This window comes from Anser anser (genome assembly GCF_964211835.1).
Source record: "Anser anser genome assembly, chromosome: 6".
Taxonomy (NCBI): domain Eukaryota; kingdom Metazoa; phylum Chordata; class Aves; order Anseriformes; family Anatidae; genus Anser; species Anser anser.
In genome coordinates this window covers 29,020,247-29,258,221 of record NC_139726.1, presented here as the reverse complement: position 1 = coordinate 29,258,221, position 237,975 = coordinate 29,020,247, and the positions used below count along the sequence as shown (strand labels likewise).

The window sequence follows — 237,975 nt, the reverse complement described above, 5'->3', positions numbered from 1 at the left end:
CTGGCCTGACAGCGGGCTTGGGGTTCCCTTTCCAAGGTACCCTTCTTTGGAGAGCAATATCTGTCATAGCTGTCATCAGCATCTTTGTGTGTCAGGACAGACTGCAACAAAACCCAAGTTTGTAATTGCCTCTGGAAAGCTGTTTGCTTAGGGTTTAGTTTAGATAGAAGGGACTTGTCCATGTCATAATTAATTAAGTGCTGTGTCTCATTAAGTGATAGCAACTCTACGTACACAGCAAAAAGGCTGTGGCTCAAGCTGCTGTGCTGTTTATATTTTGGGACTGAGCTGAAGTCTGTAGATTGTTGCTTTTAACCACACATAACAAGACAGGCTTAATTGGAGAAATGCTTTGGATATCACACTGCTAAGCAGACACGGGGGTGCTCTGAGTTCTCTCTGAATGGGAAAATCTTCTACCTTTTAAAAACCCTGTTTCTGTCTCCCACCTCCATCAAGGCAAAGATGAGGGCTACTTCCTCTTCTTCTACTACTTCTTCTTCTTTTTTTTTTTTTTTAAATCCAGTTTTAAAGTGTCATCACAGAGAAACGGCAATTTGTGGAGAAGGCAGCTGTATGAAGAGTTTTCCTGTATGGCAAACACATCTCCTTTTCCAAGCCTCCTGGCCAGCTGACAGCAATGTACCATGCATAACACTGCTCCCTGCTGCACACGCTGACACTGGTTTCAGTAAGTTTCTCTCTCCTGAAGTTTTTTTTTGGCTCACTTAGCAGAGGTGTTTTGAGGGTACATATTATGGTTGAAAGATGGTTGAAAAACTTGAAATTGCTGACCACAACAATCTTGGTACAGATAGCAGACCAAGGGTCAAAACACTTCCAGCTTCCTGCTCCTGGGTGCTAAGCAGCAGAATGGCTGTGCTAACACAGAGACTGCACTGAATGAAACAGATGCCGATATGCTGCATTTGTACAGCTCTTAGATAATCAGGAGGATGATCTTGCATCAGTGCAGGAAACAAAAAGGTGACAACACATCAGCTAGTATTAGGAACTGATTCTAGCATCTACACAAGGTGCTCTGCAATCAACAGCTCCAGGCCTCACAACATACCAGACAGCAGAAAGCCTCTGCTGTAATCTCGGAGTACTGGAGAAGATACCTTCATCAGTCTATTCCATTCATATTGCTCTGGGTCTGATTAAAAGAGCCCTTTGCACCCAGGTTAGTCCTCCCTTGAGAAGGAGGACTAACACCTGGATAAAATCAAGAACAAATCCTGTGTTGCCCACACACCCCTTGTAGGCTGGGCCTCTTCAGGCAGATTGCCAACTTGAATCCCAGGAACTGAATCCTTTGAGTAGTTCATAAAAGCTAAAGCAGCACCTCTGGCTCTCAGACTCAGTGACACAGAGTGTTAGAAAGCCCTTTTATTTCCTGGTTTACACTGGTAATGCTGTGGTCATTAGCAAGATGAGTTACTCAGTGCACACAGTGCATCTCTCAAACTCATGGATTTCACTCCTGTGTAACAAACGGGCTTAGCAGCAGATATGCCATTTCTAGGGAGAATAACACGTTTCCTCCTTGGAAGACAGGGAAGCTCCACTAAACCAAGTGGAGAACATGAGTGTGGTGGGTTGACCCTAGCCAGCAGTCGAACACCCACACAGCTTCTCTCGTTCACTCCCCTCTGTTGTGGGATAAGGAAGGTTGGAAGACTCATGAATCAAGATAACAGTTTAACAGGGAAAACAAAAGCTGCGTAAGGTGCACACAGCCCTTCTCACTTCTGTTTAGGGTGACTTTAAAGAGTAGGTGGCCTTTCTCCAGTTCCAGTACCCTTCTTACAGACATGGCTGAGGAGCACTTCAAGAAGTGAACATGAGAGAAGACAGCATGTAGCCCTCTTGGAAACAAGAGAATTTACATGAGAAGTTCATGACATCTTCCTCTGATTTGATGTGACAGCAGAGAGCTCTAAACACTGTCTCAGGAACCAAGTATTGGCAAAATGTTTGCTTCCATCTGCCCCAGCCCATCCCCTCCAGCTACAGTTGAGACACAGCTGCAATTCACTGGCTGCTTTGTGTCTGGCAGAAGGATCTCCTCTCAAAACTGTCTGAGGCAGATGGAAACGATCCCCAGTAACAACTTGAAAAATAAGTAAACACTGATTTCACTTAGGGGCTTCTCTTCCACTTGCTTGATTCAGCAGGAGGAACCCCCATGGCTGCCTGAGCAGCCCCAGTGCTGAGGGCATGGGACCTTCCACAGAAGCTGGCACGGTCTTCCTAAGGAAGATGTGGCTTGGTAATCTTAAATGCATCATTTGCAATGCAGATAAGGAATGGAATGGACAAGCAACCAACTAGTCACCTGGTATCTTTTCCCCCAGGTGTACTGAAATCACTAGGTATAGAATCATAGAATCATGAAGGCTGGAAAAGACAGAATCACAGAATCACAGAATCGTCTAGGTTGGAAGAGACCTCCAAGATCACCCAGTCCAACCTCTGACCTAACACTAACAAGTCCTCCACTAAACCATATCACTAAGCTCAACATCCAAACGTCTCTTAAAGACCTCCAGGGACGGTGACTCAACCACTTCCCTGGGCAGCCCATTCCAATGCCTAACAACCCTTTCAGTAAAGAAGTTCCTCCTAATATCCAACCTAAACCTCCCCTGGCACAACTTTAGCCCATTCCCCCTCGTCCTGTCACCAGGCACGTAGGAGAACAGACCAACCCCCACCTCTCTACAGCCTCCTTTAAGGTAACTGTAGAGAGCGATGAGGTCTCCCCTGAGCCTCCTCTTCTCCAGGCTGAACAGCCCCAGCTCCCTCAGCCGCTCCTCGTAAGACTTGTTCTCCAGACACCTCACCAGCTTTGTCGCCCTTCTCTGGACTCTCTTGAGCACCTCAACATCCTTCCTGTAGCAAGGGGCCCAAAACTGAACACAGTACTCGAGGTGCGGCCTCTCCAGAGCCGAGTACAGGGGGACAATCACTTCCCTAGACCTGCTGGCCACACTGCTTCTTATACAGGCCAGGATGCTGTTGGCCTTCTTGGCCACCTGAGCACACTGCTGGCTCATATTCAGCCGACTATCAATCAATACTCCCAGGTCCTTCTCGGCCAGGCAGGGTTCCAACCACTCATCTCCCAGCCTGTAGCTCTGCTTGGGGTTGTTGCGCCCCAGGTGCAGGACCCGGCACTTGGCCTTGTTGAACTTCATGCAGTTGACCTCAGCCCATCGGTCCAGCCTATCCAGATCCTCCTGCAGAGCCTTCCTGCCCTCGAGCAGATCGACACACACACTTAGCTTGGTATCATCTGCAAACTTACTGAGGGTGCACTGGACGCCCTCATCCAGATCATCGATAAAGATATTAAAGAGGACCGGCCCCAGTACCGAGCCCTGGGGGACACCACTAGTGACCAGCCTCCAACCAGATTTGACTCCATTCACCACAACTCTTTGGGCCCGCCTACCCAGCCAGTTTTTAACCCAACAAAGCGTACGCCAGTCCAAGCCACGAGCAGCCAGTTTCTTGAGGAGAATGTTGTGGGAAACGGTGTCAAAAGCCTTACTGAAGTCAAGGTAGACCACATCCACAGCCTTTCCGACATCCACCAAGCGTGTCACTTTGTCACAGAAGGAGATCAGGTTCGTCAAGCAGGACCTGCCCTTCATAAACCCATGCTGACTGGGCCTGAACGCCTGGTTGCCCTACAAGTGCCGTGTGATGACACTCAAGATAATCTGCTCCATGAGCTTCCGTGGCACTGAGGTCAAACTGACAGGCCTATAGTTCCCTGGGTCTACCCTCCTACCCTTCTTGTAGATGGGCATCACATTTGCTAGCCGCCAGTCGACTGGGACCTCCCCTGATAGCCAGGACTGCCGATAAATGATGGAAAGTGGCTTGGCCAGCTCCTCCGCCAGTTCTCTCAGTACCCTCGGGTGGATCCCATCCGGCCCCATCGACTTGAGTACATCCAAGTGCTGTAGCAGGTCGCCAACCATTTCCTCATGGATAGTGAGGGCCACATCCTTCTCCCCATCCCCTTCCACCAGCTCAGGGTACTGGGTATCCAGAGAACAACCGGTTTTGCCACTAAAGACTGAGGCAAAGAAGGCATTAAGCACCTCAGCTTTTTCCTCATCCCTTGTAACTAAGTTTCCCCCCGCATCCAGTAAAGGATGGAGATTCTCCTTAGTCCTCCTTTTGGTGTTGATGTATTTGTAAAAACATTTCTTGTTATCTTTAACAGCAGTAGCCAGATTTAGCTCCAGATGAGCTTTGGCCCTTCTAATTTTGTCCCTGCACAGCCTCACAACAGCCTTATAGTCCTCGTGAATGGCCCGCCCTCTTTTCCAAAGATTATAAACCCTCTTTTTTCTCCTAAGCTCGAACCACAACTCTCTGTTCAGCCAGGCCAGTCTTTTTCCGCGCTGGCTTGTCTTTGGGCATGTGGGAACAGACCGCTCCTGAGCCATTAAGATTTCCTTCCTGAAGAGTGCTCAGCCTTCCTGGACTCCTCTGCCCTTCAGAACCACCTCCCAAGGGACTCTGCCAACCAGTGTCCTGAACAGCTCAAAGTCAGCCCTCCAGAAGTCCAAGACAGCGGTTTTACTGGTCCCCTTACTGGCTTTGCCAAGAATAGAGAATTCTACCATTTTGTGGTCACTCTGCCCAAGACAGCTCCCGACCACCACATCTTCCACCAGTCCGTCACTGTTTGTGAACAGAAGGTCTAGCGGGGCACCTCCCCTGGTAGGCTCTCTAACCAGCTGCATCAGGAAGCTATCTTCCAGGCTCTCCAGAAACCTCCTAGACTGCTTTCTCTGGGCTGCGTTGTGCTTCCAAGGATATGTGTGGGAGGTTGAAGTCCCCCACGAGAACAAGCGCTGACGATTTCACAACTTCTGCCAGCTGCCTGTAGAACTCCTCATCCGTCTCCTCATCCTGGTTCGGTGGTCTATAACAGACCCCCACCAGGATGCTTGCCTTGTTGGCCTTCCCACTGATCCTAACCCACAGAGACTCAACCTTATCAGTCCCAGCCTCAAGTTCCACAACATCAAAACACTCTCTAATATAGAGAGCCACACCACCACCCCTTCTGTGCTGCCTGTCCCTTCTGAAGAGCCTATAGCCAGACATTGCAGCACTCCAGTCATGAGAGTGGTCCCACCACGTTTCCGTGATGGCAACCAAGTCATAGCCTTCCCGCTGCACAATGGCTTCCGGCTCCTCTTGTTTGTTACCCATGCTGTGTGCATTAGTGTAGATGCACTTCAGTCGAGCCGTTGCCTTCTCCCCCAGCCTTGCCATTATTCCCCCGGCACAGCTCCAACAAGCTTTCTTTCAGCCCCATCCCCCTTCTTACCTAGTTTAAAGCCCTCTCAACGAGCCCTGCCAGCTCCTGGGCTAGGATCCGTTTTCCCCTTAGAGATAGGGACCCGTCTGCGGCCATCAGGCCGGGTGCCAAGTAAAGTGCCCCATGGTCAAAAAAAACAAAATTTCTGTGTTGGCACCAGCCTCTGAGCCACGTGTTAATCAGGTGGGCTTTCCGTGTCCACTCTGTACCCCTCCCTGCTACTGTAGGGATGGACGAAAACACCACCTGTACTCCCGCTCCATCCACTAACTGTCCCAGTCCCCTAAAGTCCCTTTTGATAGCCTTCAGGCTTCTCTCTTCAATATTATCACTGCCAGCCTGGACTATCAAAAGCGGATAGTAGTCAGAGGGGCGAACCAGGTTGGGGAGCTTTCTGGCAACATCCCTGATCCTGGCCCCAGGGAGGCAGCGGACTTCCCTATGGGTAGGGTCAGGCCAACAAATAGGGCCCTCTGTTCCCCTGAGAAGGGAGTCGCCTACTACTATCACCCTTCTTTCTTTCTTGTGGAGGCAGTCTTGAGGCGTGGAGTCGACCTCCTCGCCCTAGGTATCCTCCTGGGTAGACTTTCTACCTCATCTTCACCCACCGGTCTCTCAAGCTCTAGGGCCTCAAACCTGTTGTGCACGCGCACCTGGGAAGGTGGGGGCAGTAGGGGGGGGGCGTCACCTGCGAGGTTGAGCAGGGACCTATCTCCATCCCTCCTCAACTCCTAGATCCCCTCCCTCTGTCCGACAGGGCAGGGTGTCCACCCCCATTTGGGGTGTCTCACCCTGGTACCTCTCCTTCAGGCCCTGCAGGGAGTTGCTCCACCAGTCTATCTCCCGCTCACACTCCCTGATAGCCCTCAACCTCTCCACCTCCTCCCTGAGCTCTGACACCAGGCAGACCAGGTTGTCCACCTGCTCGCACCTCACACACACAGTCCCTCTGCCTCCCTCAGATGGCAGCAACAGGCTCTGATCGCCTTGGCAAGATCATCTGGTCCTCCAAGATCTGGACCTCCAAGATCATTTGGTCCAATCATCCCTCTACCAGCAATGTAGGCCCCAGTATTAGTAGTAGTGTAGGCCCCAGTACAGACCCCTAGGGGACACCACTCGTAACGGGACACCAGCCGGCCTTACCTCCGTTAACCACTACCCGCTGGGAACAGCCCTCCAGCCAGTTCTTTACCCAGAGAAGAGTATACCTGTCCAGGCCACGGGCAGCCAGTTTCCCCAGGAGAATACTGTGGGAGACCATGTCAAAGGCTTTGCTGAAGTCTAAGTAGACTACATCAACAGCTCTTCCCTCATCTACCAGTCTGGTCACACAGTCACAGAAAGAGATGAGGTTAGACAAGCACGACCTGCCTTTTGTGAACCCGTGCTGGCTGGGCCTGATCCCCTGGATGCCACACAAGAGCTGGGTGATCTCACCCAGGATGATCTGCTCCATAACTTTCCCTGGAACCGAGGTCAGGCTGACAAGCCTGTAGTTCTGCGGGTCCTCCTTACGGCCCTTCTTGTAGATGGGAGTCACATCGGCAAAGACTCCAGTCCTCTGGGACCTCTCCAGATAACCAGGAACACTGATAGACAGTGGAAAGTGGCTTGGCAATCACCTGCGCCAGCTCCCGCAGCACCCTAGGGTGGAGCTCGTCTGATCCCATGGACTTGTGGGCAGGGGGTCCACCACCGGTTGTGGGGTATCCCCCTGGCACCATTCCCTCTGACACACCAGGGAGCTACTCCACCAGCCGATCTCCCACTCACACTGCCTTACAGCCCTCAGTCCCTCAACCTCCTCTTCCAGCTCTGCCACCATGCTGACCAGATCTTCTACCCGCTTGCCCCTCACACAGGGGCAATACCTGCCTCCCTCCCCCGGCAGCAGCAGGCACCGGCACTCCCTGCACCCAGAGACCTGTACGGCCACGGCTCTGGACAGGCCCTCCCTTTGGGTCGCCACAGCCTCTTTGGGGCAAGCTCTCTGCCTGGCGGAGACCATGGTAAAAACTGCGGTCACAGAGACTGCCAGCAGAGAGGATGGACTCGAAGGGGAGGAGGGGCAGAAGCCCTGTGTGCCACCACACGATCTCCCACACCCAGCACTGACGCACGCTGCGGGTGCTGCTCACACACTGGCGCCACCCTCCCGGGGGCTGTTCCTAGGCAGAGGGCCTGGGCCCTGGCAGCACCTGCTCCCGTCAGCAGCTCTGGGTGGCCACGCAGCCCAACGCTCTGCAAGTCCCACAGGCTTCCCAGCTATGCCCGCAGGAACCTGAGCTGTGCGCAGAGACGGAGGGGAAGGAGGGCGGGTGACGGAGGAAAGGTTCTCCAGTGGAGGGAGTCCCTGTCCTGAAGGTCCCATCCCCTCTGGAGATGCAAGAGGCTCTTTCTGTACATGGCCTGTGTCTCAGTGCTGCAGAGGAGAATCTGGCAACAGACTTTGGCAGAATGGCCTTATCCCCTAAGGGGCAGAGGGATCAGCGTGCTGGGCTAGGGGCGGGAAGTGCTGGACTTCTCTTCCTGCTCTTTCTCTCTAAAACCACTCATTTCCTAGGTGCTCATTGCTGAGAACAGCTGCTTTATCACTCCCAAAGTTGAGTGTCCCTCTGAGTATGCTCAGGTCAGCTCCATTGCCATCCTTGCAGCCACAGAGCAGACCTGCTCTTGTACACGCACTCACACCAGCCCCGTGCCCCCACAAGCACCCTCAACTTAGCCCCGCTCCCCTCTGAGCAAGCTTGGTGCAGCTCTGTGCCCACCGCGCAGGAGGGGAGCAGCTCTGGTCCCTGCCACAGGAGCACTTCCCTCCCTGGGTGCTGTCACTGTCCTGGCCGTCCCTGGCTGACGCACTTCCCGCAGGACTGCTCTCCCCAGACAAGGGCCAGTGCGTGCCTCTACCACACGATGGCAAGCAGAGACAGTGAAACGTCCCCAGCAGCAGGGCTGGAGCGGGCGGCGCTGGAAGGGGAAGGCGATTCTTGGCAGAGGAGCAGGGCTCCCCATCTGTCCTGCCTGGCCCCCCCTGTGCTGGGGAAGACGGAGGAGCTGAGCCTTGCCACGCAGGTGATGTGCCGGACATGTTGTGCGCAGCCTCATGAGCTCCCATCCATGTGGCACAGTGGGTGCACGTCCCTGTGTCAGGATGGTTGTTCTCAGGCTGTAAAAATTCAACCAGTACGAATGCTAGCAACTGCAGCTGGGACAGAGCAATGCTGGACGCATGTGCACAGAGGGAGACGAGCGGCTGGAGAACAGCTCTGCAGAAAGGGACCTGGGGGAACTGGTCACCAGCGGGTGCAACATGAGCCGGCAGTTTGCCCTGGCAGCTGGGGCATTTCAAAACTGCCTTTTGGGGCATTCGACATAAAATAGCCAGCTGGTAAAATACGTGATTCTCCTGTTCTGCTTAGTGTTGGTGTGGCCCCACCTTGAATATGGTGTGCAGTTCTGAGCTCCACAATATAAAAAGGAAAATAAAACATCTGAATGCGTCCAGAAGAGGGCAACAAAGCTGGTAAAAAAGGACTGGGAGGCATGTCCTGTGAGGAGAGGCTGAGGACATTTGGGTTGTTGTCTAGTTCAGAGAAAAGAAGGCTAAGAGGCAAGCTCGTTGCTCTCCACAGCCTCCTGAGGAGTGGAAATAGAGAGGGAAGTTTTTCAGCTCCACCATCTCACAGTCACTGCAGACAAGGCCGCCTAAAGCCTTGGCTTCCCTATTGCGTGGAGAAGGAAGATATCATCAACGCAGGCCAGGAGCCTCCTGGATTGCATATGCCCTGCTGTGTTGTCCCCCCAGCAGACAATCAGGATGGTCGAAGGCCCCGGTGAGGACCAGTGCCTGCAAACAGGCTCCTATCTGTCTGTAGAAGGCCTCATTTACTTGTTCTCCCTGGTCAAGTGGCCTGCACCCACTCTAATGTCACCTTTCCCTGTCCTCCCTTTCATCCTAAGCCATAAACTCTCAGCCAGCTCCTCAGCCATTCCAGACAGAGCTCCACACACTCCATCTGCTTGCTCCCATGAAGGGCAACACCCCCTCCTCATCTTGCCAGCGTGTCCTTCCTAAAGAGCCGCTATGCCTCCAGTGCAATACTAATGCGCTGGAATAACAATTTCTTTGAGTGACAGCAAAAAGGGGGGTTGCACCCCTCACAAATCATAGAATCATAGAATCATGAAGGCTGGAAAAGACCTCCAAGATCATCTGGTCCAACCATCACTCAGCTTGGTGTTGTCTGCCCTCTTGCAGAGGGCGCACTCAATCCCACTGCTCATGTCACCGACAGAGATGTTAAATAATAGCGGTCCCAGTACAGACCCCTCGAGGACACCACTCGTCACTGGTCTCCACCTGGGCATCACAGTTGCTGTTGACCATCCATCCAGTTCCTTATGCCCTGGAAATCCAGACACAGAGGTGTACGGGTCTGGGCACTCAGACGTTGTCACCACCAGTTTGGTGACCCAGCCCCGCAGGCCCCTTCCCACCCACCGCTTGGTGGGCCTGTGACAAGGGGCTGCTGATGGGCAGTTCAGAGAGCTGGGGCACTGGGAAGCCGTGCGGGGTGGGTGGTGGGAGGACTGGAGGGGCTGCGGAGGCTGGAGGCTACGAGGGGCCAGGCTGGCAGGAAGGCCCTCAGAGCCAGGCTGGTGGGAAGCCCTGAGGGGATGGGGTGGCAGGAGGGGTCTGAGGGGCGAGGCAGGTGGCAGCGTGTCACGGGGCCCTTTGTGACCTGCCGTGATGCGGGCTCTGTCCAGACAATGGGCGTGCAGCAACGGGTCACGGGGCCCTTTGTGACCTCTGTGATATAAGTGCTGCTGGCAGCGTGGTTTCCCCACATTGCCTGGAGGACGAGACGGGACAGGACGGGAAGGAGTGGAGCTGCAGGGAGTCCCTGCAGAGCCACCCCATTCCTACTGCCCGTGTCTTTGGTGCTTCCTGGAAGCGTTTCCCATCCCTGTGGTGGGAGCCCTTGAGGCCAGACCTCAGCAGCATGGCGGGGCGACACCCCAGCATGCCCAAGAAGGCCTGGATGGAGGAGGAGGACAAGGTTAATGCCAGCCCAGCGCAGCAGCCTGATGAGCTGACCGAGGTGCAGGTGCTGCAGGCAGGTGAGTGGCCAAGCTGGGCTGAAGGGCTGGCAGCTGCAAGCTGCCTCTGCCCCTTCCCGTCCTCACAGGAGCTGCTGTCCCATGTGGCATCCCCAGGGGCAAGGGGCGAGGGGAACCGTCCGACTCCATGGGATGAGCAGGGAGAGGCAGGACGAAGCAGGGCATGGGCAGCCATCCTGTGGGTACAGACCTCTCCTGCCCAATGGCAGCAAGCACCTTGTGGGGCGCAGGGCTCTCCCCCCTTAACATGCCCCATCTGCTGGGGAACACCTGGCTCCGACGCATGCACAAGAGAGATTGGGCTCAGTGCCCCCGCTAGTTCCTGGCTCGGGGATCACCCTGCCCGGGCAGTGTGGTCTTGGCTGTGTCCTCCAGCCTCTCCCACAGACCCTCAGCTCTGTCTGTGCTTGGTCTTCACCAAATCCAGGCTGGGACCAGACAGAACAGGAGCAGCAGCAGCAGCAGGACAGGGACCAGAAGCAGGAGCAGGAGGCCATTGCAGTCAAGCTGGATGAGCGTGTAGTAGGCAGGGTCGTCCTTTCAAAACATGTAAGTATCCGGCTGGTGGGACTCAAGCCCTTGGGGGATCGTGTGCCCCGCTTGAAGCTCTGTCGTTGGGCATGTGACACCCTTTTTGGCCAGCACTGAGTGGTGGGAAGAGAAGCACTTGTCAGTGGACCCCGGGAAAGGGACTGCTCTGGCAGCAGCCCCACTCTCAGACATTTCTCCTCCAGGCACCGAACATCTTGAAGAGCATCTACCAGTGGCTCGTGTCCAACACAGAAGAGTCTGCCCAGCACCGTCTGGACAAGAGCCTTCTGGAGCTGGCCGAGGAGCACCCTCACGACGTGGTGGTGACCCTGCTGCGCTGCTCCCCATCGTGTGACAGGTATGGGGCCCGCCTGCCCTGATGGCTTGGGGCCCGCCAGCCTTTCGAGCCCATCCAGCGCCAGCTGCCAGCTGGCGATTTTCAGGATGCCCTGCAGGGGCCGAGCCCTCCATCGCCCCATTTCCCAGCCCTGCCACATCAGCCCCAGAGCCTGCCACCACAATCCCTCCCCGCCCCACAGCGGACCGCACCTCGGCTGCCTGCAGCCTGCAGGGCCGGGCCTGCCGGGTGCTGCCTGTGAGGGGCAGGGGGCAGAGGCAGGACTGGTGGCCAGCCCGGGCCCCTCCACGGTTGCCCAGGCCTTGGTGCTGTGGCCGAGGCCCCCCCTGACTGAGCTCTCTGGACCTCCAGAGCTGCCGCGACCATGTGGAGGCTGATGACCTCCTCAGCCCGGACTGCAAGGAAGGTGATGGCAGAGCTGTGCTGCGTGCTGAAGGACTGGCCCCTTCACAGGACGTCCACCTCTGACGGGGACAACACGGATGTCTTCGTCCTGGCCGTGAGTTTCTGAACAAGGCCTCTCTTCCCCCAGGGGCTGCATCTCGGGGCAGCTATCCATCCTCCCCTGTCACTACATCTCCCTGCCTCAGGCGGTGGGCTGCAAACCTGGCTTAGGGGCAGGTTTAGGGGACAGGGCAGGGCCACGGCACAGCCCAGCAGGCTGCAGGGGCTGGGACAGAGAACCCAGGCTGGCTGCAGGACACAGGAGACTCAGCCAGGGCACATTCCCACCGCCCCAGGGAGGCTGCTTGTGGCACAAAGAAGAGCTGAGCCCAAAGAGCTTTGGTGGCTGAGCTCTGGCTGGGAGCCAGGCCGGGTGCTCTGCCTGCATCTCCCGTGGCCCACGTCTGCACCCGAGCCTCAGCCTCCCACGCTGGGGCCATGCCACAGGGATGTCTCAGCAGTGAGTGCCATCTCTGGGTCTTTTTTGCAGGCAACCAAGGTGCTGCGGGAGATCCTCCAGCCAACCATTTACCCAGTGAAGGTGGAGGCGCATTTCTCCCTACTCCTGCTGGTGTTGCTCTTCCAAATCTCCGCAAGCGCACAGCAGACACCAGAAGAGGTGGAGACGCTCTACAGGGAATGGCAGCAGGAGGAGAGCATTCCCACCAGCCCCAGCAGGTGCTCTGTCCCACTCCTCCCACCCTTCCCGTGGTCCTGGAGCCTGGGCCAGGGATCCCAGTGTGACCTGGGCTTTGCTCTGCCTGCAGGTTTGCGGTGCTGACTCTGAAAGCACTGCTATGCCGTCTTGGGTATGACATGCTGGTGCTTGAATTAGAAAAGAAGAATGCCTGGGAGACACTAGTCAACGCTGAGAGCCACCACTGGGCAGTGGGTCAGCTGGCCAGGTGAGGGCACCCTGCTCCCTTCTCCCCCCGGCATTTCTCCCTTGCAGACGGGGAGCCCCATCCGATCCCCTTGGTGGCGGCTGGCAGGGGCCCCATTTCTCAAAGAAAGGGGCTGCAGCCTTGGCTCTTGCGAGCAGAAGGGCAAAGCCTGAGAGAGGGTGGCTGCACGAGAGCAGTCCCCTGCCACAGTGCCGGCCTCCCCTCCCAAGGGCAGCCCCCCGGGGCAGGGCAGGAAGCACTGAGCGACACCGGCAGAGCCCGGGGCACATGAATCGCCCGTGGGCAAGAATGAGGTCTCCTCAGAAGGGGCAGGAAGCCTGCAGGGCAGGAAGCCCATTGTGCACCCAAGGTGCCCGCTGCTCTGGGGCGCTGGCTTTCTCCCTGCAAGGAGAGGTGGCGGAAGACCACGTCTCTGTGAGCATTAAATGCTGGTGGCTGCTGGAGCAGAGCCGAGGGGGCCCTGGCCTGGCCTGTGGTGTAACGGCTGGATGAGGGGGGCAGTCAGACCCAGGAGCATTTCACTCATCCTGCTCAGGACTTACCCTGTCTTCTTCCCTCTGCCAGGATGTTGAGAAGCATCACAATAAAAGAGCATCAACAGATTGTGCTGCATCTGGAAAAGTGGCTCAGCAGGAACGAGCCATGCTGGGAGGTCCCCGCCATGGCCTTCCTGGTCGAGGTGAGCCTGATGGCAAGCGGTGCCTGTCTGAGCTGCCTCTCGCCACGCCACCCTCTTGTGGCCACAGCTGTGGGGAGAGGCCAGCCGGTGGAGCTGGGGCGGGGGTGGGCCCCAGTTCATCCCCTTGGCACATGCTGCCAGAGTGACACTTGGCTACAGTTTTTCGTGCCTCCCTTGGGCAAGGTCTCTCTGTGCAATTGTTCCTCAGAGGCTGGGGTATCCCCGGCTGCTGGGGGCCGGGAGGAGCGGTCGAACACTGCCACACACGGGGCAAGGAGCCCAGGGGCTCTGCACATCCGCTGCTGCCTTTGGGCTCAGCTGCCTGCGCTGGTGCCTGATCCCTGCACTGGTGGATGTATCCAGCCCTCCATGGTGCGGTGTGTCCTGCTGGCCATTTCCACCTTTCACTGATGCGTATTTTTCAGATGCTGGCCTTTGATGACCTCAGAGTAGTGTCTGTCCGAGTCCTGAAGCTCTTCGCAAGATACCTGAGGAGTCAGTGCACGGTGATGCGTCAGCTGGTGCTCAGGGGCCTCACAACGCTCAGTAGAAGACCTCGTACAGTAAGCAGGGTTCAGCTGGCTGAAGCCATATTGGTGATGTGGCTCCGGGCCAGGGACGCTGGCTAACACCATTGCTTGGACTTTGCTGGGCATTAGGCACTGTGGGAGCTGCTCCCACCTGTCGTGCCTCCACGTGCATCTGTCCAAGTTCCTTGGGGCAGGACTTTGACTTCTAGGCCCCAGAGCAGCGGTGTGGGTTCTAACAGCCTGAGCATGTTTGCCTGTGCAGCCTTCTGTGGTTTCCTAACATGGTGTTGTTACTCCACACAGGCAAGAAAAATGGCGTTCCTGCTGCCAGAGATCATGAAGCTACTGCCAGAAGTGGAAGGAGATATGGTTGGAAACACCCTGATTGTGCTCATCAGAGTGTTCAAGGAGCTGGACGTCCGCAAGGCCAGCCGCATCGCTCTGCAGCTGGCAGAGAGGCTCCCAACGTTCTTTGACAACGTAAGGCTGAGGGCACAGGGCCCAGCTGGGGTCTCCAAGGGACGGTGCCTTTCTTGATGGATGTTGGGTGCTGTCCGGAAGCATTGTGCCCTGTGAATTTTCGGACCCTTGCCCAGGTGGGCCTGGAGCAGCTGGTGCTGAGGTCTTTTCTTCTTCCTTCCCACCAGGAATCCAGCTACACGCAGCTGCTCTCCATCCACTTCTTCAGATATGTGATGAACTTAGTAGCAGGAAGTGGAAAAGAGCAGCTGAAGAGACACGTGCGCCAGAGCGTGATCCCACTGTTCTTCCACTTGCACGATGAGAACCAGCAAGTGGCCAAGGTTGGCTTCTCTAACCAGCGTGGTCATTTGGGGAGGGCAATGTTGACACCCCGGGGTGGGACTGAGCACCCACAGCAAGGGGCGCTGGAGGGACGGAGCCGTGGGGTCTGCTGCCATCCCTGCTCCCTGCATCCAGCCCTCTGCAGGGCGGCTGCCTGCAGCCCCACAGCTGGCGATGGCTGAAAAGGTGGGCACGGCCATTTCCCAGAGCTGCTCTGCCTGCTCGGCAGTGCTCGGCAGCGGTGCGCGGCCACGCAGGCCAACGCTCTGCAAGTCCCACAGGCTTCCCAGCTATGCCCGCAGGAACCTGAAGCTCTGGGCTTGGACCGCCGGTCCCCTCCGCCCCTGTGCTATGCCCAGGTGCCCCGCAGATGTCCGGGCTTGGGCCTGCCCCAGCTCCCTCGGGCACCACACCGCGGAGCAGACGCCTGCTCCCTGTGGTCACCCTGCCCCACACAGCGCCCTGGGCCATGCAGAGGCGTGCAGCCCCTGCAGCCTTGCCAAGGTGCTGGGGACACAGGTCCCTTGAGAGTTGGTGGTGGCATTTCAAATTCTCTCCTGCTCTTCAGGCCGCTGAGGAAGCCCTTCTCAATGCTGCCAATTTCCTGAAGAGGAAGCAGCTCGCGAACCTGCTGGAGACACAGCAAAAATGGAGACTCAGCGAGTGCCTGGTAAGGACAGCTCTGAAGCCCCACACCGGGACTGGACAAGCCCACAGCGCCCCAGTGCATGGGGCAGGCAGCTGTCCGAGGAGGACGGTCTGCACCAGCCCCATGCCCTAGTGCTCTCCCTTGTGCAGCTGGAGGACGACAGCTGGCGAACGGATGGGTACCTGCGCCAGAGCCTGCCTTACCTGCAGAGCCCGCAGCAGCCCTTGCGACTGGAGGCGGTCAGGTTCATAGGTGAGCCAGAGCCCCGGGGTCCCTCTGCGCCCGAGGGGAGGAGGGCAGGTGGCCCGGCCGGCAGGGCCACTGGGGGGGGGTTGTGCTGCTGGGAAGGGCTGGCGGGCAGGGTTTGTGACAGACTGTGTGTGCCTAGGGCTCATTGCGAGGCAAGTGGAGGATTGGCACGAGGAGGAGCTCCCCATCATCTACGAAGGTGAGTGAGGGCAGTGGGGTATCGGCGGAGGCTGGTGGGGAGGGGGAAAGATCCTGGGCTGGGAGCTCCAGCCCCTGCCCTGGCGCGGAGGGCTCTGCTGCTTGTGCGGGAGAGGGGCGGTGTGGGCAGAGGGGAGAGAGATTTCAGGGGCTTGTTTGGGGCCAGCCCCCTCCTGCTGGTCTCATTGCCCCCTGCTCCTGCCTGACCACAGGAAGAGCTGGGTGGCGCTGGCCCCAGCAGGAGCTGTTAGAATCATAAAATCAGAGAGTCGTAGAATGGTTTGGGTTGGAAGGGAGCTATAACGTCATCGAATTCCAACCTGTCTGCCATGGTCAGGGATGCGTCCCACTAGACCAGGTTGCTGAAAGCCCCGTCCAACCTTGCTTGAATACTTCCAGGGATGGGGCCCTTCCTGGGGTCCCCGCAGACAGAGGCTCTGACCTTGCCTTCGTTCCTCTCTCTCACAGCCATTCAAGGCATGACAGACGACGTCAGTTCCTCTGTCTCTTCGCTGGCAACTCAGACTCTCTTCATTATACAAGCTGCAGTGAGCTTGTCATGCACTGTACCTGGAGTACGACGGCTGAGCTACCGGCTCCGGAAGGCGTGGAAGACGAAGTGCTCTGCACTGTCCTTCCTGTGCTCCTGTTGCCGTGCGTAGAAATGACGGCAGGCATCCTGCGTGCTGGGGCCACCTGACAGTGTGTGGAAGGCTGGGTGGCCCCTGGATTCTCCCAGCACGTGGCACATCTCCAGCCTTCAGGACCTTCCTGTCCCCTTCGCTTGCTCCCAGATCACCCTTCTGCTTGGCCCTCCCCAAATAAGCAGTCCTGCTTCTTCACCTTGTCTGCGTGTCTTTCCTTTGCGGCAATGAAATCGTGGAAGACTTGGGCCCTGAAGTGACTGGGAACCTCCAGAGAATGGCTGCCTGTGGAACTTACTGAGACTAAACACCTTGCCCCAGTTACGCCTGGGGAAGGAGTTCAAGCATATTGGTGTATCAGTGATGTGCTAATTGGTGGCCCCAGCGTCTAGTGTCTCTGTGGTGGGGCAGACTCAAAAGGATATAGTTGCCCGTCTTGATTGCCCGTTGATTGCCCAACTTAGTTGCCCGTTGCCCTAAGTTTAGGGCTCCAAACTCCAGCAGAAAAGATAAAACTCCCAGGCCACCATGCCACCCACGGGCTCTCAACTCACATGTGGCAGCACGGACCCAAAGGTCCCACTCGCCCCAAGCAATTTTATTCCCAAAGTTTCAAGGATGCCGAGAAGCCCTACTCTACCTGGGAAAAGGGCCTTTTTATAATCCATCCAGCTTTACAGGAGGGTGGCAGAATTATAAACCAACAGTCAATCATGCTGCGAGGGCCTTCCAAAGTGCTAAAGTAACCGGTAACTGCCGGAACCCCACCCCCTGCCGCAGGGGCACAAAGGGAAACCCTTAGAAAACGGTATGCGCAAAGAGCTCACTATGGGCATACCCATAAAATAGAGGAGGGCACACCTAACGTTCTTCCCATACACTAACCAGTAGACGTTAAACCAGATGAGAAGCCCCCTTCCTCCCCCAGTAAACACGCTCCTCCCCGGTTTGAGCCCGATTTAAGGAGCGTGTGGTTCACTGAGGGATCCACTAGAAGGAAAAGCGTGGAAGTATCAAGCTGTAGCATTACACATCAATTCGGGTGACCAAGTTGCAAGAGAGGGGGAGGGAACCTCACAGGTAGGAGAGCTGGTAGCAGAACGGAGTGCGGTAGAAAAGAACGAGGGAAACATTTATCCGTTACACACCCAAACAGATTCCCAAGCCGTGTTTAACGGCTGTATGGAATGGCTGCCCTTTGGGGAGCAGAATCAGTGGGAAGTTAACCAGGGGCCAGTATGGCCAACGGATAAGTGGGAGGAGATTCTGGACAATGCTAAACATAAGCCTGTCTCGGTGAGATGGGTTGCAGCACCCATCTGTTGCACCATCTGCACAAGAGTCTCCTGGTGTGGTGGTGACCCTGCTGCGCTGCTCCCCATCGTGTGACAGGTATGGGGCCCGCCTGCCCTGATGGCTTGGGGCCCGCCAGCCTTTCGAGCCCATCCAGCGCCAGCTGCCAGCTGGCGATTTTCAGGATGCCCTGCAGGGGCCGAGCCCTCCATCGCCCCATTTCCCAGCCCTGCCACATCAGCCCCAGAGCCTGCCACCACAATCCCTCCCCGCCCCACAGCGGACCGCACCTCGGCTGCCTGCAGCCTGCAGGGCCGGGCCTGCCGGGTGCTGCCTGTGAGGGGCAGGGGGCAGAGGCAGGACTGGTGGCCAGCCCGGGCCCCTCCACGGTTGCCCAGGCCTTGGTGCTGTGGCCAAGGCCTCCTGACCAAGCTCTCTGGACCTCCAGAGTGGATAAGTACCTGCGCCAGAGCCTGCCTTACCTGCAGAGCCCGCAGCAGCCCTTGCGACTGGAGGCGGTCAGGTTCATAGGTGAGCCAGAGCCCCGGGGTCCCTCTGCGCCTGATTTCTGTGCTTGTGCGGGAGAGGGGAGGTGTGGGCAAAGGGGAGAGAGATTTCAGGGGCTTGTGGTTGTTTCCCAGTGTTGATCTGCATGTTCAGGGAATGAGGAAAGAACAGGTACCATGTTTCCAGAGCTACTCCATTAGAACCCTGAGAAGGTGCCAACACTTGGTACCTCGGCTTCAGTAAAATCCTAGGTGCATTTGAATTGCCAAGCCTTTAGAGGCCAAAGCTGACCTGCTCACCTGGGAGGCCAAGGCTGACCTGATCACTTCTCATAGGCATTTGGCTTTCAAGGGCCCTTGCAATGAATGTGCAGGTGGGCCACATCCCCATGGGATGCTCTTTTGCCTTCACAGCAGATGGGCAGAAGAGAAAAGCCAACTTTCCTACCCATGAATCATCACCAGAGAAATGAAGCAGATGAGCGTCCAGCTGTGCTGCCATGGTGATGTGCCAAAAAGCCAGCTGCGGGGCTCAGGGCCCGGGCAGGGGTAGCTGTGAGTCAGTGGGACAGGGAAGTCATGAACCCGCATCACATTGCAGATAAGCAGCCTTCCTCCTGCAGCCAGCAGCAATGCTCCTACATGGGAGCAAGTTTCAGGTACTGGAAAAAGCAGCTTCAGCTCCAGCTGGTTTTGCCATGCAGGGGGTGGTTTGGTATCCATGCCTGGAGGACAGGCCCCAGTACAGACCCCTAGGGGACACCACTCGTAACGGGACGCCAGCCGGCCTTACCTCCGTTAACCACTACCCGCTGGGAACAGCCCTCCAGCCAGTTCTTTACCCAGAGAAGAGTATACCTGTCCAGGCCACGGGCAGCCAGTTTCCCCAGGAGAATACTGTGGGAGACCATGTCAAAGGCTTTGCTGAAGTCTAAGTAGACTACATCAACAGCTCTTCCCTCATCTACCAGTCTGGTCACACAGTCACAGAAAGAGATGAGGTTAGACAAGCACGACCTGCCTTTTGTGAACCCGTGCTGGCTGGGCCTGATCCCCTGGATGCCACACAAGAGCTGGGTGATCTCACCCAGGATGATCTGCTCCATAACTTTCCCTGGAACCGAGGTCAGGCTGACAAGCCTGTAGTTCTGCGGGTCCTCCTTACGGCCCTTCTTGTAGATGGGAGTCACATCGGCAAAGACTCCAGTCCTCTGGGACCTCTCCAGATAACCAGGAACACTGATAGACAGTGGAAAGTGGCTTGGCAATCACCTGCGCCAGCTCCCGCAGCACCCTAGGGTGGAGCTCGTCTGATCCCATGGACTTGTGGGCAGGGGGTCCACCACCGGTTGTGGGGTATCCCCCTGGCACCATTCCCTCTGACACACCAGGGAGCTACTCCACCAGCCGATCTCCCACTCACACTGCCTTACAGCCCTCAGTCCCTCAACCTCCTCTTCCAGCTCTGCCACCATGCTGACCAGATCTTCTACCCGCTTGCCCCTCACACAGGGGCAATACCTGCCTCCCTCCCCCGGCAGCAGCAGGCACCGGCACTCCCTGCACCCAGAGACCTGTACGGCCACGGCTCTGGACAGGCCCTCCCTTTGGGTCGCCACAGCCTCTTTGGGGCAAGCTCTCTGCCTGGCGGAGACCATGGTAAAAACTGCGGTCACAGAGACTGCCAGCAGAGAGGATGGACTCGAAGGGGAGGAGGGGCAGAAGCCCTGTGTGCCACCACACGATCTCCCACACCCAGCACTGACGCACGCTGCGGGTGCTGCTCACACACTGGCGCCGCCCTCCCGGGGGCTGTTCCTAGGCAGAGGGCCTGGGCCCTGGCAGCACCTGCTCCCGTCAGCAGCTCTGGGTGGCCACGCAGGCCAACGCTCTGCAAGTCCCACAGGCTTCCCAGCTATGCCCGCAGGAACCTGAGCTGTGCGCAGAGACGGAGGGGAAGGAGGGCGGGTGACGGAGGAAAGGTTCTCCAGTGGAGGGAGTCCCTGTCCTGAAGGTCCCATCCCCTCTGGAGATGCAAGAGGCTCTTTCTGTACATGGCCTGCGTCTCAGTGCTGCAGAGGAGAATCTGGCAACAGACTTTGGCAGAATGGCCTTATCCCCTAAGGGGCAGAGGGATCAGCGTGCTGGGCTAGGGGCGGGAAGTGCTGGACGTCTCTTCCTGCTCTTTCTCTCTAAAACCACTCATTTCCTAGGTGCTCATTGCTGAGAACAGCTGCTTTAATCACTCCCAAAGTTGAGTGTCCCTCTGAGTATGCTCAGGTCAGCTCCATTGCCATCCTTGCAGCCACAGAGCAGACCTGCTCTTGTACACGCACTCACACCAGCCCCGTGCCCCCACAAGCACCCTCAACTTAGCCCCGCTCCCCTCTGAGCAAGCTTGCTGCAGCTCTGTGCCCACCGCGCAGGAGGGGAGCAGCTCTGGTCCCTGCCACAGGAGCACTTCCCTCCCTGGGTGCTGTCACTGTCCTGGCCGTCCCTGGCTGACGCACTTCCCGCAGGACTGCTCTCCCCAGACAAGGGCCAGTGCGTGCCTCTACCACACGATGGCAAGCAGAGACAGTGAAACGTCCCCAGCAGCAGGGCTGGAGCGGGCGGCGCTGGAAGGGGAAGGCGATTCTTGGCAGAGGAGCAGGGCTCCCCATCTGTCCTGCCTGGCCCCCCCTGTGCTGGGGAAGACGGAGGAGCTGAGCCTTGCCACGCAGGTGATGTGCCGGACATGTTGTGCGCAGCCTCATGAGCTCCCATCCATGTGGCACAGTGGGTGCACGTCCCTGTGTCAGGATGGTTGTTCTCAGGCTGTAAAAATTCAACCAGTACGAATGCTAGCAACTGCAGCTGGGACAGAGCAATGCTGGACGCATGTGCACAGAGGGAGACGAGCGGCTGGAGAACAGCTCTGCAGAAAGGGACCTGGGGGAACTGGTCACCAGCGGGTGCAACATGAGCCAGCAGTTTGCCCTGGCAGCTGGGGCATTTCAAAACTGCCTTTTGGGGCATTCGACATAAAATAGCCAGCTGGTAAAATACGTGATTCTCCTGTTCTGCTTAGTGGTGGTGTGGCCCCACCTTGAATATGGTGTGCAGTTCTGAGCTCCACAATATAAAAAGGAAAATAAAACATCTGAATGCGTCCAGAAGAGGGCAACAAAGCTGGTAAAAAAGGACTGGGAGGCATGTGCTGTGAGGAGAGGCTGAGGACATTTGGGTTGTTGTCTAGTTCAGAGAAAAGAAGGCTAAGAGGCAAGCTCGTTGCTCTCCACAGCCTCCTGAGGAGTGGAAATAGAGAGGGAAGTTTTTCAGCTCCACCATCTCACAGTCACTGCAGACAAGGCCGCCTAAAGCCTTGGCTTCCCTATTGCGTGGAGAAGGAAGATATCATCAACGCAGGCCAGGAGCCTCCTGGATTGCATATGCCCTGCTGTGTTGTCCCCCCAGCAGACAATCAGGATGGTCGAAGGCCCCGGTGAGGACCAGTGCCTGCAAACAGGCTCCTATCTGTCTGTAGAAGGCCTCATTTACTTGTTCTCCCTGGTCAAGTGGCCTGCACCCACTGTAATGTCACCTTTCCCTGTCCTCCCTTTCATCCTAAGCCATAAACTCTCAGCCAGCTCCTCAGCCATTCCAGACAGAGCTCCACACACTCCATCTGCTTGCTCCCATGAAGGGCAACACCCCCTCCTCATCTTGCCAGCGTGTCCTTCCTAAAGAGCCGCTATGCCTCCAGTGCAATGCTAACGCACTGGAATAACAATTTCTTTGAGTGACAGCAAAAAGGGGGGTTGCACCCCTCACAAATCGTAGAATCATAGAATCATGAAGGCTGGAAAAGACCTCCAAGATCATCTGGTCCAACCATCACTCAGCTTGGTGTTGTCTGCCCTCTTGCAGAGGGCGCGCTCAATCCCACTGCTCATGTCACCGACAGAGATGTTAAATAATAGCGGTCCCAGTACAGACCCCTCGAGGACACCACTCGTCACTGGTCTCCACCTGGGCATCACAGTTGCTGTTGACCATCCATCCAGTTCCTTATGCCCTGGAAATCCAGACACAGAGGTGTACGGGTCTGGGCACTCAGACGTTGTCACCACCAGTTTGGTGACCCAGCCCCGCAGGCCCCTTCCCACCCACCGCTTGGTGGGCCTGTGACAAGGGGCTGCTGATGGGCAGTTCAGAGAGCTGGGGCACTGGGAAGCCGTGCGGGGTGGGTGGTGGGAGGACTGGAGGGGCTGCGGAGGCTGGAGGCTACGAGGGGCCAGGCTGGCAGGAAGGCCCTCAGAGCCAGGCTGGTGGGAAGCCCTGAGGGGATGGGGTGGCAGGAGGGGTCTGAGGGGCGAGGCAGGTGGCAGCGTGTCACGGGGCCCTTTGTGACCTGCCGTGATGCGGGCTCTGTCCAGACAATGGGCGTGCAGCAACGGGTCACGGGGCCCTTTGTGACCTCTGTGATATAAGTGCTGCTGGCAGCGTGGTTTCCCCACATTGCCTGGAGGACGAGACGGGACAGGACGGGAAGGAGTGGAGCTGCAGGGAGTCCCTGCAGAGCCACCCCATTCCTACTGCCCGTGTCTTTGGTGCTTCCTGGAAGCGTTTCCCATCCCTGTGGTGGGAGCCCTTGAGGCCAGACCTCAGCAGCATGGCGGGGCGACACCCCAGCATGCCCAAGAAGGCCTGGATGGAGGAGGAGGACAAGGTTAATGCCAGCCCAGCGCAGCAGCCTGATGAGCTGACCGAGGTGCAGGTGCTGCAGGCAGGTGAGTGGCCAAGCTGGGCTGAAGGGCTGGCAGCTGCAAGCTGCCTCTGCCCCTTCCCGTCCTCACAGGAGCTGCTGTCCCATGTGGCATCCCCAGGGGCAAGGGGCGAGGGGAACCGTCCGACTCCATGGGATGAGCAGGGAGAGGCAGGACGAAGCAGGGCATGGGCAGCCATCCTGTGGGTACAGACCTCTCCTGCCCAATGGCAGCAAGCACCTTGTGGGGCGCAGGGCTCTCCCCCCTTAACATGCCCCATCTGCTGGGGAACACCTGGCTCCGACGCATGCACAAGAGAGATTGGGCTCAGTGCCCCCGCTAGTTCCTGGCTCGGGGATCACCCTGCCCGGGCAGTGTGGTCTTGGCTGTGTCCTCCAGCCTCTCCCACAGACCCTCAGCTCTGTCTGTGCTTGGTCTTCACCAAATCCAGGCTGGGACCAGACAGAACAGGAGCAGCAGCAGCAGCAGGACAGGGACCAGAAGCAGGAGCAGGAGGCCTTTGCAGTCAAGCTGGATGAGCGTGTAGTAGGCAGGGTCGTCCTTTCAAAACATGTAAGTATCCGGCTGGTGGGACTCAAGCCCTTGGGGGATCGTGTGCCCCGCTTGAAGCTCTGTCGTTGGGCATGTGACACCCTTTTTGGCCAGCACTGAGTGGTGGGAAGAGAAGCACTTGTCAGTGGACCCCGGGAAAGGGATTGCTCTGGCAGCAGCCCCACTCTCAGACATTTCTCCTCCAGGCACCGAACATCTTGAAGAGCATCTACCAGTGGCTCGTGTCCAACACAGAAGAGTCTGCCCAGCACCGTCTGGACAAGAGCCTTCTGGAGCTGGCCGAGGAGCACCCTCATGACGTGGTGGTGACCCTGCTGCGCTGCTCCCCATCGTGTGACAGGTATGGGGCCCGCCTGCCCTGATGGCTTGGGGCCCGCCAGCCTTTCGAGCCCATCCAGCGCCAGCTGCCAGCTGGCGATTTTCAGGATGCCCTGCAGGGGCCGAGCCCTCCATCGCCCCATTTCCCAGCCCTGCCACACCAGCCCCAGAGCCTGCCACCACAATCCCTCCCCGCCCCACAGCGGACCGCACCTCGGCTGCCTGCAGCCTGCAGGGCCGGGCCTGCCGGGTGCTGCCTGTGAGGGGCAGGGGGCAGAGGCAGGACTGGTGGCCAGCCCGGGCCCCTCCACGGTTGCCCAGGCCTTGGTGCTGTGGCCGAGGCCCCCCCTGACTGAGCTCTCTGGACCTCCAGAGCTGCCGCGACCATGTGGAGGCTGATGACCTCCTCAGCCCGGACTGCAAGGAAGGTGATGGCAGAGCTGTGCTGCGTGCTGAAGGACTGGCCCCTTCACAGGACGTCCACCTCTGACGGGGACAACACGGATGTCTTCGTCCTGGCCGTGAGTTTCTGAACAAGGCCTCTCTTCCCCCAGGGGCTGCATCTCGGGGCAGCTATCCATCCTCCCCTGTCACTACATCTCCCTGCCTCAGGCGGTGGGCTGCAAATCTGGCTTAGGGGCAGGTTTAGGGGACAGGGCAGGGCCAAGGCACAGCCCAGCAGGCTGCAGGGGCTGGGACAGAGAACCCAGGCTGGCTGCAGGACACAGGAGACTCAGCCAGGGCACACTCCCACCGCCCCAGGGAGGCTGCTTGTGGCACAAAGAAGAGCTGAGCCCAAAGAGCTTTGGTGGCTCAGCTCTGGCTGGGAGCCAGGCCGGGTGCTCTGCCTGCATCCCCCGTGGCCCACGTCTGCACCCGAGCCTCAGCCTCCCACGCTGGGGCCATGCCACAGGGATGTCTCAGCAGTGAGTGCCATCTCTGGGTCTTTTTTGCAGGCAACCAAGGTGCTGCGGGAGATCCTCCAGCCAACCATTTACTCAGTGAAGGTGGAGGCGCATTTCTCCCTACTCCTGCTGGTGTTGCTCTTCCAAATCTCCGCAAGCGCACAGCAGACACCAGAAGAGGTGGAGACGCTCTACAGGGAATGGCAGCAGGAGGGGAGCATTCCCACCAGCCCCAGCAGGTGCTCTGTCCCACTCCTCCCACCCTTCCCGTGGTCCTGGAGCCTGGGCCAGGGATCCCAGTGTGACCTGGGCTTTGCTCTGCCTGCAGGTTTGCGGTGCTGACTCTGAAAGCACTGCTATGCCGTCTTGGGTATGACATGCTGGTGCTTGAATTAGAAAAGAAGAATGCCTGGGAGACACTAGTCAACGCTGAGAGCCACCACTGGGCAGTGGGTCAGCTGGCCAGGTGAGGGCACCCTGCTCCCTTCTCCCCCCGGCATTTCTCCCTTGCAGACGGGGAGCCCCATCCGATCCCCTTGGTGGCGGCTGGCAGGGGCCCCATTTCTCAAAGAAAGGGGCTGCAGCCTTGGCTCTTGCGAGCAGAAGGGCAAAGCCTGAGAGAGGGTGGCTGCACGAGAGCAGTCCCCTGCCACAGTGCCGGCCTCCCCTCCCAAGGGCAGCCCCCCGGGGCAGGGCAGGAAGCACTGAGCGACACCGGCAGAGCCCGGGGCACATGAATCGCCCGTGGGCAAGAATGAGGTCTCCTCAGAAGGGGCAGGAAGCCTGCAGGGCAGGAAGCCCATTGTGCACCCAAGGTGCCCGCTGCTCTGGGGCGCTGGCTTTCTCCCTGCAAGGAGAGGTGGCGGAAGACCACGTCTCTGTGAGCATTAAATGCTGGTGGCTGCTGGAGCAGAGCTGAGGGGGCCCTGGCCTGGCCTGTGGTGTAACGGCTGGATGAGGGGGGCAGTCAGACCCAGGAGCATTTCACTCATTCTGCTCAGGACTTACCCTGTCTTCTTCCCTCTGCCAGGATGTTGAGAAGCATCATAATAAAAGAGCATCAACAGATTGTGCTGCATCTGGAAAAGTGGCTCAGCAGGAACGAGCCATGCTGGGAGGTCCCCGCCATGGCCTTCCTGGTCGAGGTGAGCCTGATGGCAAGCGGTGCCTGTCTGAGCTGCCTCTCGCCACGCCACCCTCTTGTGGCCACAGCTGTGGGGAGAGGCCAGCCGGTGGAGCTGGGGCGGGGGTGGGCCCCAGTTCATCCCCTTGGCACATGCTGCCAGAGTGACACTTGGCTACAGTTTTTCGTGCCTCCCTTGAGCAAGGTCTCTCTGTGCAATTGTTCCTCAGAGGCTGGGGTATCCCCGGCTGCTGGGGGCCGGGAGGAGCGGTCGAACACTGCCACACACGGGGCAAGGAGCCCAGGGGCTCTGCACATCCGCTGCTGCCTTTGGGCTCAGCTGCCTGCGCTGGTGCCTGATCCCTGCACTGGTGGATGTATCCAGCCCTCCATGGTGCGGTGTGTCCTGCTGGCCATTTCCACCTTTCACTGATGCGTATTTTTCAGATGCTGGCCTTTGATGACCTCAGAGTAGTGTCTGTCCGAGTCCTGAAGCTCTTCGCAAGATACCTGAGGAGTCAGTGCACGGTGATGCGTCAGCTGGTGCTCAGGGGCCTCACAACGCTCAGCAAAAGACCCTATACGGTGAGCAGGGTTCAGCTGGCTGAACACACCACGTTGGTGGTGTGGCTCTGGGCCAGGGACGCTGGCTAACACCATTGCTTGGACTTTGCTGGGCATTAGGCACTGTGGGAGCTGCTCCCACCTGTCGTGCCTCCACGTGCATCTGTCCAAGTTCCTTGGGGCAGGACTTTGACTTCTAGGCCCCAGAGCAGCGGTGTGGGTTCTAACAGCCTGAGCATGTTTGCCTGTGCAGCCTTCTGTGGTTTCCTAACATGGTGTTGTTACTCCACACAGGCAAGAAAAATGGCGTTCCTGCTGCCAGAGATCATGAAGCTACTGCCAGAAGTGGAAGGAGATATGGTTGGAAACACCCTGATTGTGCTCATCAGAGTGTTCAAGGAGCTGGACGTCCGCAAGGCCAGCCGCATCGCTCTGCAGCTGGCAGAGAGGCTCCCAACGTTCTTTGACAACGTAAGGCTGAGGGCACAGGGCCCAGCTGGGGTCTCCAAGGGACGGTGCCTTTCTTGATGGATGTTGGGTGCTGTCCGGAAGCATTGTGCCCTGTGAATTTTCGGACCCTTGCCCAGGTGGGCCTGGAGCAGCTGGTGCTGAGGTCTTTTCTTCTTCCTTCCCACCAGGAATCCAGCTACACGCAGCTGCTCTCCATCCACTTCTTCAGATATGTGATGAACTTAGTAGCAGGAAGTGGAAAAGAGCAGCTGAAGAGACACGTGCGCCAGAGCGTGATCCCACTGTTCTTCCACTTGCACGATGAGAACCAGCAAGTGGCCAAGGTTGGCTTCTCTAACCAGCGTGGTCATTTGGGGAGGGCAATGTTGACACCCCGGGGTGGGACTGAGCACCCACAGCAAGGGGCGCTGGAGGGACGGAGCCATGGGGTCTGCTGCCATCCCTGCTCCCTGCATCCAGCCCTCTGCAGGGCGGCTGCCTGCAGCCCCACAGCTGGCGATGGCTGAAAAGGTGGGCACGGCCATTTCCCAGAGCTGCTCTGCCTGCTCGGCAGTGCTCGGCAGCGGTGCGCGGCCACGCAGGCCAACGCTCTGCAAGTCCCACAGGCTTCCCAGCTATGCCCGCAGGAACCTGAAGCTCTGGGCTTGGACCGCCGGTCCCCTCCGCCCCTGTGCTATGCCCAGGTGCCCCGCAGATGTCCGGGCTTGGGCCTGCCCCAGCTCCCTCGGGCACTACACCGCGGAGCAGACGCCTGCTCCCTGTGGTCACCCTGCCCCACACAGCGCCCTGGGCCATGCAGAGGCGTGCAGCCCCTGCAGCCTTGCCAAGGTGCTGGGGACACAGGTCCCTTGAGAGTTGGTGGTGGCATTTCAAATTCTCTCCTGCTCTTCAGGCCGCTGAGGAAGCCCTTCTCAATGCTGCCAATTTCCTGAAGAGGAAGCAGCTCGCGAACCTGCTGGAGACACAGCAAAAATGGAGACTCAGCGAGTGCCTGGTAAGGACAGCTCTGAAGCCCCACACCGGGACTGGACAAGCCCACAGCGCCCCAGTGCATGGGGCAGGCAGCTGTCCGAGGGGGACGGTCTGCACCAGCCCCATGCCCTTGTGCTCTCCCTTGTGCAGCTGGAGGACGACAGCTGGCGAACGGATGGGTACCTGCGCCAGAGCCTGCCTTACCTGCAGAGCCCGCAGCAGCCCTTGCGACTGGAGGCGGTCAGGTTCATAGGTGAGCCAGAGCCCCGGGGTCCCTCTGTGCCCGAGGGGAGGAGGGCAGGTGGCCCGGCCGGCAGGGCCACTGGGGGGGGAGCCGTGCTGCTGGGAAGGGCTGGCGGGCAGGGTTTGTGACAGACTGTGTGTGCCTAGGGCTCATTGCGAGGCAAGTGGAGGATTGGCACGAGGAGGAGCTCCCCATCATCTACGAAGGTGAGTGAGGGCAGTGGGGTATCGGCGGAGGCTGGTGGGGAGGGGGAAAGACCCTGGGCTGGGAGCTCCAGCCCCTGCCCTGGCGCGGAGGGCTCTGCTGCTTGTGCGGGAGAGGGGCGGTGTGGGCAGAGGGGAGAGAGATTTCAGGGGCTTGTTTGGGGCCAGCCCCCTCCTGCTGGTCTCATTGCCCCCTGCTCCTGCCTGACCACAGGAAGAGCTGGGTGGCGCTGGCCCCAGCAGGAGCTGTTAGAATCATAAAATCAGAGAGTCGTAGAATGGTTTGGGTTGGAAGGGAGCTATAACGTCATCGAATTCCAACCTGTCTGCCATGGTCAGGGATGCGTCCCACTAGACCAGGTTGCTGAAAGCCCCGTCCAACCTTGCTTGAATACTTCCAGGGATGGGGCCCTTCCTGGGGTCCCCGCAGACAGAGGCTCTGACCTTGCCTCCGTTCCTCTCTCTCACAGCCATTCAAGGCATGACGGACGACGTCAGCTCCTCTGTCTCTTCGCTGGCAACTCAGACTCTCTTCATTATACAAGCTGCAGTGAGCTTGTCATGCACTGTACCTGGAGTACGACGGCTGAGCTACCGGCTCCGGAAGGCGTGGAAGACGAAGTGCTCTGCACTGTCCTTCCTGTGCTGCTGTTGCCGTGCGTAGAAATGACGGCAGGCATCCTGCGTGCTGGGGCCACCTGAAAGTGTGTGGAAGGCTGGGTGGCCCCTGGATTCTCCCAGCACGTGGCACATCTCCAGCCTTCAGGACCTTCCTGTCCCCTTCGCTTGCTCCCAGATCACCCTTCTGCTTGGCCCTCCCCAAATAAGCAGTCCTGCTTCTTCACCTTGTCTGCGTGTCTTTCCTTTGCGGCAATGAAATCGTGGAAGACTTGGGCCCTGAAGTGACTGGGAACCTCCAGAGAATGGCTGCCTGTGGAACTTACTGAGACTAAACACCTTGCCCCAGTTACGCCTGGGGAAGGAGTTCAAGCATATTGGTGTATCAATGATGTGCTAATTGGTGGCCTCAGCGTCTAGTGTCTCTGTGGTGGGGCAGACTCAAAAGGATATAGTTGCCCGTCTTGATTGCCCGTTGATTGCCCAACTTAGTTGCCTGTTGCCCTAAGTTTAGGGCTCCAAACTCCAGCAGAAAAGATAAAACTCCCAGGCCACCATGCCACCCACGGGCTCTCAACTCACATGTGGCAGCACGGACCCAAAGGTCCCACTCGCCCCAAGCAATTTTATTCCCAAAGTTTCAAGGATGCCGAGAAGCCCTACTCTACCTGGGAAAAGGGCCTTTTTATAATCCATCCAGCTTTACAGGAGGGTGGCAGAATTATAAACCAACAGTCAATCATGCTGCGAGGGCCTTCCAAAGTGCTAAAGTAACCGGTAACTGCCGGAACCCCACCCCCTGCCGCAGGGGCACAAAGGGAAACCCTTAGAAAACGGTATGCGCAAAGAGCTCACTATGGGCATACCCATAAAATAGAGGAGGGCACACCTAACGTTCTTCCCATACACTAACCAGTAGACCTTAAACCAGATGAGAAGCCCCCTTCCTCCCCCAGTAAACACGCTCCTCCCCGGTTTGAGCCCGATTTAAGGAGCGTGTGGTTCACTGAGGGATCCACTAGAAGGAAAAGCGTGGAAGTATCAAGCTGTAGCATTACACATCAATTCGGGTGACCAGGTTGCAAGAGAGGGGGAGGGAACCTCACAGGTAGGAGAGCTGGTAGCAGAACGGAGTGCGGTAGAAAAGAACGAGGGAAACATTTATCCGTTACACACCCAAACAGATTCCCAAGCCGTGTTTAACGGCTGTATGGAATGGCTGCCCTTTGGGGAGCAGAATCAGTGGGAAGTTAACCAGGGGCCAGTATGGCCAACGGATAAGTGGGAGGAGATTCTGGACAATGCTAAACATAAGCCTGTCTCGGTGAGATGGGTTGCAGCACCCATCTGTTGCACCATCTGCACAAGAGTCTCCTGGTGTGGTGGTGACCCTGCTGCGCTGCTCCCCATCGTGTGACAGGTATGGGGCCCGCCTGCCCTGATGGCTTGGGGCCCGCCAGCCTTTCGAGCCCATCCAGCGCCAGCTGCCAGCTGGCGATTTTCAGGATGCCCTGCAGGGGCCGAGCCCTCCATCACCCCATTTCCCAGCCCTGCCACACCAGCCCCAGAGCCTGCCACCACAATCCCTCCCCGCCCCACAGCGGACCGCACCTCGGCTGCCTGCAGCCTGCAGGGCCGGGCCTGCCGGGTGCTGCCTGTGAGGGGCAGGGGGCAGAGGCAGGACTGGTGGCCAGCCCGGGCCCCTCCACGGTTGCCCAGGCCTTGGTGCTGTGGCCAAGGCCTCCTGACCAAGCTCTCTGGACCTCCAGAGTGGATAAGTACCTGCGCCAGAGCCTGCCTTACCTGCAGAGCCCGCAGCAGCCCTTGCGACTGGAGGCGGTCAGGTTCATAGGTGAGCCAGAGCCCCGGGGTCCCTCTGCGCCTGATTTCTGTGCTTGTGCGGGAGAGGGGAGGTGTGGGCAAAGGGGAGAGAGATTTCAGGGGCTTGTGGTTGTTTCCCAGTGTTGATCTGCATGTTCAGGGAATGAGGAAAGAACAGGTACCATGTTTCCAGAGCTACTCCATTAGAACCCTGAGAAGGTGCCAACACTTGGTACCTCGGCTTCAGTAAAATCCTAGGTGCATTTGAATTGCCAAGCCTTTAGAGGCCAAAGCTGACCTGCTCACCTGGGAGGCCAAGGCTGACCTGATCACTTCTCATAGGCATTTGGCTTTCAAGGGCCCTTGCAATGAATGTGCAGGTGGGCCACATCCCCATGGGATGCTCTTTTGCCTTCACAGCAGATGGGCAGAAGAGAAAAGCCAACTTTCCTACCCATGAATCATCACCAGAGAAATGAAGCAGATGAGCGTCCAGCTGTGCTGCCATGGTGATGTGCCAAAAAGCCAGCTGCGGGGCTCAGGGCCCGGGCAGGGGTGGCTGTGAGTCAGTGGGACAGGGAAGTCATGAACCCGCATCACATTGCAGATAAGCAGCCTTCCTCCTGCAGCCAGCAGCAATGCTCCTACATGGGAGCAAGTTTCAGGTACTGGAAAAAGCAGCTTCAGCTCCAGCTGGTTTTGCCATGCAGGGGGTGGTTTGGTATCCATGCCTGGAGGACATGCTCCTCCTCCAGCTTGCCAAACTTGTCTGTTCGGCACAGGTCCAGGGTGGATGGCTCACAGCAGGCGGAGGGTGGTACCCTGCAGAGCATGGCCATGGTTTGGTGCTCACCATACTTTGAAGGGCTCCATGCCCTACATCCTAAAGCTCTGGAGAACCCATCACAGAGAAGTGTGCCTGTGAGTACACATGTGCAAGTGCCTCTCCATGCTGGGAGTGCTAGGGATGGGCTTTTATTGCAAAGCTTAATGTCTTGCCTGATCATGTGAGCCTAGGAGCCGGAGCTTTGAGAAGCCTCCCCCAAATCCAGCAACTCAAGATAAAAGCAATGATGAGGCAGCAATACGCGCGAGTTCCCAGGGCTCCCCAGCCCCAATCAGCCTGCACATCAGGGAGACTCCCCTTGCCCACCACCCACCAGTGCTGAGCACTGCTTGAGAAAGGATGGGAGCACAGGGAGCTTCAAACCTAAGTTTGTGTCTGCCAGCTGCATTTGGGGAATACTGTGATAGCTAAGGGGATGAGACCAGCCCTTTCCCTTGGTCAGTCAATCCAGGCAAGGGAGGGAAGGAGATGAGCACTTCTCTCCCCAGTGGACACAAGGGCAGAAGTGGAACTGCACAGCAAGCCTTTAGGGGCCAAGTTTGCACCTTGTTTCTCTGCTGAGGAGCTGAGGGGTTGCAGGGGGTGGGGGGAAGCAGGATTTGGCAGCTCACCCTCTTTGGAAAGGGTCCAGCTGCCTCAGGAGAAATTCCTTACATAGCTTTGCTGTGAAGAAAGTGCTGACCTGTTCAGGGGTGTTTGCTGAGCAAGTGAAGACGAGCCAAAGGCAGCTCACAAGTGCTGGGAGAAAATGGCCTGTCTCCTCATCACTGGGGTTAGGGAGCGGGTCAGGCTCTTTGGGGAAGGTGGTGCCTGGTGGCAGTTGTTTCGCATGCCATCAGCAACTCCACCAGGGTGCCCTGATGCTCGTTGCCTTTGCCTGCCAAAAGGAAGATGCTCAGATCGTGGCACAGAAGCCAATGGTACCATATCAGGCTGTAGGTGAGCATCTGAGGGTGACTTGCAGGCTATGTCCTGCTGCTTGGCCAGATGCCAGTGCCCAGGACCTGCCTGTGGTAGGGCTGAAACCCTGCCAGTCCCACAGGTGAGACCCAGGACACATACAGAGATCTGGACCCTCAGGGTGGGGATGAGAAGATGGTTCAAAGAGGGAGCACTGAGCTGCGGTAGGGCATGAGGCACATTTTGGGATGCAAGGGACACGCACAGGACAGAGAAGTGGTTCCTTCATCACAGAAGCAGGCTGCTAGCACTCCTAGCTGTGCCAAAGAGGAGCATTTAAACCAGAAGTGGGCAGCTGGGGGAGACCACCTGGTTCAGCCTGCTGAGTCTGACATGAGGAATGCAGATAATATTTGATGCACCTCCGAAAATGCCAGGAGGAAAATAGAGTGTAACTGCAATAATGGAGGAGGGGAAATCAGATGACCTTCGGTGCCAGGAGAGCAGCCAGTGCAGGTCTGGGCAGCTGTGCAAGGACAAACCTACAAGTGCTCCTGCATCAATGCTGGATACCTAAAAGCCAAGAACGGACTTTAGGACAGGCAGTAGTAAGAGGACACTTCAACTAACTTCACTTATGGCTTGGGTCAAAGCACTAGGGGACAAAATGTAAGGATAAAATCTTTGAATCCTTTACTGGATGCGAGAGGAAACCTAGTTACTAAGGATGAGGAAAAGGCTGAGGTGCTTAATGCCGCCTTTGCCTCAGTCTTTAGCGGTAATACCAGTTGTTCTCTGGATACCCAGTGCCCTGAGCTGGTGGAAGGGGATGGGAAGCAGGATATGGCCCTCGCTATCCATGAGGAAATGGTTGGCGACCTGCTACGGAGCTTGGATGTGCGCAAGTCGATGGGGCCGGATGGGATGCACCCGAGGGTACTGAAAGAACTGGCGGAGGAGCTGGCCAAGCCGCTTTCCATCATTTATCGGCAGTCCTGGCTGTCAGGGGAGGTCCCAGTTGACTGGCGGCTAGCAAATGTGACGCCCATCTATAAGAAGGGCCGCAGGGCAGACCCGGGGAACTATAGGCCTGTCAGTTTGACCTCAGTGCCAGGGAAGCTCATGGAGCAGATTATCTTGAGGGTCATCACGCGGCACTTGCAGGGCGAGCAGGCGATCAGGCCCAGTCAGCATGGGTTTATGAAGGGCAGGTCCTGCTTGACGAACCTGATCTCCTTCTATGACCAAGTGACGCACTTGGTGGATGAGGGAAAGGCTGTGGATGTGGTTTACCTTGACCTCAGTAAGGCTTTTGACACCGTTTCCCACAACATTCTCCTCAAGAAACTGGCTGCTCGGGGCTTGGACTGGCGTACGCTTCGCTGGGTTAAAAACTGCCTGGGTAGCCGGGCCCAGAGAGTTGTGGTGAATGGAGTCAAATCTGGTTGGAGGCTGGTCACTAGTGGTGTCCCCCAGGGCTCCGTACTGGGGCCGGTCCTCTTTAATATCTTTATCGATGATCTGGATGAGGGCGTCCAGTGCACCCTCAGTAAGTTTGCAGATGACACCAAGCTAAGTGCGTGTGTCGATCTGCTCGAGGGCAGGAAGGCTCTGCAGGAGGATCTGGATAGGCTGGAGCGATGGGCTGAGGTCAACTGCATGAAGTTCAACAAGGCCAAGTGCCGGGTCCTGCACCTGGGGCGCAACAACCCCAAGCAGAGCTACAGGCTGGGAGATGAGTGGCTGGAAAGCTGCCTGGCCGAGAGGGACCTGGGAGTATTGGTTGATAGTCGGCTGAATATGAGCCAGCAGTGTGCTCAGGTGGCCAAGAAGGCCAACAGCATCCTGGCCTGTATAAGAAGCAGTGTGGCCAGCAGGACTAGGGAAGTGATTGTGCCCCTGTACTCGGCTCTGGTGAGGCCGCACCTCGAGTACTGTGTTCAGTTTTGGGCCCCTCGCTACAGGAAGGACATGGACGTGCTCGAGCGAGTCCAGAGAAGGGCGACCAAGCTGGTGAGGGGTCTGGAGAACAAGTCTTACGAGGAGCGGCTGAGGGAGCTGGGCTTGTTCAGCCTGGAGAAGAGGAGGCTCAGGGGAGACCTCATCGCTCTCTACAGGTACCTTAAAGGAGGCTGTAGAGAGGTGGGGGTTGGTCTTTACTTCCACGTGCCTGGTGACAGGACGAGGGGGAATGGGCTAAAGTTGTGCCAGGGGAGGTTTAGGTTGGATATTAGGAGGAACTTCTTTACCGAAAGGGTTATTAAGCATTGGAACGGGCTGCCCAGGGAGGTGGTGGAGTCACCATCCCTGGAGGTCTTTAAAAGACGTTTAGATGTAGAGCTTAGCGATATGGTTTAGTGGAGTACTTAGTGTTAGGTCGGAGGTTGGACTCGATGATCTTGAGGTCTCTTCCAACCTAGAAATCTGTGATACTGTGATACTGTGAATGCAATAAGTGGTGCCATCCCCCAAGAAGTAGTCTGAGAATTGTCAGGAGAGGATGCTCTTCCAGATCTGCTCTTGTGCAGCATGTGGGGATTAGCTCAGGAGGGTTTAGGACAGCTGTGATGCTACTTGGTTTTAATTTGGGCATAAAGCAGAAGATATCCAGCATGTGGCTATTCAATTTCAAGGTGAGGGACTGTGTAAGAATGAAGAAACACAGCAAAACAGAAAAAAAAAAAAAAGTCCAATCCCAAATTTCTCAACAGTGTGATCCAGAAAGCCAGAGGCCTCCAAGCTGCCTGAGAGCTGAAGAAAAATGCCATATTCAGAGCCACAGTGAAACACATACCAAAGAACAAAGAGCAGATAGGACAGTCCCGTACAGACCCCACACGGCAGATGGGAAAGAACGGGGAGCACCGGGTAAAGGCTGACACTGGAGAGCAGAAAGTTTGCCAGAAGGAAAGCAGGACAGCTGAAAAAACGCAGCGGGGAAAGCAAGAGGGCTAGGAGCAGGCTTGAGGTGTGTCTCGCCAGATGTGCTCAAGCCAGCAGTTAAGCAGCTTGGCACATCTACGCTGCACAGGAAGCTGGCTGGAGCTGGGTGTCTGGGAGATGAGCAGAGTGTGCAGGGACAGGATGGCCACAGTGGACAGGCTCGATAGCGCCGGCCTTTTGCCTGGGGGCATTCCCCCCCCCACCTCCCCCCCACGTGTTCTGTCCCAGGCAGGTGGGAAGGGCTCATAAATCAGAAGAGAAATTTATGGCAGGGTTATCCAGAAGGGACAAGCTAAATGTTGCTCAGTCCCAGAGGAGCTCAGAGGTGGCCAGCACCAGAAAGGGATGGGACAAACTGATGGACAGCAGGCGTGTGGCCAGGGCGGCGTGGTCCCGCAGCGCCAGCCATCACGAGCTCCTCCGTGGGGAGCTAGGAATTTCCTCTTCCCAGGGAGGAAACGGCTCCTATTTTGAGTCTTGCCGGAGCAAAGGACTTCAAATCCTTTTTTTTTTTTTTTCTTTTTCTTTTCAGCTGAGCCTGAGTCAAAGGCGACCATTCCCTTCCAGGGGAGATGCCGAGCGTATTCTGGGAGAGGGGAGATGGCAGCCTCAGGGCTGCTGGAAGACTCTCCAAGAAAGCAGCACTGCCACGTGCCAGGCCCTTGGGTTCTGGCGCTGTTCGCTCTTGGTGTCACCTGCACACAGCTGCGGGTGTGCCCCCAGCAGAGGGGCTGTGCGAGCCCTGTGGCATGCCACACACCCCAGCCAGTCCCTCCACCGCCGCGCTCCCCGTGCCTAAGCCGGAGACAGGCACTGTGCTAATACCAGCCCGTTAGCACCGTGCCCAGCAAGCCGATGGCGTTGGTCATGGGACTCTCCCCCGAACTGTAGCCTGTGCTCAGCCTGTTACCTTGCCAGACCCGGCTCTCTCCTGCAGACCTGGTCTTGCCTGGCCCAAGCTTAGGACTGCCCCTGCTCGAGCAAGCACCTCTCTGTCACCACCACTCAGCAGGACGGGAAGCAAGTGCCATTTCCCACACCCAGCTGAGAGGCAGAGACCTAAGGGCGAGCCGCGTGGATGAGGCATGCAAGAAGCATCCGCCTCGGCCCCATTCCCATGAAAAGCTTTTCTCCGTGCTTCGTCTGACATGTGCAGAAGTATTGATTTCCCCCTGGAGTGGATGAGTCACGGAGGAGCAGAGAGGGAGGGGGACGCCAGGACGCGCCGGGTGCCCGTGCCTGGCAGAGGCCAAGTGGGAGGGAGCGGGCATTGCCCCAGGGAGCAGGCAGGGAGCTGGGCGACACACATGGCCCCAGCCTTTGAGGCCATCTCTCTCCCTGCTGATGCTGCACGGGGATCCCCAGCCCTGCGATAGGAAGCGGGGTCGCTCCCCTCCTCCTTCCCCGGGGAGGAGGTTGCTGTGCACGCTGCGGTGAGCTCTCAGCTGTGCCTCTGCCGAATGAGTGGCTGGTATCTGCTGCTCGGGAGCAAGTGCTCTTGCTTGCCCTTCTCTCTCATGCGTTGCTTGGCTCTCATGCTGCCGATATCCAGCTTGGGAACGGGCCGGATCTCCACCATGCTGTGACTCAGCCAGACGAAAGCTTGCCACAGCACGTGGCCGGGCAGGAGGGCAAGAGGAGCCGCCCTGAGAGGTGGCCAGGGCTGGGGACCTCTGCCTGGCCCGCTCCGCTCGGGGGGCTCCAGGTGTTGCAAAGCAGCACAGGGGAGCTCACGATGTGAGGAACTATGCAGTGCATTCGCTGGCTGGCTGCTCACATGCTTTCCTACTGACACCGTGCTGCTGCCTCGGGCTCTGTGCTAGCACCACGGGGACCTTCCCCATGCGGGGGACCCGTGCTCTGTGGTGCAGCAGGTGGGAGTACGGCACGCTGGTCCCCTGGCCCTGGCTCACCTCCCCGCCGAGCTGCAGCAGCAGGCACCATCCTGTCCTCTCTGCATCGATGGGAAGGGTGCGGGTGGGCTCCAGCTCCTGAAGTGCTTCTTCTGTGCTCCCCCAGCCAGGGGCAGCTCACCCCCGCACACATGGGTGGGTAATGTGCTCCCCACTCAGCCAAGCGCTCATGCTTGCCAGGTTTCCTCTTCAGGAAAATCTGGATTTCCAATTATTCCCACTCCCTGTCTGAGCAACTTGGGTCCTTCCCAAACGCCCACCTTCGTGGCTCTGCGTGCTTCCCCTCTGGAAGGGGGGATGCCTTTTGCAGACAGTGGTAAAATGCTGTTACATTGTCCGTTGCAGGATGCTAGCTGCAGAAGGCTCCCATGGGATGGTTCCCATTGCTCACACTGCCCATTTGCCCCATGGAGAACAGCCCAGAAATCCATCTGGCATCCCCTGTGGGCATGGCGAGGGCCCCAGTTTGCCCCAGTGAGGAGGTTGGGGCCCTGGCTGCTTCGTGTGAGGGCTTTGCAGTCCCTCAGAAAAGGGTGTGAAGCCACCAGCAGGGTTTGCCGTGGTGGGTGGTGGTCAAACAGGGCTGTGAGGCTGCCCTGAGCCACTTGACCCTCAGGCTGCAGCCCCAGGAAGGTGGCTTTAACCCCAACAAACGGCACATCAAGGCAGCCCCAGCACAAAGGGAAAGGCTCGGGGATACTACAGGCAGGACGATCCTGCCAGTCGGTGGCTTTCTGCTCCCTGCGCTTGCTGCAGCCTCTGTTTTTCTGCACGGCCTCTTGCCAAACACTGCCCTTCGCCTTCTCGCCCCTCACCACCCCCCGGCCCCAAATCCTACAGCTCCCGCTGCCTCCCCAGCCCCGCACAAGCCACCGCTTCCAGGCGGTGCCGATGGCCACGCTTCTTGGGGTGACCGCCGGTGCTGGCAGCAGCGGGTGATGGCTGCTGGGGACACTGGGCAGCCGGGGGACACGCTGCGAATGGCCGGGGGACACGCTGTGAATGGCCGGGGGACACGCTGTGAATGGCAGCTGCTGCGTGGGGCTGGCGGAGCAGAAGGAGGGGGAGGCGGAGGCAGGCCCTGCGTGTCGGGCGCAGAGAGGCTGCCGGAGACGCCGGCATTTCCAAACCCCCCTTTCTCCACCAAAAGGAGGGGAAAACAGCCCAGTCATCCTGCAGGGTTGCCACGGTGACAATTTTTGGCCGCCGTGCTGTCCCAGACACGGAGCTGGCGAGGGCTGCGTGCTGGGAGCCGGGGCAGCTCCTCCAGCCCCGCGCTGGACGGCAGCACCGGGGTGCCCCAGGACAGGGCCACCCAGCGGCACGGGGCCACCGGCTGTGGGATGCGGCCGTGAGGGAGGCACAGTGGGACAGAGAGAAAAAATAAAATAAAATAAAAAAGTGCCGAAGCATTGCTAGAGCTCGAAGCCTGCAGGGCAGGAGGGCCTTGCAGCTGTGGCTTGGGAAGCCGCGGCTGCAAGCAGCCACAGCACCGTGGGAGCACTGCTGGTTTCCATTTGGTCGCCTTTCGAAAGAGCTGCCTCCCTGGCAGCAGCCCCCCCTCGGCAGGCAGTGTTTGTTTGCCTGGGAAAAGATGAGCCTCATTAGCTGTCCTTCGTGGCTTTCAAACTTTAAAGCACAGCAGGAGGACATTTTATGATGGGAAACTGCTTGGGTGTCAGGCCGGCTGGAGCGGGGCGTGTTGCATGGAGGTCTGCCCGGGGGAGATGTCCCCGTGGTGGTGGAGAGCGGGGACTTGGGGACCTGCCGTCAGGCGCAGCAAAGAGAGGAGGACAGGTGAAAGGTGGTGTGCTTACACCCATCCTGTGTCCCGCCCCAGAGAACGAGCACAGCGGGTGCACAGGCACCGCGGCACTGCTGGCACAACCCTGCTGATGTGGCAGGAGGCGCACGCCCAGGTGAAGGAGCCAGGCGGGCATTGCCGTCCCTGCCAGACGGTGGTGAGCTGCTTTATGGGCGCTGCTGCCACCGCAGGAGGCAGGACCGTGTTCAGCCAGAGCCCCGGGGTTCAGCAAGGAGGAGCTCAGGGCTGCAAACCGCCAGCATCCAGGCACTGGCAGCGCGGGGCGATAACATCTCTGCTCGGGCTGCGTTAGCGCGTGGGGTGGGACCGGCGCAGGTCAGGGCAGCCGTGCCAAGGCTCACTCCTGGCCCTCTCTGTGCTGATAAGGACAGCAGGGCCAGCGCTGCCTCTCCCCATGGAGCCACAGCAGCACCCGGAGCAGCAGCCCCCGAGCTGCCCGCGGCCTCTCCCCCTCTGCAGCAAGCCTGTGAAAATCCGTCTTGCTTTGAAGGTGCCGCTGCTATCAGGAGGATCGTTTTCTGCTTTCAACGAGATTCTCCAAGCACCTTGCCCCTAGGACTCTCCTCCCACTTGCTGCATGTCCTCCGGGCCCAGCAGCATGGCGACTCCTCCTGCAGTCCATCCGCCCCTCCGAGCGCCCTGCACGAAATGGCAGCCCCGCGGCTCAGGGCTGCCACGTGTTGCCTTTTGTGCGGCTCAGGTGCTCAGGCAACGCGTTGCAGCGTCTACCTGGAAGAAAGGCATCCAGCTGCAGGAGGAGAAAGGAGCAGTAAATCACTCAGCATCCGAGCGGGAAAGTGTAAATGTAACAGCCCCGGCCGCGTGAAATCATTCTGCACCAAAACAAAAGGCAGCTTCGGTGTCTGCTCATCGCCCCCAGACTGGGGTCATGCTGGCTGTGTGAAAAGGCACGGCGACAGCGTGCACCTCTGGGCGCAAAGAGCTGAGCAGCTGGATGCTGTGGTTTATCCTGCGAGATCCAAACCGTAGTTTAGACTAAACACGGCCTCTGCCATCGGTGAATCACTTCTAGATCCCCTGGAAGTTTCCAGGGCTTGGATTTCAGAAGCTTGCAGCCGCGGGGCACCAAAATGCCGTGGAAGACAAAGCAAGGTGTGGCGGGCTTTTTTTTTCTTTTTCTTTTTTTTTTTTTAATTTTCGTGGGGATTACCCTGCTCTCCACCAGGCTGCGGCTGGAGGGAGAAGAAAGCTGGGACGAGGGCAGGAGGCGAAGCGGGAGGCAGCGGCAGCCCCGCAGGGCGAGGCGAGGTGCGAGGCGGCGGGCAGCGGGGTGCCCTGGCGCGGGGCTGCTGCTGCCGACAACCAGGCGAAGGCAGGGCGCCAGGGGAGGCCGGTGGGGACCCCCGAGCCCCCCACGCCCCAGTGCAGCCGAGGGGCCGCTGGGGCAGGGCAGGGGGGCGCCAGGAGGGGGATGGATGCGCGGGGTCGGGCTGCGGGGACCCTTCCCTGCCCTGCCCGATGCGCCCCCCCGGGGATGCTCCGTTGCCGTGCCCCCTCGCACCACGAGCGGCCACCGGGGCTCGGTACCGGGGGCTGGGGGCGGGCTGAGCCCTCGGCGGCCCCAGCCCCGCCCCGCTCCGCCCACCGGGCCGAGCCGAGCCGCGCCGAGCCGCGCCGAGCCGCGCACAGGCGGCGGGCAGCCGGCACCATGCGCCCACGGTGAGCGCCGGGGGCCGGGAGGGGGCCGCGGGGGGGGGGGGGGGTCCTGCGGAGGGTCCGTGGGTAACGGCTGGGTCTCTGCTTCCCCCGCAGGTGTCCCCCGCGGCGGCTGCCGCTGCTCGGGCTCTTTGTCCTGCTGCTCCCCGCCGCTTCCCAGGAGCCCGGTAACGTGCGGGGGGCGCGCCGGCGGGGGGAGCTGGGGAGGGACCCGGAGCCCTCCCCGTGGGGCGCGCTCCGCGATCGCAGCCGCGCTCCCCGCGCCGAAACGCTCGCCCGTGCCCAGCGGCGCCCGGAGGGATGGGGAAAGGGGGAGCAGCCCCCCCACGGCCCCCTCACCCGGGGGGAGCCCGGGGGGGCCACGCGGGGCCGCGCATCCCGCGGGGCTGCGCGCCCGGAGCGCGGCGGGCCGGGGACGTGGGAAAGTCGGGACGGTGCCGGCCGTGGTCCCTGCCCCTTCCACGGGCGTCCTCCGCCGTGGCTGCGCGTCCTTGGAAGTGTTGCGAGCCGGAGGAAGCCGCCGAGATGCCGCACCTTCTCCCCGGGCACTGCGGGCTTTCCCCTGCCTGCGGGGCTCGGGGGCTCTCGGGCAGCTCACGCCGTCGGAGATGGAGAAGGGAATTCGGCGCTGAGTCAGCTCTCCAGCCCCGCTTTCCCCACGGGGCACCAGCCGGTTCCGGGCTGCCCCGAACAGCCCGTGGCCACGGTGAACTTTCCCTCCCCAGCGGGGAAGCTTCCCTCCTGGCTGCCCCCTCCTCCCGTTGCAGCCGGTCTCTGGACGCATGCCGAGTGTGCGGCGGGTGGAGAGAGCCACGGCTGACAAAGGGAGCCCCTGACCCTGCTTGTGGCCCGGGGACCTCCCCGATGCGGTGCAGGTGGCCTGGGTGGCCCCCCAGAACTCCCTGCTGCTGGGGACATGCGAGCATCCCGACCCAGGGCTGCTGCGCAGTTTTGCCTCCCCGCAGGGCTTTGTCCTGGGGGCAAAGCTGGCTCATCCAGGTGAAGGTAGAGAGCTGGGGTGTTTCCTGGTTTGTTGGTGCTCAGCTGGGCTCCTGGAGCTGGTAAAATGCACCTGGGGGCGCTGGGCTTGCCTGCACGCTGTTTGCAGAAGCAGCTGAACGGCTGTGAGCAGTGATCCAAAACTGGGCAAAGGTGGCTCTTTGGGAAGGTTTGTGCCCCCTGTTGAGCGTTACCACCCCTCCAGCAGGCTAAGAAGCATTGCTGATGCCCCTCTCTTTCATCTCCCCGCCGGGCTGGGCAAGGCGCTTTGGTAAGAAGCTGCCCAGGTACAAGCGAGCTGGAAGTCAGACAGGCGCTGGGCTGTGAAATCGGTGGATTATTTGCTGGAGCACGGCCGTATGCCATCCAGGAACGGCCGCCTCTGCTTTCAGCTGCGGCGTGCTCTGCCCTGCTCAGGTCGTGCTGCAGGAGCGCCGAGAGAGCCGGGGAGCCTGGCCAGGGCAGTGGGGATGCCCGGCGCTCCCAGAGCCCGTCTGGGAGCACTCGGAGAAGTTCTCAAAGTGCCCTGGGCTGGATTTCTGGTGTCGCTTTCTGGGGCGTGGCGCCTGCCGTAGGCTCACTGGGGACCACGGGAACAAAAAGCTCCTCTTGGAGGTCTCCAGAGAGGCAAAATTATTCCGACGTGAAATCAACTATTTTAAGTCCCTGGAGAATGTCCAAGTGCGGCCGAGCTGAGCCGGAGGGCTGAGGACTGTTTTAACAGTGGTTATTCAGAGCAGAAATGGCTATTTGTGCCCTGCCCACCCCTCGCCGGCGCCCCGGCTCCTGGCGCGGGGCTGGCCGGGGCCGCGAGCGATCCAAGGCCACGTCCCCCTCCCCGGGTCCCCCCCGCTGCTGCTGCGGCTCGGCGGGTGCACGGTGGGGTTGGGCGCTCCCAGGCCTGGGTCATGGCGCTGGCCGGGAAGTGCCCGTTTCACCCAGCTGACTTGGCCACCTCCCAAAGAGGCTGTGGATTGGGTTTTAAAGAATTTGAAAGCAGCTTGGTGGTTGTTTTTTTTAACTTTTTTTGTTCCCTTTGGTTCAATGTCCAAGGACTGCAGGGCCTGTTCTGCCAGCCCTCCTTTGTGATGGGCTCCTCGGGAATGTTTGCTCCGAAGGCCGTCCTGGCACGGAGATAACCTTTCTGTTTATCTGCCTTCCTTGCAAATTTCGGGGCTTAGCTGCCTGGAGCTTGTCTTGGCTTTATCACCGGATCTACGGCATCCCCCAGCACGGCACGTAGCCGTGCAGGGGGCTGGGGTGGGGATGCCGTCGGGATGCCACCACGGGTCCAGTCGTGAGAACGTGGCGGGGTCGGGGCAGCTGCAGGGGGCTGCACGTGGCGAGAGCTGGCACTGGGTCAGACGCTGGGACAGGTCACCAGGGATTCACTCGCGTTGGGTTTCTCTGCCTCAGTTTCACAGCTGGGATGAGCCAGGACATCCAGGTCTCGGGGCCGGTGGCAGTGAGAAGCCCTCGCTGCGACAGGCGACCGCAGACAGCACCTGGGAGGCTGAGCTGCCTCCTCCGCTGTCAACGCAGCAGGTGTCGGAGCTGCGCTGCCAGCGCGGGGGCTCGGTCTTGGTTTTATTTCCATTCTTCAGTGCCTTGTTGGTCTCCACGGCTCGGATGCCTTGCAAGCACGAGCCTTCAAAGATAAAGCAGGTGCTGCGCAAAGAGATTTATGGCCTGTGACATAACTGCTTTGGCATCAGCTCGTGGGGATTTTTGACAGGTGGATCTGAGCTTTCGCAAACATTATTTTAAGAATTCCTTCCCCTCGGGGAACGTGCCACGGGCAGCGCCCGCAGGCGCTGGTTTACCTTGGGGAGAACTTTTCTCCTTGAGCACCTGAGGCGAGGTGCTGCAGGAAGCGGGGCTGCCTCCCTTTTTGGAGCTGACGGGGAGGGCCGGGAGTCTTGGACCTGCCGGTGCCGCGTGTGTGCAGCACCTCTCAGCTTCGGCAGCACCAAGGCCACCGGGATGGGGTTGATCAGCGGGGGAGGATGCTGCTGTGCTCGGGGGATGCTGTGGGCTCTTCTCTCTGTATCAGCTGGCAGGGTTTTTGTTTGCGAAACCTTATCTCTCCGCCGTGGGAGCCGGCGGGGAGGGAGAGAGAGCCTCCGTGCTGCGGGCCCCGGGCAGCAGCCGAGCCTGGGGACGTCTCTCCTGCGGGCTGTGTGTCTGTCCGGCCGGTGGACAGAGCCTCCTGCCCGTCCAGAGAGAGGGAGCGGCGTGACGCCGAGGCTAAGAATAGCTGCCTCCTGCCTCCGTCTGGAGGTCAGGCGGAGTGGCGAGTTCCCGGCGGCAGGGTGGGGTGGCCGTGGGCACTGCCAGGAGCTGGGGACGAGGGACGGTGCCGGCGTCCTGCACGAGGTGATGGGACCACCATCGCGCCCGCTCGCTGCCTCTTTTGGGGTGATGTGAGCAAGCAGATGGGCGCTCGCGGTCAGTGATGCCTCGGTGTCCTGCTCGCCCAGCTGAGGGGTGGCTCCTGGTTAGCCCAAGGACAGCGACCTGGTGTCCCCGTGCTGTCACCACCCAATTTCTCGCCCCTCTCTGCCCAGGCTGCTGGCAGGGTTGCAGAGAGCGGCTGCCAGACTGGATGGCCCCAGTGTCGTGGTTCATTTTTTTGGGGGTGGAAACTCAGTTTAAAAAGAGATGAGCATTTCCAAAGAGTGGCTGCACTCCCAGGCAGTTTTCTTTGCTTCCGTTGATGCAAATGACCTTTTCAAGCCCTGATCCTAACTTTCTCTGTGGTTTTGCAGCTCCGTGTCTGGACTTGGTCCACCCGCAGCATCCTTTGCACAGTGCTCCAGCTGGGTTTCAGGTTTCTGCGGGGGGGGGGGAAAGGAGCTGAGCCCTCGTGGCCCCGTCGGGCCATGGGTGCACATCCCTGGTGTGACGGAGAGCTGGGCTGACGTGCCCCACGGCTCCTGGAAGGCTCTGGAGAAGTGGTGTTTGTGCCCTGAATAGCAGCCTCTTTGGCATCGCTTATTATTTATTTTGGTCTCGGCTGCAATAACCTCTTCTTGCGCTGTTTATTTCGATACAATTTGGGCGTTGTTTAAACAGTGAGTCCGAGCACTTAGAGAAGACAGGCGTGGAGGAGGAGTGACCCAAAGCTGCGTGATCCGTGAGCGCAGAGCCCTGGGAGGATGCTGAGGACTGCGAAGACGTCTGCCAACCAGCCTGATTCGGGACAGCCAGGGAGGCAAGGAGCCGTGCAGGGCTCTTCCTTGCTTGCACAGCATGGGGCTGGTGGCAAAGGCTCCCGTGGTGCAAGCTCCTCTCCTGCACTGGTCTGCGCTGCCGCGACTGTTCGGGAGGACGGTCTGAGCCCTGACATAGCAATCCTAGCGAGTGTGCTGCATCTCGTCCAAAAGCTCCATAGTTTACCAAGAAAAGAATTAATTCTGGCATTTCAGTGCAGAGTTCAAAGCGCTGAAGGAGACATCTGGGATTAAGTATCGGATGTGTATCAGCAGCCCAGAGGTATGGGATTAATAAAGCATTTTAATGATCTTCTACCGTATCTGATGACATTTGAGGAAGCACTGGGAACGAACCGCTTCCAAGAGCATCCCGTGCATCTCTTGGCTGCGCGCACAGCCTGGGGTCTGCCTGGAGGCAGCACCTTCTGCAGCGGGTGCCAGGCTGGGTTTCAGCCCAGTTTCACCCTGCAGATCTGTTCGGCCCGTGGGGTGCTCTCCCCACATTTCCTCGGGCACCCCCGTGCACAGCGTGCCGGGAAGATGCACATGGTCTTGCCAAGAGCTGGTGCTCCAGGGAGGCGCTGCAGGCTGGAAGGTGGCGCAGAGAAAACCTGGCACAGTCCCTGGATGTCGGGGCACAGGAGAAAATCCCAGCTCCTGGCGTTGTGGATGGAGGAAGGTGTGTGGTAGCAGCGCGCGTGTGTTTTTGGCTTTCAATGTAGGGCTTGATTGACCCAGAGAGTCCGTTGCCAAAGATGTAATTGAAGCAAGGAGCTGAGTGGGATTAGAAACTGGTTTGGACGTCTGTGCAGTTACTGTGGGCTTCCAGAGCTTCCAGGGACGGGGGGCAGCAGGGACACGGGGGCCGTCCCCAGGGACTCGCGGTGCTCCCGGCCCTGAGCAGCGCGGCCGCTTGGCAGCAGCATCCCCAGCGCCGGGGCTGCCTCAGCGAGCAACATCTGGTCCGCAACATCCCGTGTCTGCCGGTCTTCAGCTAAAAAGGTTGCTCTTGTGGAATTTTTATTGCTTTTTTTGGCATTGCATCCCGGCCCTTTTTAGGCGGAAATTTGTCATTAGCGAGTTTTATTGTATTTCTGTTTTATTCCCAAGCTCGGCCGGCTGGTTTCTTCCTCCCAGGCCCAGGGGACTGAAGGATGTGGCTGTTCCCCTGACCCCGTCCCCAGGCTGTGGGAGGCTGCTCACACGCAGGAGCAGGCTGGAGTGGGAACAGCAGCCAGGGCACCTGGAAGCGCAGTCTTTGCACCATTGCTGCTGGCATAAATCCCCAATTATTGCTTGCTCTGTGAGCCCAAACGCCCTTGAAGCCATCTCCGATTTTATAATTCACAAGTAAGCCACATGCCTCCCCTCCGGTAAACACCGTAGTTAAACAGATTTTATTCCCACCTTCCTCGCGTTAGGCTGCAAGTTAATTGAGTCGGGGCTTGTTGACTTTGGGATAAACGGCACCTTTTTGATAACCCCAGATAAGCAGGCGAGGTACGGCTGACGGTGCCGTGTTCGGGGCTCTGTACCTGCTCTGCTTGGTGAGAGGCCGTAGCTGTTAAGCCGGGAGCCCTGGGAGCTCGGTGGCAAGGGAGGAAAGTCCTCAGCATCGCCAGCTGCTTCCAAGCTCGCTCCAGCCAAGTTGGCAGTGTCGTAGGTGTCCTTCCCACGGGGGGGGCGTGCCAGCCGAAGTGCTCCCAGTCTCTTGGAATAAGCACCGAGTGCCACGTTTCTGCCGTGCCTGGCACCACTAGCTGTGGGGCAGCCCCGTGGCCCTCAGTCAGCGAGCCGAGAAGCTGCCCCAAAGCTCTCTGGTTTCCCTCTCTGATGCCCAGCTGGTCTCACAGGAGGGTGGTGGTCCCAGTTCCTGCCGGCTTGCTATTGCTCGCTGGGTCTGGGCCAGCGCTGGGGCTTGGGGATAGTGTCACCGCTCGCTGCTCAAATGACCCAGCGGTGCCCAAGGGGACGGGTCTGTTGGTGGCATCCTCCGAGACGGTGATGCCACCTGGGGTCTGGCGCTGGATCTTCAGGCTTTGGTGGGGACTTCTTTTGGCATGGGCACACGGCTGATGTTCACAGCTCTGTCCCCTCTGAGGGCGCGGCCGAAAGAGTTAATGCAAACGTTTGAAGAGGGGCCCCCAAAGGCAGCGCTGGAGGTAATAATCTTCTTTCAGCTCTTTTTCCCTCTTCCCCTGCTAATTGTGGCGCGGACATGTCCCCTCTCATGAAAGGCTCTTTTGTCGGCGCGTTGCTGGGCAAACCCCGGGCTTGGCAGCAGCCTGCGGGGCTGCGTCCGACCCTGCCGCAGGTAGCTCCCGGCGCGCTGGGCACAGCACCATCCGTCCTGCCCTGCCCGTCCGACCTGCCTCCAGAAGCACCGACCACAAGCCTCCTTTCCCAGGGCAGCTCCGGGGCCCCAGTCCTTGCCCCGGTGCTGCCTAGGGAGCGGAGGGGAAGGTCAGCCGCCGGTCTAGACGCTAATCCCTTCGGTGCGGTATTTCGCCGCCCGCGGGTGTCCTGGCAACAGGATTAGTGCAGCCGTGGAGGAAGGATGCCGGCTGGGTCCTGCTCCATCGCAGGGCGGTGGACGGGCTCTGGATGTGTCTCAGTGGCGTTGTCGTGCCGATGAGCCTCTGGCCGTGCCCTGCAGACCCCCACACACCCCGCGCCGTGCCCGGGGTTCAGCCCCTGCTGCTTGTCGGGGGGCACCGGGGACCGCAGGGCCCCTCGGCTGTCCCCTGCGGGGGGGCTCTGACATTGTCCCCTCGTAATCTGCTACGCCCTCCCTTTCCTTTCCTGTGGCCCCTTCCGGGCTTTCTCCTGCCGTCCCTCCCTTTTTATTTTTTTTTTCCTCCTTATTTTTCCCCCTGCTTTTCCTTTCCAGCTCTGGCAGCATCGTGCTCCCGCCGGGGGATGCTGATTCACCCGGCCCTGCCGTGCAAACCTTGGTGCCCATCATCTGCCATCCGACAGCAGCCCAGAGGGGAGGTTTGGGCTGTGCTCGCTCCGTGCAGGGCATGGCCCCAAGCCACCCCGAGCTGCAGCGCCAGGGTCTCACCCTGCCCACCGGCAGCAGCCACATGGCTATGGCTATAAGGGATGCTGCCGTGCATGCCTGCTGGGGTTTCAGAGTGTTTTATCTATTCGCTCTGGCCATGGACACCTGTTTGTGTTTTTTTTTTTAAGGCAAAAAGCAATAGAAAAAAACGTTGAAATGAGGAAAAAACAGTGAAATATCATGGTGACGCTGCAAGGGGGGAAAAAATGTCGCTGTGCTGATTTATGGCTTTTTTTTTTCACAGGTCACTGCTAGCATTTGTGGAATTGGCCTTGCTGCAGGAAAAACTGGTTTTCAGCATTCCCGTTAGGAAGAAACTTGAGTGGTTGTATAATTAAAATGCAGGAGAAAAATCCCACAGCAGCTGCTCGTGGTGCTCAGGGCTTGTAGCCGCCTCTCGTGTTTGTCCTCTGCTTGCTCCGTCCTTGGCTGTAGTGCCCGGAGTTCAGGGTAGGGAAAAGCGCCATGATCCCTCCTTTTGCCCTTTTTCTGCACTCTCTGGCTCGCGCCACTCCCTCCAAAACCAACCGAACCAAAAAAAAATCCATTTTTCAACCGGGGCAATGTTAATGCCGGTTCCGAGGCATTTTCCAGTGGTTTTTATCACCTTACCCAAGCTGGGTGGGAAGGGGCAGGTCCCATCCCAAGGGCTGGCCCCGTTGTGGCATGAGGCGCAAGGGGACAGCTCCCCTAGACCCTAATCGGGGAGCGTGGTGCGGAGCAGGACCACGCTGCTCCCCGCGGCCACCACGGCACCTCCGGCCCTCCTGGGGCACCCCTGGCCCAAAACGGGGGGTTTTGGGGGGCTGAGCAGGAGGCGGACCCCGAGAACCCGCGGTATGCAGAGCCCGCAGGGGGATAATTGCCAGTTGTCAGCCGGACAATGGTGGCATTGTGGGGCAGGAGCGGGGCGAAAGGGCCCCGTCTCCAGCGTAATGTTACTTTTCTATTTACGTTGCCATAGTCTGCGCTGAGAAATGGCCCTATTCTCTCTAATCCTCCTCTTCAGGCATGCCTGCTGGTTTGTGCTGTGGGGTTTTTTTTTTGTTTTTGTTTTAACCCTTGCTGTCCTGGGAAGGCTCGCCGTGACCGCCGGTAGGCTGCAGGAAGGCTCTGCCTCTGCCCCAGTCCCTCCTCCAAGGCCAAGCCAGAACAGCGAAGCAGCCACCAGCAAAACCAAGCTGCCTGGAGACCCCTTCTGTCCCTGTTCGGGGGTTCGGCTTTGGCTGGCATCAATTTGTCATTGGACAAATTAATTCCAAGGCGTCCAGCCCTGAGATGCACGTAGGCAGCAGGGTAGGTTCAAGGGCTGGGTGATGCTTTCCCCGTCCCCCTCACAGGGGCTGCTGCGAAGGCTGCTCCCAGCACCTGACCCCTTGTAGCCACCCGAATCCTGGCTCGCCAGCGGGGCCGGTGCCGAGGCCGTGCCAAGGTCCGGCGTGAAGCGCGGTGACCTTGCTCGGCAGGCAGCCCTGGACGGGACGGGGACACGCCGCCAAGGCGGGACGTCAGAGCTCGGCCGGCTCACGCAGCGGAAACTTTTGAAAGATCAGGAGAAAGATGCCAAAGTCAGCAGCACAGACTGGGTATTGTCTGAGGAGCGCAGAGAGGTGGAAAGACCGCAGAGCAGACAGGGAGCCTTGTTCTTGTCCTGGGCTTCGTGAGGCTCCAAGACAAACAAAGCCCCGGCGCTGCAGGGGGTCAGCGCAGATACAAGAGGGCAGCCGGGCGATTGGAAGATGGTTGCTGAGGTGCAGAAAAGCCCTCCCCACTCCTTCTTTTTCCTCCCATTGCTTAGCAAAGCAGTGCTTCTCACCACCTGGCCCGTCAGCGGAAAGGGGAGGCTTGCCGGCTGCCTGATGGGCTGGCCAGCTTGGGTTTCCTTCCTGCGGGACGAGCGGGGAAGCGAGCCCTGGGAAGTGTGGTTAGTTAGCTCTCGGGCAGGTTTTCCTCTCCGTGCGGCTGCATCTTCCCCTGGCTGCAGCAGTTATTTCTTGCAGCAGCGTGGTCCAGCTGGCACCCGGCATCCCGGCTTGTGTCGGAGGCAGGAGGATGCTGGCGTGGCCCCGTGCCGTACCGCTCGGTCGTAGCTCTGGGCACGGCGTCGTTTGGCAGCACTCCTGGTTTTTGCGTGTCAAACCTGCTTGTGTGCAAAGCGGAGGGGTCTTGGCTGTGCCGCTATGCTCCTCTGCACCGAAGTCCTGAAAGCAGCTGGGGACGGGGAGCGTGCGGCTTTCATCGGGCACCCTTCGGCACTGCTCCTGCTGCTGCTCTGCGTCATCGGAGACGGCATCCCGGCACGGTGCCCGGGGCGCTCTTGTGGGCGCACGGGAGGTGCGCTCCCGGGAGCCGCGTCCTAACATCTCAGGCTTCGTTTCCTTCACGTCTGTGCAATGCTGGAAGGCTTTGAGCTCTGCGCACACACGGGCGTGCAGCTCCCACCTGCGTGGCTCTTCCTCGGCATCTCAGCTTTGCTTTCTGCAAATGAGCACGCTGCAGCGGCATCGAGTCAGCTTGCAAGCCCCTGCCCTCCTCTCCCCTCTGCAGAGGTCTCCCTGCTCTGTATTTCCAGGTAAACAGGTGCCTGGGAGCAGTGCTGGGTGGGAAATGATACCCCCATCACCGAGACGCTTTCCTTGGGGGGATCATGAGTGCTGCCGACCAGTGGAGCCCCCCAGCTGCTGGTGGTGGGGCAGGAATGCCAGGAACGCGATCATGATTTGAGGCTTCCCGGGAGGTCGGGCGGAGGAGCTGTGACCTCCTGGCCGTGCCGTGGGGAGGGGGATGCTGCGTGCCCCCAGCTGGGGCACGGCGGAGTTGATGCCGGCCGCTGGTGGTAAAGTGGGTGAAGGCAGTGCCGGGTTCGGGGCGGTTTGGGGCCCGGGTGGCTCTGCAGCTCCCCTCCTCCAGGGAGCAATTTGTCTGCAAGGTGATGTATTGCCACGGGGGAGCGGGGCACATTCCTTCCCTCGCCTCCCCTGCCTTATCTCCCGGCTGTCGGGCAGCCCGGAGTGATGGGAAGCAGAGCTGGTGCCCCTCCGTCCTGCGCCCCGCTGGCTGTCGGATAAACCGAGATGGGGGGGGGGGGGGGAAGGGAGCTGCCCTCGCATCGCTGCCCTCCCCTCGGACTGGGGCTCCTGGTCTTTGCTGGAGGGTAACGAGTTACGAGGCAAATGCGCGGTGGCTTTGGTGAGACCTGACCCGTCCCGTGCTCTCCCCGGGGGCTCGGGCCCGCTGGTATTTTATTTTTAGCCTCGCCGGGAGGACGGCGGATGGATTGTTTGCTTTGCGGCGGCTCCGCCGTCGGAGCTCGCAGTGCCCGCTGCCACAGCCCGCATATTTCCCACGAGGGCCGACAAATTAAAAATACTCCTTTGATGAGTGTCCCCGGTGCCCCCATGAACTGGCTGGGGTCACAGCAGGAGGCGCAGGACGCCAGGGCCAGGCTCAGGGCACTTCGGGTCCGCCGCGCGTTGGAGGTGTGCGGGTGCCGTGCTCGGGGTGAGTCCCCGTGCCGCAGCGTGCCTGGGCTGCCGGCCTGCTGACACCGAGGAGTTTGTTATCCCCTGGATGATTTGATTGCTCCCTCAGGCAGTTGTGACATTTTAATGGTTTATCTTATCGAGGAATTCGCTGGGAGGAAGTTTCTGTCTGTCCATGAGTAAATGTTTAGGAACGCTGCGGTCCCGGGGGCTCGACGGTGCGGCGTGGCTGGGGGAGGCCGGTCCCAGCAGAAATGTCCTCCTGAAGCCACCACCTGCGTCACCGCCGCGGTGGCCTGGTGGCTGCTGTCACGCACGCTGGCTTGGGGGCTGCACTTGCAACCATGCAGCACCCCCTTCCGCCACAAAAATCACTGCTGCACCGAGTTTGTCAGGACTGGGGGGGGGGGGAGGATTCTGCCTGTGCACATCTCGGGAGGACTTGGGCATCACGGGGAGCCGCGCGCTGATTTTGTGGGTTGCGGTTGGTCATTGAGTCGCTTTGTGCTTGGTTTCGTCCCAAAGTCAGCCTCAGGTCCCCGGTGAGGGGCAGCGTGCTGCGCTGGGGGTGTGTGCGTCCCGGCCCCTGGCACAGCTGTGTCCTGCCGTCCGTCCGTCCGTCCCTCCGCATGGGAGGTCAGCGGGATGTGGCAATATCCTCGGGCCTCTTGCGCGTGTGTGCCGATGAGTGCCTTTTAACTGCTGTTTGTGTTTTCGGATGAGGAAGAGATTAAAATCCCAAACATCGATAGGTTTTAAAGATACCATCTGCCTCTGACAGTTGCCGAATTTTTTCTGCTTGGTGCGTAAGTGCTCCCGCCTCCAGCGTTCCTGCTGGGCCGGCGCTGAGGTTTCGTCCCTTCCCCAGCAGCCCTCACGTGGAGGAGGTGAGCGGATGGGGCAGCACCGCCGTGTGCCCTTATTTCCACGCCGGGGTGCCGGGTATCCAGGCCGGCAGCGCCGTGCGTGGCGCTTTGTCAGAGGTTAGCTGGCCAAACTGTTTGGCAGCTGCGGTTTTCCCAGCCAACTCCCCCGGCTCACGGCTCACTCCGCCGCGTTTTGTGCCCTTTGGAGCTGGGTGCTTTCTCATGCCTTGCGTTAGGAGCACGCAACGGTGCTGCTGTCGCCTCCCCGTGTTAACTGGGTGAGCTTTCTGCAGGCTAACAAAGGAGCCTGCTGTGAAGTGAGGGCAGGCTTTGGAAAGGTTGCAGGGCTGCGGCGTGCCGGCGTGAGACAGCTTTGGCATCCCGGGTCTGAGCTGTGCATGGGGTTGGTGGAGGAGACGGGGCAGCCTCACGGCCCCATGGGTGCCGCAGCAGCAGGGTGCGCACCCTGAAACTGTCAAAACATTTTGTCACTGCAGAAAGGGGGCTGGCGGGGGCTGTTACCCTAAGCCCCTCCACTTATGCATCCCTAGCGCAAGCTTGGTGCGTGTGGCAGTGAGGAAGGTAATTCCTCATTCTCCACGAGAAGCAACCCCAGGTGTCCTCCCTGCTGGTCCTGGTGGGGCACGGAGCCGTGCTGCTGCGGGGACAGCTGCCAGAGCATCCCACAGCACTTCTCTGAGGGGGCTGGGGGCATTTTTAGCAGGAGTCAAAAGCAAGAGAAAGGCCCGGGGAGGGGAGGAAGGAAGCTGCGGGTGAGGGGGGATCAGATTGCCCCACCAGCTCTGCCCGGGCTTGCTCTGCTAAAAATGCCGATGGCCTTCTGTCCTGGTGGGCGAGGTGCTCGCTGGGGCAGTGGCACCTGGAGGGGGCTCGTCCTGCCCCAGCTGCGGGGTCGGGTCTGCAGCTGGAGGGCTGGGGGGAGCCGGGGCAGGCGCACCCCTCGGGGTCCCTCTCTGCGGTGTCGCCTCCGCGCTCTGCTCGGACCTGGGGCTCCCTCTGCTGTCTGTCCGTCCGCCGGCCTGTCCGTCCGCCGGCCTGTCCGTCCGCCCGCCTGTCCGTCTGCCCGTCTGTCCGTCTGTCCGTCTGTCCGTCCGTCCGTCTGCACCGCTCGCTGCGCTCAGCTTGTGGTGGGGAGCCCCCGGGGAGGAGCAGCCGGTGCGACACGACGGGGACCTGCTGGGTGTCCTCGTGTCCCCAGCAGCCACCCGGACCCGCAGGATGGGGGCTGCTGAGCTCCCAGTCCCATCCCATCCCGAAACCCTCCAGGGCGAGAGCTGGAAGCGCGGTGGCAGGAGGCACCAACAAGCCCCACGCGCTGCAGCACTAGCGCAGCAAAAGCAAATATTTTCCTGGCTGGGTCCCCTGCCACAGCCCCGGGCTCTCCCGGTGCCCCGGGGTTGCTGGAAACCCGCTGGCTCAGCCCCGTGCCCCAGCGCCCCGCTCCAAACGCGGTTATTGGTTAACCACGGGTGGGGAGCTGCAGGTTGGAAACCAGGGGGACGTGCTCTCCGGCTTTTCTTCCCCTGACGCCCTGTGCGCGCTGCCTCCCTGCTCCCAGCCCGAGGATCCGCGCTGCGGCTGCGCGCTTGGTGCGCCTCGGCACGGTGCCGCCCCCCGCCAGCCCCGAAATGCCCCCCGGCGGAGGCGAGGCAGCTTGCCGGGGCTTGTGGTGCTCCTGCCCGGCGTTCTGCCTGCTGCGCATCTCCAGAGCGTTGCTCCTGCCCTCCGCTCCTGCCCCCTGCTTTGGGGGAGAGGCCGTGGGAAATGGAGCCCGCATCCCCCCTGCGCGGGGCGGCGTGCGCGGTGCATTCCTCGGCTGCGCCCGCGGCCCGTCAACAACCCCTTTGTGGCAAAACTGAATCCCTCCATTGTCGAGGAGCCTAAAAGGGCTGTTTCTCTGCATAGCCCAGCACGGATTCCGGGGCTTTTCCTCGCCGACCGCCTCTGCGTTGGGCCCCTGCGAGGCCGGGGCAGAAAGGCTGCTGAGCCTGGCATTTCCACACGTCCTTCCCGCAGGGGTGGGAGGAGGGCGGCAGCACCCGGCATCCCCCGGCCCTGACTCACCAGCGTGAGAAAGGGATTTGGGCTCCGTCCAGGGAACAGCTTTGCTGTCCGTCTGTCCATCTGGGCGGCCAGGAATGAGCCCGTCACGGCTGTCCCCCACCGCAGTGCCCTCTCCTCCTGGATCCCCGGGTATGTTGGGCAACGCTGGAAAGGAAAAGGCTTTGTGTCCAGGACCTGGACCCAGGTCTGGCCTTCCCTGACCTGGACCGGCCTGGCTTGGCTGCGGTGCAAAGCCCTGTTTGCTGCGGTACTTTTGCACAGGTTTCGTCCGAGTGCTTGTCATCGCTGGGCGGAGGGGGACCCCCTGGCCTAGCAGCACGCCTGCAAAATCCCCTCCACGCCGCTCCCGAAGCGATGCACTTGCTGCAGGGAGGCAGCGCCTGGGATTTGTCCCCCTGCAAAGCGTCCCCAGCAGACGGGCAAACGTGCTGCTCCCGCGGGAGGGCATGGGCGCACGGGTTCGTCCCGGGGTGGAGCGGCCTCGGGAGGCGCAGTGGGGCCCTGTCCTGTTGGGACACGACGAGGCAGGCGGTGCTGGCGGGAGCTGCAGGGAGCTCCCCCCTCGCGGGGGGGGCACGCGGAAACCTGGGCGTAAAGGCAAAAAATGCAGGCAAAAAATGCGTGACATTGGTTGCAGGCTGCTCCGCGGCGGGGGAGAGCTGTTCCACAAAGCGCTCGTGTAACAACATCAGTTTTGGGGCAAGCGTCTTAGCGCGGCATGGTTCCCGTGCCAGCTAACACTTTAATGGGAAAACTCGCCCATATCGCCGCAAAACGTAGCGTGGGAAGCGTTGCGTGAAGCTAACAGACATCTGAGCCATAGTCTGCATGCTTTTCCAGCACCTCCTGGTTGTGGAGGGCTTGGGGACGCGCGGAGCGGCCGTGTCCCCAGCTGGCTCCGAGGCCGAGCTGCTCAGCAGATGCTTTCGCAACTGGCTTCGGCAAAACCCCAGCACTGGAGGCTACGATTGCTCACATGTCCTGGCTTCGAGACGGGGCTGGCGCATGATGCTTGGGGGGGGCCCGGCTGCTCTCCCCCAGAGCCCTGCTCGCTCGCTGTCCCGCCATAGCACCTGGGGGGTCCTGGCAGCGAAACTGATCGGGAAAAGCGTCTCGAAAGCACTTGCTGCTCCGGGGACTTGTTGCATTTCCATCCAGGGGAAATCTGGATTTTTTCCTCCTCCTCCTTTTGGGTGGGAAGGAGTTAACGGCGGGGAGCAGCAGCAGCTGGCTGATGCGGGGCAGGGAGCGCAAGGAGCTCGCATCCACCACTGGCTCGGCTCCCAGACGTGTCTGGGGGCTCAGGTGGGTCCCCGGCCCGGCCTCGTGCCCCCAGGGGGACGTGCCCACTGCGAGGGAGGCTGGCGCTCGGCAGAGGAGGGCTTGGCGTGGCCAGCAGCACGGCCACTCCTCCTTCTGCTCCGGTTTGAAGGCTCGGCGCTGGGGAGGAGAGACCGATGTGAGCACTGCGGGCGCCTCACCGGGGCTGAACTCCTGCCTCTGCCCTCCTCTCCTTCCCCCAGCCCCTCTGTTTCTCTTCGCGAAGCAACTGGGCTCGATTTCCCTTCCCCATGGCTCCGCACCGCCTGGGGCTTTTGCTGCTGCTGGCTTCCTGCTGCTTCTCCTCCTCTGAGGCACAGCTCCTGGACTGGATTTGGGGCAGCTCGAAAACCACAGGAACCCCTGTGGCACCCAGCACTGGGGCCACCGCGTCCCAGCTGGCAGAGGCATCACCCACCCCGAGCACGCCCCCAGGGACGGCAGCACAGCAGCGTGACCCTGCGGCGGGGGACCCGGCCACCACGCAGCAGCACCAGGAGCAGGACCCCAGCACGGCAGTGCCCACGGGCCAGGAGAGAGCGGACGGCACCGAGCAGTGGGACAGGAGCTCTGCAGGCATCACGGCGCCGACGAGCGTGGCGTGGACGGCCGCTCCCCCCAGCAGCACGCCATCCGCCCACGTCCCCGCTGAGGCCCCGCGTCCCGCAGGGACGGGGCACCCCGATGCGACGGAGCCGCCCCGGCGGCCGGAGGGGACACGGGTGTCCCTGCAGAAGCCGGCGGCTGCCCGCCCAGGTAGTGCTCCTTTCCCTTTCTCACCAGGTGACGGTGCCCGCGAGCAGGCGGCGCCAGCCCCGGACCCCACGAGAGACGGAGCATCGCCCACGCCACGTGCTGCAGACCGCGCCGGCACGCGGGGCGGGGGACCCTCGGTGGCCCCTGGGCCGTCCCCTGCCGCTCCAAGCGCCGCCCCGCTGGGTGGCAGGGACCCAGAGCACGGCAGCAGCCAAGGCACCGGTGGCGGGGGGCTGGCGCTGGCCGGTGCAGACGGGAGCCGGAGCCCTTCTGCGCCCCAACAGAGGGCAGCTGGCGGTGTGGATTCTCGTCCTGCTGACACCGCCGGTGCTCCCCACTTTGATTTACTAACCTCCACCCTGCGGCTCGCTGGCGGTGGCGGCGAGGGTCTCGCTTCCTCCTTTCCCGGACTGATGCCAGCGGCCGGGCGCTGCCTGCCCCTCCCGGCCAACCTGCCCTTCTGCACCGTGCTGGGCACCGACCATGTCAGATTGCCGAATTATCTCAGCCACGGCAGCGAGGCGGAAATTCGGGCTGCTTTGCATGAGTGGGAGGGGCTGCTTGAGTCTCGGTGCCACCGCTACTTGGAGTGGTTCCTCTGCTTGCTCCTGGTCCCTGGGTGTAGCGCCTCTGTCCCCGTAACCCCCCCGCCGTGCCAGGGCTTCTGCGAGGCCGTCAGAGACCTGTGCTGGATGCACTCTGCCGGCGGGCGCCTGCCTCTGCCTTGTGACTCTCTCCCCGAGGAGGACGGAGGGTATTCTTGTGTCTTTATTAATGTGTCTGCAGGTAATGTGGCTGGGCGGTCTCTGTCTGTGTGTCTGTCCTCCCCACGCCCCACTGGGCCAGCCACGCCTGGCTTTCCTGTGCACCAAGGGTTGCAACTGCCTCGTCTCTGCGGGAGGCTGCGGAGACCCCTGGCCAAAGCCTCCTTCCACCCAGCCTCGGCTTTTCCAGCTCTTGGGTGTTGGCTTCTCTTGCAAAGCTGAGCATCCCTGCCCTGTCCTCGGGCTGGTCCTCCATGCAGGGTGGCTGCGGAGCTCACCACGGGGGCTTCAAGGTGACCTGGGGAAGGGAACGCCAGGGCATCGCTCCCGGCGGGGGCTGGGGCTGTGACCCCGCGTACACACCTTGGCATGCTTGCCCCGCTCTCCTGCAGCTGCCCCAGCACCTTCGCTTTGGGGTTAATGATTTACCCACGGCTAATGTTTGATCCCCCCTGCTCAGAAGGCACGAGAGGTGCTTTGTGTCCTATTTTCACTACAAAGTGGTTTCGAGCTGTGTGTAACTTGGCCAGAAGCTCAGGCCTCCTTCTGCGGGGGGAGAAGCCAAGGGTGGCAGCTTGGGGCTGCTCACGGGGGGAGGTCAGAAGCACCCCTCGGAGCAGGGAGCGGTCGGAGATGAAAGCCCCCCTACCACCCCTCACAGCTCTGCTGAATGGGGCTGTGTTCCCAGCCAGACCCCTGTGCCCCCGGGTGCCGTCCAGGGGCGGCCAAGGCAGAGGGGTCTGAGCACAAGGGATGCACACATGGCCTTGGTGGCTCCCCAGGCTGTCAAAGCGGCTCTGTCTGTGGGATGCCGCACGATGGGGGAGCGGGGATGGAGGCGGCGCAGGCGAAGAGCGGCTTGGAGCATCCCTGGGGCCCTTCCAAGGGCAACGGGAGCCAAAGCTCGGTCACTGTAGCCCGACGCATCCCTGTATGATCCCGTGCCAGCGCCACCAGCAACTGCAGTGGCGTCCGGCAGCCTTTGGCACCCAGCCGGGCCATGGGAGAGATGTGTGGCCAGCTCTGCAGCCCGCCGCGGGTGCTGGCAGTCCTCCACAGGACGGAGGGTGCAGTGTTTGGGCTCTCCAGGAATCGCTTTGGAAAAGGCACGCAGGTTTGGGGTTGATAAGGAGCTGCGTCTGGGGGATTTCCCTGCCTCCCCGCTGTTGGGAATTTGGGGCAACCAGCGGGCACCCGACGGCACCAGCCCGCAGGCAGGGTCACGGTGCCGTGTCTGGCTTCTGGCTGCAGCGCTTCCCGTGGCCGGGGCGAGCACAATGTCTCATTGTAGGCGGTGGTGCTGGGGAGCCCCACGCTCAGGCTGGGGGGTGAGCGCTGTCCTGCTGGCCGAGGGACTGTCCCCGTGCCACGCGCGCAGTGGGACGGGACCTGGGCGCGTGCTCCCTGGCCGTGGGCTTGCTCGCTTGTTGCACGTGGGCAAGGCGCGATCCTGTTTTCTTTGGGAAGCTTCCTCGTGTCGTCTCCCAGCCAGGGCACAAGTGGCACCTTTAGAGAGGAGGGGGGATCCCAGAGATGGCTGAAATACCAAGGGAAACATGCTTGAAAGTTGCCTTGCTAACAAAAGCCTCTTTCAGCCTTTCCCCCCCCACACCCCTCGAGCCCCAAGGCAGAGGATGGGCTGTCTGCATGGGGAAATTGCAGCAACGGCTCCTACACCCCTGCGAGCCCATGCGGACCCCCGGGAGGAAGCTCTGATTTCCTCTTAGCTTAAAGCTCTTCCGAATTTGGCTTCCTCCAACCCAAGATAAGCGCAGTCCCTGCATCCTGGCGGCGTCTCTCGGCGCCGGGGCTGCTCCGTGCGCACGCAGGAGTGGCCAGCGCCACGGGAGCGGCTTTCCTCGTGCCTGCGTGGAGCAACTCGAGGGTGGCTGCCATCCACAGGACTCATGTTTTTTGGGGTTGGCAGAGAGAAAACATCCCCCTGCCTCGAAAACAGGGCGTTTCTAATCTCCCTCCAGCAGGGCCAGTCAGCCCTGGCGTCCTGGCTTGGCAGCCACGGGAGGCTGGGGATGCTCCGCTTGCACAGGTGCCCGCAGGCTTTGGAAGAGAAACCCAGGTATTCATCTCCTCCCACCATCCCAAAGGACATGTTTCCCTTCCAGGCTGGGCAGGGCTGGGCTGATTTCTTTCCTTTTTTTTTTTTTTTTTTTAAATATCTTTTTATTTTTCAAAGAGCTCTGGAGGAAAATACTTGGCTCCAGAGCAGGGTGGAGGTTCCCGGCCTCCTGTGCACACCTCTGCCCCGATATCCCCTGCCTGTGCTCAACACGGGGAAGTAGGAACACTGATTTGCCTCAGCTTCTTGCAGAGGCCCCTTGTGTCCCTGGCTCGAGAAGGGGACAAAATCCCCGTCCTGGCTGGCAGTTTGGAGCAGGTCCCATGCCGCAGCCCTCGGCCATTTTGGAGTGCGGGTGGCCGCCGTGGTAGTGGCAAGCCTGAAATGGGGACGTGCACCTGGGAGCAGCTGTCAGATTTTTCTCACTCCTGGGAAATCTGGAGTTAAACATCACCGGCGTGCAGCATGCTTGCTCGCATCAAGTTGGCACCGGCCCGAGAGGTTGACATAGGAAGGGAGGAATCCAGCGCCCGTTGTGTGGGCGATGAGGATGTGCGTGCTGCCAAAACAACAGGAGTTTGCATCCAGAGGGCTGGCTCGCGCAGCCAGATGTTCAGCTGCGCCTGGTAGGAGAGACCGTCCTGACCAGAACTCCCCAAAGTGCCTTGAGAAAACGAGCTGGGGCAGGAGGCGAGCTGGAAATTGAGATCAGCTGGGAAGCCGGCGGGGTGCACGTCGGCCCGGCCGCTTTCCCAGGCGGTGCAAGGGGAGGGCTGGGATTGTTCCCAGCCGCGGTGACCCTGCAGGGACAGGGCCATGTGGGGGTGGCCGTGACCCTGGAGCAGGCACGGGCATGCGTGGGCACGGGCGTGTGGCCGCACGTGCACGAACGCTTTGATTTTATCAGACCTGAGGGATACTCTGCAGCCGGAGAGCCAGCAGCAGGGACTGGGACACGTTTTGGGAGCTGCACCCTGATGGTGCTGGGGGAGCAGCTTGAGGAGCACTGCTGCTGCGTCCAGTTTGCAGCTCCGGGGTGCACGGGAAGATGCCGGCTCCCTCCCTGCTCCCCAGAACCCCCCCCTGCTCCGTTACGATGCACGTCCCGGTCCGTGGGTTGGTCCGTACGGATGTGCTGCCCATGCCCTGGCACCACCCCATCCAGGGACAAGGTTGTCCATCTGGACAGCAATTCCTCTCCCTCCCTCGGGAAGATCCCCGCTTGCTTTGGGAAGCTGAATCCGTCCAGGGAATGGGGCCAGCAGCAGGGTTAGCTGCTGGGGAAAGCATCAAAATGTTCCTCTGGAGACAATGAGTGTTGGGGTCATCTCTGCAAGACAAGAAAAGTGAAGTAGCCATTAATTGGAAAGGGCACGAAATATCCCGAAAGTTCACCAGCGAGTTTTCTTCTGGCTGGATGGGACTTTTAGGCTCAGCAGCTGGGATGCAAAGCAGAGCCTGCGTGTCCCTTTCCTCCCTCATTTCCAGCAGGCTGTGGAGCAGCAGCCCCGTGAGAGCGTGCTGCCTTCCCAAGGAGGAGAGGGTGGCCCCGTGCGGTGTCCCCAAAGGCGCTGGGGAGGGGGGGGGACCTGCCAAGGGTGCGTGTCCTTGCTGTGCTGGTTGTCACCGTCCCCTCTCCCTCCTCTTGCAGAGAACCTGAGCACCGAGGTCAGCCTCCTGGAGCTGATCGGAGACCCCCCGCCAGAGGAGATCCTCAAAATCTACGGCCCCGACAACAACCCCGGCTATGTCTTTGGACCCAATGCCAACACGGGCCAGGTGGCTCGGTACCACCTGCCCAGCCCCTTCTACCGGGACTTCTCTCTCCTCTTCCACATCCAGCCCACCACCCCCCGGGCCGGCGTGCTCTTTGCCATCACGGACTCCTTGCAGAGCATCATCTACGTGGGCGTCAAGCTCTCGGACCTGCACGCAGGCAAGCAGCAGATCATCTTCTACTACACGGAGCCGGGCTCGCAGAGCTCCTACGTGGCGGCCACCTTCACCGTGCCCACGCTGCTCAACCAGTGGACGCGCTTCGCCATCAGCGTGGAGGAGGACGAAGTTGTCCTCTACCTGGACTGCGAGGAGTACGAGCGGGTCCGCTTCGAGCGCTCCCCGGATGAGATGGAGCTGGAAGAAGGCTCCGGGCTCTTCGTTGCTCAGGCCGGGGGGGCCGACCCAGATAAATACCAGGTAAGGCCTTGGGTCACCCCAACCTGCAGCTCCCAAGGAGAAGGGCAGCTGGACGTGACACCAGCCTCTTTGCCCACACCGTGAACCAGTCGACGTGTGTCGTGAGGAAGCCTGGCAAGAAGTGCTGGCTTAAGAAGCCACCAGCTTTATGTCCCTGGGCCTCCCCAGGGCAAAGCTCCCAAGGCAGAAGGCGATGGGGCTGCACCGTGGCATCCACCATGGCCCATGGCTTTTCCAGCAGCGCGCAGAGTCTCTCTGAGCCTCCACTTTGCTAAAAATACCCATCTGCTTCGGTGCCTGCTAGCTGGGCTGGTGAAATGGTCTCTCTTAGCTGGAAAAAATGTCTGGGCTGGAGCATATCTTTGCTGGCCGGCTTTGGGCGGTATCTGCAGGAAGAGGTTTAAGAGCCGGGAGGGAAGGTGATAGCTCGGACTGCGATTTGAGCACAGCTTGCGTGCTAGATAAGATTTACGGAAAGTGTGGGGAAAATGCATCTGACATGGAAATCCCCCACAGCTCTTGGGGGGAGGAAAGCTGAGGACTGCACTCCTGAGCTTAACCATTGCCTTGGCTCACGACTGGCACCGCCGGGGCCTCGGAGCCATTAAACCGTGTCGGGCAGGAAGGCTGTGGAAAGGTCCCCGAGCAGGGGTTAATAATTGATGGGCTGGGGACCAGTGGCTCGAATCGGCCCCCGAGGGGTCTCTAGAGCAACCTCCTGCTCTTGAACCTGCTGGGAGGGCCAAGCTGTGGCCGTGGAGGAAATCACCTCCAAGCCGGAGGAGGTTTGGAGGATCTGGGAGGCGGGTGTGGAAGAAAAATCCAGAACAGAGCGCACTCGTGCCTTCCTAGCAGGTGATGTTTCTGCCTCGGGGAGGAGGCAGCCTGCAGAGCGGCCCCCCTGCCAGCCACAAGGAAGGGGAGGCTGAGGCTGAGGTCTCGCCGGCCCCCGGGGTGTCTGCGGGGCATCTGACTGCCTCATGACGCCCAGCCCGCGCTCCTGCCACCGACAGGGCCGAATAAATCCTGCAGATGGAGGGCTTGGCCACAGCGGGATGCCAGAGAAGAGGCCAGCGCCTGGAAGGGCCAGCCTGGAGCGGTGCATTTAGCGTAGTGCAGGCTTGGCGCTGGTGCTTGGTGGGGAGGAAACTTGGGACAGAGCCGGGCAGCCCCAGGAGGAGCTCAGAGCCCAAACGGGGGCTGTTTGCTTGGGGGCTGGTTATAGTTCTCTGTATTTTTATTTATAGATGGATAGCAGGCAGCCTGGCTGCACCGTGACTGCCTACGGTTCTTGTTTTCTTAAACACCTCGTGCTTCCTGAGCGTGTCTCTTTCCCGGACACGGCACGCTGTGCTTGCCAGCAAGCCCCGGTGTTATTTTAGGTGTCTCGCCCAGAGACGAGGCACCGCTCCTCTCCGACCTCTCCTCCCAGCACGGCCCCTGGCGGGGTGGTTTTCTCCCTGCTGCCCTGCTGGGCTCAGAGCATCCCCACATCCCATCCCAGCAGCGAGGACCTGGGCTTTGCCTCGTGACCCTGCAGAGCTGCAGGGTCCGGCCAGTGCCCACGCGCCCTCCTGGGTCAGAGTGGGGATGGTGCCCCCCTGGCGGCACGGGTAGCTCAGCTCTGGGGGCTTTTCTGGAGGTGACGTCCTTAGGGAGGAGTTTGTGGAGGTTTGTTTTATAAATAAGGGGTCTGAATGCTCACGACAATTCCAAAACCCAAATAAATGGTAAGGAAGTGGGGATTAGCCTAAGAAATACAAAATCAGACGGCGGCGGCCCGGGGCTGGCTGTCATCCCTGGCTGGGGAGAGGCAAGGCAGCAAGGCCGGCTGGGGTGGGGAGTGCTCCGGCGATGTGGAAGCGAGGAGCACATCCAAAAAGCTCCCCGTAAAAGCCTTGCTGTCCAGCTGCCCGGGGCCCGGCTGTGACCTCCCGGTGCTGGAGGGCTTTTTCCCATGGATCGGAGTCCGCAGCGGGGAGCTGAGCCCTGCCGGCAGCACGGGGCTGGGGTGCGAGGGGCTGGGGGCGAGGTTGTGCGCAGAGGTGCTGGATCCCGCGGCATGGGGGGATGGCCAGCCGCAGCCGGCATGTCCCACCTCTGCTTTGGGGACATGATGGCTCAGTAGGGTGGTGGCAGGGCAGCAGGACCCCATGTTGGTCCACGACGGTGTCTTGCAGGGTGTGATTGCTGACCTGAAGCTCCGAGGGGACCCGCGGGCGGCTGAGCACCAGTGCGAGGAGGAGGAGGACGATGCCGAGGTGAGCGTTGGGTGGCCGCAGCCTCGGGGGATCCTACCCCGTCCGGCAGGCTGACCCGCTCTGTCTCTCCCCGGGCAAACGCAGGCATCTGGAGATTTTGGCAGCGGGGCAGAGGACAGGCGCCAGCTCTCGGGGAAGGACGGGGTGAGTTGGCATTGCACTCGGCGGCGACGTGCTGGTTGGCAAGGCTCAAAGCTGGTGTCCCCTTGTCGCCGGCACAGGGTGTCCCGGGGCTGGTGGATGCTGTCCCCGTCACCTCCCCGCCCGTGGCAGCGGACAGCGGGTCGAGGAGTGGCGCAGGCTCCCCACAGCAGGCGGAGAGGACCAGAGCGGAGGAGAGGCTGCGGGTCCCTGCGGGAGGTAACACTGGGGCACCGCAGCGGCAGTGGGGACACAGGAGGGTGGCCGCCCCCAGTGGTGTCAGCACCCAGAGCATCCAGGTCCCTCTCCTGTGTCCACAGGCGCTGGCCCCAAAGGAGAAAAAGGGGAGAAAGGCGAACGTGGCCTGAAAGGGGACTCGGGGACCGGTGGCGTCTTGGGGATGGGCAGCACCAAGGGCGAGAAGGTGGGTGACAGAGGTGCTGCCGGGGGCTGCCTCTCCCGCTGGTTTGCAGCCACATGTCAACATTTGACACCCGTCCGTCTCTGTTTCTGTCCCGCAGGGGCAAAAAGGTGAACTGGGCATCAAGGTGAGCATCGCTGGGGGAGCCGGGCAGTGCTGCAGGGTGAAGCTATGCCCGTGCCAGCTGTGAGCCCCAGGGGGCAGAGGGGCCGTGCTGCTGGGCACGGGCGGACGCCTTTCCCTCTGCTCCCCAGGGCAGCGCTGGCTTTGGCTATCCCGGCTCCAAGGGTCAGAAAGGCGAGCCCGGTGAGCCCGGCCCCCCCTCGCGGCACACTGACGGTGCAGTGCTGGAGCCAGTCACCGGCCCCCCTGGCCCCACCGGCCCCCCGGGGCTGCCGGGGAAGGAAGGGGCCCCCGGCAGGGACGGCGAGCCTGTGAGTTGAGCCCCTAGCTCAGGCAGCCCCTCTCCTGGGCGCAGGGATGGGGCTGCTCCCCCTTTTCCCCGGCGCACCCCACTGATCTCTCCTCTTTGCCATCCCTAGGGCGATCCCGGCGAGGACGGCAAACCCGTAAGTAGGGGGGCAGAGGTGTGCTGCACGGGATGGCCGCCCCTGCACCTCGCCACCTGCTGACGCCCAACCTCTGCCCCCCTTTGCAGGGTGTGATGGGGCCCCAGGGGTTCCCCGGGACACCAGGAGAGCCCGGGCTGAAGGGGGAGAAGGTGAGTGACCGTGCGGGTGCTGTGACTGTGCCCATGCTGTAGCGGGTGGCCAGGCTGTGCCTGCAAACCACGCTCTCTCCTCCATCCCAGGGTGACCCCGGTGTGGGGCCAAGGGGCCCCCCAGGACTGCCAGGTCCCCCCGGACCACCGGGACCCTCCTCCAAGCAGGACAGGCTGGTAGGTGCCCCCGGGACATGCGGCGGCTGTGGGGCATGGCGTGGGGGTGCCTTGGGGCAGCACCCCTGCTCCGCTGGGCACCCTGGTCCCAGTGTTTCCCTTGCACTTCTCCCCCAGACGTTCATCGACATGGAGGGCTCCGGGTTTGGCGGTGACCTGGAGACCGTGCGGGTGAGTGTGGGACCCCTCCTCCGGGCAGGGAGCAAGGGACGCCTCTGGCCATCATCCCCTTCTTCTCTTACAGGGCCCGCGAGGGCCACCCGGTCCTCCGGGGCCCCCTGGCGTGCCCGGCTTGCCAGGGGAGCCGGGACGGTTTGGGATGAACAGCACAGACCTGCCAGGACCACCGGGGCTGCCCAGCAGAGATGGGGTCCCCGGGTCCCCGGGGCCGGAGGTAGGAGTGGGGTGGCCAAGGGGGAGCCATCCCAGGGCCACCCTGCGGTGGCAATAGCTCCGTGCCTGCCAGCACCACAGCGTTCCCCCGTGCTGAAGCCATCTCCTGGGCATCTTGCAGGGTCCTCAAGGTCCTCCTGGAAAAGACGGGATGCCTGGGCCACCAGGGCCCAAAGGAGAGCGGGTGAGTGTCCCCCATCCTGTGCACCCAGGATGTCTCTGCTCCCTCCTGGGGCAGCCAGCACCCTGGGGACCTGTAGCAGCTGCTGCTCCGTCCCCTGGTGCATCTCCGGAGGCCCCGGCTCCCTCCAGACCCAGCAAGCCCCAGGCTGGGGATCACCAACTTGCTCCCCTTCACACCCTCTCCTCCTCCCCAGGGTGACGTGGGTGACCTCGGCCTCCCCGGAGCACCAGGACCCAAGGTACCATGCCCAGGGCTGGCTCCTCTCGGGGGGGGGGGGTCCCTTTGCAGGGATGCTGTGCTGGGGGCAGCCCTTGCACAGACGTGGGGGCCACGGGCACGTGTGCTCTTCTCAGAGCAGAACAGTGCCGGGGCTTGGGGGCGCAGGGTGCTGCTGCCCACGTGGTGCCGTGGGCCAGGGGGATGCCTGCGAGCCTGGCACACGGGGACAGGCAGAGTGCCCACACGGGCAGTATGCAACAGGGATGTTTTTCTGCCTTCAAACACGAGGGTGGCCCTGAAAGGAGCCAGTGGGTGCCTGCACCCTGTTCGGAAACACCCCGACTTCTGCACATCTCTCTTCTCTCTGTACCCACTCCTCTTCTCACCTCTAACCAGAGCAAACCACCTCCTCTCCCCTCCTGCCTGCTCCAGCTTCTTGCTTTCCACTCCACATCCCCACCTCTGGGAGAGGCGAGGGTCGAGGTAGCAGCAGGCAGGTGGCACAGCGGGGACACACACGCTTGCCATCCCCTCCCTGCAGGGCCAGGCTGCCCCTTATCCACCACAGCCCTGCAGCCAAACTGTTAATTACACGTGCTGTTAATTACACACGGATTAACGTGCCTCAGTGCTGCGAGCTCACTGGCGTTGAGAGCGTAGACGGGGTGGGAGATAGGGGCGAGGGCTGACCAGACTGCTTAGAGACCCGTAACACAATGCAGGGGTGCGTGCGAGTGTCCTAGCTCGGTGCTGAGCTCACCCTGCTGTTGGGGCAGCGTGGAGGGAAAAAAAAAAAAAAAGAGTAAAAAAGCATTTATGAATTTAGACGAGCCTCTGGTGGCCACCGTGCACATTGCACAGGGACCTGGGGTGTTGGCTGGGCTGCCAGGCTGAGGGATGGCTGCGTGGGGATGGCTCTGCGGGCTCCCATCCACACCCTCCTCTTCTTTCCCCTTTGCAGGGCAGCAAGGGAGACACGGGGCCAGCAGGCGCCCCAGGAGAGATGGGGTTAGCTGGCCTTCCTGGGCCCATCGGACCCCGAGGGCAGCCGGGCCCCCCTGGCCCACCGGGGCCACCGGGGCCGGCCTACGAGGCTGGATTTGTAAGTGCCAGGAGCGTTCAGGGGAAAGGCGCAGGGTGGGAGGAGGGGGACAGGCACGGCTCAGCCCCTTCTCCTGCCCCAGGCCGACATGGAGGGCTCGGGGCTGCCGCTCGCCGCCGGCTCCCCTGGACCGCGCGGGCCCGAAGGACCTCAGGTAACTTGGGGCCGTCGCGCCCCTTCCCTCCCCTCCGACCCCGCTGGGCGCTGCGCGCTCACGTCCCCTTGTCCGTGTGTCCTGCAGGGCGTGCCAGGACTGCCGGGGATCAAGGGGGAGGTCGGCAGCCCCGGGCAGCCTGGTTTGCCGGGACCGAAGGTAGGAGCGGGATGCTGGGGGGGACGTTTGGGGATGCCATGGGGGTGCTGTGCCTGCATCTCGCCCTGTCCCGATGCTTGTTCCAGGGGGACGCTGGCATGCCCGGCGTGGATGGCCGCCCTGGCCTGGAGGGCTTCCCCGGACCGCAGGTAGGAGCATGCCCCCGGCCCCATCTCCGTGTAGATCTCCGCTCCCAGCAGCCAAAACCCCCCCGTGCCTTCAGCTGCTGCTCTGCTCGGTGCCCACCACACGCGGGGGATGCTCGTGCTGCTCCCAGCCCCGTCCCCATCAGCTGGCGGGCATTGCCCCAGCGCACCCCGTCCCCCGAAGGCGCCGCCTCTCGGGAAGCTCACCCACGCTCCCTTCTCCTTGCAGGGACCCAAAGGCGACAGAGGCAGCCCCGGTGAGAAGGTAGGTGCGGGCTTGGTGCCGCGCTGCCGATGGGGCCGGTCGGTGGCAGCCGGCGCGCTGACCCTTGCATCTTCCAGGGCGAGCGAGGCCAAGATGGAGTGGGGCTGCCTGGCCCCCCCGGCCTGCCTGGCCCCCCCGGACAGGTCGTCTACGTCTCGGGTGAAGACGTAAGTCATTCCCACGCCTGGGGGGAGCTAACGCTGGGGAGAAGGGGCTTACCCAGCACCCGCTGTGCAGAAATAAAACTAGGGGGACCTGTCCTGCAGCTCTGCCCGTGCTGCAGGCTGGGCTCCAGAGCAAAGGTCTCATTAAAAAAACATTTTGACTGTTTTTCCAGAGGTCTTTGGCGGCTCAGCCGGGCCCAGAGGTAGGTACCTCACCTCCCTGCTGCCCGCGGTGCTGGGAGGGCTCCGCGGCTGGAAAGCTGCTGCCTGTTCTCACCTGTGTCTGTTCCCCCCGCAGGGCAGACCGGGCCATGCCGGCTTCCCGGTGAGTTGGGGGGACACCACAGCCAGCAGTGGGGCAGCCCCCGGGGGCCAGCTGGGGCTGGGGGCAAGCGTCCAGAGGAGCGGTCGGGAAAGCATCCACCCAACTCGCCCCTCGGGGAATAGGGCAGATAAATGAAAACAGGCCATGCCAAAGGGAAACTGTCAGCGAGCAGAGAAGCTGAGAGCCAAAATTCTTGCGAGCTTGAGGGCACTGTGGGGGACTGATGGCTGGCAGCCTGCTGGCACGAGCCTGGCCAGCCCTCCTTGCCAGGGAGAGACGCTCCAGGCGTTTGTTCCAAACCTCTGGTTACCAATCCTGTCACGCTTTTTGGTGTGGCGGTCCCAGAGCAAAGCCGAGCCCCACCGTGCGCCCCGGGCTGAGCTCCAGCGTTAGGGGGGAGGCAGGCGTGGAGGTGGCGGGGCAGAAACAGCCATTGCTGGGTCAGGTCTGCTTCTGGTGGCTGATGCCCCGTGCTTCTCCGTGCAGGGCCCAGTGGGACCAAAAGGGGACCAGGGCTCGCCTGGCTTGCAGGGCTCCCCAGGGCTGAAGGTAATGGTTTGCATTCCCCCATCCCTCTTGAGCCCTGGCATTGGTGCCGGTCCACCCGTCTCCCCGTGTGCCTCCTGCTTTCTTGCAGGGAGAGAAGGGAGAGCCCGGCGTCATCATTAGCCCAGACGGGACCGTCGTTGCCGCTAATGTGAAAGGAGAGAAGGTGGGTGTGCTGCTGAGGGGCCAGGCGCATCCCTGTGCCGCAGCGCGGTGCCGGGTGCTCCTGGTGCAATAATTCCCCGTCTGCTGTCCACAGGGGGAGCCAGGGCTGCGGGGACCGATGGGCCCGTCTGTAAGTCAGCGCCACCATCCTCCTCGTGTCCCGTGGGGGGGAAGGGGCTCCTCCCGCAGCTCTGAATGCTCCTGTCCTCTCTCCTCTCTCTCCAGGGCCCCCACGGACGAGCAGGGCTGAAGGGAGAAATTGGCTTTCCGGGCAGACCTGTAAGACCCCCTCCTGGTTTGTTTGTCCCTGCCTCTGGGCCACCATCTCCTCTACCTCAGTCACCCCCAAAACACCTCCAGCCCGCTCCCCGGCATGTCTGCAGGGGGTGGTGGGCTCGGAAGGAAGCACCTCGAGGGCAGGGGCACCAGTGACCCCAGGACAGGGACAAGGCTGATGTTTCGCTGCTCGTCCGCAGGGGCGTCCCGGCATGAACGGGCTGAAGGGCGAGAAGGGCGACCCGGCGGACATCGGCGGCATGCTGGGCCTGCGGGTGAGCGCGGCTGGCCTGGCACAGGGCGGTGTGGTGGGGGGAGAGGGGACCGAGAGGCTGGCTGGGGGCCTGTGTCCCTCCAGCAATGGGCGCACGCATGCCTGAGCCGCTGTCCCTGCCCCTGCTGGGCTGCTGGGTGCCCCAGGGCACAGCCGCAGCCCTGTGCGGGGACCTGTCGCACTGCCTGCTTTGCAGGACCCTGATGTGTCTTCTTTCCCCCCCCCAGGGTCCCCCTGGTCCCCCAGGTCCCCCCGGCCCTCCTGGGCCTCCTGGCAGCATAGTCTATGACAGCAACAATGTGAGTAGTGCCACCGTAACCTCACGGCGGGGACCGGCTCACCGTGCCGTGGGCTCGGTGCTCGCCACCTCCATCCCGTTGTCACACGGAGGGGACACGCTGGCAGGGAGGTGGCTGTCCCCGCAGCTGCTTTCTCTGCATCCCCGCAGGCTTTCAGCGATGCCAGCCGTCCTGCACTGCCGGCCTTCCCAGGTAAGGGGGTGTCTGCGCCCCAGCACCTCCCAGCGGCCCGGGGACCCCAGCAAAGGGTCCCTCTGTCAGGGCAGTGGCCTTGACGGTGCGCCTCTGAGACGGCATCGCCCTTGTGCTCTTGGCAGGTTTCCACCAGTTTCCAGGGCAAAAGGGAGAGAAAGGAGACGTGGGTGCCCCAGGGCCCCCAGGTGAGTGACACATCTCCCCGGGCAGAGGCGGGCGGCAGGCGGCTCGTGCCCACACCGCCGCTGCTCTCTGTCTCCCCAGGCCAGTTCCCCTACGACCTGAGCCGCTTCGGCGCCAGCCTGCGGGTAAGGCCTTCTCCCCGTGCCTGCTGCTGGGGTCCCCAGCCATTTGGGGCTCCCTGGCCACTCGCCCTAAGGACACTCTGTCCCACAGGGTGACAAGGGGGAGGCAGGTCCCAAGGGCGAGAAGGGCGAGCCGGGCAGCACCGCACTGTATGGCCCCAGTGCCATGGGGCCACCAGGGCCCCAGGGCTACCCGGGCCTGCCGGTGAGTACCCCACATCCTGCCGGTGAGTGCCCCATGGCACAGGGAGCAGCGAGGCTCTGGGTACTGCGCTGCGGGGGCGGCACCCCCGGCTGCTTTGCTTCAGGGATGCTCTCTCGCACCACCTAGGGTCCCAAGGGGGACAGCATCGTTGGGCCACCGGGGCCTCCCGGACCGCAGGGACCCCCCGGCATCGGATACGAGGGGCGGCAGGGCCCTCCTGGCCCTCCCGGCCCCCCCGGGCCACCCTCCTTCCCAGGCCCCCACAGACCAGGTGAGTGCCTTCCCCGCGCCCCTGCCCACGGCCCAGGCTGGGGCCCATCCCCATCTCACCTCTCTTCCCCCCAGCTATCAGCATCCCTGGCCCCCCCGGACCGCCGGGGCCCCCCGGACCCCCGGGCACCAGCGGGACGTCCCTGGGGGTGAGTGGGGGCTCTGGTTGGGGCGGGTGGCACCACGCAGGGGCTGGCCATCCAAGCCATCTGAGCGCCCGGCGCGCTGTGCCCGCAGCTGCGCGCCCTGCCCACGTACCAGGCCATGCTGAGCGCCGCGCACGAGCTGCCCGAGGGGGGGCTCGTCTTCCTGGCCGACCGGCAGGAGCTCTACGTCCGCCTGCGCGGGGGCTTCCGCAGGGTCCTGGTGAGTCGGGGGACGGGTGGCACCGTGCTCGGGGGGATGCTTGGGCGCTTGCGTGGCGGCTGTGCGCTCATGTGCCGTGTCCTTGCAGCTGGAGGAGCACACCCTGGTCCCCAGCTCGGCACTGGTGAGTCCCCCATCCCTGTCCCCACCACATCCCCCGTGCTGGGGTCTGGGGGCAGCACAGCCCCTGAATGCTCCCTCCCTCCCTCCCTCCCTCCCTCCTTCCATCCCACCCCAGGACAATGAGGTGTACGACAAGCTGCCCAGCGTCCACTACGGGGGGTCCCAACACCCCCTCCAGCCCCGCGGGCCCCTGCACCCGCTGCGCAACCACAGCCCCCCGCCCACCGCCCGGTCGTGGCGCGGGGACGAAGTGTTGGCCAACCAGCACCGCCTGCCCCAGCCACCCCTGCTGCAGCAGCACGAGCTCCTCAACAGCTACTACGTCCAGCGCCGGCCGGATCCGGCCCCCGTGGCCGCCCACGTGCACCAGGATTTCCAGCCTGCTGTGAGTGCTGCCGGTCCCACGCCCCGGGCTGGGAGGTGATGGGACTGGACGTGGTGTCCCTCATGCCTGCTTGTCCCCTTTGCAGCTGCACCTGGTGGCCCTGAACGCGCCGCTGAGCGGCGGCATGCGCGGCATCCGGGGCGCCGACTTCCAGTGCTTCCAGCAAGCCCGGCAGGTCGGGCTGGCCGGCACCTTCCGCGCCTTCCTCTCCTCCCGCCTGCAGGACCTGTACAGCATCGTGCGGAGGGCCGACCGTGCCACCGTGCCCATCGTTAACCTCCGGGTACAGCCCCGACCCCTTCCCGAAGCCCCTCGCCACATCCCCTGTGGAGGGGCTTTGGAGGTCCCGGGATGGGCTGACCCCCATTTCTGCCCCCCAGGACGAGGTGCTCTTCAGTAACTGGGAGGCTCTCTTCACCGGCAGCGAGGCCCCGCTGCGGGCTGATGCCCGCATCCTCTCCTTCGATGGCCGGGACGTCCTGCGGGATTCGGCGTGGTGAGTGCAGGGATGGGGCTCCTGACAGGGCGCGGGATGTGGCCATGACCTGCTGCAGGCAGGCAGGCAGGGAGGCAGAGGGGACGGGTTCGGAGCAGGCACCGGGTACCGCATGCTGCATCCCACTGCGGCCATCCCTGGGCACCGGGCACCCCGTGCCACATCCCACTGCGTCCATCTCCACGGGGACCGGCTGGGGTCCCGGCTCTGAGGCTCGGGACCAGCTCCTGCTGCGGCAGCCTCACCCCCCTCTGCCTTCCAGGCCGCAGAAGAGCGTCTGGCATGGCTCGGACGCCAAGGGCCGGCGCCTGCCCGAGAGCTACTGCGAGGCGTGGCGGACGGAGGAGCGCAGCACCAGCGGGCAGGCCTCCTCGCTGAGCTCGGGCAAGCTCCTGGAGCAGGCGGCCAGCAGCTGCCAGCACGCCTTCATCGTCCTCTGCATCGAGAACAGCTTCATGACCGCTGCCAAAAAATGACCCCGCTCGCCGAGCGCTGCACGCCTCCCCGGGGAGGGTCTGCTCCCCGCCACGCTCCTGCCTTCGCCCCACTGGGTTTCTTCTCCCCCCAGACCTAAAGCCAAAGAGTATCGCCATCGCCGCTGCCCCGGCCCGGCAGGCGCTCGCCTCCACCCCTGCTGATCAGGGCAGCCGTGGGCTGGCTGCCTTCCTCCTCTTCCTCCTCTCGTACACCACTTCTCTTCTAACCCCTTGTGTTTAACCACTGCAGCTGTATCCTTGTGTCAACCGCCCGCTGCTCCTCCCTGCTCAGATGCTCTTTTCGGGGAGGCTGGGCGGGGAGGATACGCTGCAGGGAGGTTTCGGAGATGCCATGCTGTGTGCCTTGCTGGGAAGCCTGGGGCGGGGGGGCTGAGCCCCCCAGCCCCACACCGTCCTCACCAGGAGCTGCATTGCCGGAGCTGTGGCATCTCCTGCCAGCCCAAGGAGGACCCCAGACGTCCCCTCCCCAGGTGAGGGGCTGTCCCCTGGCAGCGGTGCGGCTCCCCAGTGGCTCTTCTTCTGCAGTCTCCGTCCTCCCCTGGTAAGGTCCTTCCCAGGCAGCCCTGCACCTCATCATCCTCACCTCTATCGCCCATTCCTCACCGGGCACGAGGTGAACCCTGGGGGTCTGGTCCCCAGTATCTATCCCAAAGCTCCCCTCCGGGCCCCTTCCCTTACTGCCACCCCTGCACAGGGCCAGGGTCCCATCCCCTCCGTGCGCCCTTGGGACCCCTGGCTGTGCCCGTGCCCCTGCCCCGGGTGCCTCCGGCTTTCGGCACAGGTCAGCAGGGACCGGGGGGTGCACGGGGCAATGGGGCAGCCCCCCAGCTGGGGCAGGAGCGGGGCAGCCCGGCGTGCCCTTGGCATGTGTTTACATGCGTTTGCGTGTGTGTGCGTGTTGACCACATGTGGTACCGAGGCCAAACACCGCGAGCACCCGCCAGGCCACCGGTGTTGCACCCGGGGTGGCTGAGGCGGAGCAAAGCCAGTTTGCATTGGTGTGGGCAAATCCAAGGTGCTAAAAAAAAAAAAAGAAAGAAAGGAAAAAAAAAGATAAATCAGTAACTAGCTTTTTATTATTGTATGGAAATTATTACCATAAAAGCTGTGCGAGTCACACGGCCTCTATTTCTTACAGTCTACTGTATTTTGTGTAATTAATGCAATTTAAAGCCTGTGGATCTTTATATTTTTGTCCGTTGTGTCCCATAAACCATTTTCTAAAGGCACTGAATAAAGAAACGTTATCCTCTTGTAGCCTGGCTCCACACAGCTCTGCAGGACGATGGGAAGCCGGTGGCCGGGACCCCCTGGACCCCCACCACTCCCCTCGCGTGGTACCTGGTGGTGCTGCCGTGGGCACCCTGCCTCTGCTCTGGTCGTGTTTGGGGCCGTGTCAGCCTCAAAAAGGGGTGGGAAGAGCAAGCCTCGGGGCTGGTTGCTGGCTCTGCGCCACGCCAGCATCCTCCTCTGCACCCAGTTCGGGGCAGGAGCACAGCCCCCGGCCCCAAGGAGCAGCTGGGGCAGAAGGTGGGTCCCTGCATCCTCAGGACCACCAGCGCGGTGGGAGGCAAAGCACACGCTGGTGGTGGTGACACACATTTACTGAGCCACGACCCGCCGCCACGGCCAGGCGCCATGCCAAGGGAGCCCGTCCATCCGTCTGTCCATCCATCTCTCCGTCTGTCCTGCCCGGCTGGGTGCTGACACTCAGGCTTCCGTGGCGTCTGCCTCTGGGCTCTTCTCCTGCACCGGAGCTGTGGCGGGGACCGGCTCCGGTGGCTGCGCACGGCGGCTGTGCCGGACGCCCACACCGATGGCCACTATCAGGTAGGCCGCTGCCAGCAGCGTGAAGTAGCCGAAGTACACGTAGAACTGCAAGAGAGCGGTGCCTGCAGCGAGCCCCGTGCCTCCTGCACCCCTCCTCCCGTGCCATGGGACCCCTGCCCTCCTCGGTGCCCTACCTGGGGATGCACGGAGAGGCCCAAGCCCCTCTTGTCGGCCACAATGATGGTGATGATGGTCTTCAGCACAGTGCCAAAGAAGGTGTTGACCCCAAAGACGAGCGCGCAGAGCTCTTTGGAAAGGGAGGTAGCAATCTGGAAACTGGGAGATGGGGAGGGCGGTGAGCACTGGCCCAGCCACCGGTGGGGGATGGCAGCAAGAACCGGCCCCCCACACACCCCAAAACCCTCCCAGGAGGGGTCGGGGTACCACGCACATGGCGATGGGCACCAGGAACTGGTAGGAGCCGCGGAAGAGGACGTAGGCAGCGTAGCACAGCCAGATGTTGCTGGTGGTGTTCATGAGCATCAGCAGCCCCGCCTGGACGGCCGTCACCAACCCGATCACCAGCGCCGACCACAGCGCCCAGCGGATCTTTATGTGGCCGGCCACAAAGGAGGCGATGGCCCCTGGGGGATGGGGGGGGGGAACACACGCACAGGGGACACCGTGAACTCCCACCCCCACAGGATGCTGCTCCTGCGTCATGCCCTCAAGCCTACCGCTGCCACCTCCCCGATACTGCACTGCGTAAAGCAGTGTTAAGACCGCCCTCCCCAGGGCATGCAGCAGGATGGGGGTGCTCCCACCCCACGTCCCCCCCGGCCCCAAGAGGACAGCGTACCCAGCAGCGTGGAGGCGGCGTCCACCCCGCCGTTGTACACCCGGCGGTTGTCCCTGGCCGGGTAGATCTCGTTCCAGAGGATCTGCACGTAGTACAGCACCAGGTAGTAGCCGGCCGAGTTGAAGACCCACCAGCAGGACCAGAGCTGGAGCTGGGACTGCTTGGCCAGGGCGCACACCTCCCGCAGCATGCGGCACAGCACCATCTCCCGCCAGCCCCCCGCCGCCCCGCCGGCGTCCCCCCCGGCCATCTTGTCCAGCTCGGTGGGCGCAGCCCCGTCGCAGGCCGCCTCGGGCCGGTTGAAGAAGAGGCTGCGCTTGGGCCGCTCCAGGAAGAGGGTGAGGAGGAGGCCGAAGGTGACGAAGCCCAGGGAGACATAGTTGAGGGTGAGGAAGGGGACGCCGCCCAGCGTGACGCAGAGCTGCCCCAGCACCGAGCTGGTGAAGACGCCCAGGAGGACGGCGGAGCGGGAGTAGCTGGCCATGCGCTGGTAGCGGGACGGGGCGACGAGGGAGAAGATGTAGGAGGAGTAGGCAATGCGGGCGGCCATGGTGACGCCGTAGAAGAACTCCATCAGCTGCATGGCCAGGACGGAGGTGCCCAGCACCAGCAGCAGCCAGATGGAGATGTGGCTCAGGCTCTGCAGCACCAGCACTGGCTTGTAGCGCAGGTAGTCCGTCAGCAGGAAGATGGGCACCAGCACCGCCATGTAGGAGTAGCTCAGCACCGGCGTGATCACGTTGGTCACCTGCGGCGCGCGGAGGGAGGATGAGTGCGGGGCGCAGCGCCACCGGGCAGGAGACATGGCCCCGGTGGGTGCCGCCAGCCCGGAGGAGGAGTGCGGGGCTGGGACCCCTCCTCGGGAGGAATTTGGCCCCTGTGCACTCGGCCAGGGGCCGGGCTGAGCCCCGGCCCCCTGCTGCGCCAGGAACACGGCGTTCCCACGGCGGCTGGGAGTGGGGCCAGCACCGCTTGGCAGGGGGGATCCTCACCTAACCCCCTTGCTGCCAGAGGCCCCGGCGCTGCCCCCTCCCTGGCCATGCATCTTGGGGTCCCCCCACCCCCAGCTGGCACGGTGGGGGGACACCCAGCCCAGCAGTGCCCTGGCTCCTGCCCTGCCAAGCTCCTTGCACCCCAAAAGCACCTTCCAGGCGTGCAGGGGGGAGAGCAGCCACCCAACCCTGTACCACTGGGCATTCAGCCACCCTGCTCTCCACCAGCACGGCTCGATCACGGGGCTGAGGGCTGCCGTGGGATGTCCTCGGCACCCCACTCAGGTGGGGGGATGCTCTGGCTGGCCCCTGGGTGCCCGTGGCCAAAACGGGGTGCGCTGGGGGGAGAAGCACAACTCACCTCCTCCTGTGTGAAGTTCTTGTTGGGCCCCAGCAGGTAGGGGGTGATGAAGCTCTCCCCGGGCCGGATCTGCGTCATGAACCCGTAGAAGCACAGGTAGAAGACCTGCAGCTTCCAGCGCTGGTCCGGCGCCGTCTCCGAGGGCAGCTTCTTGCCGTCATCCTGCTTGGGCATGGCGGCGGCGGCCCGGGCAGCGCTGCGGTGGGACACCAGCTCTCGCCCCGGCACTGTCATCTACGCGGGCGCTGCCGCGCCAGGCTGCTCCTCTCCGGCCGCAGGCACTCCTCGGCACATCGAAGGACACGCTGCTGCAGCTTCTGGGGAGAGAGCAGCGTTTGGCACAGGATCAAACTCCTCCGTAATAGTAACGCAAATAAATACCACTACCTTCTCGCCCCGGGAGATGTTCTTGCAACATCAGGAGCCCGCAGAGATCTAAAAAACCCTTTATTTTTGCAGGAGGCCCTCCAGTTCGGGCGGTGTTTTCAAAGCACACATAAAGATCTGACGGATGCACGCGTCGCGCTGCTCTGCAGTGCGGCTGCCCATCCTCCCCCACCCACGCCACCTCCCTTCTCTCCTGTTTTAAAGCCAGGGGGGTTTTGCCCCCTCCCCAGAGCAAAGCTCCCCTTCGGGCCGAGCTGCTCAGCACGTTTTCCCAGGGGCTGGGGAGGGCAAGACGGCCGAGCACCAGGCTCAGAGGCACAGAATGGGCAGTGCCAGCCCCAGCCGAGCACAAAATAACTGAGTTAACATGTGCCCAGCACGGGGCTGCCCATGCTGTATGTTAGCTGGGGCTTTAGAGGCACCGGAGGCAGGCGGCTTCCCCTGCCGCACGTGGTGCCTGCAGGCATGCCAGGGTGCGATGCTCAGGCCATCCATCGGCAGCGGCCAGGGAGAAGCGAGAAATGCCCTGGGGCTGTCACGAGGTTCACAGTCTGATGGAGGATTAAATGCTCAAACCCCTGAATCTGGCAGTGGGAAAGCAGGAGGCCCGATTAGCAGTCACGGGATGGGGCTGGGGGAGGCAGGGCCCTGGATGAGCGTCCAAGCTTTTGGAAAGCACGTCCAGGAGCTGCTTTCCCAGCCAGGCTGTCCCCAAAGAGCCCACTCGTTCCATCCCATGCGGCCCCACAGCTCCCCACTGCCCTCCTGTAACATCCCTGACCCCAAAATGCCCTTTCCCTGCCTGCTTTTGTCTTCCTAGAGGCGGGATTTTGCTACTTATTCATCTTCACCACGAACACCCGTGGTTCCCCTTCCTTCCGGCCTTTCAAACCCAAACAAGGGAGGGGATGTGCAAAACCGAAAAAGAAGAGGGGCCTGCAGCTACCCGGGCTGGGGGTGAGGTTCCTTTCCCCTCCTCGCCCCCGCAGCAGACGCCGTGCTCGGCCGGAGCCAGCCCCACGCCCCGGTGCCCTCGCAGCACCTCTCCCTCTCTCCCACGCCTCACCGGCAGCACTCGTCGAGCGATAAAAACCCACATGCCACCGGACCAAGGTCTACGAACCCGATGACCCATGAATTGTGGAACGACCGATCGCGGTTGCTCAAACACCCTGGCCCCAAATACCCGCGGGTCCGCAGCCCGTCCCAGCCCGTGCCGCCCTGCACGGTGAGGCCGGGGCTTGCCCCGCTGGAGAGGTCCCGACGTCGGCACCAGGACTCGCCCGTTGGCCGCGTTCCTGTGGGTTTTCGGCGCTGGTGACTCAGCACCGTGCCCAGACCCCCCAGCTGTGCAAACAGCCCCTACCTACCTCTTACACAGGCACACGCGCAGCCCGGGGTACGCCGTTAATCTCAAGCAGACGCAGAATTAGGAAAACTAAGCCGGCGGCACGGCAAGCCCTCGCTTGCTCCGGCACGCCTGACGTTCCTCGAGGGATCAGCGTGTTTCCTGAGGCCCACCCGGCACCCGGAGCCCAGGGAGCGGGGCTGGGGCTCGCAGCGCGGCGCTCCAACACCCACAGCCCGCCAGCGCCCGCGCCACGCCGCGCACGGCGGGACGGAGACGCGGAGGGCAAGGGGCGAGTGGCAAAACCCCCCGCAGCGCCCGCCCCGCGTCCCCAGCGCCCGGGCAGCCTGGACTCTGCCCCGGCTCGGGCTCGTCACAGCGCTGGGCTGCCCATGTGGCCGGCCACCGCCTCCAGCACCCGCTGCCCACCCCAGGGGGCCGCTTCCCGCAGGGAGCAGGTGCTGGCCGTGCGCCTTGCAGGGGCCGAGCTCCGTCCGGGAGGATGCTGGTCCCCTTGCGCTGACTGCCCGCACCCGTGCCACCGTCCCCGCGGGGACGGCAGGGCGCACGGACACCGCTCCGCGCAGCCCCCAGCCCCGGCTCCATCCCCCCAGCGCCACGCACCAGGGGGCCCCGCGGGATGCTCCCGGCTCGGGGGACCCCCAGCAGCCCCCCGGAGCCCCCCCCCGAGCCAAGCGGCTCTGCCCGCCGGTGCAGGGCCGGCAGGAGCCATCGCCCGGTGACCTTGGCCGGGGGACACGGGGGGTACGGGGGGCACGGCCCGGGGGAACCTGCGCAAGGGGAGAGGGGAAAGCTCCCCCCAAAGCCCCCGCCGAGGGAACCCCTCTGGGGCGCTCCGTCGGGGCAGGGGGGGCTCCTTCGGGTAACGGGGGGGATTTGGGGTGCGCGAGGGAGAGGAAGGCGATGGGGGTGCCCGGCCGTACCTGCGGGGCGGCGGGCATGGGGGCGGCGGGGCCGGCCCGCTGCCGCCGGAGCGCGACAGGAGGAGGAGGAGGAGGAGGAGGAAGAGGATTTGGGGGTCCCTCGGGAAATGTAGTCGCGCCCCATGTGCGCGGCGGCGAGCGGACTACAAGCCCCAGAGTGCAGAAGGCAGGAGGAAGGGGAGGAGGAGACGAGAGGAAGAGGAGGAGGAAGCGGGAGGGCAGGGCTGCCCTGTCCCCTCCCCACCGACCGCTGCCCCCGGGCCGTGCCGCCCACCCGCCGCGGCCTCCGGGCTGCGCGTGGCACACCGGTAACCCTATAAACGGGGCTATGTGCGAAGCCCCATCCCTGGCAGCGTCACCCGGAGGAAGCCAGAAACGGGCATTTCCCAAGCGTTGCCCCCCGCGTTGCCAGCCTGCGGGACAGCCCTGCCCGCGCTGCTGCCCCCAGCAGCCCCCAGGGGCATCAGGGGGGTGAGACCCGGGTGTCAGCACAGCAGGAACCGAACCATGGCCCTGCACCGGGCCCGGAGGCAAGAGCACGCTTAGAGGCGAACGAGGAGGAGGTGGAGACCCCCCCCAGGAGCAGGACCCGGGGCTGGTGCCCCCCTGTGCCCCCTCTCCCGGGACGTGACGCAGGAGAGAGCCGGAGAGCATCCTCCCGCCCCCTTCCCTCGCAGTTACTCTGGCAGAAGCAAATGCGACCTGACAGGCCTCGGCTACTCCGCTGAAATATTTATACCCCTGCACCCGCCTGGCAGCACGGAACTGGGGGCCCAGGCTGGGCATTGCTGCAGCCCCCCTGCCCTGCAGCACCCAGCCTGGGGGGGCCAGACCCCCTTGCACCCAGGGGCCTCCCGTGGGGATGTCCCAGTAACCCCTGCTAAATTTAGTTGCCTAGCTTTTTTCCCCTCCTTTTCTCAGCCAAGCAGACAGAGCCGGGATGTGTTGTTTGGGTGTGGGACGTGCCGGGTGGGGGCATCCCCTGCCGGGCAGCCCCCGTCCCCTGCCCTTCCTGCAGCCAGGGCTCTGGCTTTGCCACGGTGCTGCGTGATGGCTTGAACAGCAGCCCGGGAGAAACTGAGGTTTGCACAGAGGCTTCCCCGGGGAGTTCTTGTTTTACCTCATCCCTTTGAAAGAGATGAGAGAGGCCTGTTGGGGCCGTTGGTTATCTGTAAGGGCCAGGTCCCTCCCTTGGGTGGCACCCCTGCCCATGGCAGGGGGTTGGAGTTAGATGACCTTTAAGGCCCCTTCCGACCCGAGCCGTTCCATGATTCTTCCGTGCTGCAGGACCTGGGACCAGGAGCCCCCGGGTGCGTGCCCCCTGCACCAGCCGGGGACACAGCAGCACCCTGGGGACGCTGGTGGGACCCCCCGCAGCACCGCCCGTGCCCCCCACCCACTCAGCCCAGCGGCCGGCTCTCAGCGGCATCGCCCCACCACCGCCAGCTCCCAGGGGAGCGGGGGCACCCCCGGCTCCATCAGCACGGGTCAGCACCCCCCGGGAGCGAAGGGCCGGCGTCCCCCGCCGCCCTGCCGGGCTGCCGGTGGCGGTCCCCGGGAGGCAGGGAGGGGAGGGCCGGGCATGCAGCGGGCAGGCAGAGCGGCAGGACGGGGGGGCTCAGCTCGCCGGGGTGGGCAGGGCCTGCGGGGCCGGGCAGGGCGCACCCAGCTCCCGCTGCCGCCGCGCTCGGAGCCAGCCCCGCCGCGCCCGGCCGCCCCCCCCCGGCCCCTTCCCCAGCCTCCCCCCCCCGCTCCCCTGCCCCTCTCCTCCCTTCCCGGCCCCTCCTGCAGCCCCCAGCCCTCCCCGCCTCTCCAGAGCCCGCCCGGCCGTCGCTCCGTCTGTCCGTCCGTCCGTCCGTGCGTCCGTCCGGGGGGCAGGTAGGAATTCCCCCCTTCCCCGGGACTTTGCTCCCCCGGGGGTGCCGGGTCTGGGGGTGGCGGGTCCCCCGTGGGCAAGGTGCGGGGGCAGCCCCCTGCTTTCCGCCGGGACGAGGATGCCCTCCCCGGGCAGCACCGCTCCGGGAAGGTGTCCCCGACACCCGGCCCCGCCGTGTCCCCGCCGGGGCCGTGCCACCTCCCGCTCGCTCGGAGTTTGCTGGCCCCGGATCCCATCCCGGCACGCTGCTTGGCTCGGCGAGGGCAGCTCCAAACAAGCCCCAAAGCGCTGTCCCCACGCCGCTGCAGGGGGAAGCACGCGTGGGCCCTGCGACGGGTGGTGGCAGGGATGCTGTGCTGCTGCTTTTCGGGTGGGCAACAAAGGCACGTCGAGCCCCCCGCTCTGCATCTCCAAGTGCCCGCCGAGCAAACTCCTCGCCGCACCCACAGCTGGGGCCAATGCTGCCCAGCCCTTGGCGCAGGGGGGAGGAAGAGGGCCTGGACCCCTGTTTTTTGGAGCACACATCTCCGAGCGCCCTAGGTGGTCGGGCATCCCGCCTCCTCCGCCAGCCGCAGCGCTGCAGAGCGTCCCCACCCCGGTGCGGATGCTGCATGGCCCCCCGGGAATGGCGCAGAGCCCCGCGTCCCGGGGTCGCAGCCCTGGGGATGGAGAGCCCCGTGGGAGGTGAGGAAGGCACCCCAAATCCCTGTGAGCTAACCCGCGCGTTCTAGGAGCATTTATTTCCATCTGGGAGGATGTGATGGGGAAAGCCCTGCCCGAACTTGTGTTTAAACTGTGGAGGTGCAGCTCTGCCACGCAGTTCCAGGCAGGTGCCAAAACCAGTGCCAGCGCCCTCGGGGTGGGTCAGAAGATGCTCAGCCCTTACGCTCCGGGTGCAGCCAGGACCCCGTCTTGTTTCCCTGGGCTGTGCAGAGGCCCCAGGAGAGTGTGGGCTCATTTCGGGGCTGAAGCCCACTCCCACCCACCCGTGGGTGTGCCAGCCCCCGTGTGCTGCAGCGGGGCACTGCTGGCGCTGCTGCCTGCGTGGGGTCCCCAAGCTGGCCCTGCAGAGAGCCTCGGGAGGGGAACACGTAGCGCTTCCCCCTCCCTTCCCAGTCCCTCACAGGCAGGCTCTCACCCCGCCATGGCCCCTCTTTTCTAACTCCTTCTTACCACAGAAACTCCGAGTGTCCCCAAAGGAGCTGGGTTTTCCCTCCAGGAGTGACCGCATTGCTGTGGGATAGCATTTCCAGGAGGCAGGTCCCCCCGCTTTGGGGAAAGCCCGTCGAGGCTGTGCCCTCTGATGGGGAGCCGTGGCCAGGGGGTGATACTTGGAAGTGACAGAATCAAATGTTTCCCTTAGAAAACAGCAAAACGAAGCACTGTGAAGTGTCTGCCTTATTTCTGGGGTTGCTTCTGCCTGTTTGTCCAGCACGTCCTCGCCCCTAGCCTGAAGCCCCCAGCCAGCCAGACCAGGCTGGGGTTCCCCGCACTGCTCTGCTGGGGTTGGGATGCTCAACGCCTCTCTGTGGCTCTGCCCTCTAATTTACCCATCTCTGGCAGTTTCTGGGGGTTTGTCCCTGTTCTGCCAGGGCTCCCTGCCGCCCATCGCTGGGGCCCTGCGTGCGTCCCCTCCGCAGGAGGGCGGCCTTGTCCCTGGGGTGCGGACAGCCCTCGTGGCGGTGACCGAGGGCCCCGGAGCCGGCGTCTCACCAGAAGGGGTTAACCCCGGAGCTTGTCTCGGGTGTCCTGCTGCTGGCTGCTTCGCATCAGGGTGCGGTAAAAGCTTTTACGCCTTGGCTGGCTTTCAAGGGCAGAGGCAGGAGGATGACTCACGCTCCCCTGCCGCCACCGCCGCCGCCGAGGAGCAGCAAACCTGTTGTGCTGACTTCCCCAAGCCAGCGGCGGGCGGGCGCAAGGTGACGGCTTCCTGAAAATGCAGACGCCTGGAGGGCCCCCCGGGGTGCAAGCAGGGGGCTGTCCCCGGGGGGTCGGGGTGCAGCACCCACCCGTCCTGCAGAGAGGCAGCGCTGGGTGCTGCCCAGCATCCCTCCCTTCGGGCTGGCGGGGTTTTCTCACCCGCTACCTGCATCACTTCTGCCCGCTCGGGCCGCAGCCCCCGGACTGGAGGCCGGTGAAGGGGGGATGCTTCCTCCAAGCCTGAACTCCCCTCCCTGTCGTCCGCAGGGCACGAGGCGCCGCAGACCTAACGCCGCCAGATGTGTCTCCGCGCCGCGCCGTGCTGGGGACCGTCCCCGGGGGTAAGCGGGGAGCAGAGGCACGGGGGAGGCTGGAGGGGAGGCCAGGGCCTGGCCGCTCCGTGCCACGAGGCCGGCAGGCGTGCCCCTGCCCCGGTGGGGTGATTTATGGTGAGGTCCCTGCTGCAGCACGGCTGGGTTTCGAGCCCAGGCAGAGCCAGCTCAGCCCATCGTGCTCCCAAAACCATCGAGGCGAGGGCTTTGGGAAGTGGCCGTGCACGGGCTGAGATCCTAGGCAGGAGGGAAGGACCGAGCTGCTGCCATCTCCCTGAATACTGGAAAAGGGATGAATAAGCTTCGGCCTAGGCGCAGCAGGGCTGCTCGACGGTGCTGGGTTGCCATCTAGTGCTGCCGCTGAGCCCTTCCTGGCTGCGGGACGGAGCAGGGCTGATGTCTGCCTTGGGGATGGTGTCAGACGAAAGGCGGCAGGTCCACGTCGGGGCTGCGCCCTCCGCGTCTCTCTGGCTTGGAAGGGACGTGTCCCAAACCGAAACTCACCTCCTTTTTATGCGTTTTGGGAGAACTGCTCTTGCTCAGCTTTGTGCCAGCATCTGTGCTCAGGAATTCACACAAATTTTTGAGCTTTCAGGGTAAAATAATTCCAGCTGGACACAGCTTCAATCAGCTTGATGTTATCCTGCTCAGGGCGTGAGCTGGACCAGAGGCCTCCGGAGATACTCACAGCCCAAATCACCCCATGACTCTGTCCTTTGTTCAAACACCAAAATAATTCACTGTTTAAAGGCTTTTACGTGACAGACAACATAAAGGCAATATTTTGGGGAGCTGTAGAAAGCAGACCCTGGGGTATCCCTGAAAAAAGACCCTTCCCTGGAAAGGTGCCGCTGGCTGCTCCGTGGGGCCGTGGTGGCCTTGGCTGCTGCATGCAATGCACCTGGAGGCAGGCAGGCAGCTTGGGGAACTGCAGTGCCAAAAAACAGCAGGCACAATCCTGACATTTATGACATCTGTCAGCTTTGGGGAAGATACTCCTGATGCAGCTGCTCGGCTTGCTCTGTGACTCCGGGGGCTGGCTGCCCCTCCAGGGCAGGGCAGCGGGAGGAGGAGGATGCCTCGGGGACGCCCAGCATCAGGAGAGAGATCTTGCAGGACGTGCGGGGCTGTGTTGGGAAGGATGGTGAGTGCATGGCGAGGTGCAGAGAAACAGCCCCAGAATCCCTATTAGCTCTGAGGAGACCACGCACCTGCACCACTGCCTTTCCTTGGGAGAAAAGAGCCAAATCTCCATGCTGGAGATGCCACCTTCTCTCATAGTACCCCTCCCCTGGCACTGCCACCCTCTCCTCCCCTTCCCTGGCTCTATCCCCCTGTGCTCTCCACTCCTACACCTGCAGACAGCTCCGTGACTCAGTTTCCCCATCTGTAAACGTGTTACCCCTCTGGGGGGGGGCAGATTTTGGTGGGGGACAGGCGAGTGAGGGACATGAAGCCTCCCATCTGTGCTGCACGGCTTCGATGGCCGTGGTACCTGTGGGGTGACCTGTAGCTCAGCCTCAGTCCCCATCTCTCCCAGGACATTTTATTGCAGGTGGGCTCTGCGCTGGGGGTCCCCAAATAGCCCTGTGGATGACCCCAAATAGCCCTGTTTAATGGACCTAACCCCCACCCTCCCACAAAAGAAAGGAAGGAGTCTGGATTCCTCTGCACAGTGCAAGGCTTGTCCCGAGGCTGTTTCTGGGCTGGTGCTGGGATAAACCGAGAGAAACGGCAAGGAAATAGCGGCACAAATCCCACCTGGAGGAGGGAGGCAGAGCTGAGGGTCCTCTCCCAGCTACCTGCAGAGACACCTTTTGCTCTGCTGCTTCCTTACCCTGCCAGGTAAAACAAGACTGATAATGGTGGCTGATGTCTGCGGGTGTCAGGGACGCAGCACGTCCCCGGGCAAGGTGCTGACAGCGACCGCAAGGCTTTGGGGACTGCACGGGGCAAATGTCCCAGCTGGGCATTGCCGGCACTGTTTTGGTTCGCCTTGCTCTGAAAACACCGCTGGCTTTGGCCTGAGGAGGGAGGGAAAGGCAAAAAGCTGAGCCTCCCCCTCGCCAACCCATTTGTCCTCTAAAAGATTAGTCCCCTGCCCTGGCTTATGGGGATTTGCAGCCGCTCCATCTGCTCAGCCCGGCGGGGCCGCGGGTGCCGGGGAGGAGCCCGGTGGCTGTCCCCACACTGGGGTTTGCTCCTGGGGTTTTGCGGCGCCGCTGCCAACGCACGGGCTGCAAGCAGCTGCCCTACAAGTGGGGCGGGATGTGGGGCAAATGTCCAGGCGCCAGGTCACGCCAGGGACAGCACGGCTGCTGGGACGTGGCTGCCGGCCCGACCTCCGCACAGCCCTCTGCGATGGGTTCCTGCAGTTTGCGGGTGCCCCGCAGCTTTTTTTGCTGGTTAGCAGAGAGCGATGGGAGGCAAAGCCTGGGAGTGAGCCCCCGGAGCTGTTCTGGTGTGGCTTGCCCAGTGAAAACTGGAGCGGCAGCAGGGATGGCTCTGTATTTTAAGCTTTTGTGAGCATGTAGAAGGCCATGGGGGTGCTCAAGGGGTGGGGGGCAGTTTCAGGGAGGTGGGTGCCCGTTAAAACCCCCTTGGCCAAGGGGGAAGCAGGTAGGTGGGGGGCAGGCTGCGGGGGGGAAAGCATCGTCTGCAGAGGGAGAGAAATGGGCTTTGCAGGCAGACCTGCGGTGCCTGACGGGGCTTTGGGGATAAACTGGGGGGGTTCTGGCTCACGAGTATTTTAGAGACGTGTTTTCTGGAGGTGAAGAGCGAGAGGAGCGACGAGGGGCTCTCCTCTCTCCCGCTCCATCACTCCCATCTCGTCACCAGGCACCGTGGAAGGTGGCGGGTAGCAAAGAGGCTGGAGGTAAGCTAGAGGAGAGCTCGTCACAAGTGGGCTCGCTGGATTTATAGGGACTGACTGAACTGGGTTTGTGGAAGCGCCGGGAGGCTGGCAGGTGATGCTGGGGCTTCGCCGAGCGCTGTCCCACACCCGTGCTGCTGCAGCACCGATGCAGTGTGGAGAGCACGGGGGGGTGCAGGACACTGGAGCCTTTGCCCATGCCCAGACCCTGGCTGGGAGCAGGGTGGCACAGCACCGCCCTGGGCACCTCTTCTCCCCACGCCAATGCATTTTCAGCAGGTGTGGGGCCGCATCCACCCCCCATGAAGATGCTCCCGGTTGGGCCATGCTCAGAAAGTGCTCGTTTCTCTTTCCACTCAGTAACGAGGCAGAAAATTGCAAAGAGGGGAGCTCCGGGCAGGGGACACTGTGATGAGATGCTGAGACAGCAGTGCCGTCCCCATCCCACTTGCCGGGTGCTGGCCCCCACCTCCGCTCCCCTTCCAGGGCCCTCTCACCAGCAGCACCGATGGAGACTGCGAGGTGTCAGCCGGGAAGTCTTTTACCTTCACCTCGCCTCCCCAAATGGACAATGTCTCCGCTCATTAGGCACCCACCCAGGGGGCAGATGTCAGCTCAGCTCATGTAGCTCACGGCTTTTCTCAGCTCATCGCTGCCGCAGCTCTGACGGCTTCAGAGCGCTCAGCTCCCATCACGTCAGGTGGCGGCTGCATCCTGCATCCCCTGCCCGCCCCGCCTGCCCCCGGCGGCTCCTCCGCAGGAGGTGCTCACCTTCCTTCCCTCCCGAGGAACGTGGCTTCCAAGGATGCTTCATTAAAAGGCTGGGAAATAATGGGCACCGGTGGCACGCATGCGTGCGCGGCGCTCGCTTCGTTTTTCCTTGCCGGGCAGTGCCTGGGAGGAGAAGCCATCACTGCAGCCTGCCTGCTGAGGCTGATGCGTCCCGACAGCTTGTTCACTGGGACATTAAAATCATTGCCTCTGTCTGTGTAAAACACACAGCGAGCCGGGTGATGGGAACACAGGTCAGGGGAGGATTGTTCTCTCCCCTTCGCGCTCAGCAGTGCCACTGGGAGCCCAAGCAGCAGGACCAAGCAGGTCCTTGCTGCGTCCCACCCGGACAGGAGCATGGCACCGGTCCCCTCCGACACAAAGTGGGATGTTCCCTTTCTGGGGTGTGTTACAGCTCAGGTGCTGGGGAGAGCACCCCAACCCCACCAGTGCATCCCCCCCGTCTTTTACCCAGGGGCTTTGGTTTCCCTGGGGGGCTTCAGCACAGCAAGGGGAAGCCTGCGAGCCCCTCGCTGAACCCGTGCTCCCAAAGGCAGGCCAGGCAAGTGGCACTACAGGCGCAGAGTGCTCACAGGTGAGGACATCAGGCTTGGCTGGCTGATTTTATTCGAGGCATCTGTGCAGACAGCTTGCACTAGTCATTAAATAGTGGTGCACCCCCCTGCTCTTGGGGGCTTGCAGTCTGCAGAAGAGGCAGGCTGGGTGCTGGAGCAGGCATCATGGTCACAGTCATGGTCAGCACAAAAATGTGCCCTGGGCTGGGCAAGGCAGGCGTCAGCACACACCAGTGCTTCCTCTCTGCCTCCTTTCCATGCCACAAGGTCAAACCATCTTCGGAGAACATTTGGCCACGTTTCTGTGATTTCACTGTTCAGGCCTAAGTCTTGCAGAATTCTTGAGCACAGGAATGCGATGGCCAAGGCCTTCAGCACACACAGGTGGCATCAAGCAAGGAAACAGTGCTGCCAAGCTGGTATTGATGGTATCCTGTATCCTGAGGTACTTTTTTTTTTTTTTTTCTGGGAGCAATAGGTGTGATTTTGCTGGGATCTGGACAGCTCTGCTGCTCACAAATATGCTTCAGCATCCTGGGTGACCCCCCTTGAGCACTGCTGATCTCTAGCTGGGCAGCAGAGGCCAAATTTGCTAATGGTACCTGGTCCGTGAGAGCTGGTGGATAAGAAAACATTTGGCATTGTAGGCTTGCTGGTGTCTTTCTCGTGGCACCAATGAGTGTTTCAGTGGAGAGGAATGATCAGGAAAAAAATTGACTCCTTTGCTTGTATTGCCAGACTTGGTACAAGGTGCAGGGCTTTAGCCATCCTGGAGAGAGGCTTTGGGAGATGATGGCGAGGATGGTAGTCAGCAGGCAGCACAAAATGTCACTTGTCTGTAAGCTTGTGATGCTGCCTTTTAATACAACCACTGACTTGCACTGGTCGCATCCTGCCATGGTTAGGGGCTTGCCTTGCCTGGCAGTTTGTGAGTGTTTGGGCAGAAGGGCTGTGATGCACGTAACAAGAAGCAGAGCTGCTGGAAGATGGACTGATATTTGATTAAGAAAACTGCTGACAAGCACCTTAATGAAGCGTTTCCTGGATGCTCAGGCTTATCTTCGGCTAAACTGGAAACCGGGGCCTGGAAGACGAATAAACCATTCTTTCCTCATGAATTCTTAATAGACTTTCTCCCCAAAATACCTAAAAGAGATTTCAAGCTTAGGCCATAAATTCTCACTGGGGAAACACCCAACTAAGACCCAAGCAGCAATGTTTTTGGAAACAGCCCCCTCTCCATACACCTGAGCACATGGTGCTACGGCTGCGGTGTGGGGCTGATAAAAGCGAACGGACTTGTAACCTAGAGCGAGCGTATGAGAGCTGGGGATTTGACCTACATGGCAATTCAACCTACAGCAGCAGCTGAGCTTCATTTTTTTTTCTTCCTTTTCTCAACAGAGGAGCTGGTGACCAGCAAAAAAAATAAAAATTGCTGAGGATTCCCCTTCTCGGGGCTGTTTTCCTTCCCTGTGTTGGTGGGGTGCCCTCAGGGGTGCGCGGGGTCCTGAGGTGTCACGCTCTCTTCCAGGTGCTCCCCTGCTGCCCGCGCTGCTGACCCCCAGCCCCCCTGCCGGCTGCTGCTGCTCCTCCAACGGTGAGTCGCACCCCGACACTGCTGCTGGGAGGGCTTTGCTGGTGGCTTCCATCCGCCGGGAACGCTCAGGCACTGGAGCAGTTTCCATCTGCAAAGCTGTCGGTGCCCTGGTGCGTTCAGAGCAGCCCCAAGCTCCAGAAACAAATGGGGGCTGCAGCTCGCCTGTCCCGCTGCTCAAAGAGCATTTTGGGCAGTGGAGAGGTTTTTCTGCCCTCTGGCACTCAGCTTATTAACTGCTCAGGCCGCTCGATTGATTGTATTGACGGGTAGTGCATGCCCCAGTTAACTTATTGGGAGCAGCAGCGAAAATGAAGCAATAAAAATAACCCTGTGCCCACGTTGCCGAAACGTGTGGGACAGCTTCCCTTGCCTTTGTGGTTTGATTTCTGGATGAAGCAGAGCCCTGACCCCCGTGGGGGCTCCTGCTGGGGTCCTGCTCCTCCACCCAGCTCTTCTGATGCCTTCAGGTTGGTGGCTGCTGGGGCAGGACCTGCCCGAGCGGGCTCTGAGTACATGTAGGCCGGGCTTTGCTGCCTGCCCCACAAACCACCTGAAGGTGGTGCTCCCAGTCTGGGTGGCGAGAGAAGCCCCCAGCTCACCCCGTGGGGCCGGGTGCTGTGTTTTAGCCCGATCCCCATCCCCCTGCTCGTTGGGCTGGGGCTGCGCGCCCCCCTCGCACCATGCCTGACCTCTCCCATGCCTGGCCCCACAGGCTCCCGCCGCGGCCCCTGGCTCCTGCTCCGTGCTCAGCATGCCCCTGTCTGGCGGACCCGGACCCGCTGAGGAATCGCTCTGGAGCTCGAGGCCAGCCTGCAGGGTAAGGTAAGGCACGCTCGGCCCCTGACCGGCCCTGTGGCCACAGAGGTCTCCCGTCCTGCTGCCTCTACCCCTGTTGCACTTGGCTGCTCGCTTTCTGATATGTTGGTCATACAGCTAAAGGGCTAAGCTGGGAAGAGCAGAGATGGAGTCATGTTCATCAACCACTCTACTTTTGTTACTAAAATAGATCTGCTTTGGCCTGAGGCCGTCATGTTGTCCCAGGCATTGACTATTGCAAATGGATGGCAGGGCAACATTTTCCATTAGTAAAGAGGAGGTCGTGCATCTCTTGGTGAGAAGACAGCCCCATAAAGCAGAAATGCTGTAGCATCTGACAAACCCACCTCTCTCCTCTCCTTTTCCTGATAAAAAGTGCCCAGGTCACTAACGGGGATTAGCGCACACGCTGTTTTCTGCACACAAAACCCCAGGAGACATCTGCCAGAGCAGTGCTTCGTATCTGCAAAAAGGTGTCAGGTTTGGAATAAGTGGACAAAATGTTAGGAGGATTTCTCAGGGGAGCTGTAGGCGACCCACTAAGACGCAACTGGGGCAGAATTTGCCCGAAAAGGGCTCTATCTCTTCCCCACTTGGGGGCATCCCCCGAGCACAGGGAAGGGCTCCCCACAGCCAACGCCAAGGAAAACCAGGGCACGTCCTCGCTGGACTGCGTGTCCAGCCTGGGACCAAGCCCCCAGACTGTTCTCCCACAAGCTTTCATGGCCCCAGTCTGTCTGGCATGTGCAGTTTATCTTCTGGCCTTAGTGAAGACATTTTTCTGCAATAAGTGGCTGTTAAGGCATCATTTGGATGAACATCATGGCATCCCGCAGCTCCCACCTCCTCCAGGAAGGTCTCCAGCCTTGCTTTTCTGCCTTCCCACCCTCCCTGCCAGAAGTCCCATCCCCTCTGCCAGGACTGTGCCACAGCCCCAGTGTGGCATCCCCGATCAGGAGAGGAGCCTGGTGCAAGACAAACCGTGGCTTTTGTTTTTTTTAAAGAATGTAGCTGCTGAAAAGCAGGAAAAGGTGGAACAGTGTTTCATCCTTTAAATTTGGAGGTGCTACCTCTTTTTTGGCAACACTGTAGGTACTGGGGAAACCTGAAAGAGGGCTCCTTCCTGGGGGGACCAGTTGGCACTGAGAATTGGCTGCTGTTCTACCTTGCATTTGGGCAGTGTTGGTACTGGGGCAGAGCTGCCCAGGGGCTGGCAAGGTGCTCCCATAGAGGTGTCCGTGCTGGCAAAGGGAAGAGCTGGCCACGGCGTGGCATGAGGCTGGCTGACGGCAAACGATTTCCCAGTTTGACCCTTCTGCTTAATCTAAACTTGAAGGTGAACCGGCAGAGCTGATGGCATTGATCCGGGCCGCAGGCGACCAGCGCCGTGCCCCGCGGAGGGCTCGGCCGCCGTCGCGTGGTCCCTCTCGCACTGCTTTTTCCCTGCCCTCCCCTTCACGCCTTTCCAAAGCCATCCATCAGAGCTCGGCACCACGCCGCTGACCTTGCTGGGAGCCAGGGGCACGGTGTCCGCCAGCCGCTCCAGCCGTGGCAGGAAAGGCTTCATTGGGGGCCGTGCCCACGTCCTGCCTAGCTGCCGCGGATGCAGGAGCCGAGTGGCCACTCCGGGTGCCAGGGAGCAGGTTTCTTGTAGGTGGGGGAATTTTCTGTTGGGCTGGTGGCCGTGTGACACCTGAGGGTCTGGGTGTCGTAATAGGCAAGCAAGGAATTCGTGGTGTTTGGTTTGGTTGTGGAGCATAACGTGGCTGGAAGCATCTTCACGCTGCTCTTGGAGGAGCCTTCAGGTAAAATGCCATATGAACCAGAAAAGTGCGTGCCTTTGACACACTGGGAAATAAAACATGAGCATAGCTTGGAAACCTAGAGCTTGCCTTAGCTAATACATAGAAAGTGCTTTTCTGGGGGAAAGAAAGATGATGCATCTTCCCTCAGCATCTTCCTTGCTTTAGCCATGGATTTCCTGCAGCTGAAAACAACAAACCATTTTAATCTAAGTATTGCTTGTTCTGATCTTTTAATCCAGCTTGCTTTCTATCAGCAGAGCAGCCTAAAATCATTTCTCTGCCTGCCTGCCTATTATATAATTATTCAGCAGATTACCCGGGGCCAGATGTGGCTGGGCACTGCCGAGGAGGGTGAGGGGGCCGTGAAGGAGCACTGTGGGGCTAGGTGGGAGGCAAGCTGGCTGCTTTGGGCCGAGTAGTCTGCATCCGAGTACACAATAGCAAGGAAGGTTATCCCTCAGCTCATGTTGGGGTAAGAGGTCCTGTTGTCTGGCTGGAGAAGTGTGACCCTCCGAGCCAGGCAGGATTTCAGTCAAAACCCTACTGAACTGATGCCTCTGTCCTCGTGCACAGCATCATTCTGAGGAACAGCCACGGCCAAGAACCAGCGGCTGGGTGGGACGTGGTGGTGACACCAGGATGGGTTGGAGGTGGTCAGAGCTGTGCTTCCTCACCAGAGTCTGATTTCAGATGGCTCCTCGAGGAGCCTTAGGTCTCACCTGCAGACAATAAGGTCTCGAGCCCTTGGGCAGGAGGGTGGTTGGGGTCAGCTACTTTGCAGAAGCAACATCGCTAAAATTCAAGTGTTGATGCCAGAGGTGGGTTCACTCGGGGGCTTCCATTTGCAGTGGTGGTGGACAGTTGTATCATTGGCATAAGACAGCATAGTTGAAGGGTTTGTCAGGTGGGACTCAGATTGCAATCAAATGCAGCTTCTGACTGGCCCAAACTATGGGCTTGAGCCAATAGGAGAAACAACAGTATGTCTTGGGCTCCAGAAATTCCTTTTCTCCTCCTCAAAATGAGCGTCCTGACTCCAGTGGGCTGGTGCAGAAGAACAGCACCTAATTTAAATGTGTGAACCAGAAAACCCAGAAGCAAAAGGAACTCAACATTTCATTTTCTCTAGTCAGGCAGAAGAAAGAAGCTCCAGTGCTGCTCAGTCAGCTCACGGACCTCGGAGCATGCCCAGGGCCCACATTCCCTTGGAGCCTGGCTGCATGAGGCCAGGGGGACCCGTGGTTATGGAGGGAAGACCAGGAGATCCTTAGCCCGTGAACCACAGCTGTCTTGTCCAGGGTGGCTCAGAGCTGCTTTCCCCAGGGAAGCACTTAGCTGGGGCAAGGCAGCGTGTCTTGTGTTGCTCTGTGGGGCCTCGGGGATCCCTCTGGGGTACCTGAGGATTGGGATGGTTTTTAGGTTTGGAGGCATTTGTGGGGGAGACTTTGAAGTGTTCTTTGAGCCTGGTGTGGCCATGTGGTGGTGGGAGCAGATGGAGCCCCACCTGGAGTGTGCAGTACTCCATCTACCAGGCACCGAGCCTCTTGGTCCTTCTTCCAACGCAGCTGTTAGAGCTGACCCTCTGCCTCCAAGGCAGGAGGTGCGTTGGCTCTCGGCCTAGGAGGGGTCCGGAGCAGTGCAGGGACACGAGGTGGTATTTTTTTTGGCTATGAAATGGTTATCACGCATCCCTTTCCTCGGAGGCTCGGGGAGTGGATGTGCCAGCTGAGATCCGGGGTCCGCAGTCAGGGTTTCAACCTGGTCCTACCATCACTGCTTCCTGCCACGAGCTGGCTGTTTTAATTGCCAGCTGCCAAACGTGTGCTGCTGAACATGCTCCTCCCTCCCACAGGCACCATCCCTGGCCCATACCCTGCCCAAACGGCTCCAAATTTCCCCATGTACACAGGCAGAGCCCCAGCACCCATCTCGTACCGGAGCTCCTTTCCCCTTCATGTTGAAAGCGCTGTCTGGCTTGTTCTCATCGCCTCGAGGCAACCTGATTTGCTCAGTGGCCTTTAAAAAAATAATAAAAAAAAAAAAAATCAAAGCCCACTGAAATGACAAAAGCATCGGTGGTGGGTGCATCCCCCTCTCCGGCAATCCAAGGGATTTGGGAGAAAATAGGTCACGTGCTCCCCATCCCGTGCCACGTGGCTGCCATCCCAGGGCCAATGAGGTTCGGAGCCCTCTGCGCTGTACAGCAAAAGATCACCGGGATTTTTTTCCCCGTAGCATTTTTCATCCTTTCCAAACGTGAAAAGAGTGGCCATCTGTGCGGACCCGTCACGCAAAATCAGCGCTAAAGCGGCTCTTTGGAGAAGGTAAGAAGATTTAAGAGATTGTGTTGGTGGAAGTCCACCTGCCGCGTGCAACTTTTCCCACAGATGAAAATTAGTGAAGAATCATGAAATGAGTGAGGTATGGAGCTCCAGTGTGGCTTAAAAGAGCCTTGAACCCTTAAGAAGGCTCTTAAGCGAATCTCGTAAGCAAATCTCTTGAGTAGAGAAAATTAAACTCCGTGTTGGACGGAGGTGAGACCATGGGAGAAAGAGGTGTGCGAGCAAGGTAGTTAGCTTAAGTTAATGGCTGTTCCTCAAGTCTCCTATAAAATACTTGTTTTTGCAGAATTGTCATTCTTTGTAATAGAGTGCTCTTTATTTTTGTGAAATTCAATTTCACCTTCATCTTGCGGCTAATGCTAAAAGATCGTATCGCCGGGTAGGGAAGCGCCTATCTCTGCATTAACTGGAATATCCAGCCATCCCTCATCTGTGTGATTAACAGTGCGCGCTTTGGACAGCGTTGTTTATGTATGTGCGCGGGGTGGGAAAAGCAGAAATCAAATTGGCTTAAAGAAATTGATGCTAGAGTAACACAGATGTTGATCACGTCTTGGTTTGGCAATGTAATAACACCTCCAAATCTATTTGATTAAAATTTTACATTTTGGTTCTATTTCCATGATTTTTTTTTCTCCTGAACTGAGGAAATGCACTGAAATTTGATTTGGGAATAGGAACGCCTTTTATCAAGAGGCTCGCTCTTTTCCTTTAAATTTTTGTCTTCAGATAACCATTTTACTTATGGTAGCTACATTTTTGATACCATTGCATTTTTCCTGTTACGTTTTATTTGGTTAAAACATTTCTTTATAAGTATTAAAGTGAGCTATTAGTTTCAAAGGTTATGGAGGACTTAAATGCTGTTGAAATCAATCCCCAAATATCATATCCTTATTATAAAGGGAAAATGTTCTCAAGATGTATTTGTCTTGTAATCTGAGTTTTCTGGGATAATGTGGTTTTAATGTGAACCATATTAGAAAATCTCATTTTATTACTCGGAAGTCACGTCCAGCTTAAAAATAAACCAGAAACAGTGGATGAAGGACATTGTGCTTAAGTTTCCATACAGTGATTGACCTTTGTTTTGACAGATGCAAAGGCAGATGCTAGCCTGAGTTTTGATACAGAAACCCAACCCTGGAAAACTGCAGTTTTACATAATATTTGGGGTTTCATTTTTAAGTCCAAAATAATTCAGTGACATTTTTGGAGCTCTTAATCTCAGACTTTTTCCCTCTCTTATGGATTAATTTGTATAAACATTTTTATTATTCCCAGATATAAAGGCAAATTTTAAGGTCTTTCTTCCTGAGTAACAAATCTCAGAGATGTTCCTTTAATCGAGCTGAATTAAAGGACATTTCTTTCTGAAGAAAACAGATCACTTTGGGGGGAAAAACTTTGCTGATCAAGAACAAGATATTTTTTTTTAAGTTGATTTAGGATTATTTTAATGTCTGTATCTGCCTTCAATACGCCTTAAAGAGTCCGTGGGATTTTGGTGAGGAGGACCAGAAAATGTGAACACTGCCGCAATCAGCGGTGCGCTTTGTGCGGATCAGACCTAGCAGACCCTGTCCTCTGCTGCGTGCAGAGATTTGGGGTGGAAGCGGAGGGGTCCTGGGCGCCTGCACGGACAGACGGCGCTGACACCTTGCAGGAAGCTCCACCAGGTGGTCACCACTGACGCTTCACATCCTGGTGGTCCTTATCTGTCCCGTGGTGGAGATGCGGGACAACTGTACTGAGGCGACAAGATAATTACTTTTTTCTTCCCTGCTCGGGGAGCAGCGTTTGCTGCGTGGGAAGGGGAGCAGGCATGGTGCCCTTGGGGCTCATGGTGCCACGGGTTTGAGCCCCAGCCCAGTCCCACCACTGGTGGGGCATTCGTATCCCCGCTCCCCTGGTGGCTCAAACGCTTCCCCATGGGGCGAGGGCTGTCCCCATCCCCGCAGCTTGCTTTTCTGCCTCTCACTGAATGCACCCGTCCTAGTGCTTGTGATCGTGCATGCGCTCGCATCTGTCTTAATTTATGTTATTCAGGCTTTGCTAAATGAGTAAATGGTAAGGCGCAGGGCACCAGACCGGCCATGCCAGGGCCAGGGAGGGACACTTTGGGGACGGGGTGGTCATGGCCACCTCCCCAGCAGCCCTGCTCCCCAGCCCAGCCAATGTACCGGTTTCCTCAGTGTTTGGACCCGAGGTTACAGAGGACCTAGCGCGGGGAGAAGGAGAGAGGAAAACACGGCTCTCCTTGATCGTAATCGAGGCTGAGGTTTAGCTGAAGTGAAAACAGATCGGGAGTGACAGTTTTGGAGCCTGCTGTCAGGGTCTGAGCATGGCGCGGCAGCGATCCACCCCCGGCTGCCCAGGGCCACCCTCCTCCCTTTCCTCCTCCTCCTCCTCCTCCTCCTCACCGGCGAGCGCAGGACGGAGCCGTGCAGCCGGGCTGCATCCACCGCAGGCACGGCACATCTCACGCCCGGGGCTGGTGGCACGGCTGCCGGCTTTGTCACATGCCAGGGCAGTGCTGGGTGGGCCACAGCTCTTGTCACGCACTGAGCACGGCCACATTCTCCAGCCCCGTGCAAATCGGTGCGGGAGAAGAAAGGATGTGTTCAGTGCTGCATCCCGACAGGTCGGCTCTGTCCTAGCTGAGCAGTGCTGGGCTGCTTCACCGAGGACAGGGAGAGACTCTGAGGGCTCTCTCCTCTCTGCCCACTCCCAAAGAGCATCTCCTTCGGCCACACGTCCAGTTCCTTGCCCAGAAGCCAGAGCATCTCTGGCCACAGTGGAGGACATGGGTTTGGGTTTGCTGAGAGCCAGCACCATGGAGGTATTGAAGCTCTGGATCCAGCCCTGAACCTGGTCAGTGTGGTCAACACAGCAAGCTCCCTGCCTGTGTTGACCTGCTGCCTCCTGCCACCCTGTGTGTTCCAGGTCAGTCTGACTGTCCGTCCGTCAGCGCCTGGACAGACAGACCCCTCCAGGGCAGCCCTCGCGCTGTGCAAGCCTTGTCCCTATTTCCAGGGATTAGAGAGAGAAATGGAGCTGGGATGAGATGAGGCAGTAGATTGCTGTGCTAGCAGGATGAAGAGATTTGTGGGCTGCCCCCAGATCAGTAGATTGAAAATGGAGAGAAATTATTGGGATGCTGCTGCCTGTGGGATTAAAGCCAGCACGGCCAGCAGGCTCTGGCAGAGGGGAATGAGGGGGGGCACGGATCAGGGGTGCAGGATGCCTGCTGCTCTGCGTGCAGCTGGGAGCTGCGGGGAGGTGCTGCATCATCATCTGTCTCAGAGGATGCACTGGAAGCAGATGCACCCCATCCCCAGTTTTCTGGGATTTTCAGCGCAGCATGGCGGGCTGAGATGGAGAGAGGGGGACGGGGATGGGAGGTCACCTTCTTGGTGGCTAGATCCAGTGAAACGCATGATGGGCTTTACTGCGGCTCTGCAGCAGCGGTGTAGAAAAGGTTTTGTGCTGGTTGAGTCCGTTCGTCCCTTCCAGCTTTGGACTCAGCTATCCCCTCAAGGCTACACGCGGTCCCCGGCACAGCAGTGGGATGAATGTGCCTCTTGCTTTCTGCCGGTGGCTCCGGAGGTGATCTCCTCTCAGCTGCCCCTCTGTTTTCCTGGCTGCTGGAGGACAAGCTGTGTGTCCTCGAGCTCTGCACAGCACCACGTGGCCTCTCCTCCTTTGCAATCACCCATCATGGGCCTACGGCCATGAGTGTCCTCTTCTGAGTGTCCTTTGGCCTTCTCCCGAAAAAAAGGCATGTAAAAGATGGCACATAGGGGACTGCAATTTGATAACCTCACCCTGCGGTCTCTGGACGGCTGTGTTTCCAATGTTGGCTGCTGTGGCATCCTTTGTTGAGGAAGGGGCCCTCGAGAGCTGGTGCACGTCCCCAGCGGAGCATCGCTGTGGTGCCTGTGCTGGGCAGCTCTCTTGCATGGCAGGACTGCAGGAGAAGGAGTGTGCTGGACCAAAGCGGTGTGTGTGCAAAAGCATTGCCATGAATGCCTGCTTCCTAGCATCGCACTGAATATAACCATTAAAAAAATGCTGTTCTGGGCTGATTTCTGCTTGACGGAGCATAGGCATGAGACAAGTCATTCTCCTTGATCATGAACGTTGACTATATCATCTATGGGGCAGTGGGGCCTGGTGCCAGGCCCAAGGCAGTGCAAGGCCCCTGTGGGGTGTGTGTGTTGGAGGGACCCTCCAGGATGGGTCAGGTGGATCAAATCGCGTGGCTGCTCTCCGCAGACCACTACATAGCCTGGTCATAGCATCTCCCAGCGTGAGGTGGCATCTCCTCGCTCCCTTTCCTTACCTGGGGCAAAAAAAAGGCTAAATAAGATGCATCCCTGCAGATGCAGGGCAGACTGCCCTTGGGCACAGCACATGGCTGTCCTGTCTGTAAGGAAGCTCTTTTCTAGCACTTGGCCTGAATCTCCCTGGCTGCACGTAATCCCCTCAGTCGTGACCATTGGCCTGCCTCCCCCAACTTCTTCCCCTGTTTCCTGGCCCAAGGGGGCTGGAGTTGCTCTCTGTGGCTGGATCTCCCATGAAGACCCACCTCATCGTTCCTGGTTTTCTTCTGCTGATCCTGAACTTGCCTCCAGCTGGGGCTTTGCCCCTCTGCACAGGCTCACCTCGGGGCTGCGTGTGGCAGATGCCTGCAGAGATGCAGGTGACCACCCTGGCTCCTGCCATGCCATGTGAGTTTCTCCCTTCCCTGGTGGCTCTGGCCAGGCACCAGTGCAGACGGTCACCTTCCTTATCACAGGAGATGTTATTTTCTCAGCATGTGGGGTCTCGAGTCCACCCAGCACCCGAAGTCTCACAGGACGCTCTTGGTCACTGGGCAGTAATAAAGCCAACTGGGTAGTGCAAAGAGCACTGGCTTATCTCCTCACGGGCTGAAATCTCTGGTGTACTTAACGGTTTAACCTTCACCAAAAGTACTTTTTTTTTCCTGGCAAATCATTCCAAAAGCAACTAACAGGGGGAATTAGAAGCGACAGAACTAAAGCGCGTTGTTCCCGCCTACCCACTCCCCCCAGCCTGACAGAAGGCTTTCGTTCGGTACAAATGAAACAAATTAATTGAAGACCCATTATCATACCATCTCTCAGCTTGCTGAGATGGTGGTTTCACAGGTTCAACTCTCTCATTTTGCTCAGGGCCCCACTAGCAATGAGCTCTGAAACCAGCCAGAGGACTGGGGGGTTCTGTGCTGCACAGGGACCTCTGGTAGCCTGCTCCCACTACGCTGAATTTCCCTCACTGGTGTGTGTCTAGCCTCTGCTTGCAACACAGGAGCAGCTCGCATGAGTGAATGGAACTTCTTTCTCTAACAGATGTCTCTGGATAGATGTAAGTGGCAGTACCTATTTCCCCTAAAACTGGTAATTTACTTAAACCTGTAAGTTTTATGTCTTCTGTGGTTGCGTCCAGGCAAAAGACAGGTGCTGCAGTCCTTCTGGCCTGTTGCATGGGATGAAATTATTGTTGTCTCCTCATTTCATGCAAGATTTTCATCCTGGGGTGACCGGTAGGAAAAAGCTGATGCTTCCTTCGCTGTCCTTCGCACCAAAGGTTACTGTAATGGCATAGGCATTGCAACCAAACCAGTACTTCTGTTTGGATCAGGCTTGCATCAGAGACCATGGATATTAACTCTGACTAGTGTGAGGGGGTCCAATTCTGATTTTGTGTGTGACTTCACATCCACGCACCACCCGTGCCAGGGTTCCACTTCTGTGGGAAGCTGCTGCTGGTGTGCGTTAACTGCTGAGGTTTGGTGTGGTAGGATGAAGCAGATGGTGCCCAGCAGATAAGCAAGGAGTCCTCCTGGATGTCCCTGCCCAGGTTTCCAGTGCCCACTGGCAGGAGCCAGGGCTCAGTGCTTCTCTTAGTGGTAGAGACTCACCAGCTTTCCTCGCCTGGGACAAGTCTCTGCTGGGGGTATGTGATGCTGCATTTCTCTTCCTCTTGGTTTACCAATCAGGTCAGAAATCACTCTGAAATGCATGAAATTTAGAGTAAGAATCATTTCAAAAGAGAGGTGATGTGAAAATCACTAGGGAGGGTTTGCACGTTGTACAGACCGTCTCTTCTGTTTCCTTCTCAAAAAATGGAAGAGGTGGTGTTCAAGAGTCCAGCTCTGCCACGGGAGCTGGCTCAGGAACACCACCAAAAACATACAGTTTTACGTGGGTTCAGCAGAAGGGGACACTCACGCAGGATAAACAGCCTTTGGGCTGGTCTGAGAGCAGGGAAGTGTATTTGGTTGGGATGCAGCTGAGCCCACAGCGGGACGGCGGGGCTGGGGCCATGGCCATCACCCAGGGGTGTCTGCACCAGATGGTTCTGGGCTTTGGCTAACACCAATGTCTAGAGGCAATATCTATCTCTGGAGGGTCACCCAGTGTGAACAGCCAGCCCTGCTCTCTGGAGGGTGAAGGATATGGGGAGCAAGTTGTACTGGCTTGAAGGGAGGTAAGAAGTGGTTAGGCAATGGAGAGGAGCTCCCCAGAGTTACAGCTAGCAAAGAATTTGGCGGCAGGAGCAGGAGTTAGAAAACAACCAGAGGCACTGAGGCTGCAGGAGAAGCTGTTTGCGGTGATGGCGCTGACACCGAATTCACGGGCAGAGGAGCCAGAAGAGGGGAGGGAGGGAGGGAGCAGCGGGACCAGAGGAAGGAACATTTGCATCCCTGCAGTAGCAATTGAGGTAATTGACGTAGAGGTGAGTAAGGCTGGAAGAGCCCCATGGTGCACGTGTGCAGGGAGGGGAAGGCAGGTTGTAATTGCTCATCAGCAGCCAAGGAGTAACATCGTGGGCCATGAGCAGACACACATCGCCTGGAGCAGAGCGAGGGAATGGGAGCAGGTGACCAAGAATGCAGTGTCCAGAAATGCCTGCTGTGAGGGCAAGAGCAGGGAGATTCATCTCCTGAAATGCTTGGTAAGACCAAGGGCAGGTGAGAAGCTGGGAAGCTATGGCTGATGTACCAAGCCACAGTGGCAGCATCTTTTTTTTTTTTTCTTTTTTTTGGTTAGAGTTTTCTAACGTATTTTCACTGGAGCTGGTGAGTGGAGGAAACATTAATCAAAATGACTCCTGTTTGTGGAAACTTAGCAGCTGTGAATGCAGCTTTATTCCAAAACAATGCCAGTAGCTGATGCATTTCTGTTTGGAGCCTGGGTTCAACTGAGTACTAGACTTTGGTTTTCTCCCACATCAATTTTTATCCTTGCTCCTTCCATCCCCAGTCTGATCCGGCCAGACTGTATTGTCGTCATAATCCCAAGTTTGCTGCATCGCGCTGCCCCCAGCTGCTAAAACGCAATGCTGAAAATCACCGGATTAGGTCTTAATGGGAGGATCAAGCTGCAGGGAGATGAGTGGGGAGAAAGCTCCTGCTTAAGCAAGTGGACGAAGTGGACAAGCAGATCTCAGGAAAGCAAGCTAAAAAGCATAAAAAAGTCAGAAAAACAGTGTCTTTCTTGAGCTCACTTCTGCCTGCTTTTCTCTACATGTATGGCTTGGCTTTCAGTTCCCAAGTGTCAGAAAATGCTGGTCTGAGTTTTAGGACACAGGTATTGAGAGGTCAGAGGTTTTTAAACATTTCCTCCCTCATGCTGGAAAATGTATTCAAGTTATGGACTTTCTGGTCAAGATGTTAATTCCCAACACGAAACTTGGCCAATGCATTAGAAATATGGGCCTTGATGTAGATTACTGTGGTGTGCTGAAGGGCCTTGGGTCTTTAATGCTTGGCGTCCAGCTGGTGGGACTCTTGAAGCACCAAGAGACCATGAAACACGTTGTATGTTCTTCAGGTTGGCGTTGCCTTTGAGCAACCACCAAGATGCTCCAGAGCAGGATCTCCATGTGGTCCCTGGGCAGGTGGCATCTCCTCCACGTGCAGACCAGTGCCGTGGCCACCCTGTGCTTTGCCTGCATGCATCTGCAAAGGCTCTTGGTCAACGGGGCTCCAAGGCTTTGGAGTTTGGGTGGCAGCCTGGACTGAACAAAAGGGGTGGTTTTCTGGAAGCCATGCAATGGGTGACGGGGATGATAGGGATTTTTTGAGTTTTACTTGGCAGTGCCTGTGAATTTTCCATCTAGACCTTTCATGGAGGGGGCGGGTTGTGCGTGTGGGATGTTTTTGCACCGAATTGTCCTCTCTGTTTGTTTTCAGACAGCTTGAGCAAAACATTGCTGTCCCCCAGAATAAAGACCTAGATAAAGCTGTGAAATTTGATCTCCGTAACACTGATGAGAATATTCCATGATGGAATCTGGAAAAGAAACTTTACCTTATGCATCTGACTTCTGGCAGGACCTGGTCCCAGAGGCACAAAAGTGACTTCAGTGCAGATTACCCAAGCGTATTTTCTGTTTGTTCTGTGGTTTTCTCGTCTAGCTTGGAAGATGGGTTTGAGAACAGACTTGAAAAAAAGGTGTCCGCTTAGGGCAAGGGTAGTTTTACTCACCTGTGGCCTTCATAGATCCCTGGAAATAAGCAAGAAACACTGTACCATTGCAAAGAAGGAGCACGGGAAGGAAAACACCTGCAAACCCCCTGACGCAAAGAGAAGAAGAGTTAGTGCTGAGGAGCATGGGCCCTAGCCAGAGCAGGGACCCCTTGACCTGAAAGGCTGGGAGGAGAGCCCCGCACCCCAGCTCTGGCCCTGGGGTCTGCAGGCAGCAGCAGTGCCAGTGGTGGGCCTCCGCGGTGGGCCCCGTTTGTGAGAGCCAAAGCCACCCCCTCCGACAGGCCGGCTGCTGCTCCTGCGCCTCGGGGACAGGGGGCTGCCAGGGGGAGCTGCCCCAGCGCCGGCAGCAGGGGCCAGCTCCCACTTGGAAGCAGGCTGGAGAATAAAGCCCAGCCCAGGGCTCAGCCGCCCCCCGTCTGCTGCTTCACATGCTGTGTCTGTCCTGCAAGGGGGCTGGGACGTGAAGCAACCATGAAAAAGGTCATGGTCTTTAATTAATTAAATTAAATTAAATAATTACATTAATACACAGTGTTCAGACTTTTCATAATAATTAGATTTTACTCGATCTTGAAGGACATCTCAATATTTGCGAGGTGTGTCAGCAAGCATAAAGGCAAGAGCACTAAATTAGGCAATTGATCCGACCTCCAAAAAAACTAGCACGGAGAAAAGTCAGATTGTGTCTGGGGGGGGGCAGGAGGCCTCCTGCTGCTCTAGGTTTCAATTTTCCTCCTTTTCTTGCTTGGTCACTGGTACATGAGCTGTTTTTTAGCCAATGAGAATTCCTGATAGGTTAAGAAAAATGCCTGGAATTTAATAGATTTATTTATTAAAACCAAAGGAGGGGGGAAGAACGAGGTTGTTCTGAGTGTTGATGATGCCTTCTCTAAGCACTCTTCCAAAACGCAGATGGATTTAAAAACCCTTATTTCATTTTGCAGTGGGGTCATCCTTTAGAATAATGTTCAGGGACAGATCAGCGTTGGGTGTGCCTTCCATTTTGGGGCCAAACCCAGCTCTTCCATCTCATGGTGCCACATCCTTGACCTCTGCAGGACTGCACCTACTCTGCGCAGGGCTGGGCTCTTTGCTTTATCCGTCAGACTGCACGTAATGGTGTCCTCAGGGCTTTCGGGTGGAAGGACAAAGAAGCAATTTTGAGGATGCCATGAGCTAGGCAGAGCTTGTTGGCCCTGTGAAGAGGAAGGGTCCTAGGAGATGAGTCTCTTTGGGCTGAGAATACTCTGAAATGCTCAAAATGGCGTTAGGGGGAGATTTTTTTCTCAGCACTTTGTCCGTGAAGAATGAACAACGTTGCGGGGGAGGGAAGGGGGGACACACGTACAGAATAAATGCCCCTGCTCTATTGTTCCCATCATTTCTACTGCGTTTATGAACTCACATATAAAAGACTTACCTTTCACTAGTATGATTAAGAAAAGGCCAATGTAGCTTTCCCGCTCACTGGAGCATGAAGCGTGTTTAATTTAATAATGCTGATAAATCTTAAAGCCAGGAGCATTTGGCTAACACATGACCCACTTTTTCAATCAATTGGAAACATTTACATAACAGCCAGCTTCGGGGTCCCTCATGTGAGGGATGGGGAGCAAGGGGCGGCAGACGCAGCAGTAGTAAGTGGCTACGCTACAGGGCGTTTGGTGAAGGCAAAGCAGCAAATTTGGTGCGCCCTTGGTGGAAGTTGTCACCCACCTTTCCTGGGACTGCCAGCCCCTGCGCTGAGCAGCAGGGCCAGCACGGCGGTTCTCCCGGTCCCGACGGGTTTGTAACAAACCCATTTCCAGCGAGCTGCTGTCTTGTGGGACAGCATTGTCTCTCTGATCACCACAGTGTCTTTTTATCCATTTTGGGTTTTATAAGAACCTCTTAGAAGAGAGCACTTGCTGTCAAACCCATCTCCCGGCCATTTATGCACTGCTGCATATTTATACATCCCTACTGCCTCTTTGCATTAAAGTAATACTTGAGCACTGGTTTACCTCCCATTTTTTGGCCACATAAGTCCCCGTATGAGCAAAGGAAAATGCCAGATGCTTGTGACAGGGATGAAAAATCTCCCATCTGACGTGTACTAAGGGATTAAATAACATGGAGGAGAATTGCTACAAATCTCGCAGCGTTGCATGTAGGCGGATGCTGGCGCTTTCCTCTGAGACAGAACCAGTCTCCCCACGCGGTAGGCTGTGGAGACATTTCATGTGCCTGGTCCTTGTGCAGGGATGCCACTAAGGAGCTGTCAGGAAAGGAGAGGGAGGATTTGTTGCCATGCTCTGATTTATTGTTCCCTGCCTCCAAAATTCCAGTGGCATTTTTCCCTCTAGAGGGCAGAGGAGGAAAAGGAGAGAATGTAAAGGGAAAGGAACATGTCAGCGCCTGGAAAACTGGCAGAGGTTTTGTTAGATAAATGCAAGGCATGTATGGCTGGAAATGACACGTATTCCTCAGACACAGTGCCACCTCACAGACCTGGATGTTAAAAAAGAAGTTTGGTAATCAAGACACCATCTTGGTCCTTCCCTCTCCATGCTCTTGGGATCTGATGGGTATTTCCCAGTAACTGAAGAGCTGGCTTTTACAAAACCCACTGGTCCAGATTTTCTGAGTGTCCATTCATGCTTGGAATGGTGAATTTTGTTTTGCTGGGTTGGTGTCCTGGGTCTTTTAAAGTCCCAACTCTGCAGTCGATCTTTGGCCAGGCTACTCCATCATGGGCTGGGCTGTAGGAGCTCCCTGCTCCTGCATCCACAGGCTCAGCTGGGCACAGCTTTGTTTTAGGCATCTGGCAATGCCACTTCAGGCACTTGAGTCTTTGATCCTGCCATGGCTTTTGTGTGAAGGCGGTGGCCGAGCTGCAGCAGAGCTGCGGGTTGGTGCAGTGAGCACCGAGCCCACCTGCAGCCGTGCCCCTGCCCGTCAGGGCCTGTCCCATGCCACAGAAACATCCTGAGAAAACCTCTTGTGCTTGTGCTGATGGTTTCACTGCAGTCTGGGTCGGTGGAGAACGGGGTGGCGAAGCTGTGAGGAAGGACAGGCCTGTCCGAGCCATACCCATCCTTCCCCCTCTGCCCCCAGGTGATACGGCTGTGCTGCTGCCTCCTCCTGTGCTGGGGCTCCCCTCCCGCTAACGCCGTCTCCTGTCCCCGGTAGGAAATGGAGTCAAAGGTCTCCGAAGGCGGCCTGAACGTCACCCTCACCATCCGGCTGCTGATGCATGGCAAGGTAACGGCTCCCGGGAGGGGTGGCATCCTGGCTTCCTCTCCTGCCCGGGTTATCTTCACATTTTGCAGTGTCATTTATGCTGTGTTTGTTTTTTTTGTAGGAAGTCGGAAGCATCATTGGAAAGGTAAGGACATGTTTTAAATGTGTGTTTAGACACTGCCTGAATTGCCTGCAGCATTTACTGTCTCTGATAGGGTATATGCCAGTTACCTCATCCTCTAATGTCCCTTAAACGTTGGGTCGGTATGAACTGCATTTGTGTGACAGCAATGGCGAGATACCCACAGAGAGGTCAAAGACCGTTCCCCTAAAAAAGCAGCTTGTCTAGTACAACTTCTGGCTGCTTCACTGTGGTGATGATTAGGTGCTTGTCGTCATGTTGCTTGGAAATGTAAATGAAATAGATTCATTAAGGAAAGTTAAGAAATGTGATGCAATACGGTTTATTTTTTTTCCTCTGAGGCTTCCAGGCGCAATTTAGCTTGTGCAGAAAGCTTCATGAGGTGCTCTGCTTCGTGGTGCTTGACATGGTGGTTTGTAAAGTCCTGCCTATGTGGGATGGCTTTCTGGCCAGTTCCTGAGCTTTTCTGTGCAGTTTTCCTACTAAAAGGAAATTCAGAAAGGAAGGTGGAAGTTGCAGTTGTGCTGTTTTGTCTGATTCATGCCTTACAGACATGGGAGCACGGCTACGAAGGGGTGGATGTGCCTGGAGCATCAGCTCTTCAGCCCACCCATCACATGGGGATGGAGGGCCCAGCACCATAGAGCTGCCCAAATATTTGGCTATGTGCTGCTGTGTATTATATGCATGTTTGAAAAGGTTGTTTTGAAGGTGAAAGTCTTGAGTTGCTAAGATGGCCTGTGTCTCTGCTTCTTGTTTCAGAAAGGAGAGACCGTGAAGAAGATGCGTGAGGAGGTGAGCAGCACAGATCCATAAAATAATTTGTAATAGAGGGGTGAGGAGTGGGAAGGACCAGCAGCACGCAGAACAATGGCCAGAGCTGTCCCGAAGGCTCGTTGCCCTGTGAGAGACGTGTGGCTGTGACACCACATTCAGCCTTCCTGCAAGGAGACCCAAGCGAGCTGTCCCCTGAGCTCTTTTGTCCAGCTTTATCCTTCCATACTCAAACTCCCATCACATTTAATGGGAATTTTCCAGAGCCTAGAGCTTGCTGCCAATGAAACAGTGAAATCTGGTCTCTTGTGAGATGCAGTTTGTCCAAGGTCTTTGTGCCTTTAGCTGCCAAAGAGTTACCAGATCTGTAAGCAGCACTCCTCTTTTTACAAGCAGTGATGCCACGAGCCAGGCTTGCCTTGATGGTATGGGTTTGCGTTGCAGTAAAAGACCCAAGGTGGGCGCTCGGAAGCCCTTTCTGAGGGTCAGGGTGAGGCAGGGCTGGAAGCACTGTGGCAGGGCAGGGGGAGGACTTTCTAAGGTTAGATGGGATGTCTTCAGGTGGTGACCAGAAACCAAGTGAGTAGTGTGCTCCTGGGGATCTCTGAGTTTCTACGGTTGCGTGCTGGGCCTTTCCAGGGCAGGCAGGATACAACCCAAAGAAAGGGCTGTGCCTCTAGCGCATCCCCCCCAGTTTCCTGGCTGTGGCTGCTCCAGGGCTGCCCTTCTTTTTCCAGAGCGGGGCAAGAATCAACATCTCGGAGGGAAACTGCCCTGAGCGAATTGTGACCATCACTGGCCCCACCGACGCCATCTTCAAGGCTTTCGCCATGATCGCCTACAAATTTGAGGAGGTGAGAAATGTGAGCCCTTTGTCCCAGGAGGGCAGAGTACAAGGTTCTGCATCCAGCCGTGGTGACCCACCGGGCAAGCAGAGCTCAGGCGTGCCCACTGCTGGGGCCAGCAGTGCAGCTGGGTACCTCCAACACACACATGCCTGGTTGGACTTGCTCAGCTGGTGCACAGCCTGGTCCCAAAGCCTTTTGGCTGGTCCAGGCATCTCTAAATGGGCAAGAACTGAGACCAGCCTGGGTCTGGAGGACGTGACCCCTCTTTACTAGCTCAGAGCATTTGGGTTGGGCTGGATGGCAGACATCTGGTTGGGGAACAAGGGCTGACGCGTTGTGCTCTTCCTTCCCAAGGACATAACCAACTCAATGAGCAACAGCACTGCTACCAGTAAACCTCCAGTGACGCTGCGACTGGTCGTGCCAGCTAGTCAGTGCGGCTCGCTGATTGGCAAAGGAGGCTCCAAGATCAAGGAAATCAGGGAGGTAAATCAGACCTGCCTTAGTTACTGCATGTAACCGCAGCTCCTCAATGCTGATCCGCAGCCAAGGGGGAATGGGAGCAGCCTTGGAAAGAGGGATCCTCATATGCTGGCATCATGTGCCAGGCACTTCCCAGGATGGTCCAGCTGACACAGGAGCAGCAGCATGGCTTTTGTTCCTCGGGACTTGCCGCATCCCCACTTGCACAGGGCTGCTGCAGCTCTCTGGGGGCACGTGGCATCGGAGCTGGAGCTGGCTGCAGGGAGAGGGGTTCAGCATCGGGATTGCTCCTTCTCTCTCTTTCTGTCTCCAGTCCACAGGTGCTCAGGTTCAAGTGGCGGGGGACATGCTGCCCAACTCCACGGAGCGGGCAGTGACAATCTCGGGGACACCCGACGCAATTATCCAGTGTGTCAAACAGATCTGTGTGGTGATGCTGGAGGTACAGTCTGTAACAAAGGGGGTAAAGTATATAGGATAAAACCCGACCAGCACCACAACAGCGCTGCGAGCTGTGGAGCGTGTCCTTGTCACTGTTCACCACGCATTAGCAGACCACTCTCATTTCCTGGTACCTTCGTTTGAAACCCACCCAGTGTGTTTTCCCCACTGTGTTCACATGTTATTTCTAGAGTGCCAAACCGGAAAGCTGTTGGGTGCCCGAAGGAGATGGTTTGTGTCACAGCACCAGGTGGTTTCAGGAGAGAGGGCTGCTGGAGGATACCAGGCAGGCTGGGAGGAGGTGGCCAGTGCATCTCCCACATTGGGCAGCTGAGAGAGTGCAGAGGGAAGGGAGCTGTGGGCATGCCTGCCAGCTTGAGCTCCTGTGAGGCAGAGGGGAGGAGGTAGTGAGGAAGGCTGGTGGAGAGCAGGGACCACAGAGCGCGTGGACATGTGGTCAGGGTGCAGTTTTCTGGGAGAAATTCTCCCCAGATACTTTCTGCTGTGGAGCTATGCTGCCGTACAGGTGGCTTACTGGTGGGGCTGACTGCAGCCATGTGCCCCACATCCACGCCCGCAGCCTTGGAGAAGCTCCAGGAGGAGCCCACCGCAGCCACGGCACAGTGACAGCCCCGCTCCTGGTGCCTCCCAGCAGCGGACAGGCATGGGCCCTCAGCTTTGCTGGGCAGCTCACACACCGCTGCCCTGTTGTGGCAAGGAGGAGCCTGTTTCACAGAATGACAGACTGGTCGAGATGAGGAGGGGCCTGCTCCAGCGGGGACACCCCGAGCAGGGTGCCCAGCCCCACGTCCCGGCGCCTCCCGAAGCTCCCCAAGGAGGAGACCCCACAGGCTCTGGGCAGCCTGTGCCAGGGCTGCGGCACCCGCCCAGCACAGAAGTGCTGCCTGGTGCTCAGAGGGAGCCTCCTGGGCTCCAGGCTGTGCCCAGGGCCTCTCGGCCTGGCGCTGGGTCGTGTTTGCTGCTGCAAGAGTTTCACACGAGGACACCAAGGTCTGGTGGAGACAAGGCAACACCAAACACAGGCAACTTCAGTTCAAGAGCAGCAATGTCCATGAACACATTACCAGCCGCTGCTGGTACTGATGCTCTCATGGACACGCTGTGCTGTTAGGGGAGTGTGGATTTAGCCATGCAGTGGCTACAGGTTATTGTGGCAGAGGTGGGCTTGAGGTGATGCTCGCAGTGTGTGTTGTATGGTCTTGGGTGGTTGCTGTTTCCACCGACCAAAACAAGGGTTGCAGCTCCTCTATCTGGCTCAGCAATGTGAAAGAGAAAAAAAGCATTATTTTTTCTTGCAGTCCTAAGTCTAGCAAGTCCCCCAGCTTTAACAGTTTGCAGATATGCTCCTTGTAACGTTTATGTCTTAAGTTGTCTTACCACAAGAAATTCTTGCTCATCCCCTCCAAGATTTGTAATGCAGTAAAAGAAGAAGCAGGTTTGTGATTATACACACTGTGCTTTGATCATGCAGCTTTCCTGCAGACTAGGACTAAGCGTGAAGATTTAAATATGACGCTTGGCTACAGATAGACAGAGAAGAACATAGAAGAAAATGATGAATTTTCTACAAGATAGTGTAATTTATATTGCCTATCCTTACGTATTAGTAGCAACTGAGCCATTTCACATGTGGTAGAATCAGAAGGCTTTTATCTGAAATCTCTCATGATCCCCAGAAATCTCCCAAGATCTCCTCTGTGGACTGTTAGTTGTGTTTAAGAGTAAACCAACGTTGAGAGAACCATGGTTAGGAGATTCCATGTGCCATGCCGAGGTCAGCGTGCGGGCTCCAGCTGCTGCCCATACCGATGGGGCACAGGAGGTCTTGATCGCAATGACAGCGCTTTGCAGTGCCTGCTGCGTGGCCAGCCCGGGCAGTGAGAAACAAAAGCAAGCCCCAGGGTTGCCACCGTGCCCACAGCAAGGAACACAAGCGGGGGCGGACAGCATCATCTGGGTGGGACGCTCGGTCCTGGCGTGTGCATGAGCCGTGCTCACAATGCCATGCAGCAGCTCCAGGTGTTTGGTGGGGCTGGGACAGGCTGCTGATACACGAGTGGAGTTGGACTCGACGGCCCTTGTGGGTCTCTTCGACTTGAGATATTCTCATCTGTTCAGACTCAAAGAAAGCCCTTGCGTGGAGGAGGCTCGTGGCATCCGGAGACAGAAAGCCCAGCCCTTGTGCGCCTGGCATTGCAGTGACACACCGTGTCCCTCCCCATCTCCCTGCAACTTGAGGTGGGGGGATCTGAGGAGGATGTCGCAGACTGGCGTCAGCCTAGACCAGGAGGCATGGTCTGTGGAGAGCAGAGCAAAGGCAGGGGACACAGCAGAGGTCCAGGAAGTGTTTGAGAGTGCTGTGCATTGGCAGGGAAGTCCCCAGGGTGTCCTTCTTCTCCCATTTAAATGCCCATTTCCCCCATGTCTTCCTGTACAGAAATGCTGTTTGCCTGGTGCGGGTGTTGCTGGCCGTGGCCCTGGAGGCACGGGGTGGAGGCCCGTGCTCCGTCGGGTGCTTTCTAACTCTCTTTTTGCCGCTGTTTCAGGAAAAGCTGTTCTAATGTTCTCTCTCCCTCTCCTTGTCCCTTTTCCTAGTCCCCACCAAAAGGTGCCACCATTCCCTACCGCCCAAAGCCCGCCTCCACCCCTGTCATTTTTGCAGGTGGTCAGGTAAGAGCCGACCCGCTTGCAGCCTCCACTGCCAACCTCAGCCTTTTACTGCAGCACCAGCCGCTGCCCGTTAGTGCACTCAGGTTTCTTGCCTTCTGACTTGCATGGTGTCATCCCATCCGTGTCACGCCGCGGCAGCTGGACCAAAAGCTTTTTGCAGAACTGCAGGCATGCTGGGGGTGGGGATGGGCCAGCGTGTCCTGTTTTCTGGCCTCTCCAGTCAAATTAAAGTGACTTTGCACGTTGCAAATCGCTCCCAGGTGGGCTGGGCTCCTCCCAGCCTCTCCAGGGCAGCCTCCAGGGGAGGGTCGTCCCCATTGCTGCCACATGGCTGATCCGGTGCCACCAGCAGGGAACCCCCGCTGCAAGGACGTGGCTCATCTGTGTCCACTGGAGAGCCTGTATCACGTTGCCTTTGGAGATGTCATGCCATGGTAAACCTGGCTAAATCAAGGCTTGTGGTGAAGATAAGATATTTCTAGCAACCCTTGGAGGTGACAGCAGGTTTCAGTTTGCTCAACGGCCATCAGCTCCCATGGCACATGCGTGCAATATGTGCCATAAATCTACATGCAGCGTGTGTGCCCGGTTGCTGATGCGTTTCTCAGTCAAGATAATGAGCATTTAATTTCCTTAAAATGTGTCAGGAATGAGCTTAAATCCTGAAGAGCGCTGTCAGGTTGGTCCATTATCTGACCTGTGTCACCTGGTGCCAGCCATGGTCATCTCCTCCACCTGGACAGCCACCCTTAGTCCAGGAGAGGACTCAAGATGTGCTCAGTGTCCCCAGCCTGCACCCCCCAGCAAGAGAAGCGTGCAAACCATGTGTGCGTGACACACGTCGGTTTTCCAGAGGAAGCAGCGCCGGCACGTTGTTCATTGATCTCCCTATCTCCTGGCACATCTGGCTCCAGCTCTTTCTGCCTGGATTGGGACCCCCTAAATTTGCTCCCTCTCCCCCACGCCCAAGTGCTCTGAGTGCAGACATTGCAGCGTTTTTCTCTGCGTGAGCTACAGCTCGTGTGTTCTGAGCAGTGCCGTGCAAGCTATTTCATGTCCTCCCAGTCTGTAATAAGTAGCAGAAGGGCAAGCCCAAAGCGCAGGCTATTTCAAGCAGCGTGCTGAATTAGCATCTCATAGTCAGTGGGATGAGTGTCTCGTGTGGCCTGAGCAGCCACCCTGGGAAAGAGCTTTGGGTCCAGCTGTCTGTGAGCGGTATCCTCTGAAAAGGGAGAGTAAGGGGGCAGCGCCTCTCCTACTGCTGGGGCTTGGTGTCTCACACAGAGGCGATGCCGCAGGAGGCGGCGAGTGCCTCGGGAAGCAGAGCTCTTCCCTGCCCACCCTGGGCGAGCCCCACGCATCCTCTGAGCCCTTGCAGCCCCTCACGGTTGGGGCTGGAGTGAGAGGCTTGAGATGCGTCTACCCAACATACCTCCCTGCCTTTTAATTCACTGCTTCTAATCAAGTTTTCTAATCAAAACGCAAAGGCCTAATCAAACTGCCAGGAAACGCTGAGCTTCCCAGAGCCCCTCTGCCCATCACCATGGGAGCGCCGGTGCCGTCCCACTGGCACGCTGGCTCTGTGCACAGAGCTCTGCCTCCCTCCCCCTGTGGGCTTTTGGGGCTGTTCCTGGCACTAAACACTTCATTGTTTGCAAATGATGCAGAAAATTTTCATGAGGTGCAGGGATTTTTTTTTTTTCTTTTTGACTTTTTCCTGGCTGTCTTTACTCTCCCTTTATAAAGTGCTGTCCATCTCTTACACCATTTCTTTCAGAATTATATGAATAATGGGTCGACTAGTGGGATGCACCTTGCTAGCTGGTTAAGTCCCAAACATTGGGCACTCTCGTGGCTCTTACCCACAGCGGTGCTTACTTTCAGGTTACTTACAAAAGAGGAGGGATTGCTACAAGCAGTGGTAAAACCAGTAAGCTATCAGCCTAGCCAGCACCCGCGTGGATCTGTGCATTGCCTTCAGCAGGGTGCTGGAGGAGGTGGGGAGATGGAGAACCCGCTAGGAGCAGTGCACCTTGAAATAGGGCGAGGCTCCCTTCACCGGCTTGCTTTTTAGGATGCCAAAGTCACGTTTAGGTGCAAAGGGCGGTGGTGATGCTATTGTGCACCCCTTGCACAGACAGCTCCGACCGATGAACAGCTTTTGCACAGCGAAGCACGCCACAGCCTTGGCTTCCTCCTTGACACAGACCTGGGACCTTTGAAGAGTTGTTTTCTTCTTTTGGAAGAGCCAGACCTCTTCCTCTGGGCTGGCCAGGGGCAGGGGGAGCGCTCTTCCCTCCTCCCCTCCAGCCCCAGATCCAGCCTGCGTTGCTGGTGGCTGCTGACAGCAGCATGTGCTCTGCGTGCAGAGCGCTAGCAGCATTTGCCCCCCATCAGACAAGGAGCAAAGCCCAGGGCTGGCAGGGCTTCGCCACCACCTCCTTCCACCTCTAATAACATCTTGTTTTTCTTTTGCAGGCCTACACAATTCAGGGACAATACGCTATTCCACACCCGGATGTGAGTTTTACCCTAATTTTTCTTACACCCTTTTATGTCACCTGCATGCTACCGTTAATTCACATAATATTAATATTAGACAATAATATTAATAGCAGATTCTCAAAGTAACTGGCAGTGTGTAGTATCTGTAATACCTTCAGGAGCCTTTTAACCTGTTAGCACTAAACTTTATTAATTCTGAGGACTTGGCCTGATGCTAAATTGTTTGCAATGTTCAGTGCTATCCCTTTGTTATGAGACAAAAACCACTCTATGCATTTTGTGCCTCAAAATGATCAAAACAAGCAAAGAAAGGAAAAAAAAACCACATTAAGAGCTTCCCTTCCATTCCCTCCTTGTCCTTAAAACATTGGTCATCCAATGGCTTACGGAGGTGTCTCGGTGGGATGGGGAAAAAGTGAGAGCTCCGTCAGCACACGGTGGGCAGGGATGTGTGCTTTTTGGGGGGGGGTCTTCACTCGGGTGACTCAGTGCCAGGGTTGGGTTTCACTCGTGCCGAAACCCCCTGCTTATGGCCTGCTCTGGTGCCCTGTGTTTGCTGGGGCACACGTAGGGAAGGGATGCTGGCACCTCCGTGCGTACAAGTAAAAGATGCAGATCGGCTGGGCTGGGCCTGACGTGGCTCAGTGTTCCTCCGGCCGGCGGGCGAGTTGGGTCTCGAGTCGCTGCGTTACTTCTGGCACAGCTGAGCAGCAGGCGAGGCAGGCGGGCTCTGTGCACGCGCACTCCCCTTGGTGTCAGGGGAGTGACTTGGCGCTGCTTTTGCTCTGCAGGTTGGGTTTTGTTCGCAGGAGCGAGGGTTGCACCTGCTTCTAGCGGAGGAGCGTGGATCTTGCCTGGTTTTGATGGAGGACAGTTTGGCTTTCCACGTGATGCCAGAATACGTATACTTTGAATAGCCCGCTGTAATTGTTGCTCAGAAATACTCTTAATTGTGTGCATTTCGCTTTAGCTTCCAAACACAGAAGATAAATACGGATGCATATTGCAAGGGTAGATCACTATATTCTTTGTCCCAGTTTTCCTTTGCAAACAGCAAGCATTTTCCTTGTTATTATACTCCTCTGTTTGGCAAGATTAGAACACGTATTAGTGCACACAGTGCTTTGAAAATATTTAGGCTTTAATCAGCACTGGAAAAACAGTGTCTGTGCCTTGCTGACTGTTCTCTGCCCTGCTCCTGGCAGATTTGCTGAGACTTGGAGAAAGTTGTGTGTGCAAGGGCCATGCTCCCCATCCTTCCTCTTGTAGCCCTCTCGTGAGGATCTGTCATTTTAAATACTTGCTCTGCAAAGAAACTCGTCTTGACCATGGTTCCATGGCATTGCCTTTGCTCTCACAGGTCTCTGTGTTTAGTGGCCCCCTTTTGCAGATCCATGACAGCATTTCAAATGCCAAAGGTAAAATGTGAGCTCCTGCCTCAATCTTCTCCCTCTGGCAAAACCCACCTGGGTCAGTGGGAGTTTTGCCTCCTGAAGGGCTTCAGCACTGCCCGGGGTACTCACTTGCTAAGCACCACTATCAGCACTATTTCTTAGAAACGTGCTGCTTCAATGATAGGAAGGATTTGGGTGTTTCTGTCCCAGTAAGGGGAGACGTGACAGGCTCTCCCAGAGCTCCCCAGCACACTCCTTCTCGGGGAGCTGCAGGGCAGCAGTGCCCAGCCAGTTTCAGGAGGGTGGCAAAGATGCAGGAGGTTCCCTGTGGTGTCCTGTCACTTGGACTCGTTGCAGTGAGGAGCTCCATCTGGGTTTAATTTTGCAGAGAACATGATATTTCTTTAAACAGCAGAAAGTGTGGAAGTGAAACCAGCAAGCGGGAGGTGATGAAGGCTGCTCCCCGCTAAAACTGACCTGTTCACCTCCACCCCCTTAGTTTTATTTTGTTTTACGTTTGGAGCAGTGAAGCAGAGCACAAAATGTATTCCAGACAAAATCCTCTATGCAGCCGCTTCCTGATGGGGCTCAAAAAAGATACCCAGCACAACAAGGGATGCAAGGATCTGAAATACCTACTGGCCATGGCTGAAGCCCTCAATTACCCGTGCTGCTAAGGGCTCGTGCTTGCAGTGCACGTCTCCAAGCCAGCATGGAGCCAGATGGTTCATCCATCTCCCACAGATGTTCCCCATCAGTAGGGCAGCACCAGAGCAGTGGCTGCTGGGGAGGCGTTCACGGTGCGGCACGGCCAGCGGGGCTCCGTGCAGCCGGCACACAGGCAGTGCCTCCAAGGTGCCTCCTCTGCTCCAAAACCACACAGCAGTGAGCAGCAGCTTGCAAAAGCCAGCATGGGAAGGTGGAGGCTGGAAATGCTGTGCACAAAAGCCCCGCTGCTGCTTTAGCAGCTCATCGTGTGGCAAAGGAACCAAAACGTCTGATGAGCTAAGAATGGGCTTCTCGCTGGTATTGTACTTCAGACCCTGACCAAGCACTTCTGCTAAAGATTTGGGCTCTACTGCATTTTACCCAGGCCAAGTCCTTCTGTTAGTGTTGTTTTTGCCATGTCTGAACATGGCTTCCTGGTTTCTTTTTTTTTTTTTTTCCCGTTATAATTTTGTTCTTGATTTTTGGTGTGACTTGTTGTACTCTATGACAATAACCTTCTTAGCTCTAATGTCCCTCCTACCCCTCAGCAGTTGACCAAGCTCCACCAGTTGGCTATGCAGCAAACCCCCTTTACTCCCCTTGGACAGACCACCCCCGCTTTCCCTGGTACGTACCCACACGCCCTTTCTAGATATCCTTCTCTTCTTACCTGTAGAGTTTCTCTCTCTTTCTGAACTCATTGTATCTAATGGAAACGAATAGGACCAGTAAAACTGAAGTTGCAATGTCCACAGGGATAGGTTAGCAGGGAGACTAGGTGGAAGTGCAGGGGTTGCGGTCCTCACGGGCACGCTCAGCGCGTAACTGTGCACGCCTGCTCTGCTTCCAGCCTTGCTGGCTTTCTGAGCAGCAGGATGAGCGCCAGCACCACCCTTCCCCACCCGGAGGAGGCAGCATCCCTCGCCGTGTGCCCGTCCGGACCTCTGGGACATCCCCGCAGCGCCGGCGGGGGATGCTGCCCTCGTGCCCGCGGGATGGAGCAGGGCAGGACGGCACTGGGGAGAGCAGTGGGAAGGTGACGCGGTGACAGGAGGACAGCCAGAGCTGGCGTGGCTCACCAGCCTGGCCCGCAAATCCTGCACTGTTTTTCATGGTCAGCTAGGAAGCAGATAGAGCACAGGGGATGGCAATGCTGAAAGCACCTTTGTTTGCTCAGTGGTCAAGGTGCCGAATGGAAATGCCTTTTCTGACAGTATATGTTCATCATATTTTGAGCTTCCTAGATGAAGTGACATTGCTTATCTCCTCGAAGGCAAAAGCATTAAATCTGTTTCTTCTTTGCTCTTCAGGAGAAAAGCTGCCCTTACATTCCTCCGAAGAAGCTCAAAATCTGATGGGCCAATCATCAGGTAAAACACAAAGCTACAGGGAAATCAGTAGGCGGCTGTTGAAAAGTACTTCTGAAGTAGGACTGTGCCATTGTTGTGCTCCTGGATAAATCGTCTTGTTTGTGGAGAAGTGAGAATGTTTTCTGGTGGGCAGGTAGAGACCAGGCAGCACCATGCCTGCCATCTCCCTCTGCGCAGCATGTCCGAAGAAAAGCACCTCTAGTTCGTTACCTGGTTTTTGATGTTTGTCTATAGCTGCCATCTCCGTAATGGAAAGACATCAGGGTCACCGCCCTTATTCTTCCACTTAATTTTGCATAAACCTCACCCGGAAACAGTAGAAAAAATGCTTGTGGGAATGGAAATAACACGCAATTTTAGCTGTCTCTCAGCCATTCAAGGAGAGCTGCATTTTTAGTGGAACAGGACCCCAAGGAGACGAAGCATGGCCGTAATCTTGGAAAAATTTCCATTTCAAATGTCCCTGGCAGCTGCACATTCATCCGTATGTGCTGAACATGCTTTTATACCCCGCTGTTGCTCAGGGGGATGATCCAGAGACCTGCAGGCTCGTGAGCGAGGGGAGCCAGACCTCCCGAACATGCCGGGGTGCGCTTCCTGCCTGCCTCGAAAGCATCTGGGGGCATCGCCCAACCGTGAAAGCAAGCATAGACCATGGAAATAGACCCCACCAGGTGGTAGCAAAAATAGATTTCTTGTTGTCTCTGCGCAGCCTTGTTCTCTGTGTGCCCTACTTTACCCCTTGCAATCACCCATGACATTAATCCTGACCTGGCCGAACACAGTGATTCCCCGTGTTGCATCCAGAGGGATTACATCTGCATGTCAGAGGGGAGGACCCAGTATCCCAAAATGAGCAATCCCCCAGTAATGGAGAAGGATGTTATGGCTGTGGTGACGCAGGGGGTGATGCAATGCCCCAAAATGCAGTTGGGAGAGGCAATGGGGGGCTGGGGTGGGAAATAGGTGTGGAGGTGACAGCACATGCATGGAGGACACTGAACATCCGTGGAGGGCACCAGGGAGCAGGGGGAAGGAGTTTGTCCAGGCTGTAGCTTGGGAACTGGCTCTGCAGGAGCACGTGGAAAGGCTTAGCCCTTTTTGCTCGCTCTGTGCATGAGCACTGCAGAGGGAGGATGAGGCACTGGTGAAATGCCCCTTCCTGTGCCCTGTGCTCTACAGCCAGCGCTGAGCACTGCCTGCTGCACCAAATGCAGGCAGGAGCTATTTTGTGCAGGCTTTGGCACCAGTACAGCAGGTAGGGCTGGGCTTGTGTCCCCATCCCCTGCTTTTCCTTGTGCTCCCAACAAAAAATGGGTCCAGGAGACCTCCCGCAAGGGGTCCGGCGTGCTGCCTGCAAGGGGCGGCCGAGGCACGGTGCTCGGGAACGCGCAGGGACCGTGAGTTGGTGGCTCAGAGACCGGGCATCCTCCCTTCCAGGGGTGGTGCTGAGCGAGGATTTCAGCGTACAGCCTCCTTTTCTTGTTGGAGCTTGCCCACCTCAGCCAGGGCAGGGATGTGGACTGGGGGAGCTCCTGACTGTGGGTTTTTTTTTAGGGCCCGTCCACCCCCCTCCTGCTCCCGGGGGGTCCGAGGGACATGGCCGCAGCTGCCAGCAGACACCTTACTGGGGCAGTTCCAGTACCCAGACAGGAGTTGGTTCGCACCCGTTGGGTTTTAAACCCAAGGCTGTTTGCTCTCAGAACTGATTGGAGCCCCTCTTCCGTAGTGCAGAGGGAAGCACAGACCGCGAAACCCAGCGGTGGCTTGCAGTAGGTGCTCGGTGCTCTCAAGGGATCACACATGGCCACGCAGCACAAGGACGCCCCTTGGGCTTTTGTGACCAGGGGCTCAGTGCTGCTGCTGTGTTGTTCCACAGCAGCACAGCAGTTCCAGTCTCCTGCTGCTTTTTTTTTTCCTCTGCATCCCCTTTATTCCTCTCTTTGCTCGGACACACACATTGCAGTCTTTTGGACTGTAGCGCAAACTGCTCTTAAAAGTTTATGTTATACAGATAAGGTTTTCCTTGGTAGTTTATGTTATACAGATAGGTTTTTTCTGCTGATGCTGCAAATTCCTTATAAGCTACCAGACAGCTTCTGTCCTACAGATTTGGAATAGGATGTCCCTACTCCAGCAATGAGGTGATTTAATATGGAAACCAGTGGGAAAAGCAGGCTTAAACCCGGCTAGGAGTGCTGTGCCAGGCTCTCACGTGGAGCTGCATGTGCGTGGTGGTCTGCTGGCTCCAGCCTTTCCCACCATGAAGGAGAGTATCCTCCCTGTCCCAGGAGAAGCTGGGAAGAAACACACTGCTGCATTCACTCCTTGCTGCTGGCAGTGTGCTTCCACGTGGTTTTGTAGGGAAGCAGGCTCTCCACCGGCATGTTGTTTGCCTTGCCCTAAGAGGGACCATCGGTCCCAAGTCCAGCCAGCATGCGTGTCTTAGCAAGCTCTGGCTTAAGGTCAGCATTTCGGCTGCTGAGCTGCTTTCCTAAGGACGATGTGCCCAGGGAGGGCTGGAGGGCACATGGAAACCCTGCCTCCAGGGTTTCTTCCTTCTGCCACCCCTGCCAGCCCTCCGGGGGAGGCTGCAGCCTTGTGCTGCGCAAACCTTCCCAGAGCCAGTCTCACCTGGGGACCGAGGGCCAAGGGGCACAGTGGAAGGTGGCACCCCACTCCAGATGAGGCAGGTAGCAACCGTCTTCCTCCTCCTTGTACCAGAGTGTGTGATCCCCTTCCCCTCCCAGCCCTGGAGCAGGATGCAGCCTTTGCAATGTCGACTGCTGGGGGGAAGTGCCAGCAACCCGCTGCACTGCTGCTGCAAGCTGTAACCATTTTCCCTTGCATATGCCCAGGTCTGGATGCCAGTCCCCCGGCCAGTACTCATGAACTCACCATTCCCAATGATGTAAGTACAGTGGCGATTCCTCTGCCTGTGTGTGTATGTGTATACACATATATATATATATGTATATATATGTACGCTGCAAATGTATGAGCTCGTTAAATACATTTAGAGATACCCCTTCACTGGGTTCACTCATGCCTTTTGTGCAGCTCCTCAGTCTGGTTGTCTGGGGTCATGAAGCACCTGCTGGTCTCTACCCTGTTGGTAGCTTGCCTAGGGAGAATCCTCCTCAGTGCTCCGTTTTCCTTCCCAAGTGAACTTAGTGCTCACGAAAGATGCCCACTTGACAGCGTTCAGCAGCAGAGGGAGCTCCCAAGCCAGCCCCAGTATAATTGCCTAATATACCACTGGCAGGTCTGAGATGTTTCAGATCTGTCCTTTTGAAAGGCAGTGCATCGCGTTTTGGTACTGGTGGCAGTCACCAGTTGGGTCTTATAAGTGGAGGCGTTGTGTTGAGGTGGATATCGGACTCAGACTTTTGTCAGAGGGAGGCTGGAACTGTCATGGTCACAGAGAGGGGCAAGGAGGCTGCTCGGGGTGCTTAGATAGGAGGAGGTGGGATGCAGAGCCCTGGCAGACAGCACCTGGACCCAAGGTCTCGCTTCTGGAGTGGCCTTGTAGTCTCCATGGGTTAATAACCAGCCCGTGCCCAAACCAGGAGCAGGCCGAGTGGAGAAATGGCTCCCAGGCACCATCCCCACTACTGGCACCCTCAGCCCACCCTTCTCGGGGGGTTCTGGATTGGGTCTGGTGCCTGTTTCCTCTTCTTCCTCCTGTTTACCCAGCTTTTGTTGGCCCAGTGAGGAAGCCCCCATGGGAGACCACCGGGAGCCCTACAGATGCTTCTCAGCTTGCAATGGCCACGGCTGGCCAGCCTGGGGGACCGCGGCCCTGGCAGCAATGAGGGCATCTTTGGGAGTGTTGGGGAACCCCTCGCAAAGGGGTCTCCCCTGCCTTTTAGCGTGTTGAATGACCTGCCACAGGACACAGGAGTACTGGGAGCGTTCGCTCGTCAAAAACCTGGCTCACGTCAGACCCGCGCTGTATTAAACGTCACTGCCTGCGTCTTTTTTTCTGCCTGCTGAAAATACCTCCTGTTGTTTTGAAGGCTCTGAAATTCCCACTGTCACCTTGCCTGGAAAGAGAGCACAGGCTTGGGTGTCTTAAAGTGAATCACCTACAGGAGGTTCTAGCAGTGCAGATCAGACCGTGGTTGCACTGCAGAGAAAGGAGAGTTCAAGGAAATCCAGTGATGAAATCCAGTCACTTCTGTGACTGTCAGGAGAAACTTGAATGCTGTGCAGAGACACTCAGAAGCCTCTGAATAGGTTTGGCTCCTCTTCTCCCCCGAGCAGGCTCCCAACGTACGTTTGCTGACGCACCTCCAGCCTCTATGAGCTATTTCTGCTCTGCGAGAACCAGGATGGGTGGCTGTTGGGCTGCACGTCGTGCTGCAGCCCCAGAGATAGTTGATACCTATCCAGTGCTGCAGTGGATGCGCATTCGGGTCCTTCAGCCTGCACTCCAGGCGGGTGAAGGATAAGGTGAAGAGATGGACATGGCTGGGACTGGCTCTGGCTTTGTGGAACTAAGAAACCTTCACCAGGGGCTGTCAGTGAAGCTTTCCTTAAGGCTTACAGAGGCACAGCATCGTGCACAACAGCACCGTTAGGACAGCAGCAGTCAGGACAACTGCAGGTCATTTCTCTGCTCTTCCTAACCCTCTGCTTTGTTGGGAGCTCTGGTGGCCTAGCAGAGAGAGTTGCAATGAAGAAGTCTACCCAGAAACACGTTGCCGTCTGACGTCAAGATCTAAGCACTACATGGGACAAACCGCTAAGGCAGCCGTGATGTTACAGCAGAACCAGTGGACGTTGGGAGCAGTCTCCACCTCTATGGGTAGCGGCAGAAGCCCAGCAGCTGATGGGAGGGATGAATATCCTGTGTACAAAATTCTCAGTTGTAACCTTGGAAAGGCGCTCAAATGCTGATGGCCAAGCAGGACATGCAGAAACACCTCGTACCTGTGCTGCAAATGTCGCTCACCTTCCTGTGCCTTACCCAGCTGCAGTGGTGCGTAAGGGAACTCTAGTCTGATGTACGAATGAGTGAGAGCAAAGATCGAGACTCCTTCAGGGACCACTGAGGAAATTCATGCCTCTATGTGCCCCTAAGGAAAACTAATTATTTTTTCAAGAGGGCAAAAGGCGTTTTTCAGTAAAATTCTCCTTTCCTGCCACAGCCTGGACCCTCCTCCCAGGGCAGTGAGGGAGACGCTGGGGGGCAGAAGGGCAGGATGGGGTGAGTGGTGTGAAGCTGTTAACGGCGAGTGTCGGCAGCTGCTGGGGGGCACCTGGGGCCAGGCTGACCCCAGGGAGCCCTGTGCCGTGTTCAGGCGGGATCTCCCGGTTTCGTGAGCACTGAGGTCACGGTCACTCCAGGGCAGGGCGAGGAAGGCTCCGGCCTCGCGGTCGTGCTCGTGTCCCTGAGCCGCGCTTTACGCCGTCCCCCGTCCCCCCTCCCGCGCTTTCTTTCTAGCTAATAGGCTGCATAATCGGACGCCAAGGGACCAAAATCAATGAAATTCGGCAGATGTCTGGAGCACAGATCAAAATCGCCAACGCCACGGAAGGGTCATCAGAGCGCCAAATCACCATCACGGGAACCCCTGCCAACATCAGCCTCGCTCAGTACCTCATCAACGCCAGGTGAGACCCGGCGGCGGGGCCGCCCGCCGCCCACCACCCTCGCTTCAGGAGGGTTTTGCTTGTAGCCGGGCAAAATCGCTGTCTTCCCCCGCCGAGGAGGTTGCACTGGGGCAGGGCACGGAGATGGATCTGGTCTGGTGGCAGGAAGGCGTAATTTGGGACCTCGCTGCGAAACCGGCCCTCTCTCGCTGCCTCCTCAGAGCCTCTCCCACGCGCTTCCAGGCCTCCAAAAATCCTTCCCTCCACCGAATGAAGTCAATCAAGCAGTCCAATAAACAGCAGACATGGGAACGGCCTGATCGCGTCCTTTTCATCTCCCGGCAGCGCGACGCAGCAGGGCTCTGCCGGCACGTGCCGGGGTCGGGGACGCTGCAGGCTGGGCCGCGCAGGGCCGGCGCCACCGGCAGCAGGGCCGGGGCCATCGGTGCAGGCGGGTGGGCAAGCGGGCAGGCAGCCCAGGAGGAGGGGGGTCGTCTCGCTGGCTTCACGCTGCAAGGCCGTCCGTCTGTCCATCCATCCGTCCGTCCGTCCGTCTGTCCATCCGTGCCGGCGCCGGCAAGAGGAAGGGGTGAGGGAGCAGCGGCAAGGTGTGCGCGGTCTCTCCTCCCCCCCTTGCACCCGACCCCTTTCTGCCCCAACCTGCAGCCGTCTCTGCCACCCTGCCCTCCCCACTGCCTGGCCCCGCGGCACCTCCCCACCACCTCCCGAGGAAGGAGAGAAAAGAAAACTGAGCGGCTCTGTTACCGGGAAGGGCTGGCCAAGCCACAGCTCGTGCCGTAGCGAAGGCAGAGATGGAGGGCGGCCTGGCAGGGGGGTGGATGGGGCACGGCTCAGCCTCTCCCTCGCTTTGGAAAGGCAGAGCAAAACAGGGGAGCTGGGGCAGCTTGCAGGTGACAGGACAATGGGGCTGGTGGCAAGGATGCTGGGAATGCTGCTTGCCCCCCGTAGGAGAGATGCTGGTAGAGGCGAGGCTGTGTGCTGGGACATCTCCTGCCAGCAGCCCTTGTGCGTGGCACCTCTGCCAGGAGCGGGCACTAGCTGGTGTCAGCGAGGGTCTTCAGGTCCACCCTTGAGCCCCCTGCACCCTCTATGGGGACCCCCAAGCCCCATGTGCTCAGGCCACCAGGCATCGGGCAGGTGACCCTCTGCCATAAGCTGTGACATTGCCCCCAGCCCTACCCGAACCTCCTGAGCACCCCTAGTGGGCCAAACACAGGTGCTGGAGGAACCCGGTGAGACATCGAGATCTGGAAAAAAATGAGCACGTTCCCCCAGTTCAGGATAGGGACAGGACACTGGGAGAGGGGGGATCCATCTGCACAACGCCGAGCCCAAGGGTGCCTCGCCGGGCATCCCATGGGACGTAGGCAGGAGGAGCAGCGCTGCCATGGAGGATCTGCGTTTTCTTTTCTACTCCGTTTATTAAGCGCTTGTTTTTGTCTTCCCCACCCTCTCTCTGCCCCTGTCTATTCTAGGCTGACGTCTGAGGTCACTGGAATGGGCGCACTCTAATTTCCACCCACCATCCTCCACTCCGCACCACCCGACCCTCTCCAGCCAAGGGCACTCCACCCAGCCTGTACAACCTGTACATTTACCGTCTTCCCCTTACCTCCACAGATACTCTTTTCTTTACTAACAGATATATATATATATATAAATACACACACATATGCACCCACCGGAACGTTTCTTTATGACCTCCTTACTGTGCTCCTGAGACCGCTCCCGAACTCTTTGGTTATGGTCCTTGTTTTCAGCGTACGGTGTTATTACTTCTTCTACTTTCGGGGGGGGGGGGGGGGGCTTTCCACTTGTGAGACTCGAGAAGATGACGACGGGTCTCTAGTGTCAGCCTAGCGTAGCTACCTAGAGGTTTGCGTTGAGCCTGGCGGCTCTCGCTGTAACCTATGGCATGGTGACGCCACCCAGAGCTGTGCTCACTTTCCTCTCCCCGGTCCCCCCTGGTGCTCCCACTCTGCTCGCTTCGCCCCTCCTGGCTCCTCTCTGCCACCTCTTACCCCTGCCCTGAGGATAAGGCGTAGTTTTTTAACCCCTGTGTTATTTTGGAAGCAGAAAGTGCAGGAGCCAAGCCTACATGCATGCATGGGTTCACGCACAGATGTCTCTCTTTGCAGCATGGCAGGGTCCAGACAAGCCATTTTTAATACTCAAGGAAGGGAATCTCCCTCTCTCTCTCAAACACACACACACTTACACACACAATCCCCCTTTTTTTTAACTAACAAGCAACTGGAAGCGGGAAGAATTCAGCTGTATGGGATTCACACCCCCAGGGGCCCATGAAAGCACTCTGACAATCCCCACGAGCAACCTTTGGACAATAGCTCAGGAAGCTCTGCAAGCCGGCTGTGTTCGTCAGTGTTTGTGTTCAATAAATGTCTGTGCAGCTCTGCTACCATCGGGCTCCGACTGTTCTTCTTCTGGGCCACCCCACTGTCTCCTCCACATGCTTCTCCATCCTAGCAGCTCGGAGGGAAGGTGGGGTGTGTATACCAAACCTTTCCTTTATTATAATTTTATTTTAGGAAAGGTACCAGTTGGCGACAATGCACTTCCTGAGTGCTTCTAGGCTTTCTTTTTTACCAGGGAGTGTACTTGGCTTGCACAATGTTTGGTTTTCCCAAAGATTAGTATACAACTTATGGTAGGACAACAAATAGCTCTCGCAATCCCCTTGTCTGGACAGATCTGCCATGTCTGTGCCCCAAGCCCTTCCCCTGCCTTCTGCTTCCAGGCTTTGCATCTCTCTCCTGCCTCTCAAGAGAGGAAACAAATATATTTTCCATCAGCTAATCTATACTGTACAAAATGTCTGGCACACATTTTCCCCGTACTGCAACCATTGCAAGACATTTCTGCACCATAAAACATGGGAAATATATTGCTTTTCCCAGCGAGCCCCAGGACTGGATGCCCTTTCCCTCTGTCCTTCCTGCAGAGCTTCCCCCAGCGCAGGGGCTCAGCACCGGCAGGGGCGGTCGTGGCAGGGGGCTCTTGCTGGAGCCAGGCTCACATTTGCATTCAGCTGTTCCTGCTGCCTGGCCCGGCGTCCAGGTGTGCTGTGCAGCACCCCGTATTCCCAGCCGGGGGTGCGCAGGTGCTTCAGGCAGGGCTCAGAGGGAGCCGTGTCTCCCCGCTGCCTCGGTGCTGCTGCCGGAGGTGCGGGCAGCGAGTCGAGCGTGGGGTAAGTGCCGCTGAGCACCGAAGGGCCTCGCAGCGGGGTCTCCGTCACCGTTTTTCCCAGCTGTAGGGGTGTGGGTGTGTGCCCCAGTCCCAGCAGCGGCCTTGGGGTAGAGGCAGAAGGAGATGTCCTTGGAGAGGGATGCTTTCCCCTGCCCAGGCCTTCCCCGTCAGGAGCCCTGATCCACCAAACCGATCAGAAGTCTGCTTTTTGCTCTGCTACAGGCTGCTTTTTTGTTTTAGCTATCGAGAGAGCACTTACAATGGAAAAAGCCACCTGAGCAACTCCAGCTGGGAAATGCCAGCCATCCTGCAAATGAAGCCAGGGGGGTGTTCTCAAGCCGGGCGTGCAGAAACTGATAAACCCAGGCTGGGGCTCTGCAAAGCAAAGGCTTGTCTGCCAGCCACTGCCAGGGACCCGTCCGTGCCGGAGAGGGGTGCAGCCACATCCACTGCCCCCTGCGCACACAGGCAAGAGAGAGAGTGGGAAGGGGGCTGAGCACTTCCAAGGTTAGTGTGCAAAGAAAAACAAACAAACAAAAAAGCAAAAAAAAAAAACCAAAACACCACCACAACAGCAAAAACATCAAGAAAAAAATCAAACCAAAAATCCAGTGGTATGTGGGAATCTATCAACTTATCCATCACTGTCTGGGATTGAACGAGGCCTGGAGAGAGAGTTGATTAAGCAACCACTGCAGTACCTGCTGGGGACAAGCTGATGACAGCAACGATAGCAACAAAATCACAAGGGATGTGTCAAATTCGGCTTTGAATTCCTTGGTACAACTCAGAAGGAGATGGCATGAAGATTGGCTGCTTTCTTTGGAAGAAGCCACAATGTTTTGCTTTTACTTGTGGTATGTCCTAGCTTTGCACTTAATGTGAGCTAAAAATGCTACAGCAATGCATCCACAGCCATGTCCGTGGGAGAAATATATGCACAACTTTAACACTGCGGAGAATATTCAAGACAGCATGGATGTCACAGTTAATCAACAGAAGAGCTTTAATACATTGCTTTTCTCTATCAAAGCAATGAATTTTATCCAGAGTGATTCAACATTTTTGGAAGTCGCTGACTGAGTACTACTCAAACTCTTTGGGAATGGGTTATTTTGTGGGAAAATGGGATTTTGGCAGGAATTAATTGGTGCAAAGCCTCAGTCTGCCCCTGTTTGTGGAGTGTGGTGGGGCTGAGGACCACTCTTTGCCCCTTGGGCCTCCACTGAAGGTCTCCACTCCCCCTCATATCTGTCCCAGGTCACACTCCCGAAAATGTGAAAGTGAGTGAGGGGCTTGTTAGTATGTGCATTTTTTCCTAGGCTGTATAGGCTGTATTTGGAAGAAAAAAAAAAAAAGAAAAAAAAAAAAAAAGGTTGTTTCCCCTACGGGAAAGTGACTTTCACCGGAGAGATTTTAAATTTAAATGCTCTCATTTAGTTGTAACTCAGGGTGGGTTTTTTTGTTGTTGCTGCTTTTGCTTTTTTTGTTTGTTTGTTTGCTTTAAATATATAATGTATTCATGCCAGTCACTTTCAATTATGCTAATTTCAGGCTCACGGCCCGTCAGAAAGGGTGACTCCCCGCTCGGTGCCGCAGAGGCAGGGTCCCCGGGGCAGGGCGAGCCCCCGGCCCCTGTCGCTCCCGCCGCGGTCACTAGATGTCCCCATCGCCCCGCGCACCCCGCTCCCGTCCCCGGCTCCCCGCGAACCCCGCGTCCCGTCCCGCCCCGTCCGTCCGTCCGTCCTGCCATCCATGCACTCGATGGGCTGTGCTCTGGGAGTTTTGGGGTACCCTAAATCGGCAAGGAGAGGGTACCCCAAAACTCGAGGCACGGGCGATATTTGGGTGTTTCGAGGGGTAATGGTTTTAGACTAAAAAGGGGAGATTTAGGTTACAAATAAGGAAGAAATCGTACATTACGTGGGCGGTGAGGCCCTGTCCCAGGCTGCCCCGAGGAGCTGTGGGTGCCCCATCCCTGGCAGTGCCCAAGGCCAGGCTGGATGGGGCCTGCTCTGCTTGAGGGATCCCTGCCCACGGCAGGGGTGGCACTGGGTGGGCTTTGAGGTCCCTTCCAACCCAAACCATTCCTTGATTCTGTGACTCCGTCTGCCCCGGTGCCAATCCATGCGGATGCCTAGCAGGAGCCCAATGCCACGTCCCACTGCGGGGTTGTCCCACCGGCATCGGGACCTTCTTGAAGACACCCTGGCCCATTTGGGCACTCGTGCATGGCCAGGCTGGCTACTAGCCCTCTGGACCCCTGCCCTCGGTCCCACCACATGCTCTGGTTATGCTGCTTGCACCCGGGGAGGAGGGTCCCAGCACAGCCGAGGCTCAGGCTACAGCTGGCCTGACCCAGCACATTTGATCTTGCTGGGCTGGCGTTTCGCAACAGGAGGATGTTTTCCAGGGAAATTCCCCGGCGGCCCCAGACCTCTCCAGTGGCAGCTGGCGCCGGTGCAGAGCTTGGGGTGGAAGGATTTGCAGGAAGGTCAGGGTCTGGGTGCAATTCCCCTGCTCCCTTGTTCAACAGCAGAGCTCTGCTGAGAGGGTTATTTTTGCTTCCACTTCAAAAAAAAAAAAAAAAAAGGAAAGGAAAGAAAAGAAAAAAAAAAAGGCAGCTGTGGATCTTAATTCACTGTGCTATGCATCAAGCCTGAGGCCTCCATCTGAAGGGTAACGTGGCAGTGACTTTTAGGAAGTACTGAATGTACCAGATGTGCAACTCCTCCAGATCCAGATGTGCGCCCTCCCCCCCCCGCCTCAGCCCTGCGAAGAGGAACAAGCGGCACCGAATCACTCCGAAAGCATCCCGCAGACTAAACCTAGCCAAGCGCGAAACCCGGACGGCTCAGGATTCCCACACCAGTGTTTACGCAGCACAGCCACAGGGATGTCTCTTCCCAGAAAAAGCACTGGCGTCGGCTCCCCGCGCGGGGAGCGGACCCAGCTGGGTGAAGCGGGACGGGCCTGGTGCTGGCTCCATGGCTGCACCGAGAGCTGAGCCCCATGCCGAACCTCGGCCTGTTGCTGATTTAAAACCCACATGCTGTTTCTATAAGGAGCTGCTTTGATCCCGAAAGGGAAAGCCGGGCTGCGCATGAGGGCTGGAGCACTTGAAACTCTCCCCGCGTGCTGTGCTCTGTCTCCCTGCAGGCAGCATCTCAGCGGCGTTGTTTGTTCCTGGAGGAAAGCCTGTGTCTGAGAGCATTTGTGTCTGCACCAACAAGCGAGCTAACTGGGGGGGGAGGGATTCGTGCCGCTCAGCTCTGAAGCCCCTGTGGGTTTTGGCCCTCCGGATGAGACCTGGGGTGCAGGATGCGCCAGGGGAGTGCAGACAAAGGAGTGGGCTGGAGGGCTGGAGCAGCCATCCCTTGCAGGGGTACCCAAATTCAGGGCTGCACCAACTGCTGAGGGTCAAAGTGAGATGGAAATCCAACAGGATTTCCAGGGTGAAGGGGAGCAGGGCAGCTTTCATGGGGTGGTCACCCGAAATTTTTCATTCAGTGGGCTGTTGTTTTTTTTGGGGGTGTGGAGTGTGGGGGTCCTTCTTGGAAGAGCTCGCAGCCAGATGCTGCTGTGCTCTTGGAGGCTGCCCTGAGCTGACAGTGCCCTGACACAGCCCAGGGCTGCTGCGGCAGGAGTTGCTGTGTCCGCCTGGGGATATCTGCGTGTGCTACTCAGCACGCAGCCGTGCTCCTGAGTCCCCCATGGGAGTGCTGCAGGGAGCACTGCGCTGTCAAAAGCCAGTTAAAAATGCAAACCTTACACTGCTGAGAAACTGCAATCTCTGTTTAAAAAAAAAGATTTAGTTGCATGCAAATGCTGCTACTTCTCTTGTTTTAAATAGCTCTATATTTCAGTCTGGAATGCTTTCAAGACACACAGGACAGCACAGAGCATCTTTAAAAGCAGCAATGCACCAGGGCAGCTGGAGACCATATGCACGTGGCTCCTTGCGGTGGGGTATGCGACACTGAGCACAAAACTGATTCCCCTGTGCCCCTGCTCGAGCTCACCATTTGGCAACCCCAGCAACGAGCATCAAACGATGCGAAAGATGCAATTACTGCCTCTTGGGCCGTGGAGAGAGGGGAGATGCTCTGCACGGCGCGTGGCCGGGGAGTGGGGATTTGTGGCAGCGGGGAGAGGTGCGTGTTGGTGGTGCAGCCCCTTGGTGCTGAGCACAGCCCTTGGGGTGCGGGTGTTTTGGTACGGAGCTGGAGCTGCTCAGGGCATTGTGTGGAGCTGTGTGTCCATGTAGTGTGGCTGGGGGGGGTCCGGGAGGAGGAAATGCCAGCTTGGGACCTTAGCTGAGCTCTGACCATCTCCCTTGGTTGACCCCCAGCTCTCCAGACCCAGAGACCCACGGGAGGAGCACCTTCCCTGCATGACCGGACACAGCAGCTCGCAGCCAGCGCCCACGGCACCCCAGTGGTACCTGCTTCTGCAGACCAGCCTTCCTTCTCCACCCTTCAGGCTCCTGCTGCTTTACAATGCATTTCGTGGCTTTTCTGTGTAAACGCAATAAAGCTCTTGCTGTCAGACCACAGCGAGCGGGTCCCTCCTGGCTGCCTGGCACGGCCGTGGCTTTGGCAGGGGGATGCCATGGGGTGGCGGGGTGCTGCTGAGGACCTGTGACCCCCGGAAGGGTTAAGGTGGAAAGTCGTCCCACGCAGCCCGCCAGTCAGCCTCAGCCTGCTGGAAAAAGCAGCTCAGCGCCCTGGCTGCGCTCAGCATCAGGAAACAATCACGCGCAGGAGCCGGGCTGCCAGGAGGGGAAGGGGAGCGGGATGGGGGGAGTGCTGCGAAGAAAATCCAGAGCCCTCCCAAAAGGCAGCAAAGGCCTGGATTCATTACCCGCTGGGAGATGTGTTTATAGCAAATGTGAGTCACTGCCTGGGGACGGGTGATTCGGACGGGTGCGTGCTGCCCATCCGGCCCCGCACAATGGCAGCTCTCAAACCGGCCGCCCCGTGCCACGCGCCAGCCCCGGACCTTGGAGCAGACCCAGCGCTATTTCGGGGAATGCCTTTTCTCCAGGGCGTTTCATTTCTCGATGGAGGGGCGATGCCAGAGTGCTGCTGCTCCCTGCCGTGCTGGCTGCTGGGCCCAGCGGCCAACTGTGCCCCTTTGAGAAGGGGACACTGCCCATGGGGAGCAGAAATGGGGCTGCCAGCCCAGTCCCCCATGCATTACCCCAATGCAGTTGGGGTCTCAGCCCCAGCAGGTCCTTGAAACGTGGCCAGCAGAGCCAGCACTGGGGATGAGGAAATGAGGACAAAATGCCTATTTTGATCTTTTCTTGTGCTTGCGGGTGGGAAGCATTCCCCCTTTGTCTATGCCAGCCCAGGCTGCATTCACCCCTTTTGCTGGGGTCCAGCCCCACAGCACATCCCACCAGCCCCAGAGATTGCTGCCAGCCTGCAGGTCAGCCCAGAGGTCTCAGTCACTTGTAGCCAGCACCATGGGGTGCCCGTTCCCAACCCTCCTGGCATCTGAACCCCACAGCATCCCCCTGCCCAGGCCGCCCACCACCAGTGCGGCACCATGCACCTCCCCAGCCCCCCAGCCCAAAATGGGTGACCCAGCTGTGGCAAAGCTCCTGGCCCCTGGCCACCCTGGGAGGGAAGGCCACCTGTGCCAGCTTGCAGAAAACCAGGGAACTTCCGTGGTAAAGAGTCAGCTGGTGCCATCCTTAAAAACACATTTATCTGGCCCAAGGTGGGAATTTGCCTAGAAAAACATCACTCTGCACCTGCTCTCCTCCACAGCCCTCTTTATTTTGGATGAGGTGAGATGGGAAAGCCAACACTCGCCAGGGGCTGGTGATGCACGCCACTTGCTGTGCCTGGGGCATCTCTGTGCTTCCTGCCTGCAAGCCAGGTTTTGGGGCTCCTGTGTATGGGGGGGGGGGGGGGGGCAGCAGGAGGGCAGCAGCTGAAGCAAGAGGCCCCCAGAAGCACCCCCAGCCCCATGCTGAGGGCTTGCTCCCTCCAGAGCAGGCTGACAGGAGGGTGAGTGTTTGGGGATTGGAAACAGCCTGCTTAACTTTTGCTGTTCCTCTTAATAATAATAAAAAAGGCAGTGAAGATGCTTATCTTTATGACCCGCTGGGATTTCCCTGGCTGCGGTGTGTGCTGGTGGCCTCTGGTCTGCTGTCTGCTCTGTAACCCCCTCCGCTCTGGGCTGGAGCTGCTCAGCCTCCCCGCCTGCGTCCCAGCCCAGGGCAGCTGGGTGGCATTTTGGAGCCTGCCGCGGCCGTCCCCGTGCAGCAGGGCTGTGCTCAGCGATCCCTGTGCGGGGAGCGGGTGCTCTTTTCCCCCAGGACTGAGCGCTGGTCCCTGGGCACGCTGCTGCTGCCCCGTGCCAGAGGCTGCTGCCTTCTTGCCTCCCATTCAGCGTTATTGCAGCCACGGCTGAACAGGGAGCAGGGGAAACAGGTGTGAGGACGGCAAAATGGTTGGATGTTGTACATTCGCTCTTCGTTGTCCACATGAGAGCCAAGGACGACGCTTGGCACCTCTCTGGGAAGCATTCCCTGCCAGGAAGGGTAGCTGGCTTGTTTCACACTTCTAGGAAAAGGCTGCAGGCTGGATCTGGCTCAGCGGTAAGGAGAGCTCAGCTGCAAACCCTGCTGCAAGTAAAGCTCGCTCCCAAAGGGCCCAGCCACCCAGTGGGCTGGGATGGCTGCTGGGGTGAATAAAAATAGTGAGTTTAAATGGTGCGTGCTGGAAAAAATGGGAGCAGGAACAGCCTGGGAATGGGCGTGCAGGGACCTCTGGAGTCGGACAAGGATCCCTGCAGCAGCACAGCACGGGTCAGGCCGGCTCCAAGCGGCGCTGTAATGCGAACCCGGCCCAGGGAGATCACCGGGGGGTCTGGGTGTGCAAGCAAGAGAGAGCTCCGTGCCTCTCAGGGCTGGCTGCCCACGCAGAGGGAAAATGAAACCGTGCTTGGGAGAGTGGGGGCACTCAGCAGCAGGCAGCAAGGAAAGCAGAGGTGAGCTTCTGGCTCCCTGGGAGAGGTGAGACGTGAGGCAGGGGGCTCGCACAGCCTCGGTGAGGGCAGGCTCGGCAGCTCTGTGCCACAGAGAATGGATCCAGCCCTGCAGAAGTGCCCTTCAGGGAAAGCAGTCCTTGGGATGGCCCCTGGGGGGACCGCGTGCGGCTGTGCCCGGGACACATGGGTGGCTGAGGGGGCCGGAGGCGCGATCCCCTCTCCTCCAGCTCCCACGCCGCATCCAACGCCTCCCCTCTTGCTCTTCTCTCTTAAGAAACCCAGCCAAGCTTTCCCGCAGGCTCAGACAGCTATGAGAGAAATATGATTACCAGATGGTTTGTTTTTCCATAGGACCAGAGGCCAGCGTGAGGTAACAGGGAAAAAGTTAACCCGCCCCAAGCCAGCTCAGACGCGGGGCTGTGGCTTTGCTGATAGGGCCATGCCGTGCGGGCACACGAGGGGTCTGCACAGCGTGGCGATGGGCGGCACTCACACCCCATGCTGGAAGTCCCCCCACTGCCAGCCCCCAGCCCCGTGGGATGGCTTGGAAAGCCTGTGGTGGGGATGCTCGCCAACAGGCGTGGGCAGCTGAGGACCCCAGAGAACTCGGGGAAGGGGGAAGGATTCTCAGGGCTGTGTGCCCAAAAGTTGCTGTGCGTGCTGGGTGCCACTGTCCCTGCTGGAAGGGGAGGTCCCAATCCCTGCCAGTGCTGGAGAGGAGGGCATGGTCCCCCAGGCTGGCTCCAGCCCATGCTGCGAGGAGCAAAGCCCAGCTGGCAAACGGCTCATGGAGGAGTTCGCCTCGGGTCAGGAGAGGCAGTGGCTCAGGCAGAGACGGAGCACTGTGCTCGGGCTGTCCCGTCCCATACAGCAAGGAGAAGTTGTAAGGGGTGCTCAGGAGATGCCACACGGCAAGGGCTGGCTCTTCCCCTGACCCTTTCTGCACGGCAGGTGAAGGAGTGCGAGGCCCTTCCCGGTGTCACCGCGTGTCTCTGTGCCTGCCGGGAGACGTTGGCAGGGTGGCTTTGCCCTCCAAGGGCTCTGTCACTGCTGGAGCCACCGCTGCCACCCTACTCCCAGGGCTCGTCCTCCTGCAGAGATCCTCTGTGGGAAGTTTAATCACCACGTGTGGAAACACCACAGACCACACGCTTTTCGTCGGGGTTTGTGGTTGGCACCGTGCTCAGCTTGGACCGCAGCTGAGCATAGAGGTGGGACGTGCAAACGGGCACAGCTGACCCCTGGGCACACTGGCTCCTGCAGCCGTGCACCTCCAGGGGCTGGGGTCTTACAGCCACCCTGGGGAGATGCAGCCTGCGACCACCCCGTGGTGACCAGAGCAGAGGAAAACCTCTCCCAGCAAACACCATCACCCAAACCCTTAGCACGTCCTTCAGGAGTTTATGTCCCCAGGAGCCAGGGGAAGGCGATGCAGCCGGCTGGGAGCTGGGTATCAGTGTGCTTCATGTGGTTGCAGGGGGGGCAATTTCAGTTAATTCTGGCCTCTCCCAGGACTGTGCAAACAGGCAAAACAGCCCCAGCTGAGGGACATGGAGCTGGTACTCAGCTGTTCCCCACTTTCCAAATGAACCCTTTGGCTATGAGAGTGCTGGCAGGTTTGCTGCTAGCTTTTCCCAGGGGAATTCAAGTCAGCTCATTTTCGTATCTCCTTTGGGCATTTTCCCAAAAGGCCCTCCAAAGGGCATTTTCCATTTGGTAGTGGGCTTGATTAACGGGAAGAAAAGGTTGCATGAAAGAAGTAATAACAGAAAAAAATGGAGCAACCTTATTCTTTTCTCAACAGAAAAAAAAAAAGTCCCAATTACATTCATTTTTTGCACCCTATTTTGGCCTGGAATTGGACCGAAAGTTTATGACTTGCTCGCTGTGCTCTCACTGGGCTGTGTCAGCCCGAAACCCAGTCGGATGACTTGTTCTATGGACAGGAGCGCAGCTCCATGTTGAGGGGGCATTTTGGATGGGGGGCTGCACCATGGGGGTGGGTGAGAAGGGTCCCTTTCCTGGGTGGAGAGAGCTGGAGGGCACAGCTCCCTGGCCTCATCTGGAGTAGGGAGCAAAGAGAAACTGGATGTCTTTTGCTGGCACGTGTCTGTAGTTTTGGGACGTGACAGCATACTCTTAGGCTCAATGATTGCAACACGCCTTGGGTCAGCTTGCAAGCTGCTGCCCAGCCATCAGCTGGATTCCTGAAAAATTAGCCCGAAGTTTTCCAAGGAAACAGCCACTTGATACCCCGGGGACCCCCCTGGCCACTATCCCTGCTTTAGCACTGCGGACCTAGAAAAGAGGGGATGCATTTGGGACGTTGGGCAGGGCCCCCCCGCGTCCCCCAGCGGGGGCCAGGGTGTGATGGGCTGCAGCTGCAGGGAGCCTTGCGCAGTCAGGCCGCGGGGGGAGAGGGAAGGGGCTGGGTGATGCTTGAGGAGGATGGATGAGGTGACGCTCAGGGGAAGGCCAGGGTCCCAGAGTGGATCTCCACGTGGTGGAGCAGAAGGAAGAGGGCCGTCCTGAACACACTGGCAGAGGATCCCGGGGAGTTACCTCCAGCGCGCGCAGGAGCTCCTCTGGAAAGGCTGCATGGGGGAAGAAGCACAACCCAGACGTGTAAGCAGGAGCGCAAACAGTGCCTTCTGAAAGTCCTTTGTGCACAGATCAGTGGTGCAGGCTGGGTTTGTGCTGATGACCCTTTGGTGGAGCCTTCCTGTTCCTGAGCACTTCCACAAGGTGCTCTGGCCCAAATTATGCCCCTCTCTCTGGGTTTCTGTCCACCTTCCAAAGGCAAGGAGCCCCCTTAGCCTGGATAACCTCTTAATTTGCTATTTAATGACAGCCCTTGGTCCCCTGCCGTACCATGGAGGGGTGCAAGTGCCCTGTGGGAGCAGGTTACAGCCATAGCAAGATAAGCCCCGCAGCGCTTCACCTGTCTCTCTCCCCTGTGGCAATTAACACCTCTGTGACGAGGGTTTGGCAGCAGCAGCTCCTGCAGCAGTGGTGAGAGCACCGAGGCAGGGCTGGGCTGAGCAGCGTGGGGCTCAACCCCATGCCGGGCATGGAGAGAGGGTGGTCTGTGAGGGCCAGGGGTCCTACTGCTGCTGTGGGTCCCCAGCCCCCCCCACCAGGCACCCAAATCCGTCACCCAGGGGAGCAGTGTGCCCAGAGGATGCCCACCACCAGGCACCCCTAAGGGCTTCAGCCCCCATCAGCAGAGTACACCGGGGGGGGTCATTCCCAGTCCATGCACGGGGGTCTCATCTTTCCCCTTGGGGTCCTGACCGGGATGACCTGAAAGCCCTGACAGCCACAGAAGAAAGTGTTTTTCCAAAACCAAGCCTGGTGCCCCTGCTGTGCCCACCTCCCCAGGCATGCCCCACAGTGGGTTCCCTCCTTAGCAGGGGGTTGCTGGTGGGCACTGAGGACCCCCAGCTTTGGCAGCTGGGGAGCGCTCTGAGGTGCAGCAAGCCCAAAGAGGGACAAGGAGAAATGTCTGCTCGCTTCTGAGTCACTGCTGGCAGCCGCTGGTCCCTCCTCCGGCTGCCGGAGTCTCCTCCTCGCACTTGCCCTCCCTCTTGCTCTTCCTTCGCCGGGACCCAAGCGCTGAAACCACCTCTGGAGCCCGGCCTCTCCTGGCTGCTGGCGGCTCCTTCCCTTTCTTTGCCTCCCCCTCGCCCCAGCTCGATGGGAATCTGAATCCAGCAAGATGAGGCTGCACGACTTCGTCCTTGCCCTGCTGCTGCTGCACGCCTGCCTCCTCCGGGGGGGCTCCTGGGCTCAAGACATCTCCTCCCGGCTCCACAGGGCTCAAGGTAAGCGGGGGCCAAAGTCCCGGGTGCTCCCCCTGGGGCAGCGGAGACGTGTGGGGGCCACCAGCTTCCCCACGGCCAGCAGTTTTTGGGAAGAGTCACGCTCACAGCGCAGGGCAGCATGTGCCAGGAGAGCATCCGCCAGGCGTGCCCGCTTGTAGCCTTCATTTTGGGCTGGTTCTCCTCAGCCGGGTGCTGTCGGGGAGGGGGGCTCGGGGCAGCCGGAGGCGGTTCAGCTTCGTGCAGGACGTGGGGCCGGGCACCAGCTGCTGAGGCTCGTTTTTAGCTTTGCTCTCCTCTGCAATGTTATTTGTGCCGGGACGTGTTGGAAAAGCATTAATTTCTCGTTGTGGTAGTTGCTGTGAGGTCTTGTTTGTTTGCGTGTTTGTTTGTTTATAAATACTTGTTACTGCCGCTTGTTACTTTACAACTAATCCTGGTATCGCAAGTTTGAATGCAAATGGGGGAAAAGAATGCACAAACTGACGTTTTCCGGATACGTGCTCAGATGCAATCCAGCTCACCATTAATGCCAAAGCAGAAATGCTGAGAAAGAATGATCCTACCCATACATGCATGCTCATGTGTCTTGCGTGGGGATAGCACAGCTACGCTGTCTCCTCCCAGAGCACGTCCTGCGGGTGTGCCGGGGGGCAGCTGGGGCATGGCGAGGGGGGGGTAATGCCAAGCCACACCGCTCTGCCTGCCCCCAGACTGCCCTGTGGACCTGTTCTTCGTCCTGGACACCTCTGAGAGCGTTGCCCTAAGGGTGAAGCCCTTCGGGGACCTCGTGGCACAAGTGAAAGACTTCACCAACCGGTTCATCGACAAGCTGACGGAGAGGTACCCAGCAGCTCCCGCCGCTGCTTCCGAGTGGGCTCTCAGGGCTGTGCCAAGCGGAGGGGGATGGGGATGCTGCAAGTGCTGCAGAGGGAGCAGGAAGAGAGCAGGGCTGCGGGAGGAAGGGGACACCCCAGGGCAGCGGGCTCGGCTCCAGCCCCAGCCCCACCATCGGGTTATTTTGCAGGCCCAGAGCAATGCTCAGAGCCAGGACAATGTGGGAGCTTGTGTGGTCATAGGGCACCCACCGTGCTAAACCTGGCACCCGCAGAGCAAGCCCCCTTGCAACCTCTTTGCATCCCCCAGGCGCTGAACACAGTTTTGGGGGCTCCCTGTGGGGTTCCCTGTCTCCACCCCTCTGTGAGTCCTCACCTACCAGGCTGCTCCCAGCCCACACCCTCACAGCCACCAACCCTCAATCTAACCCTGGTTTCCCCAGGGTGAGGGCACCTGGGGGTGCACCAACCCCAGAGCAGCAGGGTGTCAGGATGGGCCACCCCATGTCAGCACCACGTGAACAGGAGCCTCATGCTTGTGGACATCCCACCAGGCCCCCATCGATGCAGCCTGGCTCCTAAACAAGGAGCTTGGCTTTGTCCTGAGCCCCCTTGTAAGCACAGAGACTGATGGATGGGGTTTCCCACGACCCCCAACATCTCTGTGCCCACCTCGCTGCTCCCCGCTCACTGCAGAGGCATCTCCCTGCGAGGCACCAACCTGCTCACGGTGACACCAGGCATCCGCCACCTGCGCGGTGTGGTGGGCTTGGGGTGCAGTGTGGTGGGCTGGGATGGAGGGGACAGCGATGCTCAGGAGGTCTGGGGACAGGTCCTCATGGGCAGGGAGAAGATGGCTGAAGACGCGTGTCCCGGTGTCCCCACGTCCCCATGTCCCCATGCAGGTACTTTCGCTGCGACCGCTTCCTGGTGTGGAACGCCGGGGCGCTGCACTACAGCGACTCTGTGGTGCTCATCAAGGACCTCACGGCCATGCCCAGCGGCAGGGCCGAGCTGAAGGACAGCGTGTCAGCCATCAGCTACATCGGGAAGGGCACCCACACCGACTGCGCCATAAAGCAGGGCATCGAGCGGCTGCTCATCGGGTACGGCGGTGGGGCCGGGGCCAAGGGTGGGGTGGTCCCAGCGGTGGCACCGTGGTGGGTGGTGGCTGGGACGTCCCCGTGCATCGTGTGGAGCTGTCCCCAGCACGGGGAGGAGGTTACCTGGGCACAAAGCAGGTGCTGGGGTGGAAGGTTGCTATCGAGCTGGCTGCGCTGGGACGAGGCATGCCTGGCCTCAAGCTGGGGCACTGGCCAGGGCACTCCAGCCAAATCTGTTAAACCTTTGCAGCACTGAACCCAGTGTTTAAACCTTTGCAGAGGCTCCCATCTCAAGGAGAATAAATACCTGATTGTGGTGACGGATGGACACCCCTTGGAGGGGTACAAGGAGCCCTGTGGCGGCCTGGATGATGCTGCCAATGAAGCCAAACATTTGGGGATCAAAGTGTTCTCCGTCGCCATCTCTCCCAACCACCTGGTAGGGACCACATAGCAGGGATGCTCCCCACAGCTGTCCTGGGAATGGGGTCTGGAGCTTCCCAGGCTGGGGACAGACAGAGGGCTGGAGGGCTGATGCAGATCCCCAGGGTGGCCAGTGGACACCTGTCCCCAGCATGTCCCCTGGGTACATCCTACAGGAGTGCCCACAGGTCTTGCTCTGCCCCCCACCCCTAGGACCAGCGGCTCAACATCATTGCCACGGACCATGCCTACCGCCGCAACTTCACCGCCACCAGCCTGAAACCGACCCGGGATCTCGACGTGGAGGAGACCATCAACAACATCATCGACATGATTGTGAGTACCGCCTGTCCCCCTGCCCAGCCTGCCCCCAGCTTGGGCCCTCTCCTCCTTCACAACCCCCCTCTCTTCACTTTTTGCCTTGCAGAAAGCCAACATGGAGCAGTCGGTGAGTGTTCCCCAGTGTCCTGTGCCCATCCCCTACAGCCACCCCCAGGCACATGGGGGCTTGGTGGCTCCGCTCTGCCCAGCCTCGGGGCTCCCCCCGAGCTGAGCACAGAGCTGGCGCTGCCACTGACTCTGTTTTCTCCTTCCCTTGGGCAGTGCTGTTCCTTCGAGTGCCAGGTGAGTCAGGCTTTTGAGGCCTCCATCCCTTCCCCCGTGCCCCCACGCTGTGCCTCAGTGGCTTGGTCTAACCCGTGAATCTCTCCCGCAGCCTCCCCGAGGGCCCCCCGGACTTCCCGGCGATCCAGGCTATGAGGTGAGGGATCAGCCCCCAGCTGCAGAGGGACGGGCTCCGTGGGGATGCTCGGGGACCGGCGGGACACGCGCCAGCCCTGCCCTCGGCCCCTCTGGGCAAGGCGGTGGAAACCGCTGTCCCACGTGGCCTCGGTCCTCTGCTCCCCGCATCCATGGGGAATTGCTTCTACCGCCCCCCTGCTCTCCTTGCAGTCCTGTTTCATTCCTGGGGAGGATCAGCTCGCTTTGATCAGCTAACTTTATTTCCGTCCTGTATTTCAGGGAGAAAGAGGCAAGCCAGGTCTTCCCGGTCCGAAAGGAGAGGCTGGAGAGCCCGTAAGTAAAGGACCGGACTTGGTGGCTCTGCTCAGGGGCTTTTTATTGACTTTCAGACAGAGCTCTCAGGCACATCCTCACTGGCAGGGTGATGGGGACCTGCACCCGATGCCAGCCCCCAGCTTTGCACTCCCCATCCCCACACCATCCCCACAGGTCACTGGCCCATACTCTGGCACCACCCCGTTGCCACAGTGGGGTCCCAGCCAGCTGTCCCCGGGGAGATGGCGACACAGAGCTATCCCCTTGCATCGGCCAGGGCTCCCCGTGGGCAGTGTCGTGGACAGCACGGGGCAGCCTCTTCTCCTCTGGTACTACAAGGCTTCCTTGTTCCTCACCCAAAGCAGCTGCCCCTCCTGCAGGACACCTCTCTGACTCACGGGGTGTACCCCGGGCTCCCTCCTGTGTCCTCTGACAACACAAGCACCGCAGTGTTACGGGGAAACCTCCAGTAAATAAGAAGCTAATAGCATAAGGAAACTATTTTCCTCCTCCTCCCTTTTTTACTAGGTACGTTTATTTTGGGAGATGTGTTTCTCCCACACACATGAGTGTGCAGTTACTCAGCATGTGCATGCCTGGTTTGGAAACCTCATGGCTTGCACACATTTTTTCCTTTCCCAAGGATTTTCTGCCCTTCACCTTCATCCCAAATGACATGGCCCCAAGCACCCCGTTTTCACCTCGGGAAGGGCTGGGGATGCTGGAGGTGCCAGCAGGTCCCCTTCACCCCTGTAGGCATCCCATGCCACCAGACCAGACAAAGGAGGAGGAATTCAGAGGAGAGGGCTGGAGGAGGGGGCAGCATGGCCTCTGGGGCCGAGAAGCATGTCCCATAAGGGGGGTCTTGCCAAGAGGTGTTACAAAACCTTGTTTTAAATGTTGGCAAGTGTGTGTGGGACAAGGTGGATCTGGCAGTGGATGGAGAGCCCAGGGGGACCGGCCCCCTTGCTGATGGCTCATGCCAGCCTCTGCCTCCGTAACGCCATGCTTCTGTCCTCCAGGGCAGGCCAGGGGACATGGGACCTGTTGGCTACCAAGGAATGAAGGTACGTGGGGCTGCAGGCTGGCAGGCATGGCTTCTGGATGGGCCACGTGCTGCCAGTGTCTTCATCCTCTGTTTTTCCTCCCTTCTTTCATCACTAGGGTGACAAAGGAAGTCGAGGAGAAAAGGTGAGTGCAGCAAGGACATGGGGGGGGCTTGGTGCCCCCCTCCTTGTCTGGCTGCGCACTGGGGCTGCCTGGCATCGGGGCTGGGTACGCGCCCAGGTCTGTGCATCCATCCTCCCTGGAAGCACCAGCATCCAGCCAAGACAACCAGTTTGAGGCTGATGTGACTGCGGGGAGCAGGCAAGCACCATGCCTTGTGCACTGTCGTGCACAACGGGGGCACCGGTGGTGTGCAGGGGTGTAGGAACACCCACACCTGGGGCTGAGCCGGCATGGGGATGGCAGCGTGGTGAGGGGACGGGTCTGCTCCACGTGGGGCCTGACTTCTCTCCTTCCTTTTGCAGGGATCAAGAGGAGCCAAAGGAGCCAAGGTCAGATTTTGCACCGCTTATTCTTCCCCGTTAATGCTTGGGGTGGGGTGGAGGAAGGGTCTTTGCAAATCATTTCTTCATGGTTTCTTGTCTGCATTTTAGGGTGAGAAGGGCAAGCGTGGGATCGACGGCATCGACGGCATGAAGGTAAACCTCCCCTCAGGGCCCCTTGCTCATCCTGAGGACCCTGGGTTTTGCCCAGACACCTCCCAAAACCACTGTGGGGGCCAGGAATGAAGGCAGTTCCCCATCTGGGGCTCATCCCCTGCAGGGGTGTCCCTGCCCGGGATGCTCAGGGGCATTCTGCAGGCACCACTCACAGCAGCACTTGCTTTGTCTGTCCCACAGGGAGAAGCTGGATACCCCGGGCTACCTGGCTGCAAAGGCTCGCCCGGATTTGATGTATGTACCCCGTGGGTGCCCCTTGCTTGGAAATACTTGGAAATGCACCTCCGCGTGTGCAGCCATCCCTGTGCTCTGCTGGACGCTGCCCTCGTTCCCTGTGCTGCCCGGGGAGCTGCGCACCGCGCGCTGGAGGCAGCCAGGCGTGAAGAGCTGGGTGCCAAAGCAGCAAGCAACTTTAGGCTGCTGTGCCCAGACAAGCAGAAAATCGCGGATGTTTTGGAGGGTGCTGGACACCATTGCTCTGCAATTGTGTTCTTTCACATCTGCCTGCTCATTTCCATGCTCTCTCTGCTCCCAGGATGGCACATCCACAGTGGCATCAGTATTGCTGTGGTCCAGCAACCACCTTTTCTGCCATTTTCCTCAGAAACGCCCTCAGTTCTGCAGCATTTCCCCAAAGCAGCCACTGTCTGATGCACGCAGCACCGCAGTGTCGGAGTGCTGTGCCACCCCCATGTCATGGCGAGCACCCATCCATCCCACCCTCCCCACCGAGGGACTGGGGGCCAAGCAGCCAGGATGCTCTCTCCGTGCCATTTCCTGCAGGTAGTGCTGCTGGATTAGTTTTCAGTGACACTGCTCTTTGTTTTCAACAGGGAACTCAAGGCCCACCCGGACCAAAGGGTGATCCCGGTGCTTACGGACCCAAGGGGGGAAAGGTGAGCCCGTGGTACCCAGCCAGGAGGGCCATGGGGCTGCCCTTGGTGTGCCCAGCCAGGCGCGGGAGGAGCGGTGCTGGGCAGACTCCCACCTTCAAGAAGAAGAAAAAGTCCCTCTCTCTTTCTGGAGACGGGGAAAAACCCATGGGGTTGTCCAGGAGAGGCAGGTGCCCAGGTTTAGCCAAGAGAGGCGGTGACGGACCCATCACTGGCCTCCTCGTGCTGCTTGGGGGTGAGGCCCTGCTGGAGGATGCTGCCCCTCGCCCTCAGTGAGGCCAGGCTGGCAAGACATGAGCTGTGCATGGCACACTCCAGGCTGCTCCTGCAGGTGCCTGCGAGCCTGCCACAAGCAGCCTGAAAATGCTGGGTGGCTGCTCTGAAATGGTGGCTCACACCTGGAGGGGGGGCACGGAGGGACCTGCTGGGGTTGGGGCCCTCCATGAGCTGTGGAGGAAAGGGGGGCTCAAGCCTCCTCAGCACGGGGCCGAAACCCACCCGCTGGTACTGATGTGTCCTTGTCCACCCTGTCTTGTTGTGTCCTTGTGAAGGGGGAGCCCGGGGAAGACGGAAAGCCTGGCCGGCAGGGGATCCCCGGCAGCCCTGGAGAGAAGGTCGGTGTGAGGTCCCCACTCCACTATCAGCCCCAGAGCTGAGCTTGCCCAAGGCTCTGCTGGCACGCAGGACTTTGCTCCAAAACCTACTGATTTGTCTTACTTGCTCGTGCAGGGTGCTCCTGGCAACAGGGGTGAGCCTGGACCCACAGGGGAGACGGGGGACGAAGGCTCCCCGGGCGTGGATGGTCCTCCTGGAGAGCGGGTGAGCACGGGCAGGGGCTGGGACCCACAGAAGAGGAGGAGGGCTGGGGCGGGCGATGAAGGTGGGGTTTGCAGGACCAGGAGTGGGTCCTGAACCTGTGTTCCCACCATCTCCTTGCAGGGCAGCAATGGAGAAAGAGGCCCCCCAGGCTCGCCGGGAGACCGTGGTCCACGAGGAGAGCCGGTAACTGCTCTCGGGGGATAGCTGTGGGCATCTGCGTGCAGACGGGGGCACGTTGGGCAGCCAGGGCTGAAATAGGTGGCCAGTGGCTGCCTTGGCCAGCCTGTGGGCCAGTGGACAAGCTTGGTGCATGCACCTGCCAGACTGGTGGGGACCTGATGCCATCCCCAGCAATTGTCCCTTCATGCTGGTGGCTGAGCAGCAAGCAGCCAAAACCCAGAGCGTGCCCAGAGAGCCAAGAGCAGGCATGGAGCAGCTGGTGGAGAGCAAAGCAGCAAGTGTCCTCCTCGGGGTGTGGTGGGGCTGTGCAGGCACCGGGGACTCAGCAAGGGGGGCACAGTGGCAGGCAGGGTACCAGGGTGAGGACAGGACACCCCTGCCAGGGGTGAGTGCTGTGCCAGCCGGGGGGGAGTCACTAGGAAAGTATTTGTTGTGCCTGCTGGGGCTGAGTCACCCAACATGAGTGTAGGAAGGATGAGCAGGAGCCCTCAGTGGGGCAGGACAGATGAAAAAACACGTGGCAAATGTCGGAGGTGCCAGCATGCCACCACTGCGTGGGGCAGCAGGGCCGGGGCATCCAGGAGCAGCATCTAGGCAGGCGGCCAGCCCTGGGAGAGAAAGGGGATGGGGCTGGGTGGGGTGGGGCTGCATGAAGCCAAAGAAACCAGGAGCTGGAAGCCTCCCCTTCCCTGCTTCTGCTCAGGGAACCACGGCAGCATCACCGTGCGGGGCAGATGTGCGTGGGAGATGAAGGCACGCCAGTGTCCTGGAGTTAAATGGTTCAGCAGACGGTGGGCTGCTGTATTCCAAGTCTTAGTTCAAGCACGAGGTTCAGGAACCTTGCCAGAAACTTCTCCACCAGCATCCAGGGCCCTTTGGAAGTTATTTTGTATTTACTGTTTGGCTTAGGCATATGGGAGCTTCTAGCCTGCAAACGAGAGCTTTGGGTTGCCAAGCGTCCAGCCACTTTCCTCAATGTTTTAAGTCAGGTGTGACCTTCACGGGAAGTTTCTGAACACCTCCCTTCCCAGCAGGGCTGCAGGCAGAGCAGTGCCTTGCACAAAGATGCTTGTCTTGCAGCACATGCTGCAAAAACACCCACGGTCAGGTTTTGCACTGCTGCCCACTGTGTGCAGGACCCGTCACACCCTACGCATGCCCCTCTCTGTTTCTCATGCCCTCTCTGTGTGTTTTCAGGGAGAGTCTGGGCCACCCGGTGACCAAGGTCGGGAAGGACCCCTCGGACCACCCGGTGACCAGGTAAGGCTCTGGATTAGCCTTCTGGATCCCCTGTGGGAGTGCATGGGGGAGCAAGGAGGCTGCAGACTGGGCTTAACTGGTGCCACAGCATCTTGGGGCAAGGTCTTGGCACCTTCCAGGACAGGCAGCAAAGCCAGTGCAGAGGGGCCAGAATCTCTTAAGAGAACCCAGGACATGAACAGAGCTAGAAAATGGAGGCTTGGCTGCTAGGCTCCGGACAGAGAAACCTCTAGGTCATTTCCCAGTTCTGTGGAAACAGATGTCAACACATCTGACAGACAGATTTGGAAACTGGCAAGTGTGAGCTGCAGCAGCGCACCAAATATTCAGGCCTGGGGCCAGACGCTGTTTGCCTTGGTCATGCGAGTTGATAAGGCATCGCATGTGAGCAAGGACAGCCTGGCGGGGCCTTCGCAGTGTCACTGGCACCCTTCACATCTGCAGGCGGTCTGTTCCAAAGCCAGTTGCTCCTCAAGTCTGCTCACTGTGAGGTCCAACCCTCCTGCTCTGGGGTCCACTTGTCCTTGTGCACCCCAAGAACCCACTGGCTTTCTGCAGAGCAGAGCTGGCTACCTCCAGCCTAAGAAGGGCTTCTGCCCGTTGCACAGTTAAAGGCTCCTTCCTCCCAGAGTCGTACTCAGCTCCCAGTCAACTCCTTTGGCTAACTCTCCTCGGAGATAGCACCGTTTGCAATACCTAGCATGGTCTTCCCACCTGAGCAAGCATGCTTTGATAAAACCCTTGGATTGGGCTTTGTGGGACAACTCCCCTCCTACATCATTACAGTTTCAATGGAGCTCAAGAGATAGGGAAGTATTGAGATAAATGTTCCCACTCTGTTGGAGCCCCAAGCGAAGCACGAAGACCAGCGTGTGGACAAAGGTGGTTGACCAACTGTTGAAGAGCCCTGAAGGAGATCTGTAGCATGGGACTGCTGCCAAGGAGCTGCTGTTGGGGTCATGCTGTCCCCAGCATGGACCACCCCACAGCAGAGCTGCCCTCAAGCCTGCCTTGTGCTCGTGAAGAGCACTGAACTCACCCAGAATTGCCCAGATCCTTCTGTCCTCAGCTGAGCTAAGTTCTTCCACAACCAAGGAGTGTCTGGCAGCACCCAGCTCACTGGATGCTGAGGTGGGAGGTGCTGCTGGCTGGAAGGCAGCTGCTGGGTGTGTGCGTGCAATGGGCTGGTGCTGCAGGTTGGCACCAGCGGAGGAGGAAGGGCCAGAGCTGCTCGCCTTGAGGAGGGAGGCTCACTCCCAGTTTGAGGCAGAAGAAAACAGAGTTCAGGCAGAGATGTGATACAAGCCCGGGGGTCGAAGCGATGAGAGCATGCTGGGGCACCAGGCTGGGCAAGATCCTGCCTCCAGCCCACCGTCACTGGCAGGGAAGAGAGGAAGGAGGCTGTCACCCGGCCTCCTCTCCCCAGAGCACCGAACTCCGGCCGCACGCCTCTCAGAGCCACAGCAGCAGATCGGGTGCCTTCCCCAGAACTGCGGCCGCCCCAGCACCCCTCTCACTCCAGGGAGATTTCAAGATTTCAAAAACAGTTGCAAAGCAAAGATGTTTTTTTCCATAAACCAAGGAAAAAATGTTTTTGCTTGGCCAAATTAAAAATGAATGTGTAATTGGGCTTGGGCAAGGGAAGGACTTTGGCATACGCGAGTGTTTTTCAAGCCATGTTATCTGCAAGCTCTGGCTCTCTCTAAGGAGAGCATTTCGCTTGGCAAGGAGAAAGGGTTCCCACTAACCTGTGGGCCCTGTTTCACCCCCCTTCTGTCTGAGAGATGCTAAAGGTCCGTGCTCTCGTCCCTGACCTTCTGGGCAGGTTTGGTGGTCCACCTCCTCCTGGTTGTGGTGCCCATTCCTCCTGCAGTTCTTGTTGCACCCACAAGGAAAGCGATCAGGGAGCTGTTAACGACTTCCCAACCCCAAATCCTATGTCTTCACAAAGCCCTACAGGGCTGCAAGGGGTTTGGACTTGTTTGCTACACAGGCCACCTACAGCCAATGTGAGCCAAGTTTGTCCGGGATCCAGCTTTGGCTGATGTGAATGGTCATGAGCTCCCACCCCTCCCTCCCAGCTTTCCCCTTTTGGGGCTTTTGTGCAGATAAAAGGGTCACATGCCTTTAGGCAGCCTTGTGCTCTGCACTGCACTACGTAATTTTGAAGTCCTCTGCGTGCTGTTCCTTGGAAGAACGGTGTGTGAAGAGGAGCAGGAGGGGCAGCTGGACGGGACTTGTGCTTCTTCAGCTTCTGGGTGGTGACAGACAGCGGCTGAAAAGCTGGGCTGCACTGAGCAACATGCAAAGATAGCGTCCTGCTCCCCAAAAACCTTAGCAGTAGAGATCATCTCTTCTGCCTCCACCAGCCGTGGACTGGCCACACACCAGCTCCGCACGGGGCTGCCTTGCTCGGGCACTCGGAGCTGCATTGTTACCCAGCCGTGACCTGCCATCGTTGCCAATCTCCTGGCAAGCAAACCATGCAAAGCGCTGATGGCACTGAGCAGAAAGTGAGGGGCCTCCCTGGACATCTTTTGGAGATCTTAAAGGCAAAAAAAAAAAATTATCTCCCTGCCTTCTTTCCTCATGCCTCTTGTCTCTGGATGTCTCTGGCCAGCCCTGCAGCCGGTGGACAGAGGGGCCAGCGCCTGTATGGGTGTGGCAGAGTGACAGCTTTGCTCTGCTCCAGCAGATGCTGCCACGGCTCTGCAGCCTGCTGAGGACAGAAGCTCCCCACAGCCATGAAAGGGCCTCCGTCAGCCTGGCCGCCATCAGGCAAGTCCAAGGCATAGGCAGGGCCCCCACAGAGGAATGTCCGTGACACCTTCAGGGTGATGTGACCCACCAAGGGTCGTTCTCTGCCCAAGGGACACCAACGCGATGCCACCATGCAGCCCACTGCTGGGAAGTACCAGCCTGCCTCCCCCAGCCTCCTCCCCGCCAGGCCTCCCTCCTGCAGTACCTCCGCACCATGCTGACCCCCACCAACAGAGCCTTCCTCCTCCGCGGAGGGGACCCCCGAGGAGTGCGAGGCAGGGGGTGGCAGCTCTCACCCACCACACTTCGAAATGAGAAGACCAGCCCTTCCCAGCATGGGCAATGCCAAGGGCAAAGCCTTGTGGTGAGAGCTCTTTGTGTTCTCCTAGGGTGAACCTGGACCACCAGGACCCAAGGGCTACAGGGGAGACGACGGCCCCCGCGGCAATGAGGTCAGTGTTGCTTCATCATGGCATCTTCTCGGGAGGAGGGAATTAAGGGAAAAGCAGGAGATGCTGCCCGTTAGGGCTGTCCCCAGCTCCCACAGGTCTTAGGAACCCTTTGTGGGTAAAAAGCTAGGTGCTAGCTTCCTGTCAGACACCTCAAGGCATTTTGTGGTGGGTCTATAAGGCTGTGACCACTTTTTTCCTCACCTGCCAGAGGACATTCCAGGGGGATGGTATGGCTGCAATACAAGTGTCGTGGCTTCACCTTACAGTTTGCCCTTCCTCTGGCAGAAGCTAGGGGTGCAAAACATCTCCTGTGATGGGCTTGGGCAGCCCATGCCTGCTGTGCTTGAATGAAGAGGGCTCCTTCCCACCTCCCAGTTGTGTTCCCAGAGCTGGTCTCAGGTGGGAAGCAAGGGACCATAGCACCACAGGAAGACAGTGGTAGCAGGTTGCCTCAGAAAGCATCATCTTCCCAGCCCAAGGGATGGTGAACAGCGCTTGACTGCTCCTTTTGCTCCTTCCAGGGCCCAAAGGGATTGCCTGGAGCACCTGGGTTGCCTGGAGATCCTGGCCTGATGGGAGAAAGGGTGAGTGGTGTTTGTTTGTGGTGACTGCATGCAACATGGAAAAGGTCTACAACTGGCTGGTTGCACACAGCATGGTCCGGGTCAGAGAGGAAAGAAATAGCACTCATACACAGCTAAGATGTGTTGGGAAAAGTTGCAAGCAACTTCCTTTGAACACATGTGATGCACATCTACAAGCTCAAGGAGCTGTGACTTGGGATGCACTTTCCAGCAGCGGCCCTTGTACTGCCCAGTGTTCCCAGCCTGTGATCGTATCCCTGATCTCTGAGAGGCACAGTGTCACCCCCAGAGCTTCTGGGGCCTCCCTTTCTCCCTGCCCCAGCTCGCTCTTCTCCTTTTTCCTTTAAATTAAAGAACTAGATTTAGTCTTCAAGAGATGTACTGGCAGTTCGTGTCCCAGTTCCTCCTACCCCTGCTGAAGTGCTCTCTGGGTGTGTAGATGGGAAGTGGAACCGCAGAAAAACTGGTTTCTGCCCCAGAGAAAAAGAGGTAGGAAGAACAGTATTGGGCTGGATTTAACATGAAACAAATTGGTATTTCTAGATACAACTCTGCAAGAAGAGCAAAGAGGGACACCGCTTCCCCTCAGTGGTTTGCAGGTCACACAGGCAGGATGTCCTGCCTACCTGCCTGCACCAGCATCCAACCCACCCATCACATATTTTTTGCACGAACACTTTGCAGTGGTGACTGGCTGCCCAAAGAGGGCAGGATCCTTCTGCTGTGCTATCCAAGGGGTCTGCTTGTGTGGTGGTTTTGCCATTTTACATTGTCTCACCTATTCCTCTCTTCCTTCGCAGGGAGAGGATGGCCCTCCTGGTAACGGCACGATCGGATTCCCAGGCGCCCCTGTGAGTTTTATGTGCTGCTTTGAAACCACAATACCATTATTTCTGCTTGCCTGACCTAAAATACTTCCTTTTATTCATTCCCAGGGGCAGCAAGGAGACAGAGGGGACCCTGGCATTAATGTAAGTGTTGCTTCCTCCTGCACCTAACAGAGATCACCCTGGCCAGTGTCTTCTGGTGGTAGTTTGGCTTGTAGAGCCTCTACGCCTGCTGCATGGTGAAATGGGCCCCCTGAAGCAGCCTGCTCACCCAGAACCCTGTTTATCTTATGCCCATCTATCCCTGCAGTGGATGCTTCCTGTGGAAGTGTCCTGCCTTGGTGCACTGGTCATAACACCCAAGGACAGCAGCCGGGGTAGAGTGCTCTCAGATGTAGCCCTAAAGGCAGCATCTGGGGTTGGAAGTAGCTATGACAGCAGCTATGACAGTGAAAGCCACCTAAGGAGGTCTCTCATTTAATAACACTGAAATTTGATGCTAGGGAGCCTACAGATAGCTCTCTGCCTCCTCCCCAAGCCAGCTCTCACAAGGTCCCTGCACCAATCTCACTAACTGCTTTCCATACAGGAGCTTCTTCTCTGTTATTTTTCAGGGAACAAAAGGCTATGTCGGTCCTAAAGGTGATGAAGGGGAAGCTGGAGACCCCGGCAACGATGTGAGTAACCTTTATAAAGCTGTATGATTTTTCTATGTGAGCACGGTGTAGGAGTTTGTGGCTGGGTCTAGAGCTACCTTGCGTGTAGGCAAGAGCCCATCACGTTTTGTAAGACTGCAAGCGCCCTTTGCTGCTGCGCAGTATCTGATGGCAAGTGGAGCTCTCTCTAGATGTTCACTCTGCATCCTACAGCCTATTGCTACCAAACCTCCAGGTCTGTTAGGCTGAGGCGGCTGTCAGCTGCACTGGTGTTGTATGCTTCCAGATAGCACTGATGTTTGCTTTCTGCTGCACCGTTGTCCCCCATGGAGAGAGATTTTCCTAGTGCCTGTCCCAGCCCTCCCTTGTCCCAGCAAGTCCTAACTTGCTTGCTTGGTTGGGCACAGCATTCTCAGTTAACCTTTTCATGGTAATATTACTAAGTAGGGTTCAGCAGGCATCTGGAAGGGGAAGGTGCTGGACCTCACTGTGACACATGGATTTGTGATTTTTTTTTCTGTTTTAAATCCAGAACCTAACCCCTGGCCCCAGGGGCAGCAAAGGAGCGAAAGGCCACAGGGGTCCTGAAGGCCCCCCGGTAAGTAAGGATCCTGGAAGGGCTTGCACTGACCAGCACAGCATATATATGTGACCGTAGGAGACTTGCTGTGCCTGGCCCTGCTCACAACAGGGCAAAGCATCTGGAAAACCTGTGCATGGGTCTCTGAAATCAGCAGAAGGTGATTGCTCCACTGAATGGAGCAGAGTCCCTTCTGCAGGCTTTCATGCTTATCCCAAACTGGGGCAAAAAGCATAGCTGTTTGTGCTTATCGTGAACAAAGCATTCTCAGGCAGCCAAGATCGGTGAGGGCGAGGCACCAGACTGCGAAGTTTCAGAGTGGCCACCCTGAACGCGAGAGCATTTCAGGCCGTGTTAAGTCGCTGCTTGCTTGTGTTGGCCTGAAGGCTACAGGAGAGGCAGCTCCAAAGCAAAAGGCACCCATCAGCTGGGTGCTGTGGGGGCAATGCAGAGCTCAGCAGACACACAGTGTGTGCGCTCACTGCCTGCAGCACACTTGGAGGCAGGTCGCCTTCTCTGTGAGCAAGCAGATGTACCTGCTCAAAGTCCAGGATCTGGGAAGCCAAGCAACTTTTCCAGCCCCTGCATTGCTTGTCAAGATATTGTGAGCTCTTGATGAAGATAGGACTGCCTGCTCTTGTAAATGCTCTAACTCAGTGCTTCTGTTTGACAGGGACCGCCCGGACCTGTGGGACCTCCAGGACCAGATGTAAGTGGGACAGAATCAGGGCACTGCTTGCTTGCTTGGTCTGTGCTTCTGGAGACCGCTGCTGGGGAGCCTTGTGCTCCCAGGCAAGGTGGTGTCTGCCCCTGTCACTGTCCTAGTGAGGCTCACTGGCCAGATTTCCTCCTTTCCATCACCAGTGAGTCCCCTCTGCAGTGTGAAAACTTCAGCTCTCACAGAAGTGGGAAGACTGGTATTATTCCCAGTTTGGCCATTCCTCTTTGCTTTGATGAGTGCCATGACGTTTGCCCACCGAGCAAGGACATGCTCTGACCATGGTGTCACCAGGACTCAGGTCTCCCCACCTTGTGGTAAGCTCATAACAAGAGCAACCACCACAGATGGAGGAAAGGTCCAGCAAGCTGGGTGGTGAGCTGGGACTTTCCATGCAACTTCTTCTGCAAGGGCAGTGTAATGGGTGCACTTCACTGCTGGCAAAGCCTAGCCCTTGTCTGCTCCAAGGGGAGCAGCCCCACTTGCACATCACTAGTTCCCAGATCAGGATCTGCTTTGAAGGCACACAGCAACAGCAGGGGCAGTGGGCAGCAGCACTTGGGGGCCAGGCAGCTGCCTCTGCCGATACACAAAGAGTTTCTTCATCTCTGTTTTCAGGAATGTGAAATCTTGGACATCATCATGAAGATGTGCTGTGAGTATCCCTGTGCTGCTTCCCCTGCCCTGCTTGGCTCCTCGCTGGGTGAGGGGTGGCACCCAAGCACCCCAAGGCCCCCATGTCCTGCCATGGGGGAGCTGCAGCAGGGACTTGCCGCAGGGGGGTCCCAGCCCTCGGCCAGTAACAAAGTGCTGGAAGAGCACAGGGTGCTTAGGGGACTGGATGTGAGCTCTACACTCTAACAATTTACTCAGTCCCTCCAGGATTTCTTTATTTAAGTAAGAATACAGTTGTGTGTGCAGAAACAGCTCTGCCTTGTGCAGTGTTTTGGGTCAGGCATCATGACCTGGAACAGGAGACAGATCTGGGCATGCCAAACAGGAGGGAAACCTCTGTGAACGAGCAGGAGCCTGGATAATCTGTGTTGCAGAAACACAGACCTGCAGTCTGCATTAGTGTATGAAAAATCTTCATCTGCAACATTTTAATGGTCTCTCTTTCTCTCCCTTCTCCTCTAGCTTGCTGTGGTGAGTGTTACTTGGCAAAGTTGTTCTGCAAATGTTTGCTAGCGCTTCTCCTTGCTTCCTCCTCTCCCTTTCTCTTGCCTTTTCCCCTTTCCTTGCCTTGTGCTGTGGAGGGATGGTGGGAGCCCAGGAGGACTGAGAGGGAGGGAGGCAGGGGAAGGCAGTAAGCCCCCCTCCAAAGGCTGCTGTGGCTGGTCCTACAGCCGTGGAAAACGGTTGTGGAGGTGCCCTGTGCCAGCAAGGCTGTAGGCAGATGTTCTCCACCCTTTCTGCAGTGGGGAGGGAAGTCAGTTCAGGGCATGGTGTGGATCCAGCTCTGTTGCTTTCTCCCAAATCCCACACTGGTCTGCAGAGAAATGTGCCTTTTTTTTTTTTTTTTCCATGATACTGTCTGGATGGGTAGGGTTTGCAAGCCAAAAGCTTGAAGCAAGGTTCCAGGGTGCGTGATGTCCTTCAGCCACAGGCAAGAGGGGAAAGCAAGCTGAGTCAGCCTCCTCCAGCTCACCACTGTCACCTCTGTCCTCCTGGGCTGGGCAAGTGGAAGGAGTGAGGAGGCTTCTGAGGAAACGGGTTTTGGAAATAGTTACTGGGCCTTTTATGGGTACTCACAGCTTGGCAATGTTACGTGTCTTACAACCGGTGCTGAGAAAAAGTAGATGGAAAAACTAGTGAACTGACTCTCAAAGCTCCTATGCAGCTATTTTGCCACTTAATTTTGCACTGGGCTTTGGTGGGTCCACTCAGGACTAACAGCAGACATCAGCTTCTTGCTTGGGCATGCCCCCTTGCAAAGCATGCTGCTCTGAGAGCAGCTCAGAGAGGAACCACAAGCCTTTCCATGCCTGTGCTTTGCTGCAGAGTGCACGTGCGGTCCCGTCGACCTCCTCTTTGTGTTGGATAGCTCAGAGAGCATTGGCCTGCAGAATTTCCAGATTGCCAAGGATTTCATCATCAAAGTCATTGACCGCCTAAGCAAGGATGAGCGCGTGAAGGTGAGATTTCCTCCGAGTGCTAGGATACATTTATTTTTCACTGTACTTGGAAAAACAGGGAGATGCCTCCACTCCACAAGAGCCTCCACAAGGCTCAGCTTCAAGCACATAACCAGGGTGGGTCTCGATTCCTCCCAGATTTGTAGGAAGAGTTCGCAGAATTTGTTGTCCCAAAATACATGTGTTTCACCCTCTCTGGGCAGCAAGACTCTGTGGTAACTATCAATTATTCCTCTGTGCCCTGGAACAGACAGCTCACTGTTTGCCCAATCAATCAGTTTCTTGGTCTCTTCCTTGTTCTGATGAGCATTTCAGGTGGCTGGAGTAGATCACACACGAGGTGTTGTAGCCCCCAGGCAGCCTTGCCTGCCCCCAGGTTTCAATTAAGGTTGCCAGTTAAGTACATTAGTAAAAGGTATCTTTGCAGCCCAAAAGAGTGATCCATAGCACATGGGCTGTAAATACATGATGACCTGCTCTCGGACATGTCTTTGGGTGCACACGGGTCTCTGGCTGGTAAAGAACCAGTAAACAGCCTGAAACATTAGCACTGGGCAGAAAAAACTACTATTTAAGAAAAAAAGCATGTCTGCTTGTTTTTGTTTGTTTGTTTGTTTGTTTGTTTGTTTTTGTTAAAAAAAAAAAAAATTCTATTCCTAGCCAGCCAGCATAGCCAGTGGCTTGTGTTGAGACCACTGAGATGGGAAACCTGGTTTTGGGTCTTGTTTCACTGGGCCCCACCTGCATCTGCTTCTGTAGGGGCTCCTGTCTGGAATAAGTAGTGCACCCGAGGAGCAGCAGCAGTGCCCACCGTGAGGACATTGAGCATGAAACTATCAGCAGGTTTCTGAGCCCTCCAGGGCCCCTGGAGGTACCTGGCCCTAAGTAGCTTCTGTTTCTCTCCAACAGTTTGAGCCCGGGGAGTCCCGAGTGGGCGTTGTGCAGTACAGCCACAACAACACGCAGGAGCTGGTGGCCATGGGGGATGCCAACATAGACAACATCGGGGCACTCAAACAGTGAGTCTGTAGGGTCTTGGCACACTGTGCTCATGTCCCATCCTCCATCTCCAGGCCAGCACCACCTGCAAATGCAAGGATGCTGCATGTTGTAGTGGATGGTGGCTTTGTAGGTTGTGCTGAGGCCAAGGAGCTTGCCAGTTACCTGCCCAAAGCCCCATGCAGGCAAGATTTTGCCCTGCCTTGCAAGCATGCCGGTGTGTCAGCGATATGCGTGTTCCCAGCTGTCCCTGTGATATCCATGGGGCGCGATGGCAGGCTCACTGGTGTCTGTGCTTGCAGGGCAGTTAAGAACCTGAAATGGATAGCTGGGGGCACCCACACGGGAGAAGCCCTGCAGTTCAGCAAGGAGAACCTGCTGCGGAGGTTCACCTCCAACAACAATGTGGCCATCGTCATCACGGATGGACGCTCAGACACGCTACGGGACCGTACCCCACTGACCTCTCTGTGCGAAGTCACCCCGGTAAGGGCACAGTGGCATGGCGGGGCTGGCGGGGAACACCCACACAGTGGCTGTGCATCAGAGTAGCGGAGGCTCCCTGGGGGTCTTCACGCCTTTGCTACCCAAGACAGGGCACGGAGGACATGTGTCACTACAAGCTGTCTCATGCAGTGATGGGCATTCAGGATTATGGATGCATTAGGCGCCAGTGATAGACTCTAACTTTCCCGCAGGTGGTTTCCCTTGGGATAGGCGACATTTTCCGGAACAACCCGAACCCAGATCAACTGAACGACATCGCTTGTTTAGGCATGCCTAGAAGACAAGGACTGTCCATTCAGAGGGACAACTACGCCGAGCTCCTAGATGACTCCTTCTTGCAGAACATCACCTCGTATGTCTGTCGAGGTGGGTGAAAACCCCTTGTGGGGGCAGCTGGGTGTGTGGGATGCCATGGCCCCAGGCTGTTGTCTTGCTCCTCAGCTCCTAGAAAGCTGCAGAAGCAGTAGGCCTCTGGCCGGAGACAATAAGGACCATAGTGAGGGTTGTGGAAGCCAAAGAGTGAGGGATGAAAGCTGACCTCCCTGCTGTCCCCTGGTCATGCTCTCAAGTTGTGCTCAGGCATTGAGGGAAGAGAATGATATTCAAGGTTTAGTTAATGAGCAGCAAGGATGTCTCGTGTCTCAGAACACTTTGCAGCCATATCCAAGTCCTCACCCGCTGCGGGACATCTCTGTCCACAGCATTTTTCAAGCACACACCTCTGCACTCTCTGGTGCACACATAAGCTTTGCACAACTCCTTGCACAATGTGGCTGCAACTGAGGTGAGCATTTTTCCCTACTCTTGCTCTGTGGGAAGCTGAGCTACAGAAGAAGCAATTTTCCTAGGTGAGCTGCTAACATTACTCTTTTTAATTTTCTTAACAGAGAAGAAATGTCCGGACTACACCTGCCCAAGTGAGTACCTGCTCTTCATGCCATAAAGCACACAAAGGGCTCGTGGGTGCTGTGGTGTGGGAATTGGCAGCTGGTGTGCATAGGAACGCAGAGTCTGGGCTCTGCTGCAGGAGCAAACATTGCCAGGCACGCAGAGGGTCCCTCGTGGACACCCCGGCCCAAACACCTGGGGCACAGGGGTGAGAAAAGCCTGGACAATGGTTTCTCTGGTGCCTCAGGCCTGGATAGGAGCCCGTGCCAGATTTAGACCTTGCAAGCTTTAGATGAGGGAAGTAATGAGATCTATTGTGATACGGCGGGAGGAGCACACAGGAAAATCAGCACTGTGGCAGGATATTTGGGAAAGGTGGTTGAAAAGGGAGGAATGTAGACAGATACATCTCAAAGTCAGAAGCATATACAATCATTAGACTCATCATGGAAACAGGCCAGCCTCAGTAGATGACATGGTTCTCCAAGAAGGGACAGTGTAAGTCAAGGAAAACATCCGCTGAATTAAATAACAAGAGTCACTAGATTATCTAAGCCAGATAAGTACCTGGGAATGCAGCCTGCCATAAACCAAATAAAAGAAAGAATGAAGGGGTAAAAGGCCAAGTGTAGGACAGCATTGGGGTAGGGGAAACCAAGGCAGCAAATCCCCACAGGCTGGGGATTTCCTAAGTCTAGCAAAGCAGGAAGCGTGTGAGACAGCTGGTGACTACACCGGCTTCCCACGGGAAGAGGTGGGAGGAGAAGAGCAGCGTAACAAACCCTGGGTCTGTCCCCATGCAGTCACCTTCACCAACCTGGCGGACATCATGCTGCTGGTGGACAGCTCCACCAGCGTGGGGAGCAAGAACTTTGAGACCACCAAGAATTTCGTGAAGCGGCTGGCGGAGCGGTTCCTGGAGGCCAGCAAGCCGGCCGAAGACTCTGTGCGCGTCGCGGTGGTCCAGTACAGCGGGAAAAACCAGCAGAAGGTCGAAGTCCCGTTTCAGCGTAACTACACGGTCATTGCCAAAGCCATCGACAACATGGAGTTCATGAACGATGCCACAGACGTCAACGCTGCTCTGGAGTACATCATGGGGCTGTACCAGCGCTCCTCCCGTCCTGGGGCAAAGAAGAAGGTGCTGGTGTTTTCAGACGGCAACTCTCAGGGGATCACCGCGAGGGCCATCGAGAGGACTGTGCAGGAGGTTCAGCGGGCTGGTATCGAGATCTACGTGCTGGCCGTGGGCAGCCAAGTCAACGAGCCCAACATCCGCGTCCTGGTCACAGGGAAGAGCGCAGACTATGACGTTGCCTACGGGGAGCGCCACCTGTTCCGTGTGCCCGACTACACCTCCCTGCTGCGTGGCGTCTTCTACCAAACTGTCTCCAGGAAGATAGCTGTTAACTGAGCAGCCGCGCGCGAGTTTCTACCAGGACCGTGCCTGCTTCTCTCTCACCTAAATATGAAAAACAACAAGAGCAAAAAAATTAACAGTATTCTTGACCGACCTGAGGAACTCATGTCTATACAGATAGCTGTCGTGCCACAGCCTGTCTGTGCACAGTCCCCTTCCTTCTCCACCTGCTTCTTCATCTGCACTTCTTCCTCTTAGCCTCAAGCTGCCTCCCTGCCCTGTGACTGCCCATGCCTTGCTCCCTGCAGCCGGCAAACACCAGTACACCTAGCAATAAGCCCCACCAAAAGCAACCTCATCCCACTGTTTTTTGCCAAAAAAGAACCAGGATGAGGAATGTTGCACCACTAAGGACTTGCTTGGTCTTGCAAGGTTGATTATGCCCTTTTTAGATACAGGGTTTTTTCTTCATTTGCCTCTTTCATTCATATGTCAGCTGAGTGCTTGCCCAGCTCACAATGGTCCTAACCCAAGGCCGTGCTTCAGCACTTCAGCAGGCTTTGAGAGGGGATCGTTGTCCCAGCTGGCAAGCGTGATTCACATCTCCCCGGTGGGTGGGAAGGGCTGGACTTTGTTACCTGAGCCACCCGCGCACTAGGCGGTGTTGGAAGCATCTCCAAGCACCTCCTGTGCCACGGGATGGGACACAGACCCCCCAGGGATGGGCTGGAGATGAGTGGTGGAGCCCACCTCAGCGCTGACAGTCCCATCCAGAGCAGGGACCTGCGCACCGGCTGAGAGAAAGGTGCACAGCAGCCACTGGGGAGGGGGGACCCACGAAGAAGCTACAGAACCGCGCTCCTTCACTAACCAGTTTCATGGTCCTACCGCGAAACCAGGAACCTCATAAGTAACCTGATGACTTGCGTTATGGTCCAAACTCCATGCTGGAAAATCTCTCTGAGCCCAGTTAGTGGGATTTTTATTTTTATTTTTCAAAAGTGCCAAGCTGTCTAATTCCCAGCGAGCTCCCTGTGGGTATACTGTTTCTGTAGGACCATCTAGGAGTTAGACACTTAGGCCCTAGGGAAGCCCACTAGCTGTACTATATATTGAATTAGGGCCTACTCCACAGCCCAGCCAAGTCAAGGGAAAGGCTGCCGTTATCTGCCAGGGGCTTTGAATCACACCCTACAGATATACTGACAAAGGTGCTATCACTACATGGGTGATGTGGGCCCTTGGTGTTTACACAGTTGTTTCCACGACCGCACTGAAGATGTGGTTTGGCTGGGTGAGATTTTGTTCAGTGCTTCTGTTGGTGCTCTTGCTATGAATTCATGCGCTTCTGAGAAAGCAACAGTGATTGCCAGGTATTGACATCCCAAACTCTTTATTTTGTATCCAGAAATCCATTGTACAAGTTACTTTTATTTTATGCCTGTGTTTTACTAAAATTGTCCACTTCAGAAATTTGTCAAATAAATTGTTTTCCACAGTCTTGTTGGAAGCTTGTCTGTCTTGAATTTCAGAAGCTCCTGAATGGTTTTAAAGCCACTCAGTGAAATAGGGGCTGCTGCGATCTGGGAGGACTTCAGCAGAACTTCTCAGATGAAATTATAAAGGACAAAAGAGAAAATTGCTTTTACTTCACAAATCTGGATATTATCGAGCGCTATGGATTTGGGAAATCCTGTGATTTATTTTAATCTATGGATTAGTACATTTGAAAATGGTATAGAAAAGTACTGAGCTCTGAAAAGAAGGGAAATGCTTATTCTTCTTCTGGTTGCAATGTGCTCTGTGACGTCTCACAGCCTGTTCCTAAACTGCACAGTTTGGTGCTGTTTTCCAGCAGACCATCCTTCACTGGTGCAGAGATGGAGACCATCAGGTGAAAAAGTAATCCGTGTTTGCTTTCTCCTTATGTTTGAGGTCTATTCTTAGTGCCTCATTTTCCGGGCAGGTGGGGACTCTGCTCGACAGACAGGGCTTGTGGTGAAGGTATTGAACATCTCATCCAGCTTTACCAGCCTTGGTGCTCCCTAGACATTTGTTTTACAGCCAAAAACAGCTCTAAAATGTGCCTGTCTTGGGGACAGCTGTATGTCCCGGGGGCTCATTGTGACCTTTCTTTTCACATGCACCCAAAGCCACTCACTCCCCAGGCACCGGGCTGCATTCATGTCATGTTTTTGCAGCAGAGAGGCTCTGCCTTGCTCCCTCCCTTGTCTCACGTTCTCCTCTCAGCCATGCCCTCTTTTGGCCAAGCACCTCGGCTGATGTGTGCAGGGTCCCTGGCAGCGCTGGGAACACCTTGGACACAGCTGGAAACTCTGAGGAGCACCTCTGGGAAGCCTCCAAGTGTGGCTGCATTTCGCGTGGTGCCCTCTCTCCGGAGGCGTTTGTATCAGATGTCCTGCCGTCCTCTCCCCAGAACACTAGGAAAAAAGCCTTCACGTCTGCACTAATAAAGGCTGCTATTGTAGCAGAAGTATTCCTTGAGGCCTGCCATCATCCTCCGCATGATTCACTGGCGAAGGAGGGGAGCAGGGTACAAAGACCGCATCACCTACCCACTGCTGCCCGTGGAGCTTGCTGGGGGGGCGGTCAGAGCAGAGGGTGGGCAGGAGCCAGCACCAGGGATGGCAAGGAGCAGGAGCAGAGCTGGGGGCTGGGAAAGGCCTAACACACACACACACACACACACACCGGGCTCCCTCCCTGCACTGATAGGAACCACATGCTCAGCCGCAGCCACGGCGGCAGGCTGCGGGCGGTGGGGAAGGGGACGAGGCTGCCCCTCATCCCGAGGGATGCTCAGCCTCTCTCCAGGGGCTCGAAGAGACTTTGTGCCACCCCTGTCCCTCAGGCCACATGAAATGCAGGAATGTAAGAGACACCTAGGAAAAGCTGGGGAAAACTCGCTCTTCTCTTGGGCTGGTTGCAACACTTTGTCTGCTTTAAGCTGAAAATATAAAGGGTGGCAGGAGGGATTTTTCCTGCTTCCATGAGCTTCTTTTCACCCTTAACCATGCCCTTGCTTCTTCACTTTTATGAAACGTGGAAGAAAATCCTAAACCAGCAAAAACTGTCGGTTTCCAAGTCTCGGTTTTGAAGTGTTTGTCAATTTTCCCATGAGAAAATCTGAGCATTTCCTTTAAGCTGCCATTTGCCCAGAAGAAGCTCCATTTCTGGGGAAGCTGGCTTCCCCAGAAAACAAGGACCAGCAAGGATTTTCCAGCAGCACCCGATGTGTGGCATTTATGTCCGTTGCCTTCTCTCTCCCCATGCTTGTATGCTGTCCAGGCAGGATCGCAGGAGCCCTTGTCAAGTGTTTGAGCCAGAGTTGGCCCCTATATTGTGGGCCCATTTTGTCTTCCATTTCTGGTTATATTTACGCCCATTCTTTCATTCTCATTTTTTATGCTTCCATTACACAGAAAGCCAAAAATTCCTCTGCCTGCAGGCCTGCTTTGTTAAACTTCAGATGTTCTCCAGATGTTCAGCAAGGGGGTTTATGTAACAACGACAGAATTTGGGCCATATTTCTGTGTTTTCCTCTGACTAAACACTCCTCATTTGAGGCAATGCTGATTCACAGCTCTTCGTGGGAAGGTGATGGCTTGAGGAGGAGGACATCTCCGAGGCTGCTGTATCAGTCTGATGGGACTCCTGAAACACATACCCTAAAAAAACACATGAAAAAAATCCCAGCAGCACAGCAGGCTGGGACAGCACAGGGCTGCAATCCTAAAGGACAAAGCAGAAAGTTGGGAGGGGCGGGGGGGCAGATTGCAAACAGGCCTTGAGGTTGGTGCAGCCAGCTGCAAAAGAGTTTTATCACTCCTGAGAACAGTCCTTGCAAAGGATTCCTCTTCTCCATGGGCTTGTCTGCTCCTTCCTTGCTGCTGGTGGTTTGAGACCATTTCACAAGCGTGTCAGGGCAACTCTTCCCACAGCCTGCAGCCCTGTAGCTCAGACAAATTGCTGTTAATGATGCTGGTGCAAGACCTCAAGCTGTATGACAATAAATATCTGCTCTAGGATGATTTTGAACTGCTTATTCAAAATTATTTAATAGCTATTTCAGTGCCTACAATTTGTCTAGGGAGCAGAGGACCATTGTCTAGCCTCTAGCAAAATAACTGAATGTTCAAATGTTCAAATGCCTCTTGCTTATCCTACGTTTGGGGCTTGTTTTAACTATATTATTCTCAAATGCATTTTAGTTTGAGTTTTGTTTTGTGTTTGTCCAATTGCATGGCTCTCCACCATGTAAGCTTGTGGGCAAAGAGCAGAGGAAAGGCTGTAACCCATTAAGAAATATAGGATTGACACACAAAAGAGATTCTGAGTGAACTCAAGACCATGGAGGAAGACATGCCCCCAGCACACAGTACCATCACTGTCCTTCTCCAGGTAAAGGACTTGAGAAGCTGATGGCCTCCCCTAGCAATGCACGGGATGCAGGAACATCACGTGGCGTGGCTCTGGGAGACTTGCCTATCGCAGTTTCAGCTACTGCTAATTCCCATCGAGAATTAAGTCATTTGGATTATAAGTATCTGTAACTGGACTAAATTAGCTGCTTGTAGTGTTCTGGTTAGGCTGAGAAGATGTTAGTTAGGTAAACTATGAATCTTGGATTGGCTCTTCACAGTGTCTGCCTTGCTTGCCTGTAGCCAAGCTTACAGGCAAGAAGCAAGCAATAAGCATGCTCTGCCAGGGTCTTTCCCCTCAAATTACATCCTCACTGTCTGTCAGGAGACCAGGCTGGGTGCACAGTCTATGCTTTCCCTACTTTTTTGCAGAAATAATATGTCGCATCGGCCTAATACCTGCATCACCCACAGCAAGCTGGAGAAGAGCTCTTGGGACTTGTGGCAATGAAAAGCTCTGGAGGGCATATGGCAGGAGGGAAGCCACAGCCAGCTGGCCCAGCAGTTGCCTCTCCAAGAAGCAAAGAGAGGACTCCAGAGGACTGTAGATATACCTCTGAAATGAGCAATTTTTGCTGTTTAATTTATTTTTTATTTTTTTATTTTTTGTCTTTCTGCTTCATTTAGTTTCTCACACTTGTGGATCTTTGGGGGTGAGGAAAATCAGATCACAAACAGAAGCTTGGCAAAAGGAGCTACTAAAACAGCTAATTCTGCAGAAACTTGAGCTGCTGATAGCAAACTTCTCATTCTGCTTAGTAATTGCATGCAACTTGGTATGCAAGTGCTCATTTTCAGCTACCTGCTAACCCTGCCATAAGGCAAACCCACTCGAAGTGCTCCACTCTGCTGAGAGATGCTGTGGACCCAGGGCGTTGCAGGCACACGGGAGCAGCTGAGAGAAGTCCTGGAGACCTGAGGGCCTTCAAACCTCCTGTGAAGCACGCTGAGACAGCTACACGGCCTTTCCAGTGGGGAAAAAATGCACGGCACAACTTATCCCATGAGACATGGCTGCAGCTACTCCATTGGCCTGTCTCAGCAGAGCGTCAGTCCCCATCCCACCCATTGCTTCAGGCACCCGCAGGAAACACTGCTTGTCTTTGTCATTTATCCCCCTGGAAATGTTGGTGTTTAACATGCAAGCTGCTGAACCAAGCACAAAACACAGCTGGGGAATCTCTTCTTGATAGTAATATATGTATTAAAAGGGAAAAAGAATGAAATAACAGAAGCTGGAGGCAATGCAGACACATCCTACCCCTGCTATGCTTCTGGAGAGATTTCTTATTCTTTTCTGGCCAAGGACAATTTTTGGTTATAGTACTTTTTTCTGGGTGAAAAAAAAAAAAAGGAGATTATTTCTTGAAATAAGATGAGTTAGTGTTTTGTGTTACAGTCCTTCTTCGCCTGTAACACAGGCACAGACTGTGCTGCCCTCTGACTGTGTCCTGGGGCCAAGAAACCTGCTTTGGACACTCCTTTGGATTAGTGTCAAAATGGCAACGAAGCTGAGCCTCTGTTTGCTATAGCAGAAATGGCGCCTGGCTGCTGTACTGTTTTACAGCTCCTCTGCCCTCATGGAGCACGACTTATTGGTCACCTCTGTTCACCCCACTGATCTCTTTTCTGCATTTCTTGAAAATCGCGACACCTGTAAGCTCGCGATTTCTCCATCTCTCTGAAACATGACATTAGCACTCACATGAGGCTGTCTCCTCATGTCAGACACCAGCCGCAGAGATTCCTTCCTGCTCAGCCAAGTTGCACAGCGTGTTTTCTGTCTGTCTTGCTGCTGGGATGCTGCACAGTGACAGTCAGGTTGGTGAGGTGATGCCAAGAAGAGCTGAAGGAGAAAAAAATCAGAATTTCCAACCCACGGGAAATTCCAATGCGTTGACGAGTATTTTTTGTCTTGGGCTGGCACAAAGAGTCAAAGTCCTAAACTGATCCGCTACAACAAAATGGTCAAAAAAAAAAAAAGGTACAAAGATACTGATGCATTTTACATCAAGTCCTTTCATTATTAGGAGGCACCTCCTGCCAGGTGTTTTCACATCCCCCAGCAACAGATCTGCTGAGAGTGTGAACAACACAAATGTTAGCTCCTGTGAGAAGAGGTGGGACTGGCTGCGATGACTGTTTGAATGGAGTATTTGGAACAAGCAGCAAACGAAAGCCCTTCAGCTCTCCAGACAGACCGGGGGCACACAATGAAGAAGCCTCCCAGCAACTGCAAGAAACCAGAGTAAGTTTTCCATTGGAAAAAAAAAAAAAAAAAAAAAAAAGAAAGAAAAAAAGAAACTTGGGAAGCCATCTTCCTGATACCATCACCTGAACTGGCTTCATAAAGCACACATTTCAGCAGTCTTGGCATAGCCACAGGCTTAAGACCTTGTCTAAAATCTTTATTCTGTTTTTCACAGTCTGCAAGCCAAATAGCACCTAGTGCCTCACCAAACTTAGATTTCTTCAGTCACAGAAGCACCTAGAAATAAACCATGAAGAGACTTCAGGAGGTCATTTAGCTCATTTTCTAACTTAAAGGTATGTTTTGCCACACAGACTGCATATTTGTTCCCCTGTCAGATGGGTGGTTTGACCAATCTTAAAGAGCTCCAAACACGGAGATTTTACTGCATTTGTAGGCAATCGCTTCTGGAGCAAATCACTGCTGCTGTTTACAGCACCGCAAGTAGTGCAGCCATTCCTACTTCTGGCAAACATGTCCTAGTGTCCAACCTAAATACCTCTTGCTGCCGTTTCGTCTGTTACTTCTTGTCCTCTCCACTGAAGGAATGGGGGATCACCTTCCCCTTTCTATTTCAGAGTCATTTGCCAGCCGAATTCTCTTGTTTGTGTTTTCATTTTTCTCTCACAACCTGGGCACCCAGTTCTTGTTTGCAGAGCCAAAGCCTTTTTCACCTTCCTCCCTGCTCCTGGGTCTGTCCAGGGCAGTTTTCGTATGTTGTTGAGCAGTCTGCATGGCCAGCCTTTCATATGTGTCCAGCCCATGTGTTAGTTACATGGTGATTGTTTAATTTTGAGACCTCTACCCAAAAAGGTGAGCCCATGGTTGTCTGTCAGTCAGTTCCCCCGTGTCCCTGGCTGCCTCCATGGTCTTGCAGCGACAGGACAAAGCTTTTCCAAGCCCCTGTGTAATGACTTAATAACCCAAACTCGACTTCTGGCAAGGAAAAGTGAGATCCTTGAGACGTTTGTTTTGCACGGTTGTCCTAGAGACTGGAAAGGCATTAAGGCACAAGCTGTCTGTATACAGGCAGCTTTGAAACAATTAACTGGCCCAAGCAAGCTGTGGAAGGCAACCTCTGGTTTACATGTGGATCAATAGGCTATGCTCAGTTAGACATCTTCAATAACAAGCTTTTCACAACCAGCAACAAATCATTTTCTAAGCTGAAGGTTGAAATCTGAGCTGGTATCCCAGAAAATACATGCCTAATACTGCTCGCAGTCACAGAGGCAAGGCCAGGAGGTGCTTGACAAGCGCAAATAAATTGCATCCTTCCACAGAAGGGAGCTGAAGAGAGCTGGAGCTGCCAGACCATGCAGCTGCACGCACAGGAATGCACCCGCACCCCGCAGACATGCACGGCAAGGCGCAGCTGTGAAATGAAATACAGCGAGCAGGGAGCCCCAAAGCAGGCACACACCTGGGACAGGCACCAGCAGCCACTGCCTGCGCGGGCCTCCCCCGGCAGGATGGCAAAGCCCCTGTCTTGCCGAAGCTCCCTCCCTGGGAGAGCCTGTCCTTTCTCTGGGTGATCTCAGCACCTTCCCTGCTGCCCGGCAGCTTTCCCTTTCCGTGAGGCTGCTCCCTGTTGGCTGGGAACTGCTGGAAGTCTTGTTATTAATCCCTCCTCGCTTTACGTGTGGAGGTGAAGGCTCCTCCGTGTCCTCCCAGCTTTTCAGAAGCGAGTTTTTCCTGTGGCAGGGCAGGGGGATTGACTCCTCCTGGCACCTCAAACCCCAGGCACTGCAGTAAACCACGAAGGGCTTTCTGCAACAGCACAAATGCATCTCTTGCAGTCAGATTGAGACCATTTTTCATGGCATAGGACAAAGCAAACAGTGCAGGAATAAGTGTGCCAGGTTAGCACCTAGAACCCAGCTCCTCACTGCTCCATAAGCCTGGAGAAAAGGCATCTCTGTCAGGTCCTGGCTGGGGTTTCTCTCCTGGCTCTGTTCTAGACAGCAGTTCAGACCTTCATACACATGGACATTAGCTCAAAGTGCTTGTCAATAGCTTCTGAAATCCCCACAAATCCCTCTCTTGCCCTAAAGAATCCAGGCCCTCAGAAGCCTCAAAGCATTTGCTGCTTCATGGGAGTCACGTGTATTTCTGCATAAATGGGAAATTAAGCCCAGAGTGCTCCTGGGGATTCTGGGTTTCTGATAGTACCTCTGGCAATAAAATGATCCCTGCATATAATATTATGTCTTGTTTAATGTGAGAGTGAAACGCAGCTACATATGGTGTTTTCCACGGGACCTGAAGTACATGAGATTGTTCAAAGGCAGCTTGTAAAAACAGCATGTTGCTTTTCTGATTTTCTAGGGCAAGCCAGTCCTGGATAAAGATCAGGCCGTCAGCTTTTCTGGCCGGCGTGGAAGCGCCGGGCACGCACGTAGCCGCGGGCGGCTGGACGCCTCCCATCTGGATCCCCGCAGCTCCTTTGAAAAGTGTGTCAAAAGGGGTCTGGGAGGGGGAACACGAGCACGTGGCGGGTTGCTGAGCCGAAACCCGCTAGCAGCATGGTGAGCCAGCCCAGCACTGCCCCTGGGTCCCTCTGAATGTGTCATTTATGGTGCATAGCTGGCAAACCGCCCCATGGGCTTGACCGAACACTTTGTACCCAATGCGTGGCACATGTCCGAGGCCCCTTTTCCTTCCCCCTGCCCTGTTAATACAGCGTCGAATGTTACTTCCCGTAATGAAACAGCCAGCTCCTCCCTCGAGCCACCCAGCTGAGATTTAACACCGGGCTGGTTTGCGCAGGAAATTTGTGTTGGTTTTACTGGCCGTGGCAACAAGGAGGGAGACGACCCTGTGGAGCAAGGTGGGAGCAGGTTAAGCTGGCGTAATTTCCCTGTGCAACGCCCCTGGGTCTCACAGGCCCCTTCCTGCAGCTCCTCACAGTGCAGGAGGAGGGCTGCATGCAGCGATAGCAATGCTGCTCTGAGGCCAAGTGTGCGCTCTGAGCTTGTGAGATCCGTGCAACCTCGCCTACAGTCTCTGTGTCCCAGTGGTTTCCAGTTTCAGTTGGTGTCTCACGATTCAGCCCACACTGTCCCTTTCCTCTGCAAGCTGGCAGTCCGTCCAACTCATTTGCAAGCAGGCAGGCCCTGGGAATGCGGTGCTGCCCAACCCAAATGGAGCTGCTCCTTTTGCATAGTCTCAAGGGATTCGGGATTTCCTGCACATTCGGATTCCCTGGGGCCCAAAACATTATGTATGTAGGGTCTGGGAAGCCCCTCATGCACATGGCAAGACATAGACAAAAAGAGCACTGTGATGGTAAGCGCTGCACAAGCAAGCAGTCAGTTATGGCATTGCCACATCTCTAGAGCTGTGTCACCCAGCTGACGACAGCTGCTGTCTGGGTGCTCTGGCAGACGCCGTCTGGCTGACAAGCAGGTACCACTCAAGCACTGAAGGCAAAAAGTGTGCTGGCTAGGAATCCTTTCTGTACCCTCTTTAGTGTAGGGAGGGGGGGAATTCACACGAGGAGACAATGTGCCACTATAACACAGAAGTGCCTGGCCTGCATAGTAAGGACAGAAATGACCGTGTCTGGATCCTCAAAATTCTTGGGGTGCTTATTGCCCGGGAGGTATTGCACAATTCAAACTCTTCTGTTTTGAAATCAGAGCAGTTTCTGATTGTCCTGTGCCTGGTCTCCAGGTAACGGCAGAAGATACCAAAACCAACGTAGTTAATAAATGTGTTTGTATAATATTTGTTGACTGTGATGTCTGATGACTTTATTAGGTAAAGAGAGATAAACACTTTATAGGAGCTATTTTGCTGGTGAGGAATTGCAAAACACAGACATTCCAAGTTTTCCCAAGACCATGACTTAAGGCTGTAGGAGAATTAGGAACTGAATGCCTCCCCCTTGATCCCCACATTTAAGAGACTGGGGAAAACAACCTGGGTGCATGGGGGACACAAGCCAAAGGCATTGATGTGTCATGAAGTCAAGCTCCTGTTCAGACACACTTCTGGCTTAATGTTGTCTGTTCTTCCTTCATTGTGCAGGAGGAAAGGAGCACTCTCCTGGGTCACCTATACAGGCTGAATGCTGTGCATCACTGCCAGGATGGGTGCCTTTATTTATAAGTCATTTGGAGATTATTTCCTATAGCTTGAGCTATCTTCATTGAAGTCTCCTTCATCTAATCTAATCAGTCTGGATCTTTCCGTAAAAGGGACAATAAGCATGTCTGGAGTAAAATCAGCTAGAACCCTAACAGACGTGCCAGAAGGTGACAAACTGGCCCATACAAGCTCCATTTCACGCCACTGGCTACGAAGGACATCACAGTGTCTGTTTCAGAAGTGCATGGATACCTGTGATCATAAGAGCAGATACTACCATTCAGCTCTGGTAAACTGTTATCATATATTTCTGTGAGCTCGAATAACTCAATCAAGCCTACATTGATCAGTTTTTTACACTCAACTGATTTTGAGAGCCAGATTTGAAGCACATGTTCACTGTGCAGTTGTGAAATTGGAACTGAAGTGCTCACAGCTGAAGTTGACCCACAAACACTTTTCTTATTGCTCTTTAACTAGCGATTGCTTGTTATCCACAAGAAAGGACATGTGTGTTGCATTAGTAAAAATAGATGTATTACTTTGGACATCTTTTCCAGAAAATTTGCATTAGAAGTGACAAAAAAAGTCTTTATTCTGTTAAAACATTTGAAATGTAAGTCCTATATGTAAAAAATTGTTTCAGTGAATAAAGGCCTGATAGTTTTCACTGCTGTGTTAGAAGAAATTTATTAAGCAAGTGATTTTAGTACAATGTTGCAAGGAACTCTTTGCTGAATTAAAAAATGATTTTCTTATCTGAATATTTTTGTCCATTTTCTTTCCAAACCTGAATGGTCTCTGCCAGAGCTAGGCCTATCCCTATCACCACGCTCTGTCCGGGGGTGGAGAGAGGAGCAGGGCCGAGTTGCATGTTTCTTGTCTGTGTGAAAGAGCAGCAGCTTACAGAAAGTGCAGTATCTTGTGCTGATTTTGCTGCTTAGTCATACTGCAGTAACTAACTTGGCAGCTGATCTTACCCCGTTCCTCGCAAATGTTGCCATTTAAGGCAGGGGATTTTTATTTCCCTTTGCCTCCAGTCTCCGCACAAATGGAAAGTCTCCAAAGAGGGAGGCCATAGATTTACGTTAGAAGAAACCAGATCTGTGTGCTCATACTGCATGTGTCAAGCATCTCTTACGGGAGCGCACCACCCAGGAGGCTCAAGGGACTGATTAGGGATCATTTTGGCCAGAAGTGGGTGCTGTGCCCGCCTGGTGACAGGAGCACGGATGTCATTGCTGTTATCAATACTTCCCCTGCCTGGGGCTCGGAGATGCTGTGAAGGAGAAAGCTGCAGCCATTTGCCCTGCTGGTCCACGCTAGTCACCAGGAGCAGCCGGGTGCTGTGCCCAGCCCTGCAGGCAGAGCTGGTGGCCTCCGAGGCTGTGCACACCAGCAGCCGAGAGGGGAACGGGAGGAAAGCCTGCGTGCTCCTTGCTGGCCTCTGGGAAGAGGGGCTGTGGTTGCTCATGTAGCAATGGGCTGAGAACAACTGAGAAAAAAATATATATATCTTTTCCTAACCCGGAGCACTGGGTTGGAAAAATCACTGATCTTTTGCTTAAGCGAAACTTCAGCTAGGCACTGAAATCCCCGTGCTTTTTGCTCCCACTCCATGGACTTTTGTGGAAACAAAGTAAGTGAAACCTGGGCTGAGATGCCAGACGTGGCTTGGTGCATAGTGGGACTCCCTTCCCAACCCTGGCAAGGTAGAAAGGGTGCAAGGGCTGGAGCACTAGACTGGCAGCTGCCTCCTCCCACTCTTCAGCAGGTTATGGATAACTTCTCCGCGTTTGAAATGTTTCCTTTCAAATGTTTGGCTCAGTTCTAGGTATTCTGTAGAAATATGTGATTTCTGGAGAAATCTTTTGAAAACAGAGCATTGATTTTTCCAGCCAAAGAGCCTAATCTTTGCCAGAGCCAATTCCTCTACAATCAAAGCATTCAGCTCCTCTGTCCAGAAGAGCCCTGGTTGTGATTAGAGCCACTGTGGGAAGAACAAATGTGTTATTACTGCCTGGACCTGTTGATGAACTCCTGTCTATAGCTCTTGGCTTTCTGGCCTGTGTTACAACAATGCTTGAAGAGAAGATGGGAGCCATTTAAAATCGTCATGCTGTAATGTAACATCCTTCACCCCAAGTCTTGGGAGGCAGAGACGGTGTGCATTATTCCTTTCTCAGGAGCTTGAGACCTATGCAGTTCTTTCTTCACCTGGGCAGGGAGAAGTATGGGAGAGATGAGCAGAGTCAGAGGAGACCCCGTAGCACTCTCCCAGGATGGAAAGGCCATGGGGCAGACCTGGGATGGGTCACGCTCTGAGCCCTGGTGGCCTGGAGCTGGAACTATCACCACGTACAGGATCCAGTGGCACCAGCCCAGGAGCTGCAGCTGGCTGAGAGCCCAACCAGCAGCCTCAGGAGGAGTCACGAGCTGCTAACAGGAAAACAGTGAGGGCTCCTTGCTGGGGATCAGCAGCTTGCAGCATGAAGGACAGCTCAAAGGTCCTTCACCGTGAGTGAAGGAAAAGAAAAGAGGAATGCCTACAGCTGCTGCCCCAAGGAGATGCTCTGACAGCAGCGCTGGGACACCAAAGCTGGAACCGTGCAGCAGGGTCCTGGGGCCCACGCTGTCCTGCGCAGGGGAGAAAAGCTTGGGGAGGGACCAGTGGAGGGATACGTGGAACAGTGGGCCGACACTGCTGCTCCAGCTAATGGGGTGTCTCCCCACGGAGGGACAACACAGTGAGCGTGCAGTAGGTGTACGTTCAGATGGCTGTCATGTTCCGGGATGGTGTTCTGCACAGGCAAGGGATGGAGTTTATTACACCGTAAGCTCTTAAATATGTGTTCCCATGGAACATGGACTTCAGGCTGTGTGAAAGCAGCTGCTGGTTCTGGAAACAAGTTCTCCCCAAGAGCAAGACTCTTAATTTGGGGTGACACTACTGGAGCAGGGGCTGGTGCTGCTCACTGACCTCAGCAGCTCAGACGTAGCAAATCCAAGCTCCACCCATGACTGGCATTTTTGGTTCGTTTCCTCTCTAGTGTGCTCCATAACCTCCGTTGCTCATTCCTGCTCTCACTGCCGGTAGGCAAGGAGTGCACAAGGGTTCCTGCGATGGCTGCAGCACCTACACCAAGGCTGCAGAGCAGCAAACACAGACCTGCTGCTGCTCATATCTCTTATCAAGGGTTTCAACAGCAAAACCCCAGACCAGAGGTGAGCTTGATATTTGCTCATAGAGATGAAACATGGCAGAGGCTTTGTAAAAACCAACTGCTCCCTGCTGTCTCCTGCTATCAGACGCTGGCAGGCCCCAGTCCTCCCCCCAAGGAGACTTCTGCTCACCGCTGGCCAAAGCAGCGGTCTCTTGATGGGATCCATGTGTTGTTGATGAGAGGTCTGGAGAACTTAATCACCCCTGGTCTGGGGTTTTCTGTAAAGCATTCCCACAGCCTTCAATTATCTGGATTCTCCAGAAGGAACGTGGGAGGCTGATTTCCCCACAGGGTTTCCAGTGACTTCCACAAATCCTTCCTTCCCCATTTCCTTTTTCTAGACCCTTTCTACCTTTCATCCTTCTCATTGTGCTTGTTCTTGTGCCTCTATGGCACAAGTCTTGTGGACTATGCTATATCTTGATCACAGAAGTGCCTTTTAGTTTTATGTATCCTACAGAAAGGATATTGATTCTGCCTTCATGAGGCAGGGAAGAGTGCAAGTATGAGCTGGCTGCTTTGAAGGATGTTCGTGTTTGCCTGACCTAATGCACTGTTCAACTGCTAAACCTTTAAACTCCTCCTGAATGCAGACTGTTGAGCCTGACATGATCACTGCCACGTTTTTAGGATAGGCACAACCTATTTACATCGTGACTTCCTTAGGCCTTGGGCCAGGGCTGGAGAAAAGGCACGTTTTTAATGCAGTTATGCTAGATGTGCTGCTGCACACCAAGGCACTCAGGGAGGTAAGGCCAACCTTTTCAGGACCCTTTAGACTGCCAGAGCAATGCAGAGGAAAGCAATATAAAATGAAAATCTGTTTTCTGCATCCAAGAAGATTATTTTTAAAGAAACAAATGTTGAAAGATTACTTATTAATTTCTGCTCCTTTCTTTAGATTTTCCTAGTAGGTGGAGGCTGTAAGAGTCTGGAGGGATGAGGGATAGACGGGAGGATGAGGAGCTGTATGTCAAAGAAAGTGAGTGAGTGCATGCCTGCACTTTCACCTCCCCAGTGTTAATTTTGTTTATCACACACTAAAGTTGGAAAATCTCAAGCCTGTTTGGACTGGAGATAAGCATTTATGTTCCACTGGCAGTCTTAAGGAGAAGTAGTTTAAACACAAGATGCTATTTTTCGTTAGCAGGTGATCAAAATTACTTTGTTTGATGTTGAAAGTTGGGTTCAAATTAATGCTCAAATGAAGGACATGGGCATTCAGTTAAACAGGTAACAGGATATGTCAAATCCCCGGCACAAATCTTTTAACTTTCTTGTGACCCTGATCTCTTGGGCTGGTTTAAGGTATTGTCAAAAAAGAATCAAGGGAATAGTGGCAATACTGCTGTCCTTCTGTACCTCTCTATTGCCGACTTGCTCTGCAGGGTATTTGCTTGTTTTGTCTCAGTAACATATTAATAATGTGACCCATTAGGTTTGCTGTGTAGGAGGACCTTAAAACCAGGTCACAGAAGAGTTTTTTGTTTTATTTTTATTTTTTTAACACTGACGTATCTTATGGTATCATATTTCTTGTGTGCATAGAACTCCTGTTTGAATTTTTACGACACTTGGTGGAAATGTCATTTCCTTGTCAGTCGTAGCAGGTTCACTGATGATAGAGAGTTTTATTGCAGTGTTGTCTTTGGCTGAGAGGACTCTTCTTTATAGAGTTATGCATTTCTTGGTCATCAGTCTACAGCTACAAATGAGATGAGGTCCTCTGATGTTTTATGTTAGAGCAAAAATTGGAGTATTGTAGGGGAAGAGGAGGTGTTACATGTTGTGCCAAGAGCACACGCACCCTGCTCTGCTGTACGTGACCTGAGGAGCTGGGCTGGGAAGTTGGGAGCTCTGGAGGGTTCCCTGGAATCACATCAAATACGTGGAAAGCAGCAGCCGTTGAACAGTGGAAAAGCTTCACAGCTGAGGAACAGTTCGTTCCCTGTGCTCCAGCTGGAGGCACATCTCCTGACATACCCTGTTAGCAAGACACAAATTAGCTGCAAATTGTCTTTATTAGTAGTTTTTCCTGTGGCAAATTTGGCCTTGCATTCAGGTCATGAAAGAGGTCTTGATGGAAACCCTTGCTCCAGGACTTCACTCACTCTTCCAGAGGGTTTGGGGGGCAATGTTGTCAGTAAGTAGCTAGAAATAGTTCCTCACCGCTGCAGAAACACCAGAGAGATTACTGTTCAGTCTTGTTGTTGTAGTTCACCTGTGCAGTGTTTTCTGTCCCTCTAGTGACATAGCTACAAACAGTGGGTTATCTCAGCGCTTGTTGTCAGGCTTAGGCAAGACAACAGACACATGGATTTCTGGTTCACTCCCTGTTTTCTAACTGCTTTAAAGTGTCAGTTTCTGTCAATGCAAGAGAAGCAGCAATAGCGGTCCTCAACAGAAGACATGCAAATCTTCACACCTACTTTACCTGCTATGAGAGGACAAATGCCTCTCACTGGCTACACTTCTTGCTTCCATTGTGATAGCAGTAGTGAATCCCAGTGAAAGTCAGCTTTTTTTTTTTTTCTTTTTTTTTTTCTGTTAATTTTAAGAGAATACAATATAAAGTGTAAAAAAGAGGAATCCAGTAAATTCTATGATCCTATGACTCTAAATTCGTTTAGTTTCAGTCAGTACATCTGGTTCCAGCTGGGATCCATCAGTTAATGCGTGCATCAATCAGCTCCTCTTCTCAACCCTTGTTGGCCTCCTTTCTGCCTGCATCCAAAAGCTCCTGTGTTTTTGGAAGGGGGGGGGTTGTATTTTCCTTTAACCTCTTTAAGATAAAAATTAGAATCTTAATGTATAGGTGGGGAGAGAGTCAAGGGAAGGGTTTTCAGAGGCTTTGTGATCCTGGGAGGCAAGGCTCTCTCGGGACGAGCTGACAAACCTTACCTTCTGCCTTCAGTACTGAGCTGGGCTCAGTCTGACATCTGCACTAGTGCACTGTGTGCTGAAGCATCCCAAACAAGGACAGCCACGCTCAGTTCTCTGGAGGGTTGTTAGGATTCGAGATTCTCAAGAAGCCAAACTTAATACCTTCTTTTGGTGAGTGTCTTTAATTACAAGTTGCATCCTTGAAGTCCAGATTTTCTCTTAGGACCGGACTCAGAGTTTCCTAAAGCCAGTAATAAATAAATAAATAAATAAATAAATAAATAAATAAATAAATAAATAAATCCCCTTTGTGGCTTCGAGGATTTTTGCATATTTCCTTTCTAATTCCTTTTTACTGGTCTCCTTGAAATGGGAATTACACATAATCTGTCCCAAGGATTCAGCTATATAGAAGTGTTGATACTGGAAACATTCGCTGAAGACCCGAGGGCAGCAGAACAGTGTGGTTACAGAGAAACAAAGCTGGGATTAAAGACAAGATTAGCATTTCAAATAAATCAGCTCAATTGTTGAGCCCTAATGTGTCCTTGCCAGGCCACCAGACTCCTGAGGGAAGTCACTCCAACCAGGGCCAGCCTACTCCCAGCCCTGTTGTACCCCCACATTAAGAGGAAAGCCTTTTTATTTTATTATTTTTTCCTATCTGAACCCTTTCAGCCCCCTCTTTTCCCAGGCAAAGGCACTAATTAATTCCTTTCCTTTCTATTTATACCTATTACTCACTGCAGAACAGTGTCCCCCAGTAGATTTATGATTCAATATAATGAGCATGTCTTGAGGGAATATTATTCATACGGTTAGCTGAAATCTAACAGAGAAAGTCTATATTTTATTTGTAACCTTAGCCAGAGTAGTCATTTCATAGGGAGGCAGTACCTCCAGGCTCCAGCAGTGAAAAAAAAGCAAATGTTTAAATAGAAGTTCATCGGCAGAAAAAGGAAACTGAAATCTCTTTCTTGTGTCTGTACATGGAGCTAAGGACCTTGGGTGGGGTGGGATGTGACTAAGTTCAAAAATGTACATTTTTTGAACCATCACTGGTAAGAGGCTGGGGAGGGGAGTGAGGTTTCCTCTATAAACTATGTGGCTTTTTTTCTCCTAATTTCATGGAAACACCACTGTAAGTTTTTCCTTCTTGTTTCTCCGGTGACAAGAAAATAAAACAAATGCAGCTGGGTCATTCTGCTCTTGCTGTATTTCATCACGAAGCCCCAAAGACCCAAACTGTGCGTTTTAACTCTTTCGCTACCATGGGCTATGAAACTAAAGCTCGTCTGAAAGCTACATAAAGATAGTTCAGGATTACCCAGCGTGTACTGCAGGTCGCAGTGGCATTAGCTGCCTCTCGGGGTCCTGCCTCGCCAGGAAGCTGGAATGCAATTGCCTCACTGTGCAGAGGTTCTTCCCACTGATTTGGCAAGCCTTGGGACTCAAAGGTCTTGACTGGCTTAATGGAAAAACGCTCTGCAAGAGATGTCAAAAAGCATGGGTTGTGAAAGTGGTAAAAGGGAAAATGTTCTGGGAGAAAGGGCTTCGGTATTGCTGTCTGCAGCCTCTGCTCTCTGCCCACACACCCCTTGGACGGCTGGACTCACCTATCACTGTGTGTTGCTGCTGCGTGACATCTCTGGGAGAGCTGTGGCCACCTGCACTTAAGCTGGTACTGAAATGGCTGAGCATCAACGCCACACAACAGAGAGGAAGGTTGAATGGGAATATTTCCATAGTCCCTAGGTGCCTTTGCACAGGGGTATTCCCAAACTGCCTGCCTTTTCCACCTATTGCACAGTTGTGAGGAGAGACAGTTTTTCAGAAATATTAGTTGGAAGCTCTGTCTAATGGTTAGAGTCTCTGTGAAGACTGCCCAGCTTGTGAAATTTGAGGTGTCATCCTAGGTGGTACTTGCCTGTGTCAGTGACCTATCGCTGCAGACCTGCTTGGCTGTTTGGTGGAGATAGACATGACTATTAGTGAAATTGGTGTTAGGGGGTTGAGGTTAAGGGTTAGGGTTGGCGTTAGAGTTGTTAGGAGACAGAAGTGGTGAGCCATTAAGACACTGTAGAAAGGGCGACTGTAGAAAATGTGCCTGACATCTGATTCTGAAGGTAAAGTAGTAACAAGTTCATAAGCATGGTCTCCATTTCAAAATGGTCAAAAATTCAACGAAAATGTGCAGCAAGAACAACTCGCCACAGGAGCTCTGGAGAAGCCCTGCAATTTCTTTGAGCCAGGCTTCTTAAACTGATCACAGGAAATGAGATCTTGAGCAGCGGGGAAATAAAACTTGGAGCAAGGGTCTCTGCACAAGTGAAGCATAAACAAGCACTTCAGGAAGTTGATTAGATGTGGTCTGGAAACCCACACTGCCCGAGCACAGCTAGACACGAGGCCTGCAGTCCTGCTGGCAGTCTGCGTCAATGTTATCCTGATGCAGGAGATGATAACAAAAACTGGAACACATCAATGCCCTGCTGATGGCATTAAAGGTGGCTCCTGTAAGGTCCTCTGGAACTTGTGCAGTATAGGACCAGATAAGGAACCAACACCTCCCATTCTGGCTGCTCCTCTTTGCACTGCCTTGTCCAAACAATGCAGAGTCTCTGGGACATCATCCTACGGGGACCTTGAGCTCTAATGGAAAAATACACGGTCATAGACCTGGGTCTGCACCTGGCAAGGTTTCATTAATGCTGTAGGTTGGGAAATCCTCAAAGCTGTTTAAAAAAAGTTTCTAGAAACTCCAAACAGTACTTCCTTATATGCTAGTAAACAAAAATTTATGGGCACACAAATAGTGTATAAAAACTGGGTGTTAAGTAAATAAGAATTGCAGTAGCATAGGGGACTTAAAAGATAACACCAGAATATTAAAATAGGAAAAATATGCAAAGACTCAGATTGCACTTGTGTGTTCATTACGACTTTCTAAACATCCTGGAGCAGTTGGTTTAATGGCTTAAATCCCAGGAAATGCTGATAGAATACAGAGTCAAATGAATGTTTGCTTTTCCTTTGAAAAGATTGTCCTTTGTGTCTCATTTTACCACAATTCAAGACCAGCAAGAACAGTGGGGGCTGTTGCTCAGGTTTGTACCCTTCTTACAGACGCGTGAGTGTGTTAGGTCTTTGCTGACTGGGCCATGAAGCAGGCACAGCAGTGCCTGTAAATGCACAGGTGATGTTGTAAAAGGTGTCTGCTGCAGAAGAAGAAGAGGATGAAGCTTTCTTTAGGAACCTGGAAGAATCCTTACAGACACAGGCCCGGGTACTCAAGACTGAATTTAACCACCTCATTATCTGCTGGGAGGGCAACATGGCTGGGTATAACTATTACAAGAGGTTTCTTCAATTGTTCAAAGGCAATTTGGGGATGGAGGTTGTCAACGAACTGACTAGGGAAGATGCTCTTTTGGACCTGCTACTCAAACACAGGGAAGAACTGGATGAGGATGTGAAGGCTGGAGGCAGCCTTGTCTACAGGGTCTACAAGACTGTGGAACTTAAGATTGTGAAGGAAGAGAGCAAGGCTAACATCAGAATTCAACCCCAAAACTCAGAAGAGCAAGGTTTTACCTGTTTGGGCAAGGCATAAAAACACATTATCTGTGCATGTACAAATTGAATTAGGAAACAAAAATTTTCAGAAAATGGAAGCTATAAAAAGGCATAAATTCCACTGTCTGCTTTGTAGTCAGTGAAAATGCTGAGATTATCGACTGCATAATTACAAATATTTGAAAACTAGTGTTCATTTTTTCACTACGAACTTAAAAATCTTGGACTTATCTTTGGTCATCTTAACGTACGTAGAAAACAAGACTCTTGGTGACCAATATATAACCTCAGAAACACATGAAGGGTAGATGGAGTTGCAGAAAGTCAGGGCACAAAGGAACTACAGTATCTATTTTTCCAGAGAACCACACCAGTCACATAAAGTTGTTTCAGATGTATGTGGTTTAAAACTAAAAGTTTTCATTTTACTGGGGGCTACAAGTCAGATGTAAAAAAAATAAGCAGCTACACAGCTTAGAAAATAACAACTATACACATGTATCACATTTAAGCCTACAAGTGTGGGAGTGTGGCCAAGGGGGTCGACAAGCCCCATGGTTGGTGATACAAGGGGATGTAAATGAAAAAGTAGCCATCTGTGTCTGACTGACTCCTTTACTTCAAACTCTGTGCAGTCACAGAGGAGAGCAGAAAATCAATCATTTTTTTTCTTCTCTTTCTGGTCTTCATCTTCTCACATTTCCTGTCCCTCCATTTTAAATATGTTTGAATACTAAATGTCTGTTCAGTATACAGCATTCACTGTGAGCAACAATAATAGTATCTGTCAGATATATAGGGGATGAGCGATCAATCCACATCCATGCATATTCTGTGAAAAGAAAATATATGTACATATATATATATATATCCATGAGATTTGCAATTCCACTGTAAGGAGAAAAAAAATATATATAAAAAAATAAATCCTGAGACACTATCTTTGAGGATTAGGAAGAGAAGCCACAGAAAAGTTAGAGATAGTGGATGAGGTTCTCCTGAGTGAAGGGGAGCGATTCTTCACCTGGACAGACCTCCATACAGAAGCACGCACTATGTACAAAAGAGGATCACTGAGTACAGAAATAAAAGTCTTTGCCCTTCTTGATTTCCCTTTCAAAAAAGGAAAATTAAAGAAAAACAATGTTGGTATTGTCTCAAAAAGTTACTGCTCCATGTCCTTTTTCATCTAGTGCTTCGTACATTCTAATCCCATTCAGAAGAACAAAAAGTCAATGACAGAGAACTAGCTTGGGAGCTTGGGCATTTAATGCAGCTAGTTGTAAAAGAAGATTGTAAAAAGCCCGACAAATCCAGACAAAAAAAAAAAAGTGTTCTGTTTTGAGGTTACTTTTTCTCAGTTTCTGTGTAAACAAGACATACTAAACCTTCATTGTTCTTGTATGTTAGAACACCATATACATACATGTACTGACCAGATATGGCCAGCCATGCTATAGGTGTGAAGATAATATTCCTACAAAAAAATAATCAAAATGGATACCTAGGTAGATGAGAAAGACCCAAATTAGCCTTTTTGTTGAAAAGGATGCAATAGGAGGCGGTTTTGTAAGATATACAAGAATACTCATGGGAACAAGGCAGTATATCACGTCAAGCTGCAGAAAAAGGTTTTGGCTTGACATTAAAAAGTTCAAGAAGCGTACAAAGAAAGTCAAAAATCAATAGGTCCTTTGGTCAAGGAACTACACACAAACGTCAATGTCCACAAGTCAGTGAGGAAGAAGAGGGAGCTATGGAGGTCTGGGCCTGTGCCCTCCTCCTTTTTACACTTTGGGCATTCTTGCTGAAGAAAGAGCTTCTGCAGGGACAGATACACCTAGAAACAGACATATTTCTAGTATTTGAAGGATTAACTGTAATTCTTAGGATTATTTTGTGGATAAGAAGTAACATTGATTGGTACTTGCAGACACAACAGAGCTTGGACACAGCAGCAAAATGAGGAAAAGAAATGGCCTGATACTCAGTGTGTGCTGGATTACTGCAAGGTGAATGCTTTGCTTGGACACCTCCTGTGCTATTCAGTTAACCACTGTTAACAGAAGCTGGAACCCTGCTCTTCACTGAAGATGCTCAAAGGGGAAATTGGCCCTCCAATCTGGAGCTGCAGCAGGCTCCCTGGAATGGGATGGCCCCATGAAATCCTTCTTTGGTGTTCCAAAGAATCTGTAAGAAATGTCTTTTTTCTCAGGTAAGCTTTTTCTTCAGTGTTCCTTTGTTCCAGAATGATTCCTGCTTGTGTCAAGGTACTTGGAGACAAATAGGGAAAGTGGCATGCAAAATTCTCGCTTATGGCTGTGGTTCCTATAGGCATTGCTTGAGTCTTCCTGATAAAGATGCTGACACAGAAGATACTGCAGAAATGTACCTTTATAAGCAAAAGCAGCTACACTGAATCAGGTTTATTATTTTCAATTGACTGTTCAGATATTTTTCACAAACACAATCAAGTTGCCTTGCTCCTGTGGATCAGGACTAGTGGATTAGCAGCTTACTCTGAGATCTCCTGAGACAAGTCTTTCACTTCTGTCACTACATGGGAGAAGAGTTAAATGAGAGTTAGCTTTGGTTTCCCCATTGTGGGTTCAGGTTGCTCGAAGTTTGAAGACAGAAAGTCATAGTTCAGAGGATAATGTGCCATGTTCCTTGAAGTCCTTACTGTTCTCCCTGTTTTGTTTGGATATTTCCCCCATCTTTCATTTAGAAGAGCTAAAAAAATTACTTGTGAAATTAAAAAAAAAAAAAAGGAATGAATAGAAAGAAGCAATACGCAGACTTGGAGACTTGGATGTCTCTAAGTAAGTCTTGGCTATTTGCAAAGAGTAAGATGCAAGTTACTCTTTTTTGAAATGTTTTTGTTTTATTTGTTCCACTCAGGACACATTACTAGGATGGGAAGAGGAGGAGGAAGGGGAAAAAAAGAGGAACACTATTTGATGGTATAAGTATGTGGGGCAGCAATGCCAGCCACGAAAAGGGGACTCTCATCATGGAAAAATGAGACTCTTCCAGCTTGTTTTAAGAAATTCCTTCAGCTCCAAACAGAAACGGCCTCACCCCACCCCAGCAGCAGATTGGTGGACGAGACCGTCCTGGGGTGTTGGTAGACCCACAGTGACTCTCTGCGGATATCTGAAGCTACTGCAAACGAGGGGCTGCCTGACACAGTTTAGAAGGAGGAGGAATATAGAGGGCAGTTTCCTGCCTGAGAGGGAATAGAGGAACTCGCCTGGAGGAGGCTCAGCTGCTCCCAGCTGCTCCTCTCCGCTCCCCTCACTATACACACCCCGGGCACCCAAAACCAGGGAGCAACCCCTCCCCACCAGGGATGCAGAAGCCTTCTTGATACAAGCAGTTCCGTGGAGTCTTTTTCCTGACACTTCTGAGGCTTTTTGGAGCAATTTTGATGAACCCGTTTTCCAGGTAGGCAGGATTTTCCTCTCCTTTTATAGCGTTTGCATGGCTATTGACGGTTTTCCAGCTGCAAACTGGAGCTTCTGAAATCCCAGCCCGTGCCCTTTTGGGTTGCACAGCAGTTGCTGCTGCCCAGGGACTCTCCAAGAAGCTACTAATTTTTCAGGCACATTGTGTTTAGACAGTACCTGCTGTAAAACAATACTTATTTCCATGTGGCTTTCAACTTTTGGATATCTCGGGCACTTTTCCAAGTTCAGGAGTTTATTCGAGGTACAGGTCTTGTGAGCCACAGACTCTCAGCTGCCAGGGCCAGAAGTCTAGAAAATCCCTCTATGGTGACCTGTAGAACTGTTTGTTTTTTTTCCCTGGGACAATTTAGTTGAACTCACCAACTACAACTGAGTGAAGTGACTGCAGTGGTAGTGGCATGGTATTTTTCTGCAGCTGTGAAGCAGAGCAACTGATCTGCGATACGACTCCTCCTTGATTTTTGGATATTCGGAAACAAAGATACAGATTCCAGATTAGACTAACCTGTGATCTGTGTCGCCCGGTTAATGTGGTTTTCATCATCACAAGCTCCTCTCTGTTCTGAAGGAGAACATTAGTTACTCCCAAGCTAGTTGGAGTGTGTGAGGTTGTTGTGCTTGCTTCCTGGGTCTGCTACCTAAGGGGCTGTTTGTGGTGTCGGGGGTCTGCACAAGCACTGTAAATTGTGCTCAGTTCTGGTCGCAAGAGCTGGAGCTCCAGCGGTTCAGTCGTGGCTGCGGGTGCGGCTGCAATCACCAAGACGGTCCTGCAGAGGAGCCTGCTCTTACAGCCGGGTGGAGGCTGCCTCCTCCCAGCCTTCCTAGGGCGCTGGCCTTCTCTCTGCTTGCTTTCTCTTGTATATGTCCCGCTGTAATTGCAGTAAGAGAGCTGTAAAAGAGCTTAGACTACCTGCAGCTGTGGGGAGACCTTCCTAGTGGATGGCAGACCAGACACTAAAACTGTGGGACTCATTTGAGTGGATACTCTGACAAATGCGTTTATTCCAAATGTGACGCATTTCTTCTGGTTTTATTTTACTTAGCAAACATCCAAGAGGAACAAAACGCTGTCTGCACATATGGATAACTCCACGGGCACTGCCCACTGGTCATGGCCATGAAAGAAATTGGGACTGAAGCAGAAGTTCAGTTTCAAACTTAATTCTGCATATGACGTAATTAATACAATTCTTCCTTTCTTGAGAGAAAATCACTTTTTCTGTCCATAAACCAGCTCCTTGCAGACAGACAGAGTTAGCTTAGAGAGTGGAGCAATAAAATTTGTGTAAATATGGGAAAAATTTGCTCAGCTATAATAGGTGTTGTGGTTTTGAAGGAGAAATACACCATGCACCAAGAGGAACTTCAGAAATTTTAATGTGTAGAAGACAGACCATGGCTCTGCCAGACACATGAGATGGCCTTTATAGAGCATTAAAATCTGATCTGTCTGATAATCTGCTGTGGGTGTGCAACTAAGCGAAAAGTAATTTGCACACTCAAAAGTCATTGCAAGTCATTTGTTTGCCATAATGTTGCATTTGATTCAGTTATTCAGGGTCAGAAGAGGAATCCACAAGTAGAGAACTCGGGACCTCATGCAAGACCACAATTCTTGCAGGGCTTTATCTAAATAACTGCATATATTTTTGCAATGATCTGGTAACAGCCACATCTCCTGGGGTCTGAATGTGGGAGCAGCAAAGGCCTTGTTTGTTTCTGCTGAGCACCTGAGGTAACAGGTAGGAGCACAGCCCCTAATGCAGGGAGGATGGTGCAGCACAGCCTAATGCCCTCAAAATCTGTTCAGATGACCCCAAACCATTGCTTAAGATTCCCCGTGGTTTTCTTTCTCTTGGGGAAAGTGGTGCATCACTTAACAATACAAATACTGTCAGAAGAAGATTTCAAGAGAAATCCTTGTAAGGACGTGCTCCTACAATGTCATGGTCCTACTCTGACAGAGAGAGAAAAGAAGTCAAGGAGGAAGAGCATGCCCAGAACCAAGTATTCAGACATAAGGAGCTCCCAATTTGCATAACATTTTTTTTTTCAATGTTCAAAAATTTTCTTCAACATCCAGAAAATGTGAAATCTGAGATTCCCATCTGAGCATTTCACAACAGGAGGTGGGGCTTTGAGGAAAATGTCAAATGTTACGAGATTTGCAGTAGAACCATCCTGATAGCACTCAGGAGGACAGAATAAGCAGCATTGCCTACCCCAGTTCTGGAGACCCCTCAGATGGGGAGAGAGGCTGTAGCAGCCTTGCCCCCCATGCTCCCAGTCACCGTTAATGGCATCACTGGGTGGGGAAGGACAGAGCATGCCGCAGCCCGTGTCCCCTGCTCACGCACAGCAGCTGGCACTGCTGGGGGAGCTGCGCTGAGCTGTGCCTGGCCCTCATACGGGCAAGGCAAGAAGGGGAGCCACAGGGGTGGCTGGAGGCACCGAGTGTTGGGCAGGGCAGCGCGTGCCGCGGGTGAAGGGCTGTGATCTCTAAGAAGGAGCCTGCATGCGATGGAGCGGAATAAAGGAGACTGTGTGCTACAGGACGACAAAGGAGTGAAGTGTGCCTGGTGTTTTGAACTACAGTTTTTCTGCCTCACATCTCTGTGTAGAGGCAAAGGCTACAGTGCTTCATTGATGAAGTCCAAAGTCCCAAGGGCTGTGGGCACAGGCAGCCCTGTGCCAGCGTTAGGCCTGGTTGTCCCTGCAATTTAGCTGCACCCTCCAGCTGCATGGTCCTGCCTGGAGAGCAGCTCTTCTGCACGGAGCCTTTCTCACCCACGCACACATGGCAGGAGGAAGGGAGGTGGTTAAACCGAGGATGCTGTGATCCATGAGTCAGACACTTGGCCAAAGCCTCCAGTACTCACAGCCTCTCCAAAAGCTGTCGTCTCCAGCTTCCTGAGCAGTCACTAAAGACTGGCTCTAAAATGGTGCTGTCTGAAGGCATGTCATGTCTTCCAAGAGATCAGGACCTCCAGAAGCTCTGCTTTGTGGGGAACGAACAAGATGGGGAAGGCCTGTAGTAAAGTTAGAGAGAGAAAACTTGATCTTAACTAAAATACCCCCTTAGCATTAAAGTATTTTATCCTTACAGTACCTCTTCTGTTCCATGCAGCACAATGAAAATCAAGCTATGCTGACCTAAACGTGGACTTTATGAGGCCACAGTTGGGTCTCTTTGGAAACAGCTTTGTAACCTCTTTTGAGGGAAAAGAGAAGGACATGTGGCCAAAATTATTGACAGAGACATTTAGGTGCTAAGCTGGAGGCACATGAGAGGTCCCTTACCATCAGAGGGTTTTTCTTATCTGTGTCTGTGAAGCAACTCAAGTTGGTACTCCTTGAAGCTTTTGTATCTCTGTACCTCTTGTCCCCTCTCCAGGAGCTCTCCAAAGAGCATGGAAGTGTCTCCTTCCCCGATCTAAAATCCATCCTCAGCAATGGCTCTTGCAGGCTTGTTAGCATAAGCCTTAGCACAGGCCTTAGCAAGGAGGAAGGCTGTCTGTGTTGTAAGGATACTGGTGGCACTGATAGTAACTAGTCTTTCCAGCGTAAACGAGTTTGCAGAATCCTATGATGTGCTGCAGCTTTCAGTGTAATAAAAAACTTTTTCAGGATGGAGTGTGTCCAACCAGAGAATAACTGCTGACTAGCCTCATGGAGAGAGCTAAGGAAATGCTGGGGGAGCTGAGCTAACTGTAGTTGTCAGGTAATGCTGTTTTCCATGCAACTAAGCAGCGAAGCTGCATTGCTAACCTGCCCTCCCTAACCCTGCCTGAAATGTCAGCACAGCTCCACTCAGGGAGGATAAATGCACTGGGGGGCTATTCAAGCCTTGGACTTTTCCAAAGAGCTACACCCAGAAAAAAAAAAAAAAAAAAAAAAAGAACTTGTAAGGAAGAAGACTTCTTTCTGGACTGGACTGAAGCCTTCTTTTCATAACGGAGGTCACACATAGACCTTTTTGTCTGGTGTTGGGTTGACCACCAAGCAGAAAAGTAAGTATTGCAGTTCCTGGTCTGTGTACTGTGAAGCTGACATGCTAATTAGTACAATTGTCCTCTAGACATAAAACTGAGCATTGACTGTTCCTCCGTGTTCCTTAGTGTCGGTAACTTTCACTTGGATTTTCTCTGTGAATATCGTTTCAAACCCTTGGCTCCTCTGAACACCTATATACATTCCCAAGAACTTTTCAGACTAGATCTCCAACTTTTCTGCTGCTTAGGTTATTGTAACCCTACAAAAAACACTTTTCCCATGTGCAGTTGGACATCAGAGGCCCAGTGATGTGTTGAATGCTGAAGCTGTGTTTTCCTTCTAATGTTTGCTTATTCACTCCCTTGTCCGTGGGTTCAAAGCGAGGGATTTTGTACCCTTTTGGTATACGCAGGCATCACCACACTCACATGACAAGTTGGAAGTGGAAAGGACCTGCTGCATGCCTTCACTTGTGGTCTGGCTGAACAGGTGAAGAAAGTGTGGATGGTTACATGCACAGGGGCCTAGGGTGACAGGATCTGCGTGATCACAGGCAGCTGGACATGCACCTGATAGGAACTGTGAAATCAGAAGATCCCAACACACTGTCTGCAGTTTCACCACCTGATCTTTTCCCTTAGACAGAGAAGGTCAAGCATTTCTAAATCATTTGCACTGTTTGCACCAGGAAATATTTGAATTGCTTAGCTTTCAAGTCTATATAAAAATCTACAGTAAGGGGCCCAGTGATGCATCACGGTGATAGGGAGGTCATATTTTTCACACAGAATTAACAAGAAGCATTGTCTAGCTTTATGTTTTCCTGTCAGAGCTAAGAGTTGGTATATTGTCTTTAACATGTAACTTGTGTTTTCCTGCAGGCATCTAAACACCCAGGGGAACTGCTGAGATGTTCCGACAAGCCTTTTTTTCCACTCTTCTTTGTTTGACTCTAGTTTCTCTCCGTGCTCAGTTGGATGAGGAACCTGTTGCCTCCTGTACAGGTATTAACTGAATAATTTGGGTGTCCATCTCCTTTGTAGGCAGCAATCTTAAAGCAACGGCCATGCTCAGCTGTAGAGCCTGCTCACAAGGAATTGACATTGGCACATTATACTTCTCCTGCCCCTTTTGCACTCCTGGGCAACACCCTGGAGCAGTCATCTGTCTTTCTGTAGGGAACACTGTCCTGCACTGAAACTCCCATTTCTGATCTTGAGTGCAGTGCAGAGAAGTAGAAGAGCTGAGCTCTGCCAGTGGTGGCTTCTCCCAGCTGATGCAGTGCTAAATACCGATGAGTCTTCAGAACTCAGATATATTTCTAATGTCAGAAAACAGACTGTTTTGAATTTTACAATTTCAGCACTTCCTAGCTGCAATGTGGAAGAGATGATTTAGGCATCCAGACAGACATTTACCAAAAAAAAAAGAGAAAAAAGACAGTGTTTTCAAGATTGATTCAGTAATGAGCAGATCTGAAGTCCTTCACATTGGAGTCTTCTGACCTGAACACAGATACTGGTAGTGGTAGATGGGACTTGTGCTTTTTCCCGTATCTCATTTATATGTCTCACTGTAATCCTTTTGAAAATGTTTTTAAAGCAGAGAGTGCAACCAGCAACTTAGCGGGCAGGGCATTCATCTATAGTCCAGGAGAGCAAAAGTCATGTCCCTGCTCTTCTTAGTTCAAAACTGGCATTTAGTCCTCAGTGTCCTCATTTCCTCCAGTCTAGGTAGAAATAACTCCTGATTAGAGTTGCAGCACCCTTGGAGGAAGCTGAACCTCATGCCTTGTGCTGTTGTTTGCTCTCTTCACAACTCTATTTGCTCTAATCTCCTCGGTCCAGCTTTCTGGGGAATAATGAAGGGGGTACAGCATTGCATAAACTGCTGTGACAAATTCTGAAAAATTGTCTCCATGCAGAAAAGACGGACTGCCCCATCAGTGTGTACTTCATCATTGACACCTCAGAGAGTATTGCTCTGCAGACTGTGCCAATCCAGAGCCTTGTGGATCAAATAAAGCAGTTCATCCCTCAGTTCATTGAAAAACTGGAGAATGAGGTCTACCAGAACCAAGTCTCCATCACTTGGATGTTTGGAGGACTTCATTACTCAGATGTGGTGGAAATTTACAGCCCTTTAACAAGAAGCAAAGACATATACCTCACCAAGCTGCGTGCTATTCAGTACCTTGGCCGGGGCACCTTCACGGACTGTGCTATCTCCAACATGACACAGCAGTTCCAGAGCCAGACGGCCCGTGATGTGAAGTTTGCGGTAGTCATCACTGATGGCCACGTCACTGGCAGTCCCTGTGGGGGAATGAAGATGCAAGCTGAGAGGGCGCGAGACATGGGGATCAAGCTCTTTGTCGTGGCCCCCAGTGAGAACGTCTATGAGCAGGGACTTCGGGAGATTGCCAGCCCGCCGCACGACCTGTACCGCAGCAACTACAGCATCACACAGAAAAATGCCCTGAACATCGACGAGAACACTATTGAGAGGATAATCAAAGCGATGGTGAGGGACACTGACCTGTGCTGCCCCAGGAGCAGAATGTAATGGGGGATCCACCAGAGAGGGGTGACAAGAATGGAGGCATCGGTGGGGTGGGTCAACTCATGGTGAGGCTCTAGAGAGCTCCTCCACCAAGGAAAATTGTTTTGCTTCTCTTCCTTTTTTTTATGTCCTTTCAACACCAAGGGGTCAAATGGGGTCTTGAGCATATATGTTTTCTCTGGCTAGGTGCCTAACCGGGGCCCCTTGTTTTGTCTCTGCTCCCCTAGGCAGGATCCATCCAAGTCCTGGCTGCTGCTCAAGCCAGACCTGTGCCCCACCTAGGGGCACATGGAGGAAGGGGCAGCACTGGGACCTGTGAGGCTCCCTGAGCCTCCTGCCCACTGCTGGAGTGGTCCCTGGGGCCCCATTTGTGAGGCGCTACCAATGGGGGACTCTGCTCAGGATATGTTTAAAGCTGTAAGACTGTAATCACCTCCTTTCCCCTACCGTCAACCGTCACACGCATTGCCAAGGGTTTGATGCAGTTGTTCTCTCAGAGCTGACTGCCTTAACTGATTCTGTTCATCCTGTTTTCTCCTTTACAGAAACATGAAGCCTATGCTGAGGTGAGTGAGCAGCATCTGCATGCCATTTCATAGTTTTAGTTGCCTTGCTTGCTAACAAAGACCAGCTTGTACTCCAAGGGAGTGGGCCTGGTTTTACACTGAGCTGCACGGAATGGGGCTCTGCCCACTTGGGGACTGGTGTGGAGCATGGGCACCCATCCCTTTACCCAGTAGTTGAAACGGCATGCTGGACTGTTCACTTTCTACCTTTCCCTCACCTGTGATTTCCCTCATGGCAATGAATACAAGTCTATTGAAGAGACTCATTTCATTATGTTGTATTTGAAGGCATGTTTTATAGGTGTTCTGCAAACTAGAGTTCCTGCCCAGCCATGTGGACAGGAGAGGAGTGTGCAGAGTGGTGCTCCCAAGGGCATGCATGTGCCCTGGTAGCCCCAGAAGAGCAAGCCCACAATCCCATGGCTGACACTTAGCAAGTCCTGTTCTTTGAGCTTGAACCCAGAGCCAAATCCGTAACGAATGTGCTTGTGGCAACTTCTAACATGGGGGTAGATTTTTTCAATGTGCTTTTTGCTGCCTCAGCTCTGACCCAGCTGGAGCCTGTGGTAGCTTTTACTGCTGCAGTCAGGGGGAGAGGCGTGGAGAGTGCAAGCTCTGAGTGGAGGCTGGCTGAGAACGTGCAGCAGAAGGCATGTTGCAGCACAGTGGCTACACTTCGTGTTTAATTTGGTGTATTTCAGTGCTACAAGATGAGCTGCCTGGAGATCGCAGGTCCTCCTGGTCCCAAGGGACTCCGAGGGCAGAAGGTAGGTTACTCTGACCCGTTGGAAGAATAATACCAGTGACCGTTGCAGACACTGCAGAGCCCCTTACATCTCACCTCAAGTGAGCACAGACAGGTCTCAGACCTCAGATATAACTCCCACATGGGAAATAGTTGCCCGGCATCTGACTTGGACCTGGGAGACTGCAGGGCCGTGCTGAAAGGAGCACACACCCAGCACCAGTGTCTCCTCATGTCCATGCCAAGGCCAAGGGACCAATGTGTGCAAAGAGACATCTGAGCATCAGCTGTCAGGCAAGGACCTTCAGCACCTGAGAAGCTGTGCAGGGACAAGAAGAGCAAGGCAGAAGTTGTTTCCAGTTCTCCCACTGCCCACAGCAGAGCCCTCTTGTATGCAGGGTCTCACTCTACCCACAACCCAACAGAGCTCCAAGCTCTGTGGAGCCAGGCTGTGTGTTCCCATCCCCATACAGCTGCCCCAAGTTATGTAGGAACCTGATGCTACCAGAAATTGACTTTTTCTCCCAGTCATCACCAAGTCCTAACCTGTGGTTTGTTTTTTCCCTTAGGGTGCAAAGGGGAGCATGGGTGAACCAGGCTCCCCTGGTATGAAGGGACAGCAGGTGAGTTGTAAAACTACCTCTCTGTCGCAGTAAGGAGCGCAGTCCTGGTGCCAGCTGGGGTTGCATCTGTGCCTTGCTTGAGGTAACACTTAGTGTCTTCTTTCCTTAAGGGTGACCCAGGTATTGAAGGTCCAATTGGATACCCTGGTCCCAAGGTAAGAATCATATAGTCAGAAGCCGAGCAGTTTGCCTTCATTGTATTCTTGGTAAAGCAGGGGGTGAGTCAGACTAATTTCCCACTGCTCGGCATTGCTTCCCTTTATGTCACTCCCCAGCATTCCCCTGTACTGGGGAAAGCAGAAAACACCCACCAACCAGTCCCTGAGTTGTGCACTTGAATGCCACTGTGGCCTCCTTTAAGGGGTTCTGTAAATCTGGCTGCTTTACTTCTGGCATTTGATGTGACTTCAGGAATTATTGCTAGACTTTCCCCCCGGAGAGTATCAACAGCACTGGGATCCTTCTGCTGCCTGTCAGTAGGCACGTGTCAGTCTGGGCCGGCGCAGAGAGCTCTGCTCCTCTCTTCCACCTGCCCGTTCCCACCCGAGATGCCCAGCATGCCGACTGGCCCTGCTGCCTTTGCTCCTGCTCATTGCAGGCACTAAACAAAGCATCTTCCCTCTTCCCTTTTTATCTTGCTCCAGGGTGTTCCAGGGCTGAAAGGAGAAAAGGTGAGAAAGAAGAGCCTGCATGGTATGTCTGGGCACTGGGGGGCACCTTTTTTCTGCAAAGAGGGAGAGTTTAGCTGTGATGGGGGGAACAACTACCTCCATTGTATGTAACTGAAGAAACAGGGAGGGATTTCAGGCACCGCTCAGAGTCCTGTGACATGCTGATGCTAAACCGTCTGCTTGGGAAGTGGGGTAGCCTGCTTCCAGCGTGGAAGGAGCAACTGCACCCAGTGATTCCTAGCTCAAGCACAGGTTGGTCCTGAGCTGGTGCAGACCTCTCTTCTCCTTGTGAGGTCAGGGAAGTACCGCACTTGTCACAAGAAGAGGGTCTGGAGACTGAGGGGAGGAGCTCCCTGGAGAAAGGGGTCCTGGCTTCCACTTCTGGGAGGCCAGGGAGGGACAAGGAGGTTGCAGAGTCATTTGCAGAAAATGCTGCCTGAGAATCCACAGTCTTTGTGCACCTGAAGGAGGGAAGGAAGGCTTGTCTGAGCACAGGCTGGTGTGGTGAGCGAGCGTGGCTGACTCCTGTCCTCTTCTGTCCCTAGGGTGAGATTGGATCCGATGGACGGAGGGTAAGAGCACCTTTTCTGACTTGCATGTTGTTCCAACTACAAACCCCTGAGTGTGTCAACAGATCACTGATCCCTCTTTTCTTCCCCTGATCCCAGGGAGCAGCTGGTTTGGCAGGCAGGAACGGCACCGATGGACAGAAGGTAACGGCATGGAGTGCCCCCTGTAACATCACTGCTGTTGTTTTATTTGTTTACGTCCCTTTGTCCCAACAGGTTGTTCCCTTTTCCTCACCCCCCACACTTGGTTTTTGGCTCCTTCCATCCCAGTCTGACTGAAGTTTCTAAAAACTTATTTGCACGTTATTCTGCATGTCCTGTAGAAATATTTGAGCTAGCTGGAGATGTATTCATTCAGGTCACAGAAGTGCTATCCCTTAGAAAGCTCTTTGCAGGAACTCGATATATAACCCAGGATGCCTTCCAGCTGCAGGATGATCTGGGTGTAGATCGCTCATCTTGAGTGTTAGTGACCCCTAGAGGACATTTGCACAGAAATGTTTGCAGAAATTTGGTTTTCAAGGCAGTTCCTCAAAGAATCTGAAATTTTCTCTCTGAGCTAATGTTTGTTCTTAATATTAAAGCCACATTCAAGTACCTCATAACAAAATCCCCGAAATCCTATGCCCCCTCTCAGGTGAGTGCAGAGGGATATGACCTACCCCCTATTTGCATGCTCTGCAAATGTACCAGAACAGGATAGCCTAAATTTATACAGTTTCAGCTGGCTTTGCTCACAGGCCAGCACACATTGGTTTTGTTCTGTACTTTGTCTTACATCCTCAACAAGTACATCTGTGAGATCATACCAGTTCTCCCCACTTCTAACATGCCTGCTGAAGCTGTAAGACAGAAGCTTAACACGTCTGCAGGGGGAGCCCAGGACAACACTCAGGACTTTCTAAAGCCCCCACACTTTTTTCCTTCTCCACTTATTTCTGCACACCACAGACAGCAACAATCCTGCTTAAGGAATACTCTTACTATTTGTTCTGTAACTGATCACAGGTATGGCCAGATAGTGATGTTAAAAATTAGTAACTGTTAACAGGAAAAAGCTGTGTTTTCCCTGCAGACACTCAGAGCTTTTGTGTCTCTTTCTTTTGAATGCTATTTTTCCAGGGCAAGCTGGGTCGAATTGGACCACCAGGCTGCAAGGGAGACCGTGGTGACAAGGTAGGGATGCTTTGCTCTTTCATTCAGCACATCAAGCATGCAGCCCCAGCTTTAGTTGCACAGGCAGAAAGATATGACTAACAAGAGGTTACTGCCCCATTTTCCTACCTATTGCATGATGTGATCCCAGGTCTGGGATCCCCAGGCCTGCATTTTTTGTGCCATGGGCAGGAAAGCTGGAATCTTCCCTCTCCATATACAGAGGAGCAGCTGCTCCCCTCATCAGCACTAGCAGCAAGCAAAAACTGAGTTTCAGTCTCTAGAGAATGACTTTACGAGTGAGTTGGTTTGTTCTGCAGGGAAAATGCACATTGTTGCCACTGTATGTATGGCTCTTTGTCCTTTCTCTCCCTAGGGCCCTGATGGCTACCCAGGAGATGCAGGAGACCAAGGTGAAAGAGGAGATGAAGGCATAAAGGTACAAGTACTCCGAATGGCCAGCAGAGAGTATGGACAAAGACCACCAGTGGCAACAGCTACACACCACTGCCTGTATTTACTCTTAAATCCTTCATACTCATGGAGTAGATGGGTTCTGTCTGCTTGGCTTTTGGATCCTATCACCAGATGCAGGAGCCAAGGGAAGACCCTTGCTGGTCCTGCACCTTAGGCTCCAAATGGTGCATGTCAGCAGTGCACAGCAATGTGCTAACAATGTAGACAATGACCACTGCTCTCTTGTTTCAGGGAGATCCTGGTCGGCCTGGTCGCAGCGGACCCCCAGGACCTCCAGGAGAAAAAGGGAGCCCGGTAGGTTCACACAGCACTTGTGTCTCCTCTGTCCTCCTAGGGACTGCTCTATGTGGCATGGAGCAGCAGCAGCAGCAGCAGCTGCTGGTCGTGGTACATCTGTGGCCCGAATACAAGTGCACCCTGATGATTCTGCAAACTAGCCACCAGCACTGGGAAAGCACAAGGAGTTAAAAGGATTTACCTTTCTAGCTCTGCATCTGTGCTCCTCTTCCCATCTTGTCCCAGGCAGAAAGGCTATGGTGTGCACCTTGACCTCTCTTCTGACAAATCCTATTTCTTTTTCTTCTTCCAGGGACTTCCAGGCAACCCTGGAGCTCAAGGACCTGCTGGAATCAAAGGAAGAAAAGGTGAAACGGGACCCCCTGGACCCAAAGGAGAGCCTGTAAGTGTCCGAATAGCTCCCTGGAAAGTGGGTATGCCGTGAAACCTGGTCCAGGTTCATGAATGAGTGCTGGACAGGTCATCGGGAAAGGAAACAGAAACCTATTTCTGTGATGTCTGAGCCATGAGGCTGAAAAACTACTTCATTTAGCCTGCCTGCCTTGCTTTCTGCATCCCAAAAGTCATGCAGATGCTGATGGCCTTGTCTGCCACTCCTGATAAACCCCAGTGTGAGGAGCTCATCCCAGTCTGCACACGGGGGAATAACCTCTGAGTTTGTCCTGGCGGTTGGCACCATGTGGTCTCTATCTGGCAAGGAGCTTAAACAGCATAACAGCACAGCTCCACCAGCACCACATGGCAGAGCCCGGAGGGTGGAGATCAGCTTGAGTCCTTGTGCAACATCCAGAGGGGGAAGCAAAGCCAGATGAGCTGGAAGTAAAGCAGAGTATTTAATCTTGAGGGAATGAACCATGAGTGTTTGTGGTCACTGTGACGACCACTCTTCTGAAAGAATAGTCTGGATGTGGCTTCCCAAAATCCAAAGGCAAGACTCCCCCAAGCAGTGCCATCATGGGCATCCCTGCTGCCCTGCTGCCAGGCACAGACTCTTTAAGGGGGCAAGGAGATGTCTCTTGGGCCAGGAGGGAGAAGGCAGGGCAGCCAAGTGTCACCTCAGCTGGAATCCATGTTGGCATCCTGTTTATGTGACCACTTTCTGTGTTTTCCAAGGGTCGACGTGGAGATCCAGGGACGAAGGGCAGCAAAGGCGGTCCAGGGACCAAGGGAGAAAGAGTGAGTAAAGCAACTGCCCAGACCATTGTAAATGAGCCCAATGTGCACAGGACTGACACACGTGATGCTCTACTGCCCAGACATGAATGCCCAAAGCCAGAGCTGGGAATTGAAGGTACCAGTGGGATCTGCTCCTTCTGTGCCTGCTGCCTGTTCTGCCTTTAAGGAGCTGTGACAGTCATCCCCAAAACCAGCATATATGGCCTCCACTTCCAGGACTTGATCCAGAGATGAGTGGGGATGAAGGGCAGTAAAGCTGCCTAAGAGTCGTGTTCAGAGAGCACACTGCCCTGACACTGCTTCTCGAGCCAAGAAGCACCGGATCTGAGAACAGTGTTATGCCTCCTCACTCCAGAGAGGACTGCTACACACACAGACAGAGCTGGAGACATGCCTGACAAGGTATATTTTTATCTTCCTCACAGGGAGATCCTGGTCCAGAGGGTCCTCGGGGCTTGCCCGGTGAGGTTGGAAGCAAAGGAGCAAGGGTAAGCACAGAGCAAGGGTTCATGATAGCCAGGAGGGAGGGAGAGCGCTGCTGCCAGCCAAGGCAGCTTGCCAGGCTTTGCTCCTCACACACATCCCTGGCAAGAGGAGCAAGATGGGCTATCTGTGCAGTGAGAGCTGCAGATAGGAGGCCAGGACACTGCTGTCTCCAGAGGTGCCAAAGCCTGTTGCACCACTCAGAGGGGTCTGCCTGTACCTGCTCCTACATATTCTCACCCCTCGCTTCTTGCTTTGCTTTGTAGGGAGACCAAGGACTGGCAGGACCCCGAGGCCCTTCAGGTGTTGTAGGAGAGCCAGGCAAGACGGTAAGTCACTCTGGGTCATCTGTGTGACCGTGCCCTCCCTCTGCAGTGACAGCTGGGGCTGCCAACATAAGCTGGCTGCATTATCCCCGCTGAGGGATGCCTGCGTGACCTGTCCTCAGGGAGGCTCTAAAACTGGCCCAGGGGCCCCCAGCTAGTCCTTAATGGGGGCAAGGAGAAATTGCAGGACCCAGGAGCCCCTGCTTTCTGAGCTGAGCTGAGAAACGCTTCAGGATCTCCCTATAATAACTGCACCAGAGAGGATCCTACGGTTGGGGAAGATGGGGGGAGGTCGCCTCACATCGCCTTAGCAGCCTTAGCAGCCCATGGTGCAGGCAGGGAGCTGCAGGAAATGCCCTCACCCACTCCCACCAACTCTGCCCTGCAGGGATCACGTGGGGACCCTGGAGACTTGGGCCCAAGAGGAGACGCTGGACCACCAGGACCAAAGGTAAAGTCCCTGAATGCAACTCAGCATTTGAAGGAGAACATCTTTGTGTGGATTTTTTTTTAAAGACAGTTACTGCTGCAGAAATTTTCTGACCTACGTATGTGTCTCAGAAACAGGAAGGCTTGATCCTGAGCCTCCCTGTGGACAGTGACTTAGGTCTTGCTCCAACCAAGGCAGCTCTGATTGCATCCTTCACTCTGCACAGGTTCAGGGTTGCCCCAGGCATGTCATGGCCCCAGGACCCCATGCCCTCACTCTGGACAGCCGTTCCCATTGTTTCAGGAGCAAGCAAAGAAGTGATGGCTCCTGGGGGTGTTTCTCCCAGGGAGGGGATGAAAATGGCTCTGGTCTCACCAGCATTGCTGGGGTTTGTAACTCAAGTTTGAATTCTGACAGATCTTTCTCTTTATTTAACCAAAGGGTGACAGAGGCAGGCCTGGCTTTAGCTACCCTGGACCCAGAGGACCACAGGTATGTATGCTTCATCCAATGAAGACAGGCATACTGCCGCAGCATGGGAGGAAGCCTGTTTCAATGGAGGATAACATCAGAGTTGAGCAGCCTGGGCGAAGGGGGAAGGAGGAAGAAAAATGAGGGCCACAGGAAAGTGAAGTGAAGGGGGGTGAGGAAGCAGCTTTTCAGTGTCAGTTCCAGCATCCCGTTCTTGTCCCCAGTCCTGACCCCCGTGTTAGGGAGATCCTTCCTTTGCTCCACAGGGGTTGAACCTGGCCACAGATCCCCCAGCCTCGCTTCGGGGCACTGGGGACCCCAATGTGACCACAGTGACATGGAGGTGGCTGTGCCCACCACCCCAACCACCACTCCTGTGTTATGCCTACTGTTTAGCTTTGTGCCCCTCATCACAGACTTCGGGTGTAAGTGTGAAGCCCATTCTTTCTGACCCATCCATTCCTCTTCCCTCACAGGGTGACAAGGGTGAGAAGGGTCAGCCAGGGCCCAAGGTGAGTGCATTTGATTTCTTTTGTCCTGACCCAAAAGCTGAGTAGTTGCCTCCCAGCCCTTGGGGTGAGTGGCCGAGGAGACAGTCTTCTTGCAGGACCTGCAGCTGCAGAGCCTGGGTGTATCGTCTAAGCTTGTCTCCTGTGGAAACAATGTGAAATATGTTTTGCAAAACTTCCTTATTCTTCAGTCAATGCTTGTGTAAACACCATTTATTTGCTCTGTACAGAGCTGCTGGTTCAAAGGGTGCTCCTCTGGGCCAGGCAGGCCTGTGTTTATGATGGCTTCACAGCAGTTGTTCCGTCTGAGTGCATCCATATGCGCTCTGATGGATCTGTTTTTCCCTTCTCCGAACAGGGAGGAAGGGGTGAGCTTGGACCAAAAGGAGCTCAAGGGACAAAAGGAGAGAAGGGGGAACCGGTAAGCAGACCTCTGTGTCACCAGTGCACACCTGCTCATGCATGCCCTGGGTGTGTGAGGTCAATGGCTGCCTGAGACGCGTGGCAAGGAGCCATGTCCTATGCCAGTGCTGTGTGCTGCCAGCATGCACACTTTGCTCTCTCCAGCTTGACTAATGTAGCCACATGCTGGAGATGTTCCCATGTCTCCAAGCTCAGCAGTGGCAGGCTGGTGACCATAGCTGGCAGGGCTGTGCCCTGACGAGTGGCTCAGGAGGAGCCCCGATCACCAGCCTTGCCAGGAAAACACTCAACCCTTCTCTGTTTCTCTCCCAGGGTGATCCTGGCCCAGCAGGTGAGCCTGGATCTCGAGGACCAACCGGTGAGGCAGGCCCAGAGGTAGAGTACCGTGCCGTCATGCCTGAGCATCTGCTCCGGCACCCTTCTCCCTTCCCCTCCCCTCTCACTCCCATACAGCTCTAAAGCCCAGAGGGCCCCAGCAGCTCTCCCCGCAGCAGGACTTGCTGGAGGGGATGTCCTCTGGCTCCAAAAGAGGCTTTCCTACCCTTCCTATGGCTGACCTCTGCACAAAGCCAAGTTTTTGATGGTGCTGATGTCTAGTTCCCAAAAACTGTGCCTGAAATCCTTGTGATCTTCCTACAGGGGACCCCCGGCCCACCAGGAGATCCTGGCCTGACTGTAAGTAGGGCATCTCTGCACCCCTGGGTGCTCTTCCACCCTAGGCAGCCTCAGTTTTGCCACGTGCAGCCTGAGAACGAAGCAGGGCACCAAGTCCTGCTGCTGCTTGGTGCGGGAGCCACAGGGCAGGCCTGAAGCCACCTTGCCACGAGCAGAGACAGGGTGGCCTGTGGCTTCCCACGGGAGCCAAGGAGAGAGGGGAGCGGGTGGCCAGGTGGGAAGGGAACGGGGAACCTTTCCCTTTGGGAGGGAGCGAGGCACTCACCCTGCACCCCTTTACTGGCAGGACTGCGACGTGATGACCTATGTGCGAGAGACATGCGGGTGCTGTGGTGAGTGGACTATTCCCTTTCTTCAGAGCTGAGAGCCGTTGTTGGGCAGGGGGACAACAACTCGATAGATGGTGAAAGGGGCCAGCTAGAAACACTCTGCCTTTTTGCCCTCAGAGGCACGCAGGGGAAGCTGGACTTATGTCCCAAAATTTCTCTCTGCCAGTACAGGTATAAAGTTTCACAGTGTAGATGACAGGATAGTGTATTACACAGTTAGGTTAAAAAGGTTTCTTTTGCTATGGCTTGACAGAAAGATGCATGTAAAATCCCTATGCTGTCAGCTGCAGGCAGCACCACAGACCCTGTGGATGGCTGGTTTGATATTAAATGTCTCCATCTTCCCACAGATGGTCTCTTCTGCCATAGCGGCTCATTTGCACCATTGCTGACCTTTGTGATTTCCTCCTTCTCTCCCTCTTCCCAGACTGTGAGAAGCGCTGCGGTGCCCTGGATATCATGTTCGTCATAGACAGCTCAGAGAGTATTGGTTACACCAACTTCACCCTGGAGAAAAATTTTGTTGTCAACGTGGTCAGCCGGTTGGGCTCCCTTGCCAAGGACCCTAAGTCGGAGACAGGTCTGGAGTGCGTGTGTGTGTGGTGGGGAGTGGCAGAAGGGGGCACCGGGAACAGGGTCTTGGATCACTCCAGCTTCCATATTTCCGTATTTGTCTGTAGCTGCCCTAGTCTGCATCCATATGCTCAGCATTTTCACAACGGTTTCTGTTCTTCTCTTTTCAGCTTTGTAGGCCAATTGAGCAATTATTTGCTAATATGAAAGTTTGCTGACTTTCTCCACTTTTCATTTCAAAGCCAAGTAATGTTGAGGCTTCATTGGCAGGAGCCCGTGTTGGAGTGGTGCAGTACAGTCACGAGGGGACCTTTGAAGCCATCAAGCTTGATGATGAGCGCATCAATTCACTGTCAAGCTTCAAGGAAGCAGTGAAGCGTCTGGAGTGGATTGCTGGAGGCACCTGGACACCTTCTGCCCTGCAGTTTGCCTACAACAAGCTCATCAAAGAAAGCCGTCGAGAGAAAGCCCAAGTGTTTGCTGTGGTGATCACAGATGGGCGCTATGACCCTCGTGATGATGACAAGAACCTAGGAGCTCTTTGTGGCAGGGATGTGCTCGTCAATACCATTGGCATTGGAGACATATTTGATCAGCCAGAACAGAGCGAGACCCTGGTCTCCATTGCCTGCAATGAACCCCAGCGAGTCCAGAAGATGAGGCTCTTCTCAGACCTGGTGGCAGAGGAATTCATTGACAAGATGGAGGACATGCTTTGCCCAGGTCAGTACCTGTCCTAGCACTTACGGGAAGTGGAGTTTTCTGGCAGTGGGGTTTGCAGACAGTGTCCCAGCAGGTCCCAACTCACAAGTTGAGTCATTCATGGTGGGTGGACTGACCTTTATGTAGCCCTGAATAAACAGTCCTTCCTCAGATAAGAGTCGGCCTTTTGGGCTGTTGTCCTTTCCCCTTATGAGAAACCTGCCACTCTGATTGTGCAAGCAGTGAAGGGGGATGGTTGTACATCATTCAGTTTTCCTTGTTTCTTTTCCTTCCAGATCCCCAGATCGTCTGCCCTGAGCTGCCCTGTCAGACAGGTAAACATTACAGATAGCTTTGTGCCATCTGCACATAGTTGTAGGTCCAGGGGAGAGTGAACAAGACTCAAGAGTGGGAGGGGATGTGCAAGGCTGTTCATTACCTGTGCACATCAGGGAGTCTGGGAAATAGCGTATTTCACATCAGGAGAGGCTCTGGGTTTTCATCCCCTGCTCTTCCCTGTCCCTCTGAGTTCTCTTCACAGGTAGGTACTAGTGCATTGTGTTAGTGTGTGAGCATTGCTCAGCTCTGATATTTCTCCCTGTCCAAATTTGTGGGACCCACCAGGTTTTGACCTCCAAGCTGACCAAAGAATTTCTCACTTGCTCCATGTCTCTATTACGTACTACCCCTTTCTAAACTCTGCCATCCATGCGACCTTTGAAATCCAGAGTACAACTTGCAGCACTGGGCAGGATGCTCCTTGTGAATGATGAGGGCAGAACAGAGCGTAGGGAGAGTTTGGAAAACAACGCTATAGTGGACTGAAAGCTTTGGCTTCTCTAACACTGGCTGTGTTTTAATTAACAATTAACTCAGGGTGTTGGATCAAAGGAAAAAGGCTGTAAGGATTGATCCTCTGGTATAAGAGATGGCTGCTGCTTGCTGCAGGTGGTTTTACTTGATCACATTTTGCTTATTAAAGGGCAGATCTGCGACTCCTAGAGATACTGCCTGAGTCTCCACACCTGTTTAAATACAACAGATGCACTCTTTGCTGATATACATAAAGCTTAAAGGGGACAAAGTTTTGCCAGTTCTTGCAATTTTTTAAACTCTACTCTTGCCATGAGCATGTTTTTCTGAAAGCCCACACTTCAACTCAGTATTATACAGAATTTCAAGTTTAATTTTCAAAGAAGTCCCTTCATTTGCATACAAAGCAAAGGGAAAATGGTCCCAGAATGATCAGAAATCTGAAGACAGAAAAGCTGTATTATTCCTGTCTAAAATCTCGGACTGCTATGCTAATATTCTCAATATTTGCACCTGGCTATGCAGAGAAAGCAGTGCTAAACCATGGTGCTGAGCCATCCACACACACTCCTCTACAGTGTCTTCTGAGGAGCTTTGTCCTGTGGATCTGTGCAATGAAGGTGACTTCTCCATGCCACACTGGTGACTGCTCAGGTGTTTTTGAAGGTTTTGGTCTTTGTAGCCTGCCTATTTCTGAGGAAAACCGTAGGAGAGACTGACCTGAGCAGTTGAGTTCATGTTCTCCTAGGCTTTGGCCATCAAAACCCTCCAAAGCAAAGCAAATTTGGCTGTCCTTTGTTTGTAGTGTGCTTGGGTGTCTCTGTTCCTGATGCAAAGTGAGAACACTTCGCTGTACCTGCTACCACTGAGGACCAGAACAGAAACGGCAGCTGGGGCTCAAGGAGGCACCTGAAGGTGTTCCCTTCTGGGGTAATGCTTCAAGCCATGCCACAGGCAGGCCAGGACAAGTGCAGGCACTTACACCTGGGCCTCAGAGGACATGGGAGGTGGAATTATATGCCTGGGTAGGTGTGGACCTCCTCTGAAAGTGCCACCACACCCTTCTCCGCAAAGCAGAAGTTACTCTGATGTGCAAGGATCTGTGCTAGGCCTGGTAGGCCAAGTTGTAAGTGATACACAGAGATTCAGGGGCCTTTGGGCAAAGTGCCATCCAGCTGCTGCACTGGATGGTCCATAATGCGTTATTGTCATGAGCCCTGCTAGATGAAGGGTTTGCGATGATCTTATTTGCATAGTGGTAAGGAAAGGTGTTGGACGAGTTGTGACATAAGGAGTGCAACAGAGCCTGGGGGTTCTCTGGCTCAGTGTTGAGCTTCCTCTTGTTTCCTGAGAACATTTTCAACAGTTGGTGCCAATTTAAATGCAAACGTTTGGAGTTGAGATGGTGCCTTTTGCAGGATACGTGTGTGAGCTTCATGCATATCTGGTGGATGTGTCCAGCTGCAGATGCATCAGACAGGTTCAGGTTGCAGGGGGTTGGGGAGCTATGCTCAGCCCTGGTCTTGGGCTTTAGGCCTTGGGTTGTCAGAATTACAGTCCTGGCACTTCAAAGAGCAAATCAATTGCTCCTGCCATGTACCCGAGCTCCAGCCTGTGTTTTGTCAGCAGGATATGGCAAGGATGAGCTATTACATGCACCCAGCTTCTTCTCTGCTGCCTTGCAGAGCTGGGCATGTCATCAGTCTGAGTTCTCATCTGCAGATGAAGGCATGCTGCCTCTCAGTGCTTTGGCTAAGGAAATTCCCTGTTTTCAAGGCAGACCCTTGTCTTCCTTTAACCTTCCATCAACTACTGTGGTGCTTACTGGGTGCTGGAGTGTTTCTTGATTTGGGTTTGGTTAGGGTTTAGCATTTATGCTGAGCAAATACGAACTGACTACTTGCTTTGATGGAAACCGCATGATGCTCTGTGAGGCTCTTTCTAACCCATGCAAAAGGGCTTTGAGCTTTGGGATTTTATTCAAATTTAAGTTGAGCACAGCCAGGTGGAGACTGAGGTTCTCGGGGTCCTGAAGAGCTTGGAAACCACACGGGAGCACTATACACCACAGGACAGTAACTCCAGCCAAAGCGTGGTGGGCTGAGTGCCAAGCAAGTTCACATAATGCTCTCTCTTGGAAGTCTTTCTGGCTCCCTGGCATGCATACAATTTGCATGTGACAGAGTTCAAAGACACATGGTGGCTGGTATCAATGAATCCCACGTGCAGAAAGAAGTTGGACTTTGTGGCCTTCTTTGTAATTACTGTTTTGTCCATTGTGAATATGCTGGACTAGTAGGTAGGAATTGGGTGGTTACGTTTTCATGTCATTTTCTGAGCCCTCTTCATTGATGTGCACTTTAAGTCAGTACGAATCCCATGGTTCCTTGATCATAAATGAGGCAGAAAGTTAGTTGCCCTGCCACCAAATTGTCAAATGCTGTTCATTCTATCGCACTTGTAAGATAAAATCATTTGGTCATAAGCATAGTGAGTTCTCTTCTCAGAAATAGGCAACTGATCGTCTTTTCTTACTTATTCTGTGCTTCCTGTGCTCTTCAGGATTTAGTAATTCCTGATTCCCCAAGTCAGATGCCCCAGGCAGAACACCTGTCTATACAAATATCTAGTTTGTCCCCAGCCTGTGGAAGCACAGGTGCATTAGGGTCTGTACTGCCCTTGTCTGGCCTCTCTGGGGTAGATCCTTTCCTATCGATGCTCTATCCCAGGTCCCTGTAAGGGCTGTTTTGCAGTGCACTGACAGCCTTCCCTTCTTCACCAGTGATCTTTGGCTCCAGCCCTTCCTGTGAGATCTGCAGGAAGGGTTTGGTTTCAGTGAGGGAGTCACGTCCTCCTCTGGGACCTATATTCCAGCACCGCTGCTGATGCTTAGAGCTTGAGGTTTAAAATCTGGCTCTGATTTTTACTTCTCTGTCCCTCATTAGTTCTGTTCTCCTGTGGTGCAGTGTGCATAGGAAGCCAGGTAGCATTCAGAGACGCGGCCGTTACTAGAAAGCCCTGAAAATATTCTTTTGACGCTCACTTGCAGATGACAGGAACCCTGGGAACGTAAACCCACTTATTTTCCGCCCCATGGAAGAGGGAGTCAACATAAATTTCCCCAGCACCATACATTCGATCGCCCAGTTCCTAAACGCCACGCGGGAAACCCAGGACCCCAGAATGTACACCCAGCTGGTGGCCACTTTGGCCTTTACCGCCGAAAAAGCCAAGTTTGCCACTGGAAATGAGCGGCAAGAGTGGATGGACTTGTTCATTGACACCTTCAAAATGGTGCACAGCGAGATTGTGGGGGACCCAGAAACCGTGCTAGGGCTTTGCTGATATCTCTGTTCTAGATCACGTAAAGTGGGTGGAAGCAGAGGTTGAGCGGGGATGGAGAATTGTTTGGCGCTGCAATCGTCTTTCCTTGAGTGCCTGTTTGGCAGAGGGGCCAGGTACATTGGCAGAAGCTTTTAGTTTAGGAGAAACACAGGCAGTGAAACAGCTTGGCTGGGCTCAGCCAGGGATGTGACAAAAGGGGCAGACCTCTCCGGCTTGGCTGGGTGGCGAGCATGGCAGCTTTCTCCAGAGATGCTCTTGCTTTGCCTGCTGCTTTTCTGCAGGGGAGCTGCCAGGCCCTGGCAGGATGGCAGCACTGCCTTGGTCTCTGAGCCAGCCATGCTGCTGTCCTTTATCTTCCTGCTCCTGCTGTGCTCTGGCAGCCTGGTGCATCCCAGTCCTCAGCTTCACGTGGGTGGGAGGCTCCACCACAGGGACTATGGCACATGCGGCTGTCAGCCAGAGCCAGCCCCTTGTTGGCTGTGAACCCAGTGATGCACTTTTCCTACTCTTTCCTACATTTGTCTTTGCTGACTGCTTCTGAAGCATCTTCTGTGTCCTCTTGCTGGCTTACTGTGAGGGCTCTCTTCAGGTCCTGCAAACCAGTTGTGTGGCAAGACTGGCAAAGCAAAGCACATCTCTTCTCACTGCAGTCAGTGTTCCTGTACAAGCACTCAGTAGGCAGTTAGGGTTACTGAAGGGGAAGAGCAAGGAGTACAAAAGGGGAGCATCCCTGGCTTTGCATCAAGAAGCAAAACCTGAGGAGTGCTTCTGTCAGAAGCTGCATAAGCTGTGTGTGCCTTTTACTCTGCTTGTACACTTGTGTTTCCATTGTCTTAATTAGCTATGTGTACGTGTTCATATCTAGGAGACAGAGATTATATAGGACCAGGAAGTCCTAAGCAAAAATCCATGACTGCACAAACCTCTGTGGTACATTACATAAGCTATTTAAAAGCAAGTATTTAAACTTGATGTAGTCCATGAAATCCATACCCAGTGCTAGTCTGGTTCAGAGAGAGTACAGACCCACCACTAGTGCTGGGGATAGATTCACTTAGATGAGGAGTGATATTTCCATGAGCTCGGCTACCACTGGTTTTCACAAAAAGTCAGGTAGATGACTGCCATTTGTGTCTCTAGAATATTTACTGACCTCTAAACCTGTAAGGAGAAAACAGAGCATTTTGCATGCCCATGCGAGCACAGAAGTGTTTACTGCCAGCAAGTGGATCTTGCAGTCTCTCTAACTGACATGGTATTATTGCAATAAAGTATACTGAGCAAACGTCATATTTAATGGGCAGAATGGAGATGTACAGTCTTTAAAAATGTGGTTGGGCTATAATGAACTCTGTTGCAAGGTGTGTAAAGGGGAGCCAGTTGCCGTACTGTAGCCAAGCTCAGAAACAAGCACTGGAACAAGGAACTTGCCCACTTTGAACATTTTACAGTGTTTTATTTCAGCTCCATTTCAACATCTGGGGCTTGCCAATGCACGTTAGAAGTTTTCCAGTGACAGACACACAGGAGAGCTGTTTATGTTGTTCAGCACATGAACAAGCCTGGCACGCTGCACCAAAAAGAAAGAAAGAAAAAAAAAAAGCTTCCAGCATTTCAGCACTTCTTGCTCCCAGTCTGTGCAATGCCAGGGAGTTCAGAGATCTCCACTGCTGGGATATAATAGAGGGAAAAGGATTCAGAGAGCTTTAAATGGCGTGCTAGGAGTTTTAGGTGAAAGTCTAGTATCCACCTGTGCTTGAGTCCATATGCTAATTTGTGGTCGTAATCCACGTATTCCAGATAGTCTGTGCAAAGCCACACTCCCTACTGGTTTGATTTTTACCCTAAAATTAGGATGTGACAGCCTGCTGAGTCTGAATGACTGAATTCAGGGTAGTTAATTAAACTGCTCCAGCCATGATGCTAGAGGGAAAACCCCAAGGAAACACTGATTTGAAAAGAACATCTCAAGGCTGGGACATCTTGCGGAGCAAGACTGGGATTCAGCAAGATTTCAGAAAAGCAGATTTAGACCTCACCACAGTGGTTGTTTCATTTCCTCGGAAATATTTCCTAGCAAAGCAGGACAAAAAATCTGAGAGAATGTCTTTGCCTCAGCAGTGTTTTGAGACAGAGGCATGTGGGTGCAGTGGTGGTTTGCTAACATAATCCTGGCTAATCCTCTGACAAAACCAGTTAGATGTCATCGCAGCCGCACTTCCTTCAGTGAGGGGCAAAGCTGTCGCACAGAGGGGACAGGTCAGAGACTGGGGAGAGCTGAGGGGAAGGCCAATCCCCACCTCTCTGGGGACATAGAGGGACTGTGAAAGGGGGAAGCCCTGGGAGAGGCTGGGAGACCATTTGCCTCCTCACTGCCTCCCACTTCAGCTGTGAACACTGTGAAGTGCTAGAGGAAGTAAAAGCTCCCCAGATCTTAGGTGAAGCAGGAACATTATGTGAACAGGTGCGGTTACTTTGCACATGCACGTAATTACTGATGTCAGGAAAATTGACATTATTTCTGCAGTTCTGCTTTTTGTGCCACTTCTGTTAGGCAGCCTCAGCTGTTTCCTCGCACTCGGTATACGGTACGGTGAGCTGCAGGCATCCGTGCCTTGCTGTGAGATGCATTAGAAGGACCAGTGCTCCAATTGAAAGCACAATATGAAGATTTTAGTTGGGCTAATCTGCGGTGGTGCTTCCAAGAGCTTATCTCACAGGACCATATACAGTTAAGGACAAGAATCTTGTTCCTTGCTGCAGGAAAGGGAACTCTGGTCCATGCTGCCCAGACATGGGAACCAAAGCGTGGTACTGAACAGGACAAACCCAAGGTTTTGCTGTCACTGTACTGCCCTGCTCATCTATGTTACATCCTCCTGGGATAACTCATATGTGAAGGCATGTGATCACACAGTCCAAAGGCGGCCCTTTCCAGCTGTGAGGAGCATGGGGAGTTTTTCTGGGGAACACTCCTGCAGTAGACGCTGGCAGAGGGCTGCCTGGAGAGCCAGCCGCGTGTTAGGAGGCTGTGGGCAGCCTCATCTAGTGGGAGGTGTCCCTGCCCACGGCAGGGGGCTGGAACCAGGTGGTGCTGTGATTCTGTTGGCCTCACCGAAGCTCCACAGAGGGACTCTTATGTCTGCTTAACTAGGAGCTACTAATGATTAACTTAGGTCATTTTGGAGTGTGAGGGGGCAGTTTGTCCTTGTAATCACAACATGACTGTGTAGACAAACACCAGGGGAGACGGACTGGTAGCACTTCTCTGACTCAATATGCAGCCCTTTCTTCCACCTACTCACTTCCACCAGCTTTTCAGACCCCTGCCCAGATTTCAGACTGTGGTTGAAGGGGGCATGCCTTTCCACCTTTCCCTTTTGTGACTGCACAGAGCAGGGGAGCACCTGGAGTTCACTGGTGCAGGCGCTGCCAAGGCAGAATTTCCTTGTGGCAGCAGCACCTGCATGCTGGGAACTGCAGCACCTATGTACCTATAGACAACATTTCTCAAAGAAGGTTGGCCAGAGGTGAGTACAGAACTTTATTGCTTTAAAGGAATGAAGTACTGCAGTTGAATTTGGAAATTTGCTATTAAAAAAGCTCACGGGGAAAAACGGAATCACTAAAAGGTTGCTTTCTCCTTCAGTCAGAATTGACATTGCAGAGGCCTGTCGTTTGCAGTAAGTCAGTGTACAGCAAGCACCATTCAAGACACACCATTATTATAGGTATATTTTACAGTGTGGGCTAAGAAATACAAGTCTGCAAGGTCAGAGAAAATGAAACAAAAGCAACCATGGACTTTAGCAATGTCCAGCGAGTTTGATTAAACTACAAGTACCTGTATCAGGTGTTGATGTTTTATTATGGAAAGAAGCGGTGTCAAATAGTCTGCGAGTTCAACAATATGCACAGTGTCTGCTACGCTGGGAGCACAGTCCCCTGTTGCTGAATTCATTGCACGCTGTCTAGTCCCAAGAGCACATGTATCTATTTTGCTTAAAGTACAGTTTTGCTGTTTGCCAAGTATTGACTAAACATGTGTATACATACACACATCATACTTTCATACTAAACAGTGATTCATTTGTTGTTCACCTCATACAAGGAGTTACAAAACGCTTTGGTTCAGCATTCCACCGTGCTGAATGCAGCCCCAGGTATAACAGCACTCAGCACTGAGGAAGCGCTTTGTCAAGTTGAATTTGTTCACTATATGGAAATTCAACCTAACATGATGTTCCTATCGTGAAAGTTGCCCCTCGATACCAGAAATGGATGTTCAGGCTGGAGTTGCTCCAGAATCACCTGGTCCTTGCCAGTCATGCAGCAACAACATGACATCTTCTCCAGTACCTTTTTGAGAGTCAGTCTCAGTCTGCGCCACAGAATTCCTCTACAGTGCAATATGGCTTTTGCCCTGCTGCCACCATGGAGAAATACCTCAGGAGGTGGACAGCCACAGCACACACATCACAAACCAGTACTGATGTTACAATTGTATTCCTGACTAGGGTTTTCGGTAGAGAAGGAACTCAGAAGAATTATTACACCAGAATGGAAGAAAATCCACCAAAGCAAAAGTGGAGGTCTTTCTCGAAGAAGCAGTGCATGCAGATGAACGTCAAATGCGTTACACATAACCACTGCAAAGTGACAAAAGAATGGTTCATAACTAGCACCTGACTCCACATATTACAGTTTTCTTCCACTTTTTTTTCTGAGTTCACTCACTGCATATATTCATATGCCTACATGCCTTGCTTTGTGGACAGGTGCTGTTCTGAGTGGCTGAAGGACAATGTTCCACTGTGTTTCATTTAAATATTGGTCTTTGTTATTTATTACAAAAGCTGCTTTACAACGTGCAAGTGCACCAGCAGGGATAGAGCCCTGTTTTCCAACCATATGACCCGACCTTTATATAAGCTCTTCAGGAATTGCTAATTACTGACTAAACTAATTTGGGTGAAAGGTATGAAATCAGCTTTATCCCTAGAAATCTAAGCCGCTGTCTAGAAATTACCGAGATGTAAGACAAGCACTGTGTGCTGTTGATCTGCATATAGACCCCTTATATATAAAAGCTGGGCTCTTTTCTAAGAAGGTGGCTGTAATTCTAGAACTGAAATGCACAAAATGCTCAAACCTGTCTAATGCTTGGATGCTTCTGGAGGTCTATTGTAGGTGCTAGAATTAATATTCATTCCTCATGCCCAGGAACTGAGGGAATCAAAAGCAAAGGCCCAACATTACCAGCCACAAAGATGGGCTTTGCATCATCGTGGGGTTTGTCCTTCTTTGGAAAAGTGTGCACAGAGGCGACTGGAGCCCAAGCTGCATGAGGCAAGCCCCAGCCTTATTCTGTAGGCTTTCTCATGCTCCCAACTTTTGTTTTTTTCTTTCTCCTGCAGAGCTTGCAGTGGCCCAGTGTACACAGCGCCCCGTTGACATTGTCTTCTTGCTTGATGGCTCTGAAAGAATCGGGGAGCAGAATTTCCACAGGGCCCACAACTTTGTGGAGGAGGTTGCCCGACAGCTCACACTGGCCAGGAGCAACAATGACAACATGAATGCCCGGATTGCACTGCTGCAGTACGGCAGTGAGAGAGAGCAGAACGTGGTCTTCCCACTGACCTACAATCTGACGGAAATCTCCAATGCCCTGGCACAGATCAAGTATCTGGACTCATCCTCCAACATTGGGTCAGCCATCATACACGCCATCAACAACATTGTGCTCAGCCCAGGAAACGGGCAGCGAGTTGCCCGGCGCAACGCTGAGCTCTCCTTTGTCTTCATCACTGATGGCATCACAGGAAGCAAGAACCTCGAGGAGGCCATCAACTCCATGAAGAAGCAAGATGTCATGCCCACGGTAGTGGCTCTTGGGAGTGACGTAGACATGGATGTCCTGCTGAAGCTTGGCCTTGGGGACCGGGCAGCCATCTTCCGGGAGAAGGACTATGACAGCCTCTCCCAACCCAGCTTCTTTGACAGGTTCATTAGGTGGATATGTTAAGTGAATAGAGTGCACATGTCCTCTTCTCACCAGTATACACACCCCAGATATTACCTGTTTTATTTTCTTCTCTCTGTATGGTTGCTAGCAACTCTGAGCTGGCCTAGAACAGTGTGTATGCAGCTGCCCTCTGGGTCCTCCTTTCTGGCCAAAATTCAGACCTCTCTTTTGATTTTCATGATGAAAAGCCACATATCTTACATTTATGGTGCTAATTAAAACCAAGATCTAAGCAGGATACAGAGCCATATGATGTATGTCTGTAAAGCTTTACACACACCAAGCTATGCCTTGTGTATGAACTGTTATCCTTGGAGGGCTTATCAGAGAAGCAAGAAACCTTTCCAGTTTAGTAGGACAAATGATCATCTCTATTGTCCAAAAACTCCCAATCTCCTTGAGCATCCTTTGAGGAGCTTTATGATTGTGCCATCACCCATTCTTTAGCAAGCCCTTTTCCCAATTATATCATCCTTTTTGTTCTCTTGGGATTTCTGCCCCTGAGAGGAGTGAGCAAGTTTCTGACACATCCCATGCTGCTTGAAGTGGTCAGTGACTTGCTTTCCTTTTGCATGGCCCTTGGTTGTTTGCTCCTTTTTCCCCAGCAGCAGTGGGATGTTTAAAGGTTTTGCTGCCTTCAACAGCTGTCTGCAGGTGCTCCTTTTGGTGCTCTATCAATCCTAAATTTCACACGTCAGCTTAAAGACCTTCATTCTCCTTCACTTCTTTCAGCCATTCCAACTTTCACCAGAACCTGTTCATTTGTTACAGCACCCAAAATACTGGCTGAGGGGGGCAGCATGCCTCCCAGCAAGTCACAAAATACTGTGCAGCACATGGAGCTGCCTTCGTGTCATCCCAGAGTGCTCAAAGTAACTATGGTGCCTTCTTCCCACCAGTATCTCCTGAACAATACCCAGATTTGAATTTGAATTGTGCTGCCTGCAAAAATAAACAAATAAACTCTTTTCACCCTATTCTGAAAAAGCCTCTTTATTCTGTAGTTTATCTCGTCTCTTTGTTGTTGTTGTTATTGTTGTTTGTTTCTAATGAGCAGCTGAGTCTCCTCTGGGTGTTAAGCTGGTAAGTCAGGATAAGTTTGTCTTCTTCATTTCCTTGAAAATGCTGGAGCACAAGGCCAGGGGCCCATGCAGCACAGGGCACTGCTGAGGTCCTGAAGGACCACAGGAGGCTGATGGACCCCTCCAGTCCTCCTCACTGCCCAGCACCTCCAGTTCCCTCACAGACCTGTTCCGCTGCCCCAACCCCAGACATCCACAGTGCCCATTGAGACCCCGATCTCCCAGCAATGCCTTCACCCCTCCCCTGGTTCATGTTCCCTTGGCGCAGGGCTGCTGGTCAGCCGTGTTAAGGGAGGTGAAGAGCAACAAGAGCACAGCCACCTCCTCCAGCTGCTCTGGCCCGGGGATGGCACCACAGGCCGGGGTGCCCTTTCCCAGCCTGGCTCTGGGAGCTGGCACGGGGGTTCGCTCACCACATAAAGGTCTCACCAGCAGCAGGCATTTAATCATCACAGCTCACATAAACACAGTACAGAGAGTGCAAATACATGGACAGAGTTAGAAAAATGATTTAATGAGCAAAAGATACAAGAAGAAAGGACAAACTGTAGTGATCAGGCAAAGGGCTTAGCCAGACAAGCATGCTGACTGGCCCCATTTTACACACAACCAACCCTTTTATACCCTTTTCTACCCGTCCCCCCTCTTTGATGCTCCTGTTCCCCAGCCCCCCCTGCACACCTCCATGGGCTAGCAGAGCTCTGCATTTTCTGTACCCTCCCAGTCTGGGGCCACTCGGTTCACAATCTTATCAGCTGCAAGGTTCGGCCTTCCTGCAAGTGGCCCCCGTAGTTCATTAGCTCACCAATTAGTGGGACTGGGAGGTTTGCTTATTGTGATTGCCTCCCACTTTAGCAGTCCTCCATCAGATTATTCTGCTGGAATAAACATTCCTAAATTTCCGTATGTTCTCATAAATTAGTGTAACTGACCAGAGTTGGTTCCTATCACTTCCTCTCTTTCTTATTACCCCATGTTGCTTTGGAAAGGGGCCCTTGACCAGATACGCTTTAAAGAGCATATACTCTCCTTCTACTCCCTTCTCCCGTACGAGGAGAGCAGGACCACAGTGAGAGAGGAGCCTTTCTGGGAAGGACACGCAGCTGCAGGAGTGAAACCTGACCTCCCCAGCGCACACGCACACACTAGCATGGAGGTACAACCCATGCTGCTCAGCAAGGGAGAAGTTATGGTATTCTCCAGCTAGGCCTTCTGCTACAGCTGGAGAAGCTCACACAAAAATTCAAGGAGTTCTGTAAGCAGTGGGATCCACTTAAGCAGCTGGCATCATGTCAGAGGGATAAACAACCACGGACTGCCAACCAGCAGGTGAAATTCCTTGTGCTGCTACCCACAGTCTCGGGGATGGCTCTCAGGGTGGGATGACAGCCCCTTCTCACTAAAGACAGGCCAGAGCTGCTGCTTGTCCTCTTACAGTGATTCCAGGTCAAACAATTTACAAACTAAAAGCAAAAAAATCACTCGACAGGCAAAATGCAGACTGCAGAGACGGCAGAAAGGGGCAGAACAACAAGCAGGTGGTTCCCGTGGGACATTTGTCTTCATATGCTGTCTCCTCCAGGGCTTCACCACCATGCAGGTGGAACATGTTGTCTTCAGTCAGAATCAGAACTGCTCGAGCTGCTCGAGCTGCTCGAGTGCTGGAGAAGGAACAGATGAAACCAGTTCAGGATAGCACAGAAACAACCCTCTCCCACACCACTTCTGACAGGTGTTAACGGCTGCAGGCGTGAGGCCTGGGGACTTGTCCAGGGACATTTTGGCTCCACGAATCCCTCCCAGCGCAGTGTGCCCACCACCTACAGCTGCTGCCGGGAAGGAGACGGGTGCCTGTTCCCAGGGCCCAGCTGGGTCAAGGTTGAGCTGGAAGCAGCCACAATGCACACCCGTGGTGGCTGCAGACTCACCTCACCCCAGGTGAGGGCCTTTGCACGCCACCAAAAGGTGTGCCCTCAGGTGTGCACACAGGCTGAGCTGAAAGCCAGTAATTACCAGCGTCAATGCCAGGGGCTGTGGCCATAAAGAGGGTGGTGACCTGCAGCATCATGGCCTCAGACAGCAAACCTCTGCCAAGCTACCTTGGCATTAAGATGAAACGGCTACTGATAAAATGATGATGAGGTTTATTGCAGTGCTGTTACGTGACACATTTTTGAGCTAGGCACTGTTATATTTCTGCCATGGTGCTTGGCAAATGTAATTATGGGCATGTTGTGGGAGGGCTGTTTTTTTTTATTATTATTTCTCAAGGTTGTTCAGGCCAATTAAACAAACTCCGGAAGGGTTCTGGTCTCTGCCAGCAAGGGCAAATGTCCAGGCAAATCACAATAACAAATAACAAAAGGAGCTGAGGGTTTGCACTGTTTGGGAATTGCATCTACTTTGGATGGTAGAACTGGGGTTTTGTTCTGCAGCCCTTCACTCAGGCCTGTCTGGATAGCACCCATCCCTAGGAGATCATTTACTGCAGCATCTCCACCCAGCACAGACACAGAGCTTCTTACTACCCTAAGAATTTCTTTCCTTTTTTTTTTTTTTTTTCCTTCTCTTCTGGTTGGGGAGGAGTTTTGAAAGGGAGCTGTGCTGGTCCTCTGATGTGGGACACTGAGCAGACGTGGTTCACATGGTTTGGGCAAGCAGAAGGAAGATGTGAGATTTAACACACTGCATGGTGCACCCTGAGCTGTGGCAATCCACTGTTTTGAGTGGCTTCAAGGAACTTCACAGATAAGGTTTCTAAAGACTCATTTGAAATGACTCATGCTTGCCTATTTATAAAACAAAAGGGAGTCTACAATTAAAAAACAAAACCAAACCAAAACAAAAAGCCATTGGCAGCCCATGAGCTCATTGCAGCTGCAGTGAGGCAGAGGGGAACATGCAAGGGGTGCAGGGGACCACGACAGAGAGCTGGGGCAGCTGCAGCCACCACACCCTTACCTTGCCACCGTGGTGCTTGTGGGACTTGGAGTGCTTCTTCTTGTGCTTCTTATGGTGTTTCTGATGGCAGCCAGGGTGGACTGGTGGGCACCCCGGCATCCCTGGGGGGGGATGCCCGTGGTGGTGGTGGCCCGGTGGGTGGTGGCCCGGCGGGTGGTGGCCTGGTGGGTGGTGGCCAGGTGGTGGGGGGCCACAGGGACCTGGGTGTCCTGGTTGACAGGGACCTGGGTGTCCTGGTTGACAGGCCCCAGGGGCGCTGGGTGGCACTGCCGGGTAGCCAGGGCAGGGCCCAGCTGGATTGCAGGGCCCTGGGTACGGGTATGTTGGAGGGGCAGGCGGGCAGATTTGCACCTGTGGAGGTGGTGGTCCTAGGAGGAAGAGGGGGACTATGAGTGAGCAGAGCCAGGCCCTCCATGGAAAGGCAACGTAGGGAGCTGGTGTACCTGTGCACCCTAAGGACCCCACCTTGTCTACCCCCTCTTCTCAAATGATGCCTGTCCTGGTTTCAGTTAGGACAGAGTTAATTTTCCTCCTAGTAGCTGGTAGGGTGCTATGTTTTGGATTAGGATGAGAAGAGCGCTGATAACATGCTGATGTTTTGATTGTTGCAGAGCAGTGCTTACACCAGGCCAAGGACTTTTCGGCTTCTCGCTCTGTCCTGCCAGCGAGCAGGCTGGGGGTGCAGCAGGAGCTGGGAGGGGACAGACCCAGGACAGCTGACCCAAACTGGCCAAAGGGGTATTCCATACCATCTGACGTCATGCTAAACAATATATAGGGGTGGCTGGCCGGGGTGGGGGGCCGGCTGCTCGGGGATAGGCTGGGCATCGGTCAGCGGGTGGTGAGCAATTGCATTGTGCATCACTTGTTTCGTACACATTATTATTATTAATACTATTATCATTATTATTATTATTACTATTGTTATTATTATTTTCCTGTCTTAATAAACTGTCTTTATCTCAACTCACAGGCTTCACTTTCCCGTTTCTCTCCCCCATCCCAGAGAGGGAGGGGGGAGGGTGAGCGAACGGCTGTGTGGAGTTTAGCTGCCGGCCGGGCTAAACCACAACAATGCCCCACTCCCCTTTGATGCACAGGTAGTCCTTTAGGGTGCCCGTGGTGGCTGCACTGAGCCCCTCCCCAAGCCCCAGTGACTGTACAGCACCTAGGGGCAGCCAGCCCCAGCCCCATGGCCACTCACCTTGGTTGGGGTTCCACATCCTTCACTGGCTCCGAGCTGCAAGGGAAGGACAGGCACCGTCAGCGCTCCCCAGCAGTACTCGGCCACGGTACGGGGCTTCCCCTGGGGCCACCCTGCATGGGCCATCAGCTGGTGTGCAACTCATGTGCCCCGGGCAGAGAGACAACACCTGTCCCACTTTAGGACCCCAGACATCCTGTCCTCTCCAGGGATCCTGAGGGTGGCTGCCACCACCACCACCACCACCACCCCCAGCATATGATTTCCAACATTAATAGAAAAAATGTACCAACTCCAGCCCAACACAAACCCCCCCGTGTGTCCCGGAGCAAGCCAAGCCCATGCACCCAGCAGGAGCATAAGGGGTTGGGGACACCGTGTCCTGGCCCAGCACCAGCTCTGGTGCCCCCCAGTGCATCCCAGCCCCGCCAGTGGGGACTGCCTCTGCTCACCCGCCGTGCAGAACGGACCCTCTGTAAGTACCACAGCCCCGACAGCTGTCCTCAACGTGGCTCTCCCGAGGTAGCAGGGCCAGCCCTCGGGCACCCCTTAAATACGGAGCCCTGCCCAGCGGGGGAGGGTGCGGCAGGCAGGGGCGACACTGGAGAGCAGCGAAACCCGCAGTCACCATGGGCACGGGGAGACGTCAGCGCGCCGCTCCCACCCAGCACAAAGGTCCTGCGGGGCTGGAGAAAACACGGGACGGAGGGTGGTGGCGTCAGGTGGTGGGGTGAGTCAGGCGTCCCTGCCTTGAACCCTGGCGCAGTGCCCCCCAGCACAGGTGATGTGCCCAGGGGCCAGTGTGTGGCTCACGTCCCCACAGGAGCTGCTGCAGGGCAGGGGGCTCGGGGCCCTGCTGATGACCCCCTGTGTCACTGCTGGGAAAAGGCGGCTGCGGGTGGCAGGCCCCCGCGAACAGGTTGAGCTCAGGGTGCTGTGACAGTGTGAGGGCAGAAGTGACACCTGCCGCTAGACCCAGCGACAGAAACATGCATGGGCCTGACAGAGACTGGGCGCCCCCATGCTCAGCCCTTCCTTTCCGGGGACCTATGCAGAGGGGGCAGAGCCCCCCCGGTGCCACCCAGTGCCATGCCCCCGTCTCCCTGCCACCTCCCAGTGCTGCCCCGTGCTTGGCAGCGCTCCCTCCCTGCAAGTGAGCAATGCAACAGGCTCGTCACGCACCGCCAAGGCGCTGCACTGCAAGGGACACAGCCCCGGTGCCCAGCCCTGCCCCAGCCCCGTGGCAGGAGGGTGTCTCAGGGTTATTCTGGGCACAGAGACACGCAGGCAGGTGAGTGCACACCCGCACACAGGCGTCGCCACCCCTGCAGCACCACAGGGTCCCAGCTTTGGTCAAAGAAGGTCCAGCACAGGCAGGGGACATAACACTGGGACCTGTCTGAGAGGAGCATCTCCCCTGGGGCGGGTGCCAAAGGAGCCCAGGCAGGAATGAGTGTGTTTCCCAGCTGTATTTGTGTATCCCCCATGCGCCTCCCGGCCCAGCCCTGAGTGCCTCTCAGGCCACCCGCTTCTCCAGCAGCGCCAGCACAAGTGCCAAGCCTTGCTTTGCCTCCTCCAGCAGCCCGGAGACCTTCTGCGACATCTGCAGGGGAGGGAGAAGATGGATCATTTCCAGACAGAAGGACTGACAAGGCCTCCGCCGTCCACCCCATGCATCTCCTCCAAGCTCTGCAATGTCTCAGTCCCTACCCTGCCACAGAGGTGTCCTTGTGCCCACAGCCTCCACAGCCCCTCCACAAGGGGTCCTGGCGCCCACATCTCCCACTCTGTCCAACCTCATCCCCACCTCCAGGGCAGGTGCACACTTTCAGCCCGTGCTTACCGCAAGCTTGAACTTCTCATCTGTTATGTCTTTGAGATTGATCATGACATTGAAATAGGCTCCAAACACAGCAGCTTCCAACATTTTGGCTCCCACCTATGAAAAGAGGCTTCTGGAAAGCTCTCCTATTGAACCAGCAGCACTTCATGGTCTGGCAGCAGGGCAGACCCTCACGTTACAGTTTGTCTCCGGATCTCTGCTCCCCTGACAGCTGCCCTGGCCTGCCATGGGAAGCAGCACCTTCCCACCTGGCATGTTCAGGACGTAGCTTTGATGTGGGAAACATTTCACGACCTTGCCACAGATGTGAAAACTCAGGCAAGGGCTGGTGGAGATCAGCTTTCCTGAAAGGCTCACAAGCTGCCAGAAAGTGAATAGGTAAAAAGCAGTGGCCGCTTTGGGAAGCAGTGCTGGCTAGATGTGTCCCCTGCACAGGTCAGACTGCGGTGGAAAATCTGGTGTGGACAAGCAGTGAGCTGGGCAGCTTCTGAAGCCTCAGCCAGGACAGTGGGCAAACCCTGCGGCCACAGAAGGTCCTAAGCATGGGGCTGTACCTGGATGTCGGATTTGCAGGCCAGGTTGCAATGGTGTGCCAGCTCCTTCAGTGGGGTCCAGAGCATGTTCACCTTCTCTGCCAGGGTGCAGGGCACTTTCACAGCTGTCTTCAGCCCCTGCTGCATGGCAGCCCCACGCCTGGGATAGGGGATAGCCCTAGGTGAGCACTGGGACAAACCCAGGCTAGCCCTGCTCATGCAAAAGCTGGTGTGCAAGCTTGTGTGCAAGCTCCCACCACCACTGCAAGCCCTCACCAGTCTGACTCACCTTTCCCTCTCTTCAGGGGTGTTTTTTGGCAGCTTCATAGCTTCCTGCAGGCAAGGAAAAGAATGTTTGGTGGACTAGGGTGCTCTGAGATCCCGTGTGTCTTCCACCAGGGGCCACAGCCGAACCATTAGCACCCTCAATTGTGCTCAGGCTCCCTTCCCAGGTGATGCCCCTTCCCCCAGTCCTGCTCCAAAGGGCACCAGGGCGCAGTGCTGCTGGCCCCTTCCCAGAGGGTAAGCCCCCTCTTGCCCACAGCAGGGCTGCTGTTGGTGAGACCTCACCATGTAGCTGCTGAAGGCCTGGGAGTCGGCGTCCACCATCGCCACTAGCTCATCCATGGCCTGGTGGAAGGGAGGGATCAGCTTCCTCATGATGGGATCCAGCTCCTCAAACTGCCGCTTCCCGTAGCTCATCAGCCCCACCATGCAGCCCAGGGCTGCTCCCTGTGAGGGCACAGTGCTGAGTTCTCCAGCAGGGCGCAGCCCCTGCCACTACCGCTGCACCAGCTCTCCTCACCAAGGAGCCCCCCCAGGTGCCTGGAGAAGTGCCCAGGAGGGCAGGGAGGGACCCCCTCGGGGAGGGACCCCCCTGTGGGCAGGGCACGTACCAGAGCAGCTGCAGCTGCGGCCACCGAGCCTCCTCCCGGCGCTGCTGACCTCCCACCAACTGCTCGCACGAAGGCTCCCAGCGGCTTTGCCGCCAGCCCCTTGTCCTCCTCTCCTGCCTGCACCAGGTACCTGTGGCACACCATGGGTCAGACCACCCCTGTGCTGGCAGCCACCACCACCCAATCCCTCCTCATCCCTCTCCACTGGGTTTTCATCTACCCCTTGGCCCACGGATGATTGGGAAGGGGGACAGCACTCTGCTGGGAGTCCCAGAAAATCAGCAGGAGGGGAAGAAGAGAAGGAGCCAGGTAGCCTCCTGGTGATGCCAGGGGTTGCTCTGCATGAGAGGAGCATCTCACTGCAAACAGCATTTGATGGAATAGAAATGTGCCCAGATGCTGGCTTGGGCTCTGAAGCCATATCCCAGGGCAAGGGGAACAAGGACTTATAAGTGCACGCCCTGATTTCCAGGTGGATTTCGCTTTCCCAAATTTTAGTGCAAGAGGCAGGCAGCAGATCCCCCGGCCTGGGCAGAGATGGGGACAGTGAGGAGCAGCAGGAAGGGCCCCTACTCGATGATGCGCTCCCGGGGGTTGAATGGAGACAGGGAGTCCAGGCCCAGCCGGCTGACCACCTGCAAGGAGCAGCACCGCCACGTCAGCCCCAGCTGGCTCCGTGCGCCCCGCCAGCACAACCCGCTGCATCCTCACACCCTGCTTTTAATTAACCTTGGGTGGTCTGGCCCTGGGAAAGGGCTGCAGGAGCAACCACCCGAGGTGAGGGAAGCTGGTGTCACCAGTACCTCCTATCCCAAAGGTGGGGGTGGTGTGCGGCCACCCACGGGTGACTGGAAACTGCACTGATAAATAATTAGCTCACTCTTATCTAGCACATTCCTGATAGGGTGGCAAAGTCCCTCCCCCCTCCCTTCCCTCCTGGAGCTGAAAAGCAGAGCCTGCCTCCTTGTTTCCAGCTTACGCTGGTGCTGGGACAGTGCCCTTGAGCTGTGTGGGGGGGTGTCCTTTCCTGCACAGCCTCTGTGCAGGCAGGCTGGGCAGCTGCTGCCTGTAATTTGTCCTCATCGGATGGGGTCTCTGTTCCCCTGAGCATCTCAGCATCCTCAGGACTGTAAAACAGTTTGTCCCAGTTGCTGTCCCCTCACAGCTTTCTAGGCACCATCCCTCAAGCCAAGTGTTACAGGTCATCCAACATGCCTGTGGCTTGTCCTGGTCCCAAGTCCCTGCTCAGTGGCATTTTTGGAATCTGGGGGGTCTTACTTGTGATCCCACCCTTGTCTCAGGATTGGGAAGACCCACTTTACCAGCTTGATCTTGTGTTCCTCCTCCAGGATGAAGAGTTTTTCCTTCTTGATGTAAAACTCAGCTGTGTCTAGCATGGCCTTCTTTGGGACAAGCCCTACCAGCTGGGACCCCACCACAGGGAGTTTCAGTGCCTGCAAAGGACATCAGAAACATGAGTGCCCCCAGAGCCACCTTTCCTGCCTCCACTGCCACCCCAGCCTGGTGTTCCTATCCCTTCCCAGGACCTGGGGGGCTCATGGAAAGCCTTCAATGTTGCTCCTGCCTTGTGGAGATAAGCCAGAAGCTGAGGTTAGCAACAAGTTGCTGAGCTTTTGGACTTTACATGGGGTTCAGGTCTCTGCCCAGCTTGGATGAGCTGAGTATAAGAGAAAGCAGAGTCCAACTGTAGGCTGGGGCTGAGCATTTGGAGGGAGATGAGCTCTGCAGGTTTCCCGTTCAATCAAGCATTGTGCACTACCCACCTCTGCGTCACGGCAGACCTCCTCGTAGACGGCGTGGAGTGGCGTAGTCTCAAAGTCCAGCAGGTTTGTGGAAACCTGGGCTATGTTCTCCTCCTCCAGATACCAGCCGATGCCCTGCACCTTCTTCAAGCGTCCAGGCTGTGGAGAACCGCTGTGATCAAGGTGCAGCGGTGGCAGCCCAGCCCAGGAGAAGTGGGATAAGCGGGCAGCACGAGGGTACCTGGTTGGGGCCGCGACCCTGCTCGCGGATGTTGAGGGCGATGCGGTGTGCCAGCTCCTTGGTGCACAGCAGGTTTATATTGTACGCGATGAGGAAGGTCCGGGCCCCTGTCACTGTGGCCCCCCACCGGGGGACAAAGGTTGGGGGCCCAAAATCAGGAGCCCACTCGGGTTTTGTGAGCTGGGGAGGGAGGAGAGCGCATGGGTGCTGGTGGGCAGCATGAGCTGCCCTCCTGGAGGTGGCTCCTCTCTTCCTGTCTGGTGTCTGCCATCAGTACCCCAGTGCCCATCAGCACCCAAAGCAGTTCATCAGCTCCTCTCATCTGGCCAAAATGCTCATGTGAAGGGAGTAAAATCCAGATATAAAAAGGCAACATTTATCTTTCTTTTTGCAACTGTTTCACTTCAAATCTTCCTCCTATTTCTTTTCTCAGAAAAGCTTCCAAAGGCAAAAAGCAGAATTGTCTCACTTGTTGCCAGAGGAGATACTTCATTAAGGTCCTCCAGCATGTTCTGGCTCCTCATGTCACAGAGAGGACAAAGTGAATTCCTAAAGCGAATTCCCTCACCTCCCATGCTTCAGCCCCAGCTGTCTCACTGGGGTCTCTCTAGCCCATGGACTTTTCTGTCACGCTGGGGTGCACCTCATACCCAGGTGTGTGAACAAAGCAGAGGCGGTGCCCGTGCCCTGCTACCTGTGCTCTAGACTCACACACCTCAGCTGGTGCAAGCAGTTGCCCGAGAAAGGAGGCTCCCCCCACCCCCGGCACCAAGGTTTGGCTGGAGCACGGCCCCCGTCTCCCTTCCCACAAAGCCAGGCTCACCTTCTGGGGGAGTGCCTCGTACTCCCCAGCACGGATGGCAGGTAGGGTTCTCCTGCTCTCCTCTCGGGCTGCCTCTCCGTACAGGTACACTGCAAGGCAGGGTGGTGGTGAACAAGTTGTCTGAAAGGGTCTGTCTTTGCCTACTGGGGGGCGTGCCCCCTTCTGCCCATGGTGAAACTTTTGTACAAGAAGTGCTGGGAGTATGCAGGGGGACAGGGGCCAAGCTGGGCTGCCCAGCTTTCACTCACCAGGCACCCCCAGCTCTTCCGACAAGCGCTGCCCGAAGACGTGAGCACAAGCAACGCACTCCTCCATGCTGACATTCATCACTGGCACAAAGGGGCAGACGTCCAGGGCCCCCATGCGAGGATGTTCACCTGGGGCCGGGGCAGAAATCAGGACTGGAGCCCAGAAGAGCAAGCAGACAAGGAAGGATGAGGGCCCTTTCCCTGCTGCTTCTGCAGACTGAGCACTGTCACGGCAAGGAAAGTGGAGTTTGCAGCAGTAATGCCTACTCCAGCCTAGGGACGGGACAGATGCAGCCCGTCTGGATCGGGAGGATGAGGAAGAGCTCTGTGTGGTCTCACCAGCACCCACCCTACAGTGCTGGAAACACACTGTGCTTGCCCTCTGGCAGCACTCTGGTGCCTGCTCTTACTTCCAGCCAAGGCAAGGGCTTTGCCCAGGCTGGGTGCAGAGGGTTGCTCACCCGTGTGCTGACTCATGTCAATGAGCTGCCCGGCCACGCGGGCTGCGCTCAGTGCCCCTTCAACGACAGCTTCGGGGGTCCCCACAAAGGTGTAGACGGTACGGTTGGTGGAGGCGCCAGCGTCCACATCCAGCAGCACGCAGCCAGGTGTCCGGGAGATGGCCTGCCCCAGTGCCTCGATCACCTGCCAAAGGGGACAAGGTGGCTGGGCTGGCGAGACTCCCACTGCAGCCCCAGCAGCTGTGCAAGGTGAGGGAGGATGCCTTTTCTCAGGTGTCTCCACCCTGCTCCCACCAGTGCAGGGGATGCACCTATTATCAGGCTCATGAGGAAGGAGGTGAGGATACAGGATCTAGGGGCATGAGCATCCAGATCCCAGCCAGGGGATCTGGGACTCTGAGACAGCCCCCAGGTAGCCCCAAACCCTGGGAGAGCTGCCCAGCTGCTGATGTGACAGAGAGCTCCATCGCAAATTGCTGTTCCTGAGGACACTGTCCCCTGCAAGCTTCAAAACAGATTTGGCTCCACAAAGCCTGTTCCCCAGGGGAAGCAGCAGTTTTCCAGCAATTTTAGGTTTGCTGACCTGCACCCCCGGCAGGGGCAAAGTGCAGCCTGAAGCAGGTGCCCAGCACAGGCAACATTGACCTGGCCGGCGTGTTTGGAAAAACAGCTGAAAGCAAGGTTTCTCAGTGAGGCTCTGCCTGACCACCCAGACCTGCAGGCAGCAGCACGCAGGGCACCAAGCCCCCACTTCTTAACGAGGTGCAAAATGGGAGCAGGCACTGTTTGGGGGCATTTCCAGCATTAGCCATCAGAGAAAGGTGCACAACACTGACTGCACAGGCCCTCTGATGGTCCTAGTCAGGCCCAAGTAAGCACCTTTTGGTGCTTTCAGTCCTCTGAAATGCTGCAGATTGTCCCTTGTGATCTCTGTTCCACACAGGTCTGTTCTAGCTCCCAGGGAAGAAGGTGAACTTTCTCACTGAGCTGAATTTAGTATGATTTCAGCTGGCCCAGAAATAATGGAAAAGTACTGGAGAAGTACAGGAGTACTGGAAAACTATAAGCCAGGCTGCAAATCACAGGACAAAACCCATTGCAGGACGTATGGGAACCCAGCTGCCCACCACCCGCCACTGCCCACCCCTCGACCCTCACCTCCTTATTGCACCCCTCCGAGAAGTTGGGGACGCACTCCACCATCTTGGCCATGGTCCTTGGGTCCGCCTGAACCCCGTGGCCCCAGGCTTGGCTCCTCAAGTTGCGTGGGTTTTTCTGGCTGTTCCAGTCCTGCTGGGAAGCAGCAGCGTTCCCAGCACCCAGCCGGTTGCCTCTGCCCAGCACCAGGGTTTCTCATTAACTGCATTGATCTGCAGCCAGCAGACAGAAAGGGTATTGGATCAACAGCACGGGGGGGCTTGGACTGAAGTGCCCTTGTGGGGCTTGAGCAGCACTTCCTCAGCAACCTCCAACAGAAATTACTCATCAATGCCCACTAATGACTAATGACAAGGTGGCACAACGTGAAGAAATGCAAAAGTTCCCTGCTCCTCCCATCCCCAGTACGCTGCTGTGGCTGCCCCACAGGACTGCCTGGGGTACAGCCAGACCAGCAGCAGGCCAGTAGCACCTGCAGGCCTGAGACCAGAAGGGATGGGGACACGGAGAACAGGAGCACAAAGGCACAAACTGGACAAACAGAACCCAGCACTGGTGGGGGGCTTCTGCTCCCGTGGTGAACCAGTGTGAACCCCCAGCCACAAGCTGACGGTAATATCTGTCACTGTGAGCAGGATTCAAACCTGCACAGGGAAACCCTGTTGGATTTTGAGCCCCCCTCTTCACCCCTCAGCCCTGATCTGTGCTGCAGCCTCCCTCAGCCCACTGCATATTAGAAAGAACATCATTGCTGTGCAGCTGATGGAGCACTGGGACAGATGCCTTCAGGGGTTGTGGTATCTCCCTCTTTGGAAATCCTCAAAAGCTGTTGGGACATGGTCCTGGGCAACATAATGCAGGTGTCCCTGCTGCGGTCTGTGGCAGGGGCAAAAGGCAGCGCAAGGCGCCCCCAGCAGTGCCAAGGAGGTGTGGGGCAGCGAGAGTGGGGGTGCAAAGGGGTGCTGCACCCCGGCTCGTTGGTCTAGGGGTATGATTCTCGCTTTGGGTGCGAGAGGTCCCGGGTTCAACTCCCGGACGAGCCCCACCTTTTCTGGCTCCCTGTCCCTGAGAGCGTGTGGGGGAGCTCTGATTGCGTTGGGGAGCAGGGCCAGGGCAGTGGCCGTCGTGAGGGGGAGAGGGTTTGATTTTGGGGTGGGTGCGTGTCCACGTGGAGGAGGGCTGTGGAGAGCGTGGTGAGCAGGAAGGGGGGAGTGTGTCGTGCGCAAGGTGTGGTTTGTGAGGAAGGTCTGTTGTGGAAGAGCGGGAGAGGTGTGTTGAGCTGTTGGTGAATTGTGTGGACTGAGGAGGAGGAGGCCGGAGGAAGGTTTTGTTAAAAGCAGAGCCCCCCAACAAGGTCCCCCATGGTTGTGGGGATGTAGCTCAGCGGTAGAGCGCTTGCTTTGCATGCAGGAGGCCCTGGGTTCAAGCCCCAGCATCTCCATGCTTTTCCTGCGCAGGGCAGGGCAGGGCAGCCGTCGGGGGCTGCAGGGCTGGCACAGGACGTGCCCCCGAGGGCCTGGGGAGCGTCGGGAAGGAAGCTCCTGTCCCAGGCTGTGCGTGGCAGCGGCGCTGGGGCAAATGCGAGAGCTTGAGGTGCCCCAGCAGCCCTGGGAGCTGTGGGGCACGAGGGCAGAGGGTGCAGAGGGCCCCAGCACCCCGGCTCGTTGGTCTAGGGGTATGATTCTCGCTTCGGGTGCGAGAGGTCCCGGGTTCAACTCCCGGACGAGCCCCCCTTTTGGGCAGCGCAGCCCAGGCACTCCCTGCACGGGGCAGACGCAGGGGGGCTGGCTCGGGGCCCTTGTCCCCCCGGGCACCGCTGCAGCAGCGGGGGCGGCCCCGGCATCCCCCAGCAGCCTGCAAGCGGCACCCCATGCTGAGGCCAGAGGCTTTCTCGGGCAGCGCAGCCAGCTTTGGGCAGGCTCAGACGCTGCCGCCTGAGCAGGCAGCGCCCGGGTGCCGCTGCCAGGGCCACGGCCCCCTCAGGGGTGCTGGCCAGGGGATGTAGCTCAGTGGGAGAGCGCTTGCTTCGCATGTAAGAGGCCCTGGGTTCAAGCCCCAGCATCTCCAGCCTTTTCCTCCCTCCCAGCCCGCACATGGCGAAATGCCTGGAGGGTGGAGGCCCACAAGGAACTCCTCTTCCTTCTGCCCTCTGCAGGGCATCCCCAGAGCCCCTCTCCCCTGCTCGCGGTTCCTGCTCCTTGCTCCCCAATGGCTGCGGCACTCGCCTTGGCCAGCTCCTGGCTCTGCCCCAGGCAGAGCTGCCCCACAGGGACGTGGTGTCCGCGGGGCCCCGCTCTGCTGTCCCCGTCCCAGCGGAGCCCTGGCTGAGCCCTGTCCCTTTTGTCCCCGAGGCACAGGGCAGCACGGGTCTGCGGTGCGGGGTGTGGAGGGAGGCAGCAGGGGGCTGTGCCCGAGGTGTCGGGGCTGTGGGGCAGCAGGGCCCCGTCTGTGCTGTGTCCCACCAGGATCTGTTTGCAGGCCAGCAGTGCCAAAAGGGGGGCTCGTCCGGGAGTTGAACCCGGGACCTCTCGCACCCTAAGCGAGAATCATACCCCTAGACCAACGAGCCGGGGTGTGCAGCTGCCCCCCCCACCCTGTGCCGACCCTTGCAGTGCTGGGGCAGCGCCGCCACTGGCCCCTGCTGGCCTCAGGCCCTGCCACCACCATCCCGGTGCAGAGCGGGCCCAGGGCTGGCGCTGGCGGTGCCCCAGCCTCTCCACGGACCTTGACCCGCGAGGAATGGGGGCTGTGGGGGCACCAGGGGCTGCCTGGGGACGCCCCTCAGCGACCAAGGTGGCACGGGCACGGGGCACAGGTAGCCCCAGCTGGCCCAGCCGGGGGCTGTGATGGCCGAGGGGTGAAGGCGTTGGACTCGAAATCCAATAGGGTTTCCCTGCGCAGGTTCGAATCCTGCTCACAGCGACAGCTTTTAGCCCTGCTCTGGGGCTGCAGGGGGCATGCTGAGGCCACACAGGGCTCTTCACTTCCCAGGGCAGCCCCCTCCTCTGTTCTGGGCCTGGCGGGCTGTGTGGTCTTTGGGGCCGAGGGGTGCCAGGGGTTGTGCTGGGGGCCAGCTGCACGCCTCGGCTCGTTGGTCTAGGGGTATGATTCTCGCTTAGGGTGCGACAGCTCCCGGACGAGCCCCCCTTTTGGGCACCGTTGGCCTGCAAACAGCCGTTGTCCACGGCATGGATGGGGCCCTGCTGTCCCACACCCCCTGCCACCTGCCCTCCACACCTCGCTGCCTCCTGCCAGCACCCACCTTCCCCCTTCAGCGCTGTATTGTGGGCTGTGGCTTGGCCATAAAAAAGCATGGAGATGCTGGGGCTTGAACCCAGGGCCTCCTGCATGCAAAGCAAGCGCTCTCCCGCTGAGCTACATCCCCCACACGGAGGGGCTCTGCCCGGGGGTCCCTGCTGGCACCCGCAGACCAGCTGCCCCCATGGATGCTGCACATGGGGCACTTTGTGGCTGTGCCCACTTCTGTGCATTGGCCACACAGCCCAGGCACTCTAAAGGGCCCCCGTGCGCCAGGCTCTGATGGGGACAAAAGACGCCACCACACACCCCGCTATGCCTGCAGCACAGCCTGGCGACGCAAGGCAGGCAACAACCTGACTCATTTGTCTAGGGGCACGAGTCTGCCTCCACGTGTGCCAGCTTCCACTTCCCCTATCCGACAAATGCCCGCATTTGGCACACCCACCCCCTCCCAGACGCTGCCTGGGGCGGGGGCACAGCCACGCAGCGGGAGGGACACGGTGCTGGGCACCACGTGCTGGGGGCCGCAGCCTGCCTGGGCCCAGCCCCATGGCCAGGGGGAGCCCCTGAGCACAGCCTGGTGCTGCCCGCTGCGGGGCCTGGGGCTGGCCTGGGGCCGCGTGCCAGGGCTGTAGGTGGCCACATCTGGGTGAAAGAGCTGCTGGGGGCAGCAGCGGGCCTGCAGATGGGAGCTACCCATGCGTGCCCCAAGCCCCAGGGACTGTGCTGGGGAAGAAACAGCCCTTGGGTAGGGCAGCGGGAGCTTTGGCAGGAGCCAGCAGGGGGGCAAGAAGTGGGCTAGGAGACTTTCCCAAACCACAGGCACCCCACCACCACCGGCATGCAGGGCTTGCAGCTCATCGGGAGAACACTTGCTGTGCATGCGGGAGGCCCCAGGTTCCATCTCCATCATTCCCCGGCTGGAGAACTGTGCTGACAGGAACCTCATAAAGCTCAACACAGAGAAGTACAGAGTCCTGCAGCTGCGGAGGAACAACCCTAGGCACCAGGATATGCTGGTGGCCACACAGCTGAAAGGCAGCCTTGCAGAAATGGACCTGGAGGCCTGGGGGACACCAAACTGAACATAAGTCAGCATTGTGCCTTTTGCTGCCAACAAGGTTAACAGCACAAGAGAGATGTGGACCTGTTGGAGCAAGTGCAGTGGAGGGCTACAATGATGAGGCTGGAGCACCTCTCCTACGAAGAAAGGCTGAGAGAGCTGGGGATGTTCAGCCTGAAGAAGAGAAGCCTCAGGGAGACTTCGTTGCAGCCTTTCAATACTTAAAGGGGTCTTATGAAAAGGATGGAGAAGGACTCTTTACTCGGGTAGACAATGATAGGACAAGGGGCAACGGTCTAAAACTAAAAGAGGATAGACTTAGACTAGAGATTAGGAGGAAATTCTTCACTGTTAGAGTAGATTCTTCACCTCAGAGCTCCGGAACAGGTTGCCGACAGATGTGGGGCAGCGAGAGTGGGGGTGCAAAGGGGTGCTGCACCCCGGCTCGTTGGTCTAGGGGTATGATTCTCGCTTTGGGTGCGAGAGGTCCCGGGTTCAACTCCCGGACGAGCCCCACCTTTTCTGGCTCCCTGTCCCTGAGAGCGTGTGGGGGAGCTCCGATTGCGTTGGGGAGCAGGGCCAGGGCAGTGGCCGTCGTGAGGGGGAGAGGGTTTGATTTTGGGGTGGGTGCGTGTCCACGTGGAGGAGGGCTGTGGAGAGCGTGGTGAGCAGGAAGGGGGGAGTGTGTCGTGCGCAAGCTGTGATTTGTGAGGAAGGTCTGTTGTGGAAGAGCGGGAGAGGTGTGTTGAGCTGCTGGTGAACTGTGTGGACTGAGGAGGAGGAGGCCGGAGGAAGGTTTTGTTAAAAGCAGAGCCCCCCAACAAGGTCCCCCATCGCTGTGGGGATGTAGCTCAGCGGTAGAGCGCTTGCTTTGCATGCAGGAGGCCCTGGGTTCAAGCCCCAGCATCTCCATGCTTTTCCTGCGCAGGGCAGGGCAGGGCAGCCATCGGGGGCTGCAGGGCTGGCACAGGACGTGCCCCCGAGGGCCTGGGGAGCGTCGGGAAGGAAGCTCCTGTCCCAGGCTGTGCGTGGCAGCGGCGCTGGGGCAAATGCGAGAGCTTGAGGTGCCCCAGCAGCCCTGGGAGCTGTGGGGCACGAGGGCAGAGGGTGCAGAGGGCCCCAGCACCACGGCTCGTTGGTCTAGGGGTATGATTCTCGCTTCGGGTGCGAGAGGTCCCGGGTTCAACTCCCGGACGAGCCCCCCTTTTGGGCAGCGCAGCCCAGGCACTCCCTGCACGGGGCAGACGCAGGGGGGCTGGCTCGGGGCCCTTGTCCCCCCGGGCACCGCTGCAGCAGCAGGGGCGGCCCTGGCATCCCCCAGCAGCCTGCAAGCGGCACCCCATGCTGAGGCCAGAGGCTTTCTCGGGCAGCGCAGCCAGCTTTGGGCAGGCTCAGACGCTGCCGCCTGAGCAGGCAGCGCCCGGGTGCCGCTGCCAGGGCCACGGCCCCCTCAGGGGTGCTGGCCAGGGGATGTAGCTCAGTGGGAGAGCGCTTGCTTCGCATGTAAGAGGCCCTGGGTTCAAGCCCCAGCATCTCCAGCCTTTTCCTCCCTCCCAGCCCGCACATGGCGAAATGCCTGGAGGGTGGAGGCCCACAGGGATCTCCTCTTCCTTCTGCCCTCTGCAGGGCATCCCCAGAGCCCCTCTCCCCTGCTCGCGGTTCCTGCTCCTTGCTCCCCAATGGCTGCGGCACTCGCCTTGGCCAGCTCCTGGCTCTGCCCCAGGCAGAGCTGCCCCACAGGGACGTGGTGTCCGCGGGGCCCCGCTCTGCTGTCCCCGTGCCAGTGGAGCCCTGGCTGCGCCCTGTCCCTTTTGTCCCCGTGGCACAGGGCAGCACGGGTCTGCGGTGCGGGGTGTGGAGGGAGGCAGCAGGGGGCTGTGCCCGAGGTGTCGGGGCTGTGGGGCAGCAGGGCCCCGTCTGTGCTGTGTCCCACCAGGATCTGTTTGCAGGCCAGCAGTGCCAAAAGGGGGGCTCGTCCGGGAGTTGAACACAGGACCTCTCAGCACCCTAAGAAAAACCATACCCCTAGACCAACGAGCCGAGGCGTGCAGCTGGCCCCCAGCACAACCCCTGGCACCCCTCGGCCCCAAAGACCACACAGCCCGCCAGGCCCAGAACAGAGGAGGGGGCTGCCCTGGGAAGTCAAGAGCCCTGTGTGGCCTCAGCATGCCCCCTGCAGCCCCAGAGCAGGGCTAAAAGCTGTCGCTGTGAGCAGGATTCGAACCTGCGCAGGGAAACCCTATTGGATTTCGAGTCCAACGCCTTCACCCCTCGGCCATCACAGCCCCCGGCTGGGCCAGCTGGGGCTACCTGTGCCCCGTGCCCGTGCCACCTTGGTCGCTGAGGGGCATCCCCAGGCAGCCCCTGGTGCCCCCACAGCCCCCATTCCTCGCGGGTCAAGGGCCGTGGAGAGGCTGGGGCACCGCCAGCGCCAGCCCTGGGCCCGCTCTGCACCGGGATGGTGGTGGCAGGGCCTGAGGCCAGCAGGGGCCAGTGGCGGCGCTGCCCCAGCACTGCAAGGGTCGGCACAGGGTGGGGGGGGCAGCTGCACACCCCGGCTCGTTGGTCTAGGGGTATGATTCTCGCTTAGGGTGCGAGAGGTCCCGGGTTCAACTCCCGGACGAGCCCCCACTTTTGGACTCCTCTGGCCTGCAAACAGATCCTGGTGGGACACAGCACAGACGGGGCCCTGCTGCCCCACAGCCCCGACACCTCGGGCACAGCCCCCTGCTGCCTCCCTCCACACCCCGCACCGCAGACCCGTGCTGCCCTGTGCCTCGGGGACAAAAGGGACAGGGCGCAGCCAGGGCTCCGCTGGCACAGGGACAGCAGAGCGGGGCCCCGCGGACACCACGTCCCTGTGGGGCAGCTCTGCCTGGGGCAGAGCCAGGAGCTGGCCAAGGCGAGTGCCGCAGCCATTGGGGAGCAAGGAGCAGGAACCGCGAGCAGGGCAGAGGGGCTCTGGGGATGCCCTGCAGAGGGCAGAAGGAAGAAGAGCTCCTTGTGGGCCTCCACCCTCCAGGCATTTCGCCATGTGCGGGCTGGGAGGGAGGAAAAGGCTGGAGATGCTGGGGCTTGAACCCAGGGCCTCTTACATGCGAAGCAAGCGCTCTCCCACTGAGCTACATCCCCTGGCCAGCACCCCTGAGGGGGCCGTGGCCCTGGCAGCAGCACCCGGGCGCTGCCTGCTCAGGCGGCAGCGTCTGAGCCTGCCCAAAGCTGGCTGCGCTGCCCGAGAAAGCCTCTGGCCTCAGCATGGGGTGCCGCTTGCAGGCTGCTGGGGGATGCCAGGGCCGCCCCCGCTGCTGCAGCGGTGCCCGGGGGGACAAGGGCCCCGAGCCAGCCCCCCTGCATCTGTCCCCTGCGGGGAGCGCCTGGGCTGCGCTGCCCAAAAGGGGGGCTCGTCCGGGAGTTGAACCCGGGACCTCTCGCACCCGAAGCGAGAATCATACCCCTAGACCAACGAGCCGTGGTGCTGGGGCCCTCTGCACCCTCTGCCCTCGTGCCCCACAGCTCCCAGGGCTGCTGGGGCACCTCAAGCTCTCGCATTTGCCCCAGCGCCGCTGCCACGCACAGCCTGGGACAGGAGCTTCCTTCCCGACGCTCCCCAGGCCCTCGGGGGCACGTCCTGTGCCAGCCCTGCAGCCCCCGATGGCTGCCCTGTCCTGCCCTGCGCAGGAAAAGCATGGAGATGCTGGGGCTTGAACCCAGGGCCTCCTGCATGCAAAGCAAGCGCTCTACCGCTGAGCTACATCCCCACAGCGATGGGGGACCTTGTCGGGGGGCTCTGCTTTTAACAAAACCTTCCTCCGGCCTCCTCCTCCTCAGTCCACACAGTTCACCAACAGCTCAACACACCTCTCCCGCTCTTCCACAACAGACCTTCCTCACAAACCACAGCTTGCGCACGACACACTCCCCCCTTCCTGCTCACCACGCTCTCCACAGCCCTCCTCCACGTGGACACGCACCCACCCCAAAATCAAACCCTCTCCCCCTCACGACGGCCGCTGCCCTGGCCCTGCTCCCCAACGCAATCGGAGCTCCCCCACACACTCTCTGGGACAGGGAGCCAGAAAAGGTGGGGCTCGTCCGGGAGTTGAACCCGGGACCTCTCGCACCCAAAGCGAGAATCATACCCCTAGACCAACGAGCCGGGGTGCAGCACCCCTTTGCACCCCCACTCTCGCTGCCCCACACCTCCTTGGCACTGCTGGGGGCGCCTTGCGCTGCCTTTTGCCTCTGCAGAAGTACCAAACTCTCTATAGTGCATGGGACCTCTGCACATCACCTGGACAAACCCTTTTGCTCAGGCAAGGACTCCCGCATGAGGTTGCCCAGGACCATGTCCGTTGCCCACTACCCAATTCTGCAGTGCCTCTGGGGCAAAATAATGATATGGCATTGTAGGCTGTGCTGGTGTGATAGTCCACTCCTGGGGTTCATTTTAACCCCTGCGAGCTGAAGTTAGGTCAAGAGGAAGGAACAGCCCCAGATGTCCAATAGATTATAGGGCTGTGGGCAGGAGCAGGCAGGGTGTTCTTCTCACCCATGATTTCCAGGCTATGAAACATCCCCACGGCAGCCTGGCTCCATCAACACCACAGAAGGAGTGCAAGCAAGAGCAACCTTACCCTCAATAGACAGATCAATGTCCTCTTCTCTGGGAACTGCACAGACACCTAATTCTCAGTAAACATGAATTAACAGTCTTGGAATATTTAACTTAATAATTACTGAGTTTGAAACAGTCATCCCCGGCTATTTCACTCCAGGATGCTCTAAACACTTTGGAGCTGGGCTGTGCTTCCACTGAACAGCACATTGTATCCCTGTCTCCCCACTCCTGGGGGGATAAACTCAGAGGAGGGTCTGTGGGGCAGCTGGGTGCGGTGTCTGGTGCTGTTTTGGGCTTGGGATGCAACACGGTGCTGGCAGGGGGAGCAGAGCTGCTGGCTCGCCGGGGTGCAAGCCGTGAGAGCTCCATTCCCACGGGTGGCACCAGAAGGACCAGACCGGGATGCCAGTGCCTTTTGATTTGTGTGCTTCTTCCCCTGTGACTCAGGCGTGTGGTGGCCTGTGATTACCTTGCCGTATGGGATTTTCAGCCCTGAGGAAGAACCACAGCCCTCACTGAGGAGTCCCCCGGGGCTGGAGTCATCGCCCGTCTGGCTCCCCAGGCCAGCGCAGGGCCCCTGCCCCGCGGTTGGTCTGTGGGTGCAGCGGTCAGTGCCTGGGGCAGGGTGTGATCTCAGCAGTGCCCTCTCCTGCCTCTTACCCCTACCGTGCGACCTCTCTCTGTGTCCTTCCTAAACCCTAACAGTAGGCACCCACTCTGCCATGGTGGGAAATCACAATGCGAGGTGCAGTGTGAGACCTGGTGGGTGAGGAAGGAGATTTTATCGACAAATAAATCCCACCATCAGCTGCCACACGTGCATGCTCCCAGCTCCAGGGTCCCTGTCTCTACCCAGCTGACTCCAGGCGTGTGTCCCCAAGCACTCTGTTCAGAAGTCCTTGCCCCAGTGAGGACGGTGAGGGAAGCTGCCTGTTGAGACCACCTTGCACCCTATCACTGGCCCCAAGCCACCTGGGACTTCCACTCCTGACAGTCCCATTCACTCACCATTTGCACCAGTCTCCCCTTTTCCATGACAACTCTCCATGTTTCTCCACTTGTTGCAGCCCAAGATATGACTTCATCCATCCTCTCTCTCTTCTTCCCCAGGTTACAGGCACCCACCACTGCACTTGCAAAGAGCTGCAGGCTTTCCTTGTATAGGAGATGCTTGCTGGCTGCTTCTGTCAGCTTCCACAAGCAGAGAAATGTAGAAAAAAAAAATATATGAGGGAGCCCATTTGCCAAGTGTAGTGGTGTAGGCTGGGGTGTCCCTGTGAATTTAACCAACTCCAAAGAGGAGATCAGTACTCCCATGGACGTGATCTCATAAAAAGGAGTTGCCACCATCACTATCCCAGGCCAGGGTGCTTTGGCTGCTCGCTGATGAGGTGATTCGTACACTGTAATTTTTACTGATGCACTTTGGGTTTGCCAAAGCAAGGGACAGAAGAAAGAAAATGAAGGGAAATGGGAGTCTCCAGGAAGCAATGCCTGTTGCACGAGGATGATCCTGTGTGATGGCAGTGAGGAGGTTTCTAGCTAGGACACGAGCAGGTGAGGGAAGATGGTGGGAGAGCAGAAGTCATGAAACTCAACAGGTTTGGGTCTGGGCTCTGCTCCAGGCTTCTCTTAGAATTGCTGCTGTTGCTACTATTGAAAGCCATGAGTGAGCAATGCTGGGACCAAAACCCAGGACCCGGCTATTTCCCTCGCTGTGAGTCCTTCCACCCGCTAAGCTTTATTTTTCATCCCAGTCTTGGTATGTAGTTCCCAGTTTCTCACCAGGGCCTTTGGCTGTGCCGCCTTTGCGGGAACCTTTATTTTAGGGCCTGATTAGCAGGTCTGTGGGGTCCTGCCTGGGGCAAACACTGGCTGTGGAGTGATACATGGCAGAGTGAATTCAGGACAGCTCAAGTCAGGAGTCACAGCACCCAGAGAGACAGGGTGCCAGGTCCCTTGGGATGGGGATCCCTGCAGTGCCTCAGGTCCTACCTTCCCTGGATCTGTCTGCACTAAGGGCATCGTAATTTTCAAGTCAAATTAAGGACCTGCATGGATTTCAGTCTCCTTTGAGTCACTGCCTCTTCAGAACAAAATAAAAATAAAAAATCTGTATGATCTCACCAGAGGAGTCATTGTGGAAAGCTGTATCAAAATGTCATTATTCTTTTCCCCTGCTCCCTTCTGGACTGTTCTATGCATCAGACTGGTGAAAGAAACTTGCACAAGCCCCAGATGCCTACAACTTTCTAATGAGGCTTTTTCTAGAAATCCAATGCTTTTCATTGTTGCAGCACTCAGGAGAATTTTACATCCCCTCACAATGGAACAATTTCTGCAGTTGGGATAAAAGTATCTGAACAGTCCTTGGAGCAGAGATGTGAACCCACACCTCTCTTCTTCTAGTGCTCTGACTGCTGAGCAAGTGCCATGCAAATTATTTCCAAATTAAGAGCACTTCTGTGAAGATCTGAGCAATAAAACCAGTTAAGCTTGGTAAAAGAGTTTTGAGGACCAACATGCTTTCAAGCTCAGCATAATCCCTCATTGCTAAAATGCTCATAAACTCTATGCAAATTTTCACACTAACAAAATGTTTAAGGAATGAAAGAAGATTTAGATAATGCCCATGGAGGACTTAGTCGCACTCTTATTCCTCCTTTCATTAGCTAAAAATGTTCTGCCTGATGTTACATGACACATTGAAAAGAGGCTTACTCAGTGCCTGGCATATTTTTCTAGAGGTGCCTCCATCTGCACACAGTTTGCATCACAGACACCCTTCTTGCTCTTATGGAGAGATGCTAACATGGATTTGGGCTGGCTGCTGGGCAAAGCTCCTGCCCCATCCGGGGTTGGTATGGCATTCTCTAAGCCATCATGTGGAGCTAGCACCAGAACCCCAGGGTATTTCCTGTGGCTCTCCAGAGGCAAATGCTGCAGTTAACACCTGTACAAGTGCATGTCTATGTGTACATGTAGCAGCCCAGAACAAAATGTTTTCTGCTACTACATTCTGCAAATGCATCAGCCACATTCAGACATACAGCATAGCTCGCTAGCACCTGTGCTGTCTAGGTTTAAGACATTGCATACTCATTTATATAAGGCCCCATCTATCCTCCGTAAACCAAAAAATAATAAAAAAAAAACCTGCTGCAAAAACAGGGAAAATGCCATTTTGAAACATCCAATCTCCGTGTTGCCACCTCCTTGAGGTAACAGGCAACGAGACCGTTGCATGTCTCCCTAAGCAGACACTTGCTCTGGGGCAGCAATAAAAGTCTTCAGGCTGAGAAGTCTGCCTTTGGGCTGGACACAGCAAGCCACATGCCTACATGAGCAGTGTGGTGCTGAACAGCAGAAATTCCCATTTCAGACACACAAAAAAAAAGAACCTCCACACAGCAACAAGTTGCCTCCAGAGCAGGTCACCACTTCAGACCAGAGGCAAAAGGAACACCAGAAGACTCAGGCTGTGATGTAGCATGTCTTTAATGAGAAAAAGAAATAGAATAAACAAATTGAGAGTATGAGAAGCGCATTTCCAGTGCTCACTAAAGGAATGGACAAACCCACTTAAGGACAAACCAACAAGGTGTTGCACCTGCTGCCCCTGCAGCCCGTGGCAATCACCTTCTGTCTGCAGCTAGCTAAAAGCGTTTTCCCCCAGCTAATAGCAAATGCTGTGTAGCACCACAGGTTGTGACACCTACATGGAAACATACAGTAAGGCATAGCAAGAGAAAGGTGTACAGAGGCACGATCTTGAGTGACACGTGCTCGCAGCTCCCTTCCTGCTGCGGGAGCTGCGGATGCCCTCCACAGCTTGGAAACACACGGGCATTTCCTTAGTCCTCTTCCCCAGCCTTGTTCCTGTGCTTCGCTTTTCCTTCCCTACGCCCTGCTGGCATCGGTGGGACAAGGTGACAGGCAAGGACACCCTACAGCCCACCACCGAGGCACAGCAGTCCCGCCTTCCCCAGCCCCCGGGCGCCGCTGGAGGCCACCGGCACCCCGCAGCACCGGAGGTAGCTCCCAACCGCTGCCGACGCCGTGGATCCCACCACCGTGTTCTGCGGGTAGGAGCTGAGGATGGGCCCGGGCAGGGTCACTACCACGGTGGGAGGCTGGATGACGGTGGTGGAGTCCCCGCAGCGCCGGTAGCAGGGCTCGTTGCAACTGGTGGCCAGTGGCCTGGGACCGCAGGAGGAGGGCAGGCACAGGTCGTAGCAGGACATCGCCGGGTGAGGACGGACGCCTGGAAGACAGAGCAGGGCATAAGCATGAGGCAGAGACTATAGCCGTCCCTCTGGAGCCCTAATTCTATGGCTCTGGTAGCAAGAAGAAAAGAGGAGTAGCCAGAGGGTACACACTGGGATAATTTAGTTTAGTTTAGATGGCCTGCCCTGGAAGGCAGCGCTGGAGAGCTGAGAGAAAGCCTTTACCAAGCAAAGTCCTCACTGAAACGCATCTGATTGTGGTAAAAAATAAAATAAAATTAAAATAAAATAAAATAAAATAAAATAAAATAAAATAAATAAAATAAAATAAAATAAAATAAAATAAAATAAAAACTCTTTTTTTTTTTTTTTTTAAGAAATCCATGCAGGATGCACCTGGCTGTAGGATCACAGACTCTTGAGGTAGGTACCCAGTACCACCTGCATCCCACACCCCCTTGCACCTGGAACCCTGACTCCTCATTTTGCGACAGAAATAAACCCTTCTGAGGGCCTCTGCAGGCAGAAGACAGGTAACAAACCTCGACCCCTTATGAAGGAGCAGACAGAAGACATCAGTGAAAGAAACAGCTTGGGCAGAACGAGCCAGAGCCCGTCTCGACTTACCTGGATGGCAGAGGCAGCAGCAGCTGGGAAGAGGGTGGCAGGGCCAGGCTCCGTGTGGGGTTTTATAGGGTGCCCCGTCCCTCCGGGGAGCCAGCGCATTCCTTCTGTGTGAAACTCTCCGGCAACCAGCAGTTTTCTCCTGGAAAGCTCCTCCAGCTGATTAAACAGTTTCCTCTTTCATCTGTCATGTTTTGCTTCCATTTAGTACTGAGTAAGATTGAAATGATTCGAGCTACAGGCAGTAATTATCTTACCTCCTAAGGCCAAAGTACATTTTAGGTCTTATGCTACAAGGCAGGAGAGCATTTCAGCAGAATTTAGGGCAGGCACATCCCCGGCTCATCTCCCCTCCCTTCCCACCTTCCTCTCAGCACAACCATAAATCACTGGGAAAGCCAGCTCCCAAGTGCACCTGAGGTGAGCTGGTGAGTAAGGGGGTTTAGGCTGAGCAAGAGAACCATGTATCTGTGCATAAACCCAGCGAAAACAGCCAGGCTCCTGCACTGCCTCAGCCTCACATGGTCCCATTAGGAAAATCAGGGATGCTGCAAGTGTGAGGGGCAGCGAGGGACCTTGCACAGCTTGGAGAAAAATGCACAAAATATTGTGTGGTGCTGCAGAAGGCACCAGGCAGCCCTCCTCCTTCCCCAGCTGCCCAGGTAGTACAGACAGAGACGTGACTAAGGGCAAGCCCGGGTACCTGAGCTAGGGTGGCATGGCCAAATTTTTATGCTTTTGGATTCGCTTAGAGGATTTTGTATGTTGTTATCCCCATGCATGGGATACAAATTCTGCTTGGAAAGTACAGCAGATTATAAAAGCAAACTAATCAAAGACACAGAAAGATGTTAAAAAAGACTCCAGAGTCCATCCCTGAAGGTGACGCACACCATAAGTAGCTAATTTTGCTCACTGAGCTGAATTTGGAGGCCAAGAGCCTTTCCAGCCAGGTCTTTGGATATGCTAAGAGCAGTGAGCCAGAAGTTCACGGCTATTCTTTCTTGTGATGGAGCAAC

The 237,975-nt window shown here is 56.2% G+C and overlaps 10 protein-coding genes and 1 long non-coding RNA gene across 32 annotated transcripts; 7 read left to right on the top strand and 4 right to left on the bottom strand.

Moving 5' to 3' along the window:
- Positions 1 to 9,628: 9,628 nt before the first annotated feature.
- LOC310901495 (maestro heat-like repeat-containing protein family member 7) lies at positions 9,629 to 13,888 on the top strand. The gene is made up of 7 exons (XM_083841145.1): positions 9,629 to 10,477; positions 10,905 to 11,026; positions 11,212 to 11,366; positions 11,718 to 11,865; positions 12,301 to 12,488; positions 12,578 to 12,715; positions 13,280 to 13,888. The coding sequence occupies exons 1-7, from the start codon at positions 10,360 to 10,362 to the stop codon at positions 13,803 to 13,805; spliced, it is 1,395 nt and encodes a 464-aa protein (XP_083697271.1). The 5' UTR covers positions 9,629 to 10,359; the 3' UTR covers positions 13,806 to 13,888.
- Positions 13,805 to 18,686, top strand: LOC310901314 (maestro heat-like repeat-containing protein family member 7; the record flags this gene model as incomplete). Its single annotated transcript, XM_083840634.1, has 7 exons — positions 13,805 to 13,957; positions 14,228 to 14,404; positions 14,572 to 14,727; positions 15,297 to 15,398; positions 15,527 to 15,629; positions 15,766 to 15,825; positions 16,293 to 18,686. The coding sequence occupies 7 exons, from the start codon at positions 13,805 to 13,807 to the stop codon at positions 16,484 to 16,486; spliced, it is 945 nt and encodes a 314-aa protein (XP_083696760.1). The 3' UTR covers positions 16,487 to 18,686.
- Positions 18,687 to 19,097: 411 nt separating this feature from the next.
- LOC310901494 (maestro heat-like repeat-containing protein family member 7) lies at positions 19,098 to 31,252 on the top strand. The gene is made up of 13 exons (XM_083841144.1): positions 19,098 to 23,039; positions 23,467 to 23,588; positions 23,774 to 24,427; positions 24,863 to 25,050; positions 25,140 to 25,277; positions 25,842 to 25,956; positions 26,382 to 26,519; positions 26,793 to 26,969; positions 27,137 to 27,292; positions 27,862 to 27,963; positions 28,092 to 28,194; positions 28,332 to 28,391; positions 28,859 to 31,252. The coding sequence occupies exons 3-13, from the start codon at positions 24,293 to 24,295 to the stop codon at positions 29,050 to 29,052; spliced, it is 1,506 nt and encodes a 501-aa protein (XP_083697270.1). The 5' UTR covers positions 19,098 to 23,039; positions 23,467 to 23,588; positions 23,774 to 24,292; the 3' UTR covers positions 29,053 to 31,252.
- Positions 31,253 to 40,820: 9,568 nt separating this feature from the next.
- Positions 40,821 to 74,247, top strand: COL18A1 (collagen type XVIII alpha 1 chain). 3 transcript variants are annotated; one of them, XM_083842744.1, is made up of 42 exons: positions 40,821 to 40,935; positions 41,029 to 41,099; positions 61,212 to 61,756; positions 63,937 to 64,017; positions 64,102 to 64,161; positions 64,239 to 64,377; positions 64,479 to 64,582; positions 64,680 to 64,706; positions 64,834 to 65,013; positions 65,122 to 65,148; positions 65,238 to 65,300; positions 65,391 to 65,477; positions 65,595 to 65,648; positions 65,722 to 65,871; positions 65,992 to 66,054; positions 66,248 to 66,292; positions 67,235 to 67,375; positions 67,458 to 67,529; positions 67,617 to 67,688; positions 67,775 to 67,837; positions 68,064 to 68,099; positions 68,177 to 68,266; positions 68,437 to 68,466; positions 68,562 to 68,588; positions 69,075 to 69,137; positions 69,226 to 69,300; positions 69,394 to 69,429; positions 69,525 to 69,578; positions 69,776 to 69,850; positions 70,077 to 70,148; positions 70,298 to 70,340; positions 70,466 to 70,528; positions 70,608 to 70,651; positions 70,740 to 70,853; positions 70,980 to 71,124; positions 71,199 to 71,272; positions 71,361 to 71,489; positions 71,578 to 71,613; positions 71,728 to 71,997; positions 72,083 to 72,280; positions 72,378 to 72,493; positions 72,756 to 74,247. In XM_083842744.1, the coding sequence occupies exons 1-42, from the start codon at positions 40,925 to 40,927 to the stop codon at positions 72,967 to 72,969; spliced, it is 4,059 nt and encodes a 1,352-aa protein (XP_083698870.1). In that variant the 5' UTR covers positions 40,821 to 40,924; the 3' UTR covers positions 72,970 to 74,247. The 3 variants fall into 3 exon arrangements, with proteins under 3 accessions (XP_083698870.1, XP_083698869.1, XP_083698868.1); XM_083842743.1 differs by lacking the exons at positions 40,821 to 40,935; positions 41,029 to 41,099 and adding an exon at positions 54,402 to 56,719; XM_083842742.1 differs by lacking the exons at positions 40,821 to 40,935; positions 41,029 to 41,099 and adding an exon at positions 54,402 to 56,719 and having other exon boundaries at positions 64,458 to 64,582.
- SLC19A1 (solute carrier family 19 member 1) lies at positions 74,048 to 79,794 on the bottom strand. Of its 3 annotated transcripts, none has more exons than XM_083842747.1 (6): positions 79,652 to 79,794; positions 76,973 to 77,289; positions 75,620 to 76,367; positions 75,212 to 75,404; positions 74,955 to 75,096; positions 74,048 to 74,882 (listed from the first exon to the last, which is right to left on the bottom strand). In XM_083842747.1, exons 2-6 carry the CDS (start codon positions 77,204 to 77,206, stop codon positions 74,817 to 74,819), a joined length of 1,383 nt encoding a protein of 460 aa, XP_083698873.1. In that variant the 5' UTR covers positions 77,207 to 77,289; positions 79,652 to 79,794; the 3' UTR covers positions 74,048 to 74,816. The 3 variants fall into 3 exon arrangements, with proteins under 3 accessions (XP_083698873.1, XP_083698871.1, XP_083698872.1); XM_083842745.1 differs by having other exon boundaries at positions 74,048 to 74,865; positions 79,652 to 79,790; XM_083842746.1 differs by lacking the exon at positions 79,652 to 79,794 and adding an exon at positions 78,730 to 79,268 and having other exon boundaries at positions 74,048 to 74,865.
- A 1,597-nt stretch (positions 79,795 to 81,391) lies between these two features.
- On the top strand, positions 81,392 to 131,041 carry PCBP3 (poly(rC) binding protein 3). 16 transcript variants are annotated; one of them, XM_083842748.1, is made up of 19 exons: positions 81,392 to 81,529; positions 83,715 to 83,788; positions 89,532 to 89,597; positions 90,310 to 90,414; positions 106,254 to 106,325; positions 106,426 to 106,449; positions 107,209 to 107,241; positions 107,958 to 108,074; positions 108,423 to 108,554; positions 108,865 to 108,993; positions 111,609 to 111,683; positions 114,162 to 114,203; positions 116,839 to 116,917; positions 117,601 to 117,660; positions 120,519 to 120,571; positions 123,110 to 123,279; positions 123,480 to 123,847; positions 124,755 to 130,640; positions 130,838 to 131,041. In XM_083842748.1, the coding sequence occupies exons 4-18, from the start codon at positions 90,349 to 90,351 to the stop codon at positions 124,757 to 124,759; spliced, it is 1,425 nt and encodes a 474-aa protein (XP_083698874.1). In that variant the 5' UTR covers positions 81,392 to 81,529; positions 83,715 to 83,788; positions 89,532 to 89,597; positions 90,310 to 90,348; the 3' UTR covers positions 124,760 to 130,640; positions 130,838 to 131,041. The 16 variants fall into 16 exon arrangements, with proteins under 16 accessions (XP_083698874.1, XP_083698887.1, XP_083698886.1 ...); XM_083842761.1 differs by lacking the exon at positions 123,480 to 123,847 and having other exon boundaries at positions 116,842 to 116,917; XM_083842760.1 differs by lacking the exon at positions 123,480 to 123,847.
- Positions 131,042 to 137,065: 6,024 nt separating this feature from the next.
- On the top strand, positions 137,066 to 159,576 carry COL6A1 (collagen type VI alpha 1 chain). Its single transcript, XM_083842764.1, has 34 exons — positions 137,066 to 137,315; positions 138,026 to 138,155; positions 139,054 to 139,254; positions 139,531 to 139,690; positions 139,888 to 140,010; positions 140,102 to 140,122; positions 140,278 to 140,298; positions 140,390 to 140,434; positions 140,695 to 140,748; positions 141,753 to 141,797; positions 141,895 to 141,921; positions 142,263 to 142,289; positions 142,392 to 142,436; positions 142,638 to 142,691; positions 143,291 to 143,353; positions 143,902 to 143,964; positions 144,080 to 144,169; positions 144,290 to 144,352; positions 145,547 to 145,609; positions 148,759 to 148,821; positions 149,343 to 149,405; positions 150,206 to 150,256; positions 150,341 to 150,376; positions 150,847 to 150,909; positions 151,421 to 151,486; positions 152,142 to 152,177; positions 152,805 to 152,841; positions 153,324 to 153,332; positions 154,188 to 154,321; positions 155,231 to 155,340; positions 155,623 to 155,806; positions 156,019 to 156,193; positions 156,715 to 156,744; positions 157,519 to 159,576. Exons 1-34 carry the CDS (start codon positions 137,210 to 137,212, stop codon positions 158,127 to 158,129), a joined length of 3,069 nt encoding a protein of 1,022 aa, XP_083698890.1. The 5' UTR covers positions 137,066 to 137,209; the 3' UTR covers positions 158,130 to 159,576.
- Positions 159,577 to 181,669: 22,093 nt separating this feature from the next.
- COL6A2 (collagen type VI alpha 2 chain) lies at positions 181,670 to 210,928 on the top strand. 2 transcript variants are annotated; one of them, XM_083841474.1, is made up of 28 exons: positions 181,670 to 181,990; positions 186,888 to 187,010; positions 187,931 to 188,529; positions 189,114 to 189,134; positions 189,836 to 189,901; positions 190,449 to 190,502; positions 190,613 to 190,657; positions 191,147 to 191,173; positions 191,719 to 191,745; positions 191,842 to 191,886; positions 192,865 to 192,918; positions 193,274 to 193,336; positions 193,606 to 193,668; positions 193,964 to 194,053; positions 194,785 to 194,847; positions 195,273 to 195,335; positions 195,597 to 195,659; positions 196,045 to 196,107; positions 196,528 to 196,578; positions 197,034 to 197,069; positions 197,425 to 197,487; positions 197,802 to 197,864; positions 198,129 to 198,164; positions 198,451 to 198,496; positions 198,921 to 199,073; positions 199,337 to 199,789; positions 200,065 to 200,103; positions 209,344 to 210,928. In XM_083841474.1, the coding sequence occupies exons 2-28, from the start codon at positions 186,917 to 186,919 to the stop codon at positions 209,949 to 209,951; spliced, it is 3,048 nt and encodes a 1,015-aa protein (XP_083697600.1). In that variant the 5' UTR covers positions 181,670 to 181,990; positions 186,888 to 186,916; the 3' UTR covers positions 209,952 to 210,928. The 2 variants fall into 2 exon arrangements, with proteins under 2 accessions (XP_083697600.1, XP_083697601.1); XM_083841475.1 differs by lacking the exon at positions 209,344 to 210,928 and adding an exon at positions 203,631 to 205,216.
- Positions 210,929 to 211,526: 598 nt separating this feature from the next.
- LOC310901601 lies at positions 211,527 to 215,772 on the bottom strand. Its single transcript, XR_014585930.1, has 4 exons — positions 215,651 to 215,772; positions 215,199 to 215,234; positions 213,995 to 214,362; positions 211,527 to 212,694 (listed from the first exon to the last, which is right to left on the bottom strand). It is a non-coding gene; the product is annotated as an uncharacterized lncRNA (long non-coding RNA).
- Positions 215,773 to 216,651: 879 nt separating this feature from the next.
- FTCD (formimidoyltransferase cyclodeaminase) lies at positions 216,652 to 223,360 on the bottom strand. 2 transcript variants are annotated; one of them, XM_083841476.1, is made up of 14 exons: positions 223,165 to 223,360; positions 222,007 to 222,190; positions 221,546 to 221,674; positions 221,298 to 221,386; positions 220,475 to 220,654; positions 220,255 to 220,392; positions 219,793 to 219,924; positions 219,044 to 219,105; positions 218,471 to 218,600; positions 218,145 to 218,306; positions 217,864 to 217,907; positions 217,596 to 217,734; positions 217,042 to 217,137; positions 216,652 to 216,801 (listed from the first exon to the last, which is right to left on the bottom strand). In XM_083841476.1, the coding sequence occupies exons 1-14, from the start codon at positions 223,216 to 223,218 to the stop codon at positions 216,715 to 216,717; spliced, it is 1,626 nt and encodes a 541-aa protein (XP_083697602.1). In that variant the 5' UTR covers positions 223,219 to 223,360; the 3' UTR covers positions 216,652 to 216,714. The 2 variants fall into 2 exon arrangements, with proteins under 2 accessions (XP_083697602.1, XP_083697603.1); XM_083841477.1 differs by lacking the exons at positions 218,471 to 218,600; positions 219,044 to 219,105.
- A 12,271-nt stretch (positions 223,361 to 235,631) lies between these two features.
- Positions 235,632 to 237,654, bottom strand: LOC310901631 (feather beta keratin-like). Its single transcript, XM_083841585.1, has 3 exons — positions 237,214 to 237,654; positions 236,960 to 237,140; positions 235,632 to 236,370 (listed from the first exon to the last, which is right to left on the bottom strand). The coding sequence occupies exon 3, from the start codon at positions 236,348 to 236,350 to the stop codon at positions 236,054 to 236,056; it is 297 nt and encodes a 98-aa protein (XP_083697711.1). The 5' UTR covers positions 236,351 to 236,370; positions 236,960 to 237,140; positions 237,214 to 237,654; the 3' UTR covers positions 235,632 to 236,053.
- Between the last annotated feature and the right edge of the window lie 321 nt (positions 237,655 to 237,975).

Excerpts from the sequence above, each read along its gene's own strand:
- LOC310901495 (XM_083841145.1), top strand. The coding sequence starts at position 10,360 with ATGGCGGGGCGACACCCCAGCATGCCCAAGAAGGCCTGGATGGAGGAG. Across the intron at positions 11,367-11,717 it reads TGCTCCCCATCGTGTGACAG|AGCTGCCGCGACCATGTGGA; the intron begins GTATGGGGCCCG and ends CTGGACCTCCAG. Across the intron at positions 12,716-13,279 it reads GCAGTGGGTCAGCTGGCCAG|GATGTTGAGAAGCATCACAA; the intron begins GTGAGGGCACCC and ends TCCCTCTGCCAG.
- LOC310901494 (XM_083841144.1), top strand. The coding sequence starts at position 24,293 with ATGTGGAGGCTGATGACCTCCTCAGCCCGGACTGCAAGGAAGGTGATG. Across the intron at positions 24,428-24,862 it reads CGGATGTCTTCGTCCTGGCC|GCAACCAAGGTGCTGCGGGA; the intron begins GTGAGTTTCTGA and ends TCTTTTTTGCAG. Across the intron at positions 26,520-26,792 it reads TCAGCAAAAGACCCTATACG|GCAAGAAAAATGGCGTTCCT; the intron begins GTGAGCAGGGTT and ends TACTCCACACAG.
- COL18A1 (XM_083842742.1), top strand. The coding sequence starts at position 56,215 with ATGGCTCCGCACCGCCTGGGGCTTTTGCTGCTGCTGGCTTCCTGCTGC. Across the intron at positions 65,014-65,121 it reads CCGGCAGGGACGGCGAGCCT|GGCGATCCCGGCGAGGACGG; the intron begins GTGAGTTGAGCC and ends TGCCATCCCTAG. Across the intron at positions 67,530-67,616 it reads GCGGGCCCGAAGGACCTCAG|GGCGTGCCAGGACTGCCGGG; the intron begins GTAACTTGGGGC and ends TGTGTCCTGCAG.
- SLC19A1 (XM_083842745.1), bottom strand. The coding sequence starts at position 77,206 with ATGACAGTGCCGGGGCGAGAGCTGGTGTCCCACCGCAGCGCTGCCCGG. Across the intron at positions 76,368-76,972 it reads AGAACTTCACACAGGAGGAG|GTGACCAACGTGATCACGCC; the intron begins GTGAGTTGTGCT and ends CGCGCGCCGCAG. Across the intron at positions 75,097-75,211 it reads TTCCTGGTGCCCATCGCCAT|TTTCCAGATTGCTACCTCCC; the intron begins GTGCGTGGTACC and ends CCCATCTCCCAG.
- PCBP3 (XM_083842748.1), top strand. The coding sequence starts at position 90,349 with ATGCCCCTGTCTGGCGGACCCGGACCCGCTGAGGAATCGCTCTGGAGC. Across the intron at positions 108,075-108,422 it reads TCGCCTACAAATTTGAGGAG|GACATAACCAACTCAATGAG; the intron begins GTGAGAAATGTG and ends TTCCTTCCCAAG. Across the intron at positions 123,280-123,479 it reads CAGTACCTCATCAACGCCAG|AGCCTCTCCCACGCGCTTCC; the intron begins GTGAGACCCGGC and ends CTGCCTCCTCAG.
- COL6A1 (XM_083842764.1), top strand. The coding sequence starts at position 137,210 with ATGAGGCTGCACGACTTCGTCCTTGCCCTGCTGCTGCTGCACGCCTGC. Across the intron at positions 143,354-143,901 it reads ACGGACCCAAGGGGGGAAAG|GGGGAGCCCGGGGAAGACGG; the intron begins GTGAGCCCGTGG and ends GTCCTTGTGAAG. Across the intron at positions 154,322-155,230 it reads GCAAGGATGAGCGCGTGAAG|TTTGAGCCCGGGGAGTCCCG; the intron begins GTGAGATTTCCT and ends TCTCTCCAACAG.
- COL6A2 (XM_083841474.1), top strand. The coding sequence starts at position 186,917 with ATGTTCCGACAAGCCTTTTTTTCCACTCTTCTTTGTTTGACTCTAGTT. Across the intron at positions 194,054-194,784 it reads CTGGACCCAAAGGAGAGCCT|GGTCGACGTGGAGATCCAGG; the intron begins GTAAGTGTCCGA and ends GTGTTTTCCAAG. Across the intron at positions 194,848-195,272 it reads CAGGGACCAAGGGAGAAAGA|GGAGATCCTGGTCCAGAGGG; the intron begins GTGAGTAAAGCA and ends TCTTCCTCACAG.
- FTCD (XM_083841476.1), bottom strand. The coding sequence starts at position 223,218 with ATGGCCAAGATGGTGGAGTGCGTCCCCAACTTCTCGGAGGGGTGCAAT. Across the intron at positions 220,393-220,474 it reads AGGGTCGCGGCCCCAACCAG|CCTGGACGCTTGAAGAAGGT; the intron begins GTACCCTCGTGC and ends GGTTCTCCACAG. Across the intron at positions 219,106-219,792 it reads AGGAACACAAGATCAAGCTG|GTGGTCAGCCGGCTGGGCCT; the intron begins GTAAAGTGGGTC and ends TGCTCCTTGCAG.
- LOC310901631 (XM_083841585.1), bottom strand. The coding sequence starts at position 236,350 with ATGTCCTGCTACGACCTGTGCCTGCCCTCCTCCTGCGGTCCCAGGCCA.